Source organism: Callorhinus ursinus, unplaced genomic scaffold, assembly GCF_003265705.2.
Source record: "Callorhinus ursinus isolate GAN/ISIS: 27379988/994484 unplaced genomic scaffold, GSC_fseal_2.0 scaffold1, whole genome shotgun sequence".
NCBI classification, from domain to species: Eukaryota; Metazoa; Chordata; class Mammalia; order Carnivora; family Otariidae; genus Callorhinus; species Callorhinus ursinus.
The window spans coordinates 63,267,371-63,546,424 of NW_027397063.1; the positions used below are offsets into that span (position 1 = coordinate 63,267,371).

Here is a 279,054-nt window from a genome sequence, read left to right on the forward strand (position 1 = left end):
AATAAGATAAAGCACCTGACACATGGTAATAGTTCAATAAGCAGTAATTATGAACTGTATTGCTATGTTCTACACACTCAGTGATGTGAAAATAACAACAGTGAACAAGCCAGATTTGAACTCTCAGTCTAAAGGGGAGATGGTTAAACAAATAACTAAATATGGGAGATAGTTTAACAAATAACACCAGAGGTTGTGTCTCTGTTAAATACTGTAAGCAGGGGAGAGAGTATCAACCTTGGAAATATCCTTGAAATCACTCCTCTCACATCCCACATCCAATGCATCAGCAAATCATGTCACCTCTACGTCCACAAGACATCCAGAATTTGACCCCATCTCTCCACTCTGGCCCAGGCCTCCATCGATCTCACCTGTATGACCCTGATGGCTTCCTACCTGGTCTCCCCGCGTCCACCCCGGAGTGATCGTCTTAAAACTGAAGACAGGTCATGTCACTTGTTGTAGGCAGAATAATGCCTCCCTCTTCAGAAGAGGTTCACATCCTAGCCCCTGGAACCTATAAATATGCTTCCAAAGGACTTGGTGGATATGATTAAGGACCTTGAGATGTGGGGACTCTTCTGGATTATTCAGGTGGGCCCAACCTAAATTACATGAATCCTTAGACGTGGCTGTGGTCAGAGGCAGATGTGACCACAGAAAAAGTGGTCACAGAAATGTACATTGCTGGCTTTGAAGATGAAGAGAGTCTCTGGAAGCCAAAAAACACAAGGAACAGATTCTCCCCTGGAGCCCCCAGAAGACACACAGCTCCACCCTGCCAACACCTCGATTTTTATCCAGGAGAGACCTGTGTGTCTAACTCCTGACCTCCAGAACTGTAAGACAATCAATTTGTGTTGTTTTAAGCCACTAAATTTGTGGTGACTTGTTATAGCAGGAATAGAAAGCTCACATACTACTCTTCTGCTCAGAGCCTTCTAGTGGTTCACACAAGGTAAAAGACAAAGTGACCTGCAAGGCCCCGAGCCATCTGGCCCCCTACCCCTCTGACTCACTTTCTTCCACTCTCACTCTGTTCCAGCCACACCAGCCTCCTCACTCTTCTTGAACCCTCCATGCACTCTCTCCACTCAAGGCGCTTGCACTGGTGGTTCTCTTTTAATGGGCTGTTCCTCTCCCTGAAAGCCACGTGGCTCTCTTTCTTCCTTTGATCTCTGCTGAGAGGTCACCTCCTCAGCGAGCCCTTCCCCTACCCTCCCAATATAAAATAGGCCCAGGCCTCTTGCCCTGCGCACGCCCTATCCACTCTACTCTGCTTTATTTTTCTCATTAACACTGTCACCAGCTGACATTCTAGTCATGTATTATCTTCTCCCCTCGCCCCCTTTTGGGAACTATGAGCTCATGAGGGCAAGGACTTGGTCACTTTTGCTACTGTATCTCCTTGCATGGAGTAAGTATCAGAATGAGGGGGAGAGGGCGCCTGGGTGGCTCAGTCGGTTAGGCGACTGCCTTCGGCTCAGGTCATGATCCTGGAGTCTCAGGATCGAGTCCTGCATCGGGCTCCCTGCTCAGCGGGGAGTCTGCTTCTCCCTCGGACCCTCCCCCCTCTCATGCTCTCTATCTCATTCTCTCTCTCAAATAAATAAATAAAATCTTTAAAAAAAAAAAGAATGAGGGGGAGAGCAGGGGCGCAGGGAAACAGAGTACTGTGGGAACACAGAGGGGACATCTGAGGCAGTGTAAAGGAGTGAGGGAGACCCGAAGGGAAGCTCAAATGTAGGAGGTGACTCATGTTAGGCATAGGGAACCGCATGTGGGAGGTCACAGCACCGGTCAGGAGGCAGGAGCACACAAGGTAGCATGATGAGGCTTGGAAAGTATTTTAAGCAGTTGGATGCGCTGTTCTCTGCCAAGGGGAGAGAGGCCCAGTGGCCAAGAGTGCTGACTCCGGAACTGGACTGCGGCTCGGGTTCAAATCCTAGCTTGTCTCTGACTAGCTGTGGGTCTTTGTGCTGGTTACTCATCATCGTCGTAAGATGGGTCTGATAATAACCCGGCCTTCTAGAGCTACCGTGAGGAACAAATGAGTGAAACATGTAAAATGTTTAGAAGAGGGCCTGGCATATGGTAAGCGTGTTTGAGTGCTAGCTATTATTATCACTGGCAACCAGGGGCCACTGAAGAGTTTCATGCAAAGGACTGACGTGATGGAACTTACAGTGTAACAGCTTCTCTATAGCTCCGTGGGCAGAAGCGGAGAGTGAGGGGCGGGGACAATAACTGTTTTCTGAAAAGGGTTTTACATGAAATATGAGACCCTTTGAACTAAGAGTGGAGATTACACTTATTTTCAGAAAATTTTACTACATAATTAAGAGTTAGATGGTTCAATACGAGATAGCACAAGGAGTTTTTGCTCATGTGTATGGTACTTTTCAAATTACAGGTTGTGACCCTTTAGTGGGCCATAGACCAATTTCCGGGGGTCAAAAACAGCTTTAACAAAACAACAATAGAAAGGAAAACAACATAGCATTTGGAAAGGGTAACATTGTATCATGACATTCCTGTTTCAATTGCAAAGATGTAAATATTAACCTTGTATACGTTTATGTTACACTCACATTCACTGGTCACCAGGTAAAATGTATTTCTGACCATGTGAGAAACACTGCTGTAAGCTAGCTGTGACATCCTGGGGGAGTTCTTTCCGGAATCTTCATGGTTCTTATGGCTTCGTAAACTTAACGACTCTCGATGCTGGAAATCCTCTCTGTTTGGGTGTGTCGCCAAATGTCTCGCTGTGACCTAGAATGAGATAGAAGGCAAAAACCAACACTCCTTGAGGACAGTCCCAAGGAAGCAGTTGGCAAAGCATAAGCCATAGCAGAACAGCTGCAGGAGGCTGAATCCAGATCCCAAAGTACCTTGTGTTTCCAAGTTAGGGAGTGGGAGGAAGCCCGGGGAGGTGTGAATTGCCTATCTCCATAGTGCCACCCACCTCTGCTGCCTTCCAGAGTCACTTCCACAAGCTGCCGACAGCTCGGTGACAGTGCCCCTGCCCACCCTTGGCCCCTGTCAGCTGCCAATTATGGAATCAGCTGAGACCGGGGAAGGTTGGTATGCCCCTTGGAAGACTGGTGGTCCCCACACGCCGATGGTCACCTCTGTGGAACTTTGCCAGAAGTTGCCTGGCAGGTCAGCTGCTCCATGGGTGGAGGGGAGGGTTGACCTAGCTAATTACCCAATGCTGGTGGGGCTCTGTACCCTCTCGTCAGTGACAGCATGGCACCGGCACCAGCCCACCTATTAGTTTTGCTCTAACGAATCTGCTAATTGTCTGAGAGGTAAGAAAGCTGGGAGTCAGGACTGTGAGGGGTTGGGTAGTGGAGGCTGAGACCAGGGGAGTTGGACAATTTCTGCTCTTTGAACCTAACTATGCTGTGACCAATCATGTAGAAATCACAGTACACTGAACAGTGTTACACTTTGAGGTACTGAGGCCCCACAGCTGGGGGTGGGGAGTGTTTAACCCCTTGTACTCCTGGACTCTGCCACTTCTTTAACAGTTTATTCCTTGTTCTGGGTCTTCTTTACTAAAATGAAACATCGTCTTTCCCCTTGTCTTCTCAGAGCACACAAATCTGGTGTTTTGAATGTGTAGTTTGGGATTTATAGCACTTTGGCAAGCCTTTATTTTGGTGCAAAAGGCCATTAGTAATGCCAACATTACAACATTTTAGAAATGAATACCTCAACTATTTTCCAATAAAAATAAAATATAAAAATGAATACTTCCCTCTGGTGAAACTAAACCTCTTTTTAAAAGACTTTTTTGAAGTCATAATTGTAATATAGATCTGTAGAATGCTGTAGGACAGTATGTTCAAAGGAACTAACAAATAGGTAAAATTTGTCCTCTCCCTTCCCAGCCCCCCAATTTTTTTTTTTTTTTTTTAACAAGAAGAAGCCACTTTGTCATTAGGAGAGATGCAGACGCCTGGCTCAGTTGGTTAAGCGTCTGCCTTCGGCTCAGGCCATGATCCGAGGGTCCTGGGATCGAGCCCCGCATCGGGCTCCCTGCCCAGCGTTTGGGCTCCAGGAGCCTGCTTCTCACTTTGCCCTCCCTTCTCCCCCGGCTCGTACTCTCTCTCTCAAATAAACAAAATCTTAAAAAGAAAAAAAAAAGAGAGAGATGCAGGAATGATGTATCTATAAACCATGTTTGGCAGATAGTTTGGTGTAGGCAGCTTCTTAGCTTTTCTATTAATGGACATATTTAGTTCTATTTGTACTGTTGATAAAAATTGAAGAAATGTTTTAAATTTCAACCACAGAAGTCAGTAGCTTGGTTTACCTATCAATACCAATTTTATCACATGAAAGAAGACAATTTTTTTTCTATTGCCTAATACTTCCCTTAGCATCTCCACCTAGAATCTAGAGGCAGATAAAGGGAAAAGAAAGATATTCAGAAGAAAAGCAGTTACGGGTTCATGCTGAAGGTTGTGGGTGGTTTGGCATTTAAGGAGAGAAACACAGTGAAGTCTAAGACTTGAGTGCCCGCAACTTCAACAGCAGCAGGGGAGAGACCTACTCTTCACTGCATACCCCTTTGTACCATGTGCAAACGTTTTAAGTATTTAAATCATAACAATAACAACAAAACTAAAGTCCCTGAATATTTTAATTTAACCTTAATTTCCATGTTTGGGAATGCCAAATTTTCTTAAAAATAATAAAAGCAAAAAACATAGGGTACGTGTTTTGATGCCCACCCAAAGGAAGTACCAGAATATCCTGTGATAATACCACACCCTCACGTATAAGCACTTTCAAAGCTGCGGATTCAGCACTTGAGAGAGGTTTCAGTGGAAGTGCAAGTTAGTTAGCTAACAGGTAATAGGAATAGAAATTAAGCTTGTATAAATCCCTCTTGGAACTCTGGAAAATGTCTTTCTTAACATGCTGGTTTGAATTCTTTCTTTAGCTAACTAGAACAACATTAACAGTATATTTCATTTTTAGCCTTGTCAAAAAAAAAAAAGCCTAGGTTTTTGGCATAACTTTTTACTCTTTTCCCTATAAGTTGTTAATTTTTTTGAAAACTTTCATTTTAACTGCCTTATTTAATATTTTTTAATTCAAGAACTATGCAGGATATAAATAATTAAAAGAAAGTAAGTAGATACAACTTGAAATTCTTCAGGATCCCCTGTTCTTGGAATAATGGGTCTGAAAATTTTTTTCTGATTATAATAGTAATATAAGGGGTGCCTGGCTGTCTCAGTCGGAAGAGCATCTTGATCTCGGGATTGTGAGTTTGAGCCCAACATTGCATGTAGAGATTCCTTCAAAATAAAATCTTTGAGTGGCCCACTTGGTTGAGCGACCGACTCTTGGTTTTGGCTCAGGTCCTGATCTCAGGGCTTGAGATCAAGCCCCGCCACAACTCCGTGCTCAGTGTGGAGTCTGCTTGGGGTTTCTCTCTCCCTCTCCCTCCTCCCTTCCCTCTCTCCCCCCCAAAAACAAGTTAATAAATCTTTAAAAAAGTATTTAAAAAATATTTATATATATAACTGTCTAAAACAAAATTAGATACTGCATAAAAAAACGAAGCAAAACATATAATCATTGCTAGCACTCAATTTATTTCCTTTTTCTTCCCCCTAAGAATAACTTACATGGTATTCTACTATATGGATATATTGTGATTTGTTCAACCAATGTATTAGTAAAAAACTTAGGATATATCCTTCTTTCCTGTAGGAACAACACTGCAGCAAACATGCACATGTATATGTGTCCTGTCTTTTTCAGATAAATTGAAAAGATACACCTATTTAGCATTTTGATACATATTTCCAGAATGTCCAGAAAAGGCCTATGCTCCTACTAACAGCTTGTGGGAACCTCGGTCTGTACAGTCTCACTGATATTTACTTAATTTTTCCCTTTATACATGTTTCCTGTTTCCTTTTTTTTTTTTAAGATTTTATTTATTTATTTGACAGAGAGAGACACAGCGAGAGAGGGAACACAAGCAGGGGGAGTGGGAGAGGGAGAAGCAGGCTTCCCGCCGAGCAGGGAGCCCAATCCCAGGACCCTGGGCTCATGACCTGAGCCCAAGGCAGACGCTTAAGGACTGAGCCACCCAGGCGCCCCTTCTGTTTCCTTTTTGAAAGCAGTTTATCTTCTCAGGAGCCTGAGCTCTCAGAACTTGTAGCATCACCAGCCATGCTTCTTTTGAAGAATAGGCATTTCCTCCTGTGTTGTGTGTGGCAGAGGGAAGGCTGTGGGACTGGGATCTGCCTGCCTCCTCCTGCAATAAGGAAAGCCCCCATCTCGTAAATACACCTAAGTGCTAGTCATTTAGTTAATATTAAATAGTAATTTAGCTCCAACTATCTGCCAGGCCCTGTGCCACATAATAGGAACACAGTGGTGAGCAAAACAGACAGTCTCTGCTCTCAGGAAGTTTATATTCCTAGTGGACCGTTTCCTAAGGCATTCTTTTCTATCTTTACCATCTGAGAGGGGAGCAAAAGTATGTCTTTCTAACTTGCATGTGTTTGATTTCTGAATTCAATAATTTTTTGCCCATTTGTATTTCTTCCACTTTTTAATAAGACCATTCTTGATCTTTTCTTTCTGATTTGTCAGGATTAATTACATTAATCCTTTGCCATGGTGGTAGATACCAGTGCCCTCTCTGTCCTTGCCAACTGGCCCCTGACTTAGTTCAGGTGCTGGATGACCATGGTAAGTGGAACTGGACCTGGTGCCTAGGATTTTAGGAGAAACAGGAAACAGTGTGCTGAGCCCTGGCTAGGCACTGAATCCCCAAGTGATCTCAGAAGTGCACAGATCACCCACTCACTGGGCCTCCGTTTCCTCACCTGTAAAATAAAGGGGCTGGACAGGACAATGTTTTTAGGTCCCTTCTAGCTCAGACAGTCTATAATGTTATGGATTTAAGAGTACGTTTGCAAACTCAACAACATGTGTTGAATGTTAATGCAAGGAACTATGCTAGACAGTGAATACACAGAATAAGATAAAGGATCCGTGGGCTAGTAAAGGGACATAGATGTATAAACAAAGAGTAATCTATTAGGATGGAGTTTTCAGTGCATAGCACTGAGACAATGAGCTATCAATATATATATATTTTAAGGTAGCTATCTTGCACTATTCACAAATATTGAGTCCACATGTGATTAGAGATTTAAATGAGAGGAACAAAATTTTTGAAGATCATATAAAAGAATGTCTTCATAATCTCAGGGTATAGAAGAATTCCTTCAACTACAAGAAGCACAAATCATAAACAAAAGGATAGATTTGGATACATTAAAAATAATTACTTCTATTTATTAAAAGTCACCATATAAAAAATACAGCATCCACAACTGAAAGAAGAGAGTTGCAACACATAATTGACAAAAGATATAAAGATGTTCTGCGAGTGAAGAAAAAATAACTCTAGTAAAAACTGGGCAAAAGACATGAATAAACATTTCACAGAGGTGGCAACATGACTGACCAAGAAGCATTGTAAAAAGATGTTCAACCTCATTACTAATCAGGGAAACATATATATGTAAATTAGAAACTCAATGAGATGATTTTTATACCATCAGATTGGCAAGAATTAAAACATTTGACAGCACCAAGTATTAGAGAGGGTAAGGAGTAATGGGAGCTCATGCAGGGTGGGGGTTAAACCACAAAGTGGTTTAACACTTGGCACTAAGCTATCTCCATCTTATAAAGTTGAGGGTCTGTATACTCCATGGCTCAGCAATTCCACTCCTAGGTATACCCTGGAGATACTCTTGTAAATGGATACATATCTGTGTGCATGCATCCCTGGTGTCCCTTCCTCTTGTTATAAGGACACCAGTGGTATTGGATTAGGGCCCTGAACGTACGGACAAGAATGCTCACAGCGGCATTGTTTCTGAAAACAACAACTGTAAACAACTTAAATTCACAGGAGAATGGATAAAGTATATTCATATAGCAGTGAAAATGAATGGGGCGCCTGGGTGGCTCAGTTGGTTAAGCAACTAACTGCCTTTGGCTCGGGTCATGATCCTGGAGTCCCGGGATCGGGTCCCACATCGGGCTCCCTGCTCAGCAGGGAGTCTGCTTCTCCCTCTGACCCTCTTCCCTCTCATGCTCTCTATCTCTCATTCTCTCTCTCAAATAAATGAATAAAATCTAAAAAAAAAAAAAGAATGATTTAGAATGATCTAGAATTATAGATATCAATAGGGGTAAATTTCATAAACATGATTTTTAGCTTAAAAAAAGTACAGGAGAATATATGTAAAGTTAAAAAATTATACAAGAGTAAATAATCTGTTGCTTAGGGATACAAATTAAAGTGGAACAAAAAGGGAATAACAAATGCAAAATTCAAGATAATTTCCAAGGGGGAGGAGGTAAGGATAGGCAATCAGGAAGGAACTCATAGAGGGGTCCAACAGTGTTGATAACGTTCTATTTCATAAGCTGCGTGGCGGGTACAAGGCATGTATTGTATTATTCTTTATGCTGTATATTTACACATAGCATACATACAGGTACACATACCTAACATATATATTTGGGAGTGGTGAGGAGGGGGTGAGTTAGTTCTTGCATGAAGAAAGCAGCATGAAGTAGCATATGCAGGGGCCCAGGAACCTGAAACAGCACAGTATACCTGGGGAACTATAAACAGTTTGTCATTACTTGAGCGTAAAGTGTGAGAAAGAGGATTGGAGATAAACTCCTTCACATATTTGTAGTGCATCTACTTAGAGCTGGGCCCCGTGCCATATATGAGGACACATAAGTAACAGGGTTAGGTCCTGCCTGTGAGCTCACCATCTATGGAAGGACAGTATGGTAAGTGTTATGATGGGAAGTAGACACCGGGTGTATTGGGAGTACAAATTAAGAAGGTCAAATCCAGAAGGAAGGCTTCCTGGAGAATCTGACATCTGAAAGGGATTTTGAGGGATGAGTATGAGTAGCAATAATCCTGCCTTAGACCTGAGGAAGGCTGGTCTGAACACAGGGAATTCTGTGTGTTAGTAATCAAGAGATACCGAAGGCCTGAACCAAAGCGGTGGCACGGAGCTTTGGAAGGTGGGCACAGTGCGGTGGTTATGAGAGAGGAAGACTTCCAGGAGAGCCCTCAGAGGCAGACCACAGCCAAGTCAAAATTTGAGGAAGCAACTGCTTAGAAACATTAGTGTTTTGGGATCCCTGGGGACGGTAGTTGGACAGAGGATGAGTCTTCCTACTAATTAAAAAAAGCAGGAAGGTGGGAAGGGGGTGCGGAAGTTGGGAAGAGCAGGAGAGAGCTCACTGAACACAGACCCAGCAATGAGAGACTGAGAAGTTGTCATCTGAGCCCTTTTAACCTAAATCTACCTTTTGCCTCAAACCCGTGGCTTGTTAGATGTAAGATGTTATATTCTACACGTTGAAGACATTATACATTTCAATTCCTTCTACTATATTTAGTGAGCTCCTACTACATTGTTAGTCTCTGTGCCAGATTCTGGAGTTACAAAATGAACATTAGCATTTATTGAGTTTCAGTGAAGGCTGTGCATCAGAATCATTTGTGCGCTGGATGCCCAGCACCCTCTCTGGAAAATATGATTTAGTAAGTAAGGCCCATGAATCTACATTAAAACAAACACAGAAAAACTCTCTAGGGGATTCTGTTACATAGCCAGGAGGAAAAACTACTGATGAGTCAGGCATTGTTAGGCACTCTTATGTGTAGCTTATATAATCTTCAAATCACCCTAACATAGAAGTATCATTCTGAGCTCGTAATCTGTTGGAGAAATACATACATGTGCACAAGTAATCATGGGAATTTGAATAAGGAAAAGATCACTGTGGAGAGAAATACATCCATTTATTCGACCTTTATCAGACACTAAGTGCCAGCCACTGGGCTAGGTTCTAGAGCTACAAAGATGAAAATAATGTCACTACCCAGAAGCTCCAGGTCTGAAGAGAATATGGGTATAAAAATCTCAAATTATAATACTGAACTCTATTCTAATAGTTACATGCAACAGGTGACAAAAGGACCACAGCACAAAGGAGAAGTCAGGTCACTGTGAGCGGGGAGTACCTGAGATTCTAGTTAAGCCAAGTTTGAAATAATGAATAGGAGCTCCGCAGGCACACAGAGGGAGGAGGCCCATTCGGGGAGAGGAAACATCATGCCCAAGGTGGGGCTGGGAAAGCACCAGACTAAAGCCGTTGACAACAAGAATTCCTTTGTGGGTGGATGAACCCATCTGGAGCAGACAGACTGGCAGCAAGGAAGATAGGGAAGGTTGGTTGGTGCTGGATACTAAAGCAACCTTACGTTTAAAATTAAGAAATTTGGAATTTACCCTACAGATCTGTGGTTTCCAAATTATATATTTCTCAGTGGAGCTGTAACACCCCTCGGAGTCTACCCGTGAGTCATCTGGGGTGGGGAGTGAAGCAAGGCGGGCAGGACTCTGCGTCTCCCATCCATTTCAACCAGACCAGCTTCACTATTATCCATATAATGGTGAGCATGGCTGAAAGACTTTTTCTTTTAAACAGAGGGTTTCGTGATTAAGGAAAGTTTAAAAACCATAGCTTTAGGCAATGATAAACCAGTGAAGAATTATAAGCATGAGTTTTCAAGGTGAAAAGGGCTGCAAACAGTGTCAAGTGCTAAAGTGATGTCCGGAAAAACAAGTACTAAAGTGTCCTTTGGTGTGTCAAATGGAAAGTGGCCTTATTGAAAACAGGTGGTGCGGGTGGGTAGGGCGTGGGAAAGAGAATGCAGTGCATAGTGGAATGAATAGGAGAAAAAGACGAGGCTGTGCTCTTAGGAGTCTTAGATGGAAAGCAATGGAGGGAGATTTGGCCATAGCCAAAGGGGTATTTGTCCAATTCACATGTCTCCCTTCTTTGCTAACTGATCCGCTATCCATACGTGGATCGCCATGTATGTACATACTGCTGCCTTGCTGTAGTTGACTGGCCCTTGATGGGGTACATCATGCAAGCTAGGCCAATACTTCCCCAAGAAATTTGTAATTTGGGCCAAGAGAGAAAACCCTTTCACTCCAATTCGTTGGTTAATCCTGAGAGCTGGGCCTAGAGAATCAGATGAAATGAGCTATAGATGTGCAGAAGAGCAAAGTATGTGTGGAAAGAATGGAAGGGAAGGAGCATCCAGGCTTTACAGGTCCTGGTTCCCAATCCTTCTCAAGTTCCGTGGAAAGCCTATCGTCTGGGCTTAGGGTAAAGCCATTCTATCTAATCATGAACTCTCTATTTTTGCCTTATTCACTAGTGTCTTACACACACACACACATACAGATCCTTTCGGATACAGAGGGTGTATGCTTTTGTTTCTTTCTCTTTTCTACAAAGAGAAAAGAAAGGTCACTTGAGAGAAAGGTTGAGCATGCAGAGAAAGGATAACTGACAGAGCCATTCTCAGAGGAGATTGGAAGGTATGAGGTCTGGAACACAAACAAGGAAGAGGTGTACTTCCCTTTGAGATAGATGGGAAAAAGTAAAGAAGATGGGAATGTGGGTGAGTATGTGGGTCAGGGCTAGGAAGAGTGTTCCCACCCAGTGATTCCTATTTTCTTTGGGAAGAGTCAAATTATCTACAGTTTATGAGAGGGGTGGGCCACAGCTTGGATGGCAAGTTTAGGAACAGCCATTGTGCCAGTAGGCCAGGGATCTGGCCACAGATAAATAATACAAAGACAGTTGAAAATCCCAAGCATGTCATGCCCAGGTCTTGCATCATCAAATGCAGTGAAGTAGCCTCAGCGTTAAAAGCCTTCGCCTCTTGCCTACCCAGCCCCCTTTAAAATGCAAATCAGATCACATCACACTCCCTGGCTTAACATTTTTCCAGTGGCTCCCATTGCTTGAAGATATAAATTGTCTCCAGCATTGCTCAGCAACTAGGAGGGGGGAAACCGAAGGAAATGCTTGGATTGATCTAGTGCTGGGTGTGTGACACGGTTGTGGAAGGACCTGGGAGGAGGTTTGGGGGAGTTGTTGACGTAGAGAGGAAAGCAAGACAGGTGGATACCAGCAGCCTGGGAGATAAAAAGAATCCTGGGCTGGGGTTGGGGGTGTGAAGTGAATGTATGTGAGACAGCAGGAGACATTTGAGGCTGAGCTTGTGTATGGAATGGACAAGGTTTAAGGACGAGGTTTAAGGTGGGTATATGTAAGGACTGTCTGAAGTGACATATTTTGAGACAAAGAGATACATTTTCTTCTCTCTATGGATAGCACCACATCCCACTAACCATTCTCTAACTTGAAACCTGGAGTCACCCTAAGAGTTTAGTCTTTTTTTCCTCCCTCACATTTAGTTGATCATCAGATCCTTTTGATTTTGTTGCCTGAACATCAATGGCCTTGGTTGAAAACCTCTCAACTGCTATGTGTTTGGTCTCAGTCCTGATAGCCCCACCCCCTTGATGCACTCTCCTTTAAAATTCAAACTGTCTCGCCTCGCTCCAGGCTTAAATTCTTCTAATGGCTTCCCATTGCCTTAAAATATGAATTCCCGGGACACCTGGGTGGCTCAGTTGTGTAAGTGTAAGCCTCTGCCTTCGGCTCAGGTCATGATTCCAGGGTCCTGGGATCGAGTCCCACATTGGGCTCCCTGCTCCTTGGGGAGCCTGCTTCTCCCTCTCCCACTGCTGCTCCCCCTGCCTTGTGCACTCTCTCTGTCAAGTAAATAAATAAAATCTTTTAAAAAATATATATGAATTCCTTACAGTGGCAAAATCCTTTGTATCTGGTCACTGTTAACCTCTGCTTTAGTCACACAGTTCCCTGTGACTAAAGGTCCTTGGAAAAAACTTCCTCACCTTTCCTTGGATCTTACTTTTCTGCAAGATATAAGAACCCTTATTTCCTTCTCCAGGAGAAATGACTGTCAGAGTATTCACAGCCCTCCAAACTCTAGAGGGGAAATACTGTTTATCTCACTTGTAAACCTCAGAGCCTGTCATGGTGTCTGGGCAGCATACCTGCTTAATGGATATTATTAAATGAAGAAAGAATGAGTGAATATTAAAATCACCTTAGCTGGTGGCAGGAGTTGGGGTGGAGGGCTATGAGTCAGAGGCCAAACATAAAGGTTTACTAGCTGGGGCGCCTGGGTGGCTCAGATGGTTAAGCGTCTGCCTTTGGCTCAGGTCATGATCCCGGGGTCCTGGGATCGAGTCCCGCATCGGGCTCCCTGCTCCTTGGGAGCCTGCTTCTCCCTCTGCTTCTCTCTCTCTCTCCCTGTCTCTCATGAATAAATAAATAAAATCTTAAAAAAAAAAAAAAGGTTTACTAGCTGTGTTTTATGGGACCAGGCCATTAATACTTTCTTTTAGGGAAACTGCCTTGTCTACTAGGCACTTGTCCTATAGCCCCCATTCTGACCCCCATTCCTGTAGGAATGATTAAATTGGGTAATCCGACCCTCCTATTAGCTGGCTGGGCACGTGTGTGACCTGTCATGAAAAGATGAGCTGGGTTAATCTGTTTTCTCCCTGGACCTGGGAATTAGGAAACAGATTAAAGTGGTAAGCTCCAGCATAGGTTGAAAGGATAGATCAAGAATTGTCAAAAAAATCTATAGCAGTTGCAGAGTGGCCCTGAAACTTATTTTTGTGACCTGTGCAATGTTTTCTAATAATTTGAAAGTGTTGCCAACATTTGAAAATTGGGGAGGTTTCACATTAAAATCTGGCTGTTTGGCTTCTCTTATAAACTCTGAAGGCCTGATATGGCAAAAACATCCTGGAGCTGAGCAGGACACAGGGCACATGCTTCCCGCCTTCACCTCAGCCACCCCCCCATGCTGCTTACACCTGGCCAGCTTCCTTCACTTACGTCATCTGCTTGGGCCCCCGGAGCCATCTGACCCCGAGCTTGTTGAAGGAACCAGTAGCAATGAGGGATTATATGCAAGCCAGGCTCACAGGGGAACAGAACCCATACAGAGCAGAGAGGACACCTGGTGAGAGTGGGGCAGTAGGTGAGAAAGACTGAGGATACAGCTACCAGGAGAGGGAAACCAGTTCCCACAGGTGTCTGGGTTTTTCGGCTTCCCAGTTCCAGTACCCGCCCACAGTTACCCTCATCATAACTCCAGGCTCTTGACATAATTTGCAATGCAGTGAGCCAGGCTAAGGCAGGGAGTGAGTGGGAAATTGGTGGAGAACAGCAACGGGGACAGTAAGACAGTGGTGTAGCTAGATGACATTAGCCCCCCAAAATAAATTCTTGTACGAAGGTGGAATGTAAATTGTAAGTTGTCAAGAGTTAGATTCTTGCTGACTATGTATCCTTGGCCAAGGAGGATCAGGGAAGGAAGGGGTCGTGAACAACTTCTACTCAAGAGGGTGTACAGTTAAAAGTATCCTCAGAGAGAGGCGCCTGGGTGGCTCAATTGTTTGAGCGTCTGACTCTTTATTTTGGCTCAGGTCATGATCTCAGGGTTGTGAGATTAGGCCCCATGACGGGCTTAGCACTCAGCTTGGAGTCTGGTTGGGGTTCTCTCTCCCTCTCCCTTTTGCCCCCTCCCACATGCGTGCACATGCTCTCTAAATAAATGAATAAAATTAAAAAAAAAAGTATTCTCAGAGGAAATCAGAAGCATTCTGGGAAGGAAGGTCTATGGGTATACAGGGTTCCAGAGGTTTTTGAGGAAGGGACTGGGAAGTCTGGGGAAAAGACATTTGTGAGATTTAAGGTTTGATTATTTATATCCTTTACCGACTAACTTTCACTGTGTGTTGAAAAGAGAGGTCTGTATTTCAGCAAACTGAGAAGGCTTCCTGAAAGAAGTGGCATTTGAGCTACATCTTTAAAATGAAATGGATGAAAAGGAAATGTTTCATAGGCAGATAGAACCACACTTATAAAGAACAAATTCTAAAGGGGAGAGCGGGCAGTTTGCAGTTAAGAGTCTGGTGACACGGGGCCTGTGTTTAGCTGTCACCCAGCAAGTTAGTTCTATACCTTGGGGTCTTGGTTTTCATTACTCTAAGTCCAGAATAATAATATTATGTTTCTTCTAAGACTCACTCTTCCCACCCTAACCCACTTGTAATATTTCTTAATTTAGGACATACCCCACAACTGACAGCCCCAAATGCTTGCTTTACAACAGGGCAGAAAAAAAAATTGATAGTGTTATCACTAACTGGATGTACATAAATTTAGCTGTCCGCAGAAAGAAAATGTTCATTATTGACAATTAGCTTCGTTGAGTCATTTTCATTGATGGTGCCATGCAGGGGAATTTTAATTTGAATCCCAAAGTGTCAAGTTAGGTCTCTTCCAAAAGGTTACATTGTGTTGAAGCATTGCAACAATTAGTTATTGTATATACAGATTAGTTGTCATGCATCAGGAATACAATTAAATGCAGAAATGGCCAACTCTCTTTCTAAATTTGACACATAAGTTATAAATCCAGAAGAGGTTGGCTTGACCAACTATAGTGTCTGGGGATACTGAAGGCTTAACTGTCAATAGTTTCCAGTTTTCAAAAGAAGCTGTGTAGATTCCAGGGATATGCAATTCAATTTAAAAAAGAAACCAAGTTACCGTGTGAGTTCACTCATATGTGGAATTTAAGAAACAAAACAAATAAGCAAAGGGAAAAAATAAGAGAGAGAGAGAGAGAGATCAAGAAACAGCTTCTTAATTATAGAGAACAAACTGATCATGGGGGGGATGGGTGAAATAGGTGATGGGGATGAAGGAGCGCACTTGTCCTGATGAGCACTGGGTGATGTATGAAGTGCTGAATCACTATATTGTACACCTGAAACCAATATAACACCTGTATGTTAACTAACTAGAATTAAAATAAAAACCTAAAAAAAAAGGAAACCAAGTTTATAACCAAAGAAGAAACATATATAATGCTTGTATATTCTTTGAAATGTCTCAAAATTATACTGTTAATTTCTAAAAGGTGCTAAAGAGATCAAGATACAACCACTGGTTATGTAAAACATCCTACCATCATGCTGCACTTAGCCAGATGGTCAAAATGGTTATATAAGACTTTAGGCAGTGGAAGTGAGAAGGCTTACATTTAAACTTTTATTATAGCACTTAAGAATAAAGTGGTACAATTACGATAATAGCCAGCATTTACTGAATGGTTACTATGTGGCCCTGTCTTGTGTCTTTAGAGTTCTTATTTCAGCTTCAAGGCAACTCTATCAGATCGGTGGTGTCACCTTCATTTTGCAGTAAGAAAAGATAGGTAAATCCAGAAAGTTTGCCTTCAGGCTCTCACTCAGAGCCACTACACTGTTACAGTATGCATTTTGTTGCCTTCTATGGATATTCTTATGCCTTTTAGGTTGGGTTACATGTCAATATAATGTATCCTAATTTTTTTTTTTTTTTTTTTACCATCAATGGCATATTGAAATCAGAAGTATGGTAAATGCCTTGTTGGATCAGGTGATGCGTATCTTGCAGGGAGGGCTCTTAGAACAACTTTCAGTGGGCTGGTGTTGCAAATGAGGAAGTGAGGAAGTGAGCCTGATTTTCAGAACCCTATGGTCTTTGAACTGGTGAAAGCTATTGAGAGGAAAGTATCAGTAAGGAGGAATGTCTTCTGCGGGTTTGAAAGCGTTTCCTCCACACCAAACGCCCTACTTCGCCTACCTGTCGGAATCCTGATCTTTCCAGGCTCGCCCCAAATACCAGCTCCTTCAGGAAGTAGTCTCTTAGTTAAATGAGAAGATACACGTGGGAGAGATTTCCAAGTTATTAAGAGATGAAGTCAGTAAAGTGAAAGAGGGATTTAATCATTAAAGCCACCCTTACTCCTCTCCCGACCTCAGTTTCTCTAAACGGAAAGTAAGCGGTGGGTTAGCTTATCTCTTCCTTTGATAGTTTCTACTCCCAACCTCTTCAGATTTCTGCCAAAGCTGTAGGAGTCCTCAGACCTGCAGGCGGCGGCTCCTCCGCGTTGGCAGCCCAGCAGGGCGGGGCTGAGAAGCCCGAGAAGAGGCGGGGGCTCCGAGGGAAGCGCGGCGCTCAGCCACGTGACTTCCTTCCCAAGGAGCCTCAGCTGCTGGCCTCCCAGCAACCGGGAGCGTCCCGCCTAACGACTCCTGCGCATCCCGGTTGGCCCTCGGGGACGCTTGTGGCAAGCGGGCACCCACGGTCGCGCTGTTCATTGGCTCGAGCTACCGTCGCTCAGGTGTGTTGCCGGAGCGCCCGCAGGCGGTGCTGCCGGAAGCCCCTCCCATTGGCCGCCGGGTTCGTGGCTGGCTGGCTGAGGCTGTCACTCCCGGGCGGTTTCCCTGTGGCCGGCGCTCGGCTGGGGGCGGGAGGAAGAGGGGCCGGACTGGGGCCTGACGAGCCGCCGCTGCCGCCACCGTCCTCGCGGCTGCTATGACTAGCGGGCGAGGCGCCCTCCGCAGCTCCGCGCAGCGCTAGTCGCGGCCGTGCGCCCGCCGTCGCTGTCTGGATCCCCGGCGCAGCCGCTCCCGCGGCTCTCTCGGCTCTTCCAGCGCCGCCTTCGAGGCGAGGCGGAGGCAGGATGAAGATGACGGTGGATTTCGAAGAGTGTCTGAAGGACTCGCCCCGCTTCAGGTAACCCGCGAGGCCGCCGGGCTGCCATCACCCCGGAGCTGCCTCCCCCGGGGGTGGGGGCGCGAAAGCCGGCCCGCTGAGCGCGCCGAGGGCCCCGCAGTCCGCGTCTCCCGACGAGGCCAGCGGCCGTTGTCGCAGCTCCGGACCCGGCGAGGGCACTGCAGCCCCGACCGACCCTTGATGAGGGCTGAGGCTGGCCCGGGAGGGGGACGTCGCCTCCTCATCTCGCTTCCTCGTCCTCTGCCCGGGGAGGAGCGCCCCGGAGGCCGAGAGCACCCGTCCTCTTCGAGGAACCAGGGTGCAGCCGCGTCCCCGGAGAGTCGTGCCCTTTGCGGGCGTGCGCTCTCGTCCCCTTCCTCTGGCTGCTCCTTGCCCCTTCCTTCCGCTCCTTCTTCGTTTCCACTCCCGCCCCACCCCTTCTTTGAGGAGCTTGCAGGGCACCCTCTTGCAGTTCACTTAGTTCCTCTTTGCGCTTTTCCGCTCCCCTTACCCCGGGGACGAAGGAGTGGGGCGACCTGGGACTGCTGCTGCTTGCGTGTCCCCTGCCAGGGGGGCGCTCAGGGAGACGCTGGCCGTCGCTTTGCCCCCGGAGTCGCGGGTGGGAGTGCTTTGACCATCCGCGTTCTGTCGACCCAGGTCGGAGACTGTCTGCTTTTCTTTCCACTTGAGCTCTCCCCGCAGTTGAGAGGCACCGGGCTGAGGGGTGAGGACTAGGAGAAATAGTGCATTTCTGTTTTGAGAACGGAAGTAGGAGGGCCCTGAAGATTGCATGTATGTTCCTCTTCCAGCAGCGTCGGCCCGGGAGGGCCCCGGATCACAGTCGGATGCTCCCAGTGGATCTGTCACATAAACTGACGTGGTGGCACTCGGATTCACAGGGGCTGGCCTCCCTCCCATGTGAGAGGCGGCAGTCCTGAGGTGTCCAGAGTACTTGCCCTTTACGTTTCGGGCATCTTGGGAAACTCTTGAATTGTTTTTGGAGAATAGTTTTGATAGGTTGTATTTTACGGTGCATGTATAGGGCTGTCCTTAGGCCTTAAAATAAGAGGCCTTACGACTTGCCTTAGATAATGACATTTCTTGAAAGCTTTCCCTGAGCATTGGTGTGTATTTGCCTGCCGATCTCTAGGCCAACCCTGAGTTTTAAATTCTTGCATCCTTCTCCTGGGAACTAACTGTTCTCATTCTTATCACTGATTTCCCATTCTCTTTTCACTGAAAAGCAAAGAAAAGAATTGTAAAACTGAGGAACTCCTAAGAGAAAATTTAAGAACTTTTTTTTTTTGACTTGCTTTTTTTTGAGGAGGGTGTTAATTTTATTTGGAGCTTAGGGCTATTGCCTGTAAAAAGCTGCATCTGGTTTGATTGCTATTGTTGATACTAGTTTTTGAAAGTTTTATGCTCCGTGTGAATTAAAAGGACCCAAAGGGGACACACATGGATTGCCTAGGACAGCTTTGCAGGGTAGAGTCCAGACTGTGTGGCAAATGAAGTAATTTTTAAAGTGTACCTCAGAAAATTCTGCTTTTTGTGAATTTTTATTTATATGACTTGGCTATTTTTTTAATGAAGTAACAGCATTTTCCCTCTAGAGAATGTGGCTTTATACTCAATTTGTTTCACATTTTAAGTTGGATTTTTTTAAACAAGTTGAGAGAAGTGATATGGAAAGACTTGTAGTCCCTGGTGTTGTTCACAAACCATGTGATGTCTTTGTTTTTGAAATAAAGGAATCATTGAATATAAAATAAGAGGGAAAGATACTGATTAAGTTGTATGGAATATTATAGTGAACTTTGTTAAACTTGAATATAATATCTATTCTATTTTAATTCAATATTAGCGATTTTTCAAAGAGTTGCTTCCAGTATTCCAATTATTGTTGGCTGCAGATTGGGAAGAGAAATTGATTCAGAGAACTCCAATATCTAGTATACATTTTTGGAACTAGATTAGATTGGCAATAGTGGGAAGTATGCCAAGACATAAAGGTCTCATCGCTCACATTCCTAATTTTTCCAGTCTTTCTATGACCCCATTACTATGTAAGTTTGTATAGCATTTGAAAAGAATATTTTAGAATTCTCTTATCCATATGCTTTATGTGTAAGAGAAACTTGACTTTTAAGAGTATCTGCATGTTGTGAATGATATATTGAAACTTTAATAGTAGAATAGAAAATTTGTGAGGGGTGAGCTTATTGTTTTGTTTTTGGTTTTGCTTTTTAAAAAATCTTTTTTAAAAGATTTTATTTATTTGATGGGGCGCCTGGGTGGCTCAGTTGATTAAGCTTCTGCCTTCAGCTCAGGTCATGATCTCCGGGTCCTGGGATCAAGCCTGCTTCGGGCTCTCTGTTCAGCGGGGAGTCTGCTGCTCCCTCTCATTCCTCCTCTGCTCTCCCTCTCAAATAAATAAATAAAATCTTTTAAAAAAGATTATTTACTTGAGAGAGAGAGAGAGAAAATGAGCGGGGAGGGAGCGGGAGAAGCAGGCTCCCGGCTGAGCAAGGGCCAGCCCCTCCCCCCCAATTGGGGCTGGATCCCAGGACCCTAAGATCATGACCTGAGCCTAAGGCAGACACTTAACTGAGACACCCAGGTGCCCTGTTTTTGCTTTTTGATGGCAAGGCAGCTGCACTATTTATTCCTTGCAGTATTCTGATCTGTTGTGATGTTTTAAAACTAATTCTTTTCTTTTTCCTTTGTAAATGAATCTTAATGGCATTTAAGTCTGCCATGGGGGCATAACTGCCTTGGGTGCTGTAGAATTGTTGCAGAAGGCAGATATTGCTGAAGAAAAATTTACCAGTGTTCAAGTTCTAAACATTAATTTTCCTGCTAAGTCGGTAAGGAAAATAGGGGGATTGGTTGAAATAGGGAGAGAAGGATGTTGCTATTGCAACATTGTCTTTAGTAATGTGAATAAAGCGGATGGTTACTTTTACATTCCAATGGACATTTTTTTGTTTGTTTTGTTTTTAGATTGGAAGGCACATTTCGTTGTGTAATTTTGTGTGACTAAAAATTACCTTTTTAGTTTTTTTAAAAACTAGTCTGAAGGTCAAAATCTTGTTCATCTAAAAATCTACAAGAAAGTACATGTGTCTAAGCATACTTTTTTTCAAATTGGAATTTTCCATTTTGACCAACATTTGTTTGAAGAAGTTTGAATTTGTTTGGACTCTAAATGGTATATGTAGTTGCTCTTTAGAATTTTATAGAATTAGGGCGCCTGGGTGGCTCAGTTGGTTAAGCGACTGCCTTCAGCTCAGGTCATGATCCTGGAGTCCCGGGATCGAGTCCCACATCGGGCTCCCTGCTCAGCAGGGAGTCTGCTTCTCCCTCTGAACTTCCTCCCTCTTGTGCTCTCTATCTCTCATTCTCTCTCTCAAATAAATAAAATCTTAAAAAAAGAAAAAGAATTTTATAGAATTAAACAAAAATTGTGCTTTTCCTTTATTTAAACATACTATGGTTCATGCAGGAAGTGAATATTAAAAAAAGGTTGAATTTGCACTTTCTGAATTGTGAAACATTTTTGATCTAAGCAATGTTCTAATATAAAAATATTGGCATTAACAAGTCTTCAAAACTTTAGTCTTTACCTGATACACGTTTATGTTTTATCCTTAACAGTGTTTACTGTGTACCATTCTGAAGGTTTTTCATTTGTAGATTCTGTTTCAGATATGATCCTTGTTGGAGAACTTACGAAGAAAATCTTAAAAAAGATATTTTGGGGAGAAAGGTTTTAATGGGTGAAAGATATGACATAAGATGTAGCTATTGATGTATATCTATACTGGTTATGTTTTGCTCTTAAACTGGGGCCAGTCCTGGCTGCTTTGCCACTTTACCTTCCATCTTTACATGGCAAACAGTGGGTGAGGGATGTGGGGAAATGTGTTTTCATTTATTATAAAGTAGTTTTTATAATTATAAAAGTATTATTATAATTATAAAGTAGTTTTATCATGAACCGAGATACAGGAATCTTGCTATTCCTGATTGCAGCTTGTAATTCCTCATTTAATGTAATAATGTAATGTAATACCAACTTAAGTTGAAATAAGGAAGAAGCTTATTTGTGGCAGATTTCACACTAGATGCTTTTATAGCTATTCTCTCATTTAACATTAAAATATATTGTGAGGTAGGAATTATCTTCATTTTTAAAATTAAAAAAAATCCCAAACCCGATATTTTGAGAAGTTAAATTCATCTAAAAAATACATTTTATTTATTTATTTGAGAGAGAGAGTAAGAGAGAGCGTGAGCGCGCGCACAAGCGGGGGGGGGGGGGGGGGTAAGGGGGGAAGAGGCGGAGGGAGAAGCAGAAGGGAGGCAGGGGGAAGAGGCAGAGGGAGAAGCAGACACCCTGCTGAGCAGGGAGCCTGGGGGTTCGGGGCTTGATTCCAGAGTTGTGGGATCTTGACCTGAGCCAAAGGCAGACACAACCTACCGAGCCACCCAGGCGCCCCTAAATTCACTTTTTTAATGGTGGACTTTCAAATGGTGGACCTGGAAGTGAATTCACTTTTTAATGCTGTCTCTCAAGCCACAGCTTTAGTTGCAGTGATTAAATTTGCATTAAGTCTGTTTATGGTGTTTTTTTATTATACAGAAATTTAAAAACTGGTTTTTGTGTATTACCTAGAAAAGTCTCCCCTATTCCATTATTACTTATAGGGTATTTTTCTATCATTTCATGCTAATTTTTAGTTTCATGTAATGTGACTGGATTTTAGTCTTGAGAATCTAATTTTCTTTTCTTTCTAATGGAAGTCACTTATCCTAACACCTTTTATTGAATAATCTCCCCCTTGATTTAATATTACATAGATGTATACATATGTGGATATTTTTCTGGATTCTACTCTTTTTCACTAATGTATTTGTCTGTTCATCAAATACCATTAATATTTTAGTTATAATACTTTTCATAATGAGTGTTTTGATATCTGATGGGACAAGTTTTCCCTTATTTTTTTTTTCAAAAAATATTTTGTCTTTGTAGCACTTTCTTCAGTTTCAAAAAAGGGCATGCCTTTTTAATGTATTTTGCCCTTATGTTTTTAAAACTTTTTCTTATATAAAATTTCAGTGATGATCCAACTATATACTGTTTACAAGAAACATACTTTATTTTTGTTTTTTTAAACAATCATTTATTTTTAAGTAATCTCCACATCCAGTGTGGGGCTTGAACTCATACAGGAAACATGCTTTACATTCAAAGACACAAGTAGGTTGAAAGTAAAAGGATAAAAATGATAAATCATGTAAACAGTACCCAAAAGAGAGCTGGACTGTACTAATATCAGCTGAAATAGACCTTAAGACAAAAATTACTAGAGCTAAAGGACATTTTATAATGATAAAAACGTTAATCCATCAGGAAGACATAACACCTACAAATATGCACTTAAGAGAGCCCCAAAATACATAAGGCAAAACTGACAGAATTGAAGGAAAAAGGAGACAGTTTAGTAATAAGAGTTGAAGACATAATACTTTCAATAATGGGTAGAACAACTAAGCAGAAGGTCAACAAGGAAATAGATGTGAACAATACTATAAACCAACAAGATAGGGCACCTGGGTGGCTCAGGTCATGATCCCAGGGTCCTGAGATGGAGCCCCGTGTTGGGTTCCCTGCTCAGTGGGGAATCTGCTTCTCCCTCTCCCTCTGCCACTCCCCCTGCTTGTGCTCTCTCTCTCAAAAAACAAAACAAACCCAACAAGATAATAATGGATACATAATAAATAATCGGTAATAGGTATAATCATAACAGATATAATCTATAGAATACGTCACACAACAGAAGTGATTCACATTCTTCTCAAGTGCATGTGAAACATTTTCTAGCATAGACTATATGTTAGGCTATTAAACAAGCTTCAATAAATTTGAAAGTTTTGAAACCATACAAAATATGTTCTTGGACCATCATGAAATGAAATTAGAAATCAATAACAGAAGAAAAATCCAAAAAATTCACAATATGTGGAAATTAACACTCTGAAATAACCAGTGGATCCAAGAAGAAATCATAAGGGCAACTAGGAAATACTTTCTGACCAATGAAAACAAAATCACATACCAAAACTTATGGGATGCAGCTAAAGTAGTGCCTAGAGGGACATGTATATCTTCAAACACCTGCGTTAAAATCCTCTCAAATCATGATCAAACCATCTATCTTAAGACACTAGAAAGAGGAACTAGCAAACTGATTGTAAAGCAGGAAGAGGGAGGAAATAAAAAAGACTAGAGCAGAAATAAAAAATAGAGAATGGGACAGTAGAAAAAGTCATGGAACCAAAGGTTTATTTTTCAAAAAGATCAATAAAATTGACAAATCTTTAGCTAGACTGACCAAGAAAAAAAGAAGACTCAAATTACTGGATTCAGGAATGAAAGGGAGGACATTGGGATTGTCCTACAGAAATACAAAGGGTTATAAGAGAATACTGTGAATAATTACATGAGAATAAGCTAGATGAAATGGATATATTCCTAGAAAGATGCAATCTATTGAAACCAACTCAAGAAGAAATAGAAAATCTGAATAGACCCCCCGCAAAAAAAAAAAAAAAAAGACTAAATCAGAGAGTGAGACAAACCATAAGAGACCCTTAATCATAGGAAACAAACTGAGGGTTGCTGAAGGGGAGGAGGGTTAGGGGCTGGGGTAACTGGGTGTTGGACATTGAGGAGAGAACATGGTGTAATGAGCACTGGATGTTATATGAGACTGCTGAATCACTGAACTCTATCTCTGAAACTAATAATACACTATATGTTAATTAATTGAATTTAAATTTAAAAAAATTTTAAAAGGAAAAAAAATATGTCATCAGGGGCCAGCCTCACATTGGCTGTCCAGATAAAAGTTGTGATCTCTTCCAGACACCAGATTGCTACTTTTACTGCAGTCAGCCACAGGTGGCAAAAGTAAAAGGACAAATTGACGCAAACCTAGTAATGCTACAGGAAAAAAAAACTAAAAAAAAAAAGAATGTGTGTTGGTGATAGTGGGTAGTCAGCATATATGATGTTTCTATAGAGCAATCAAAATGCCATCATCACTGTTTGGGGATTAGGAGATATATTGAGTAACAAAATGGGTTTCACACACTGAAGAGGAGTATGAATTCTGCTTAAAGGAGAAAATACCAATTTCCACAATTATAATCCATTATTCTTGATAGCCTTTTCTCTAGTTAGAGGGGAACCTCTCTGACTGACAATTCATCATGAAATCAGTAGTCTCTTTGTATTTTGAACAATTTTGGAAAAATAATAAAAGATTGGGTTAAATAGCATTAAGGATCTGCTTAGTCTTGAAAAATATAACCTCATATAAAAGTGGATAGTTGGCTAATTTGAAAAAAAAAAAAAGAGATTGAATTAATGATCAAAAAGCTTCCCTTAGAGGGTGCCTGGGTGGCTCATTCCATTCATATGCTCATCCTGCATATGACTCTTGGTCTTAGCTCAAGTCTTGATCTCGGGGTTGTGGGTTTGGGTCTCATGTTGGGCTCCACACTGGGTGTGGAGCCTACTTAAAAAAAAAAAAAAGTTTCCCAAAGGAAAAACCTAGGGCAAGGTGGCTTTACCAATGAATTCTTCCAAATGTTTAAAGGTGAATAACAATAATCCTTTACAAATTTTTCCCTGAAATAGAAGAGGAGGTATCACTGAGTCATTCTGTGAGGCTAGTATTACCCTGCTACCAAAGCCAAAGATATCATAAGAAAACAACAGACTGATATCCCTTATAAATATACAAAAATCCTTAACAAAATATTAGCAGACCAAATATAGCAACATATAAAAAGGATTGTACATCATGACCAAGTAGGATTTATCCAGGGATGCAAAAAATCAGTGAATGTAGAATAAAGGACAAAAACTGTATACTTGTCTTAATAGGCACAGAAAAAGCATTTGGCAGTCCACCACACTTTCATGGTGAAAATATTCAATAAAGCAGGAATATGGTACTTTCTTAATGTGGTAAAGGATATCTATGAAACATTCCTAGCTAACATCATACTTAAGGGTGAAAGACTAAAAGTTTTTCCCTGTGACCATGAAGAAATCCACTCTCTCCACTTCTATTCCACAATGTAGTAGGGGTTATAGCCGGAGTATTTGGCAGGAAAGAAAAATAAAAGGCATCCATATAAAAAAAAAAACTAGGAGTACAACTATCTCTACTTTTAGATTATATATATCTTGTATATAAAAGATCTTAAGGAATCCACCAAAATCAGTTGGAACTAATAAATTCAGCAAGCCAGCAGGATGTAAGGTCAGTGTACAAAAATCATTTGTATTTCTATGTACTAGCAAAGAAAATCATTCCATTGAACGGTGGCATTAAAAAAGAATAAAATACATAGGCATAAATTTAGCCAAAGAAGTACAAGACTGTACACTGAAAACTATATAATATCACTGAAAGAAATTAAAGACCTAAAATAATGGAAAGATATTCTATGTTCATGGATCAGAAGACTTAATATTGTTAAGATTACAATATTCCCCATATTCTATTCTCCTATAGACTAAAGGCAAACCCTATCAATTTCCAGCTAATTTCTTTGAAGACTGGCAAGCTGATCCTAAAATTCATATGAAAATACAAGTGACTCAGAATAGCCAAAACAATCTGGAAAAAGAACAAATTTGGAGGGTTCACTTCCCATTTTAAAAACACTACAAAGCTATGTAATCAAGACAGTGTGGTATTGGCATTAAAGCAGGGTATGTGTAGATAGATCAATGGAATAGAGAATCCAGAAACCCTTACATTTACGATAAACCAGGTTTTGACAAGGGTTCCAGTACAGTCAATGGAGAAAGAATAGCCTTTTTAACAAATGGTGCTGAAACAACTGGACACCCATGTGTAAAGGAATGATGTTAGACTCCTGTATCACATCCTATGCAAATGTTAGGTCTAAATGGGTCATAGACCTAAATGTAAGATCAAAAACTATACAATTCTTAGAAGAAAACATAAGAGTAAATCTTTGTACCCAGAAGATTTACATGAATTACCTTGTATCCAAAAGATTTACCTTGAATTAGGCAATGATTATTTAGGTACGATGCCTAAAGTACAAGCAACTGAAGAAAAAATTGGCAAATTGGATTTCATCAAAATTAAAACTTTTGTGCTTCAAAGGAATCAAGAATGTGAAACAGCCTACAGAATGATAGGAAATATTTGCAAATTATGTAAGGGATTTGTATCCAAAGAATATAAAGAACTCTACAACTCAAAAATAAAAGAGCAATAACCCAGTTTAAAAAATGGGCAAATGATTTGAATAAACATTTCTCCAAAGAAGATATGCAAATGGTCAATAAGCACATGAAAGCTGCTCAAGATCATTGTTCAGCATATATTCAGTAACCATCTTGGAATTCTGATTCCAAATCTTCTGGCTTCAAATTGGCTTTACCAGTACACTTTGAAGACTTAGGTTTTGGCTTTTTCTGGTCTAAGTGAGTTCCTATTCTTTTACCTTTCGGTTTCCAGAATTGTGTTGCTACTATTACTGCTTCTCTTCTCTGTGGATTAGTGCTTTAAAAATTTTTTTTTCTGTCATTTTAATTGGATTTTTGGAGAAAATGGAGGTAAAGGGGTATAGTTAACCTGCAGTGTTTAATTGGAAGCTTCTGGTGCTGTTGATAGGCAAAGCATAATTTATACTGGAGAACATTCTTTTAGGGCAGTGAATATGAACCAAGTATACAACCTCTGGAGTCAGATGACCTGTTTGACTTCTGTCTTTTTCACATATTGGTAGTGAAACCTTAGTGAAACCTTTGGGCAGATTTCTGAATTTTTCCTAGGCTCAATGAGTGAGAATAATACTACCTTTCACGGAAGTAGATAGGGAGCAACCTACTTAATAATGCTAATTCCCTTTTCTCTTTCTCTTGTATCCTTGAAGAGGAATTTGGATGATTTAGTTAAAGATGCTGGCTTTCCCATGTGGAAGTAAACTAGTAGTTTAGAATGCATGAAGGATTAGGCATGTTACTTGTGTATATGAAAATCATCTATGTTGTGGATAAAGAAAGAATATAAAAGATGGGCAAACTTCACTTTGTAGAAGGAGAGCAGTAAAGGTCTTAAAAAAGAGTCATTTATAGATTTTCTGTTTAGAGTATTTAAGAAGGTAGAGTGAGCAAAAGAGGAGGAAAAAGACAAAACAAAACAAAAACCCAGAGGACACAATGCCTTAAAGATTTATATCTGAAATGATGTCGGAGCAAAGGATAAGTAAACTGAGAGGTCATGGAAGAAAACTTACGTGAGGAAATATATATGTTTATTTGGGATTACATGAAATCTCTTTCCTTTGAATTATATCTCTAGAAGAAGGATCTGGAAGTTAGATGAGAAGAAATGTGAGTTAAATGAGTATATTATTAACTATTCCAGTATATCATTATCTATTCCAGAGATGAAGAAATTCTCAAAGAATTGACTTGATTGTAATCTTGTAGTAATTTGTATCTTAAGTAAGTCAGGGGGCACCTGCCTGGCTCAGTCCGTGGAGCATGTGACTCTTGATCTCAGGGTTATAAGTTCGAGCCCCACATTGGGTGTAGAGATTACTTAGAAAAAAATTTAAATAAGTCAGGATTCTTTAATGAAATGTAGTCAGTTTTCCCTTTACAATTTTTATATTTTCTGTGATGCCCCAGACATACTCACATTTAAATATTAAAATTTTCACTGCTAAAGAAATACAGTGTAGTACTGAAGTGTAAAACATGGTAAAACAGTTTAATCCAAGGCAAGCAGTGGAGAGGGTCACTCAGATGATTAATATCAAGGATTTAATTTTGTATGTATTTTAGAGTCACTTTTAGACAAGATGTGTGCAAAGCGTGTGTGTATACTTTTTAAATTGATTTACGCAAAATTAAAGTTGATGGAACTAACCATTTTTTTGGGGGGGGGACTAACCATTTTAATTTTTGTAGTTCTAGCCAGAAGTATATTCATTTTGGTGATGCCTGGGTGGCTCAGTCAGTTGAGCGTCTGCCTTTGGCTCAGGTCATGATCCCAGGGTCCTGGAATTTAGTCCTGTGTCAGGCTCCTTGCTCAGTGCGGAGCCTGCTTCTCTGCCTGCCACTCCCTCTGCTTGTGCTCTTTCTCTCTGACAAATAAAGTCTTAAAAAAAATCTTAAAGAAATATGTTCATTTTTCTTTTTTTTTTCTTTTTAAAGATTTTATTTATTTGAGAGAAAGAATGAGAGAGAGAGAGAGCGCACATGAGAGGGGAGAAGGTCAGAGGGAGAAGCAGACTCCCTGCCGAGCAGGGAGCCCGATGCGGGACTCGATCCCGGGACTCCAGGATCATGACCTGAGCCGAAGGCAGTGGCTTAACCAACTGAGCCACCCAGGCGCCCAAGAAATATGTTCATTTTTAAATAAATAAAACTTTTCTTGTTGATCTTTTTTTAAAAAAATGATTTTTAACTTGTTGCTATGTTGTTTTATTTGATTCCCAGTTTTCTGCTCATTGAGAGCTTTATAGTAAGTTAAAAATCCATCTCTTTAGATTTTTTTCCCCCCTTTGGATTTTTAAGTCAATATATTTCACTAACATAATAATAAAGAGACTAGGTTTTATTGGTTATTGTCAGGTAATTGTTTTGTATGGATAAAAACAAGATACTTCCTAGCACATTTATCATTTAATTTTAAGACATCCTTTGGTATTTCTTTTAGTGTTTATCTACTGGCTAAGAGCCATCTCAATTTTTGTCTGAAAATACCTTTGTTTTTCTTTGATGTTGGAAGGCTATTTTCCCAAAGCATGGAGTAGTAGGTTGGCTTTTTTTCTTTTTCTTTTTAAAGATTTTATTTTATTTTTTGAGAGAGACAGTGAGGGAGGGAACACAAGCAGGGGGAGTGGGAGAGGGAGAAGCAGGCTTCTGCTGAGCAGGGAGCCTGACGCGGGCTCGAGCCCAGGACCCTGGGATCATGACCTGAGCCGAAGGCAGATGCTTAACGATTGAGCCACCCAGGTGCCCCTTTTTTTCTTTTTTTAAAGCACAGTGTCATTTCATTGTCTTTTATTTGTTTTTTTTTTTGTCTTTATCATTTGTTACAAGTTTTATTAGTGTTATTCTTTTGCGGATAATGTATCTTTTCTCTCTCTTTTTTTAATTGGAGAGGGGGAGAGAGAGAGAAAGGAAGGGTAGGGGCAGAAGGAAAGGGAGAAAGAGAATCTCAAGCAGGCTCCACACCCAATGCAGAGCCCAACGTGGGACTTGATCTCATGACCCAAGCTGAAATCAAGAGTCGGATGGTTAACCGACTGAGCCACGCAGGCATACCTCCTCCGCTTTTTTAAAGATTTTTTTCTTTGGACTGGTTTTTGGCAGTTTTACTATTACATGTGTAGGTGTGGTTTCTTTTTTGTTCTTCCTGCTTGGGGCTTGTAGAGTTTCTTCAATAGATGGGGTTTGTAGGGCCTGTCTTTCATCAGTTTGTAAAATTCCTGGCTTTTATCTCTTTGAATATTGCCTGCTTCTGCTTTGCTTTTTTCTCTCCTTCTGGCACTCAGTTACACATATGTTAGAGTCTTTTGTTGTGTCTACATGTCTCTCACATTCTTTTCTGAAATGATAAGCTTCACAGAAAAGTAGAATATTATCTATTGATCTATATTCCTGTTTATTAAGCTCATCTTCTGAGTATAATCTCCTGTGAAACCTATCTGTGGAGTTCTCCAGTTATGTTTTTCACTTTTGGAAATTTTATTTGGTTTTGTTTTTTATAGATTCTTCTTCTTTGGTGAAAATTGCCACTTTTGTATTTGTTTCTTGCATATTTTTCTCTAGTTTCATGAACATATTACCACTTTTGAGTCCCTATTTAATGAAACCTTATTTAGATTATCTGTGTGTCTATTTCTATTTGTCTCTTATTCATTTGTTCTCCTCCTCTTCCTTCTTCCTTCTCCTCCTACTCTTCTTCACTACTTTTAGTGTGCCAGCATTTTTTATTTAATGCTATACACTGTATATGAAAAGTTATAGATGCTCTGGGTAATGTGATGTTATCTTTCTCTCAAGAGGATTCACTCTTTCCTTTGGTAGATAGAGTTGTGGATGATCATCTTAGTCCAATCATAGAATAAGCTTGATTGGTTTCCTATTGCTGCTATAACAAATTATCCCAAACATAGTGGGCTAAAACAACACAAATTCATTATCTCAGTTGGCTGAAATCAAGAGGTTGGCAGGACTGCATTCCTTTCTAGAAAGTCTAGAAGAGAATATTTTTTTTACTTTTTCCAGTATCAAGAGGCTGCCCACATTACTTAGCTCATGACACCCTTCTATCTTCAGAGCCAGCAATTACTGGGACACTCTCTGTTCTGCCTCCGTCTTTCACTTATAAAGACCCTCGTGGTATTGTTGGCCTACTTAGATATTTCCAGCATAATCTCCCCATCCCAAGTTAGATGATTATCAACCTTAATTCTGTGTGCTGCCTGAATTCACTTTTTTAGTGTAACCTAATGTATTTATAGGTTCAGGGGATTAGGATATTGACATCCTTAGGGGGCCATTATTCCATCTCCCACAGTTCCTCCCTCTGGCTCCCAGAGATTCACTTCTGTCCTACATGCAGAATATATTCACCCCATCCCAGCATCCCCAAAAGTCTCAACCCATGTTGCGATTTATATCACCTTCTTATAATCATATTGCAAATTTTTGGTAGTTTTGCTATTTTTTTTAGTGGTATGTTGTAAATTTTCTATATTGTTAGGAAGATTTTATGATTTAAAAAAATGGTTGTATCATGTTTCATCAGGATGTTATAACATAACATTTATTGCTTATACCTGTTTTGGATGTGTTGATCCCCTACTTTTCTGGATTATAGATAATATGACAGCTAATCTCATGTTACTTACTTTTTTGAAGAGTGTGGGGAAATTGTCTTGTAGAATATCCCACATTTTTGAGTTTTTCTGATTGTTTAGGTAAATTCCGTTTAAACAGTTTTGGCAAGAATACTCGCAGGTGGTGGGTAATGTATTATTTGCATCAGGAGGCCGGTGATGTTTGGTTGTCTTCTTGTTGGCATTGCTAATTTGGGTAACTGGTGCCAGGGGCGGGGGACCAGAGAGAGCAGGATGACTGTAGATCAAGGGGCTTGAGGTGGGAAAGAGCTTGATTTTCAAGGAGCAAAAAGGCCAGTGGGGTTGGAGCAGAGTGGCAGGGGACATAATGGTAGGAGGTAAGTTCAGAGAGATAGCAGGGACCAGATCAGGTTAGGCCTTGTAAGTCATCCATAGAAAGAAGTTCGGATTTTATGATTAGTGCAATAGGAAGGTATTAGAAAGCTTTTTAGCAGTGGTGAGCAATTTATAAGGCTTACAGTTTAAAAATATCTTGACTTCTATTTGGAAAATGAGTTGTAGAGGGGCAAAAATGAATATAGAGAGACCGGTTAAGGAAGCCATTACAGGACACCAGTTATCAGGCTAGGCCAGGCAAGAGATGATTGGTAGAGAATGGATAATTTTTAGGATAGAATCGATAAGAAATGCCGTTGAATTGTTTGTAGGGAATGCAAAGAATAAAAATAACATTTTTGGCTTGAGCAACTGGGTGGATGGAGGTATTGCTTACTGATAAGGGGAAGGCAAGGGAAGAACAGGTTTTGGATAAAAAAAAAAAGTCAGGAATTTAATTTTTGTACTTGTTGAGTTTGAGATAGACACCCAAGTGGAGCTGTTAGGTAGAATTGGCACCTCTGTGTAGCCTTTTGTAATTTTACTTTACAAACTGATACAGTCACATCTCACACTCCTTTTTAGACTGTATGTAAACTTTCTGGTCATAGAGCCTACTAGTGTCCTTGTATCCTTTCACTCAGCACACTTCTTTGCACACAGTAGTTAGGCTACAGACTTTTATTGCCAAAAATTAGTTTCATAAAATAGTCATAGATTCTTCATTTTCACATAGCATACTCTAATTTTTATTTTAGGACTTTTTCTGTTATTGTACTACTGATGAATTGCAAAACTATGAGTAATATATGAATTGTTTAAATTTTCTTTTCCAGTGTAGTGATTAAGTGAAACCAAAATCTTTAGGTTCTTGTGGGTAGTTGTCATAGTTCTCAAGAGACTGACTAGTCTCTTTCTAGTCTACTGACATATTTATATGTGAGGTTTCTAGGGAGATATTATATTTAATTTAACAGACTGAACTATTCAGAGAATTAAGGCTTGTTGCACTTGTATAGAAAATTTAATAAGTGTCATATCCTGTCATATTGATAAACTCTTAATTTTTCAATTGATTGTCTACTTATAAAATCTAAGTCTTTTTGAAATTGTTGTCCCTGGATCACATGAATCAGAATGAGATATTTGAAAAAAAAGTAACTAAAGCTCCTTTTTTTAAAATTTTTTTTTTTAAAGATTTTATTTATTTATTTGAGAGAGAGAGAATGAGAGATAGAGAGCACGAGAGGGAAGAGGGCCAGAGGGAGGAGCAGACTCCCTGCCGAGCAGGGAGCCCGATGTGGGACTCGATCCCGGGACTCCGGGATCATGACCTGAGCCGAAGGCAGTCGCTTAACCAACTGAGCCACCCAGGCACCCGTAACTAAAGCTCCTTAAAAGCTGTAAAAAACTATAAAAGAGTTGTTCTTAAGATGCTTATAGCAGTTGAGAAATACTGGAGTAAGTGTGTTTTTCTAAGATAGCTTTTGAAGTGCATGCTTATTTGGAGATAAATTAACTTAAAATTTTTATCAGTGGTTACTTTATGCTTTTTAAAGATTTATTTAAAAAAAGATTTATTTACTTTTGGGGCATCTGGGTGGCTCAGTTTAAGCATCTGCCTTTGGCTCGGGTCATGATCCCAGGGTCCTGGGATCGAGCCCTCCATTGGGCTCCCTGCTCAGCAGGAAACCTGCTTCTCCCTCTCCCACTCCCCCTGCTTGTGTTCCCTCTCTCACCGTGTCTCTCTCTGTCAAATAAATAAATAAAATCTTAAAAAAAAAGATTTATTTACTTTAGAGTGTGGGCCGGGCAGGGGGAGAGGGAGCAAGAGAATCTCAAGCAGACTTCCCGTTGAGTGAGGAGCCTGATGTGGGGCTTGATCCCACAATGAGGAGATCATGACCTGAGCTGAAACCTAGAGTCAGACGCTCAACCAGCTAAGCGATCCAGGCACCCCTCAAAAGTTACTTTAAATCGAGTTCTAGTTTATCTGTTCTTCTGTAACAAATCAATCTAAAACTTAGTTACTTGAAACAATTATTTAAAAAAATAAAACAACCATTTTATTTTGCTTAAGGTTTGTAGGTCAGGAGTTTGGAACGGTTTTGCCTGGATGGTTCATCTGTGATCATGTTCTGAAAGCTGGGTTGCTGAGGCTGTTAGATCCACTTTCACATCTGATGCTCTGTTCTTCTTGGTCTTTCTGTCTTCTCTTCACATGGCATTTCATCCTTCAGAGATTTTCCTTGTGGTCAGACTTCTCACAGCATGTTAGTATTAAGGTAATTACACTTACATGGCCACTCATTTTTTGTTTGTTTACTTTTTTTAGTAATCTCTACACCCAGTGTGGGGCTGGAACTCACAGCCTTGAGATCAAGAGTAGCATGCCTTTCCTACTAACCCAGGCAGGTGCCCCTTGGCAGCTTATTTTTAAAAGATAGGAAGTTGAAGCTAGCAGGCCAGTTAAAGGCTAAGTTTGGAAGAGACAGATCATTTCTGTCATGTTCTTTTAGAGTAGTCACAGGGGTCACCCGGATGCAAGGGAGTAGAGAAATAGACTTTATATCTTGCTGGGGGAATGGCAAGGTCATGTTGCAGATGACCCAGTGTGGCCATCTTTGGAAAATACAGTCTGCTGCACATTGTGTCTGAAAGTGTCTTGGAAATCATTATGAGGAAAATTAAGATGCAATGAGATATATGTAGAGCTAAAGCAAAAAGGTTTTTCTGTTGGACTTCAATTTTAAGAGTTCCCACTACTGGGAAAGTTTAGGGAAACAGTCCTCATACTGTTGGAAAGAGTGTCGTTTGGTAGAGCTTTTTCTCAAAGGACAAAGTAGTAAAATATCTCAGAACTTAAGAATACATACTTTGCTTCAGAGTTTTTATATCTAGGAATTTCTTCTCAGGAGTAATAAGAAAAATGTGCAAAATTATATGAACAAGGATATTTATCAGATTGTTTATATATAGAGAAGATTGTGCAAGTAGAATGTTTGCATCCCCACTAACAGTGCACAAGGGTTCTTTTCTCTTCCACATTCTCACCAACGCTTGTTTCTTGTGTTTTTGATTTTAGCCATTCTGACAGGGGTGAGGTGATATCTCCTTGTGGTTTTGATTTGCATTTCCCTGATAATGAGTGATATTGAGCATCTTTTCATGTGTCTGTTGGTCATCTGTATGTCTTCTTTGGAGAAATGTCTGTTCATGTCTTCTACCCATTTTTAATTGGATTATTTGGGTTTTTTGATGTTGAGTTGTATAAGTTCTTTATATATTTGGGATACTAACCCTTTTTTGGCTATGTCATTTGAAAATATCTTCTCCCATTCTGTAGGTTATCTTTTAATTTTGTTTGTTGTTTCCTTTTCTGTGCAGAAGCTTTTTACATTGATGTAGTTCCAGTAGTTTATTTTTGCTTGTGTTTCCCTTGCTTCAGGAGACATGTCTAGAAAAATGCTGCTATGGCCAATATCAGAGAAGTTACTGCCTGTGCTGTCCTCTAGGATTTTTATGGTTTCAGGTGTCACATTTAGGTCCTTACTCCACTCTGAGTTTATTTTTGTGTGTGCTATAAGAAAGTGGTCCAGTTTCATTCTTTTGCATGTAGTTGTTCAGTTTTCCCAGCACCATTTGTTGAGGAGACCGTCTTTTTTTTTTTTTTTTTTAAGATTTTATCTATTTATCCGACAGAGAGAGACAGCTAGAGAGGGAACACAAGCAAGGGGAGTGGGAGAGGGAGAAGCAGGCCTCCCGCGGAGCAGGGAGCCCAATGTGGGGCTCTATCCCAGGACCCTGGGATCATGAACTGAGCCGAAGGCAGACGCTTAACGACTGAGCCACCCAGGTGCCCCCCGTCTTTTTTCCCATTGCATGTTCTTGCTTCCTTTGTCAAAGATTAATTGACTGTATACTTGTGGGTTTACTTCTGGGATTTCTATTCTGTTCCATTGATCTATATGTCTATTTTTGTGCCAGTACCATGCTGTTTTATTATAGCTTTGTAATATAACTTGAAATCTGGGACTGTGATAACCTCCAGTTTTGTTTTTCTTTTTCAAGATTGTTTTGGCTATTTGAGGTCTTTTGTGTTTCCATACAAATTTTAGGATTGTTCATTTTAATTGTGTGAAGAGTCCTCTTGGTACTTTGATAGAGATTCCATGGAATCTATAGATTGCTTGGGGTGGTATGGATATTTTAACAATACTTGTTCTCTTTTAATCCATGAGCATGGAATATCTTTCCATTTGTTTGTGCCGTCTTTAATTCATCAATGTCTGTTATAGTTTTCAGAGTTCAAGTCTTTCACCTCTTTGTTTAAGTTTATTCTTAGGTATTTTATGATTTTTGGTGCAGTTGTTCATGGGATTATTTTCTTAATTTCTGCTGCTTCATTATTAGTGTATAGAAATGGAACTAATTTCTGTACATTGATTTTTGTGTCCTGCAACCTTACTGAATTCATTTATTCTCGTAGTTTTTTGGTGGTGGTTAGGTTTTTCTATATACAGTATCATGTCATCTGCACATAGTGAAAATTTTACTTCTTCCTTACCAAATTGGATGTCTTTTCTTTCTTTTTTTTTTTTAAGAGAGAGAACAAGAGAGCAAGTGGGGGAGGAGAAGAAGGAGAGGGAGAGAGAGAATCTTAAGCAGGCTCCACCCCGCCCCCCCCAGTTTGGAGACTCCTGCAGGGCTCAGTCTCATGCTCTGGGTTCATTACCTGAGCCAGAATCAGGAGTCAGACACTCAACCGACTGAACTACCCAGTTATCCTTATTTCTTGTCTGATTGCTGTGGCTAGGACTTCCAGTACTATGTTGAATAAAAGTGGTGAGAGTGGACATCCTTGTCTTCCTGATCTTGGGGGAAACACTGTCAGTTTTTCCCTATTGAGTATGATGTTAGTTATGGGTTTGTTATATATGAGCTTTATTATGTTGAGATATGTTCCCTCTAAACCTACTTTGTTGAGGGTTTTTATCATGAATAGATATTGTATTTTGTCAAAGGTTTTTTTGCATCTATTGAAATGATCATGTGGTTATTATTTTTCTTATTGATGTGATATATCATGTTGATTGATCTGTGAATATCAAACACCCCCACAGCTTTTTATTTAAGAATTATTCAAACTTGGGACGCCTGGGTGGCTCAGTCATTAAGCGTCTGTTCAGGTCATGATCCTGGGGTCCTGAGATCGAGCCCTGCATTGGGCTCCCTGCTCAGTGGAAAGCCTGCTTCTCCCTCTCTCACTTCCCGCTGCTTGTGTTCCCTCTCTCGCTGTCTTTCTCTCTCTGTCAAATAAATAAATAAATAAAATCTTTAAAAAAAAAATAAAAATTACTCAAACTTAAGAGTTGAAAGGATCATATAGTGAACATCAATCTAACCTTCATCTAGATTCATCAGTTGTTAATATTTTGGCATATTTGTTAGCTTTGTCTTACACACACACATACATGTATATATACATTGCACGTACATTTTTTTAAAATCATTTGAAAGTTTGGCATGCATCTCCTAAAAATAAGGACATTCTCTACCATAGTCAAATTTATAACACTAATAGTAATTACATGTTCAAATTTTCCCAACTGTACCAATAATGCCTTGTATAAGTAATTTTTTTCCCCTAGCATCTAATCAAGGTTTATGCAGTGGGTTGGTTTTTCATTACCTGTAGCTGACTATACATTTTTGATTCTTTTAATCCATCATCTTTCACTGGGATGAATTAACCATTAAGAAAATACTGGATTGTTATGGAGCTAGGAGAGAGCTTAGTCATCTCTGAGGCCTTGATTTGGGTAAGGACCAAATCATGCAAGATTTTCTATCATGTTAAAGACTTTGGTGGATCATCATAGAAACAGTGGGAAGCTCTTAAAAGACATGTGACATGTTTAGATTTGGATAGTATATATAACATTAACTTTTGAGTCAAAATATTTTAGTATATCACAATTTGGTACAAAATGAGATAGTCTTGAACAAAAGTGTAAAAAAATACATTTTTGAGACAATTTGGGAAAGTCAAACATGAAATGGGTATGAGATATTTGAAGGAATTATTGTATGTGTAATAATGATAAAGAGAGCCCATTAAAAATTTCTTATCTGTTAAAGATCAATAAAGTACAACATCTGGGATTTGCTTTAAAGTACATCAACAGGAAAGGGATAGGACTATATGAAATAAGAATAGCCTTGTTTCAGTTGTTGAAACTAGGTGATGGGTATGTGTGTATTATTTCATAAGAGGTTAAAAAGTCAACCACCAACATTTCATTTTTTGAATTGAAAATGAACTAGAAGGGTTAATTTGCATGTGAAAGTTGTCTGATACTGTAAACTTTTTTTACTTTCCAGAGGAGTTCTTCTTTTTTTTTTTTTAATTATGTTAATCACCATACATTACATCATTAGTTTTTGATGTAGTGTTCCATGATTTATTGTTTGCGTATAACACCCAGTGCTCCATGCAGTACGTGCCCTCTTTAGTACCCATCACCAGGCTAACCCATCCCCCCACACCCTCCCCTCTAGAACCCTCAGTTTGTTTCTCAGAGTCCATAGTCTCTCATGGTTCGTCTCCCCCTCTGAAGGGGAGTTCTTTATATATAGTGTCAAGATACATATCAAAGAAACTTCTTTCTTTTTTTTTTTAAAGTTTTTTTTTAAAGATTTTATTATTTTGCTTATTTGAGAGAAAGAGTGAGAGAGAGAGAGAGAGAGAGAGCACTAGCAGGGGAGAGGGAGAAGTAGGCTCCCTGCCAGCAAGGAGCCAGATGCCGGGCTCGATCCCAGGACCCTGGGATCATGACCCAGGCTGAAGGCAGATGCTTGACTGACTGAGCCACCCAGGTGCCCCCCCCCCTTTTTTTAAGAAACTTATTTCTGAATATTAGCCTAGAAAAAGAATTAGCAAAAATCATATGTTCCTGAATCTCTTGAGAATAATCCAGCATTTTAGGATATTAAGAAATAATCTTGTTCTTACAGTATTTATTTAAAAACTGCCATCTTTGGGGGCGCCTGGGTGGCTCAGTTGTTAAGCAACTGCCTTCGGCTCAGGTCATGATCCTGGAGTCCTGGGATCGGGTCCCACATCGGGCTCCCTGCTCAGCAGGGAGTCTGCTTCTCCCTCTGACCCTCTTCCCTCTTGTGCTCTCTATCTCTCATTCTCTCTCTCAAATAAATAAATAAAATCTTAAAAAAAAAAAACACTGCCATCTTTTAAGTATGGCAGAAAGCTAGCTATGACAATAGAAAAATTCTGCACAAATTACAAAATTTTAATTCAAACCACGATTCACAGTTGCAGAATGCTGTTGTGGAGATTTCTTGTTTATCAATCAGCTATTGTGTAAATTATGTGTAATCTTCCCTATGAATACAGCATTAATGCATTATTAGTACCCCTTTACTATGATTCCAAGAGATAGAAACAATGGCATCTCTTTTGATTTGAATCCAGCAGCTGCATTCTGGTCAGAGGTGCTGGTAGTAGTTGTTGAAGTAAAAATATGACAATGTTAGAAGGTAGCATTTGATTCTAAGAAAGTAAATTAACAGACGACTTAGTTCAAGGTCTTTGCCCTCTATATTAAGAATGTTTTTCTTTTTCTTTCAGTGTTTCATTGATAATTTGGGAAGCCATCCGTGTAGTCAGATAAGCAGTTTTTAACCAGAGGTGCACATCAGAATGACCTGGGAAGCTTTTTCCGCAGTACCTTTGCTTGGACTCATATCCAGACCTACTGAATCAGAACTTTGGGGGCAGAGATAGTTTGAAAAGCCTTTTTAGGTGATTGTGATCTGAACCTTTACTCAAGGACTACTGCTCTAACAGTGTCAGAATTCTTCTTTAATGTATGTAAATAGATAGGGGTAAAGCATAGTGATTGTCAGTCTTCTTGTTTTTTATTTTTTAAAGATTTTATTTTTAAGTAATCTCTACACCCATCATGGGGCTCTGTCTTACAACCTCAAGATCAGGAGTTGCATACTCTACTGACTGAGCCAGCCAGGCACCCCTCTCCTTGGTTTTTTAAACCTAATGCTTTTAGGCAAGGCGGTTTTCTGCTGGCTATCTATAACCCCATTCCTCCTTTTTCTGTTTCTCTGGAACAAGTAAATCATTTACAGTTGCAATGGATAGCCACTACAGTGTTTTTACCAGGCAAGTGATGTGATAACATTTATATCCCAGTCATTAGTAACAAAAGTATTGTGTCATACCTCAGATCCATCTCTATAACCCCCATCATAGACAACCTCATTATATGACTTTGCTAGATAACCTGTTCCTGCCCAACCCAGTGCTACCAGGTATTGTTAGTGTAGTGTATTAATAATATTTCCTAGGATACCCCTTTCATCATTTTTACTTTTATACACAAAAATTCTCTGTCTTGGGGCGCCTGGGTGGCTCAGTTGGTTAAGCGACTGCCTTCGGCTCAGGTCATGATCCTGGAGTCCCGGGATCGAGTCCCGCATCGGGCTCCCTGCTCAGCAGGGAGTCTGCTTCTCCCTCTGACCCTCTTCCCTCTCGTGCTCTCTGTCTCTCATTCTCTCTCTCAAATAAATAAATAAAATCTTTAAAAAAAAAAATTCTCTGTCTTTACATTGACTTTGAGGTATACTTTGCTAATAAGGCCTTTTTACTTCCTCCTTTGTCTTCTAATTTTGTGTGTGTGTGTCACCTAAACATTGCCATGGCACTTCAAACTTTTATATGCAATGCTCTTTTCATTCTTCTGTCTTAAATTAGGAAGCTTTATTTTTTTGTACAAGTTTTAGTTTTTTGTACAGTTTATATTAGAAAAATAATACAATACAAACATTTAAAATAAACTCATAATGCCAGCAACTTAGTGTTTATGTTTTCAGACATTTTGCTTTGTTTATGCTAACATATATATTTTTCTTGCATGAATGACATCAGGTCCTATTCAGTCTGCTGCACCTAGCCTTTTTTCACTTAACAGTAATATCCATATTTCTTTGTCAGGACATAGAGATCTGCCTTACTCTTTAAATGGCTGCATACTCTTTAAATGACAGTGTACTAATATTGAATAATAATTTGAATAACTAGTTGCCTTATGGGTTTTTCATTTTTAGTTGTTTTTATTTATTTTTTAAGAGCTTCCTTTTGTACTCCTGGTACATTTGCCTTGTTGCATCTGTAGCATAAATACCTAAAAAGGATCATAATTGGGTCAAAGAGAATAAACACCTAAATTTTTGAAAATACTGTTAAATTTTGCTTCAATAAGAGAAGAAAAATGAGGGAGGACTAGTCCAACCAAATAGTGCTTTCTGGTTTTTCTGTGTGTGTATGTGTATCATCTTAAAAAAGTAAGTTTTTATTTTTAAATAAATAGGGTTTTAGATCAGGAATGGATGTTTAATTTTGTTTAACGCCTTTTTATCATTTGAGACTGGCTTAGTCAGTTTGGGCTGCCATATCAGAATACCAGAGACTGAGTGGCTTAAACAGCAAACATTTATTTCTCACAGTTCTGGAGGCTGGAAGTCCAAGATCAACGTGTCAGCATGGTTGGGTTCTTGATGAGGGCCTTCTTCCTGGTGTAAAGAGAGAGCTGTGGTCCCTTCATCTCCTTATAAGGGAACTAATTCTGTCATGGGAGCTCCACCCTCATGACATAATATAACTACCTCCCAAAGGTCCTACCTCCAAATATGATCACTTTGGAGATTAGAGTTTGAACATACGAATTTTGGAGGAATACAGATGTTCAGTCTATAGTAGAATCATTTTGCTTTTCTTTGACTTATTACCATAGTAGATTAAATTAATAGATTTCTTAATATTTAAATATTATTACAGTCATAAATAATCTTCATTTGGTTATAATTTTTAAAAACATAGGATCGTATTTGTTAATATTTTATTTGTAATTTTGCATTGATATTCATAAGTTATAATGAGCAATGATTCTGTCTTAGGTTTTGGTAATGTTATACTTAACTTTTTTAAGATTTATTTGACAGAGAGAGAGCGAGAGCAAGAAGGGCAAGTGGCAGGGAGAGAGAGAGGGAGAGGGAGAAGCAGGTTCCCTGCTGAGCAAGGAGCCTGATGCGGGACTCGATCCCAGGACCCTGGGATCATGACCTGAGCCGAAGGCAGACACTTAACCGACTGAGCTACCCATGTGTCCCTTTGAGAGAGAGAGAGAGAGAGAGAGAGAGAGCGAGAGAGCAAGGGGAGGGGCAGAGGGAGAGGGGGAGAGAGATCCCAAGCAGACTCTGTGCTGATCGTGGAGCCCAACATGGGGCTCAATCCTATGACTCCAAGATCACGACCTGAGCTGAAACCAGAGTCAGCCACCTAACCGACTGAGCCGCCCAGGTGCCCCTATACTGGCTTTTTATTTATTTATTTTTATTTTGTATTTTTTTTTTTTTTAAGATTTTATTTTATTTATTTGACAGAGATACGAGAGAAGGAACACAAGCAGCGGGGAGTGGGAGAGGGAGAAACAGGCTCCCCTGATGCGGGGCTCGATCCCAGGACTCTGGGATCATGACCTGAGCAGGGAGCCTGATGCAGGGCTCAATCCCAGGACCCTGGGATCATGACCTGAGCTGAAGGCAGACGCCCAATGACTGAGCCACCCAGGCGCCCGCTATAAAATGGATGGACAAACCCGAAAAACCAAATGCCTACTTCTTTCTTCATGCTGTGGTGTAATTTGATTTTGAAATTATTTGTTCTTCAAGTTGTTATATAATTATATAATTCACCTACATAAGACCTTTCTGACTGCCACTTTTTGGTAATTTGTCTTACCAAAAAGTATCTGTTATGGGTTAAATTGTGTTCTCCCAAAAGATATGTTGAAGTACTAATCTCTGGTATCTCAGAATGTGACCTTATTTGGAAATCAAAACCATGATGAGCTATATCACCTCACACTGTCAGAATGGCTGAAATCAAAAACACAAGAAACAAGTGTTGGCGAGGATGTGGAAGAAAAAGGAACCCTTGTGCACTGTTGGTGGGGATGCGAACATTCTACTTGCACAATTTTTTCTATGTATATAAACAATCTGATAAATATTCTTGTTCATATAAGAAGACAGAAGACAATGTGAAGATAGATGCACAGGGAGAAGACAGCCATGTGATTGCAGAGGCAGAGATTAGGGTGATGTAGCTGCAAGCCAAGGCTTGATGGCTATCACCCAAAGCTAGAAAGAGGCAAGGAAGGATCCTCCTCTACAAGTTTCAGAGGGAGCATGGCCCTACCAACACCTTGTTTTCAGACTCTAGAACTGTAAGAGAATACATTTGTTGTTTTAAGCCACCTAGTTCATGGTAATTTGTTTTGGGAACCCTAGGAAACTAAAACAGTATGTGTTTCATTCATGCTTTCAAGTTTGTACAGTATAGGGTCATATAAAATATTGTGGATTTTTTGTCTTCACTCTTTATTTTTTAATTGATGCTTTTTTTTATCTTGTTAATGTGGTGTCCCATAATATTTATTTTTTATCTACCTCCCCAAATTAGTTACTGAGTTTTTCATTTCTATTTTTATTGATATCTGCCTTAGTCGTCTTCATAATTTTACTTCTTGAAAACAGAATAAATCTAACTTTGTCTAATATTTAGTATAAAGTCTTCAAGAGTATACATTTTTCTTTGAGCTTAGCTTTTGTTGGATTTCACCATTTTGATGTGAAATATTTTTATCATTGTTTACTATATTACTGTGTTACTGTATAATTTTGATTTTCTCTTTAACTCATTACTGTTTGGGAGAAAATGTAAAAATTCCTAAGTGATTGGGATTTTTTAATTACGCTATTTTTCTTTTTTTTATTATTATTTTTTAAAGATTTTACTTATTTATTTGACAGAGACACAGTGAGAGAGGGAACACAAGCAGGGGAAGCGGGAGAGGGAGAAGCAGGCTTCCCGCAGAGCAGGGAGCCCAACGTGGGGCTCGATCCCAGGACCCTGGGATCATGACCTGAGCTGAAGGCAGATGCTTAACGCCTGAGCCACCCAGGCACCCTCTATTTTTATTTTCTTTACATTGTGGTCAGTGTGGTTCATTGTATTTCTGTTTTATGAATGTTATGAATTATCTTTGTGGGTTAATGATTCAGTTTTCTAAAGTGGTCCATGAAATGTTTAAATAGAATCTGTATACTCTGTTTGCAGGGTATAAATCTTAGTTGATGGCTATATGTCTGTTGGATCAACTGTACTGATCATCTTATTTTGTTCCTCTCTAGCAGAGGTTGCAGACTGGCTAGCATAGTCTTATTTGGTCCACAGACATATTTTGTTTGCCGTGTACTGTGTTGGCTTGTGTAATGTAAAAGTTAACATTGATTAAAAAGTTGCCAATGTTTAAAAATTTTAAGATTTTATATGCATATGTGGGTTTCTAGTTCCTCAGAAGACCTTATTTCAGCTTTTTAAGCAGTTCATACTTGGGATCAGGAGAGTCTTTCTGAGCATGACAACAAAGACAAAACCTACATTTGACACTATAAGAATATTAACCCCCCCCATAAAGACATATGGGAAAATATTTGGAATAAGTGAAAGAAATTTCAAATCCTATGTATTTAGAGAGTTCTTAAAAATGTCTTGCAGGAACTCCTGGGTTGGTGAACATGTGGAGATTTGGAGAGAGTGGCATGCTCAGAGAGCATGGAAGTTCTGTGTCCTCTCCCATTTACCTTGCCCATCTCTCTGGCTGCTCTGAGTTACATACACTACTAGCTCGTGGGTATGCCCCTGCTAATCTGTATTCTTTTTAGATAAGACCTGATGCAGTTGTTTATAACTGGATTCAAGAATATGTTTGGCTAAGAAGTCTCCATCTAAAATAAAAGTCAGAAGATTAACCCCTAGCTCAGATATCTGAAAATGTCTATATCAGCTTTTGATCTGTAAAAATACACTCTAATATAAAAATTCTTCCCCATCCTTTTATCAAAAGAGCATTTAAATTATTTGGCCATTTAAATAAATCTGAAATAATGTACTGGGGGAAAAAAAAAAGTCTTGGAGTTCCATTTGTATGAAGTGTCCAGAACTGGCCAACCTACCAGGACTGAAAGTAGATTAGTGGTTGCCTAGGCCTGGGAATAGGGGGAGGGGAATGAGTAGTGACTTCTCATGGGTATGGAGGTTCTTTTGGGGGTGATGTGAATATTCTAAAAGTAGATTGTGGTGATGGGTGAACAACTTTGAACCATACAAAAACTATCAAAATCTATGCTTTAAATGAGTATTGTATTTGAATTCTAGCTCAATAAAGCTGTTAAATTTTTTTTTATTGCAAACCTACCTTAGAAAATAAGCTAATATCATAAATAGGCATTTAAAAAAGGAACGTGGATGGCTTATAAATCTAATTTTTTTCATAATTACTTTTTAAAGATGATTTTATTTATTTGAGAGAAAACAGGAGCAGGGGGATGGGCAGACGGGGGGGGGTGGACAAGAAGCCTCCCCGCTGAGTGGGGAGCCCGACTAGGGGCTTGATCCCAAGACCCTGAGATCATGACCTGAGCTAAAGTCAGATGCTTAACCAACTGAGCCACCCAGACATTCCTTTCATATTTTCTATTAATTAAATGGGAAATTAAATCAACATGGAGATGTCGTTAATTTAAATTGTTCAATTGATGAAGATTAAAATGATTAATACTCAGAATATAAAGAGATGGGTGTACTCATGTAGCTGGTAGAAGTATAATTTGATACAGCCTTTGTGGGGGGCTAGGAGAGTAGATAATATGACATTGTATAACAACAACAGCAACAACAACAAACCCTTAAAATATTGATACTCATAAAACATTTGTTTCAGCAATTCCACTTTTAGAAATCTACACAGGGCTTTTTTCACTTAATACTCTATTTGCAGGGAGGGGAGTGGGGGGATGGGTTAGCCTGGTGATGGGTATTAAAGAGGGCACATTCTGCGTGGAGCACCGGGTGTTATGCACAAACAATGAATCATGGAACACTACATCAAAAGCTAATGATGTAATGTATGGTGATTAACATAACAATAAAAAATTTTAAAAAAATACTCTGCAAGTATCTCGTCTCAGTGCATATTTAGAGGGTAATATTCTCTACAAAACACTTTTAGAAGAATTAATGTTTTTATATGGACTTCTTGTTTATCCCTTTGATCAGAAATTATTAAAAACAATTATTTTCAGGATGGGTTTTAGGCAGACTGAGAAATCACTGAAGAACATGTTAATTGCAAATTGCGAGATATTGTAATTTCTTGCTTTTTGAAGAAAGTTCAACCTGTTAATCCTTTAAGCTATGTTTTGGAGTTTGATGGTGAACAAGACTCAATCTTTGCTTCATGGAGCAAATGGACACTTAAATTGCAGTGTACTAAGTGATAGAATTGAAGTTAATCTTGGGAGCATATAAAAAAGTTCTCCGTCTTGCATGGGCAAGCGAAGCTTCCCAAGGTGAAGTGTTTAAGCTGACAGGTGAAGGACAACTTGGGAATTATCAAGGTGAAGAGGAGTTTAAGAAAAGGATTTCTGGTACAAAGCTGCATGTACAAAGGCCCAAATATAGGTGAGAATGTAGAATGGTGAAGATGGGAGCATAAATAAGGGTGAGATCATGGTCCTTTTGAGTCACATTAAAGATTTTATTTTGTTTTTTAATTAAAGATTTTATTTATTCATTTGACAGAGCAGAAGCAGAGGGAGAAGGAGAAGCAGGCTCCTGGCTGAGCAGGGAGTCCGACATGGGGCTCGATCCCAGGACCCTGGGATCATGACCTGAGCCGAAGGCAGACGCTTGACTGCCTCAGCCACCCAGGTGCCCCCACATTAAGGATTTTTAAACTGAGGATAGTAGAAAGCCATCAAAAAATGCTAATCAGGAGGTTAGTGTATCTTGATCATATTTTTGCTTACTAAAGAACATGTTGATTGCAGTGTGTTGATGCAATTAACTTCACTGGAGCAGGACAGTCCTTTAGAAGGTGGTTGCTGCAACTCAGGTGAGAGGGAATGATGGTCAGAAGTAGGATAGCATCAAGGTATTTAAGTGGTAGAACGTTAGGACATTGTGTTTGCTTGCGTCTGAGAGATGAGAAAGGAGTCCAGGATGATGTCTAGATTTATGTCTTGATCAGGTGTGCAACTACCGTTGCTACTCACTGAGATAGAGAAGGGCAGATTTGATGGAGAAGATAATGCCCAATTTATTTTAGTTACGGTCCATTCAGGCAGAGATGTTCAATAGGCAGTCTGAAGCTCTGAGAGAGATGGGCTGGAGATGGAAGATTTGAGATGTTGGTATTTATTTCCTTGAGGGTAAGTTGATTTTATAAGTTGGGATAAGTTCCTTTTATATTTTACGACAGATACATATTCAGCTTGTGCTGAAAGAGGTGCTTGCCAAATAAAACAGGCATTCTGAAAGTGTTTTGTTGAATATCTTTATACTTCCAGTGTTAAAATTGTGAGATTCAACCTAATTGGTACTTGTTCTTTTAGTTTCTTTTCACATTTTTCATGGCATTTCATACATAGAAAAATTTGATCAGTCAGTGGTATTGAGTGATCATACAATTGAAAATATTTTACAGTTATAAATGATGATACAGACATCAGCAAATGTGTGTGTTCTTTTTAGTAGGTTGTATCTTTTAGAGCAGTTTTAGGTTCACAGTCAACCTGAGCAGAAAGTACATAGAATTCCCATGTTATCCCTACCCCGCACACTTACAACCTCCTCCACTGTCTTTATCAGGCATCCAAGTATGGCACGTTTGTTGCAGTTGAAGAACCTGCATTGATACATCATTATCACCCAAAGTCCATGGGTTACATTAGGGTTCACTCTTGGTGTTGTGCATTCTGTGGGTTTGGACAAATGTATGACATGCACCCACCATCATAGTAACATGCAGAATGGTTTAACTGCCCTCAAAATCCTCTGTGTTCTAATTCATCCCTCCCTTCCCCTTAACCCCTGATCTTTATAATATCTCCATAGTTTTGCCTTTTCCAGAATGTCATATAGTTGAAATCATACAATGTGTAACATTTTCAGATTGGCTACTTTCACTTAGTATGCATTTAAGTTTTGTCCTTTCATGACTTCATAACTCATTCCTTTTTAGCTTTTGAATATCCCACTGTCTAGATGTACCACAGTAAGTAAGTAAATCAATCAATCATTCAATCCATTCACCTACTGAAGGATAACTTACAGAATGGGAGAAGATATTTGCAAATGACATACCCGATAAAGGGTTAGTATCCCAAATATATAAAGAACTTATACAACTCAACATCAAAAAACCCAAATAATCCAATTAAAAATGGGTAGAAGACATGAACAGACATTTCTCCAAAGAAGACATACAGATGGCCAACAGACACATGAAAAGATGCTCAGTATCACTCATCATCAGGGAAATGCAAATCCAAACCACAATGAGATATTCACCTCACCCCTGTCAGAATGGCTAAAATCAAAAACACAAGAAACAAGTGTTGGTGAGAATGTGGAAGAGAAAGGAACCCTTGTGTGCTTTTGGTGGGGATGCAAACAGGTTCCGTCACTCTGGGAAACAGTATGGAGTTTCTTCAAAAATTAAAAATACATCTGCCATCTGACCTGGTAATTCCATTAGTGGGTATTTACGCAAAGAATATAAAAACACTAATTTGAAAAGATATATGTGCCCTATGTTTATTGCAGCATTATTTACAATAGCCAAATTATGGGAACAGCCCAAGTATCAATTGTTAGATAATGGATAAAAAAGATGAGGTGTATATTTATACAATGGGATATTATTCAGCCATAAAAAAGAATGAAATCTTGCCATTTGCAACGTCATGGATAGATCTAGAGGGTATAATGCTAAGTGAAATAAGCCAGTCACAGAAAGACAAATACCATATGATTTTACTCATATGTAGAATTTAAGAAACAAAACAAAACAAAGGGAAAAAAGAGACAAACCATAAAACAGTCTCTCAACTATAGAGAACAAACTGATGGTTATCAGAGGGGAGGTAGGTGTGGGGATGGATGAAATAGGTGAAGGGAATTAAAGAGTACACTTATCTTGATGAGCACTGAGTAATGTATAGAATTGCTGAATCACTATATTGTACACCTGAAACTAATATAACACTATATGTTAAGTATACTGGAATTAAGAAAATAATATTTTGTGACATGAAAATTATATAAAATTCAAACTTGTTTCTGTAAATAAAGTTTGTTGGGACATAAAAAAAAAAAAAACCCTGCTGATTTCAAAAGCAGTTGTTACAGTCTTATTTTTATTATCTCCGAGATGGATTTTACAATTACTGCTGATTTCAGACAATTATTATGGTCTTAATTTGTTGTTCTTGCCAAGATTAATTTTACGAAAAATTCATACAGCTGAAAAGGACTTAAATTTCTGCTTATTACTAACTGTTCAGAATTTCAAATTTTATATTCTGAGCAGAAAGTTATGCTACCTTAATAGAGTATGCTGATTTTTATTTTTAAGTTAAGCATAGATTCTTAAGTAGTTGATCAGCAGGTTTATATAGTATAAGATGTAATCCTTTACCATTAAGACATAGCTTTAAAACAAATTTTGACATCCACTGTGAGTTTTAATGCAGCATAATTACTATGTTAATTACCTATAAATCCCTCAGCAGATTGACCTAGAAATTTCTATGAAATTGGTCGGTACCAGGAATATGCTTGTCACAGGCAAAAGACTAAAGATTAGAGATTATCCAGGAAATAGCTAAATAAAGTGTGTATGGTGTCTTTTGATGTGTAGATATTCATACTTTTAATTTATTTTCCATTTTTTATGGTGATAAAAGTATAACATAAAATGTGCTGTCTTAACTATTTTTGAATGCATAGTTTAGTGGTATTAAAGTACACTTAATATTGTTGTCTGCCTTTTAGGACTATGCATCTCCAGAACTCTTTTCATCTTGCAAAAGTAAAACTGTACCAATTAACAATAACTCCCCATTCCCACCTTACGTGTTCGCTCTTTTTTGGGGAAGGGAGCGGCGGAGGGAGTGGGAGAGAAAGAATCTTAAGCAGTCTCCATGCCCAGTGGGGAGCCAAACAGGGGCTCAGTCTCAGGACCCTGAGATCATGACCTGAGTGGAAATCAAGAGTCAAAACCTAGCCGACTGAGCCACCAGATGCCGGCGTTTGTTTTTCAGAGGACACTGCTGTTTTTTTTTACTGGTCTTGCCCAGATAATGGGTGCTACCTTAACACTTGCCACTGGGAATGACCTTACCTTTCAGGAATGTGGATTTATTCCTGTAGTTTTAAATAATACAGCCTCATCAGACTATGACACAACTCAGTGTTCATACAGTAAATACATCTATTTAGTGTTGGGCTGTTTCCTTAAGAAACATGCTTTTTACTTTCTTCAGCAATGTTGGACACAGTCATAATAGTTTAAGATAGTAGAATTTTAAAACCAGGTGATTTCTGTTTCCAGCTCACTAACATGTATGATTTCTTCTTATTTAAAATGTTATCTGTTTTATAAGAAAAAGTTTATGTGTTGCAGTGTATTTTTATTTTTGACTTTGAGGGTAGTGACGTCCCTGTGGCTGACTGCATCCTAGATTTACCTGGGATCTCAGTGAAGATTAAAATATGTCAGAGTGAGTGGGATAGGGATCTTGGAGTCTGTATTTTGATATGCCCATTATTTGGTCAGGGATATGTGTGGTTATCATTAATCCAGGAGACTTTCTTACTGGCCTCTTTATATAGTCTAGATTTTAGTGTGCATCATATACACATGTATTTCCATTCCTAAGGAATGGAAATTAAACTCAAAATGGACTTGTCAGCGGTTATTTTGAGACTCCAATAGAAATCCTTTTATAAGATGGTTGTTAGACACAGATTTAGATATGCTACATAGGACAAATAAGATTTAAGGCAATTCTTAAGTCTGTAAAGTTTAAGTAGTAGTTTGTGTTTCTTTCCCCTTGAATTGTGTTAAACACAAAATATTTTGAACTTGTAGGGTGTCTCAGTTTATACCTCCTTGGAAGTGTCACATTAGCTGTTCTCTGAAGGTAAATACATCATCATTATACATATTGGCTTATTTAGTTCTCTCAGTTAAGTCATCTGATGTCTTTGAATATTTTCCTGTTATTTAGTTGGTAACATTAGGTATCACCGAGAATGTACAACTAAGATGCTATAGGTCTAGGATGTTTAATGGGCATCCATTGTATCTGTAGTCCTTTCTTAGCCATTGTAAATTGGTGGATTCTAGATCTCTTGATGAGCTATGGAATATGAATAAATGCTCCGCCTAAATATATGTATATTACTGAAGTTGTACAATCTCTTACATAAATTGCAGAATCTCCTTTAGAGTGTAAGGATGGTTAAATGCAAGGATGATTGATGACTTATTGATGGAAAATAAAATTTGAAGTATAAGGATTCTCGGCTTTTTAGCAGTATAGGTAATATGATTGTATTAAGGTTACCATAGCTAGATTGTTCATATGAAGGTAACCCAGACTTCCAGTTTTGTTTACTGCTAAAAAACAAGATTGGCAAATTTGTGGGACAGAATTATAACCCAACCCTAAAGAGGTAATGAAATTAATTTGAAGTGATTGGTCTTGTGTATGTGTTGTTTTTGAGAATTTATCAGCAAAGGATAACAAAGCTGTAGCTATACAAAATGAGTTATAGACTTAGAATGAAATCAATTCTAATTTTATAGAAAGACAAGCACAGATTTTGATCTGTATATCGTCTCATGAGGAATTAGAGCTAGATTAGCAGTCCTTGTATTTATAGGAGTTAGATTGTGTTTAATATGAGTGGCAGTAGAACTTTTGCCCTAGACTTCCTGAGAAAGAATGCGAAGATTTCTTTTTTGTCTAATTAATTACCTTTATCTTCCAGGGAGGGATTGAGAATGAAAAGGGAAAGAGGGGAACCTACCTACTTGTCTTCCTTGTTGATTATTAAAACACATTTTCAGTTTCTATTTGGGATTTTTTTTTCTCTTCATTTTAGTTTCATATGCCTTATATTCCTAAAAAAATTTTCCAAACTTCTATTTTAAAATATTAATCTTTTCCGTAGGAACACAGTCTTGGTTCCTCAAAGTATCAGACCAGAAGTGTTTTTCAACATTTAAAAATTGTTTTCCTAACCATTTTGACTTGACTCAAAATTGATGTTTATCTCAGCCCTTATTTGACCTGTTAGTAGCCTTTGACATAGTTGATCACTTCTTCCTCCTCATTACATTTTTTTCATTTCCCTTCTGTACCATACTCTCTTGGTTTTCCTCTTAACCTCCTTCGTTGCTCCTTCTGTTTCTTTTTCTATTTCTCTTTGTTTTGCCTGACCTTTAATACTGGAATGTCCTAGACCTCAGTCTTTAAATTATTTTTTTATCTTTACTTTTTTTCAATATATCGTCTCACAGCTGTAAATACTGTTTGTTCATGATTCCTAAACTTACATCCCCAACTCAGACTCCTAAACTCTAGGCTCATATTAATCCACCTATTTGATGTCACCACTTGTATATCTAGTAAATATTTCAGATCTAGTCCAAACCTGAACTACAGTTCTTTTCTCCCCAGACCTGTTCTGCCTGTAGTCTTCTCCATCTCAGTTGGTTGCAGCCCTGTTTGACTGTTCCAGCTAAAATCTTGGAATCCATCCTTAATTTCACACCCACCTGCTCATTGGGGTACCTGTGCATGTGCTCACACACCACATCCAGCTCATGAGGAAATCCTCTTGGCTCTACCTTCAAAATATATCCATATTAGCATTTTTTACCAGTGATTGGTGTTTGTTTAAGCCACCTTCATCGCTTACTTGGATGATCTGTAGCTTTCTAACTGGTCTCTTTGCTTTCTTTTTTGTTTCCCTACAATCTTCTCCATACAGCAGCCAGAGTGATTCTTACAAAAATAAGTCATATTGTGTCTCTTCCCTGCTTTTTAGACCCTTCGGTTGTTTCCCATTTCACTTAGAATCTTTATCATTGGCCTACTATGCCTTAGACTGTTAATGGCGATGGGGCTCTCCATTACTTCTCTCATTTCCTCTCCTGCATCTCTCTCCTGTGCTTGTTCTGTTTCAGTCATGCTGGCCTCCTTGCTATTCCTTTAACACACCAGGGTAACCCATTGCATTGGTTGTTTTTTTCTGTCCATGACATCTTTGTCTGCATGGTTTACTTCTTCAGGCTTTGCTCAAATATCACTTTCTCAGTGAGGACTGTCTTGACCATCCTATTTAAAGTTGTAGCTGTCCTTGCCCCCTGCGCGGTACCCCCTTGATGTTTTAACCTTTTTTTTTTTTAATAGCACTAATCACCTTTTAGAGTACTATCTAAATGACTTATTTATTATGTTTGTTGTTTATTGACTGTCTTCCTCTTCCAGTGTAAGGTCGAGGAGGGCAAGGTTCTTTATTTCATCTGCGTATCCTAAGCAATAGATATTTGCTCCTGTTTGTTGTTAGAGAAAAGGAAGGGAAATTTCATTTCTTCATTTGTCTGAATTTTTCTAGTAGTGTTTTTTTTTTTAAGTTGTTTAAAAAAATCCCCCCCCCCCACTTTAGTTTAACTATTTTGATTCTTCTCTTTGGATGTCCAAGGATTCTATTTGATTTATAAGTTGAATGTAGTTATGGAATCATGGTAGTGTAATTTTGTGGTGGTGGTACAGTGAATTCCTCCTTAGATCCTTTGAGGTTTCTGTCAAGAAGCCTGTTTTAGAAATCCAAATCCTATATTAGTGTATATTCTATCTAGAGTTTTATATTACAAGAATTTCCTGTTTCTCTCAACTTTAAAGGAAATTAAAAGTATTATAATAATGGCTAGGTAAAGGTATATAGGCTCATCCTTGTATGTGGAAAGAACTTTTTCCTTCTTTCATTGTAAATCTAGTTTTGACGTTTATGCAATTATTTGTGTATTTTTTCTTTTCTTTAAAGGCTTTTCTAGTAACATCTCTATGAGGCTGTAGAGGCAGATTAGAATAACTAAAACTGGAGCAAGAGGGAACTGGAAAGTTACATATAAATACATGTGCACTGAGATGGAGGTATAACCATCATGAGTGGTCTTGGGCCCCAGATTATGTAATTTTTCTTAATGCTGCATCTGTCCATCCAATAAACAAATGTTTACTTGGTAACTAAATAAACTAGGGGTAGATAGCTAAATGGACCATAGTCTCTGCTCATGTCTCTCAGTTTAAGCAACAAGACTGCAAGTTGAATTATCATATTGAGTGCCAAGTGTTCTATTTGATGTAAGCATAGGGTGCTTTGTGGAGGAGGTGGTAGCAAGGTGCTCATTCCACTGAGAAGGCGGCACTTCAGTGTCACAAAATTACTATTTACTTCAGTGTCACAAACTTAGTGTGTGAACAGTGTCTTTAAAACCCTGAGCCTTTTTATTAGGCTCTTAAATGTGTATTCTTCTGCATCCTGTTTACAGATCTTGTAAAATTGCACGGTTTTAATGGAGATAAAGTACTACGTGAAGTGCTTTTCTAAACACAGCCCGCTCTATTTTCATTAAACAGTTCTGACGTTCAGCAATTTGCTAAAGTTTCTTCCAATTCCAGATTCTGTGATTCTGGAGTTGTAGCTCATTTCCTGTTAATGGTTTTTCTCTTTACTAGTTCATTATTACTATTCTGTATTATTAATATAACAACTGCTGTATCATAATGCAGGTGCCCCATGCAGATTGTAAAATACAGTGAAAATATATGGCAAAATTATTTTCATTATGTACTAAAACGGATTCTTTTGTTAACGGAGAAGCCTGGAAAAGTTATAGATGGGATTTGTTTAGCAGTCTAAGATATGTCATAGACAAATAGAACCCTGAAAGACCCAGTATGCAGTTATTTACCTGCTCTGATTTGCAGGCTGTCCTGTGGCTTAAGTACCATTTCCAGTTCCTGAAAAGGATAAAGGTGAACAGCCATGAAAGGGGGAATATGGTCTCTGATTATAATTTTTGACAATTTTGTCTGGGCTTAGCCGTAGATGTCCCTACCATCTTGCTCCTTTCTTCCATTGAGTCTGCTGATAGTCCCATCTTGGTCATCCTGACAGTATTATCAGTCACAGTGTTCTTTCCTCATAGATATCTACTTTCCCCCTGTTAGGAATCATGAAGTTTACAGTGCTCTCTTCTCCCTAAATGTATTGACCATGACATACCACTGATATGATAAGGATTGCAGTTTAACTGCTTTGGTTAAATATTTTAATTCTTTAAACAGTGATGGTAACTATTTTATTTTCCTATCATGTCAAAACCTACTGCAGTGATAAGATTCAGTCTTTTAGAAAAGGTGGCTTAATATTGTTATGTAATAAACATACATTCAGAGCCTTAATACTTCTTTGTATTGATTGCAGAGTTAGCTCTGTTTGTTCTTAGAAGAGTCAGACAGAAGTGTCCTTGATGACCTTGGAAAATAAAGTGGATTTTCAAATAATATCCTGTCATATTGTGTAGCACTGTGGCCCAGACTGAAATAATGAAGAAGTTAGGAAAAGTGTATTTGACATAAAATTTTTGGAAAAGGGCAAGAGTATTGAAGTGCTTAGAATTTGGACTTGCTGTTTTATTTGTTGATCATAGGCCTGTTTTAACGTTTTTTGCTCCTTTTTCAAACCATTTGAAATTCATGTTTGAAGTATGTGATGACTTAATCTTATTACTGCTTCTTTCCCTTTTGTTCCCATAAAATGAAAATGAAAAGAGAGCGTGTTATTTTCTTTAACATTATAGATTATTATAGCTGGCATTTATTGATTACTTACTGTCAGTCACTGTGCTAAAATTTTTATAAGTATTTTGAAATTTGTCATATAGCTCTATGGGAGAGATTGTCATTATCTGTATTTTGTAGATGAAATTGAAACACAAAGAACTTATTTGATATTACATAGCTAGTGTAAGAAGTAAAATACTGAATTCAAACACTGACAGTTTAAAAAATTCCATTCCATTGCTTCTTAGCATAAAGGTGTTAAAGAGACCCAATTCTAAAGGACCCAGAACTTACCAACAAAGTAAGGGTGGCCATTCACATTACAAAATGATTTAATGAGAGATTTATTTAAAAAAAATTTTTTTTAAGATTTATCTGAGAGAGAGAGAGCACAGGCAGGGGGAAGGGCAGAGGGAGAGGGAGAAGCAGGCTCCCCACTGAGCAGGGAGCCTGATGTGGGACTCTATCCCAGGACCCTAGGATTGTGACCTGAGCTGAAGGCAGATGCTTAACCAACTGAGCCAGCCAGGCACCCCGAGAGATTTATTTTAAAAGATTTTATTTATTTATTTGTCAGAGAAAACACAAGCAGGGAGAGGGGCAGATGCGGAGGGAGAAGCAGGCTCCCCGCCAAGCAAGGCACCTGATGAGGGACTTGATCCCAGGACCCTGGGATTAGAACCTGAACTGAAGGCAGACGCTTAACTGACTCATCCACCCAGCATCCCAGCCCGAGAGATTTATTTTAAAAAGCAGGTTTCAGGGTATGTACTCTCTGTTTTTTCTGGTCAAAAATGCAGAGGGAACCATCTCATCTTAGAGCCACCACTAGGAGTTTTATCGTTTATTGAGTTACAGGTTGTGGGCTGTCCCTGATCCAGCCATTGTCCTTTCTTTGCCAGAATAGCCAAGCATTGCCCACAGTGGTTAAAGCTGTTGATCTGAAAGAGGAAGTTGCCTGGTGATGGTAGGTGCCATGATGGACAATATAGGCAACTCCTCCCAGTATCTAAATGGCTAATTTATATGCAACCTTTAGGAATATATCTTTTATATAAAACAAGGAATATAGATGTTAGTTTCAAAATCTGTACATTATAGTTAATCTTTGTTAATTCTTTAGAAGGTTGTTATGACTTAGAGCCTCAAATCCATCTTTAATTGTTTAAATACTTAATCTTTAGTATTTATGGGCTTATTAGTGATCTCGAATATCCTGTTGTTACATTTTAGATTGTATCATCATGTGACCTAGTACAATTAATTCCATTTTAAGGAAATTGCCAAGGTTCACGTGGAAGTTAGCTTTTTTTTTTTTTAGGATCTCAAATGGATGGCTACAACAATCCATCATACTTCCTGTTTCAAATAATTAGCTTTTATAAAGAGAATATAGTGCTCGTATTATTCATACTATTTAGTTATTTTTATGGATCATTTTATAAAAACAGTGGTTTAGGGGTGCCTGGGTGGCTCAGTCAGTTAAGCATCTGCCTTCAGCTCAGGTCATGATCCCAGGGTTCTGGGATCCTACATCGGGCTCTCTGCTCAGTGGGGAGTTGGCTTCTCCCTCTCCCGCTGCCCCTCTGCTCTGCTTGTGCTCTCTCGCTCACTCTCTCAAATAAATAAAATCTTTTTAAGAAAAAACTCTGACTTACAAAACAAAACAGTGGTTTAAAAAAGATTATTGCTACATCAGGGGTATGCAATTATGTGGGTAGGGAGAATTCTGTTTTTATGCTTCTCATAGAGCTTCATTTAATTCACAGCTGAAAGTGATCACCATGTGATTAGAAATGTCTCAGTGTTGGGGCACTTGGGTGGCTCAGTCAGTTGAGCATCCAACTCTTGATCTTGGTTTAGGTCTTGATCTCACGGTCATGAGTTCCAGGCCCGAGTTGGGCTCAGCGCTGGGTGTGGAGCCTACTTAAAAAAAAAAAAAGTCTCAATGTTAATACTTGCTTCTAGAATTTTTTCTATTCTAGTTTTATGTTTTTAGTTAACTGTTTTCTGAGTTGATCATAAAAAAACCGATGCATGAAGAGATAAAAGAATCAAGATGTTATTAAAAGTAGTGACATTTTTCTGAATTATAGGCTTATTCAGCTTCTTAGAAGGTACAGCCAACCAGAACAATGTTCTAAAAATTATTTCCGTGTATGTATTTTGTATTTGAGAAAGGATTTCATTCATGTTTTTGTATTTAATATTCATAACGAGTCAGTAAACCTTTCCTGTAAGATGCCAGATAATAGTAAATATTTTAGGTTTTGTGGGCCATATGGTCTCTCTTCCTAAACTATTCAACTCTTTCATGCCATTATTGCATGTAAGCTGTCAAAGACAGTATTTAAATGAATGAACTTGGCTGTGTTTCCATAAAACTTGTGGATGCTGAATTTGAATTTAATATAATTTTCTTGTCATTAAATACTCTTGTTTTTTTTCCAACCATTTAAAAATGTGAAAACCATTTTTAGCTCATGGGCTGTATAAAAACAGGTTATGGTCCAGACTTGCCTGACAGGCTGTAGCTTGCTGAACTCTGTTCCAAATAATCCCGTGAGACTTTGCTGACTATTTTCTGTTTTTTCCCCTTTCTTTTAACATTATTTTGTGTTTTGCTACTTAGTCATATATTTTCTGACATTGTTAATGTGTTTATAACTTTTAAATTTTAATAATTCAAAAAAATTTAATGATTTTTATTAAGTTTTAAGCTATGGGGGGTAGGACCTATAATATTGGCCTCTTTAACACCTTGCACATTTATAAAAGTTATATATACTCAATAGATATTTGGGAGAGTTGAAAAGGAATAGTATCTTTCTTCCATTATTTGAAGGACTGTTGTATAGATTGTTTCATTTCACTTATTCATTTATTATACATGTTCCAGGATGGTTCTCTTGCATTATTCAATAGAAGTAATAGGGAGGCAAAACTTAGGTCAGAATGTAGGGATAAGAGAAAGGAGAGAGAGAGAGAGACTTAAGGATTGTATTCTTTGTGGCATGGTATATGCTGTGGTCAGTGATACACACAGCCCCTCATTTAACCTTTACAACTTGTTTAGGCATATCTTTACTCATTTTACAGATGAAGAAACTTAGATAAAATACTAAATAAGTGAGTGGTGGAGAATTTGAACTGAGATCATGATCTTTCCATATACTTTTCTTTTTATACTAAGGAATATTCAGTTAACTAGTTTGTCTTACACATCAGCTACTTAGCTATTACTACAAGTTGTGTGTGTGTGTGTCTGCTTTGCTATTACTACGAGTTTTCACACACATCTTAGATGACCAAGAACAGAGATTTTTTTTTAGAAAAGGTGAAATGTTGAATTGAAGAACCTCTAAGGTAAAGTTTCAGATTCTTTGACTATATGATTAGAGAGGGCTTTACTTTTAAATGCAGGTAAAACACATTTTTCCTTTTGTGTTTGTACCTCTCTTTAAAATGTTGTTTTACGGGACACCTGGCTGGCTCAGTTGGTGGAACATGCGGCTCTTGATCTCAGGGTTGTGAGTTTGAGCCCCACATTGGGTGTAGAGATACTTAAAAAAATAAGATCTTTATAAAAAATGTTGTTTTACAAAAGTAAATCGGTAGAATTGCACAATGAAATAAGATTGAGGAATATACATAAAGTTTCTATCAGATTGTTTACTAGAAATCAATGATTAAATCAAATCTTAAGCTGGTCATTTCAACTAATATGCTTGAAAGAAATTGAAGATTGAGTAAAGCTCGATTAAATAAATGTTACAAGTAAATGAAGAATATTTCTGACAGAATAAATAATTGTGGAGTTTCTTTCTTGACCCAACAAACATTTTGAGTGTCTGTACTGCTATGGGGAGCTCAGATAAGTGAGAGAAGTGGACAGTGATAGAGGCATGCATGAGGTTTTGTGGGGGCACAGGACAGATGTGTAATTAAGCTGGAGTGGGTGGAGGAAGAGGTTCCCAAAAGACCCTGCCTCCTGGGAAGATGATGTCTGAATTTCTTTCTTTTCCCCCTTTATTGGCTTTAAAATTATTTAAAAATTTGTAGTTCTTGCAAATATTAAACAATCCAGAAGTGTAACTAGTAAACAGTGTAAATCCGTATTTACACTTTTTGTTCTCCAATCCTCATTTTCAAAGTTATAGGTAATAGACTGGTAAATATGCTTCTAGATTTTTCCCTGTGCATTTACCAACTGGTTTTTTTCCTCCACAAAATTGGGTTCATACTATATATAATTTTGTAACTTGCTTTTTCCCCCCACATGTAATAGTATATCACATGTATGTTTCTATCCCAGTAGATGTAGATCAATCACATTTGAAAAACTTACTGCCTCAAATATGGGGATGGATGGTCCCTCATTTATTTACATTATTTCCTATTTCTGGACATGTAGGTTTTCAACCTGTTACAAAGAGTGAATATCCTTATGCAGATATATTTGTTTTCTTTTATGAATTAAGTTTTATTTTTTAACCATTATTTAAAAATTTTATTTTACTTTTTTTTTTGATGTAGTGTTCCATGATTCATTGTTTGCGTATAACACCCAGTGCTCATTGCAATACATGCCCTCCTTAATACCCATCGCTGGGCTAATCCATCCCCCCACCCCCTCCCCTCTGAAACCCTCAGATTGTTTCCCGGAGTAAGAACGTGCCCTCCTTACTACCCATCACCAGGCTAACCCATCCCCTCTCCCCCCTCCCCTCTAAAACCCTGTTTGTTTCGCAGAGTCCAGAGTCTCTCATGGTTCGTCTCCCCCTTTGATTCCCCCCGTTCATTTTTCCCTTCCTTCTCCTAATGTCCTCCCTGCTATTCCTTATGTTCCACAAATAAGTGAAACCATATGATAATTGACTTTCTCTGCTCGACTTATTTCACTTAGCATAATCCCCTGCAGTCCCATCCATGTCGATGCAAATGATGGATATTCATCTTTTCTGAGGGCTGAGTAATATTCCATTGTATATATGAACCACATCTTCTTTATCCATTCGTCTATTGAAGGGCATCTCGGCTCTTTCCACAGTTTGGCTATTGTGGACATTGCTGCTATGAACATTGGGGTGCCTGTGTCCCTTTCCACTACATCTGTATCTTTGGGGTAAATACCCAGTAGTGCAATTGCTGGATCATAGGGTAGCTCTATTTTTAACTTTTTGAGGAACCTCCACACTGTTTTCCAAAGTGGCTGTACCAGCTTGCATTCCCACCAACAGTGTAAGAGGTTCCCCTTTCTCCACAACCTCTCCAACATTCGTTGTTTTCTGCCTTGTTACTTTAAATGATAAGTAGCATATATAGGCAGGTGAAAGGGAGTTAAGATTAATGTGAAGGAAAAATGTTTTCTAGGCTAAGGGAACAAATGTAATTTGAAAAACACTGCGGAAGAAAATGATACTTTTAGTTAGGGGAGAAACATTTCTGTTTCTATGCTTTGGAAGTATAGCACCTCTTGTTTTCTTGAACTTTGAACTGTATGCTAGAGTATCTTGTTTTATGGAATAGGCATCTCTTTGCTGAACAATTTATAGTTGTATAATTTTCTTATTTTGGAGATTAAAAATTTTTTTCAGTAATTGTTACCAGATAGAGAAGTAGAATTACAAGCTGATAAAAATGATTATTTGGACATTATTACATAGAGGTTAAGTATGAGTAGTTCTGGGAATAGAGCTTATATTTTAGTTATCTTTTTCTTAGTTCTGTTAAATAATTGAGAATTTCTTACTCAGGTTTCAAAATAACTTTTTGGGTGGTTAGTCCTCCACTGTTGTCCATTTGAAACAAATTTGGTTAATTCATAAAATAACTACTGGGAAGTTGCTAGTTTATCGAGTAGGTACCTGAAAATGGGATAGATGACTTAGAGTAGGTGAATTGTGTTTTGTTATATCTTAACTCTTAAGTGTAAAATCTTATTATCCTTAAAAAGTTTTAGTTGCTGTTGTTTTGTTCCAAATTTCCAATTTTGGAATGTTGCCTGTAGTGTGATATCAAGTACTAATAAGTATTATAATTTTATAATTCTCCTGACAAGAGGACCTAATGCCTTCTTAAAAATACATGGGAAAGAAAATGGTTCATTAAACAAGGCTGACATTTTTCTGAACTATTTATAAAAATAAAAGCCTTTTCTTTTTGGTTGCCAAGGATGCTGTGTTATTTGGTTAGATGTGTTCTATTGAATAGAAATCCAAGTTTTGTTAAGGCTCAACTTTAAAAATTTTTCCTCATTAAAAAAAAATGCTAAGTACTTCTTATTAGTGTTATTAATTTCAGTAACATGAATGCTTTGAATCAGTCAGCCTAATGTGTTCTCTCATTACCTTAAATAATAATTGTATTATCTGTTACATTGCATGTTTATGAAGTACTTATACTTCATCCTAAGGTAATTATTACTTAATGTGAAGTGTAATTTTTAAGATTCATATCTTTTTTCATTTAGAGTTATTTTCCAAGAGTAAAGTAACATTTAAACACATCTGATAACTTAGCGGGGGAGGGAGGAGGCTGGAGGGTGGATGTGGGGAGGGACTGGGGGGAGGAGGGGGGCACTTTAAAAAAAATAATAAACACATGATAACTTACTTTATATATGATTTTTCTAGGGCTGCTTTGGAAGAAGTAGAAGGAGATGTGGCAGAATTGGAACTAAAACTCGATAAGGTGAATTTTACTTTAAAAGTTTTTTAAAACATTAATTCTTATTTTCCATTAACAATGATTTGGGCCTTTAATACTAAGTGGTTCATGTTACTTTTTTTTTTTTATCTCTATGAGGATAAATATTATTATCCCAATTTTACACATGAGTAAATTGAGGCTACAGACATAAAATAGCTTGTTGAAAATCTAAGGGGCAGAGCAGGAATTTGAACAGCATCTGACTTCAAAGCTAACTAGATATCCTTTATATTGTTGGAACTTTGTTTTCTTCTTCTCCATCAAAAAGATTGCATGTATCTTTTTGATGCTTAGTGGTTTTCATACATAACCTGACCATTCTTGTTTATAAATGTAGGTGTGGACACATTAAATATAAATAAAATTTAAAATACTGCTTCCCTTTTTTAAAGCTAATGCCAGAAATGCTTAGTATATATTTAATAATTGATATTAAGTGGTCATATTCTATTTGAGGGTAAATGTTCATTGATTCCTATCTTCTATATTAATTATTGATCATCTTTTTTTTTTCTCTACCCAAGAAATATTGCTATAAAGCAGGAAGAAATATGAGAATGAGTAAGACATGGCTTCTGGTTTCAAATAACCAGTAACTGTTTAGTGAAATATCTTTCTTAAAATTTATGGAGATAAATCAGATGCACATACCTGAAATACCTTTTCTGAAAATAACTTCCTACTTGTTTAATTATTATTGTAAATGGTATTGCTATGTAAAGCAGTGCTTCTCAAACTGTACTGTGCATAGGAATCACCTGGGGATCTTGTAAAAATACAGATCCTGATTTAGTAAGTCTGGGGTACCTGAGATTCTGTGTTTCTAATTAGATTCCAGGTGACACCAATGCTGTTGTTCCATGGACCGCACTTTGAATAGAAGGATATAAAATAACTAAGCTGAAGGTTTTCAAATGTTTTGAAATCATGAAATATATGTATGTATATAATGTAAATGGCATAGAGACTATATAAAGTAGTAGTATTAATTATGAATGTAAAACCAAACTTTTAGAAAATAATAGTTATTTTTGTGTTGTACTCTATAGTTTTTGAAACACTTTGATATATAGTATGTTCTTTGATTTTTACAATAATTCTGTGAGGTAGATAATACAAGTGCTATTATTCCCATTTTATAGATGAGGATACCAAAGCCCAGAAAGTGAAGGGGACTTGCTTCAAGTCAGAGGTAGAAGAGGCAGAACCAGCGTCAGGACTCACGTTTTTATTCTTAGTTCAGTGCTCTTTTTGTGCATCACTGTACTTCTGGATCTGTATTGGGGAGCCCTTTGCCACTTGGAAATTTTTTGAGGAACACTGAGAAGCTTCTTGGCAAGTGTTTTTTAAAATTAGTGGTGTAATTTTTGGTAAGGATATTTTCAAAAATATTTTCAAATATTTCTCTTTAAAATCACATATAGGATTATTGTTGTTATTTTACCCAGAGGTATTACATTTATTTTAAACACTCTGAAATAAAGTTTTTAACCATAAGGTAGGCAACAGAAATATAGTCTTGATTTTCTGGTAGATTTATGAGAGAGTATGTAGAAGGACAAGGCTTTTTTTTTTTTTTTTTTAGATTTTATTTGAGAGAGAGAGTAAGACACAGAGCATGAGCAGGGGAGAGATGGAGAAGCAGGCTCAGCTCCCAGCTGAGTAAGGAGCCGACACAGGGCCTGATCCCAGGACCTTGGGATCATGACCTGAGCCAGAGGCAGATGTTTAACTGACTGAGCCACCCAGGCACCCCTGAAAGACAAGGCTTTTTAAAGAATCATAGAGTAGTCTAATCAGGATATCTATTCTTTTTGGGTAGAACTGCATGTAAATCATGTGAAACATTTTGTGTGTTCATGGGGGGGGGTCCTCAAAATTTGAACTATCTAAACTGATAGAATCCACTAACAGCATTTTTGTTACTGATTTTGCTTTTGTGAACAGCTCCTCCCCCCACCCCTCCACCCCCATCTGTGTCAAATTTGGTTGGAGTTGGGAGACTGGTAGAATCTTAAAACCAAGAGATTCAAGTTTAAAACAAGTTATTCAAATATTGGCAATCAGTACTAAGATCTCTAAGCCCTTTCTAGAGTATTTATTACCCAAAGGCTAATAGGGGCATCATGGAAATTTTGACATTTAAAAAAATATTATCTTCCACCTGAATAGAAGGTCTATGTTACTTTTATGTTTCTCTAGTTTAAGATCTTGATTTCTTATAAAATGTACCTCTCCCAAATTCTTAAGTTAGTATCTATCATTTCACTTTAGAATTTTGAGGAGTTAGCACAGAGAGGAGAACCAGAGAGGAGGAAGAAATGGTTATTATTAAAGGTGGAGGCACTGAAGGACTAGTGGAGGGGAGGGGTTGCCCAAGATTAGTTTAGTGATTTCATAACTTTGTGCAAGGCAAATTCCAGCTGTAATATCATTGTAAATCATGCCACCAACAGGTTAAACTAGCTTGATGACTTAGCTTTTATTTATTTTGCTTATAATATGTTACCAATAGTTACACTCGTTGTGGACGATAATGCTTTATGAGTGGCATTGTTCTGCTGGGTCCAATGATTTGTCCATTCTGCCAGGCATTCTGGCATTGACAGCACCGTAGAGCATCATGGTGGCCGTCTAGATGTAATTTCTGTATCTGGTGTATCTTCTTACTGGAATGCTTGTTCCCTCTCTGGTGAGCAGATCCTCTTTAAATCACAGCTCAAGTACTACCAAACTGAGGTTCTTTTTCTTGTATTGCATTCTTTGTTGCACACACTTTCATTTAAATTATTAAAATATTATTGTAGTTTTTGGGTTGTAGCATGGTCTAATGGTTAAGAACACAAAGCCTGGAGTAAGACTGCCTTCATTTGAATCTGGCTCTACCACTTACTAAGCTGTTTGGCGTTGGGCAAGTTCCTCAACCTTCCTATGCCTCAGTTTCTTGATCTCCAAAAAGTAAAATTAGAGTTTCTATCTCGTAGGGTTATTATGAGAATAAGGTGCTTTAGTATATGTTAGTGCTTAGCATGGTTCTTAGCACATGTTAAGTTCTAAATAAATGGTAATGATGGTGTCTCTTCAACAGATTATTAGCTCCTTGAAGACAGTCTTTGAAGAAAAAGGAAAACCCTCATTTGATGCACACCATGTATCAAGTGCTAAGTTTTACTTATATTATCTCCAACTGTCACAACAATGGTGCAAAGTTGGTATTATACCCAATTTGCCCGTGAGAAAAATGACACTTAGAGAGGTTGTTATTTACTCAAGGACAGTCAACGGATAAGTTGTTTATATTCTCATCACCTGGGAAAGCGCCTATGACATACATATCACTTAGTACCAAAGAACTTTTGAATGAATTGGGGCTACTAGCTTGATAATTTTGACTAACTTGACATATACTCTTGGGTAAGAATCTTCCCTCTTTGTAGGCTTCTGTTACTCAGTTATACCTGTCCTCAGTGTCATCTACTAAGGATTTTGCTAGCTGGCATAGTTTCTATCATCAAGTCAGTCCTTCCTCCTGCATAGCTGCAGTGTATGTGTGGCTCAGCTATATGTCAGTTCCATTCTCTCTCCAACTCCTGTGATAGTGGCCTCTATTCTAATTCTGATACCTGTTTCCATGGTCAGAGCTCTGCCTTACCATTCAGAGTTCTCATCTCGGAAATCTGGAATGCGGATCTCTTACTTTCTTACCTGAGACTCTAGTCTTTCCAGTTCTCATTTCACTCCACTTCTGTTCTTCAAGCTTAGCTAGCCCTCTAGTCTTTCAGCCTATAAACTTCTGATATTTTAGACATTTTAAACTCCCCTTTCAGTGCATTTTTTTGGGGGGGGAAGTAATTTTTGGAGATAAAATTCACCGGACATAAAATTCATCATTTTAAAGTGTACAGTTCAGTGTTTCCAGTGTATTCACACTATTGTGCAACCCTCACCACTGTCTAATTCCAGTGCATTTCCATTACCTTAAAGAGAAATCCTGTACCTGTTGGCAGTCACTCCCAATTCACCTCTCCCTACATCCTCTGGCAACCACTAATCTACTGTGTCTGTATGGGTTTGCCTATTTTGAACATTTCATATAAATGGAATCATAATTTGTCCTTTTGTGACTAGCTTCTTTCACTTAGCATGATGTTTTTAAGGTTCATCAGTACATGTTGTAACATGTTCCAGTATTTCCTTTTATGCCTTTGTGTGGATAGACCACATTTTATTTATCCCTTCATCACTTGATGGACATTTGGGTTATTTCCACTTTTTGGCTAGTATGAATAATACTGCTATGAACCCTTTTAGTCTACTCTTAATTTTATTCCATCATATTTTTCTTCTGGATGCCTTCATTTCCCTCCCATAAAACCTACTCCATAGAATTCTCACTATATTAGTCTAATCATCTGTATTCTCTGTGTCATATCTGGGCTGTAAAGCCCTGTAGGAGAAGTTACACAATTGTTTGGTGAAATCAACTGGTGGAGTTACACATTCCTGGAATTCTTGATGTAAAACAAATTTTCCAAGACTTATTCAGGTTATCTTGTTATCTCTAACAGCTGTTATGCTTCTGTTTTCTCATGATTTATCACTTTGTTCTTCTTTCTTAATAGATGACTTTGACTCTATCTTCCTTTTGGTGGAACATTTTTATTTCTTGCTCCTAATCTAGAAATTTAGACTATGTCCTTCTCTTTTTCCACTTTTCCTCCCATTTGAGTGATAAAAGTATCCCTTTTCCTGTGTAATTCCAAACTCTTAACTTCTCAGGACTTTGCTTTAGCCATCTTCTTTTCTTTCTCTACCACCTCTTTATTTTAAGTAGAAAGTGTTCAAGTTTCCCTGGAACAAAAACAAAATAAGAGAGAGAACCAAAAGCAAACAAGAAAATTCTGACAAGGAAATATAAATCTTTAGTAATTACCATGTGCCAGTAATGGTTTGTGCTAAGATCTTTAAGTGCATTATCTTAATTCTTTTATAGTAATCTTGCATGGTTTGGTACCATTGTGATCATTTCAGACAGAAGAAACTTAAGATTACTGAGGTTAAGCTCACTCAGAATCATTTAGATGGTTAAGTACAGCAGCAGGATTTGAACCTAAACTGACTGAGCCCAGAACCCTATGTTTTTAACCATGATGATGTTATATTACCAACCTCTCTCTTTCAGCTATCATGGAACCTTTTAATTTAATTATTTTAAAGTTGTTTAATTTGTTGAATAATACCTCCTATGTGATACAGATTTCAAAGACACAAAAGTGTGTACCCAATGAAAAATTGGTCACCCTCTAATCTCTTTCCTAAAGGAGAACACTTGTGTCCTTCCAGAAATTTTCTAGGCATATAAAAGATTATAAATATTTGTCTTCTCTCCCACTACAACAAAAATATTAACACTGTTCTACATTTTGCCTTTTGAAAAACTACATCTTGGATTTGGGTTTCTGTTATTAATTATTGAGCTGCCTCATTCTTTTTAATGGCTGAATTGTATTTCATTGTATGGATATATCATAATTTATCCAGTTGCCTACTGTTGGACACTTAGATTGCTACCTGTATTTTACTGTGGCTACAGTGTATGACTTCACATATGTGTCATGTGGTTTAGGTGAACATATAACTTTATAATACTTTTCTAAAAGTGGAATTGCTAGAGTAGAGGGTATGTGTTTAAAATTTTGATAGCTCTTGCTAAGTTGCCTTACATAGAAATTGTACCAGTTTACATCCCCCCATAAATGTATAAGAGTACCTGTTTCCCCATACCTACCCTCTCTAAAATAGCAAGTTAATAAACTTTATAATCTTTGCTATTATGTAAAAAAAACAGTAATTTACTCTTTGTAAAAGAGTAAAATATTCTTTTACTATGAGTGAGATTGAATTTCTTTTTTCATGGGCATAGTATGTCTTTGAATTTTCTTTACTGGGTATTATCTGTACATAATCTGTTGGCCATTATTTTTGTAGTGGCTGGTTTGATTTTCAGAAATGATTGGTATCCTCTTCTTATAGCAGGGAAATTAGTCCCTTATGATTTGTTACTAATATTGTTTTCCCATATTGTTGTCTTTTGACTAAGTTTGTTTTTTTTTCCCCTAATAAAAATGTTTTATTTACTTATTTTTAAATAGACTCCATGCCCAGGGTAGAGCCAAATGCGGGGCTTGAACTCATGACCCTGAGATCAAAGACCTGAGCTGAGATCAAGAGTTGGACACCTAACCAACTGAGCCACCCAGACGCCCTGAAATTTTTATTTTTTTGTAGTTGAGTTGATTTCTTTCTTCTATGACTTCTGAGTTTTGCAACTTTCTCAAAAAGACTTTTCTTACTTTGGGATTATAAAAAATATTACCTCCTGTTTTAGTTTTCTGATTTAATATTTCATGTTTAAATCTTTATTCCATCTGAAATTAATTGGAGTGTTTGGAATTCAACTTAGTTTCTTTTTTTCTTTTTTCCCCTTTAGATGCTAATGTCCCTATGTCATTTATTGAATCACTTTTCCCCCTACTGGCTAGAAGGTTACTTTAATCAAGTACTGCATATTTGTATTGGTTTCTTTTTTTTTTTTAAATTTTTTTTTAAGGTTTTCATTGATTTGACAGAGGGATTGAGAGCACAAGTAGGCCGAGTGGCAGGCAGAGGGAGAAGGAGAAGCAGGCTCTCCGCTGAGCAGGGAGCCTGACGCGGGACTCAATCCCAGGACCCTGGGATCATGACCTGAGCCAAAGGCAGCCGCTTAACCGACTGAGTCACCCAGGCACCCCTGTATCGGTTTCTTGACTCCATATTCTGTTCCAGTGAAAACGTTTGTCTGTTCATGTCCATTACCAGAATTGTAATTACTATACTTGTATAATACATTTTAATAATATATAAGGCTAATGTTCCCATCACATTGCTCATTTTCAGTTATTTTCCCTCTTCTTGCATGTTGGTTATTCCATATGAATTTTAGAATTAGTTTTTCTGGTTTTTAAGACATTATTTTTTGTAATTTTCTCTTTATTTGTAATTTTCAAACTGTTTAAAAGACTGATCTCTGCCAGCATTTCTTGTAGTGAGTGTTTTGGAATGTTGTTTCTATGAGCATATTTCCTCTGAAGAGAATTCTATGCTAAATATTTTTGAGAAATGCTACATATTATACTCCTCTAGGATTCGCAACACCCATGAGTATATCAAAAGCTCTTTAAAGTTCAGCAATAAAGAAATCCGTTTATCTCTTTAAACCCAGAGTTTGCCAGATTTATTTTGTCACAGGATCCTTATTTTGGTATAGGATGTTCCTGTAGGATATTCTGTAGAATATATTTGGGAAATATTGATCTATCATCATGTCTTCCTTCATCTACAGTTCATAACTCCTGTAATCTGGCTAACAGCCCCCCAGTCAGTTTCTCTTACAATTATTCTTGCCAAGGATGCTGGTGACTTTGTCACTAAGCTCAATAGAAATTTTTAAAGTCTTTTTTAAAATTTGACTTTATGGATTTTCAGCCTATTCATCATCCATCTTTTGATACTTTGTTCTTTTTTTTACTTTGGTGAAATGATTCTCTTGCTTTTCCTCCTACTTTTCCTCTTCCTCTTTTGTTTCCGCTGTGAGGTTTTCACACTGCATGCTCTGCCCCTGCTTTCTGTCTAGGATGTAGCACTGCAGCACTGATATAACTATATATATGCTGATGACTCCTCTGTGTGTATCTACAGCACATGCCTCTTTTTTGAGTTTCAAACATCTGTTTTCACGTGTTTGATCAGCTTTCCACTTGGCTTAATATCACAGGCCCATCTAGTTCAGGGCCACCTCACAGGCCTAACACAGTGAAAACAAGTCTTTTGCTGGCCAGTTCAGTGTGTCTTTGTGTGAATTAGCAGATGTAGCCCATGGCAAGCAGAGCTCAGGCTGGATTTCAGCTCCTATTTTTTTTCCCTTGGTGGGACACAGTCTACATAACTGTACTACATAAGGGTACTTGACTGTAATTCTTGTATATATCTCTCCATTTCTTTCCCTGCTTACTGCCTTAATTCAGCCTGTCATGGTATTTGATCTAATCCCCTTATCTTTATTCTTTCTATTTCCCTGTCTTTACTTTTTCTCCTTTTAGGTCATCATTCTAAGATGGAACTCTGGTGAACTCACCAATTAGTGTCTTCACTTGTTTCCTGTTTCCTTTCATACAAAATGTGAACATTTTAGCATCGCACATAAAGGCTTGTCCTGATCTGGCCCTTGCATACATTTTCCAACATCACGCCTTTAATGCCCCACATTTTCACCCTGCACTAAGCTACTTAGTGCCTCTGGTTTGCCCTGCCCAGGTAGGTTCTGGGCCTTACTTAGTACGTGCTCTTCCTAGAGTAGTATCTTCCCATTACTCTTGTCTGATTGGCTAATTTTTGTTGGTCTTCAGGGCTTTTCTTAAGTGTTCTTTACCAGGAATCCTTCCCTGATGCCCATGGTCCTGGTTAGATGTTCTTCCTTTGTTTGATCATGTGTGGTTTTGTCATGCATAGCAGCTGTGTTTGTGCCATACAGAATTTATCTGCTTGTCTACTGGTTAGAATTAGAGCTTCTGAGAGCTGACGTTATGTTTTTAATTTCTGTTCTTCTAGGCCCTAGGGTAACAGTTTTAAATTATACTCTTGAGATCCTTTAGATGTTTTCTAAAGTTGTTTTTTTTTTTGCTCTTTACCCTCTTCTTGGTGCCCCCACCATTACCCACTCAGCATCCTTCCTTTATCCACTGTTTAAAAATATATGTATTCACCCAAGATTTTATTTGTTTAAAGAAAGTGTTCTGTGTTTGAATGAAAGGAGAAAAATAAGGAACAGAAAAGAGAAAGGGGGGGAGGAAAAGAATTATAGAGAAAGAAAGATGAAACAAAGTCTAAATTTTAAGACTAGCACAATGCCTAAAATAGTGGGCATTGGCGAAATATGGTTGATTAATCAATTCAGATGTTTGTGTTCATAGATTGACACTGAAATGCCTAGCATGACTAACCCAACATACCAGTTTACTCCTCTTTCCTCCAACATACCACAGGTTTTGGGGTTTTTTTTAAGTATTTTTTTTAGCATACTGATTGTTCTGCCTGAACTTCCCTGTTCTTTCCTCTAGGAGGTGCTTAATAAATTTTTATGGAGTTATGGAATTGAATTTGACTTGATAAAATTATTTGTTGTTGTTACCATACCGCCTGTGGGTCCTAAAGGGTCAACTTTTTTTGGTACAACTCTCCTATGAATTTACTTTGTAAGTCAGAGTTAAAAAGAGTAATTTCAGTTAGTCTATTTTGGCTTTATTGATGAACAATAATTTATCTTAACTAGGCTAACTCATGTTAGCTGTTGCTAACTCACTTGTACAATAATTTGTGTAATTATTTTCAACCTGATGTAATGTTTTTCTTTTTCAGCTTGTGAAACTTTGTATTGTGATGATTGATACCGGAAAGGCCTTTTGTGTTGCAAATAAACAGTTCATGAATGGGATTCGAGACCTGGCACAGTATTCTAGTAATGATGCTGTAGTTGAGGTTAGTATTATTAAAATTAGTTAATATGATAAGTTCAACAAAATATTAAAGAATTATGCACCCATTTACCATATTAGTAGTTATAGTGGTCCTTAAAGTTAGTAGAAAAGCTATCACCTACTGGTGTTGTATAATCTTGTTTTCTAAGTGTAGTTAGAAGTTGATGGTTGATTTCATTGTGAATATAAGTTTACTTCTGCTAGGTGAGCTGAATCATCTACAAGAGGACCTGAGTAGGGAGAGGAGGACTATCCTTGCTAGTAGGAGCTTATAGGGCAAGCAGAGAGCATTTAAATCTTAAGAATAGTATCTAACTCTATGTATGGGGTTGCATAGGAAAATTCTTGTCAGCTAGCTGTGCTGGGTTAACTTAGACCACTTGCTATACTATGTGGTATTACGATATTTCTTCCATGAGGAATAATAGCTGGTTAGGTAATGGGTGTGCTTTGATGATGAGTTGGTTCATGGATGTCTAAATGGGCACAGTCTTGATACACTCAATTTTACCTTTAGGTTTATATGTGCCATTATTATTTGTTAGCCTACTCCTGTTGATATGACAGTACTAATTCTTTGCCTATCCTACCACATGTACACTGGTCCTCTTTGCAGAGCATGCCCCTGATGCAGTGCCATGAAATCATCCTCGGAAGTAAATGTTATTGTTTACAGTGTAACTAGATGTTTCTGTCAGAAATGCAGAAGTAACATTTTTGTGACCTATTTTCATGGCTCTTAAATGACTTGGTTTTTCTTTTGGTTTCTTTCTCATAGACAAGTTTGACCAAGTTTTCTGACAGTCTTCAAGAAATGATAAATTTTCACACAGTAAGTGTCAGTAAGTAGGTATTAGTATGACCATGTAAATGTGTAGTACTTTCCATGAATGGTGGTATTTTATAAAATTACTTAAGTTGTAATTCAGTAACTTTGATTTGCCAACTGTTTAGTTGGTCGATCTAAAATGTGTGTGTGTGTATGAGAGAGAGACATTTTATTTCTCATTCTAATATAGTGAACTTAATATCAATGAAGTATATACCCATAAAAGTTATTTTTTTTGTTTAAGTTGTGCCTTTGTGAGTTTTTAAGGAATTATTTTAAGAATGAAGAAGTAAAAGCCATTATTCTAAATTTAGCTATTTCTTTTAAGATACACAAATATATCCCCTTTGTCTCTAATCAGTTGCCAGGATTAAAGACTGCTGTATTCCTTGAGCTATTTATATGTGCATTTAAGATTTGAAGACTTTTATTCTAGTTATTCATGAGGGCAAAAGATGCTGTTTTTTTCTGTTTTCCTTTGCTAAGAACGTTTCTCTTTATGATTCTAACCAGTGCAATAAAACCTAAAATCAGAATAAGAAAAAAACCAAAAGATTTAAGGGCTTTTATCCCTCAAGAATGAGGGATAGATACTACTTTTAGAATGTCAGGATATTCCTTTATAAATTTTGTAAAAGTTTACTGAAAATGTAGTAGCTTGTAAATTATAGACTTCTTTTAAAAACAATTTTTATTGATGTATAATCGACATATTAGTTTCATGTGTATAGTGATTCCATGTAACGATTCTATATTTGCCTATATTGCAAAATGATTACCACAGTAAATTTCACTTAACATGTATAAGCACATATAGTTACAAACTTTTTTTCTTGTGATGAGAACTTTCAAGACCCACTCTCCTACCTACTTTCAAATATGCAGTACGGTATTATTATTATTTTTTAGAAGATTTTATTCATTTATTTATTTATTTGAGGGTAGGGGAGGAGCAGAGGGAGAGGCATAGGCAGACTCCGCAGTGAGCTCAGAGCCAGACGTGAGATCATGACCTGAGCTGAAATCAGGAGTCGGCTGCTTAACTGACTAAGCCACCCAGGCGCCCCTGCAGTACAGTATTATTAACTGTAGTCATCATACTGTACAATATGTTCCCACAGCATAGTCACTTTATAACTAGAAATTTACACCTTTTGACCCCCATCACCCCCACCCCTGCCTCAGGCAGCCACCAGACCCGTCTGTTCTCCATATCCTTAAGCTTGTTTTTTTGTTGTTGTTGTTTTAAAAAATTTTACATCTGAGTGCAATCATACAGTATTTATCTTTTTCTCTCTGGCTTATTTCACTTAGCATAATGCCTGTAAGGTCCATCCATTTTGTTGCAAATGGCAGGAGTTCATTAATTTTTATGACTGAGTAGTACTGCATTGTATGTGTATCTGTATATATACACACATCTATATCTTCTTTATCCGTTCATCCAGTGATGGACATGGAGGTTGTTTCCATGTCTTGGCTAGTGTAAATGATGCTGCTATGAACATGGGGGTGCAGATATCTTTTCAAGTTAGTGTTTTCACTTTCTTCCCATAATACCCAGAAGTGGACGTGCTGGATCATACGGTATTCTAATTTTATTTTTTTGAGAAACTTCCATACTGTTTTCATAGTGGCTGCACCAGTTTGCATTGCCACCAATAGTGCAAGAGGGTTCCCCTCTCTCTGTAATCTCATCAACATTTGTTATTTCTTGTCTTTTTTTTTTGTTTTGTTTTGTTTTTTAAAGATTTTATTTATTTGACACACAGACAGAGAGAGCACAAGCAGGGGGAGCAGGAGAGGGAGAGGGAGGGAAAAGCAGACTCCCCGCTGAGCAGGGAGCCCAATATGGGGCTCAATCCCAGGACCCTGGGATCATGACCTGAGACGAAGGCAGACACTTAATGACTGAGCCACCCAGGTGCCCTGTTTTGTTTTGTTTTGTTTTTCCTTGTCCTTTTGATAATAGTCATTCTAACAGGGATGAGGTGGTATCTCATTGCATTTTGATTTACATTTATTTCCCTGATGATTAGTGATGTAGAACATCTCTTCATTTATCAACCATCTGCATGTTTTCTTTGGAAACATATTTATTCTGACCCTCTGCTATTGAGTTGTATGAGGTTTTTTTTAAAATTTAATATTAACCCCTTATCAGATATATGATTTGCAAATATTTTCTGCCATCCGGTAAGTTCCTTTTTTACTTTGTTGTTGGTTTCCTTTGTAGGGCAGAAACTTTTTAGTTTGATGTAGTCCCAGTTGTTTATTTTTGTTTTTGTTACCTTTGTTTCGGTGTTAAATCCAAAAAATCATTGCCAAGACATGTCAAGGAGCTTGCTGTCTGTGTTTTCTTCTAGGAGTTTTATGGGCTCTGGGTCTTCCATTCAAGTCTTTAATCTATTTTGAGTTAATTTTTGTGTTATACACTTTTAATATTTTTAAAAGCTTAAAATATATGACTGTCATATAATTATTTGGTGTTTCAAAATTTATTAGCAGCTGTTTATAACAAGAATATGAGCACTTATATTCTTTAAAGTCTGATTTTTGGTTCTTAGTATATTTGATTTTCTTTTTTGGTCAATAAATTAAGGATAAAATTATCTGATAATATTTATTTTAATTGTACTTCAAATTTTATCTGTACAAAAATTAGCGTGTACAAGTATCTGCTTCAGTTCCTGATTTCAGTTCTTTTGAGTGTATATCCAGGTGTGAAATTACTGCTTCATATGGTACTTCTATACTACTTCCTTCCTGAGGAACCACTAAACTGTTTTTCACAGAACCTGTACCATTTTACATTCCCACCAGCAATATATGCATGTTCCAGTTTTTCACATCCTTGTCAACATTTATTATTTTCCATTTTTTTTTTATCATAGCTATCCTAGGAGGTGTGAAGTAGTGTCACTGTGGTTTGGATTTGCATTTCTCTAATGCTTAATGCAGTTGAGCATGTTTTCATGTGTTTATTGGCATATGATATTGTATATCTTCTGTCATCATTACCATTGTTGCCCATTCAACTCCTTTGACCATTTTTAAATTGGAATTTTTAAAATTGAATTCTTTGTATATTTTGGATATTAAACTCTTATCAGATAAGTGATATATAAATATTTTCTCCCATTCTGTAAGTTGTCTTTTCACTTTCTTGATAATGTTCTTTGATGCACAAAAGTTAATTTTGATGAAATTCAATTTATCTTTTCTTCTGTTGTTTCTGCTTTCGGGGTCATATCCAAAAATCCATTGCCAAATCCCAGATCATGAAGATTTATTCCTTCATTTTCTTCTAAGAGCTTTACGGTTTTAGCTCTGATATTTTGACCAGTTTGTTTTTTTGATGACCTCTTATTAGTTCTCTTTTTGCCTTCTGGCGGATTTAGATGCCAGAATATAGTATGTTTGATTCTTTTTAAATCAAGTGATTGCTTGTATTTAAACTTCTTAAAAAAATGTAATATAGTGAGAATTAATTTTGGGGGGATAAAAGCTATTGATTTGAAATTAATGTAACAGGTTAAATGTTTTCTCCGTGATATCTTTTGTAATAGTCTTGTTTCTGATATTTTCTTTAAATCACTGTAAGTCTTGGGGCGCCTGGGTGGTTCAGTCGGTTAAGTGTCTGCCTTCGACTCAGGTCATGATCTCAGCATCCTGGGATGCTGAGAACCCCACGCTGGGCTCCCTGCTCGGCAGGGAGTCTGCTTCTTCCTCTCCTTCTGCCCATCCCCCTGATCATGATCTCTCTCTCTCTCTCTCCAATAAATAAATAAAATCTTTAAAAAAAAAAATCAGTGTAAATCTTATATTATTGCTTTACATAAGAATACCTTGCTCTTTGTTAAAGTTTTATATGTGAAAAGTTATGGTTAAGATAAACACTTGGTAAATAAATTGTTTAAATGTGTATTGGAAGCTTTCTTCTCAAATCTTACTTCAAAGTATTTTAATAATCACTTTCATTTTTCAGTTTATTGTTTCATATAAAGGGAATAATAGAATTTGCCATGCCTATATGTAAGGGTGTTATGAGGAACACAGTATGTGAAAGTAGACTCTGGAGAGTGATATTCCTTTCTTCATATCAGTTGTATCAGTTGGCATACATTCAGGAAAACAAACCACTTAGGATATTTCTGATAGAAAGATTTTAATACAGTGAATGGGTTACAAAAATGTTAGAAGGTCTGGAGGAATAAAAAAAAAGTTAAGGTGATGCCACCTAGAGATTAGTAAATATGGGAAGTAGCTATTGCCCCTGGGGCTGGAGAAACAAAAGGGAAAGTGGTGTTTCCCAGAGCCCCCAAGTACTGCACTTTTGAGAATACGGCCATTGTTACCTGGCCAGGAAGCCAGGAGCTTGCCTTCTTGTGGCTGCCTCAAGAGTCAAGGAGCCTGTAGTCCCCTTGAAACTGCCTAGATTGGTCACCAGTGCTGCTCAAAGTTGGTGTGGCTCACAGTTGATTACTGATGTCTGTGTCAGAACAGAAGCAGGAAAAACAGTGGCTTCCTCTATGTCTTGCCTCTTAATCTAACATTGGCTTCCACTGGCAGAATCTAACCTCTTTGTATGCAAGGAAGCCTAGGAAATATGTTTTGCAGATTTCTAGTACCTGGCAATATAGAGGAGGAGCCCATGGAAGGGTGATGTAGTGGTGAAAACCAACAATTAACCAGCACAAGAACCATAAAGGCTATAATTTGAAAATATTTTTGGTGGGCATGAGCATTTCTGAGTCTTTTCAAGAGAAATCTAGTTTTCACCTTCACAGGACATAACAGGATGAATCTGGAAGTAGATGGGAGGGTCACGGCAAGGTTGGGCGGATAGCCGTTTTCCAATCTTGGCTTTAATAATAAAAACCAATTGCACTGAGGAAAAAAATATTTTTGGCAGGCAAATTATTGTGCAATTTAATGATTTTTATCCTTAAAACTTCTTATATGACTTTTCTCTTTTCCATATTCTCCATATCCAATATATTAGCAAAATATACCCCAAGTCTATCTAATAGTAGTTTCTCTATCACCTCCAAGTCTAAACTACTACCACCTCTTGTTTAGAATTATAACATAGCCTCCCAACTTGTGTTTCTGCTTCTTTTCTTGCCCTTCTACAGTGAGTTCTGTATACAGCAGCCAGGAAGAACTTTTTTTAATTTAATTTTTGAGAGAGCATGCAAGTGAGTGGGATGGGGGACAGAGGGAGAAGGAAAGAGAGAAGCTTAAGCAGGCTCCACGTTCAGCATGGAGCCCGATGTGGGGCTTGATCTCATGACCCTGAGATCATGACCTTAGCCAAAATTAAGAGTTGGATTCTTAGCTTTGTGCGGTGGCAGTATTGTAGCCAATGAGGTTTATCTGAAGCGCGATTATTGCTAATTGAAAACTTTTCCCAAAGATGTGGTCCATATATACAATGGAATATTACTCAGCCATCAGAAAGGATGAAGACCTACCATTTGCATCGACATGGATGGAACTGGAGGGGATTATGCTAAGTGAAATAAGTCAGGCAGAGAAAGACAATTATATGGTTTCACTCATGTGGAACATAAGGAATAGCAGGGAGGACATTAGGGGAAGGAAGGGAAAACTGAAGGGGGGGAAATCAGCGAGGGGGAGATGAGCCATGAGAGACTCTGGACTCCGGGAAACAATCTGAGGGTTTCAGAGGGGAGGGGGGTGGAGGGATGGGTATTAAGGAGGGCATGTGTTGTAATGAGCATCGGGTATTATATGCAAATAATCATGGGACAGTACATCAAAAACTGATGATGTACTGTATGGTGACTAACATAACATAATAAAAATAATAAATAAAAGGCCAGAGATCCCCTTCCCCCCCAGAAAAAAGGGTCGGATGCTTAACTGACTGAGCCACCCAGGCACCCGGTCAGGAAGAACTGTAAAAATATAAATTAGTTAGCAGCATTCCACTGTTCTAGCTTCCCATCACACTCAGAGTAAAATCCGTTATAACCATGGTCTACCAAGCCCTCTGATAACTCCCTGATCTCATCTCTACTCTCGACTTGGCTGTAGCTACTTGGACTTCGTTGTTCTTTAACATATCAAAGTCGTTCTCATCTTAGGGCTTTTGCACCCGCTGTCTGTTCTGTGCAGAATATTCTTCCTTCATATCTATGTATGGCTGTTTTCCTTACAATATTCCTTCTCTTCCTATGGATCTCCTTCACTTTATTTAGGTCACAGCCTTTCAGAGAAACCTTCCTTGACCACCCTATGGTCACTTTATGTCATTTTACTCTGTTTTTTATATACATACACACACCCACACACACATGTGAGTGCGCCATGCACACACAGATGATGTACAGATATGTGGGTCTGGTTCTTAAATGTATGTATGTACTTAATTTATTGTCTGTTCTAAGTTCCATGACTGCAGGCACTTTGTTGTATTAATCTCTGCTACTACCACCTACAAGATTCTTGGTAGAAAGTAGTTACTCACGGCAGAGTTAAGAAGACCGGGGTTATGAAGTTATTAAAACTCTTAAGTGTTTTTTTTTATAGTCATTAAATGAATAAAAATCTTTTTAAATCCGTAATAGCACACACTAGGTAGATAATTTAAAGCAATGTTTAAAAATTTTCTTTTATTGTTTCTAGCACTTGAAAAACTTCAGGATCTCTGTTTTGACTGTAAAATTTATGTTGCTTTAAAAATAATTTGCAAAATGGGGCGCCTGGGTGGCTGGTTAAGTGTCTGCCTTCAGCTCAGGTCCTGATCTCTCAGGGTCCTGGGATCAAGCTCTGCGTTGGGTTCCCTGCTCAGCTTTTTTTTTTTTTTTTTTTTTTAAAGATTTTGTTTATTTGAGAGAGAGAGAGAGACAGCGAGCGAGGGAACATAAGCAGGGGGAGTGGGAGAGGGAGAAGCAGGCCTACCGCTGAGCAGGGAGCCTGATGTGGGGCTCGATCCCAGCGTGACCTGAGCCGAAGGCAGATGCTTAACTGACCGAGCCACCCTGGTGCCCCAATAAATAAAATCTTAAAAAAAAAAAATTTGCAAACCGACCGATTACTCTTTGTCGGCCTGTCTGCTCAGAGGTCTTAAGGCTCTAGGTTGGTGAGCTTGTGTGTGTTTGTATACGCACTACATATGTATGTATAAATAGAAAACTCTTTGAAACTACACTCAGATGTCCAGTGCCTTTCTAATTTTATTTGCATATTTTTTATAGCATCTCAAATTTTCCTACTAATAGATAAAGTATGAAATTCTAAGACCTTGGTTTATTTTAATATCCTTTCCTTTTATAGTCGCTATGCTGTCTGCTTTACCTGGCCTTTTTGTTTCTCGTTAACAAGTACTTTTAATTTTTCCTAGGAGGAGTGACTTGTGTGTACTTGATTCAGAGTTCTTATATATGAGGCAAAGATTCTTCCTCCATCATAATACTAAATACTTCACTTTAACTAGAATATATCCAGGGATGACACACCTCTTGTTTCATATATTCCTAGTACTTGCATAAGTCTTATCCTGGGGCAGTCATCATTTAATTTTTCTGAGCTTTATGCTCCTCCTCTGTAAAGTGAATGGGCTTTACTAGATGACTTTTAGTTATAAACATTCTAAGGTTACAAAGCATTATTTATTATAAGATTTAATTATGGTCTCAGCCATTTGTTAAAATGTGGGAAAAGCCTAGCTGCATAAAATGCTTTATTTTAGTAGCATTCTCTACAATGAATTTTAATTACATAGCATTACAGGGTGAAGGAGGCTTTATAGGATATGACAAACTGCTTTCCACTGGAATCTGCTCACAGTCTATAGCAGACTTTGTAATACTTAGGTTTTGGGGTATCAATTTGTGTCAGGATAAAAAGCTGGATAGTCAACAGATGTCATTTATGAATAACTTTATGGTTTAAATAAATGTTTGAAATAATAGAGCCATTTGGGTTTTTAGCCAAGTAAGATTAAACATAGATTGGGATTAGATTGTCTTTGGTCATTTAAAAAAATTATTTGGATTCCTTGGTGGTTTATTTCTTCTGTAAAAATGGATATTACTGTTCCGGATTCCTTATGGAATGAGAATTTCCTAGGGTTGCTCTTTAACTCATGTCTTTATAAGATGCCAACTCATGACTTTTCCAGAGCAGGTCATGTGTGCTACGTTCTACTACGTATTGGAGTTGGCTTGAATACTGACTTGTTTTTCTGGAATACAGAGATGTCTATAACTTCACTGATGACTCTAACTTGCTGTTTGTGTAAGGAACTTGGACTATTTATTTGATTATTCTCTTTGCTGAATTAAGCTTTAAGGTTGAATTGATGCATAAATTCTATAAAATGTGTAACCCTTTTTGCTTTTTTTTGTAAGTTTGAGTTTCCATATTGTAGCTGTCTACTCATTCACTCAATAAATGGTTTCATGAAAGTGTCATGTCCTATCGGGTGTTGGTGAAAACGTTTAGATTTTAAAAATGGAATTATGTTAAAGTAATTAATAAATATTTAATAAATAAAAACTTCTTTTTAGGGGCGCCTGGGTGGCTCAGTCGATAGGCACCTGCCCTCAGCTCAGGTCATGATCCTGGGGTTCTGGGATCGAGCCCTGCATAGGGCTCCCTGCTCCGCGGGAAGCCTGCTTCTCCCTCTCCTGCTCCCCCTGCTTGTGTTCCCTCTCTCGCTGTGTCTTTCTCTGTCAAATAAACAATCTTTTTAAAAAATTTTCTTTTTAATAGAATTATGTTAAAATAAAACATAGTATTAGGGAAGATATTACATATTGAATGTATAACACTTCTAAATATTTAACATATATATATATTTTAAAGATTTTATTTATTTATTTGAGAGAGAGCTGATTTTTCAAATTCTTGGTCATTGTCATTGATGAGAATGTTGTCTGCATAAGTAGGCATATTGGTGAAAGGCAGGTGAGTATTTATTGCCCTTTGCTCCTGATTGACAGGAGTTGATTTATTGCCCTTTCTTCCTGATTGATAGGACCTTCTTTATCCCATGTAATTAGAATTTAAGTAATTCTGTCTCTTTAAGTTGTGCTTTAAAGGAGCAATCATTCATTAAGTTGAAGTGCTCTCTTTTTTTCTTTCATTGACATGTGTAATGCTTAAATTTTCCTGGATAAACTGAATAGATTTTGAATAAAGTAATGATGAACCTTTTTTGCAGGTATACACAGAAGTTGGTCTACCTACTTTTTTCTTCCTTTAACCCTTAATTAACTTTTAATAATTCTCTTTGTGGATGTAGATTATAGCAGACACCCTAGTGATTCATTCTCAGCCTCTCCTTTCCAACACTCTGAATCCACACAGTTTGTCAGTGTATGTTAATTGTCAGAAATATCAAGGATTGCTTGAAATAAGTTCATCAGATTGCAGAATGCTGCTTAAGCCATATTTTAATGTCAATAACTAGCATTAACCACACCTGTAAGTTGAGATTTATTCCTCCTAAACTTTTTGAATTCTACTTTTAACTTACAAACTTAGGCACAGTTTTTTTGACAGCCAGTACATTTTGTTTGAAACAGCAGAGAGTGATAGTCTCATATCCTTTCTTTACCAAAAAGCTAAAAATGGATGAACCAAAGGTTTTGAATACTTTGTTTAGATCCATACATTATTTTGATAACATTTAATTTGGAATTTATGTCTACATTCAAACTTTTACTTTGAGAGATCCTTTGTGAAATAATGTGTTACTAGATCTTCAGAGTTTTCCAAATGAATTTTTAGCACAAACTTACATCTTGCTGTCATTATGACAGCGCTATCGGTATGCAACATTAGAATGTCTCCATAATATAATCTTTTTTGTTTTAAATTTTTTTTCTAGCATTTTGAGTATTTCATCCCTAGGAGTTTGTTTTGGTACTTTGCAAAAACAATTGATGGCTTTGCAAGATAATCTTCTATTCAGACGTTTCAACCATTGCTGTTAACTTGAGCACAGTTCTTAACATGTAGAATCATCACTCAGCAATAAACACTTTTGATAAAGTTTTCTTCTGGATTAGTGACTGTTATTGTGTTTATTTGGCATGCTGTCAAATGATGTTTGTTCTGTTTGTTCTGTTCTGTTACTCATATGTGGTACCTTTTTGATTTCCTTTGCCTGTTTGGAAATTTTGAAGTTTTGACATTCTCCTTGCAAGCTAACATACTGTGCAATTTTGCAATTGTATGAGGCATTCTGGCTCTAGCTCCTAATTGGGTCGTCTTGTAACTACCTCCTTTTTTTTTTCTTTGTAACTAGTTTCTTAATTTGATATTGTTGTGACTAATCTCATAAAAGAACTTTGTTTCTTTTTTTTGTGTTTGCAGAAGTTTAGAGTACAAATCTTTCTGTATGAAATGGATGTTTTGTGTTGAAGTCCTGTATGGTTTGCTTCTACCATTGATTCATTTAATAACTTTGATAAAAAAGATAGGTCAAAGAAGAGAATTTGGACTATTGTGTTTGTATTCTGAATGTAATCACTTTTCACCACTATTTATTGAAAAATTTGTCCATTATGGGAAAACAATCAGTAAAAAATCTAAGTATGAAAATGAAACAATATATGTCTTTAAGTTTCAGAAATTGATATGTGTGTATGTTTTTCTGCATTCTTAAAATGTTTTAAAATTGTTGAAAGATAATATAATGAACATTTAATATAAAAATAGGAAATACTAATTTAGTTAATGCAATAAATGTTACTCTCATGTATGATCAGAAAATCAAATTTTCAAAGTGTTTTAAAATCTGCAAATGCCTACAATACCATTTAAATGATTATGTGCATTTGTTTATTTCAAGTTTTTTATTTAAATTCCAGTTAGTTAGCATATAGTGTTATATTAGTTTCAGGAGTGGAATTTAGTGATTCATCACTTACATCTAGCACTCAGTGCTCATCACAACAGATTATGTGCATTCATCTTCAGAAATGTTTTTTAATAATTAAAAATAAAACAATGAAATTTCATCAAGAGTCAGAGTTTGGCTAATTAACATCAAAAGCCAATAATAAATATCAAGAAGTAATAGTCAAAAAAATAATTGATTGTATTCTTTTTTTTTTTTTTGATGTAGTTTTCCATGATTCATTGTTTGCATATAACACCCAGTGCTCCATTCAATATGTGCCCTCCTTAATACACATCACCGGGCTAACCCATCCCCCCAGACCCCTCCCCTCTAAAACCCTCAGTTTGTTTCTCAGAGTCCATAGTCTTTCATGGTTCATCTCCCCCTCCAATTTGCCCCCCTTCATTTTTCCCTTCCTACTATCTTTTTTTTTTTAACATATAATGTATTATTTGTTTCAGAGGTACAGGTCTGTGATTCATCAGTCTTACACAATTCACAGCGCTCACCATAGCACATACCCACCCCAATGTCTATCACCCAGCCACCCCATCCCTCCCATCCCCCACCACTCCAGCAGCCATCAGTTTATTTCCTGAGATTAAGAATTCCTCGTATCAGTGAGATCATATGATTCTTGTCTTTCTCTGATTGACTTATTTCACTTAGCATAATACCCTCTAGTTCCATCCACGTCGTTGCAAATGGCAAGATTTTGTGTTTTTTTTGATGGCTGCATAATATTCCAGTGTGTGTGTGTGTGTGTGTGTGTGTGTGTGTGTGTGTATGTATGTATACACACCGCATCTTCTTTATCCATTCATCTGTTGATGGACATCTTGGCTCTTTCCATAGTTTGGCTATTGTGGACAGCGCTGCTGTAAGCATTGGGGTGCACGTACCCCTTCGGATCCCTACATTTGTATCTTTGGGGTAAATACCCAGTAGTGCAATTGCTGGATCGTATGGTAGCTCTATTTTCAACTGCTTGAGGAACCTCCATACTGTTTTCCAGAGGGGTTGCACCAGCTTGCATTCCCACCAACAGCGTAGGAGGGTTCCCCTTTCTCCGCATCCCCGCCAACATCTGTCGTTTCCTCACTTGTTAATTTTAGCCATTCTGACGGGTGTGAGGTGGTATCTCATTGAGGTTTTGATTTGGATTTCCCTGATGCCAAGTGATGTTGAGCACTTTTTTATGTGTCTGTTGGCCATTTGGATGTCTTCTTTGGAGAAATGTCTGTTCATGTCTTCTGCCCATTTCCTGATTGGATTATTTGTTCTTTGGGTGTTGAGTTTGATAAGTTCTTTATAGATTTTGGATACTAGTCCTTTATCTGATATGTATTTGCAAATATCTTCTCCCATTCTGTTGGTTGTCTTTTGATTTTGTTGACTGTTTCCTTTGCTGTGCAAAAGCTTTTTATCTTGATGAAGTCCCAGTAGTTCATTTTTGCCCTTGCTTCCCTTGCCTTTGGTGATGTTTTAGGAAGAAGTTGCTGCCTGTGTTCTCCTCCTCCCCAAATCGATTGTATTCTAATAGAAATACCTCATAACAAATGATGATGCTAAGGAAACAATTATATATACCTTATAAGTAGAAATGTGAAAAATAAAAACACATTAATAGCAAAAATTTGTGAAAATAAGAGCCAAAGAAAGATGAAATATTTAACAGTGGGTACAAAGCCAAGAAGTGATGACAAAGAAATTATGCCTAAAATAGTTTTGGATGATTCAAATGGTAACACCAGGGGGAAAGTTACATAGTTTTGTTAAAGTAATAATTATTGCATTTGAATACTTTACAGAGCAAGTCAGACAAATAATATTAGAATATAATTTTAGCAAAAATACAATTTTAGCAGTTGGTAATTTCTGAATGGTTGTACCAAATAGTTTACAACTTCTCAAATCACTATGAAAACTTATAAACACTGGGGTACCTGGGTGGCTTAGTCTAAGCATCTGACTCTTGATTTCAGTTTAGATCATGATCTCACAGTTGTGAGATTCAGCCCAGTGTTGGGCTCTGTGCTGAGCATGGAGCCTGCTTAAGATCTCTCTCTCCCTGTCTCTCCCCGCTCCCTCTCTTAAAAAAAAAAAACACCCCCCAAAAACCCTTATAAACACTAATATCTTATGTAAGACTGTTGACATTTTTGTCTGGCTGTTTAACAACCACCCCAAAATTTAGTGACTTAAAACAACTACTGTCATGTGTTTAGGTAGGGCTTGGAGGGGGGCAGCTTGTCTCTATGTCAGTTGGTGTTGGCTGAGTGGTTTGTGTGTGGCTGGAGGATCCAGCATGTCTGGTGCCTTATCTGGAGTGGCTGGAATGGCTGGGATTGGCCAGGCTCTTCCTGCCCTTTGGAGTCTTTCCTTCTCGAGGGCTTTTCTCTTATAATGTGATCTATCTCCAGCAGGGTAGTCAGACTTCTTAATGTGATAACTAGCTTTTCTTCAGGCTTAGGCCTGGAAATCACACCATCATTTCTGCTACATTCTTTCGGTCAAAGCAAGATACAGGACTACCCCAAATTCAGTGTAAAGGGAAATAAACTCTACCTTTTGGTGGGAGAGTACCATGCACATGGAGGGATGAGAAGAATTGTTGGTGGCCATCTATATATATACAGTCTACTGTATCTTTCAGCACACCAGTAGTGCGTGCCATTGACCCAAGTGTTTGGAACCTTTACAGTAGAAAATTTGTCCCCATCCCCAGAGATTTTGACTTATGTCATCTGGAGTATAGCATCAGAATTTTAAAAATTTCTCTAGGTGATTCTGACATGTAGTAGTTTGAGTACCACTACTTTAAATCAGTGATTCTCAAATTGTGATCCATGGACTAACAGCATCAGCATCACCTGGGGACTTGTTAGAACTTGAGCTTCTCAGAGTTCACCCAGATCTACTGAATCTGCATTCTGAGGCTGGGAGCCAGCCATCTGTGTTTGAACAAGCCTTCTAGGCAATTCTGAGGTACTATAAAGTTTGAGAACCGCTGTTCTAGAGCAGGGGTTGGCAGACTTTGGTTTGAAGGTCAGATCTAGCCCATCACCCCCCTTTTGCATATAAAGTTTCACTGGAACACATTCGTTTCTGTATTGTCTGTGGCTACTACAAAGAGAGTAGTTGTCACAAAGACCACATGACCCGCAAGCCTAAAATACTGTCTAGTCTTTTACAGAAAAATGTGCTGACCTCTGCTCTAAAGGACTCCTTTATTTTTGTCCACTTCTAGGGACTATATCTGACATGACACCCACTGAAGAGAGACCTTTTTTCTGCTTTAGTGAAAGTGATTTAAAGACTAGTTACCTTGATGAATTTTTCTCAGTGGAGTGGTAGTGGATGAACCAAAGCTGCAACCCAGACTAACTAAAATCAGAATCTCTGGAAGTAGGAACCAGGCATCAGTAATTTTCAAAGGTCCCCAGGTCATTCCAGTGTGCAGCCTCGTTTGAAATAGTATATTGCTTCCCGCAAACAAACTACTTGGAAATCTTTGTAAATGCAGACTGATTCTGTAAGTTTGGAGTGGTTTTGGAAATTCTTCTTTTCTAACAAGCAACCAGGTGATATGCATAATGCTGGTTTACACCTGGGGACCTTTAAATATACTGACTCCTGAGTCTCACCAGTGTTTCTGATTATCAGGGTATTTAAAAGTTCCCCAGGTTATTCTAATGTACAACCAATTTAAGAACCCCTGGGTTAGAGCAGTTTGTCTCAATCTTTAAGTAATAGAATCACTTAGCAAACTTAATAAAAATACAGAGGTATTCTTTTTTCTTTTTTTTGAGAGAGAGAGAGAGCGAGCGAGCATGTTTGCATGTGCAAGCGGGGTGGAGGGTGGGGAGGGAGGGCAGAGGGAGAGGGAGAGAATCTTAAACAGACAGCGTTAGGCATGGAGCTGGAGGTGGGGCTCAATTCCCCTGTCTGAGATCATGACCTGAGCTGACATCAGGAGTAGGATGCTTAACTGACTGAGCCACCCAGGCGCCCCGGGGATTCTATCTTTCTTCAACAAGTTTGGACCTTGGTATTTTCTGTTAGCTTTCCCCATGATAAGCTAGCAAAGAATCACTGCTGTAGAGGAATGAAGGGAGAAAGAAGAATTTAGAGAACTGGATAGGTTAGGACAAGCAGAGAATGTAGAAAAAGAGGAACAAATGATAAACAATCATTTGCATATTGGGACCTGTTCCTGATGATAGCAGAGACCACTTGATTTATTATTGGCCTATTTACAAGTCTAGTGAGATTAATGAAAAGATTCAGTGACTGGTGGCCCAGTCAGTTAAGCGTCCGACTCTTGATTTTGGCTCAGGGTCGTGGGATCGAGCCAGGGGTCGGGCTCCACATTGAGCAGGGAGTCTACCTGAGACTCTCTCCCTCTCCCTCTGCTCCTCCCCTCTGCTCACTCACACTCTTTCTCTCCAATAAATAAATAAAATAAATCTTACACAAAAAAAGATTCAGTGAGTCCACAGCCGTAGCTCTGTATTCTTCTATAGATTTTGGAACGCACAGGGATGATTTTGTCCTGTAGAATTATAGAAGAGAGTGCTGTGGTGGTTGAATAAAATTTAAATGGAAGACAAAGACTTTACAAAATTTATACTTTGAACCAATGGGACCTAAATGGTAAGAACTGGAAACTTTCAGTGCCAACTATGGTTGTGTAACCTGTCTTCTTCTAACCTTCCTAGAATACTCTGCCATGTGTAAAGTGCATCTCAGCTTTCATCCTTTCCTGAAAGCAGGTGAGATAGTGTTGCTTTAACCAGGTCCAGACATGAATGGGAAATAAACCTGAGTGTAAGCCATTGGTTTTAAAGATTGATTGATTGATTTTAGAGGGAGAGTGACAGAGGGTGAGTGGGGAGGCCAGAGGGAGGGGGGAGAGAGAATCCTCGAGCAGACTCCCCACTGAGTGTGGAGCCTAAGGCGGGGCTCAGTCCCACAATCTTGAGATCATGATCTGAGCTGAAATCAAGAGTCTGCTGCTTAAGTGACTGAGCCATCCAGACACCCAAAGCGATTGGTTTTAAACTGCTATATATTATCTATGCATTCAAGTTAGATCCTTTTATAATTAGCAGATAGGTCAAATGATACATTGTTGGTTATTTGTTACATATATATATGTCGCTAAGAATAATACTGTTAATGTTCAGAAATGGAAATGAACCTTAGCTTTTGTGTGGTAGCTTCCCTCACCCTCACAATGTCTCATTGTGGCTTTATTATACCATTCCAGGCTTTGTGGTATAGAAACAAAAGACAAGACCCGAGATGTACTCAGTTCTGAGGATAAGACAATTTTTTTGGTCTAAAACCTAAGTGAAGTTTTTGGGTGATCACTGAACACTTTGCATAAGATCTGGATCAGAATCCCCAATTAGTGAAGATAGAACACAACACAAGGAAAATGGGGAAATCAGATAAAGGGCAAAAACTTAGGAAAGAGTCTTACAAAGTTCATTTGGTACCTGGCTTCCAGGAACATTGACAAGGCTACTTTTATTTCAGCCTCTGATTCTTTCAAGGCTTATAGAGCTTTTTACTTTTAGCATATGAAAAGGAATGCTGTGAATTCTGCCTCAGGCCAAGTATAGATTAGTGATTTAAGAAATGGGACTGAGGCAACTCTGAAGCAGTTTGCACAGGAAACAGCAGTAGTTAGCTGGTAGGTTGTCCGGGTAGCATGCAGTTGGCAGGTAGGAGACAGACAGCTCTTTACTCAGTTACTTTTGCATTAACGACATACTTCTCACTGTGATGGAGGTGTTGAAAATATGTTGCCTAGATAATTGGCAGTTTCCTAAAATACTTCTTATCCATTCAAATGTATATAAAATTTAGGTAATGCTGTATCTTGGAGGATGTAGATAGTAATGATTTTATAGTTTTAAAACAATGACAATGCTACACAGGAAAACATTGTGTTTTTTTCCTTTGGAATATATTGATTTTTTTAAACAGCGTAACTGAGGAATAATATAGCCAGCTTATTAAAGTGTACAATTTTGGAAATGTTGAGATATGTAAACCTCCATGTAAACTGTCACCTGAGTGAATATAGTAACAGTCACACCCCAAAAGTTTTCCTATGCCACTTTATAATTGTTTGCTGCCTCCTCATTTCTAGTCATTCACTGATCTGCTCTCTATCATTGATTAGTTTGGATTTTCTATACTTACTTGTAAATAGAATCAGTGTAATTATTTTGAGACTCAATAGTGTTGTGCTTATCAATAATTCATTCCCTTTTTATTGCTTAATACTGTTAAACTGTATGGATATGCCATGATTTATCCATTCACCTGTTGACGGATGTCTTAGTTATCTATTGCTGTATAGTGGATTACCCCAAAATAGAGTGGCTTAAAACAATCAACATTTATTATCATGGTTTCTGGGCCAGGAATTTTTAAAGAGACATGGCTGGTTTGCTCTGGCTCAGTCTTCTATGAGATTACTGTTAAGGTGTTGGCTGGGCCACAGTCACTTGAAAGTTTTATGGGGCTGGAGGATCCAGTTCCAAGATAGGGCCATGTACATGGCTGTTGGATCCAGGCAGGCCTCAGTTCCTCCCAAGCAGCATCCTCCTTGGGCTGCTTGAGTGTCCTTACTACATAGAATGTGGTTACTCCCTAAACAAGCTATCCAAGAGCAAGGGCAAAGAGAAAGCTGCAATACTTTTCATGACTTAGTTTTAGAAGACACACATTTTCACTTCCTCCATAGTACCATTTATTAGAAGTAAGGCACTGTGGGCGCCTGGGTGGCTCAGTTGGTTGGGCAGCTGCCTTCGGCTCAGGTCATGATCCTGGAGTCCCGGGATCCAGTCCCACATCGGGCTCCCTGCTCAGCAGGGAGTCTGCTTCTCCCTCTGACCCTCTTCCCTCTTGTGCTCTCTATCTCTCATTCTCTCAAATAAATAAATAAAAATCTTTAAAAAAAAAAAAAAAGTAAGGCACTGTAACCAGCTTATTCTCAAGGTAAGAAGCATCAGACTCCACTTTTGAAGGGAGGAATGTTAAAGAATTTGTGGACATATTTTAAAGTTGTTTGAGTTGTTTCTGGGTTTTGGCTATTATAAATAAAGCTGCTTATAAAAATATATGTAAAAGTTTATATACGTATATGCATTTATTTCTTTCGTGTAAATAGGAGTAGAATGGCTAATTTATAAGGTAGGATTATGTTTAACTTTTTACAAAACTATTTGTATAGTGAAGGCTACAAAACATTGGTAAGAAAAATTAAGGGAAGAGAAAATAACTTGTTTATAATAATAATATTCTTTCCTATGTTAAATTTTAAAAAAATTTTAACTTCTTCAAAGAAATTAAAGAAAACCTCCCAGAATTTGGAAATTGTTTCCCAAAGTTGACTATATATTTTATAGCAGCCATGTATGAGAGTTCTAGTTGCTTCAATCAACACACTTGGTATGGTCACTCTTTTTAAATTTATCATGGTTTTAATTTGCATTTTCTTGATAACTAGAGATGCTGAGCATCTTTTTGTGTGTGTTTATTTTCCATTAATGTATCTTCTTGATGAAATGTCAGATCTTTTGCCCATTAAAAATTTTTGGATTTTTAAAATCTTATTTAGTTGTAAGAGTTCTTTCTGTATTCCAGATATGTTTTTTGTCAGATAAATGTTTTGCAGCTATTTTCTTCCAGGCTTTGGCTTGTCTTTTTCACTTTTATAACCATATCTTTTGAAGAGCAGTAGTTTTAATTTTAATTGTCAATTTATTGATTGTTTTCTTTTATAGTTTTCTTTTTGTGTTTTACCAAGAAATGTTTGCCAGTTTATTCTGTGTTTAGATTTGTGATCCATTCTGAGTTAAATTTTCTGTATGTTTGCATGGTAAGGATCAAGGTTTATTTTTTTTCAGCATATGGCTCTTCAGTTGTTTGTTCTGATACCATTTGCTCAAAAACTTTTGCTTTCCCATTTTGGCAACTTTTGGAAGGCAGCTGTGCTCACCAGTATACCACCAGCGCCACACTGTCTAAAAAAACATGTGGGTCATTTTTGGGCTCTATTTTGTTTCACTGATCTTTTTGCTTATCTTTATTCTAATAGCACAATAGCCTTGATTACTGTAGCTTTTGTAGTAAGCCTTAAAGTCAGGTAGTGTAGCTATTCCAGCTTTGTTCCTTTTTTTCAAAATTGGCTTGGCTATTGCTAGGTCTTTTACATTTTCACATAAATTTTTGAATCAGATTTCCAGCTTCTACAGAAAATCTTACTGGGATTTAGAGTGGGATTGCATTGAAGGTATAGATCAGTTTGGTGAGAATTGACATCATACTAATATTGAGTCTTCGAATCCATGAACACAGTATATCTCTCCATGAACACAGTTATCTCTCCATTTATTTAAGTTTAATTTCTCTTGGTAATGTTTTGTAGTCTTCACTGTACAAGTCTTACATATCTTTTGTCAACTGTATCCCTAAGCATTTCCTATTTTTTTTTAAGATTTTATTTATTTATTTGACAGCACAAGCAAGGGGAGCAGCAGAGGGAGAGGGAGAAGCAGCAGGCTCTCCGCTGACCAAGGAGCCTGATGTGGGGCTTGATCCCAGGACCCTGGGATCATGACCTGAGCCCAAGGCAGATGCTTAACCGCTGAGCTATCCAGGCGCCCCAGCATTTCCTATATTTTGATGCTACTGTAAAGTTCGGTTTCTAATTAGTTGTCGCTGGTATATAGAAATAGCATTGAATTATGTATATTGACTTTGTTCCTGTGGCCCTGCTAAGTACACTTATTAGTTCTAGTAGACTTTTCTGTAAATTCCATAGTATTATCTATATAGCCAATCATATCACCTATGGATAAAGATTGTTTTATATTCTTCCTTTCTAATATTTTCCCCTTTTTTCATTTTTCTTGCTTGATTGCATTGCTAGGATTTCTAGTACAGTGTTGAATAGAAGTGATGAGAGCAGACAGTCTTGCCTTGTTCTTGATCATTGCCATTAAGAAGACTTTCACCACAAAAAAAAAAAAAAAGAAGGCTTTCACCACTGAATATGTTAGCTGTAGGTTTTTCATATGTGCCTTTTATTAGTTTGAGGAAGTCCCCTTCTATTCCTGGGTTCCTGAGAATTTTTATCAGGAATGGATGTTGGATTTGGTCGAATGCTTTTTTGTATAGTTTTTCTCTTTTAGTTTGTTAACATGGTAAATTATAGTCATTGATTTTTGAATGTTAAATCAATCTTGCAATCCCAGAATAAGTCCTAATTACTTATGATATATTGTCCTTTTTATATGTTGTTATTATATATCATTGTCACGTATTAAGAATTTTTGCATGCATGTTCATGAGGGATGTTGAGGGTTCCCTTGTTTCTACATCCTCACCAACACTTGTTCTTGTCTTTTTGATACTGGCCATTCTGACTTGTGTGAGGTGATAGCTCCTTATGGTTTTGATTTGCATTTCCTTGATGATGAGTGATGTTGAGCATCTTTTCATGTGTTTGTTGGCCATCTGTATATTTTCTTTGAAAAAATATCTGTGCGGGTCCTCTGCCAGTTTTTAAACCAGATTGTTTCTTTTGTGTATGAGTTATTTTTTTTTTAAGATTTTATTTATTTGTTTTTTTAAAATTTTTTATTGTTAATCACCATACATTACATCATTAGTTTTTGATGTAGTGTTCCATGATTCATTGTTTGTGCATAACACCCAGTGCTCCACACAGAATGTGCCCTCTTTAATACCCATCACCAGGCTAACCCATCCCCCCACACTCCTTCCCTCTAGAACCCTCAGTTTGTTTTTCAGAGTCCATCGTCTCTCATGGTTCGTCTCCCCCTCTGATTTACTCCCCTTCATTCTTCCCCTCCTGCTATCTTCTTCTTTTTCTTTTTTCTTAACATATGTTGCATTGTTTCAGAAGTACAGATCTGTGATTCAACAGTCTTGCACAATTCACAACGCTCACCATAGCACATACCTACCCAATGTCTATCACCCAGCCACCCCCATCCCTCCCACCCCCCACCACTCCAGCAACACTCAGTTTGTTTCTTGAGATTAAGAATTCCTCATATCAGTGAGGTCATATGATACATGTCTTTCTCTGATTGACTTATTTCATTCAGCATAACACCCTCCAGTTCCATCCACGTCATTGCAAATGGCAAGATCTCATTCCTTTTGATGGCTGCATAATATCCCATTTTGTATATATACCACATCTTCTTTATCCATTCATCTGTCGATGGACATCTTGTCTCTTTCCACAGTTTGGGTATTGTGGACATTGCTGCTATAAACATTGGGGTGCACGTACCCCTTCGGATCCCTACATTTATATCTTTGTGGTAAATACCCAGTAGTGCAATTGCTGGATCATATGGTAGCTCTATTTTCAACTGCTTGAGGAACCTCCATACTGTTTTCCAGAGGGGTTGCACCAGCTTGCATTCCCACCAACAGCGTAGGAGGGTTCCCCTTTCTCCGCATCCCCGCCAACATCTGTCGTTTCCTGACTTGTTAATTTTCGCCATTCTGACTGGTGTGAGGTGGTATCTCATGGAGGTTTTGATTTGGATTTCCCTGATGCCGAGCGATGTTGAGCACTTTTTCATGTGTCTGTTGGCCATTTGGATGTCTTCTTTGGAGAAATGTCTGTTCATGTCTTCTGCCCATTTCCTGATTGGATTATTTGTTCTTTGGGTGTTGAGTTTGATAAGTTCTTTATAGATTTTGGATACTAGCCCTTTATCTCATATGTCATTTGCAAATATTTTCTCCCATTCTGTCGGTTGTCTTTTGGTTTTGTGGACTGTTTCTTTTGCTGTGCAAAAGCTTTTTATCTTGATGAAATCCCAATAGTTCATTTTTGCCCTGGCTTCCCGTGCCTTTGGCGATGTTTCTAGGAAGAAGTTGCTGCGGCTAAGGTCGAAAAGGTTGCTACCTGTGATCTCCTTTAGGATTTGGATGGACTCCTGTCTCACGAGTAGGTCTTTCAACCATTTGGAGTCTATTCTTGTGTGTGGTGTAAGGAAATGGTCCAGTTTCATTCTTCTGCATGTGGCTGTCCAATTTTCCCAACACCATTTGTTGAAGAGACTGTCTTTTTTCCATTGGACATTCTTTCCTGCTTTGTCAAAGATGAGTTGACCATAGAATTGAGGGTCCATTTCTGGACTCTATATTCTGTTCCATTGATCTATGTGTCTGTTTTGGTGCCAGTACCATACTGTCTTGATGATGACAGCTTTGTAATAGAGCTGCAAGTCTGGAATTGTGATGCCACCAGCTTTGCTTTTCTTTTTCAATATTCCTCTGGCTATTTGGGGTCTCTTCTGGTTCCATACAAATTTTAGGATTATTTGTTCCATTTCTTTGAAAAAAGTGGATGGTATTTTGATGGGGATTGCATTGAATGTGTAGACTCCTCTAGGTAGCATTGACATCTTCACAATGTTTGTTCTTCCAATCCATGAGCATGGAACGTTTTTCCATTTCTTTGTGTCTTCCTCAATTTCTTTCATGAGTATTTTATAGTTTTCTGAGTACAGATCCTTTGCCTCTTTGGTTAAATTTATTCCTAGGTATCTTATGGTTTTGGGTGCAATTGTAAATGGGATCGACTCCTTGATTTGTCTCTCTTCTGTCTTGTTTTTGGTGTATAGGAATGCCACTGATTTCTGTGCATTGATTTTATATCCTGCTACTTTACTGAACTCCTGTATGAGTTCTAGCAGTTTTAGGGTGGAGTCTTTTGGGTTTTCCACATACAGTATCATATCATCTGCAAAGAGTGAGAGTTTGACTTCCTCCTTGCCGATTTGGATGCCTTTGATTTCTTTTTGTTTTCTGATTGCTGTGGCTAAGACTTCTAATACTATGTTGAATAGCAGTGGTGATAGTGGACATCCCTGCCGCGTTCCTGACCTTAGGAGAAAAGTTCTCAGATTTTCCCCATTGAGAATGATATTCGCTGTAGGTTTTTCATAGATGGCTTTTATGATATTGAGGTATGTAGCCTCTATCCCTATACTCTGAAGAGTTTTGATCAAGAAAGGATGCTATACTTTGTCAAATGCTTTTTCTGCATCTATTGAGAGGATCATATGATTCTTGTTCTTTCTTTTGTTAATGTAAAGTATCACGTTGATTGATCTGCAGATGTCGAACCAACCTTGCAGCCCAGGGATAAATCCCACTTGGTCGTGGTGAATAATCCTTTTAATGTACTGTTGGACCCTGTTGGCTAGTATTTTGGTGAGAATTTTTGCATCCATGTTCATCAAGGATATTGGTCTGTCATTCTTTTTGATGGGGTCTTTGGTTTAGGGATCAAGGTAGTGGTGGCCTCATAGAATGAGTTTGGAAGTTTTCTTTCCATTTCTATTTTTTGGAACAGTTTCAGGAGAATAGGTATTAATTCTTCTTTAAATGTCTGATAGAATTCCCTTGGGAAGCCATCTGGCCCTGGGCTTTTGTTTGTTGGGAGATTTTTGATGACTGCTTCAATTTCCTTAGTGGTTATAGGTCTGTTCAGGTTTTCTGTTTCTTCCTGATTCAATTTTGGTAGTTGATACATCTCTAGGAATGCATCCATTTCTTCCAGGTTACCTAATTTGCTGGCATAGAGTTGCTCATAATATGTTCTTATAATTGTTTGTATTTCTTTGGTGTTGGTTGTGATCTCTCCTCTTTCATTCATGATTTTGTTGATTTGGGTCATTTCTCTTTTCTTTTTGATAAGTCTGGCCAGGGGTTTGTCAATCTTGTTAATTCTTTCAAAGAACCAGCTCCTGGTTTCGTTGATCTGTTCTACTGTTCTTTTGGTTTCTATTTCATTGATTTTTGCTCTGATCTTTATGATTTCTCTTCTCCTGCTGGGTTTAGGCTTTATTTGCTGTTCTTTCTCCAGCTCCTTTAGGTGTAGGGTTAGGTTGTGTATTTGAGACCTTTCTTGTTTCTTGAGAAAGGCTTGTGTTGCTATATACTTTCCTCTCAGGACTGCCTTTGCTGTATCCCAAAGATTTTGAACAGTTGTGTTTTCATTTTCATTGGTTTCCATGAATTTTTTTAATTCTTCTTTAATTTCCTGGTTGACCCATTCATTCGTTAATGGGATGCTCTTTAGCCTCCATGTATTTGAGTTCTTTCCGACTCTCCTCTTGTGATTGAGTTCTAGTTTCAAAGCATTGTGGTCTGAAAATATGCAGGGAATAATCCCAATCTTTTGGTACCAGTTGAGACCTGATTTGTGATCAATTCTGGAGAATGTTCCATGGGGACTAGAGAAGAATGTGTATTCCGTTGCTTTGGGATGGAATGTTCTGAATATGTCTGTGAAGTCCATTTGGTCCAGTGTGTCATTTAAAGTCTTTATTTCCTTGTTGATCTTTTGCTTAGATGATCTGTCCATTTCAGCCAGGGGGTGTTAAAGTCCCCCACTATTATTGTATAGCTGTCAATGTGTTTCTTTGCTTTAGTTATTAATTGGCTTATATAATTGGCTGCTCCCATGTTAGGGGCATAGATATTTACAATTGTTAGATCTTCTTGTTGGATAGACCCTTTAAGTAGGATATAGTGTCCTTCCTCATCTCTTATTACAGTCTTTGTTTTAAAATCTAGTTTGTCTGATATAAGGATTGCCACCCCAGCTTTCTTTTGGTGTCCATTAGCATGGTAAATGGTTTTCCACCCCCTCACTTTCAATCTGGGGGTGTCTTTGGTTCTAAAATGAGTCTCTTGCGGACAGCAAATGGATGGGTCTTGTTTTTTTAATCCAATCTGATAGCCTGTGTCTTTTGATTGGGGCATTTAGCCCATTTACATTCAGGGTAACTATTGAAAGGTATGAATTTAGTGCCATTGTATTGCCTGTAAGGTGACTGTTACTGTATATTGTCTGTGTTCCTTTCTGGTCTATGTTGCTTTTAGGTTCTCTCTTTGCTTAGAGGACCCCTTTCAATATTTCTTGGAGGGCTGGTTTCGTGTTTGCAAATTCCTTTAGTTTTTGTTTGTCCTGGAAGCTTTTTATCTCTCCTTCAATTTTCAATGAGAGCCTAGCTGGATATAGTATTCTTGGCTGCATATTTTTCTCGTTTAGTGCTCTGAAGATATCATGCCAGTCCTTTCTGGCCTGCCAGGTCTCTGTGGATAGGTCTGTTGCCAATCTAATATTTCTACCATTGTAGGTTACATATCTCTTCTCCCGAGCTGCTTTCAGGATTTTCTCTTTGTCTCTGAGACTCGTAAGTTTTACTATTAGATGTCGGGGTGTTGACCTATTTTTATTGATTTTGAGAGGGGTTCTCTGTGCCTCCTGGATTTTAATGCCTGTTTCCTTCCTCACATTAGGGAAGTTCTCTGCTATAATTTGCTCCAATATACCTTCTGCCCCCTCTCTCTTTCTTCTTCTTCTGGGATCCCAATTATTCTAATGTTGTTTTGTCTTACATATCGCTTATCTCTCAAATTCTGCCCTCGTGATCCTGTAGTTGTTTCTCTCTCTTTTTCTCAGCCTCTTTATTTTCCATCATTTGGTCTTCTATTTCGCTGATTCTCTCTTCTGCCTCGTTCATCATAGCAGTTAGTGCCCCCATTTTTGATTGCACCTCATTAATAGCCTTTTTGATTTCGACTTGGTTAGATTTTAGTTCTTTTATTTCTCCAGAAAGGGTTTCTCTAATAACTTCCACGCTTTTTTCAAGCCCAGCTAGTGTCTTTAAAGTCATGATTCTGAACTCTAGGTCCAACATCGCACTAATGTCTGTATTGAGTAGGTCCCTGGCAGAGGGTACTACCTCTTGTTCTTTTTGTTGAGGTGATTTTTTTCGTCTTGTCATTTTGTCCAGAGGAGAATAGATGAATGAGAGAACAAAATGCTATCAGGTTAACAACGTCCCCAGCAAATATACTCTATACAAATCAGAAAAGACCTGAAACCAGGGGAAAAGAAAGGGAAAGAAAGAAAGAAGAGAGAGAGAGAGAAAACAAAAAGAAAAAGATAAAAACAAAAACAGAACAATACAAAAAAACCCGAATATGATCTAATATGATCAGGCTAGTGCATAGATCAGTGCCACACACTAGATTTTGGGCGTATTTTGGTCTGTTAGAAGAAAGTGCCTCCTAAAATTTTAAAGGAAGAAAGACTTATATGTACAAAATTAGGGTTGATACAATGAAGAGATGGAAGATGACTGTAAAGATGAAAATTATAAAAGATTTTATAAAAGGAATTGATAAGAAGTTGTTTGAAAAAAGAAAGAAGAAGATTAAAAAAAAAGGAGAGAATGTGATCAGGCAGGAGACTAGAACAAAGCCATACACTAGTGATTTAGGGTATATTTTGATCTGTTAGAAGAAACTGTATCTAAAAATTTTAAAGAGAGAATAACTTATATATATATATATATATATATATATATATATATATGACGAAAATAAGGGTAACTACTATGAAGGGATAAAATATGACTCTAAAAATGAAAAATAAAAAATGTTTTTTTAAAAAAGGGATTGATAAGATGTTGGTTGAAAAAGGGAAAAAGAAAAATAAGAAACACTTAAAAAATTAACTTTGAGAAACTAATGAATCATGGTAAAAAAAGCCATGAATTCTATGTGCAGTATTCCCCTATCGCTGGAGTTCTCCCGTTCTCCTTGATCCGTAAACTTGGTCTTGCTTGCTGGCTCTTCGTGCTGATCTTCTGGGGGAGGGGCCTGTTGCCGTGGTTCCCAAATGTCTTTGCCGGAGGCGGAGTTGCCCCGCCCTTGTCTGTCCCGGCTAAGCACGGGTTTGCTCTCAGGAGCTTTTGTTCCCTGCAAGCTCTTGGTACAGCTTTGGGGGACGAGAGTGAAAATGGCGGCCTCCTAATCTCCGCCCCGGAGGAGCCGAGAACTCGGGGTCCCGCTCCTCAGTGCGCCCCCAGAGAAAAGCAGTCAGTCACTGCCATGTCCCTGGTCTCCGGCCGCACTGCGTGCTCACCCGGCCTGTGACCGAGCATTTCTATCTCTGGCACCCGACCCCGTGTGGAATCTCCAAACCCAGCAGATCCCTGCGGTGCACTCCCGCGCTGCTCCTCCCCAGGGAGGAAGGGGAGTCTTCCCGGCTCTGTCGCTTGTTGGGTCCCTGCTGGAGGAGCAGTGGCCGGACTGGGCCGCGGATCACAGTTTATGTCAACCCCGAGCTGAGAGCCCGAGCCTCCGCTCCCTCTCTGCACCCGGCTTCCCCGCTCTGATACCTGGGAGCTCTGCCGCACTCAGGCACCCCCGGTCTTTCTGTGACCCCGAGGGTCCTGAGACCACACTGTCCCGCGAGGGTTCCACCCCCCGCTTAGCCACTGGAGCGACGTCCCTTGGCGGAGCCGGCTTCTAAAAGTTCAGATTTTGTGCTCCGTGGCGCTCTCACTTGCCAGAAGCGACGACGGAGGCCCTCTCCCCCGACGTCTATCCTCCTGAATATCCCCTCGGATTCACTTCTCCGCACGTCCTACCTTCCAGAAAGTGGTCGCATTTCTGTTTAGAGAGTTGTTGCTATTTTTCTCTTCGATCTCCTGTTGAGTTCAGAATGGTTTGATCCCTATCCAGCTGAGTTCCTGAGATCAGACGAAACCCAGGTCTCCTACTCCTCTGCCATCTTGCTCCGCCCCTCAAGATTTTATTTATTTATTTGACAGAGAGCAAGAGCAAGAGCAAGGGAGGTCGCAGAGGGAGAGAGAAAGGGAGAAGCAGACTCCCCACTGAGTGAGGAACCTGATGCAGGGTTTGATCCCAGAACCCCGAGATTATGACCTGAGCCAAAGGCAGATGCTTAACCATGTAAGCCTCCCAGGTGCCCTGTGTATGAGTTCTTTATGTATTTTGGGTATTAACCCCTTATCAGGTATATCATTTGCAAATATCTTCTCCCATTCAGTATGTTACCTTCTCAGTTTATTGATGGTTTCCTTCACCGTGCAAAACTTTTAAATTTGATGTAGTCACAATTGTTTATTTTTCCTTTATTTCCCTTGCCTGGGGAGATAGATTCAGAAAAATACTAAGACCAGGATATTTATGGTTTCGGATGTCACATTTAGGTCTTTAATCTATTTTGAGTTTATTTTTGTGTATGATATAAGAAAATGGTCCAGTTTCATTCTTTTGCATCTATCAGTCAAGTTTTCCCAACAGTATGTACTGAAGAGACTGTGTTTTCTCTGCTGTATATTCTTGCCTCCATTATTGTAGATTAATTGAATATGAGTTTGTTTCTGGGCTCTTTATTCTGTCCCATTGTTCTCTGTGTATGTTTTTGTGCTAGTACCATACTGTTTGATTATTATAGCTTTGCAGTAGAGTTTGAAATCTGGACTTGTGATGCCTCCAGTTTTGTTTTTTTGCAAGATTGCTTTGAATCTTTGTGGTCTTTTGTAGTTCCATACAAATTTTAGGATTATTTTTTCTAATTCTGTGATAAATACTATTAATTAGCCTTATGAATTTTGACAAACACATATGGTTGGATCTCCATACCACAATCTAGATGCATGACAGTTCCAATAACCCTAAAAATACCCTTATTTTACTCCGTTGTTAGTACCTTCTACCCCCGACCACTAGAAATTTCTGATTTATTCTTCATCCCTATAGTTTTATCTTTTCCCGAATGTCATATAAATGGAATCATATAGTTTGTAGCCTTTTGAATATGACTTATTTTACTTAGCTAAATCCATTGAGATTCATCTATGTTGTTGTATGTATTAATAGTTGTTCCTTTTTATTGCTGAGTAGTATTCCATTGCATGGATGTACCAAAGTTTATTTCTTCAAGGACGTTTGGATTGTTTCCAGTTTTTGGCAGTTAGGAATGGAATTGCTATAAATGTTTGCATACAGATTTTGGTGTAAATCTAAGTTTTCTTTTTTCTTGAGCAAGTTCCTAGGAGTGGGATTGCTAAGTTTTATGTACGTATAGCTTTAAACTTTATAGGACATGGAGGTTTTTAATAGATTCTATTTCTTTAATTCTGTTTAGGTTATTGATTTCTTATTGAGTGAGCTTTGGTAGTTTTTGTCTTTCAAAGAATTAACCCATCTTGTCTGTTAAATTTATAGGCATAAAATTATTCCCCAGTTCCCCTGGTTATTCCTTTTAATATTTGTAGAGTCTTTGGTGTTGTCATCTCTCTCCTTCTTGGTATTTGAAGTTTTTTTGGTTTTTTAGAGCTGGGGGTAGGGACAGAGGGAGAGGGAGAGAGAGAATCTCAAGCAGGCTCCAAACCCAGCGTGGAGCCCAATGTGAGGCTTGATCTCACAACCCTGAGACCTTGACCTGAGCCAAAATCAAGAGCCGGATGCTTAACTGACTGAGCCACCCAGTTGCCCCTGAAGTTCCTGTTTTCAAAATTTTTTCTTTGGCAGGAGGTTCATCAACTTTATAGACCTTCTGAAAGAACTGGCTTATGTTTTTGTTGAGTTTGGGTTACTGATACTGTTTAGCTGACTTCCGATCATCTTTATTATTTCCTCTCTTCTGCTTAATTTGGATTTACTACTTTGGGTTTAACATATTACAGAAAACAGTTCTTTCAGTCTGGATGTAAATTGTCATATTTTTAAATCCTGTAGTACTCAGTTCAGGTGTGGTGTGTGTGTGCGTGTGTGTGTGTGTGGTGTTGGTGTTTAGTGTATAGGCAAGAACATGAGACTTTGCTAGTAGCAAGATTTCAGAGAGAGTGAAATTGGTACTGTTTTTAATGAGAAGGGTACAGGATTTTTTTTTGTTTTGAATATTGATTTTTGTGCCTGTTCATCTCTGAATGTAGAGTATCTGTAAATTATCAAAATACTCAGAATTTCCATGACAAGCCCAGTGAAATTTCCCACACATAGAGCTACTAAAGTTTAACATGTGGCATTTTTTAAGTGGGGCAAAATATTGTCACGAGGAATAAAACTTTATTCTTGTCTCTAGTCTTAGCAGTCATTGAACCTAAAGGACTATATAATGTTTACTCAAATTAAGAAGGTAAAACATTTAAATACCTAGGTCTTGCCAAATGAGTAATCTCTAACTAAGATATAAGGCAGTTCTGGAGTTGTTTTTACTTGAAGTGTTTTGATATGTTAAAGTAAGAAATTCCTGTAGTAAATGAAGTGGAATTTGTGTTACTCTTTCAGGTTGTTTTTCAAAGCTTGAATGAAAATCAAGGCAATAAATTGCTTTATTGTTTTAACATTCTATTTAAATAGTAATGCAAATTTGATTTTCCCTGTAATTAGAAATAATTTTATTTTTTAGACAGATGAAATTCGCTTGAAAATCAGTTTCAGTTTCTTTTTTAAATGCTTATTTTTATGTAGTCTTCAATAAGAAATATAGGTGTTATTAGAATTGGAGTACTGGTGGAAGTATGTGTTATTTATCAACCTACATGAAAATTATTTTTTGTTTACTTTTCTAATTGTGTAATGTTTCATTTTATCTTTTAGATCCTATTTGACCAAACTCAGAGATCAATTAAAGCACAGCTTCAGAACTTTGTTAAAGAGTAAGTCAAGTGCAGTGAAGAGAAAAGAAAAGCAACAAGTTCATGATCACATCTGGGAGTTGGTTATCTTTTGAGAGGAATTATATGAATTGTGATTTATTGAAAATATTGGAGTTTTTGTTTTGTTGCTTTGTGAAGTGTATATTGCATTTCCTCTTGAATTACTCCATAAGGGAATCAGACTTCATTTCTTTCAGTGAATCATTTATACTATGAAATTTGTATTCAGGATTTATAACTAGGATTGTTATAGATTAAAAAATAATTTAATGACCTTTCAAAATCAAAGCAGATCCCAAAAGTGGTTGAAATACTATTAGTTATTATAGTGGAGACTAAGTTTTCCATTGTCTCAATATGGTTTTTTCTTTGAAGAGAATATAATGGAATATATGAGAATGAATCATAAAAGTGCATGGTTTTTTTTGCTACATGTGATCCTTTTGTGTCACATTCATCCCATTTTATATGTGAAATAAAATTGAACTAGAAATAAAAACATCTGAACTTTCCAGATAGGAACATTTTCCTTTCCCACATTAATAATTCAGTTTTTCTCTTTTAATTCCTGACTGAGAATACATAAAATTACAGATAAAGTTGGTTATGATACAGTATTCAGGATTATTATAGAAGTTATAAGCTATAAAAAGTAGCACATCTCATGAACATAGTGCACTGCCGTTTAGTAGGTTAGAATTTATTGTCCTGTAGTGATATCTCACAGATTCTTCCCAAATAATAGACTAACGTTCAGAATGTCCTTATAGAATGTATGCATGAAAATTTATGGCTTCTTACAAAGACTTTAAAGTCTTTCTCGGGTCTACTTTATTATTTTAAAATCATTTGTTTTCAAGTCATTTTGCCTGGTTCTCTGGTAGAAAAAAGTACTTATCTAAGATCATTAATGAATCAAGGGTTTCAGAATACTGAAATGGAAACCATTACCCTTTATGGGTATGCGGTTTTTTTTATCAAAGATTGTATGTATGTGTGTTTTAAGAATATATTCATGCCCTTTGGCCCAGTAATTTCCCTCAACAAGAAACGAGTGATATTTCTTAAAGTGTGGTTTGTAGATCACCCACAGTAGGATTTATGGAAGTTTTCCTGTTTTTATTTTTTAGAGATCTTAGAAAATTCAAAGATGCCAAGAAGCAATTTGAAAAAGTCAGTGAAGAAAAAGAAAATGCATTAGTAAAAAATGCTCAAGTACAAAGAAACAAACAGCATGAAGTTGAAGAAGCCACGAACATTCTGACAGCAACAAGAAAATGTTTTCGACATATAGCCCTCGACTATGTACTTCAGGTATATTTATTATATGTTTTCAAAAAATGCTTACTAAATATGTCATTACTTTTGAGTGATTACACTGAGAAGAACTAATACTGTTTCTTTGAGTCTAAAATTAAGCCATGATCTTTTGTGAAGACTTTTCACTTGTCTGTATATCTGTGTATGCACATAAATGTGTGTGTGTACATGTGTATACCTTTGGTTCTGATTTCTTCCCCTTTTCACTTAACATGATACTTAATGTAAACATTAAAAATGTTTTTTAACAACATTTTTAAATGTTGTAAAAAGCATTTTAATCGCTTTATTTTATTCTGTGGAGTTGCTAGGTTAATTTAATTAATACTGCTTATCAGACATTGTTGCCAGTTTTTACTGGCAATAGTGAAAATATAGTTTTCAATAATTGTAAATGATAATAACATCTTTGTATATAAATCTTTTGCCACATTTCTGATTATTTCTTTAGAGTAGATTCTTAGAGGTATTAAGGCATACCATATTGACAAATGAAAAATATTTCTAGAAGTGGTGTTCTCATAATTGCATTACATGCTATTTTTTAAAATTAGAGATCAGTATTTGGTAAGTTGCCTGGTGATCTTGTGGTCCTATGTATAATTGAAATCAGTTTGAATGTGATAGGTCTCCAGAGGGATTCAAGAGACATGAAAAGTGAAGGCAAAGTGTACATTATTTCACATGTACTTGATGTGTTCCTATATATCATGAGTTGAAAGCTTTAAAGCTCAGGAAATTAGTTTGTCTGAATCTCCTTTTACAAAACAGCAGTGGAGTCCCCAGAGATTGTTAACTAGCAATCACAGATTATTTCTTTAAAAAAATAATAAGTAACCATATACAAATTAGTGATTAAAAACTACTTAGAAAACTTAGCAAAACAGTAGAAAATGACTTAAGTTTTTTTTAAGTTTCTATTCGGTAAGTAGGAAGTTAAGGTTTTCAATTAGCAATAATCGCACCTCAGATAAACCTCAATGAAGTGCATTCCATTTATTAACTAGAATCTTCTAGAATGGAATGCTCTGTATTTCCTTTCTCCCATTAGCTCTCTTCCATTTAGTCCACTTCCTGCGGTAGGATGAATTCTGTCTTCCTATCCCATTCCACTGACATCGCTCATGCTAAGGTCTTACTCATTAGATACAGTTTAATTCTTAACCAACTTGACTATTGTGTTTCACTGAAATGGTGGACCGCACTCTCTTTCTTGAAATATACTTTTGTCTTGATTTATCTCAAACCACTTTTAGGTTGCATTAACTTCTATTTAGCTTCTGTTTCTTAACTTCTGTTAATTTGTATTTCTTCTCAGTGTCCATGTTGGGCTTCTCTCCTTTGTCCGTCTTTTCAACCTCTTTTTCAGGGTTCCCTCTTGGTCCTATTCTTTTCTGACCTTTTGATTTCCCTGAAAGGCTCATGCCCCTTGCTTGAATTACCATCATGTATAGATGACAAAATCTATTTTTCTCAGATATCCCTCTTTCTTTTTGATCCACAACTGAAAACTGCCTTCTTCCAAATGGCTTCTTTTTACCCTTACCTAACTGAATGCCAACACCCTCTTACTCAATCCTAGAAAGTCACATGGAGAATTACATCAGATATTCTCATCATCAGCTGCTCTGTCTAACAATCAAAACTGCCTTAAAAAGTTCTGTGTATTAGGGCGCCTGGGTGGCTCAGTTGGTTGAGCATCTGACTCTTGATTTGGGCTGAGGTCATGATCTCAGTGTCGTGAGATCAATCCCTGAGTCAGGCCCCGCACTGGGCGTGGTGCTTGCTTGGGATTCTCTCTCTTCCTCTCCTTCTGTGACCCACTCCCCTACGCCCCGCTGGTGCACACTCTCTCACTCTTAAAAAAAAAAAGAAAAAAGGTCTGTGTACCTCTTAAGTCTGCTCTTTCTTACCCCTGCTGCAGCCCTAACACCAGTCTTTATTGTTTCTTATCTAGAGTATTAAGATGTTCTCAAAAAATTAGTCTTCTTGCATTGCTCTTCCCTGTCCTGTTACCACTTTGTTCTCTGTTCTGGGTCAGTTATACAAGTTTCTCCAGGCAAAGTGAATCGTCCTTGCCTTTGCCTCTTCTGTGCTGTCATAATATTGTCATACACATTGCTGTTAGAGCACTTAATCACATTTATTATAATTATGTATTTATATCTCTTTTCTACTCCTAGGTTATATTCTTTCCCTCTAGTGGTTGGAAAATAAATTATCCATTTCATTTAGTGCTCATCCAGTAGTTTTAAGTTAGGATCCCCATGTCCCCTGTAACTATTACCTTATTTGATTTTTCTGATAAGAACTCTTGTGTCATTTTATTATATGGCTAAAGTGGCTATTTTAGGGTGTAGTAAGTAATATCCAAGTTTATAAAGTCTGTCATGCTTTAGCTTCTCTAAATATTTGAATTTACTTTTTTTTCCCAAGTACATGCTATTTTCATTGCCCAACATAAAAAAATACATAAAACAGAAGCACTTTTGGCATTTTTCAAAGTCTGAATAATAGGTTATCTGCAGCCTCTGCTTTTACTTAGAGCATTTGAAAGTTAATATTTTAGTTCTCAAAACTGAATAGGCCTTGAAACAGACATAAAAAGGAAATTAGTGCTCATCAAGCATAGTTATTTGGACTTTTCTTGGTGTGTTTTTAGTTTTCTGATCAGTGCTTTAAAATTATCTTGTAAAATAGGCAGAATATTCATTGGGAAGAACATATCAAAAAGGAAGATATTCTGTAATCTTTTGACAATATTAGCAAAAAGTGGATGATTCTTTTTTTGTATAAACATTAATTTCATTAAGCTGATATATAATAGACAAAAAAAAATATTTGTTAAGAATTTCCAGAGTTGGGAGAGATACCACAAAGGCAACTTTCATAATTTACTGATCTTTCAGTAAGTTTAGTTTAATTAAAATATTATTTGAGGTCTGTTAATTTAGTTAACAAATATTTATTGAGTCCTCACTATGTACCACTTGCGGAATGCAGCTGGGAATAAGGCAAGACCTTGATCTTATGGAGCTCACACTTTAACCAGGGAAGAGACATAAGTAAATAAGAAAATATAAGATAGTTATGAATGTTATCAAGGAAATAAATAGGGTTGTTGTACTAGAGAGTACATAGGGCCTACTTAGACCTTTTTGAGGAGATAGTATTTTAGCTGGGACCTGATTGGAACAGGTAGCCTTATGCCTATCTGGGCAGACAGTTATGACATGAAGACAGAACAACTAGTTTGAAAGTGTTGAGGTGGGAGTAGTTTTGGATTGTGGTTGGAGCACAGAAAGGGGAAAGTAATAGAAAACTAGGTTAGAGAGGTGATATCACAGAGGGCCATGAAGGCTACAGGAGGAAGTTGGAAGGTTTTAAGTTGGACATAGTATAATCTTATTTATATTTTGAAAAGATCACTCTGTTTGCTGTGTGGAGGATGGATTGTAGAGAGTCAAGAGTACAGAGAGACAAGTTCATACGCTATTGCAACAGTCTAGAAAAGATAAGATGGTGTTTGGTAGTAGTGGCAAAAATTGATGAGAATTTGCATTAAGGATACATGTTGAAGGGTCTAGATGAGCAATTAGATAAGGAGGATGGGGAAAAGATGGAATTCTAAGAAATTGATATGTCTATCAGAGTGATAGTTTTATCACTACAGTATCTATGACTTATGCGTGGCCAGTTTTTCTTTGAGTTGAAAATAGATGAGAGTTTTGTTGGTATGTTTGTCTTAACTGTTTTTGCAAAACGTGGGTCAAAGGGTGAAAAACTTGAACTTTGATTTTATTTACTTTTCTGGAAAAGTATCAAACTATCAGAAAAAGCAAATTTTACAATATTGCATTGTAGATTAGTTTTTAAAATAAATGCATGGGTAATTAACCAAGTGTATTTTCCCTCAGATTAATGTCCTTCAATCAAAAAGGAGATCAGAAATCCTAAAATCAGTAAGATATTTATTGAAATGATGTTTTCAACATTTTAATATCATCTAAGTGTACATATATAAGCGTTTAAAGCAGCATCATATATGTGTATATTTATGTGTGTGTATATATATATGTAAATATGTTTATTCCAGGTTCAGAATTAATCTTACAGATCTTTTCATACTTCTCCTATGTCACTTAACCACTTTTTTGTCTCCTTCATGTTACAGTTATTTATGTGTATCTCCTCTATTAACACACTGTGAGCTCCTTAATAATTGACATTTAAATATTTGAGATTGAGGGCATGCATAAATAGTATCATTTAGAGAATTTTTCCTCCCGGGTTATTGATGATTTTTCATCCTTTTGGTTTGTTCTTTAGAGTGCCGTTTGAAAACAAATGGGGTGAAATTTGAGGATAATGGTTTTCCCTGAGCCTCTATGGCCACTTTTTCATTTGACCATTTTTTAAAACCTTAAAGCTAACAAAGAAGTGGACATGGGATGGTACTGGTATGACATTGCACTCTTTCACATTTTGAGAACCTTAGAAATAATTTTTCCTCTCTGTTCACTGAAGTGTTTTGTACCCCTGAAAGGGTATGCCTAAATTGCTTTTGATTCTTGTCCCCACCTAGCTTTTCCCTAAATTCTATATTTATGTTATTTCTTATCAGGAAAGTACATTGTACTTGCTCTTTACCTCTACTTCCTTTTCCAGATTGAGAGTAATATGTGTTAATTGTAGAAAATTGGAAAGTAAAATGGATGAAGAAAAAATTTAAACACTTATAAATCTTACTACCAAGGGAGAACTACTATTAATATCTTGGCATATATCTTCATCTTTTTTCCTCTCTTTCTATGGGCATGTATGTATGTGAATGTGTATGTGTGTTTTAAAATTGCATTTAATTTTTTTAAACAAAATAGGAGTCATTGTTACATATGTTTTATAACTTTGTTCTTTTGATAGTAACTACAAAATCATCACATGTTATTGAGTATTTTTTATTTAACAATGGCTTTCCTGGCCATACAGAATTCTACCATGTGAATATACTAGCGGTATGCAACCTTTTTTTGTGAAGGGCCAGGTAGTGAATATGTTAGGTTTTGTGGGCCTTGTGGTCTGTGTTGTAATTACTTAACTGTGATGTTGTAATGAGAAAGCAGCTATAGACAATATGTAAATGAATAGCATGATTGTGTGTTAATAAGAATTTTTCTTATGGACATGGAAATTTGAATTTCATATAGTTTTCACATGTCATGAATTTCATGTCTTCTTTTCATTGTCTTTCAAACATTTAAAAATGTAAAAACCCTAGCTCATAAGCCATCCAAAAACAGATGATAGGGCTAGATATAGTTTGCAGATCAATTGACTAGGCCATAAATTAGTTTTATCCATTAATGGATTTTTAAGTAATTTCCATGTTTTTTGACTTTAAAGAATAGCATTATAGTGATCATTCTAATAAATAATATTATTTCCTTAGGATAGATTAAGACAAGAGATTACTCAGTCAAAGGGTTTAAGCATTTATTAAAACTTTTAAAAAATAATGGTAAATTTTAAGAGTTATACATCATTTCCACTAGTAGTATGTGAAAGTGAACTATATTACCAACACTGGGTATTAATTTCTCTTACTCTACATATAATTTTGTAGATAGAAAATGTCATGTCATTGTTCAGTTTTGCATTTCTTTAATACAAATGAGTTTGTATTAAATATGCATGAGTTTGAATTTTTTTCTGTATATTTTTTGGCCTCTGTGTTCCCTGTTTTTTTGTTAAGTATTCATCTTTTTCATACTGATTTGTAACATCTTTTATATTTAAGACTATTAACCCTTTGTCATATGTGTTTTCCTAGTTTATCATTTATCTTTTAATATGTTTATTATATGTTTTGATGTGCAGGCATGTTTTACATTTTTATGTAGTTGTAGCTGTTCATCTTTCACCCTCTTTTTTATATAATTTTTTTTATTACACTCATAAAGTTGCATAACTACTGTTAATTTAATTACAAAATAATCTTTTATTGAGCTTTGTCCTTTTGTGTTTGTGCTTTAATTGGTTTTTCTCTTCAAAAAATTTTCTTTTGAAGCATTCTTGAATATTAAGGACCTATTTTAAATTTCAGGAAATTAAACAGATGTCTCATCTTGCTACAAATAAACATGGATGTTTGGAGGATTCTTTCACTATTATGATTGAATTAAATTTCTTCCCATATAAAAATGACAAATAAAAATAAGGGTGATTTTTCTCTCATGAATAGGTAAAATGTAGGAAAACCTGGAAAAAATCTTAACCTATTAGCAACATTTTTGGATATTGGGAATGAATATACAGAAACCTCCATATTGGCAAAGTCTGTTGACTCATTTTATTTCAGTATCTTGAGAAAAAAAATAAGCATTCCCCTACTTTGGACTGTGTTTAGTGATCCTAGTCGGTTATAAAGTGTGATTGTTTTATTTTGAGAGCTTCATATTTCCTCTTCTAATTTTCTAATGTTTTATTTGCAATTTAAAGTTTTGCCAGTGAGTTTGGTTGAAAGGCATATAATATGGTATCTTATAATTACCTGGGAAGATGGTGTGAAAGTATTGAAAACTTGATTCTTTCAATTATTACCATGTGAATTTTGATCGTCTGGATATAATCTAAACAACTAAAATTTGGGGTGTTTTTAAAATTTTAAACCACTTAGAGATTTCTTTTAAATATTATTTATTCTCACTTCACAAATATTTCTGAAATACTCTTTTAAGAAAAATGACTCAGTTCTAAGGAATAATTTTTAAACATTAGATAAGATTAAGATTTTTAAAAATTTCAGGATATTTAAGAATTGATTTTAAAATGCTAAACTTTTTTTTCTTACTAGATGTTATCTTTTATGTATGCCCATTTGGCCTTCTTCCATCAAGGGTATGATCTATTTAGTGAACTTGGGCCTTACATGAAGGATCTTGGTGCACAGGTAATATTGTACTGTATTGCTTGATTCTGTGTTATGCATTGATATCTGTATTTTTTTCATTGAGATGTGATTGACATATAAATTACATTAATTTAGGTGTATAAAATAATTGAGATATATGTGTGTATTAATACACACATAGTTATAGTCAAATGACCACCTCAGAAGGTAAACTATTACTCCATAGACTTAAACATTTTTTTTCTTATCTTCAGAACTTTTAAGATCTACTGTTTAGTAACTTTCAAATATATGATACAGTAGTGTTATCTATAGTCACCATGTTGTACATTACATTCCCAGGTCTTCTTTATTTTATAACTGGAAATTTGTACCTGTGACCCCCTTCACCCATTTTGTCCACTCATCCCCCACCTCTGGCAGATTCCAGTCTGTTCTCTGTATCTGTGAGTTTTGTTTTGTTTTTTTTAATTCCACATATAAGTGAAATCCTATGGTATTTGTCTTTTTCTGCCTGTTTATTTCACCTAGCGTAATGCCTTCAAGGTCCATCTATGTTGCAAATGGCAAGATTTCCCTTTTTTTTTTTTAAATGGCTGAATAATAGTCCCATGTGTATATATATACACCACATTTTCTTATCTATTCATCTTTTGACAGACACTTAGGTTGTTTCTGTATCTTGGCTATTATAAATAATGCTGCAGTGAACATGGTGATGTAGATATTTTTTCAAATTAGTATCTTTGTGTACATTGAACATATGTAGAAGGGGCATTGCTGGAACATATGGTAGTTCTGTTTTTAATTTTTTGAGGAGCCTCCATACTGTTTTCCATAGTGGGTGCACCAGTTTATATTCCTACCACTAGTGCACTTTTCTCCACATCCTCACCAACACTTGTGATTTCTTTTTGATGACAGCCATTTTGACAGGCGTGAGGTGATATCTCATTGTGGTTTTGATTTGCCTTTTCCTGATGATTAGTGATGTTGAGCACCTTTTCATATACCTTTTGGCCATCTGTTTGTCTTCTTTGGAGAAATGTCTCTTCAGATCCTCTGCCCATTTTTAATACAAAGTGGTTTTTTTTTTGCTATTGAGTTGTATGACTTCTTTAAATACCTTGGACATTTATATCTGATACATCATTTGCAAATATTTTGCAGGAGCTTTTTGGTTTGATGTAGTCCCACTTGTTTATTTTTGCTTTTGTTGCCTTTGCTCTGGTGTCTGTACTTTTAAAGAAGTTTAGCATATTGGGAAAAAAATTAGCATATTGGGAAATTTGACATTTCATTTATTTAATGAAGAAGTTTGATGCTGCACAAGATTTATGTATGGATTAAATGTGTAACCAAAAAGAAGATTGAAGTTAAAAATATGTTATGGACAGCATGTGAGGGTGTTGAAAGGAAAACTTAAAGTGTCTGTTTTATAGTATACATAGCTGGATTTATTTTTTCATTTCTTACATTTGGATAATTGAAAAATCCTACTGATTTTTTATTTGAGCTATACTCTTTATATTTTGACTAATAACATTTTAGAATCTTAAGATTATGGAAGTCTTGGGAACTTTTTTATTTTATACACATATGCACATGTGTGGATTATACATATATCACAGTATTATATAGGAATTTCATTACATTCAAATTATTTTTGATAACCGAGCAGAACTTTGTATTAGATTTGTTCTGGGACAATTTTTTTTGTTGATTGGTGAGCCATCTGGATTTAATAGTATCAATTTTTAGGTGATTTTTTTTCCCCATATAGGTTCATATTACCTTTTGAGGACAGGGGATTAAGGATGAAAAATAGAGTTTAGGGAAATGAGGAAAAAGGTAAGAGTGTAACAAGAATTGCATTCATTGACCAAAAGTAAATATGGTGCATACACATATGTGTGTACGTGTGTGTCTTGGGATGGTGTGCAGGGCATATGCCATGAGTTGCAGAGATACTGTTCCCAGGCTCTATAGAATTTAATCTATTGGAGGAAACCAACAAGTCACCAGACAATTACTCTTTGTGCTCAGTGTTGTGTCTGGGTATATAAATTGAGAACTTGCTCATTTGCATGGGATAGATAGAAACCTTAAAATAGTAGCTTCAACAAGATGAAATTTTATTTCCCTATGTAAGTCAAAGGCCTGGTATGCAGGGATGCAGGCTTATATTTTTTAATTCTACCTCATGGTTCAAAGTTACCATACCCACATTCTAGCTATCAGGAGAGAGGAAAGAGGAAAGAAAGATGCATTCTCTTTATGGATGTCTCCTGGAAATTGTAGAGTCACTTCTGTGTACATCCCAGTGTCATACAGGCTGCAAGGAAAACTGGGAGATAAAAACTTAATGCCAGATAATCATGTGACCTACTAGAATTTGGGGGTTCTTTAGTTAAGATAGAAAGAGAGAATGGATATTGGGGAATAGCTGGCTGTCTCTACCACATAGCAGAGGATCAAAGAGTTATAGGAACATACAGATAGAACCTGTAACCCAGACTTGGGAGGAAGGCAAGACCTTCCTAGGCTCTAGGCACTCCCCACATTCTGTCAAGCATTATGTTGCACCCTCATCTTACATTAAATATAATTTATAAACCAATGAGTTGGATTACATTTGAATAGTTTAAATAATTGTATACTTTAGACATTTATTAATTTTGGTTTTGCAGTTTCCCCCTCTCAGTTCTCACATAATTTTTCAGGTCCTTCAAAAGCCTCTAAGCTCATGGAAAACATAGCCTGATTGTAGGCGGCCAGTTCAGATATTCTTTGAATAATTCAGTTATGAGATAACTGGGTCTGGAACTAGGAACATGGCAGTAGGGATAGAAACAAGTAGACTTGAGGGATATTTAAGACATAGCCAATTTGAAGGTAGAGGGACATGATGAGTTGAGGTTTAAATGTGTTAAATTTTGGGGCGCCTGGGTGGCTCAGTCGGTTAAGCGTCTGCCTTCAGCTCAGGTTGTGAACCCAGGGTCCTGGGATTGCGCCCCACATCGGGCTCCCTGCTTGGCGGGAAGCCTTCTTCTCCCTCTCCTGCTCCCCCTCCTTGTGTTCCTGCCCTTGCTATCTCTCTCTCTGTCAAATAAAAAATCTTTTAAAAAATGTGTTAAATTTTGATGATAGGACATCTAAGTGGGTGTATCTGGAGCTCAAAAAACAAAACAAAACAAAAACAAAAACAAAAAAACTAGGTTAAAGGAGTCAGTAACATATAATTGCTAATTGTAACCACAAGAGTGGGTGAATTGACCCAAGGAGAGTTAATAGGGATCCCAAAATCATTTTTGTGTTTTGAAAGCTATTTTGAAAAATGTGAATGCTAGAACAGTATGCTTAAAGATTTTGATTTTGTAAACTAAGGTCAAGGGCCACTAGTATAGAGTAAAAAGAGAATCTGGCTTCAAACAGGGCCCTAAGAATGACATTTTTTTAAAAATTTAATTTTGTTTTAATTATGTTAGTCACCATACAGTACATCATTAGTTTTTGATGTAGTGTTCCATGATTCATTGTTTTCGAATAACACCCCGTGCTCCATGCAGTACATGCCCTCCGTAATTCCCATCACTGGGCTAACCCTTCCCCCCACCCCCTCCCCTCTAAAACCCTCAGTTTGTTTCTCAGAGTCCATAGTCTCTCATGGTTCATCACCCCCTCCGATTTCCCCACCTTCATTTTTCCCTTCCTTCTCCTAATGTCCTCCATGCTATTCCTTAGGTTCCACAAATAAGTGAAACCATATGATAATTGACTTTCTCTGCTTGACTTATTTCACTTAGCATAATCTCCTCCAGTCCCATCCATGTTGATGTAAAAGTTGGGTGTTCATCCTTTCTGATGGCTGAGTAATAGTCCATTGTATATATGGACCACATCTTCTTTATCCATTCGTCTGTTGAAGGGCATTTCGGCTTTTTCCAAAGTTTGGCTATTGCGGACATTGCTGCCATGAACATTGGGGTGCATATGGCCCTTCTTTTCACTACATCTGTGTCTTTGGGGTAAATACCCAGTAGTGCAATTGCTGGGTCATAGGGTAGCTCTATTGAGATACCACCTTACACCAGTTAGAATGGCAAAAATCGACAAGGCAAGAAACAACAAATGTTGGAGAGGTCGTGGAGAAAGGGGAACCCCTTTACACTGTTGGTGGGAATGCAAGTTGGTACAGCCACTTTGGAAAACAGTGTGGAGGTTCCTCAAAAAATGAAAAATAAGAATGACATATTTTTAAGAAATGGTTAGGTATGAGGATCTCCATTAAAGCATAGATGAGAGAGGAGGTGAAAACTGGGCAATAGTGTTAGTGCAGGCCAAAGAAAGAATGTCTCAAAAAGGAGAGGGTAGTTACCAGTACAAGTATTGGAAAGAAGGTCCAGTAAACCCAGGACTGAGAACTACCTATTGGGTTTAGTAGCAAGAAGATTATATGTTACCTTTGTGAGAGTAGAGGGTCTGAGTGGTAGAAGTTAAACTAATAATGGGTAGATGAATATGAAATAGACAAGCGAAGAAGAGGGAAGATTTTTCCAGAAGTTGTGTTATGAGGGAAAGAGAGGGGGAAGATGGTGGCTGGAGAGGATATGAGTTGGAGGAAGGTTTTTTTTTTTAAGGTAGTAGGATTTGCACAAATATACAAGCAGATGGAAATGGGAGAAGTTGGAAAGCTGAAAGAGAAGTGTTGATGTCTGATGTGGTAGGAGTAGAGGGGATTCCAAACACAGAGGATTGGGGGCACCTGACTGGTTATAGGTAGCTGTAAAACTCCTCATGTCCAAGACTAATAGAAGCATGGGACACATTCTGATGTGCTCCAGACTCTGTCTTCCTGATATCATCCCAGCTTATAGGAGACAAGACTGTTAGTCTTCACATCTCCTCAACTCATACCTTCCCCAACCCTCTACCATGTTGAGACATTTTTTTCTTTATACTTCTGCCCCAGCAGAGAGAGGTGAATTTTCCCGCTTTCTGCTGTAATAGCAGTGAGGTGGGATGTAGCCGAGGAATTACTACCGATGGGACAGGCAAAAAACCATCACTTGCATTGCAGTACTAGTATGGAAGGTACATGCACACAAGTTTATAAATATTAGTTGAATCTTAGGGCCTGCCTTATACCTCACTTCAATCTGAATGGATAAAATTTATATGCCGTTCAATTAAAGGATATAAAATCATGGTATAATGGTTATTTCACTCATTCAGTATAAGAAAATATTGAGGACATTTTCCGAGTGCAGCATGTACCAGCATTACCCATTAAATCAATGTTACATGTCACTAATGCATGTATGCATTAGATCCTCAAGTGTAGTAGTATAGTTGCCATCTAAATCAACTATTTATAGTAGTGATAATTCTGTTTCAGTGTGTTTTCTTTTGGTTCTTTATTAATATTCAGTGATAATTAAGATTCTATGGCCAATTGTACACCTGAAACTAATATTACACTATGTGTTAACTATCTGGGATTTAGGGGCATCTGGGTGGCTCAGTTGGTTAAGTGACTGCCTTCGGCTCAGGTCATGATCCTGGAGTCCTGGGATCGAGTCCCACATCGGGCTTCCTGCTCGGCGGGGAGTCTGCTTCTCCCTCTGACCCTCTTCCCTCTTGTGCTTTCTATCTCTCATTCTCTCTCTTTTATTTTATTTTTAAAAATAAAATCTTTAAAAAAAAACTCTGGGATTTAAATAAAAACTTAAAAAAAATTTTTTTAAAAAGATTTTACTTACTTACTTGACAGAATGAGAAAGAGAGAGCACAAGCAGGGGGAGCAGGAGAGGGAGAAGCAGACTCCCCGCTGAACAGGGAGCCCGATGGGGGACTCAATCCCAGGACCTGAGCTGAAGGCAGATGTTTAACCAACTGAGCCACCCAGGCATCCCTAAAAAAAATTTTTTTTTACTAAAAAAAAAACAAAAGAAAAATTCTGTGGCCAAAATTATTCTCTGATAGGGGAAAAAAAACGTCATTTGTAATAGTGAATAAAGGACCAAATGGTTTGTTTATGTAGGCTTTTTAAAATTTTGTTTTGATAGCAATGAAAACATTTGTTCATTTAATACTTTATCTTTCTCCTTATTCCTATTGATGTTTACATTTTTATTTTTTATTTATCCCACATTAATCAGAGGTGTGGGGGTTCAAAGATGAAATGATATACATCACGGTCTAGAAGAGTAGACTCACATAATTTATAACCCAATTGTTTGTTATTCCAGCAAAGAGTAGTTCAGGAAGCCAGGGCATTTATCATAATACTGGAAAATCATCTTTTCTGATGGAAAGGAATAAGAAAGAAATGAGATTTATGATTTCATAAGTTTTTTGAGCTTTTAAAACAGAACCTTAAAAACAATGTCAATTTTACCCTGGCCTTAGGAATGATTACTATTTTATTATTCCTTTTTAAAAAATTTTATTATTTAGCTTTCTCTCTTATCTGGTGACTTTTTGTTTTTTGTTGTTTGTTTTTTTGCCTTTTAGATTTGATGATAACATTAAGAAGCCATCTTGAAAACATGAAGCATTTTGAGTGATTGAAAGTGTCTGTTCTTTTGAACTTAGGAGAGCTGGCCCCACACTAGCATAGCTGCTACTTTTTGCTTTTTGGGGAAAAAGTCACCAGGGTATCTTCTTTCTGTCTTTGATTCTGACTACTGGAATTGCAGGGGTCAGGCAGGCAACTTAAACTGAGTTCTCTTGCTTATTCCGGGAGTTCATGTTATCACTGTAGTGCCTTTGACAACGCCTCCTGTCATGTTTGCTTGGTATTACAACTGTTCTTAGAAATGTTTTTCCTGGGGGAGTTATAGACTTTCTTAAAAAGGATTTGATACCAGAGAGAACTTCCATTTTAAAGTAATAGCCAAATGCCTTTTTAAGTAAACTTAAATTGGCTTACTTATTGAGAGTATGTTTTTAAAAAAATGATCATACCTTTTTTTCTTTAATTTTTAAGTCTGCCTAATGTTTTCCCTTTTCCCCCTTTATAGCTGGATCGACTGGTTGTGGATGCAGCGAAGGAGAAAAGAGAGATGGAGCAAAAACATTCCACCATTCAACAAAAGGTACTTGATAAGAAAAGTTACAGGAGAGTAATTCCCATTTTATACAATTGTTTGATTATTGGTTTCAGCAAGATATCATTGTGTTCGAACAAATCCTTTAAGTTGCTGTAGTAATTTAATTGGGTAGAAAATTCCTCCTTTTTTTGTGAAAAGTAAAATATTTTTTAGATGGTCAGGCAGTATTTGAAAGCCATGTTTTTGAACCACTTTGCAAGAACTCAAGGATCTTTTTTTTTTTTTTTAAGATTATTTATTTATTTGAGAGAGAGAAAGAGAGCACGAGCTGGGAGGAGAGAGAGCACGAGCAGGGCTTCATCCCAGGACTCTGAGATCATGACCTGAGCCAAAGGCAAATGCTTAACCAACTAAGCCACCGAGGCACCCCAGTCTCATAGAATCTTAACTAATTAAAAAATGGCCCTAGAATTTAAACTGCTATTTACAGTTTTGGTTAGGATATCACCAATCCCTGTAAAGTGTGTGAGTGAGGGGGGGGTAGCGTGTGGGGTGGGGGATAGGCAGAGAGGGTAGTGGAGAACATCTTTGCATCAGTGTGCGTTTGGTATTGTGGACTTAACAGCTATAGTTACTCTGAGGCAGCCCTTGCCCTCTCTCATGTGATACTGGAATTTCACGTGCATTACTTGTTAATTTGCCTAAGCTTAGCTAAACTATTTGAAAAAGATATTTTTAAAAAGGAAATTTAAATATGACACATTTTTATTTTTGTGTGTGGAGAGCTTTGAATACAGCTAACTTGGAACTCAACAATATTTTGTCTTACATAGTCAGTGATATTTTTGTGTGGTAATCTGAAAATAAAAGGAGAGAACTGGAGGTTGAATCTAATAATACAAGTATGTGACAAGATGCCTTCTGTACTTACCTGGCAAGGGAGATAGCATGATCACAAAAGTGTTTTTCCCAGGGTCAGGCTTATCCATTGACTCCAAATGTGCTGACCCTTGGAATTTCCCCAAATGTGGGAAACTTGACTGCATAATTTGTGGTAGTGGGGCACCCTATTCATGTGTCACCTTAAAAAAAAAGGATGCCTTCTAGCATTGCTTTAAGGAATCTGTTCCTTTGGTATTGACCAGTCAGATCAACTTTTGTTATGGTTTATTTAGAATTTAAAATACCAGTGAACTAGATCTGACATAAAAGATGTCAGTAGAAAAACATTAAAGTGAAGTCAGTAATACAAGTAAGGAAAATTTTATTGGTGATGGGTTATTAATATTCAAAGAGAAACATTATTTATAAAGGGAAAGATTTTCTACTAGATCATCTTTAACTTAGTTACTTCGAGTTATAGTTAGGTAAGACTAACTTCCTGTTTTGTTTTGTTTAAAGTTAGACTCACTTTTGGTTGGGTAATTTGTGTTAATGACATTACCATGGAGAGATTGTTAAAAATTGGGACCAGTCATTTCTAATTAAAATGAGAGATCATGATATTTGTAGATACTTGTGACTGTTGGCTTAAACTGAATTATTTAATGAATATTATGTATCTTTTAATATCTTTCCCTGTTGCATATACAGCTCAGTGTTGTACTGAAGGGCCAAAAGTAGTAGATTATTGAATCTAAGATTAATTTACTCGATTTTAAATAATAGTCAGTTACTGCTGTACTTTTAAAGAAAGTAATGCTGTTTTGCTTTTTTTTTTTTCCCTTAAAATCTGAAAAAAAGGCTCAATAAAAGGTAAAAAAAAAAGAAAAAAAAAAAAAAAAGAACAAGAAAAGAAAACTATTCAATCACGTAAAAATTAAGGGAAAGTATGTCTAATGTACCTAATGTAATTATTTACATTTTTCAAGAATTGAAATTGATCAATTAAAGAAACAATGATGCTATGCACATTCATGTACATGCCTTTTGGTTATGTGTACATATTCCTGATATATTTATACCTAGGAGTAAAACTGCTGGTTCAGAGGGTATATATATGTTCAGTATTAGTAGATAAATGCTAAATTACTTTTCCAAAATGATGTTACCATTCCTGACAGGCAGCACTGTGTATGAGTTCTCAGTGCTCCTTGCCACCCCATGGTATTGTGAGAATTTTTAATTTTTGCTAATTTTGGTGAGTAGATACTGACATCTTGTTGTGGTTTTAATTTATGCTTTAGTTACTGATGAACTCAAGTACCTTCCCCTGTGCCTATTGGTCATTTGGATATCCTGTTTGTGAAATGTCTGTTAGTTTTTCTTCCATTTTTCCAACAGGTTGCCTAACTGTTGATCAGATTCTTCATATCATCTGGATATAAGCCTTTTTGGGGGGGATATATGTGTTTTTAATTTTCACATAGTTTTTTTTTTTTAATGTTTTTATGTTTGGTACTTTTTGTGTCTTGTTTAGTAAGTCCTTCTTATCCCAGGATCATAAAGATATATCTCCTGTATAATCTTCTAAGTGTTTATAGATTTGCCTTTTATGTTTAGACCTTAAAACCATCTGTAATTGGGTGATTGTGTATGGCGTGAGGTAGAGATCCAATTTTCTTGTATTCTTATACTGGTATCTAGATGATCCAGAATCAGTTACTAAAAAATGTGTTCTTTCCCTACTACTCTATTATATCTTCTGATTTACATCATGTTTGCATACATGTGAAGTCTGTTTCAGGTTTTCAATTCTTTTCATTGGCCTTTTTGTCTTAATTGTGCCAGTACTATGCTGCTTTAATTATTTTAGCTTTATAGTATATCTTGATATCTGACAAAGTAAAGTCTCTTACGTTCTCTGCTTCAAAAGTGAATTGCGTAAATTTTGTGTTCTTATATAAATTTCAGGGGCAGACTTTGAGGTTGCATAAAAATAGCTTTTGGGATTTTGATTGATTTCATTGGATCTATGAATCAATATGGAGAAGGATTGATATTTTTATTTTATAATGTCTTCTATGAGCTTGAAATATTGTAAGTTTTCTTTAGCGTCCTTTATAAGCTTGATATTTTCTTCTACATCTTTTGTTAAATTTATTCCTAGATACTTATATTGCAAATATTATTGTAAATGTCTTAAAATTTTCTTTTCTCGCTGTTTACTTTTATTACATATTAGAATAAAATTGATTTTTCTATTGACTTTGAAACCTGTTTTCTTGTTAAGCTCTCTTTAATGCTAATTTATCTCTGGATTCTTTTGGATGTTCTTGTACAAAGTCATATCATCTGCTAATAATAATAGTTTCTTCCTTTCCGATTCTTTCCCTACTTCTTTTTTATTTTGTTGGCTAGGACTTCTAACATAATCTTGAAGTGATAATGGGCCTTCTTGTCTTGGTTGCAATTTCAAAAATATTGGTCAGTGTTAGTCTTGCCTTCTCTTCTCTGGGCCTCACACCAAAGCTTCAAATTCTGATGAGGCAAATGCCCTTAAGGTGAAATCTGGCTTCCTTGATCAGTTTACCTCTTCAAGCCTCCTACTTTCACTTAATCTTTTGCCTTTGAGTATTTCTTCCTAATTTGTCAGCTCATCAATATATTTAAATTATAGTATTATATATTTTATTATATATTTTATACAGTGTTATTACTTTCATTATAAAATCATATAATCTGTCACATTTTAAGTATTATACAATATTAATTGATATTAATAGTAAGTAAATCGAAGACAACCTATCTCAGGAAATATAGTTGAAAATTAGAAAAATACTTATAATGTACTGTACTTCAAGGAGGTTATATTTTAATGTTTTAAGTAGCATCAGCGTCATTAAAAACTGCCAGTGTTATAAATGAAACCTTTAGAATGTTGCCAAACTCAATTATGTCAATTGCTGACATAATCCTGTGTGCATAATTAAATACATTACAGCCTCAAATAAATTTTAAATGAGGGAATTAAAGTTTTCCTGATTTTTTTTCAAAGAAAAAGCAGGAGAAAGTGTAGCAATTTGTTTATAAATTCTGTTTCATTTGATTATTTTGGATTAGCATATTTTTTATGGTTAAATTTTGAGAGATGTCAGCAGAGGTTTTTAATAAATTTTGTTTTTCTGAATTTATTCTGTTTCCATTTTCCATCTTTGTAGACGCTTATATTTGGAAGGTTCCTAGGTGATTCTTACTCTGCCTCCCCTCTAGGAGAGGACCCTCACATCCAGCATTCTTGGCAGAGGGTCATGTAGCTTCTGCCAAAATCTTTCTCAAGACAGAGTTTGCTATTCCCTAAAAGGATAATATTCTAACTTTGATTATTCGTCCAGAAGTAATTTTGAAAGTTCTGAGAATGATTTTTGGAGTTTTAAAATTGGAGATAATAGCGGTCTTGCAGTTTTTGTACAAATTACTTTGTAAGTTCATCAAGAAATATTTTTATTTTAATTTTTAAAAAATATTTTATTTATTTATTAGAGTACGAGTTGTGGGGGAGGCCCAGAGGGAGAGGGAGAAGCAGAAGCAGACTCCCTGCTGAGCGGGGAGCCCAATGTGAGGCTCCATCCCAGGACCCTGGGACCATGACCTGAGCTGAAGGGAGATGCTTAATCAACTGAGTCACCCAGGGGCCCCAAGATTTTTTATTTTTAAATGATCTCTACATCCCACGTGGTGCTTGAACTCAGTACCCTGAGTCAAGAGTTGCATGCTCTACCCACTGAGCCAGCCAGGCGCCCCATCAGGAAGTATTTAAAATATAAGTTTTCTGATTTCAAAACTTCATGAATCCTTAGAGGAAAATTGAAAGTTTGAATTCATGCGAGACTAAAATGTCTAGAATGATAGAAGATTATGAGGCATTCCATAATCCTTATAAAAAAGTGAGCTCAGTGTGCCCACTTCAAAATGTGATTGTTTGCAAAACAAAATTTTATTTTAGGAAAAAAATGCCTTTATTCTATTTCTGAACTCCCCAATAGTGGAGTTAGTACTTCTGTCATATTAAAAAACTACCATAATAGTAATATACTTAGAGAATAGTGGTAGATTTAAGTAATCCCAGTTTAAATATATCTATATTCCTTTTTTTTAAATTGATATCACACACATCATAATACAATATTAGGAGAAAAAACATTTTAAATGTAACATGCATTATATTTAGTTGTTCCTTTTGTCTATTTGTACACATAATATTTTGTGCCTTTAATCACTGTGTATGTAATTTGTATTGTTTTTCAGAGTATTATTCTATATAATCATCTGTGTTTTAATATTGTCATTATAATAATTATGAATTGAAATACCTTTATATGTTGAAGCATTCTTCTATTATTCAACATTTAGGCCTCTCCTTTTCTAATGACTATTGTTAATATAACTGTTTTATTTTATTTATTTTTTTTTTTAAAGATTTTATTTATTTATTTGAGAGACAGAGAGAATGAGAGAGAAAGCACATGAGATGGGGGCAGGGTCAGAGGGAGAAGCAGACTCCCTGGTGAGCAGGGAGCCCAATGCGGGACTCGATCCCGGGACTCCAGGATCATGACCTGAGCCGAAGGCAGTCGCTTAACCAACTGAGCCACCCAGGCGCCCAATATAACTGTTTTAATACAAAGCTTTTCTGTGGTTTGAGCTGTTTCTCTATGATAAATTTGTTGTGTAAAGGACTTAATCAAATCGTACAAACTTTTATTTCGTTTAGGATTTCTCCAGTGATGACTCTAAGTTAGAATATAATGTAGATGCTGCAAATGGCATTGTTATGGAAGGATATCTGTTCAAACGAGCCAGCAATGCCTTCAAAACTTGGAACAGGTAATATATTTCGAATACTAGTCTTGATCTTGGGACATTGTTTTCTGACCTTCCCTGTGATTTGGCAGCTCTTTCTTTCATAATTCTTTAAATTCACCATCCATAATAACTTTCTTGAACCCAGTCCATTGAAGATAAGTTGCCCTTCTAGGAAAGGGGATCCTAAGAAGCAAGTGAAAAATGATAGCACTAATTCTAAACTATAAAATTTAAGCAAAGTATAAACCAGGAAGCAAGAATTTTTTTCTCCTTTGGGTTCCTTCTCTGTGTGATGTTTATGTACATTTTAATTTAGTGTTTGCTTACAAATTTTTACTGATCTTTTGAACTTTGCAATAACTTTAACCAGGACTTTTAGGAAATGAGATTGTTTTTATATGTGAAGTGTGTGTGGCAGTTGGTGCTCCTTTATTCTAAACTTGATGGCTACAAAAATGTTACTTTTTGTTGTTGTTAAACTGGTTTTATAAAATATTAATCATGTAAATGTCTGTTATATAAATATATAAAATATTTTGTTTTCCTTTGTATTAATATAAGGTGAAATAATTTCAGACATTAAAACATAAAAAAAAAATTGTGTTGACTCAGGATCATCCTTCCAAAAAGTAATGATTAGTCTTTTATTCAAGATGCCTCTGTTTTTGCAAAAAAAACAAAAAAGTAGTCAGAACAATTTAGTAATAATTGAGAGTAACATTGGGTTCTGGTGAATTGATTTACATTATTGGTTGAATGTGTTTTATTTGCTACATGAACAGGACATGAATTCACTTAATGATAGAGAAGCTTGTTTTCTTTTTTAAAAAAATGGACATTAGCAAAATAAATAAAATTTTCTTGGTAAATTTAATTTAGTATACATTCTTGTTAATTTAAATGGAAACTAATGCTTGAATATTTAATCTATTAAAATGGATTTCTAGTGCACTTATTTTGATTTCTTGGTGATGAGGTTATATGGAAAAAATATTCACTGGTATTTTCAAATGTCAGTGATTTATTGAGCATTTCCGTAGCATTTGATATTGCCAGATATTTAAATCTATGAGGTGTGTTTTTATTTGAAATAATTTTTCCTTACCTGAGGATGAATATAAACTAGAAAGTGATTATATTTAATATTAAAGCCTCTTTGAATTATGTAGAACTTCTAAAATAATGTATGAATACAGAAGGACCAACCAAGGTGGTCTGGGTAGAAACAGTGTTTGTAACTAATGTAAAGTGAAAATGAAAAATTAAAATTCTGTTTTCTAAGCTGTTTAAGTTAAGACAATAATCTTTTAAGTTTTTCCTGGCAAATTTTCATAGCCAGAATAGGAAATTAAAAAATAGTGTGTCACATTTTTATAATTAAAAATAAAGATTTCTCAACCAGTACAGTTTCATGAGGTAATGTTAGAATTGAATTTTAACCTTCAGATTTCAAAACAACCTACTTAAGGTTTAACACAGTGAAAATACAATAAATTCGTAGAAACTATACCATTATGTTAAGAAGAAATGAAATGATCTTCCATGGACTACTCCAGTGAGAAATGATCTCAGACTTCAAAATGAAGCACAGTAAGTGTTAGTGGAAAATCGCATTGCCATTTAAGGCAATAGGAGAAATTTAATTGTAATTTAAGCACGGACCTTTCATTTTTATTATTTGTTTCATGAATTCTATTAACTGAGATAGATAATAAAATGTAACTAAAAGCAAGTAGGGAATAACTATTAAATTCTCAGTTGTAGACATATTACCTTCCTTTTTTTTTAAAGATTTATTTATTTGACACAGGGAGAGAGAGAGAGCACACAAGCAGGCGGAGCAGCAAAGGGAGAGAGAGAAGCAGGCTCTCCGCTGAGCAGGGAGCCCAATGCAGGGCTCAAGCCCAAGACCCTGGGATCAAGACCTGAGCTGAAGGCAGACGCTTAACTGACTGAGCCACCCAGGCGCCCATGTTACCTTCCATTTGTAAAGTGGAAAAGACAATGCCTTTGGAAATGAGGCTGCTCTTTAAGGGAGATGCCATCTAATTGTACTGGGGTGATAGTTATTGATTAGAATCATGGATCGTATTTCAACATCCTAATTTTTAGAAAAGAAATGAAGGTGCAGAGAGATGGTTGCTCTTTGAAGGTCACACAGCTGGTCTGTGACAAGACTGAGGCCTAAAACCTGTTATTTTTTTTTTAACGTGCTATGGAAATTCCATATAAATTTGTGTTTTGATAAAATAGAATATGTCAAATCTTTTAAAAATAACTTAGGAACTATTCAAATTTCCTAGTCTATTTACATTACTAGAAAAATTATGGATAGCGATTATTTCATTTTCATATGCCTTTAAAAAGAGTGTTTTCATGAAAATACCAGTAAAAAGCAGACTTCTAAGGAACATAGCATATAAGCATTGTATAAAAGTATCTTCATAGAAAACAAGTCAAAACCTTATAACAAAAGATTTAGATATTTTCTAGGTTATAGGTCAGTAACGGTGAAAGGGAGAAGAAAAATCTATTAAATGTTATTTAGAATTTTTTTCTGCTTTTCAATTTAAAAATTTGGACTGTATCTTAAATTTCTTATATGAAGTTTATAAAAAATCTAATCTCAGGAAGTACTTGGCAGTTACCTTCCCTTTACCTGTTATGACTGTAGAGTCTGTCCTTCTCTAATTAGTTCTCTATCCAGCTTGATTTCGTATATTCGATTAGACTTCAAATAAAAGACTGTATTTGTGATATTTGTACCTCAACTTTAAATCTAGGATTCCAGTTTCAAGCATAAAGATTTTTCTGCTTACTGTTTACGTATCTTCTTTAGATTGTCTGTAGATTAGTTTTAGGGAACACTTTTCCTTGTAGTCACTGTAAGGTACCAATCATATGATGACAAATTTGCCATTATCTATAGTTTTATGGAATAGTGGCGTGTAATATTTTCAAAACCAACATTTATTTATTTATTTGTTCATTTTTATTTCAATTCCAGTTAACATACAGCATAATAATAGTTTTAGGTGTAGAATTTAGTGATGCAACACTTACATAGAACACCTGGGGCTCATCACAGGTGCCCTCCTTAATCCCCATCACTCATTTAAGCCAACTTTTAAAAAAGACTTACTTCCTGCGGGAAATGTGTATTTGACTAAGAATTCCCAGGTAGTTTTAAAACCTGTCCCGGTGCTTCATAAAATCTAAGCATCATTCTCTAATTTGAAATTTTACGGAAGAGATTATATGTTGTGTGATGTGACTGAAAGAGTGTAAGGAGTGAGACACTTTATGTCTTACGTGAATTGTTGGATTTGTTTCTCGGTTTCAGATTTCTAGTTTGTAGTGTCTCAGCATTTTTATATGTCTATAATACGTATTTTTCTGAAAAGGTGAGATCTACCAAAATTATCTTTCCATATCAGGCCATTTCTCAGTGTGGCAGCTTAACCTCAGACTCGAATCAGTGCCAGATGGATTATTCGTACCTATATGTCTCTTTTGCTTTTTATGATACATTCAGAAAGATGAATGAGCAAAGAAAATAATTAAATACTAAGATTATTTAATAGTAAGCTGGTAAAATGAATTAAGAAACTGAATTATTAACATGCTATGGTCAGTCTGTTGAACTAGAAGATATAGCTAAAAGCATAAAGTGTATTATACAGTTTCTTAAAGTATTATATATGTTGCTAGCAGAGATACAAATTTTATTTTTATTGGCCTTTTGTTTAAAATAAGACGTGTATGCATAGATTAAAGATACTCCACTTATGTGTGGCCTTTGAGTGTCTGCTGTCATTGATGAAAAGGGGGAGAGCAGGTGGGAGGTAGGTTTATTTGCCTAATGATATTTTATAATCTTTGAAATTCCTAATTAGTGATCCTATTTTCCTTATGGAAAGTTTTCCTTTGTTTCAGGTTTATGAAGATATATCTTTAGTGATTATTTCCCTTAATTTTTTAGGAGCAACTTATTAAGAGGAGAAGTACTATATTTTATAGCTATTACCATAGAGGCAGAAAAATAATAGTAGAGGTATGCCCAAGTGTGCTAAGTCCTACCAGAACTTTTTATACCATAATAGAAAAAAAATTTTGAATATTTCTGAAATACTAGCATTTCAGATGCCTAAGAGTTAGAATTGTATAAATGCATACATGTATAAATTTGAGAACAAAATGCAACAGATATTTTTGACTATTTTGTTAGGTTTGAGCTTAAGCTTGTTTCTTTAATTCTTGCTTTATTTTCATATCATGCTAGTCCTTTGCTTATTTTGCACATTTGCGTTTTCATTCTTTTACCACCTTTCCTTTATGTTTTAATCCTGCCCCATTTTTTCACATGACAGGAAAAAGCCCGATCATATCAGGTACCAAATGGCTTCCTTCCCCTCATTCCTGCCTTACTCCAATTTCCTCTTTGGCACGAGAAAGCTCATAATTAACCTGCATTTCAGTTGGATTACTTGCAATGGATATAATGTCTCATGTTTTAAATTGGGAATAAAATACACACATTTCATTTCAGGAATGGAATTATCTTTTCATTGCCAATAGCCTCTATTTGTTTTAATTGAAAATGAAAAGAACATTTGATATTATTTATAGTTCCCCAGAGATATAGAATTGTATAGATACAAATGCCTTTGTATCTTTTTTTTTTTTTTTTTTAAGGAAAATAAGCCAGTAAACACTTTTCAGAAATTTTAAACAGTAACTAGGAATTAGCGCCTTTGGTAATAATCATATTAGTTTTATTGAAAATAAAAATTGTCAATTCCTAGAGCTTTTTTGTTTTAACATTTTGGTCTTTTTCCTTGGGAAAAATTAAATTGAATTTGAAAGATAGTAGCATACATGCTGAAGCTTTTTTTTTTTTTTTAAAGATTTTATTTATTTATTTGAGAGAGAGAATGAGAGACAGAGAACATGAGAGGGAAGAGGGTCAGAGGGAGAAGCAGACCCCCCTGCTGAGCAGGGAGCCCGATGTGGGACTCGATCATGACCTGAGCTGAAGGCAGTCGCTTAACCAACTGAGCCACCCAGGCACCCACATGCTGAAGCTTCTGATTTTGTTAAATGTTCACCTATTTTGCACATATATGAATATGTGTGTAAATCTATCATTTTTATAGTTTTAGTGAGAAATCTACAGATTTAGAAGTTTTACTTTTACATTTTATTCTTGGTTTCAAGTGCAGTTCTAGGACTCATGATTAAACATGGTAAAAGACACTTAAGTTATTTTTTTATATATTTTTTCCTTTACCTCCATGCTTTGTTATCTGGAAGCTCTCATAGGTATTTCAGTGTCAATAATATCTAATTGTTTATGAATTTAGTATTTTGGTCTAAAGTCTTTATTGAGTTATTTCACTTTGGGATAGATATAAAGTGGTGTATTATTTTTCTTAATGAGCCAAGAAATTTTGTTTTTTAAAGAACAGTCTTATATTTTAGCTTTGTGGTCAGTTTCTGAATTTTGTAGAATATAGTATAGTTGTCAGCTCAGTGCTTTCTAAAGTTTGTCTTTTTTATTATTTAATTATCTTAAAAAGTTGTTTTTTAAAGCTTAAGTATTCTCTACACCTAACGTGGGACTTGAATTCATGACCCCAAGATGAAGAGCTGCATGCTCCTCTTCCTCCTCTGGCTCCCCCTAGCCAGCCAGGCACCTCAATTTAATTATCTTTTAAAGTAGCTCCAAATTGCAGGCAGCACGAGCTTGAAATATTAAGTATCTTATTCTCTACATCATAGGCTGTGAACTCTCCCATTTTTCCTTTTATTAGAAATGTTAATAATAGCTAGGATTATCCTATAAGAGCAATTTAAAAATTATATTCCATTTTACTTACCTGATTAAAGTTTTGATCAGTGTCAATGACTGTAGTTGGATCTTTTTTTCTTTTTTTTCTTTAATGGCAGAGGAGGGGAGACAGTGTCGTACAACATACAGATCTTAGTTTTTTTTTTTTTCTATGTAAGGTACATTTTAATTTTGTTTCTTAGGAAATGTCAAAATTAAGATGAATTTATAGTGTCTTCCCTGAGTGTACAAAAAAATGAAGATGTGCGAGAGTCACCCAGAAGCAGATAGATGGCAGGGGAACTGGGCTTCAGAAATATATATGACCTATAAAGTTAATAATCAGATTTTTACTACATAAAAATCAGGTTTTTATGTAGTATTTTGTTACGTTAATCAATATCAGAGATTGTTTCCATTGCATGTCATCCTTGTGGCAGGGCTGCACCATTTTGTTTGTTTATAGGTATTTCCTTTAACATTTCTAACTAACTATGTGTCCCAAAACAAAGAAACCCAGAAGTTCTTCCTTTTCTAGCCTGCATCTTGATGATTTGCATTAGAGGCAAGTCACTTGGTTTTATCTAGATGCTTATTTAACACATCTCTATTTTAATGGAAAAGGTGATGCCTTTTTAAGTAGCAAGAAAACCTAACAGTCTGTCTAGCTTAAAAATAGAAAAGCATCTAATCATTTTCACAGCTTTGGAGAAATAACTTAATTTTTTAAAATAAAAATTCTAAATATGTCTAAATACATTTTCTAGTGCTTTGTATTAGTATCAATGAAAAGGTAGAATCTCTATCTGCTAATAGATTAATAACATTTACAATAGAAATCATCTCACATGAAACTAATTTTAAAATAATGACCAAATAGTTTTACCTTTCATGCTTGATGAGAATTTTTGCTTCCTTTTATGAATGGCTTTTGCTGTGATTTTTTTTTTTTTATAAATTTTTAGGTTCTTTTACTGTTTTAATAAATTAGAATTAGTAAATATACCATACATAGCTTTTTCTTCTAAAAAAGATTGCAAGTAAATTGTTTGCCTAATAATTTACAAGAACAAACAGAACAATATAAATAGGTGAATCATTTTTAGTAATATATTTTATTCTGCTTAGAAGTATTTTATATTAAAGCGAGGTCAAGTGAATTGGCGATTATCTCTTGTTTGATATCAGTTCTAAAATGATTTAATTTCCTGTTTTGCTTAACAAATCAAAGGCTTGCTGAATTAGCTGCAGAAAGGTTGTAGACAAAGCACCATTTATTTCAGTGTTTTGCTGTATACAAATGGATAGTCTTTTTTTACAACATAAATTTATTTCTACTTTATAATAGAAGCAATTATTTTGGGGAAAGATTTTTAGTTATTTTTGAGTAACCTCAAAAAACTAAATTTTTACTTTTATAACAGTTATTATTTGGGGATAGCATAAAGGGTAACAGCTGTTGTTAGGATATAAATTTCTGACAAAATGAATCAAAATACAGTAATTTTATTTTCCTAGTCTGTGGTTTTAAAACTGTTTAAAATTGTTCTTTACTTTCAATAGTTATCTCATTGACATCAGTCTATATAAAACAAAACAAAACAATGCACTTCTCAAAACATAATTACTATCAACTGATTTTCTAGTGCTTTCCCAAATATTTTATTTCTAACAACAGGCCTAAATTATGTTTATGAAAACTTAATCTGTTTTTATTTATTTAGACGCTGGTTTTCAATACAGAACAATCAATTGGTTTACCAGAAAAAGTTTAAGGTAGGTGTCTTATTAATTAAGTGGAAACCCAGTGAGTCCCCCATTTCAGTTCTCTGTTCATCTTGATAAAGCAATGAAGTCTTTAAATAGTCATATATGCAAAATTATTGTTTATTAGTTTTATGTTTAGGCATGTATAAGAGGACTCAAAAGTGGAAAGTATTAACTTTTGATCCTTAAAATTGAAGCAGAGTGATTTTGAATCCTGAATTCCTGACTCCTAGTTTTGAGACAGGTGTTTCTGTGTCCCAGGATTATTACTTTCATTTCTTCGACCCGCTGTGGTTGAAGGAGCAATACCACCATTCCATAGTACTATTTTGAGGCTGTAGGAAGGGGTGCCTTTTAAGAAACATCACCTTCAGGCCAAAGGTGATAATATGGAAATGTGAAATATGAAATTAAAATGTAAGCTTGAAGTAATTTAAATAGAAACCTCTAAATTTGTTAATGTTGTTTTTATACATTTCTTTTCCTGAACCTTATTTTAAGGGTGAGGAATTTTTATTTATCAGAAAGGCATACTGAGATTACATGGCACTTGAGAGTGTTAAAAATAATTAGGGAAAAAAAACCTTTAATTAATAGATGAATTAATTTTTACCTAGTCTTTGTGAATGATGTATTCAACTGTACATTTAATTATTTTTTATTTTATTATTTTTTTTAAAAGATTTTTTTTATTTATTTGAGAGAGAGAGACAAAGATGGCAATAGAGATAATGAGAGAGCAGGAACTAGGAGGAAAGGGAGAAGCAGGCTCTCTGCTGAGCAGGGAGCCCGATCAGGACCTGAGCCCAGCCGAAGGCAGACGCTTAACCCACTCAGCCACCCAGGCGTCCCTCAGCTGTCCATTTTAAATACTCACTTTACTCTTGAGATACACAATCTGAAGTTTTATTTGTTTGGTTCTGTGCTAGCAGGCTTATTCCACAGAAGTTCATGGTTTCTTCTGCTCTGATAAACTTGGTTTTGAGTTTATATTTTTGTTAAGTACTAGAAAAATGATAGAAGCTTTCTCATTTTCTTAAGTATTTTAAGAAGAATGTATAAGCTTCTTATTTTTTTTTCAGTTACTTGAAAGACTTGACTGTTAAAGCTTCTTTTTTAGAGGAAAGTAGCTTTTATTATATGTGAGGGAGGACCAGGAGAGTAATGGATATGAAAGAAAATGGAAGAAAATGAAAGTTAGTAGGAAGCTAACATTTACTGAGCACCTATTAATTAATTACCAAGTGTTAGACTAAGCTCTTTACATATACTTCCACTGAATCCTTGTATAGCAATTTTATGAGACATAAAATTATGAACAGGACACAGTTACCTTTATTAGTTATATATCTGTATAGGAGTTGATAACTCCTATCTCTAATCCTAAATAAGATAAATATAAATCTTTAAAATTAGACCATTTATTACAAGTAATATTGTAAAGTATGTTATTATTGGTATTGGTAGTAGTATTTAAAAACTAAGTTGATAAACATGGGGGTTGTGTTTCCTTATTGTAGGATAACCCCACTGTGGTAGTGGAAGATCTAAGGCTCTGCACAGTGAAACACTGTGAAGACATAGAACGACGTTTCTGCTTTGAGGTAGTCTCTCCAACAAAGTAAGTGGTTCTAAAGAATGAGAGTTGCTTTTAAGTTTCTGTTGTTTATTTTGAAGACCTTTTCAGAGTAGAGAAACATTTGTGTTTTACTTGTGATTATGGTAGAAAGGAAAAAAAGTGCTTTAAAAGTAAATTTTAATAATTAATGATTACAAGTATTACTGTGAGATATTTAAGTAACTTCTACCCAGTATCATTTTCTTTAAATTCTATAAAGATTATTGCTGTGGCCATATGGAAAGTTTTTACCTGTCTTGATGATGAACTGACATCATATATCAGATCAATTCCTTTGATAATTATCATTTCATATTTCTACCCAATAGAAAAAATTAGTGTTGTATTTGGCAAATTTAAAGTTTGTTTTTTAAATGTTAAGGGATCTGTGATTTTTTTCTAATAGGCAATTTATTTCATTTCTATTGATTTCTTCATGAACATACTCTGTCCTCAAGATAGATGAAATAAAACCTTTCAAAAGAAATTACTTTTTGTTAGAAAATTATTAAATAAGCAAAGAAACATTATTATTTGGGGGGTGTTAACTTAGTATCTGAGAAAACAATGTTGTTTTCTTTTAGAAGTTGTATGCTTCAGGCAGATTCTGAAAAGCTGCGCCAGGCATGGATTAAGGCTGTTCAGACCAGTATTGCTACTGCTTATAGAGAGAAGGGTGATGAATCAGAGGTTAGTAAACAGTATTGTAATATGAAATGATATGTTGCCAAAAGTTTTTAATTTTAGTTGTAACATTATATGATTATAACATTTTTTATGGATGATGAATTTTATAATTGAAAGAGGTTTTACTGTGAAAATCTAGATTCAATTTCTTTATTTCTTTTTACTTTATCATTTTAATATATGTTTAATTCAGTATTTGAATAATATATATCCTAGATTGACATAAGGTATTCTAACGTAAATATTTTTCCCAAAATATTTTATTATTCTTATTAATAAAAATTAGTAAAACATAAAAGACTAGTAATTAGTAAAAATCAAAAAAGGAAAGCTCAAATTGTCTCTGGTTTGAAGTCTCCCTGGATAAGTTAAGCTGAATGTGGAGTGTTGAGTTATAGTCTGGCTTCAGCTTCCCAGTGATTTTACAGACTTTTGAGCAAGGCCATTAGTAAGTTTTGAGAAATGGAACTTAACAATTCCTCTAGTAACTTCTTCAAAATGAGGCATTTGTGAGTCTGTGCATGTTTGAAAATATCTTTATTTTATCCTCACCTTTGTTTGATAGTTTGGTTGGGTGTGGAATTTTTAGGTTGGAAGTAACTATTCTTAAGAATTTTAACAGCATTGTTTAGTTTCCAGCATTGCTGTTGGGAATCTTTCTTATTACTCATCTTTTTTTGTATTGCTCCTCTCCAATTTTCCTGTTTTCTTTTTCTGGAATTTCTGGACTGATTTTCTGATTTTCTGATTTTTTGTGTTTTTGCTCTACTTTCTGGGAGATTTTCTCAGTTAATCTCCCAAGCCTTCTATTGAATACTTTAGTTCTGTTAGAACATATTAAATTTCCAGGAGTTTCTTTTTGTTTGCTGAATGTTTATACATGTAAACCTTTTCTTTCTTCTTGGATACAGTGTTAGAGCTATGGTTTTTAAACTTGGCTGCCTGTGATGATAACACAGGGATTTAAAAAAAAATCCCAATACGTAGGTCTCACCCCAGAGTAATTAAATGAAGTTGGGATCCAGACATCAATATTTTGAAAAGCTTCCTAGGTGATTTCCATATACAGGCAATGTTGAGAACTATTGTGTCAGAGGTTTTTCTTGGCTATCTGGTAATCTGTTCTGATTACAAATTAAGGACTAAAAATCTCTTTGGACACTCTACAAACATAGTTAGGACTTTGTTGACCATGAGCCTCTCTGAAGTCTGGGCCATTTGTTGAGGAACAACCATAGAGTTAGGATCTTTGGAATCTTTTCAGCTGGTATGATTTCCCAGAGAAGTCCCATCAATCTCCTGCAGAGGAGTAAGGGGCTGCTGGGAACTAGTTGCTGGGGATCTCAGTATTCAATGTGTATATGTTCATTTAAGCTTCTGCCTTCCACCTTTCAGGTAAATCCCATCCAGAGACTCTCTGTTTTACTTCCTCAGAGAATGAAATAAAATTCTCGTTTTTTGTGTTAATGTGTGGGAGCAGTCCCAAAACGGCATGGAGTTGGGGAAGGCACCTTGGGATCTACCTGCTCCTTACACAGTCATTTCTCCCACTTTGATTCCCATTTCATGGTTAACTGGTATAAATCCTTGAGGCCTTTAAGTATCATGTAATATGAATTCGTGAACTCAGATTTTTACTTACTACCATTGTAAGATTTGGCCTTGGTCTGCTCAGTTACTATTCATCCAACCGTCTTCCAGCTTTCAGAATTTTGTTGCTGTTATTTGCTTTTCTCTTCTCCCTATTTTAGTGGGTAAATGTCTTTTTTTTTTTTAACTAAAAAAAGAAAAAACACAAAAGCTTTCTAGAGTACAGCCATTATCTCATTTCATGCCTAATAGTAATTTCTTAATATCATCTATTACCCAGTCTATATTCAGAGGACCTCAGTTGTCCTAAAAATGTCTTCTGCAACCTATTTACAAAGTAGCATCTTATCTATGACTGGGCATTGCATCTGGTTGTCCCTCAAGTCTTTCAGTCTAGAACAAGGCCTTTTTTTCATGACAATAACTTACTGAAGAGATAAGGTTAATTGTTCTATAGAATTTCAGCTGATGCAGTTACATCACAGGTGATATGTTATACTTCACATTGCAACAGGAGACACAGAATACTTGGTTATCCAGTCATTCATTGCTAATGCTGTCAGGCTTCTGTGTGAAGCTGTTGATGAATGTTGATCTGTTGATGAATCCTTGGGTTGCTTTCATATCTTGGCTGTTGTAAATAATGCTACAGTAAACATAGAGCTGCATGTATCTTTTTGAATTAACGTTTTCATTTTCTTTGGGGTAAATACCCAGTAGTGGAATTATTAGATCATATAGTATTTCTATTTTAATTTTTTTAGGAACCTCCATAGTGTTTTTCATAGTAGCTACACTAATTTACATTCCCAGCAACCATGCACAGGCGTTTTTTTTCTCCACATCCTCACCAACACTTGTTATTTCTTGTCTTTTTTATTTTAGCCATTCTGACAGGTGTAAGGTGATACCTCATTGTGGTTTTGATTTGCATTTCCCTGATGAGGCATCCATATTGGTAAGGAAGAATTTAAACTGTCACTCTTTGCAGATGATGTGATACTATACATAGAAAACCCTAAAGATGTCACAAAGAAACTATTAGAAGTAACAGATGAATTCAGTAAAGTTGGAGGATACAAAGCTAATACCCAGAAATTGGTTGCATTTCTATATACTAATAATGAAGTAGCAGAAAGAGAAATTAAGAAAACAGTTCCATTTACAATTGTACCAAAAAAGAATAAAATACCCAGGAATAAACTTAACCAAGAAGGTAAAAGACCTGTACTCTGAAAGCTATAAAATACTGATGAAAGAAATTGAAGAGAACACAAACAAATGGAAAGATATTTCATGCTCATGGATTGGAAGAATTAATATAGTTAAAATGTTCATAATACCCAAAGCAATCTACAGATTTAGTACAATCCCTGGCAAAATGCCAACAACATTTTTCATGGAACTAGAACAAATAATGCTAAAATTTCTATGGAACCATAAAAGATCCTAAATAACCAAAGCAATCTTGTGAAAGAAGAACACAGCTGGAGGTATCACAATTCCAGATTTTAAGATATACTACAAAGCTGTATGGTACTGGCACAAAAATAGACCAAACATCAATGGAACAGAATACAGAGCCCAGAGATAACCCTACACTTATATGGTCAGTTAATCTATGACAAAGGAGGTAAGAATATACAATGGGGGAAAAGCAGTCTCTTCAATAAATGGCATTGGGAAAACTGGACAGCTACATGCAGAAAGAATTTTTTTCTGGACCACTTTCTAGCACCATACACATAAATAAACTTAAAATGGATTAAAGACCTAAATGTAAGACCTGAAATCATAAAACTTCTAATAGAGAACATAAGCAACAATATCTTTGACATTGGCCGTAGCAGCATTTTTCTAAATATATCTCATCTCCTAAGGCAAGGAAAAGAAAAGCAGAAACTACTGGGACTACATCAAAATAAAAAGCTTTTGCACAGTGAAGGAAACCATCAATAAAATAGAAAGGCAGCCTACTGAATGGAAGAAACTATTTGTAAATGATATCTCCAATAAGGGGTTAAGATCTAAAAAATATAAAGAACTTATACAACTCAACACCAAAACCCCCCACAAATGATCTGATTAAAAATGGGCAGAGGACCTGAATAGACATTTTTCCAAAGAAGACATGGATGGCCAACAGACACATGAAACGATACTCAACATCACTATTTTTTTTTTGATCAGATTATCACAGCTTTGTCCAATAAAAGCCCAGGATAATGCCTTTTAATAATTTTTTTCTGTTTTTTAGCAAAGTTTTGTGAGGGAACAAAATTAGGTGTGTATCCAGATCATCTTGATGAAGAAGCTGGTGGCATTGGTGAAATACCTGTTATGAAAAGCCATACATGAGAAATAATAGAGATTATAGGAAAAATAGGGATAGGGCTGCCCTAAAAACCTGTGTAAGTTTGCAACTAGAATACTTGCAGGAACTTTAGAATCTCAGTAAAAATACTAGAATAGTTAAATTGGTAATAAATGAATACTAAGTATGATAGGAATTAACTTTAAAAATTGACGAAGATTGCATAATGGAAGGGTACAGAAGGGTTGAGGCTACTCAGTTATGATGACAAAGGCAAAACATATAAAGATCAGAGAGAATGAATGAAGTACACACTTTTGAGTACAAGCACATGGCCAAAATGAGCCAAAAAGAATGGAGGGGATTCCTTTGTTCCTGAACCCAGGTTCTGCTGTGTAGTATACTTTGCTTTCAGCTTCTCTGATTTGGTACAAAAACATTAGTTTCTACAAACTGGGAATGAACCAACAAGATTTCTGTATTGTATTGACATCTTTTTCCTATCTGGTAATTGCTTATGAGGTAATTCACATTATTGAACATGTTTTAGTAAAACATTTTTAAAAAATTTTGAAATCATTTCAAACTTATAGACAAGTTCCAAGTATTGAACAAATAACCCCCCCCCCAACTATTTCAGAGTAGGTTTCTAACATGATGCCCTATCACCCATTGTTTTAGTGTTAACTTCCCACACCCTAGGACATTTCTCTTATAAAACCACGGTACTGCCATCATAATCAGGAAATGAGCATTGATATATGGCTACAGTTTAGTTCCCAAACATCTTTAAGTTTAACAACTGTCCCAGTATGTTCTTTATAGCATAAAGATCCAGTCCAGAAGTACAGGTAACATTAGATGTCACAGCTCTTCAGTTTCCTTCCCTCAGGAATAGTCCCTCAGTCTTACTCTGACCTTCTTGACCTTGATAGTTTTGAAGAAAACAAACGAGTTATTTTGGAAAATGTCCTTCAGTGTAAGTTTGATGTTTACTTGCAAGGTTATGCATCTTTGGCAGGTAGGTTATATGAATGATGCTGTGTTCTTCTCAGTGCATATTCAGGTGGTACATAACTTTGATTTGTCCCATTATTGGTGATGTTCACTGTGATCACTTGATTAAGGTGGTGTTTGCTAGACTTCTGTACTGTAATATTCCTTTTGTAGATAATAAGTATTTTGTAGGGGAGGTACTTTGAGACTATGTGAATATTCTGTTCCTCGTCAGGCTTTAAATGTTATTTAATTATGTCAGTATAGGCCACTACTTTTTTCAGTGTGTTATAATCCATTACTATGATTATTTGTTTTGCTGTTCAAATTGACCCAAGTTTGGGCATCTGGGTGGCTCAGTCAGTTAAGCGTCTGCCTCTGGCTCAGGTCCTGATCCCAGGGTCCTGGGATTGAGTCCCACATTGGGCTCCTTGCTCAGTGGGGAGTCTGCTTCTCCCTCTCCCTCTCCCTCTGACTCTCCCCCCCCCCTGCTCATGTGTTCTCTCTCTCACTCACTCTCTCTCTCTCTCTCTCTCTCTCTCAAATAAATAAATAAATAAATAAATAAATTCTTTAAAAAATTGATCCAAATTTGGCCAGTGGAACCCTGGCTTCTGTATCCTTTTGACATGTTCCCATCAATCTGAGTTCCTCCTAACTTTCTAGCATGATGAGGTGTTCCAGGTTCATCTTGCACTTTCTCTGTACCAGTGCTAAAATCAGCAGTTTCTCCGAAGAGCCCTAGTTCCTTTTGCTGGTGAATGGCTTTTAGAAACCATGATAAAGGAATATATGTATGTATATACACATAGACATGTTTACAGCTATATTTCTTTATGTATCTGTTTATATTGAAAACCATTAGTGTGCCTCTTATATCTCCAGTTGTAAGCACACACAACAGGGTTTGTTCTAATTCTCTCCTTTCCATATGAATAAATGGCTCCCTTTTATTTTTAACATGTTTACTTATATGATCAGTCCCCCTGTATGTAACCAACAACCTTCTTTTCTGCCTACTGCCCCTCATCAGGCTCTAGCACTTCACACTAGTGCTTTCTTCTCCCTCCTCAGTCTTTCACTTCCCTTGCTGGGAATATAATTATAATTATGTAATTGATTTATTCTTTAGTAAAAAGCCATACCACTTCCAGTTATTCACTGCAGTAATCAAAACAACTTGCTTGCAGTTCATTGGATACTTTGGAAAAACTTGATATAAAATAATAATATTAATTTTATTCTTGAGTCTTGATAGTCTCATGTTTATTCCATCTATCTCTGATCTTGCATGTTAAGTGTTTCCCTTTCTCTTTACCCTCATATCTTGTACATGTGTTCAGTGTGTCATTTATTTTATATATATACATATAAATTAAATGTAAATATTTATTTAGATAAATAATATATCATTTCCAATGTTTATGTTTCTTCTGACAAGACTAAATGCTAGTTGATGGAGGAACCTATTTCTTTTTATCCTTGAATCTGTAATGCCTAGAACACTACCTGGCTTAGGCCTGTAATAAGCCTTTAATTTATTGATTGGAAGCTTTGTTTTGGAGCAGGTAATGTGTAGCATAGTATTGCAATCTTTTTTTTTTTTTAAACAAATAATTCTTAATTCTTTTAGAAGCTGGATAAGAAATCATCTCCATCCACAGGAAGCCTGGATTCTGGAAATGAGTCAAAAGATAAATTATTGAAAGGAGAAAGTGCACTGCAGCGAGTCCAGTGTATTCCTGGCAATGCTAGCTGCTGTGACTGTGGTCTGGCGGATCCACGGTGGGCCAGCATCAACTTGGGCATCACCCTGTGTATAGAGTGTTCTGGGATTCACCGGTGGGTAGGCCTGCACCGGGTGGGACACTTCTCTGGGGTGAATACACATAGTAAATTATCGTGTCCCGTTGCTTACAGGGCCTTTTCCACTTGCCTTAATGTGACTGCCATTTGTATCTTTATAACTTCTGTAGACTGAATAAAATTCTGGTTTGTGGAGTGCCTTAGAGGACTTTGTTTTACTATTTATTATTAGCCAGAAGAGCTCTACTTATTTACATACATGTTGAGGGCTGTATTAGCAACTTTGTTCCATTAAAAGAGAAGTAATTTGCATAATATGCAAATAGAGACTTGATGGCTTTCTATATTAATATAGTCTTTTTTTCCCTCTAGGAGTCTTGGCGTTCATTTTTCAAAAGTACGATCTTTAACTTTAGACACCTGGGAGCCTGAACTTTTAAAGGTAAAATACATACTTAAAAATGTTTCAGATTTTCACATAAAAGATCAGGATTTTAGAATCTTGATTTAAAAATGTATGAGTTTCTCAATGCTAACAATAAACTGAATTTTACTGGCACACATCTGAGGCTATTTTGGCAAATCTGATATTTTCATAATTGGGTTTTTTTAATTGCTAAGTTTATGCAGCACTTTTAGTTGCAAGTCACTTCACCTTTTAAGGAAAACAGCTTTTCTACATTTTTATGTTTTCTCAAAAAAACCTTCAATTCTGTGCCTTAATTTTAGTCTTTTATAATTATATAAATTTTTGTTAAAAGAATAACAGACATATTAGTGTGCTCCCAAATGGATTGGTATAGCGTGTTGTTAATCATTGGGCCATTTTAGCATAGGACCATTTGCAGATTTACATTTCTCAAGGTAGTAGTCATCAAACTAAGACATCCTTTCGCCTTGTGTAAGTTGTGCAAGGATTCATATCTATGAAAATGTCATAAATCATTTTAGACCACTATTCGGGTTCTGGTAAGATTTATAAAACTCATATTGGTAAACAATATATTCCTTTTAATTCCCACCATTTAGTTTACCATATTTGTAAAAAAAAAAAATATATATATGTATATATATATATTAGTTTAAAGATTGTAGTTTACTCTGCATTTATTTCTGTGTGAAATTGTGTTAATGTGCTTGTATTTTTATTTCAATCCATAGATAAACTAGTAATCCTCTCACTTATGTAAAGTAAAACATTTGCTTTGTGGAATTATTGTGTAAACATCTGGATGAAAGTGATAAATTGGTTCCTAAGGTAGAGCACTATTTAGATAGATCCTATTAATTGTTATGAATTCAAAGGAGAAGAAAGTGGAGGATGAGAGGTAGAAACCTAATTTTTCGGCATCAGTTTTGTAGCTCTGAACTTAATAGATTCAATTTTTAAAATTTGGTTGAAACACAGTTGTCTGGTACATTAAAAAATATAACCACAAGTGTTAAACAAAATACTTTGAAACTCGTATAAAATATAAGGAGAAAATAGTTTACTTCTGTTTTAAAACTTAACCAGTTTGGTCTTTTTTCATTTAATTTACCAAGCTTTGTGAATAGTATGCAGCATTGTGCTAGCCATAGTTGAGGGAAGGTGAGTTAGGAGAAACCCTTTCTTGTAAGAGTGGTAGTCTTCTAGGCAAAATGATGATACTGCTCTTACTCCTTTTCTTAATTTGTTTTAACTTTAAATGTATTTGTGGGATGAGCATTGGCAGAATATGCAAAAGGAATGAGTTAATTGTGTGTGCTTTAAGGACTTTTATAGTATTTTTAGGAATTTGTAGCTTATTTTTCTATTTTCCTGCCAAAACAGCTTATGTGTGAGTTGGGAAATGATGTTATAAATCGAGTTTATGAAGCTAAAGTGGAAAAAATGGGAATAAAGAAACCACAACCAGGACAAAGGTACTATTTCAGTTGTCTCCATGTATTACTTTTTTTTTCATAAACAGGAATATAGCTAAGATTTTATTTCACTATAATTGATATGTAATATTGAGACAGACTGTTTAGAAGATACTGTTAAAATATGTCTGTCTCTTTCTTGGGTAGGTATTAGATAATTATTTTTTATTGATTAGATAATCAACTCTAGGCTCCAGATGAGAATCTTAAATATTAAAAGTCTACATAGAATGTAAAAGCTCTTAGCAGTTAAAGTAGACCAGTTCTGTTATTGGCAGGCCTTTATAAAGAGGTAATCTGTTCATTAATGTCTCTAAGGATCAAGTTTCTATTATCAACAATGAATGAATAGTTTTACATTGTTTGACTTCAGTAAATATCTGTTAAGGGGTCCCTGAGTGGCTCAGTCGGTTGAGTGTCCAACTCTTGATTTCAGCTCAGGTCATGGTCTCGGGGGTTGGGGATCGAGCCCTGCTTCTGGCTCCGCACTGGGCATGGAGCCTGCTAAAGAGTCTCTTCCTCTCGCTCTACCCCCTCTCCCCCCATGCTTGTGCTCTCTCTCTCTCTCAAAAAAAAAAATATATATGTATATGTATATATATTTGTTAATCATGTACTTTATACATGGCATTATGATGTTAAAGAATTAAAGGTGAAAGGGTAGCTTCTGGTAGGGGAGAGTACTTAATTGCTGTGTTTGAAATTATACTTCCAATTCTATATATAGAGGCTTATTGAATGAAGTGGCTAGGAGTGCCCTCAAGGTACAAAATTAGTTTTTATTGTTGATGTTGCTTTTAGTCTTTATGATTATTTTTAGCATTAAAATTTTATTTGCCATAATCCTGTGTTGGGATTTTATGTTCGACTAAATCTTTATGTATAATCAATATTTTTTAAAAATATTTTATTTGAGAGAGAAAGAGAGCGAGCGAGCAAGCACAAGTAAGGGGTGGGGCAGAGGGAGAGGGAGAAGCAGGCTCCCCTCTGAGCAGGAAGCCTGACACCAGACCCCAGGATCATGACCTGAGCCAAAGGCAGATGTTTGACTGAGCTACCCAGGTGCCCCTATGTATAATCAATATTATTTTAAAGTTATTGCTGTCTGAACTAGTATCACTTAAGTGAGATTATTTGCTAAAGCATGGCCAAGTTATTTCAGACCTTGAAATATCTTTCTATTTTAGCCAAAGATTTAACTATTTTAAAAGGATATAAGTAAGAAAAAGCATAGAACAGACTTGGCATTTTATGATTGTATCAGAAAAGTTTAAAATGTGACATTTTTCCATCCGCTTTAATTAGGAGTGCTATGTTGTTTTAAAGTAGTTGTCTTAGGAATGACTGACAACAGTGATAGTTCATCTATTGATGTTATCTATTGGAGTAAAATGAAATTAAAGTTAATTTCTGTAAATTTTTATAGTTTCCTTGGTAATGTTTTCCATTTTGTAAAAAGCACAAGGGGGAAAAAAAACAAACACAAGGGAATATGTAGAGAAATGAATGAGCCCAGAAATTAAGAGAAGAAAGTGCCATGTTAATACTTGTGATTTTTCAGTTAGTTTATTACTTGTATTTTATTTGAACATGAGATCATAGTTTATTAAATATTTGGAAGGGAAATATGTTGCATAATATCACAAATTTAGTTTTAACTAGTAATACATTTAGTGACTTTTTAGGAAATATTTGGTATGTAATGGCTTCTTTTCAGTATTAGCCATACTAAGAGATTAAGCAGAACATCATGACATTTTTATGTATACCAGACAGGAGAAAGAGGCATATATCAAAGCAAAATATGTGGAGAGGAAATTTGTGGATAAATATTCTATATCATCATCACCTTCTGAGCAGGAAAAAAGGATGATCTCCAAAAGTTGTGAAGAAAAGAGGCTGAGCATTTCTAAACTTGGGCCCAGTGACCAAGTCAGAGTACCTCCCCAAAGTTCAGGTATTATAGCTTACTTGTTGTATATAGAAATATTTTCTTAAGCTGAAGTCACTTTCTTAATCTCTGAATTAGTAGCCATTGTAGATTATTTAAATGCTAAAAACCTGTTTCCTTCTACATATTCTAAGGAAAAATTGGATTTCTATGGCTTTAAAAAAGTTAAAATGCAATAGCATCTTGGTAATTCACATTTCTAGGTAATGCGTATATTCTAAGGAATAAAACTGCTTAAGGTGCAGGGGGAGATGGGAATTATAAATCTATCATGGCAACAAGCCCTAAATATCTGATTAACCACCTAATAGCCTTCCTATTTTTTTCCTCCTCAATTTTTCCCAGTAACGTTTTTTTCCTGCCCTTTTCCCCTCTTATGCCCTGCTTTGTGCTTTGCTAACTTGCATGTCCCCAGTGGTTGCTGTAAATAGCGACGAGGCCAGGCGGGAGTCTCTGTTCTGTCCTGATGAGCTAGATTCACTCTTCTCCTACTTTGATACTTCTTCAAAACTACGTAGTAGTAAGTACTACTCTTGTGCAGCATTCCAAGTCTGTGCCAGTGGTCATTGTGCGGTGTGGCCATTTCTCTAGATGTTACCCATTGTCTCAGAATTACACATTACTGGCAGTCATACAATAAATTAAGCTCTTCACCACGCCTGACATATTATAGGGTAAAGAGATGTTTTGCGACTCTGAAGATAAGTTTATTTTCAGGCTTTGTGATTGATTGATATTTTGATAAGCTAAATGTTCGAAAGGATTAAAGTTTATTAAATGTATTGTGGTAGTGGCCAAGTTCATGTTGACATATCAGAGCTCATTTTAAAACCTTCTTGTTTGTGGTAGATTGTTTTCTGAATGGCATGAACTTTAATCACTAGCTGATTTTTCTTTAAAACAGTCAAAAGTAATGATAGTGGAATCCAGCAGAGCTCTGATGATGGAAGAGAATCTTTACCCTCCACGGTGTCTGCCAATAGTTTATATGAGCCTGGTGAGTTTTGGTGAAATTCAATGTGAATTGGTATTGTTTGCTGAAAAATACATGTGCTTTGTGCTTAGTCTTGATTAAATAATTTCTGAAGAAAGTGGTTAGCCTTTTAGAAGGTGTTGTCAAATGAGAAAGCAGCTATTTCTTTCCATATTTAGAAGTTCTCTTGTAGCTGTACATTCTTCTAGGCCTCGTGATACGTGCTGGAAGTGCCTAGTCAGTCACTAAGGATGCTTTCTCATCCACATGAACTACGTTTTATTACTCTCTATCTTTTTTTTATGGCTGTTTTATCAGGAGAAAGAGATTAGCCACTCCCTCTCCATTGTATTTTTTTCTGACCTGTGCTTTCTTCCTACATTCTCTCCTTCTTGAGTTCCATGATTTCGATCTTGCAGAATACCCAGGGTAGTGAGCATTTTTTTGAATTACTTGAATTGCTTGTACTGTAAATTGTGGTGGTATTAAACCATCCTAGGAATAAAGTAAGGCTTGGTCTAGTAGTACAATTCTTTAGGAATTCTTTTACCAGCCTTTGTGAGTCCTTAAATCCAGGCTTTTATAGGAATATACCTAATTTTAATCTAGTACAGAGTAATTAACTTCCCATTGAATCCTGGCAGGACCACAAAAGTCTAGCATACCAATCAACGTCTTTATGAGAGAAGTTTGACTGTTTGGGAAGTGATCAGTCTGTTGGAAATAACATATTTTTGTGAAAATCTCCCATTCGCTCATTTTGTTAAATTAGCGGTTTCTTTTACATCTTTTACATTGTGATACATTGTAGGAATTCAGTTTTATTTTTTAGATTGTGGTAAGATGTACATAACAGAAAATTTACCATCCTCCCCATTTTTAAATGGAGAGTTGCGTGGCAGTGGCCCTCATGCTGTTGTCACCACTGTCCAGCCACAGAGCTCTCTTCGTCTTACACGACTGAAACCCTGTACCGGAGAAACGAGGACTTCCCATTCTCGCCCGCCCTGCTCGTTTTTATTGACGTATTTGTGTTTGCTTTTCAGAGGGAGAAAGGCAAGATTCTTCTGTGTTTCTCGACTCTAAACATCTTAACCCAGGACTCCAGCTTTATAGGGCTTCATATGAAAAAAATCTTCCTAAAATGGCTGAGGCTTTGGCTCATGGTGCAGATGTGAACTGGGCTAATTCAGAGGAAAATAAAGCAACACCACTTATTCAGGCTGTATTAGGGGTATGAATCCATACATTGTAAAACATGAAAAATTATAATTCATTGTGAACATAGCTTTAGCATTATTTTTTTGCTTTAAGAGATGGGTTGGAAAGTAGAAGAAAAAGCTGGTAGTGAGTTCTGAGCACCACTTTGATTATGTAAGTTCAGTTTTTTTTTCCTCAGTGGAAGAGAATTCTGGTGATGAATGTGTAGTGTCTTTTGCTACATCACAGACTGCAAATTGAATCCCTATTGACATCATTCTTGGGAAGAAAATAATGTAACTTATCATTTTTCTGCTTTTACTGGGGAGTATTTTCTCTTTTGGGAAAAAGGAAACAGGCTATCAGAGTAAATACCTGTTTTTAATAGGAATATATTATTGTTTGCTCTTCATACATTGTTATCCTTCTGTTTTCCTTTAAGGGTTCTTTGGTGACCTGCGAGTTTCTTCTACAGAATGGTGCTAACGTGAACCAGAGAGATGTGCAGGGGCGGGGCCCTCTGCACCATGCCACTGTCTTGGGACATACAGGGTAAACTGTCGTGCTTACATATTTAAGTAAATTTTATTTGAAAAATTATTTTGGAATAATGTTTTGCTTTTTCTCAGGTGAAGGCCCATTGGGTAGAGTTTATAAAATGATACTTTCCTATGACTTCTATTGTCATGATAGAATTTGAAATTTTAAAAATCTCATGCAGAAAAAAACTATTGTTACTTTTCAGATAAGAAAGTTGCAAAGCCTATTTTGAACTTTACTTGCCATTTATATAGATCAGTTTTAGTCTTTAAAACTTTTACTGAAATTATGGGTTTTTTTTCAGCAACTAAATCTGTGTTTGTATTTATGCATGTTCACATACATTACATGCATAGCACACACATTTGGGGAGAGTTTTGTAATTTTGGACATTTGAGTTTTCCCACAGGGTAGCTAAAGTCCAATTTTAAAGTAAATTCTTAGTCTGTGCTATTGCTGTAGAGGTGTCTGAAGCGATATTTAGACTCACAGAACAATAAAGTCATGAAAATGGATTTTCTAATAAAAGGTGCAAATGAAGTCAAAATGTTGACCTTAAATGAAAAGTTTGTGTCATAGGTGATTGTTCTTAAATAAAATATCTCCGGATATCCAATTCTTATTATCCCAACAAGCAAGACGCTGTCCCTTTTTAAGTGTATTTAAAGCATCTTCTATTTTTTTTAAGGATTTTCTACTTTTATCATAGCTTACTTTTGTCTGTGAGCAAAGAGACTGAGTTCAATAACTTCATCATAAAAACTTCTGTATACTTAAAAATGTTCATATTTTATTTTTGTATTCTTAAACAGCCACTCTTCCCATTTTACTTCATAGACTCCATTTATTCATCCTATCATATTTTTTCATTTTTGTCAGTTTCTTCCAGTTATGAATATTTGTGGAGTCCAGAGGGAGGATTACCTTCCACTCTTTGCTGTTGAATTATCGTTGATATGTTAACATTGCCTTGGCTTCCTTCTTTTGCAAATAATGACCTTGAGTGATTTCTGTTTTAAGTTTATGGATATATATGTACATCTTTTTCTGATATTATTTGAGGGTAGGGACCATAATTATACATTCCATCTTGCTGCAGAGCACCAAGTTAAATGTAAAAACATCTGGAGATTTGTAAAATGGTGATCATGGTAAATTTTTATTATTAGAGCCAGTGTTCAATAAATAGCTGGAGAATGAGTCAAGAATTTCCTAGTGAAAATGTTATTTCTTTAGGTAGTGCTTTTTATTTTTTTAAGGTGAATACTATTTTTTTTTCTCATTGGCAATGTCTCAAAAATGCTGTTTTCTGAAACAGGCAGGTATGTTTATTTCTAAAACGAGGTGCCAATCAACACGCCACTGATGAAGAAGGGAAAGACCCTTTGACCATTGCTGTGGAAGCAGCCAATGCGGATATAGTGACCTTGTGAGTGTTTTCCTTTTACCTGATTATTTCTCAATGTATTATTATATAGGGTTTTAGCATAGTTTCATGCATAGGTGTGAACTATAAACTTGATTGTTTACTGTGTGCCACGAACCTCTCTAGACACATTAAACATAGTAAGTGCTTTACACACATGAACTTACTTGGTTCTCACAACAACCCTATGAGGAAGAGATTATTGTTATTAGCCTCATTTTATAAGGAAGCCATGCCACAGATAATTTGAGAAACTGGTGACTGGTGGAATGGGTATTTGAAACTAAGAATTTTGTCTCTAAAACCCATGTTCTTAGCCACTTCTTTTATACCACCTGACCAGTAAGGACACAAAACCAGTGGCTTCTCTAAAATGGATCTTTAATTCTCACTGCAGTGCTAGGGCAGGGGTTGGAGTGGTACAGTAACAGGCTGTTACTCTATTCAAGAATCTACATTTTTTCTACCTCAAAAGTTAAAGGATTATAAGTAGGGGGGACAGCTGCATTGATGTCAGTCACTTTTGCAGTTGCATCGCCTTTGGGCAGTGATACTTAGGATCTGTTTGTGCTTATTTTTTTAAGGAATTATTCACATGAACATTCTATTTTAAGATAAAAATACTTGTTTTTTAATGTTTGAATATGACCGAATATGATCAATTAAAGAGTTTTGAGAACTCAGTTTGATTTTCATCTTAGATCAAAGGTGTTTGTTTACACTGGAACCTAGAAATGTGCTTGTCACCTACACTTTATTGTTATGTAGGAAATATGCTGTATGAAGTCACTTACTCATTCTATTCTGGGTTGAATGAAGGCCAGAATTGTTGATCGCCTGCGATACGGGTAGAGGTAGTTTCCTTCACACCACTGAATCTCAGTCACTTACAAAGAGAAACTCTCCCGGCTGCCTTAAACACCTGAGCTGCTGCTGGGAATTCTTGACTTGTCGTATATCCCTCCTCCCTGGCCCCTGCCGAATTAAGACACACAGTAAAACAGTAAAACATGCTTTCTCTGTACTCACTGTCCTTTCCCCACTGGAGAGGTTAGTGTAATTTTGGGGGCTATTGTAGGAAAATTTAGAACTTTTAAATCATTATAGATTCACCATTGGATAAAGATAAGTTATTAAAGAAAAGATAGGGATACCATAGAGAAAGAAACTCTTATAATAATGGCCCCTTTGGGGACCCCTGGGTGGCGCAGTTGGTTGAGTGTCTGACTCTTGGTTTTGGCTCAGGTCATGATCTCAGGGTCATGAGATCAAGCCCCATGTTGGGCTCCAAGCACAGTGGGGAGTCTGATAAAGTTTCTCCCTCTGCCTCCCCCTCCCCATGCTTGCTGTCTTTCTCTAATAAATAAATCTTAAAAAAAAATAATGGCCCCTTTTCCTCAAAAATATCTGTTCCCAAATTATCTAAATTTTCTCATTTTACTTTGTGTGAGGACTTCAGTTTCACTTAATAATTTTTGAAAATAAGTGTCCTCTCTGAAAAGTCCAAATATCAAAGAGGATTTAAGGCACTATTAACTCATGCAGTGGTTGTGAAGAGATGGAAGGGAATGGAATGGTGGTCTTCCTCTTCTTCTTCTTTTTTTTTTTTTTTTAAAGATTTTATTTATTTATTTGAAAGAGAGAGAATGAGAGAGAGAGAGAGAGAGAGCACGGGGGAGTTTCAGAGGGAGAAGCAGACTCCCCGCTGAGCAGGGAGCCCGATGCGGGACTCAATCCTGGGACTTCAGGATCACGACCCGAGCCCAACCAACTGAGCCACCCAGAAACCCTGGAATGGTGATATTCTGAAGAGAGGGAAAGCTCATGTCACATGCTGCAGATGTCAGAGAGTGCATATCAGTAGAGGGTGATAGAGCTTTCATTGGGCGGTGAGGTTTTGGTGGCCTGAAGCACAGGCGAATAGTACAAATAGTACAAGGTGGGAGAGGTGCACCAAAGGCAACATTTGCCTCTTTCAAAACGTTGCTTAAAGTTGCTTAAAGTTAGTAAGACAGTGGGAGGAAATTCTTGTCTTCTTAATCCAGTGCTATATGTCTTCCAGCTGCCAGGATGAATAACCCAAAAAAGAATGTATAATTAAATGGTAACCTTGGGAAAATCTTGGTAACCTATGGTCATTTAATACATCAAAATGTAATTCCACTATTATGACATAACACATACTATTTACATACCTGGAACGACCTCACCTCGTGGTGAACCAGAATGAATTTATACGATACAATATGACATCCCACACTGTAGAAGCAACACTTTCAACAGTTGGCAGTTAAAGTGGGGCAGGTTGCTGTAGAAGTCAGTCTGGAGGCAAGTAAGCTACTGGATATGCTGCAAGGGTCCGGCTTACACAGCTGAAATGTACTTGTTAGAAATCCTTTATTGTCAGGGCACCTGGCTGGCTCAGTCGGTAGAGCATGTGACTCTTGGTCTCGGGGTTGTGAGCTCAGGTCCATTGTTGGGCTTAGAGATTTACTTAAAAATAAAATCTTTAAAGAGAAAAAAATAAATCTTTTATTGCCTTCTCTTATGAGAATTGTGTAAAGAAAACTAAAACTAAAAATCCATCTATTTTATTGGTAAATACTGGGAAAAGGAAAAGATTATATCAGTGTATGTTTTTACCTGCTTATATAATTCACTAATTTATGAATATATTACATAACTTTAATAATCCTTTCCTTTAATTTTAGGTTACGTTTAGCAAGAATGAATGAAGAGATGCGGGAATCAGAAGGACTTTATGGACAGCCAGGTCAATATTCTACTAATAACCACACTGAAATGCAGTATAAGAAATGCATTCAGGAATTTATTAGTTTACAATTGGAAGATTCATAGTTCTTTAGAGAACTGACTTAATACTCTAGAGATTTTATAATGTGTAAATTGTGAGTTGTTATATATTGTACCTACTGAATTCTTGGGAGTGGCTAACTCCTGAGCCTTTAAAACTCCATAACTATTCCTACTACAGTACACATTTACTTGCTGTGTTCAACTTTGGCTGCTGACTTCTTTATCTGCTGTACAGATGTCTTCCATATACATTCCAGTGACGCGAATGGAATGATAACCTATCTTTATACCTTACAGCAGCAAAATAGTCATTTTCATTTTGGAATTCTCTTTAGCTGTCAAGTGAATATAACAGAGTTCTTTTCTTTTTGTTATTCAGGGAATTTCTATGAATTGTGTTCAGGGAAAAAAAAATCACCATGTGTTTGGCATATAAAAAGTCAGTATGGAAAATACCTAGAAAACGTTTATTGAATGGAGTCCGTACTCTGATCTAAAAATAAGTTGTAGGTTTAAAAATAAAATTTACTAGTAGTTTAAGAAGTCCATAATGGGAGTGGGGTTAGTTTAAAAGGTATAGAGAAAGGGTCTCACTTTATCTTGAGCTTTGCCCCCAGCAATCTTATGATATTTGTTGGATAAATGTGAGTATTTAGAACAGTATTTCATGAACCTGATGGCAGAGTAGACTTGTTAGAGAAACCTCAACTCAGGATCAGTTCACGTCTCATTTTGAATAATTTTCACCTTTGAGTCAAGATGTCAGGAAAAGGAAGAAATGTTGCTAATCAGATTCCTTTCTTTGATGAACACATCCTAATTAGACATTCTTCACAAAAAAAGTAATAATTGGATCTCCAGTTTCATGAATTTGAGTATATGAATTACTAATTTGTTTTATATTCGTATATGTATTAGTAAAAGATTTCAGGAATTCATGACCAAAATAATTGAGAATATTAGTTTGAAGTATATTTGATTTTTTAAAATGAATATTAATGTGTTATTTTTAAAGTGGCTTGGTAATATCATCTATTCTTCCTGTTTAAATATGTTTTGAAATTTTGGTATTTTATGCTAGCTTCAGCCATTAACTTTTATTTTAAATGGATTAATATGTAGTTAGTATAAATGTGGGGCCATTCTTGTCTCAGAGGACTGTATCTACTACTTATTGTTGGTCTAGTTTAATAGGGAACAAGTAAGAACTTTGAGAATAGAGGCACTTCAGCTAGATATTTCTAATCTAGGGTGTCCCACTTTAATCCTATGGATCAAACAATACTACTGACTCATGGTATACCAAGATGTAAGAGTGCTGATTAAGGGTGAAGTGTCAGCGTTAATTCTGAATTTCACCCATTTGTTTTAAACTTGAATGTTAGATTTTAAATAAGTTATAATTTTGTAACAGATATACTTAAGTGAGAGTATTACTAGGCCATTTTTGAGGCCTTTGTGTTTAAGCACTTTAAAAATAAAATTATTCAAAAGATATAACCTGATATTTGTGAGGTAGGAGTGAACTTCAAGATTTTAAGTTAAATAATTCTTATTCCTGAAATTTTAAACTTAAATGTTTGGTCAGCTGTTCTTTCCTTAAGCTATTTGCTAATGAAGTTATACCCAACTGATTAGTCTTAAGGTCAGTGGTCACTTTCCTTTGGAGTTGGGAAGCTTGAAAGGACAGGGCCTCCATGTTCTTGTGACTTCTAGTTCCACTCAAATTGCTTGGACTTCTGCTGCCACCGTTGAGGAGTGTTCAAATGTCTCTTTCACTGTTGTTTTAGATATAAGTTTATGAGCATACACCTTCCTTTCCTCAGTAGAAAAATGAATTTTTCCAATGTATTTGACTGAAAATTTGAACAAAAAAAGCCTCACTTAAAAAAAAAAATGGAAATATTTTTTCTATCACTCTCAAATTTTAGAGGTTAAAAATAGATCAGAATTCTGGAAATGGTGTATCAGCAGAATAAAATGAGAGGATAATCTTGATAATAGTTAGATTTTTTAATGCATTTAGGGGGTCTCATATGTAAAGCAGAACAATTTTATATACTTACCCAGGTGACCTGGTGAAATGGCACAGCAATTGCTCTCTGGCTACTTTTCCTTCATGAGTCTTTGGAGAGCAAATGTTTGCTCGGGCAGTAGGTCTTTCTTTTCCTCCACTTGTCACTGTTCTTTTTCTCTCATTAATTGTGGTTGATTGTTTTATCTAGATTTTTTTTTTTTTTTGGTGGCCTAGCAATAACTTAGAATTGTGGGTAATTTTAAAATGCAGGTATCTTCAACCTTTTGATAATGAAGGGCCCTATCATTTAAAAGTCTCAGATATAACCTTTGGGAATCATGGACTTATTTCTGAGAAACCCCACTTCTGAAACTTCTATCTACAACCCTAAGGACCTGAAACTCCCTGTTTTTTGCAAGGCGCTATAAGAGCACACATTTCCTGAAGGGAAGATGTATCCCTCTTTATCAGGTCCTACAGCTCTTAAGAGGACTGGGTGAGTGAGTGAAATATCACGCCCTGCTCTCAGTTGCTGGAAACCACTTTGGTGGTTCCCACAGTCTCTGGCTCTATGACTCCTCTTGATTGTTGGCAGAGTTTCTTAGCCAGTTGAAAATTATTGCTTTAGTGAACCACTGCTGGTTATGGGAATATGTTGCTGGCAAAGGTTGATCACTGATCAGTTTTCAAAAGAAAGCTGTAATCAGCCCAGAAAGGGTGGGATCATATACTTGATCACCTTGGGGTGGGGTCTCACGTGCTGCCATCTCTTTGAGGGGAGTGCATTTCAAGAGCAAAATCAACAAAATCTTGGATCATCATCATTGCTGTTGCAATGGATATTCTGAATACCAAAAACCAAAAACTATTTTAAACTATCAGTGGACATACAGCAGTTCATATTTTAAAAATTCAGAACTGTCTGGGCACATAGAATAGTTAACTATTGGAAGAGAAATAGAATGTGATTAAGTAATTTAAAGTATATAACTTAGCATTACAAATACTGGGTGATTAGTTGCTTACCATTTGTAATAAACTGTTAAATGTACTTCTGTGACCTCCCAGGGCAGCATATTCTGGGTTATTGTTTATGTTTTCTAGTGTAGACAAGTTATATTTGCCTTGGGAAAAATTCTAAATGATGAAAATTATACTTAAATTTTAAAGAATCACATTGAAGTTCAATTTATGTTAACTATATTAAGTATCTTAGTCACTATTGTTATTGTAATGTTTGCTTTTTGATAATACATTTTGAGCCCTAAGAAAGGTATTTTATTGATAGTCCATTAATTAATGTTTGTTAGAAACTGAACGTTAACAGGAAGTTTGTGTGTGTGAAGGTGAGACTTCCTTTTGTATTGTATTAACTCTTAAAATGTATTCGTGAAACCAATAATTAGTGTAGCACCAACACTTTCCTTCAAGGAAGCATTTAATTCAGTGAATAAAAGATCTTATAACTTGTTTTGCATGGTACAATGGTTCTACTAAAACGTACTTGTGTAATAGGTACTAGATGATTTAAGAACAAAAGCTGGAAAACCATAAAAAGAAAAAAACCCCTACAGTTTGTTATACAAAATATGCATTGCTAATAGTAGAAGCCATATATTGCCATTGTACTGTTGTAATACTTAAGAATGCTCATCTGGTGCTATCTGTAAACTATTTGGCATTAGCGTCTGCTAGATTCTTCTTCCTATTTCTCCTTGAATGTATAATGTGTGCCTTTTAAGTTACTTCTGGTGTTGAATGGTAAAATCTGTGTTATTTTTGTATTATAATCTGCACTTTACACTTCCTTGGAAAGTAAAATTCCAGACTCTCAAGTTTAAATAGTATTTTAAAAATATTTCTAATGTTTACAATAAATATTTTAAATATTTTAATTCAACATCTAAGAATAAGAATTTTTAAATATTTTGTATGGTTTGTTAATTGATATTTAATGTTGGTCTCTTTTCAGTTTATTTTATATCTTCTAGAATGGCTAAAAATGGGAATAGATTTGTAGTTTGTCTTTTAATGTGAGAGTTTAACTTTTAAAGAAATCATGGGTGTAAGTGGATTGTCCTAACAGTTGTTCCAGTATATCAAATTTTATTTTTATTGTTTTAATAACATAATATGAGTTAGATACTACTCTTAGCCAACTTATTAAGATTTTCTTCTTAACTGTATTTTTTCTTTTTAAAGTAGACTGATTGATTCAGGTCGTGAGAAAATTTCCAGGACTAAATGAAAACTATATAGAGATTTTAATAACTTGCTTTTTACATAGACTAAATACTAAAAGTAACTAAATGTTAAAAGTATTAAAAAATTTTTATTGAAAATCTTGGGTTATGCTGTTAGACCTTTTTACTAGATCTTTATCCCCTTCCCCCAACTTTTTTCCGATTCTCTAGCTTTTGGTATGATACCTACTGCCTCAAAGATCTTGCTTATTAAAAGCTGACAAAACTTACTGCACTATTAACAGCTGTAGCAATGAGTTTGTAATAAGATGGATGCAAGATATCTTATGGGAAATAATTATAAAACATGTTGCAGCGGTAATCATTTAAAACAGTATTTGATGGTTTAAATTTTGAAAACAACTATGCTAAGCTTCTGTGTAAAGCTAATGTTTAACAGGAAGTAGTCATGATGAAAGATTCATCTTGAAAATAAGATTTTACTTTATATAAATCCTTCATCTGAGGAATTCATATTTATGTATGCATATATTTAGTTTCTCCTACCAAGAAAAACAGTATTCAGTTTGCTGTAGTATCAGTTCTATAATCTACTTCTCTATAAGCGTATTTGTATGTATATACATATGTGTATTACTCTAATTTAACAGACATCTTTGGTATCTGTCCCCCTTTTGTAATAACACTCTTGCTCATATGACCTACAGTAAACAAAAAACTTCTGACTAAATGTGAAACTGACTTTAGTTTAGTCATTTTCTAGGCTTTATTATTTTATAAGCTTAGTAAGCAGTGGATTAGGTGCATTAATTTTAGTTAAGCATTAAAGTTTGAATAAAGAATTTCTTTTTCACATGCTATTTAAATTAAAATGCCTTTTAACTAAAAGATGATATTAAAATAGGCTTTTTTTCTCAACTGGTTATCAGTTTTTCTTATTAATAACTTGCATCCATCAGAAGCATTACTATTTGCTATTGGTCTTTTCTTTTGGCTTTGATCAAGGGAAATATTTATTTCAAGAATGCCTTGTTTACTATACCTCATTTAGAATGACTTTTATTTCTGTGTAAATAAATGTATTTCTTTACATTGCTTTTAAAACACTTGCATCTTTGCTCTTTTCTAACTCTGAGCTTTCCTCTGTGGCTGCATCTGAGGTGCTTTTTTCAGGTATAGCTTTTTTTTCTTTCACTGTATGCTTTTCCAGCATTTATATATGTTAGTCTTTTTTCTTCCAAAAAAGCTCATCTGAGCAAAATTTGAATATGATTAATTATAGTTACTAGCCATAAAAATGAATGTTGTTTATTTATACTTTCATTGTATACATTTTAAAAGCGTCTTTGTTTTACTTTCATGCAGGTGATGAAACCTACCAGGATATTTTTCGTGATTTTTCCCAAATGGCATCCAATAATCCAGAGAAACTAAATCGTTTCCAGCAAGATTCACAGAAATTCTGAGTTATTTTAAGAAGGGGAAAATATTAAATTGAATGATCCCCTAATGTGTACATCTGAAATCTCACAAATTTTTACTGCTTTAATTCTACTTAATTTTAGTAGGTATTGAGTGGTTTGGAAAAAAGGTACCCATTCATTGATATTTTTATAAATTAAAACATAGAGCTCTAGTAGTTGGGAGAGGAACCTATTTTAGGACCTCTTTTATATAAAAAAAAAGTGTTTAAAGGGCTATTTTTTATAGATAAAGTTAAATCTAGACTTAGGTCATCTCTAGGTTATAAGATGCTAAGAGTTTAGACAAAATCTCTGTTTTTGCCAATGGGTGGTAGCATTGATTTTTTTTTTCTATGCATCATGCCCAGGATCATTCAGTCAAGCATGTCTGCATCAAAGTGAGAGCCAGATGTTCTGCCTGCCTGAAGAATATGTCTTTTTTTTTAGCTTCCCTAATGATTTTTGGTGGTTCAAAAATATTTTTTTGTTGTTTTGTTTTCTAGTATCCTAACTATCATAAACACAATATGTAATTTAATTATCAGAGCTAGAGAATAGGTTTCCTCCATTTGCTCATAAATGTAGTGATACTCCTTAGATGTCTGTTTATTGTCATGTATGTTAACATACGCGTAATGGCTGTACAAGTAGACATAACTCAGTCTTTTAGATTTATTCCATTTTATGAAGCAAAAAGAAGCCCTTAACAATTTTTTTTTTTAAATAACCAAAAGAATCCTTACTTATAGAAGTTGTAGTCCTTCATTGTTGGGTTGGTTTCCTAAAACCTTGACAAATTTATTGATGTAATAAAACTGTGTTTCAAAGGTTACTTAAATGTTGAAAAATTATGCTTTTATCAGATTGTAAAACTTTCAAAGGATAAGTTGATTTATAAAATAATGTAGAGCATTTTTATATTTGAAATTTCTCCTTTTCAAGATAATTTTGCTATTGCATTGAGTGAAAGAAAAATTTCTGTAAAAGAAAAACCTCATGTTTTTCTTAGTTTATACTAAATTACGTAACGATAAATTGCTTTTAAATTTTTTCAACATCTGTGTACTTTGTACACAGTGTACAGTATTTTTAATTATACCATCTATATATCTTTAGTAGTTGGTTACATGAAACACCCTTGAATTCCAAAACATGGATCTACTAATTTACACGTAAATGCTATAAATTTGTCTGATTCCATCTTTGATTGACATATCTTGTCGGGAGTACAAAATAATTAAGTAATTTGCCTTACGGTTTCTAATATTGTCAATAATTAAGTTTAATCTTCTTTTACAAGTTATGTCAAAGTGATATTATTGATACTCAGTTTCTAAATAAGAGTTTTTAAAATTTGCATTACCAAATAAGTAGAAAAATTATATTTAATTTGGTAGATAATAAAATTTTCTAACATCCCTCCCTCCAGTAACTAGAGTTTTATAAGCTGATTGCATGTCAAATCAGGATTTGTCTAAACAGGAATTAGACTGAAGTAAATTCATGTCACAGAAAAGTTTCCATATTTGGCCAAATTGTGTGTATATAATGCTTATTTAGTAAAAGTGTATGTTAGATCAGTATAAAATATATTTAATAGTTATTTCTAAGAAAATATTAACTTCCAAAGCCTGTATTTTAATTGCAACAGTAACAGGAACATTAAATCTTCTCTGTTTCTCACCTCAGAGTCACAGATCATCTGGCTTTGCACAAGTCTAGTTTGTAACATTTTTATTAGAGTGTACTTTGAAGTTGTCCAAAAAGTTCAAGGATAAGGAAATATGTTAAAAATGAACAGAAAGAAAAAGAGAAGCTCACTTTTCCTTTGTAGTGCATATTCCTGTTAATGATAGGCTTCACATCTAAAGCTCCTAACCTTTATCTGAGGAAGCCTGAACAGTTTTGCTTTGGGATCCAGCCATTGGTGCTTCAGATCATCTCTGGGGTCTCTGGTTGTGAAGACAATTCCTTATGACACTCTTACCTCCTGTGGCTTGAGTCATGAGTTTTATTAATGTGGTAGTAGTTAGTGTCTACTTAAATTTAATGGTTAGAGATGTATTTGAAAATTATCATGGTTCTGAATATCTTCAGAGAAACGAAATCTTTAACAGTATAGGGAGCCTGGCAATACAAAAATACATTCCTGTGGCTTGATTTCTTGCATATGCCGTGACCCAATTTGGATGAAATTTGGCAGAAGTGATGCAGTAAATATAGCAAGGCGTTAAAGTAAATTAATAGTTACAAGTAGTTACAAAGTAGATTGGCTCTTACCAAGGTGAATTTAGCTGTGTCAACTAATAGCTTTTATATAGTATGTAACAAATCTGAGTTTTATTATGCTGTGAATTATTCTCAGTGCATTATGAGAAATTATAGTGTGAACAATGTTAATCATACTTTTGGGCTTTGTAAGTCAATGTGATGGCCCTTTGTTTTCTTTCCCTAACTGATCTGCTTATATTAGTTTCTGATTCCTTATCAGTATTCTTTTAGCTTATTGTCACTAGCACAGTAACTTAAAAGCTAGGTTAACATCAAAATAAGAACAGCAGTACTAGGAAGAGCTCATAAAATGCAGTCTCACACTAGAACTAAAGATAATTGAGTAGTTATTTGCAGTGTTTCCTGGTAACACTTTTATGTTTAAGATTTCTAAGGTTTTTAAAAATTACCTTTGGTACAATCCTTAGAAATTCAGCAATTTCCAGGGATTCAGTACATTACAGTGTTTACCTAATTTTTACTGGTCTTCACTGTATATTTTAATGAGCTTTGATGTTTACTTTCTGAAACATATTTAATTTGGAATATATACTATAATTTTGAAAAAAAAACTACACCTTCACAGTCTGGACAACTTAAGTTTGTGATGTGTTGGGCAGTATTTTAAAAAATACAGTTTTACACATGTAAAGTATGGTGACTAATAAACTAAATTGTATTTAAGACTAAATTTACTACTCATTTTGAATAAGAAGACATTCCCATAGCACTCTTATATTGTCATATTAACTTTTCTGTTTGATAGCACTTTTGATCATGGACAGGAGCAGGAAAAATGTATTTTTATAGAATTATTATGTCCAAAATGACTTCCACCTTCATGATATAGTGGAAAGAGCACTGACTAGTAGTTACTGCCCTTTTTGGATTCAGAGCTCCTCACAAATAAAATGAGTGGGTAAAACATGGTGAAACTGTAACAACATGCTTTTGTGTACAGTGTACTTTTTCCTACTGTCAGAATCAGGTGAGATAAAGTAATGTCACAGTGTACTTTGACATTACTTTATCTCACCTGATTCTGACAGTAGGACTTCTGCGATATTAATCTGAGAATGCCAGCATTTCTTTTCTTTGATCCTGGGCTGCTCCTCTTGGTTTATAGAGGGGAGTCATTGATGTGCTGGTTGGTAGGGCAGCTGACACCAGAACCCCTGTCTGACTGACTACTAGTTAGAGGCACTTTACTTGTATCATGAAATGTTTTGAAATCATTGTAAAGTAGCAAAATCTGATAATGACTGCCAGCTTTCCTTGTGTTTTCATAACGAAGACCCCAAATATTCTGGAGAACCTGGATATAAAATTACCTTGAAGGAATAGATTAGGATTTGAAGACATTAAATTGTAGGAAATATTACATTTTTGTAATAACAAATATTAATGAAAGGAAAACATGGTAAGGTGATTTTAATTTACCATATACTTATCAAATTCTTGATGCTTCCAAATGAAAGGTAACTTTAAAAGGGGCTTGGATTCAGTTTGGCTGAATCCTGACATCTATAAACATGGTTTTGTAGACATCCTTTCCCAATTACATAAACTTATCCACTTAAAATGAAATAATAAGGGGAGGGATTTAAGGTTTGATTAAATAATCTTTTCTCTGCATTGGTCTTTTCACTATCTTATGTTTTAAGATTTTCTTATTTTTCCTCAACAATCCCCTGCCTTGGGTGTTAATTTTAAACAGGGAAAGCTTGCTTACATTATAAAGATTGCTGGCACCATTTATTTTACACAAAGGCTAAAGGTTAACTTTTGGAGATGATGAGCTACTTTTCTATATGTGTTTACTTGTGCTTTGTGATATTTCTGGATCATTCCAGTCATAAAGACTTATTACATGTAATATTTCTTGCTACCTGTGAAAAGGCATATTTTAAAGAATGTATAACCAACACTCCATTTACTTTTTATTAGTATGTAGAGGATTTGTATCTAATTCATGAATGTAGTTTTACTGTAGTTTGTCATTGTAAATGGAGAAAAGTACATTATCATTATAGTTATTCTAAAATGTACATTATGTAAGAATTGTAAATATACTTGATTAAATACTTTGTATGCTGAAAAATTATGATAAGTCAATAAAAATCTCACCTCTGGCATAGTTCTCTTATGCTCAGACTTGCACTTTATTGTGAACTACAACTGCAGACATGTCTGTTAAGAACTGTCATGTTTAAGGTCTTCTATTCCTTTCCAGCTCTGTCACATTGATCCAGTTGATCCTCTTTGCTGATTACTTCAATCAGGAAATCCATTTTCATCTTTTAAGTATTTTCTTCCTGATCACAGAGCTGTATGCATTTATTAGCTAAAAATGACAAAGGCTTTTTTTATTCTTTTTTTGTGGGAATGGGGGCTAGCCCTAATTATTTTCCATAATTGACATCTGTTGAAGTTCCCCATCTAGGCAACACGTTCACACTCAATCCTTTTAGTAAATAAACAAAAACATGTTTCTATGTGAATTGAGATCTAAGGAATGGAGGGTTGAAAGAACAGACCTGGAAGTGAATCACCAGCTTTTTTTTGCCTTTTAAGTTAATTAAAAGCAGACACATAAAACTTTTCTATGTGACTTGCTTTATTCCACTTCATTTCATTTTCGGAATAGTTCTGTGAAGAAGAGAACTCACACCAATAGTAAATTTTTTAAATGAAAACGACAACCAACTTTTTCCTATTGCAAAACAATGCTTTTTCATTGTAGAAAAATGTTTAACAACAAGTAAAAAAGATAATCATCCATAATTCCATCATCTGCCTGTGCTCCCAATATGGTCTCTACTAGCCACATGTAGCTATTGAAATTAATTAAAATTAGACAAAATTAACAGTTGAATTCTGTCACACTGCTACATTTTAAGAGCTCAGCCACATGTGCCTAGTGACTACTTTTTGAACAGGACAGATTGAAGAACATGTCCATCATTGTAGGAAATTTTGTCAAATAGTATTGAGGGGGAAACTTACTCTCTCGGTATATATCTTTCTAGAACTTTGGGTGTGTGTATTTTGGTTGATATACAATGGGATCATACTGTTTTGTTATCTGTTTCTTTCACTTAATAAATGGGGAACAGATTTCTAAGTCCTTCAGTGTACATCACTTTGGGGAGGATTTTAAAAAGTCTTTATTATGGAAAATTTCAAACATAAAATAGAATAATTTCAATAGCTGGTAGCTCATGGCTAACATTGTTTTGTCAATACTCCCACCCAGTTTTTTCTCTTTCCCAGATTTTATTTTGTATCAAATCTCAGACATTTCACTAACAAATCTTTCAGTATGTATCCCTAAAAGAAAAACAATCACAATATCTCATTTCCCATCTTGCTCCATTGCAAGAAGGAGAAACTATTCAGTATTCAGATTGTCCCGATTATATCAAATGTGCTTTTTAAAAATAGATTCTTCAAATTAGAATTCATAGAAGTTCCATTCATTGCAGTTGGCTAATAGGTCTCTTGAGTCGCTCTAAGTTCTTCCTCCATTTATTTGGAAATGTTTCCACTTGCAGTTTGTGAATACATCACTTTTAATGACAGCATCATTATTTTTGTTTAACCACTTTATTGGTGAACGTTTGATTCTAAATTCTTGCCATCATAAAACTAGCTCTGCTTTATCCTTATGGCTAAACAGTTGCATACATTCTTAATTATTTCCTCAGGATGAATTCCTAGAAGTAAAAATACTGATGCACAATGGGTGGATATATGTTTGAGGCTCATTTCAATGAGTCAGGTATTGGGGATATTATGGTAAAAAAGAAAAAAGATGTACTTCCTATTTTTCGTGAGATCTTGCCTTCTTGCAATGGAGAAAGATGGGACTGAATAGTTTATAGGTGGCCCTCATGGGATTGTTGGAGGATAGTGCCTGGACACTGGATGGCTTGGTGTTCAGAGACCACTCATCAGGGCAGTGACATCTAAGTCAAGGTTTGACGCAGAAGGAGAGATTGGCTGTGTGAAGATCTAAGGCAGTGCTTTAGGAACTTTGGTCTGTAAAAGATTCACTATTGAGGCCCAGGCTCATTGAAGATGAACCTGATTCTCTGTTTTTACCAAGCTCCCCAGGTGCTTCCAATGCCAACCAAAATCTGAGAACCACTGCCTTGGGGAGAACATTCATCAGGATGGGAGAGAATTGAGAGTTCTCTTAGGGGCCAGAAAGATTTTAGTATTGCCAGAATGCCCTCCAGAAAAGTACCCTCCCTCCATCTGCTGTAGAGGAAAGTGTCTCTCTCTGTCCTTGACAATATTGGGTATTAGTCAATATGATAAAAATCTGATTATCCAACATTACAGATGGAAAAGCCAATTACCTCTAATCCCTGGTCAGAAGTCTGAGAAACTGACCAAAGTTAGAACTGAAAGAGTTATTGTGCTTACCAAAGTTCTTTGTCTATTTAGCCATGTTATTATACACCCAGCTATCTCTATTTTGAGCTGAGGAAACCTGTCACCATCTGACATACTACATACCTTTTCTTGCTAGAATATAAGCTGTATGAGGGCAGAGATTTGTTTTTGTTTTTTTTTCCACTGCTGTAATCCTCAGGCACCTACTGTGCTTGATATGCAGTAGTCACTATGTTATCTATTGAGTAAATGACTAGCCACCTTCATTCAACTCCTATTTCAGTTTCCAGCGAGCTGTATATTTCAGGAAGCTGCGACATTAATTTATCTTAATGGTCAAAGAATTGGGAATGAAGAAAACATGGAGAGAGTCTCGAGTATTTTCCTTTCTATGTAAAATTTAAAATTATCTTGTTAATTCATTTTTTATCCATAAATGCCAGGAGTAGTGATCTTGTAAAGGTCTGAAAAATAAAATAATGGAATAAATTCTAGAATAAGTGGCAGAAGGAAAAACCACCTTATTGATGGTGAAGATGAAGGGCACAATTCCAGAATTATTTTTCTCTTATTAGTGAACAATTAGAATGTAATAATATAGCTGTAGCACACTGCTGTGGGGATTCTGTGGAGCATATAATAAAGTCTTAATGGAGATTTGTAGTTTGATATTTGTAATTACCCTAGAAAAGCTATGGTTGCTATAATTTGGTACTTGTTGGATATTTAGCCTTATAGAATTTGGTGTTTCTAGCATAGTTTATATTGTTTGCTAAGTGTTAGGCACAGTTCTAACTGCTTTTTATGTATTGTCGTATAATTCTATGAGGCTTATGTACTAGTATTAGCCCTGTTTTCCAAATGGGTGTAATTGCAGCTCAGATTAAGGAACCTGTCTGAAGTCTAATAATTTGTAGTGCTAGATTAACTTGGGAGAGCTTGCTCTTGTAACCAGTGTCTGCTGAAGGTTGTGGTTAAATACACACAACTCAGGGCTCAAAACACTGCTTTCAATGCGAATCTTGGCTAAAAGCTTGGGCATTGGAAGCAGGAAGACTTGGGTTGAGATCTCGCTGTATTACTAGCCAACTAGGTTTGGGCAATATACTGCTCTAAATCTGTTTCCTCAATTGTTAAGTGCAAATAATAACTCTACTTCTTAGGGTTGTGAGGTTTAAGTGAATTAAAGTAAGAGCCTGTCAAGTGAGTTAATTGAGCTATTGGGTTACCCTCATCCCCCCAAGGTAATTAGTATGTATTGATCTTGTTGCTCAGCCCACTTCAGAGGTCCAATGTTTTTTCAGAAAACTTGTTAGTCCAATTGAAAAGAGTTAAAAATGAGATGAATTGTGGTTCTGGGTACCAGTCACTTTGACCAATAAGGGCATGGCACAATAAACTGCTGAGTGATAACTCGTATGTGCATTTGCCCATGCATTTTCACCTCCGCGTCCTTCAAGCATGCAGATCATTTGTACATGTATGCAGATCATATTTAAAAGCTATAGTATTGTCATCAGTCCGTAGACTGAAGTTAATGAGTTTTTATGTAGTTGTCAAGTGTCCAGCTGTCTAAGGTCAAAACCGCAACTGTGTGATCTTGGGCAAGTTACCTCAGTGTGCCTCAGTTAAAATTTTGAAAAACGACTTGGTACATGTTAAGGCTCTTTTAAAGTTTTAGTCTGTTAAAAAAAAGAAACAAGAGTCTCCGGGCGTTACTCCCCTGGGGCTCTGGAAACTATCCCAAAGTCGTGGGCAGCGGGGTCCCCCTGCTGGCCACATCCTTTACGTGGCCTCAGGTGCCAGTGGGCTGGGCAGGCCATTTCCACCTTCATTTACCGTTAATGAGGAAGGAGCTTGTTAGTTTAAATTCCCTAGCCTCAGCTAGTTCTCCCAGGTGTGAAGGGAGTCGGCGGGGAGAGGACTTCAAGCTTCCAAACATTTGGGGGAGAAAGGTATAGAGATAACATTTTTCCCGTTTTGTGCGTCCAGTTTAGTGTTTTTGCTAACCGAAGATCCTGCGTTGGGGCGCCTCTATACCTTTCAAGGCTCAGCTTCGATTTCTAGCGTCTGGGGCTGGGCATTTAGGACGGCCAGTTTTGACAGACCTTACGGCCGCGCTGGCTTTCTCGAAGTCTGAGTCCTCCTCACCCGCCGCTGGCTACTTCCCGTCTCGAATCCCTCTAAATCTAGGACCCAGCGGCTGCCGGGCAGCCCTGGTCCAGCCTCTCCGCGCATCAGCGCCCGCGGATTGGCTCCGGGCAGCGCGGCCCCGCCCCCGCCATGGCCGCTGCCCGCCGCCTGGGCTACTAAGTGGCTGCCAGGGTGCTGGTCTCCGCTGCCGCTCCTCGGCTGCTCTGTCCGCGGGTCCGTGGTGCATGGGTCGGCGAGGCGGGCCCTCATGTGCTCGGGCCATGGCGCGCCTGGGCGCTGTGCGCTCCCACTACTGCGCGCTGCTGCTGGCCGCGGCGCTGGCCGTCTGTGCTTTCTACTACCTCGGCTCGGGCCGGGAGACCTTCTCCAGCGCCACCAAGAGGCTGAAGGAGGCCCGCGCCGGGGTCCCCGCCGTGCCCTCGCCGCCAGTGCCAGAGGTGGCGCGGGGTTCCGTGGCGCCGGCCCCGGGCGCAAAGGCCAAGAGCCTGGAGGGCGGCGGGCCCGGGCCGGTGGACTACCACCTGCTGATGATGTTCACCAAGGCGGAACACAACGCCGCGCTGCAGGCCAAGGCCCGCGTCGCGCTCAGCTCCCTGCTGCGCCTCGCTAAGTTCGAGGCGCACGAGGTGCTTAACCTGCACTTCGTGAGCGAGGAGGCCAGCCGCGAGGTGGCCAAGGCCCTGCTGCGAGAGCTTTTGCCGCCAGCCGCCGGCTTCAAGTGCAAGGTGAGCGGGACTGCGGCTGGGGGTTCCCGGCGGATGGCCCACCCCATACGTTTGTCGCTCCCCGCCCCCCTCCCTCCAACATTGCCCCAGCTTTGCCCGAAACCTGCCTTCGCCCTATGCTGGAGGCAGCGTCGGGGGGGGGGGCGTGTCCAGGAGCCAGAAGCACTCAGCGGGTGCAGGAGTGCTGCCGGGTGTCGACTGACTACCCTGACCCGTTGCCCACCCCTCTCCCCCGAGAATTGGCTCGCCCCCTCTCTGCTGGCCTTGCAGGATCCAGCACTGCCTTCGCAGTCCGTGCTTTTTATTCTCCCCAGTCTTTGACTTTTGAGGTTGGAACAGATCGTTTGAGGGCAGTAGTCGTTCTGTTCAGGGTCTGCTGGACAGGGTCTTAGGTCGCGTGAATCGAAGTTGCAGTGACATCTCTCATATTTCAGTCAGAACTGGCTAAGCCCAAACCCAGACAGTGTGAACCACCTCATCCCCTTTCTGTGGCTTCTTCCCCACTCTCAAGGGTCATGAACCCATTTAGAGAAGCCACCGGTTCCTCCGAGGGAGGAAGGGAAAGCTCTAAGAGGTACAGATAAGATCTGGGGAGAGCACAGCAGAGCTAGACACCTTGTCCCAGGCTGGACCAACCTGCCTCCGTGGCAGCTCAGCTCCTATCTCTCTCCATCATCTCCCGTGATCTCTTGGCTCTGCTTGTCAGAGGTTAGGTTCCTGGCTTAGTGTTAATTGTTTCAGTCAAGTTGCTAGCCTCATTTTGACCTAATAGTTGCACAGAGGGGATCCAAGGTCTGATTTTTGGATAGGATTAGTAGGTGATCTTAAAGGATGGAGACTGATGGTGGGGGAAGGGGTAGTGAGATAAGAGTACTGTCCCATGTGTTTGTGCCCAGTGAGTGACAAGGGGAGCTGCTGCCAGGATCCTGCAGAGTTCAGGGATCTGTGGCAGCTCAAGTCCCAACTTCTAGGAGGGCTGTGTTGTGGGCCTGGCCCTCCTCTCCAGCCTTGCTTCTTGTCCTCCTATGTGCACCTTAGATCTTGATTGTGCTGAATGTGCCTTTACACAAGATGTACTCTCTGCCTAGGATGTCCTTCCTTCCCTCCTGGGCCCTTGGCCACTCTTTACTTAGCTTTCACCTTCCCTGGAATGTCCCTAGACTTGGGGATAGTCCATGCCCAGCCTTCCACCGCTTTCCATTCCCGCTTCTCCCCATAGCACACAAGGTCTGTCCCCTGCCCAGAACAAGTAAGCCTGTCTGGAGCACACACCATAGTCAGGGAAGGGCCCCGGGGCCTGGACTTCATGCTGTAGGAGGCCAAGAATCCAGGTCCTTGACCCACTGTCTGACCTGGGGTTTTTCAGCCTGGGGCCCATCCCAGTTTACCTAACTGGAATCTCAGGGTGAGACCTGGCAGCCTGTCCTGGGTGATCCCTAGGACTCTAATGCTTGAGAAACTCTGTACTGGTCCAAGGGAGAAAACCAAGGGCCCTTGATCAAAGGGCCATTCTGGGCAGAGCTGGGATTTGACTGGATCTCTACCCTGAAGACCAGCATTGTCATTTTTTCCCTTCATGGAGTCAGAGGTAGCAACTCGGGCCAGATCTCTACCCATCTCTTTCTCTCAAGCTTCAGCCACAACTTCTTGTGTGCTCGGGGCTTTCTAGCTGCTGTCAGGATACTCTTTCTCTCTCCATCTCCAGGTCTTGGCCATCTGCAGATTCCGTCCCCTCTTTGGAGCCTTCCAGGGAAACCCCATCTGAAAGGCACGTCTTCCTCTCCCTCCTCCTCCCTGGTGCCCCCTGGTGCTACGAACATATCGGGTCTTACCTCTCATGCCGGTGCGTGATGCCCGGCACATAGTCAGCACCAGCTATCTTGGCCTCAGGGCCAGGTCCCCATCGCGGTGCCTGTGTTTCATGCTCCCTCCCTCTGCTGTGCCTGGTCGGACAGCCAGAGGTCACCCAGGCCCGGAAGCAGCTGTGGACGACCTGAGGACATTGACAGCATCTGTGCTGAGGCGTGGCAAATGAGGGTCAGGGGGCTTTGGAGCTGGACGGCTGTGGTCAGAGAAGAGTTTATCAGTTTCGGCATAAAACGTTCCTGTTCGTTTCGAGGTCAGATTTTGAGTCTGTTCTCTGTTTTTGAATAAAAGGTGCTCTTTTTTTCTTTAAATATATGGCCCTAAAAGGTTGGCTTCATTTTATTGGTCATTTGATTCTCCCTCAGGTTTGGAATATTCCTGAAAGGAATGCTTTTTCTGGCATCACTTCACACATGCTTCTCCCTCTGCCTGGAGTGGCTCCTTACCCCAACCCCCATCCTTAGCTCTGCTCTCAGGTCTCAGTGTCAGTGTTGTTTCCTTGGCAAACCTTTCCTGAGAGCCCATTACACACTCCCATAGCACCAAGTAACATTTATCACTGTTGTAATTATATAATTATTGAATGAAATATTTGTCTACCTTTCAAGACAAGGTAGACAAAGGGCATGGACCCTGTCTTCTCTTAAATGTTGTATCCCCAGCACTGAACATCATGCCTTTCATACGGGAGTGCATTTTATACAAAAAATTAATCTTTCAGTATTAATTAGGAAGAAGGAAACTGTAGAAATTCTCATCCTGGTTGCATCAGGGCTGGAAGGGACCTTCAAGAGCATATAGCACAATGGGTGAAGAGACTTGCCCAAGGCCGCTTGGGGAGTTACTGACCTGGCTAGGACTAGACCCATGTCCTAGGTCAGTGTTTTTCCCTTTCTACCCTGTTTCTTCTTTGTTTTTCTTCTGATATTTTATTTAAATTCAAGTTAGTTAACATATAGTGTAGTATTGGTTTCAGGAGTAGGATTTGGGGATTCATTACATATAACACCCAGTGTTGCTCATTCCCCAATTACTCCATGCCCCACCCACCTCCCCTCCAGCAACCCTCAGTTTGTTCTCTATAGTTAAGTCTCCTATGATTTGCCTCCCCTTCTATTTTTATCTTATTTTACTGTTCTTTCCCTTCTCCTATGTTCATCTGTTTTGTTTCTTAAATTCCACATATGAGTGAAATCATCATGTACCATGTTTCTTCTTTAAAGAGCACTTCTGTCTTGGAAGGTCAGGTAATAAGGACAGTTGACTCCCAGGAGAAGAGTTGCCTTGAAGTGTGTGAGGACAGCTTGGGGCGAGGAAGGCAGCTCCTTGCCCAGCCACCTGTCTGGAGACAACCTCCTCCCTCAGTGTGGGTCCTTGGGCTCCACCACGTCTGTAAGCTGCAGAGCAGAGCTCCGGTGAGCCGGCGTGGGAACTGTGCTCACACCCAGAGGTCTCTTGTAAGGTCATTTTCAAGTGAAACTGAAATACCTTTTAGCTGAACGGGTTGCAGAAGTAGATCACAGAACATTATTAGTGACCTCAGATTATATTTTGGCTAATTAAATATTAGCTAAAAAACCATTCACTTCACCAGAAAAATCTTGTTTCCATTATTATTGAAAATCTTTTGATACTGGTTTGTCTCTTAACAGTATGGAAGTCTATTATTCACGTATTTAATAACCATTCAAACCTGCTGTGTTCCATGCATCAGGTTAGGAGCTGCCAGCCTGTATAAATAGGTCCATGGTCTGACTGCATCAGAATCATGCGGGTACGCTTATTAAAAGTTCAGAATCTTGGGCCCCGCCCCCGCCTGTGGGACCTGGGAAACTGAATTTGTATGGAGCTGCAGAGGCAGGCGGGGGAGTTCACTGCCCTAAGGGGACACAGGAGCGCCGGGGGCTCTCCTGCCGACCTTTCAGACCCAGTTCAGCCATCCTGTCTGTGTAGCCTTCGCTGGGAGTGCAGTGCCTGGCAAACAGTGGGCATTCAGGAAGCATTTGGCTGCACTGCTCTCTGTCCTCCAGGCTTTCCTGGTTCTGCTGGCCTGGGAAAGGCTGCTACATTCGTCTTGCAGAAATGCTGTTTTTATGATACCACTTCCACTCAGGACCTCCTGACTCCAGCTCACTTGTCATCCCAAGCTGTCCCCTCTCATGGGGTTTTGCTTGCTCTGCTTCTGAGCCATCTGTTGCCTCATTCTGTTTGTCAAGAGGAATCCTACACTTCTAAAACTTACGTCGAGACTGAGCTTTTCCACCAGCCTTCCTTGCTCTATCAGGTTTGATAGAATATGCCATGGAAACCCCAAATTGTGGTGGCTTATGCAAGACTGAGCTTTATTTCTCATCCAAATGGAAGTCCAGAGGTAGGCATTCCTGGTGGCATGGAGGCTTCCCGAAGTCATGAGGTTGCTAGGCTCCTTGCAGTGGCCCGTGTCGCCCTCCCTAGGGAGCAGCCCTTGTCCTCGTGGGCCAGGCTGGCTGGTACAGCTTTAGCCATCATGTCTGTGTTGTAGCGGGGTGGAGGAAGAATCAAAAAAAGGAGTCCTCTGCTAAAAATAGGAGTTCTGTTAATCAGGAAGGCGAGGAGAGCAAGTTTTGGGGTAGACGACCAGCTAGCCCTGCCCCACCCCTTAGGAGCCCACCCCGGGCCTGACCAAGCACCTGCTGTATGTGGGGCCCCGGATTCGCAGCTACAGGGGACACAGACGTGGGTCAGGCACAGCCCCTGCCATCCAGAGACCCACACTGCTGAGCGTCACACTCATGTTCATCCTGTCTTGCTGCAAAAATGTGGTGGGTGGGTTGGGCATGAGATGGCCTGAGGGAGTGAGACAGCTCTGAGTTTCGAGTGCGGTTGGCCAGTCACTAGCTGGGTAACCATGGGTCCTCCACCTCGCCGCTCAGGGCCTCCGAAGCCTCGTCTGTAAATGAGGATCAGACCCCCCCCCCCCATGTAGCAGTGAGGATTTGATGCTACCGTTCTGTAGCATGCTCAGCTCAGTGCTGCCGAGTGGCTCATGGATCCAGGCTCACAGCATGACCCCACCGCACTGACTTCTGGGGAAATCAACACAGTGAGCAGGCCCCGGAGCACCTGGCATCGCTCAACTGACATGACCTGTGGTTCTCTCCTCCCTCCTATTTGGGGTGGCCAGCCCTCCCCGCAGAGGCCTGGCGGGGTTCCCCCACCCCAGGGGTGCCCGGTGTGTGTGTTTCTCATGCTCTCGTTGTGTGATCACTCAGATGGTAGCCACTTCGAAAGGCCTTCCCTGAACCCCTTTTCTAAAGCAGCCCCCACCTGGGCCCTCATCCTCTCTCCCATCAGCCTATTTGTAGCACATACTCATTTGTTTGTTCCTTCATTTGTTCAACAGACGAGCGCTTACTCTGTGCCCGTGAATAGCGGGAACGGAACCAGTTTTCTGCTCTCGCGGAGCTTACAGTCTAGGGTTGTGGGGGATGAGAGAGACTTTAAACAGATAAACAAGTACAGAGAGAGCAAGTCAGATTGTGAGAAGTTTAGAGCAGGCAAAGCAGGGTAAGGACATAAGAAGTGTATGTGTCCAGGGAGGGGCCGTTGGTGGGTCGAGGTGGTCGGGGAAGGCCCCACTGATGAGGTGACATTTGAGCAGGGATGGAGGGAAGAGAGCGTATGGAGTTTTGGACATCTAGAAGAGAGAGAGCTCTAGCTAGAGCTGCGTGTGGGAAGGCTGCAGGTGGGAGCGTGCTCTGCATGCTTGAGAAAATAACCATCCTTTTATTTATTTGCAGTCTTCCTCTCCCTGCTAGAACATAGTCTCCATGAGGGCAGGACATCATTTCCCTTCTTCATCTGCTGAGGTCGGCAGGAACCCCATAAATGCCATTCCTGTTTCTGGCCTAAGTTGGAAATGATAGAGAGCAGTCTTCCTCTCCCTGCTAGAACATAATCTCCATGAGGGCAGGACATCAGTTCCCTTCTTCATTTGCTGAGGTCGGCAGGAACCCCATAAATGCCATTCCTGTTTCTGGCCTAAGTTGGAAATGATAGAGAGACTGGGGACAGGCAGCCTGCTAACCTGAAACACAGGAATCAGACAGACTTCTGGAGGGACAGACAGCCCTGGACAGCCACTGGCCTCCCTGCAGGGGTGGGCAGGCTCTCCCCAGGTAATTCCAGAAGGGGGCAGAGGAGAGGGGAGGAGGGGAGAGAGAAGGGGAAGGGACAGGAGAGGATGAAGGGCGAAGTAGAAGTAGAGGAAGGGGCCAGGGCAGGCATGCCTTCCAAACTCACCCAGCAGCTCAGTTTCTCCTCCTACCTTAAGGGAGGTGTTAGGGTGCATGGTGGGGAGCAAGAGGCCAGGAATGCCGGTCTAGGGGAGAGCCCCCCATGTAGAAGGCAGTGGAAACAGAGGTGCTCCCTCTTCCCCCCCCCCCCCCCCATCCTATTCTTAGCACAGTTCCGGGCACATTCGAGGCTCTCAGTCAGTGTTCACAGTTGACTGACTGATGGGGGGCTGTGTTAGCTAAACCCAGGAAATCCTGCAGTTCTCAGTGATCTGCCCCTCTTCCGTCGAACCCCATCTTCCTCAGAGCCTGAGGCTGGGTTGCTCAGTCCCCAGATGACAGGTTAGGAATGAGAAGGAAGCCGCGTGCTTGCCACACGTAAGGCAGTTGTTGGATTCCAGGAGGAGCGTGTGCTGAGGACGGAGGTGGCTGACGGATGTGGAAGCTCTGGGCACACCGGGATGTTTCCAGAGCTTCGGCACGAGCAAAACTGAGTGGCTTTGAAAAGATGAGAACCTCAGCTCATGGTTGGGGCTTGGCAGAAGTGCAAAGAGCGCCATGCGGGCTGTAGCACCGATGACGCTCATGGCAAGCGGGGGGGGGGGGGGGGGGGGGGGGGGGGGGGGGGAGACTCTCTCTCTCTCTCTCTCTCTCTCTCTCTCTCTCTCTCTCTCTCTCTCTGAAAGGCAGCTTCTCCAGCCCGTCAGAGCAGCAGGTACCTTGCATATAAATCCGGAAGAGGGGATCTGAGAAATGCCTCCTGCAATGAGAGGCTCTTTGGAAAGATAGGCTGACATTTCTTGCTAAGAATTTAGAGAACAGTGCTGCGTTACTAAACCCATTTGCCAGTGGAGCTCTTTTAAATTATAGTATGTTCGTGAAACAGCTGTTGTGTGTTTCTCAGGAAAAACTTGAGTCATTGATCTGTAGGGAATAGCTTTATATGGTTATTATTGTATCCCATACGATACACTCTGGATAATTCCATAGATAATACCACAGATAATGTGTTATAACTATAAGGCAAAGCCCATAACATAGGTCGGGGACCATCCTAGAGCTGAATCACACTGATATATGGGTGGTTGGTAAATGCTGTGAGGGCCTCAGGGCGCAGATGTAATGTTCAAGCTGGACATCGGGAATTCCTCACAGTTTTCTGTTTTCTGTTCCCATTGATTATTTTTAAAAAGATAATCACATTTTTCTTTTTTGCAATTAAAAAAACTGAACTAGAATTTACATGCCATAAAATGCAACCCTTTAAAATAAACAGCTCAGTGGTTTTTAATAGTCACAAGATTGTTTAGCCATGACCACTAATTCCAAAACATTTTCATCACCCCCAAAAGAAATCCCATACACGTTAGCAGTCACTCCCCACTCCCCTTTTCCCTAGCCCTGGCAACCACAAACTGCTTTCTATCTCCATAAATTTGCCTGTTCTGAACATTTCATAAAAGTGGACTCATTCAGTATGTGACCTTTTGTATCTGGCTTCCTTTGCTTGGCATGGATCCTACTTCATCCTTTTTAATGGTTGCATGATATTCTGTTGTATGGACCTGCCACATTTATCCATTCATTATTTGATGGACATTTGGGTGGTTTCCACTTGTTGGCTATTGTGAATAATTCTGCTGTGAACATTTGTTTATGAGTTTCTGTGTGGGTGTGGGTATATGTGTTCACATCTCGTGGGTATATACCCAGGCATGGAATGGCTAGGCCATATGTGAACCTTTGAGGAAATGCTAGACTGCTTTGCAAAGCGGCTGCGCCATTGTGCATTCCCACCAGCAGCGTATGAGGGTTCCAGGGTCTCCACATCCCCACCAGCACTTGCTGTTGTCTTTTTGATCATAACCATTCTTGTGGGTGTGAAGTAGCATCTCATTGTGGTTTTGATGAGCATTTCCCCAGTGACTAATGGCAAGATGATTACATATTGATAAGGACAACTGTACACATGTTTTTGATATTTTTCTTATGTGTTTACCAAAATGCATTTTACAAGAAAACCCAGGTACCTTGACACTCCCTGCCCCACCCAGAAAGATGTTATATAGCATCTCTGGAAACACTTGTATTCTGAAGAATATAGTTTAGAAATTTCGGATGTATATAGTAATGTTATTTCTAAAATCAATGAGGCGATGTTACTCATATGAAGAATTGATTAGGAGAATAATAGTAACATTTGTTCAGCACTTTATAGAGTTTATAAAAGGGCTTTTACTAACATCTCATTTGAGCATCACTGTGACAGGTGAAGGAGCCCCCAAGGCTGACAGATCAGGAGACTTACTTGAGCTCCCAGACTAAGTCATGGGGCTGGGCTGTATCATGCTTTAGGGAGGAGGGGACACCCATGAGAGTGGGAGCCAGTGAGGGCTGGGCTGTAGCCCACCTCGCAATCTATATCATCCCCCTGCCCAGTGGCCCCAAATAATTAATTACATCAGTCTGAACAAAGACTGTGCGTGCTGCAAGGGCAGCGTCTGTCTCCCTCGCCTTCCCAGAACACTGCAGAATCACCAAGCTTTGGAGCTGGAAGGAAATTCTGAACCTATGGGTGCAGCATCCTCCCAGTGAGCTGACAGACCTGGGTGGAGGGGGCAGTGACTTACTTAGTGCCACACAGAGCTGGGGTTAGAATCAGCCCAGGCTCTTCGTTTTGGGCGTCAGTGTTATCAGCAGTCTGTACTCCCTTTTGGGAGAGTGAATTGAGGGCCAGCTCACCTTAACCCCCCCTGCAGGGCCTATGTTTGGGCCTGTGTTCACCCATCGCAACTGGGCCTCAGGGCACTGTGTCCCCACTGATCTTTCTGGCTGAGCAGGGAAGCCTGAAGCCCTGCTGGTTGTTGGGGGCTGGCTTTCCAGCAGCCTTGTGCCAGAGTGGGACCAGGGCGTCAGTACTGGAGGGAACACATGTGGTCTGTCCACTGCTTGGGGGTTTGCGCTGGGGGGCGCCCCGGTGCTGGAATCAGTGCGCCGGTCTCCAGGCCAGGGGGTCCGCAGGTGGAGTAGCTTAGGAGTGCAGCCCACACTGGGCCAACCAGCCTCTCCAGCCTGTCACCGCCTTGTCCCTGAGACCCAGTGAGGGGGAGGGCTGCTCTCCTGCTCCCTGGGCGGGGTCTCCTCCCGGGGCCGAGGAGCCTTGTGCGGCGCTCCGCGCGGCCACTGGAGGGCGCCGCCGCCCCGCGTTTGCTCAGCTGGAGCCGGGCGCCAGAGCCCGCCCGCGCCGCTCTCCCACCACCGAAGCCTGGGGCTCCAGCAGAGCTGTTTTTGTTCGTTCTCCACGAGCGTTCCCCGCCCCTCCCCCTTCCCGGGTTTTAGAGAGGAAGATTGAAATGAAAGGGAGTCTGCGTGGCGATTGTGGGCGGTCATTTCCTTCCTGTGCCGGGTGTAAACCGGCTTTGATGAGGCCCTTTGAAAAGGTGGATAAAACAGAAGCTGGACGGTTGCATCCGGATGGAGAAGACATCAGTGCTTCCTGGCCGCACAGTCCGAGGGACCTGTGGATGGGGGAGAGGGGGTGTCTGCTCATCCCGTATCCCAAGCCTCTGGCCCGCCCTTGTTCCCGCCAAGGGACCCCCAGTCGGGCCCTGCCCACAGCCCCCCCGCTTCCCAGGGTGCATCCACCGGGAAGCCGCATCACACCCAGCACGTGCGGGCCTCCGGGAGAAGGGAGGCGGCCTGCCGCTTAAAAAGGGGGAAATGTGACTAAAGCTGCGTGAAGGCAGAGCGGCCCCTGTCCCCCGCCAGGAGGTCCTGTAGGGACAGAGCCGTAGGTCTCCCCGCGCGAGGTGGAAATTCGGGGGAGTGGCCCGTGTCTCCGTGAGGCAGGCTTGGTGGGTAGGGGTGCAGTGCCCCCCTCCTGGCCGGCCCGTCACTGTGGCCGTGTTGCTGGACTGCGTGGAGCAGGGCTTTTTAACTGTTGGCAACGCTGCGCACCCACCCCTGTTGTAGGTGCCTATTCTGAGGAGCGGAGCCAGGCCCTGTCAAGGGCACAGAGCCTGCTGTTAACTTAATGTGCTTTAAATTAAAACCATTTGTTTTATTAATCGGGGTGATGCCTGTTGAGCAGCTCCAAGGAAGTGATCCTCCCACTGGTGGGACCAAGTGTCCCGGAGGCTGGTCTTTGTTGCCCTGCTCTGGGAGGGCCGGCCCCGGGACACACTGCCCCCTGTGGCCCCCTCCCTCTCCTCACTGGAGCTCACCACCCCTTCTGCCGCCAGTGGCGTCTGTACTGGCCGGCAGGGCGGGAGCACCGGGCTTGGAGCCGGAGCCCCGGGCGCAGATGCCGTCTGGGGCATTTGGGAGCCGCGCGACCCTGGAGATAATCCCCTGGCCTCCTTCCCCTCACCTGTGACCTCACGGGTGGCTAGGAGATAAAATGAGGCAGCTTGGGGCCTGACCTGTGGCAGGTGACTGGCTAATAAATGGTGGCTTCTCCTAATGGTACCTGAGTAGTGTGTTGGGAGGAGGGACTCTTTCCTCAGCATTTGAGAAAGCACAGTGCTTACTGATTGAATTGGCCGGCAGTGCAACGAGCTTGCAAAACTGCGTTCTGCCCAGGTTTATTTCATGATGCCTTCTTCTGTTGGGGCTGCTGTAACAAACTACCACAGACGGGGTGGCTTGTGAACAATAGATACAGATTTCCCACAGCTGTGGAGGCTGGAAGTCCAAGACCAGGGTGCCAACAAAGGCCCTTTTCTGGCTTGTGGACTGCCAACTTCCTGCTGTGCCCTCACCTGGTGTCTCTTTTATAAGAACACTAATCCCATTCATGAGGGCTCCCCCCCTGGTGACCTATTCACCTCCCATAGGCATCACCTCTAAATACCCCCACACTGGGCATTAGGATTTCAACATCTGAATTTGGGGGGTGTTGGGGGTGGACCTAAACATTTAGACTGTAGCACAGGGTGTCCTCATGTTATTTTGAGTCTTCCTCGGTTCCCCAAACTACAATGTTCTCTCCTCTGACCCTCCCTTCCAACTCCCTAACCCCTCTTAACAATGCACGAGGAGGGTGAGGCCCCAGTCTTCATCTCTCCCTTCCCCAGTGTGCCGAGCACATATCTGGTTTTGGGCAGAGGCTCAGCGAATGCCACTTGATTTGGCCTTTGTTTTGGAGTGGGTGCTGTTGTTTCCCATTAGGGTGGTGAAGCTGGAGTCTGTGCTTTATAGTCTTCATGTAGGCAACATGGATGATCCTGCTGTGTCTTCTGGGGAATGGAGTCTTCTCTCTGAAGGCTCCTTTCTCAAAGTTCCAATTCTAGAAATTTCTAGGAGATTCCAGTTCAAACTTGTTTATTTTTCAGGTTTGTTTATCTTTTAATGGTGTTTGATTTGTTTTCTCAGTATGATTGCACACAGTAATTGTTCATAAAGTTTTTGAGAATTCTGTGAAGTATAAACTGTAAATGATTTTTAAAAGCCAGGCTACTGGGGAGACCCACATATCCCCAGAGCTTGCTCATATCCCTTGTTCCCACCCATCCCTCTTCGCAGGGTCTTGGGCCTCACCCCCTATGGCTCATACATCACTGAGCGCTGTGAGGGGCCTTGCTGTTGCCAGATTATCATGGCTGTCCTGGATGCAGGTTCTGTGAAACCTGCCCCCCATGGTCAGGTTCCTTGAATCCTGGTCAGTGTGGGAGTCTGAGGGGCTTCATAGGCTTTGGCAGATGGACGAGTGGATTAGTCATTGTTCGAAAAACCTGTACAAGATGAGACGTCGTGCAAGCTTTGCTCAGGGTGTCCCAGGCCACCTGCTGTGTGGGGGGGGTGGGGGCAGGAAGACCCAGGGCAGGGGATTCCAGGTGTGCCTGAGCCTGGCTTTGTGAGGATGGCGGGTCTGTCTGTGGCACTCAGGGAGCTTTGCGGAGGTGCAGGCATTGTAAATTGGTGGGAGGTGACCTTCCCAATCTTACAGAGGGGGGAACTGAGGCAGCTGGGGCAACAGACTGGCTTTGTCTCCTGTACGTGGCAGGAGAGTCATGACCAGAAGGAGAGGGCACCATCTGGCTGAGTGAGTGCATGGCTCTCTGGCTGGTTGGCAGCAGTCAGACATAGCCTGGGCAGTCAGGACTCCAGAAGAGTCGGAGGGAGCCTCGGAGCCCGCGCTGGCCGGACTGTGTCAGCACTCTGCCTTACTGCGCTGCCTGGACTTTGGGTGCGCTCCCAGCCATTCATGCCCCCGGGACTTTGCTCTGTCGCTTCCTCTCCTGGAACACCCGTCCCTCCCTTCTTTGTCGGCATCACTTTTTACTCTTCAAGTTCCGGAGGATGCTATCCCTGTCCGTCGCCTGCCCATCTCCGGGTTAGCCCTTCTCCTCTGAGCTGCCGCCATGCTGCAGTTGGCCCCTCTGCCAGCTCCTGGAGGGCTGGGCTGTGTCGTCTTTCACTCTGTGTTTCCAGGACATAATGTAGCCCAGCGCCCTGGGTAGAGCAAGACTTGGCACAAGTTTGTCGAACTGGAGGAGGTGTTCTGAGTGCACGTGGGCCGTGCACTATACATGCCCGCCGTGAGGCTGTCTCCCGGGGCCTTCGGGAAGTGAGCGGGCTGCCGGGCCTCCGTGTTCCTCTCCGACATGCCGGGAGCATGCTCTGACACGTAGGATGTGGCTGGCCGCCATGTGGAGTCCTCAGCCCCTTGATGGAGGCTTTTTTTTTTTTTTTAAAGATTTTATTTATTTGTTAGAGATATTGAGAGCAGGAACACAAGCAGGGGGAGTAGCAGAGGGAGAGGGAGAAGCAGGCTTCCTGCTGAGCAGGGAACCTGATGTGGGGCTCGATCCCAGGACCCTGAGATCATGATCTGAGCCGAAGGCAGACGTCCAACGACTGAGCCACCCCAGGCGCCCCAGGGCCTCTCGATTTAGAGAAGACTTTCTTGTGCCTTTTAATGTAGGTTCTTCAGACAGGAAGTCATCCCACCTGAGGCCTGCTGGGAAGATTCAGGTGTGTTTTGGAGAATCCTTTTGGGTTTCAGAGCTCTCCCCCTTGTATTACTAAGAAAAGCTACTGATGTTGGTCTAGGGGAGGTGGAAGGGGCTTGGCCTGTGTTTCTGTCTTATACGGATAGGGCTGCTGTGGCCACTTGATCTGCCCAGAGCCCCCAGCTGGTAGGCAGTGCCTGGGGCTGGCACTCAATTTGAGCTGAGGTATGGTGGGCAGAGTCCTGCCCAGGTATCATGTTCCTGGGTTCTGGGGCTCTCTCTGACCCTGGCTTCCACTGACAAGGCCTTTCAGTGTCTTGAGCCTCAGTTTCTCATCTGTAAGATGGGTAGGGACATTTCAGCCCTGAATAAATATTGCACGACTCTCTTACTGGCATGTGGAAACTGGGTGCTAGGAAGTGTAGAGGACAAGTCCTTTCTAGACCTTTACTGAATGGCAGGATAGGAGATTGGCAGGGCGTGTGGGGGGGGGCTTGAAGCCATGGTTCACCTCTTCCTGGGGTTGTTCCTGGAATGGCTCTGGCCAGGTCCTCCTTGCTGACTCGCCCCTCCCTTTCTGGGAGATATTGATTCAACTGCGACCTCTGCCCCTGGCTTGGAACGTGGAGTCACGCGAGTTCTCTCAGACGTTTACCATTGACCTTGTCATTGGTGATAGCAGCCGTTGCCACCATGTAAGTGACAGGCACCATGCTACATTCTGTCCCCGCTCTCTGATTTAATCCTCAGAGTGACTAGCCCTGTGAGGCAGGGCATAATCTCTCCTGGGAAGAGGTTTCACAGATGAGGATTCTGAGCCCAGAGCAGGGTTAGTAGCTTGCTCAGAGTCATCCGGCCACAAAGTGACAGAGCAGTCTTTCTGACTCCTAAGCAGTCTGCCCTCATGCCTGTGAGGTCTGGGTCATTCTAGTCTCTGCACACGGGGAGGGCTCTGTGAGCGCTGGGATCCCCGAGAGCACGGTGCCCCCCATGCTTGCTGCTCGCTGGGGCCTTACACGCGTATCTGTTTCCCTTGTCAACAGGCCAAGGACCTGCTAGGCGGCTTGCGAAGAGCAGGGGAACCTCAGAGCCGGCATGGGGCAGGTCTCACTCCTCCAGGTTCTGCTCCGTAGAACCAGCTGGGAGCCTCTGTTGGCGTGTGGGTCTCGGAGGCCCGTGCTGTTCGGAACTCCGCCTTCCCGGTTTGGCAGCAAGTCAGAGGAGGTCAGCGCCGGAGAGAACCGGGGAGGTTGTGTAGTCCTGTCCCTTCATCTTACCTGTGAGGAACCTGGGGCCCAGAGAGGCCAAGCGACTTGCTCAAAGCCACTCAGCTGGGCAGTGGACAAAGGGTCTGGGAGCCGTGTCTCCTGCCCCTGCTGTCTCCCTGCCTGCTTTCCCTTTTGTGTGTTTCTGAAGCCAGTTCTGGATTGTGTTGGTCTCGGTATGCTTGTCTGTCTTCTGGCTTTGTTCTCAGCCTCATCCACCTGTGACTGCCCTGCACACGCCTTCGTTTTGTTTACCCTGAATGGCTTTGCATCACACCCGCTGAGCAGCTTCTCCACAGTGGAGGGGAGCCGGCCTCCTCCGGGGCAGGCCCCAGCGTCCCGGTGGTGGTAGAAGGAACCCCACCGCTGTCCCCTGCCTGGGTCTGCACCCCATCAACCGCAGTCCAGCGGTATCTATTAAAAGGATCTCAGGGTGTCAGGGCTCTCCATTATGTGAGCTGAGCTCCACGACACACACACACACAGTAGGTGCTCAGGATACTTCAATTTCTGCTGCTTTGCCGCCCAGCTTACCTTGAAGGGGCAGCTCAAGCACCCTACCTTTCTAGACCTTTACTGAATGGCAGGATAGGAGATTGGCAGGGGGTGGGGGGGCTCCACCCTAGCTGGAGAGCCCCCTCTCTCTGAAGACCTGGTGCCTTTATCGGTTTTCTGAAGCCTCTGTGATCCCCAGCTCTGTCTGCAGTGTTGGCGAAGCTGCCAAACGGGATGGGGGGCTCAAGGGTACAGTCTATGTCTGATCTCCCTCCTGGTGCAGCCTAGTGTAGGGGTGGGCATGTGTTTCTTGAGTGAGTATGGTACTGACTATGGATGGGTCTGGGTCAGGAGGCAACTCTGCCTCATCCCTCGAGGAGGCAGTGGTAGTTGTTTGCCTTCTCCGAACTCCTTCCTTATCTGTGGAAGGGGCACGGTAATATCACCCGCCTCAAAACATTGTTTTGGGGATGAAATTAAATGAATTAATGTTCCTAAAAGTCCTGCTTGTGCCCAACACATACTAGATGTTTGCTCTGGACCTTGGGCATGGCTACCCTATTCCTCATGAATGCTGTCCAGGTGTGTGTCCTGCCCTCCAGCAGCCGGACCCTGCCCGGGTCCTCCCCTAGAATACCATCTCACGGGCCTGCCCTGCTGGTCTGCACCTGCTCATCCAATGTCACAGGTCAGATCCTGCTATAGGTAGCCAGCCTCAGGTTGGCTGTATGGATGCTCAGGTTTGTCTTATAAAAGGGCAAGTTTGGCACAGAGATCCCCTGGCCCCCACACTTGATTATATCCTGTGTGCATGCCAGGTAACTGCGAGATGGTGACTGAGCCCAGTGGGGTTAGGCCCTGTGGTCCCCTTTTTCCTCCCAGCGGAAAAGGAACAAGCTTTCAGCTCAGGAGAATGGCTCCTGGGAAGGAGGCAGTGACTTGGACATACCCCAGTAGAGAAGTGGGCCTGTGCCCTCTGGTCATTATTTTAGCTGCTGACTACTTGCTCTAAGGTAAATTTAACCTGTGGTCAGAGTAGTAGAGTTTAACCCAGATAAGGTCAGAGTAACCGTTGGTCCTGGGTCCCTGGGGACAGGGCACTGGCCAACTGGCAAGCCTCGGTCAGCCACTGCTGACGTCTGCGTCATAGCCAGAATCTCGGGTCCCTGATTGCCCACTCGGGGGCCGGCCGATGGCTGGGGCAGGTGGCTGCCCTCTGGGAGCACAGCCACACAGTGCCCAGCCTCAGGGTCCTCAGGGTCCACTGGTCACCTCGTCGTCCCCCATGGAGTCTGTGTGGTGTGCGCTGATGGCAGGCACCGCTGGGACTTGGCTGAGAGCATCATTTCTAAGTGTTCCAGTTTAAGACTCAACTTAGCTAGTGACTCCCTTCATCGGTGCAGAGCAAACAGCTAGAGAGTTAATTGAGGTTGGTGAGCAGGATTTGCAGAGGACGTAAGATGTTTATGGAGGTTGATTCCACTTACTTGTCTGTTCTTCAGACTCACGGAGCGGCTTTTGCTTTGATCGGAAATGTGCGCAACGGAAGTTATGTACTAATCTGGCTTGCTCAGAGGGCTGCTAGACTGTGAGAACAAATGCAGAACGAGAGCATTTCTCTTTACCTAAAGCAAAAGCTCTGTCTCAAGCAGCTAGCTCTGGGAGATGAAATAGGACCCTGCACTTAACCTCTTGGTTTCTGGAGCTGCTGACCCCCGAGCCCTTTTCTGTGACATGTGCCGCATCTGGAATGGATTTCTGGAAATCTTTGAGGGGTTTGTTCTCGCCTGGAAATATGGAAGGGGATTCTCATTGCCCCGTGAACGCATCGCATTCCGAGGAATCCGCCTAGTCCCTGGGCAGTGGGGGGAGCAGGGAGCGGAGCCCCGGAGAGCCCACCCACACCTGCCGCTGGGAGAGGGTAGAGCTGTGCGTCCAGTCCTAAGGAGCCATCGTACTCTTGCATGTTGCCTTTGAGGCTTGCCCACCGCAGGCATGCTTTGGGTGTAGCCAGGGCACTTGGTTGCTTGCTTCCTGCGAGACCCGTATGTGGGGTTGCAGCTCGAGGACGTTTCCCCATCGTTCTGTCTTGTCTCGTGCTTATCGTTTGTACGGTTGTATTGTCAGTTATTATCATTTTTCTTTTGTAAGCTGTCCTGGGAGTTTCTGATTTTTCACCCTCTAAATAAGCCACAGAGAACATCTGTGTGTGTATGTTTTCCTTCTTTTGAATCGTTCTCTGAGCTCTTCCTTGACTCTTCAGAAGGAACATGTCACAGTTGGAAGTGGGCCTATGCCCATAAATTATATGTGAAAATCAGGACCCAGCAGTAACACTCCTCAGTGCCTGCCCTCTTGGCTTTCTGTTACAGAGTTTTATAGCTAATTTACATTGTACAACCCAGCTTTGTCTCTTCTTAGTATTCTATTTTTTTAGTATTTTATTGTATTTATTTTTTAAGAGATTTATTTATTTGAGAGGGAGAGCACAAGCAGGGGGGAGGGGCGGAGGCAAAGGGAGAAGCAGACTCCCCGCTGAGCAGGGAGCCCGAGGCCGGCTGGATCCCAGGACCCCGGGATCCTGACCTGAGCTGAAGGCAGACGCTTAACCGACTGAGCCACCCAGGTGCCCCAGTATTTTATTTCTTATATGTTAAAAATTTAAGTTAGGACACACCGAAATATGGAAAAATCCGGAGAAAACGTAATAGATTATGCTATTATTATATAGGTTCGATAGGTGCTAACGTTTTGCTGTATTTGCTTCAGATTCTTTTTTTAAAGAAACAAGATACTATGGATCTAGCTTCAAGCCCACTCCTACTTCTTCTCCATCCTACCCCTCCCGAGGTGTTCGTTATCACACACCAGAAGGGGGTGAGCTTTGTGGAATTTGTGTTTTTGTACTTTTATCACATACATATGTGCCCACAAAAATGTATATGTGTATTTTTTATTGCTTTCTATATTTTAATCAGTTATAGTAAAGATTTTATTTATTTTAGAGAGACAGAGCATCTGCGCATGAGCAGGGGGAGCGGCAGAGGGAGAGGGAGAGAGAGAATCTCAAGCAGACTCTGCGCTGAGCATGGAGCCCGACGTGGGGCTTAATCCCACGCCCCTGAGCTGAAACCAAGAGTCAGACACTTAACCCACTGAGCCACCCGTGTGCCCTTTAAACAGTCATAAAAATACTCTCCTTAAATATATAGTCTTTTGATACTTCTTTTTTTCATTCAGCATATGGTTTTGGGACGTATCCAAGATGATATATGTGGGTCTTATTTGCTCATTTTAACTGCTGTGTCGGATTTCATTATGTGTACGCCTGTTTATCCATTTTCCCAATAGAGGTGGCTGGGTTGTTCCCTTTCTGTCACCCAGACGTTGCCGCAGTGAGCATCAGGTGTGTGTCTGGGTACACATATGTGCTTGGGTTCCTCCAGAGTGCACACCTGAACAGGCATTTCCTGGCCCAGGAGCCTGTGCGTCCTTCTGAGGCACTGTGAGCTCTTGTCCGGTGCGGTGCTCCTGCCGCCCACTCTCCGTCCTCCCAAGCACTTGGTGTGCAGGCTCCCTTTTCTTGGGGCGGGTCCTTTTGCCTTTGCATCAGGAGGTGGAAACCTGAGGCCCGCTTGGGGAATAAATAGGATAGGAGGGAAACTTTCAGGGCAAACCTGAGGGTTCCTTCGCACCACCCCAAGCTTTCTGGTCATGTGGAGACTTGGACCAGCCTTCCCCAGCATTTCAGAATATCTGTAGCTGAGAGCAGAGAGGAGGGTGCCTCCAGGTAGAGGTGGACTGGCCTTTCCCTGAGTCTCACCTCCACCGCTGCAGAGCTGTCTGAGAAGGCACAAGGCCTGGCTTTTTGGGGCGGTGTGATTTGCCGTGTAACCTGGGGAGAGCCCCTTCCCCCTCACTGGGGCCTCAGTTTCCCCCGTCTGAAATGAGAGGGTTGGATCAGTGACCTGTGTGAGCTCTTAGCTCCACATTGTCTCTCCTATCCATTTGTACAATTAGCAAAATCCACGTTCCTAGCCACGGGCTGCTAGGCCTGAGCCTTGGGCAGCTCTTAGGTCTGAGTGGGGATTGGGGGGCTGGCTGCCTTGCAGGGTGACAGTGGTCTGGTGCTCCCTGATGACCAGTTTCTTCCCTGTGCTATGAATCCATCTCCTCGGTGAAGTGGTCTGTGTTCTCACAGTTTGAGGGAAGATCCTCAGATCCCAGGGGCTTAGGGCCAAAGCAGAGTAATGCCAACAGAGGGGAAGCCAAAGGCTGTGGCTAGTCCTTGGGGGACACTTAGGAAAGCCAGAACAAAGGGGCACTGCTTTCTTTGCAATGAGCACGTTTAAGGTCCGTGTAGACTGAGCCATACTTACCTGTGTGTCTAATAGGTTTCAGCAGTACCCCAGGACATTGATACGTGCTGGGTGTATCAGTGAGCAAAGGGGGCAGAACAGGTCAAGTATCCTGCCTTTTTGGAGCTTATGTTCTGGCAGGAAGAGGATTAAATGAGCTAATAACATTTGTTTGCTTTGCTTCCTGGGACACCGTGAAGTAGGGGCTCAAAAAGGCTAGGTTTCATTTCATCTCTTTGTTGTTCCATGACAAGCAAATGAGGAAGTTGTGCAGCGTCCTAGGAGGTGAGTAAGTTACACAGTATGTTAGCAGGGTAAGAGGCCTCGGGAGTGTGGGGCAGTTGTGATTGCTAGTTGAGAGGCCGGGACCCTGTCACTAAGGAGGTGGCTTTTGAGCAGAGGCCTGAGGAGTGGAGTTGGCCGTGCAACCATGGGGAACAGTGCAGGCCTGGGTGGGAGGTCGCCTGGCGTGTGCGGGGAGCAGCAAGGCCTTGCATGTGGCGGTGGGGGCGTGGCGGGGGAGGCCCTACAGGAGGACCGCAGACCCCGGCACAGCCCCAGTGCCCGTGAGGACTCTGGCTTTGACTGGTGACGGGAGGGGCTGTGGCTGGGTTTTGAGTGGAGAAGGGCCACTCTGGCCGCTGTGTGGAGGACAGAATGAAGGGGGGAGGCCTGTTTAGGAGGCCAGCGTCCTGGCCAAGGGGCGAGAGGAAGCTGTGGGCTGGGGAGGAGTGCGGGATTCGGGACCCTGCAGGAGAAGGGTGCTTATTGGGTTAAGAGCATGACGAGGCTTTCTACACCAGACTTCATTCACACCCAGACTTGTGGCCTCCGGAGGGCTGGAAACATGTCACTCCCAGACAGTGGGGCTCTGCCTTCGGTGAGGGAATAAAAGAGGAAGAAAGGTGGGGCGGGGGCAGTCCCTAGGGACTGGCAGGTTGCTTGCATTCTAGAATCAGAAGGGCCTGGGCTCAGATCTGGGCCTTGGCCATCCAGCGGGCCACCTTGGACAGGCCACGTCCCCTTTATGAAGGGCACAGTCATGGCGAGGGTTGAATGAGCTCATGTTTGTCCACGTGGCTGCCCACCACACGTCTCACTTCCCTGTGGTGCTTGTGATGCGCAGATGCCCGCGCCTGGCTGGTGGGGTAAAGCGGTGTGGTGTCCTGCCGTGCCAGGGGGACTCGTGGCTTGAGGTTACAGGAGGGCTCGCTGGAGATCCGGTCCTGACGCCTGCTGGGGCTGACCTCGGGGGAGGCCAGCCCTCACGCCGCGGACACCGCCTGGCTGTCAGTGCTGTGCTTGGCATTTTAAACACATCAGCTCACCCCCCAAAAGCAGTGATGGACACGAACGGTGTCTCCGAGGCAGGTCATTTGAATGTTTCCTTCACGGTTTTTGCGCAAATCCCATAACTGCCTGTGGCATTATCTACTTAATGTGTATTTTAAACCGACTCTTCTTTAAATCTTTTTCCTTAGCCTCTCCTTAGGTACTGCCTGCGCAATCATAGTTCTGAAGCGGTTTTGCTAATTTTCTCGTATTTTACATATCAAAATCAGTCCATAAGTATTAAAGTGGTTGGTTTGTGTGCCTCTTAGAATTTTCTTCTGTACTCTGCCCTCCCCCACCCAGCCCCGCCGTGGGTGTGTGCCACATCTTGGGGAGCACTGGACGAGGGGTTTCATGGAACTTAGGAAAGCCGGCAAATGGTGGAGGCCATCCTGGAGTCTGACTGGTCTGAGCTCGGAGGGTACCCTGGATCCCTGCTTGGGTTCTAGCTGTGTCCAGTCCCAGAGAGCCAGCAGGGGAGTGGGGACCTGGGGGGAGGGAGGGGTAGAGGGGGTAGGGAGCGTGGGGCAGGCCCCCCACCTGGGGCCACTTCCTGCCTGCCAGGTTGAAGCTGGAATCCCCCAATTGCATTCCTTTGGGTGTCACTCCTGGTGAAACTGCAGTGTTCTTTGGGAGGTCATAGGTCATGGGGGATTTTTTTTTTCCTTTAAATTTTTTGTTATGTTAATCACCATACATTACATCATTAGTTTTTGATGTAGTGTTCCATGATTCATTGTTTGTGCATAACACCCAGTGCTTCACACAGAACGTGCCCTCCCTAATACCCATCCCCAGACTAACCCATCCCCCCACCCCCCTCCCCTCTAGAACCCTCAGTTTGTTTTTCAGAGTCCATCGTCTCTCATGGTTCATCTCCCCCTCCAATTTACTCCCCTTCATTCTTCCCCTCCTGCTATCTTCTTCTTCTTTTTTTTTTTCTCAACATATATTGCATTATTTGTTTCAGAGGTACAGATCTGTGATTCAACAGTCTTGCACAATTCACAGCGCTCACCATAGCACGTACCCTCCCCAGTGTCTGTCACCCAGCCACCCCATCCCTCCCACCCCCCACCACTCCAGCAGCCCTCGGTTTGTTTCCTGAGATTAAGAATTCCTCATATCAGTGAGGTCATATGATACATGTCTTTCTCTGATTGACTTACTTCACTCAGCATAACACCCTCCAGTTCCATCCACGTCGTTGCAAATGGCAAGATCTCATTCCTTTTGATGGCTGCATAATATTCCACTGTGTATATATACCACATCTTCTTTATCCATTCATCTGTCGATGGACATCTTGGCTCTTTCCACAGTTTGGCTATTGTGGACGTTGCTGCTATAAACATTGGGGTGCACGTACCCCTTCGGATCCCTACATTTGTATCTCTGGGGTAAATACCCAGTAGTGCAATTGCTGGGTCGTCTGGTAGCTCTATTTTCAACTGTTTGAGGAACCTCCAGACTGTTTTCCAGAGGGGCTGCACCAGCTTGCATTCCCACCAACAGCGTAGGAGGGTTCCCCTTTCTCCGCATCCCCGCCAACATCTGTCGTTTCCTGACTGGTTAATTTTAGCCATTCTGACGGGTGTGAGGTGGTACCTCATTGAGGTTTTGTGATTTGGATTTCCCTGATGCCGAGTGATCTTGAGTACTTTTTCATGTGTCTGTTGGCCATTTGGATGTCTTCTTTGGAAAAATGTCTGTTCATGTCTTCTGCCCACTTCTTGATTGGATTATTTGTTCTTTGGCTGTTGAGTTTGATAAGTTCTTTATAGATTTTGGATACTAGCCCTTTATCTGATATGTCATTTGCAAATATTTTCTCCCATTCTGTCGGTTGTCTTTTGGTTTTGTGGACTGTTTCTTTTGCTGTGCAAAAGCTTTTTATCTTGATGAAGGTCATGGGGGATTTTAACAGATCAGGGAACCTGGTCAAGAAGACCTGCCAGATCTATAGTCAGTGGACTTCCTGGTGAGTAGAGAGACCAGACAGCTCCTCCTGAGGTTTCCGCAGACAGTCCTGCTGCTGTCGTTCTCTCTCTGACCTAACAGCTCTTCCATCCTTCCACTGCTCTCCTTCCGTCTCATGCCTTCTCTTATCTTTTGAGGTGGAAAACATTATATTGTGGAAAATTGGCCTGGACTGTCAGGAAGTTTGGCATTACATGTAAAAAAACCAAACCTCATCATTTGTAAAAGAAGCGAATTAAGGAATGATTGTAACTGCTATGTAAGGATTGTTTTAAAGAACTCACTAAATGTGTTCTTTAGTGAGTGCTGGAAAAGGTGAGGAGTGACCGAGGCATTTGTTTTTAAGAATGACTGCTCAGGGTTGAGAGGAGGGATCTGGGACCTGGAGACCGGGGCAGCAGGCGGTGGGTGAGTGGCCTGGTGAAACGGGCCACGGAGCTGGGCGGTTAGCTGCACCGTGCTGTAGAAATTATGGATTTCTGCTTAATGCGCCCCTCAGCTGTGGCAAGGATATCTGGAAGGCCATGCAGCCACAGTCTGATGTCACTGTTAGCTGGTCATGAACACTTCCAGAGTCCAGAAGAAAGCACTGACCTTTCCATCCCCCCTCCTCCCAATTTTCTTTTGGAGTCGCCTTATGGTTCATTCATAGTCAGCCTCGGAGGAGCATCTGGGCCACTTCCTCTGTCTGTCTCCACTCTTCTCCATGTTTTCGTCTTTTCTCAGATCCTTCTTTGCCTTTCGAGGATGTGGCTCTGTCCGGGTGGTTTGCCGTAGTTCCTCGGGGTCATCCTGGAAATTCCCTGGGAGGGCCCGGGTGTTTGGAGGTCTACAGAGCAGAGCACCTACAAGACACTTGGCGTGTCTTGTAGGTCACAACATGACAAGTCCGCTCTTGTCATGTACACAGCCTCTTTATGTTGCTATGCTCATCAGGTCTTCATCTTTTTACCTGCTGGAGGTGGGGAGCGCAACACGGGGTGAGGGCTAAGAGACGTTGGTGCAGGCACACTGGGCACACAGGGCACTGTGTCCAGTTCCTCAGTCTGGGTTCTTCTCTCCTGCCGTCATGGTAGCCTGTTCTAACTCGGGGTCTCTGCTCGATTCCTCTGTTAGGGGCTCCTAGTCAACAGAGAATCGAGGTTTGAAAGGGGGTAGGGGTATTCCTTTGCTATTTATCCTCTCTCCATTACAGGCAAGAAAATAAAATGTGAAAACATGCATGGGGAGAGATGGAGGGACGGGAGAGAAAGATCTGGCACACCCCCGCCGGGGTACGTACCCACAGACCCTCCAGCTGCTTCTCAGGGGAAGGGCTCTGGACCTTTTGCCACCTTGGTCTTCTCCTTTGGACATGCTGTGGGAGCTTGCCCACAGCCTTCCTGCAGTGTGATTGCCAGAGCTGAGCCCAGCCAGCACCCTGAGGCCGTCTGACTGGCACCAAGTCCGGGAGGGCACTTCTCTGAGGGTCTGAGGACCACCTGCAGTAGACTCACTTACGGCTGGTTTCTGAACGAAGATTCCTGAGCCTGCCTGCAAACTGGCTCGTGATGTCTGGGGCGAGGACCTAGGAGTCTGCATTTTTGTAGGACTCCCCAGCGACAGCCTCTGTGCTCTGGAGTTGGCGAGCTCAGATCGCGGCTCCCCTCCTGACAGCGAGGCTGCAGCTTGCTGGTTGACGTGGTTCGGCCCTCAGTCACCCCCCGAGCGGCGGGCCTTCTCCATAGCTGCTGGGCCTGTCTTACCTGTCCTCCCTACCCGGGCCGGATCGAGGTGTGGGAGAAATGGAATCTGCCGAAATGTTGGGAATCTTGTAGGAGTCCCAGAACGTTAACTGCAGATCTGGTTATCTGGAAACTTCTGATAGGGCAGTAAGTGTGAGGTGGAGAGGAGAGTGGGGAGGGAACCAGACAAGATGTATTGTAGCAACTGGACACCTTGTAGTGAGGACGCCTTTAGCTTTTGAGCTGTTAGTAAAGTGGGTCATGAGCTTGGATGTTGGAAATTCTTTGGGAATTAGACGGGCAGGCTTCCTTTTTCCTCTTCAGCTGTTTGTGCTTCTGCCTGGCAAGATTGAATTACATCTAGGACATCTTGCAGAAGTGATGAAAGTCACATTAGGGAGGGACCGAAACAGGGCACCCACAGCACTGGGGGTCGAGTTTGCGCACCCACTGGTGGACACTGGTACTGATGGTGGCTTGAGTCCAGATGCAGCTGCAGAAGCCTTCCTACCCGGTGCTCCAGGCCACCCCTTGGGGCAAGTGGACACCCCGTTGGCCATTCCTGCAGTACATAGATTCCAGCCTGTGGCAGGTGCACCAGGAATGTTAGCTTTGTGCTATCGTTCTTCTCTCCAGCAGCAGTTCTGGGGACAGTCTCCAGCTGAGCATGGGGACGTGATGTTGCCCTCCTGTGCCACTGTGTCCGCGGCTGGAGGAGTCACTGTTCTTCAAGCAGACCTTGCCTTGGTGTTTCCTGGGAACCTGGCATCTGTGTGCAGAGCCAGCCCCTGTCACCTGGTTTCTTGGCTCCCGGATCATGGTGTGACCTGACTCCCTGTGGGGCATGCCAGGTGATCAATGAGTTTTCTCCACTAAGTTGAGCTAAGACTTGGCGTTGCTTTATGTCCTCAGTGAGTGCTGAGGGGAGCTGTGGCCTGGCTCTTCAGGCCTGTCTGTGCCCGCGAGCCCAGGGCCAGGCTGGCAAAGACCTCTCCCCCTCCCTGGCACTGGACTGTGCTGTTCTGGTTGCTTGGGTCTCCTCGTATTGGAAGTGTCCAGAATGTGCTGTGCATGGTGGATGGGAGGCAAGCTTCCCTTCTCCCCGCCTCCCCAGTTTGCCCTTTCCAAAAGAGTTGAGTCTTTCCTGAGTCTCTTGTACTCAGTGCTCTCTCAACTACATGTTTTATTTGAACCACAAAGTACAGCTTGAGAACACCTTAGCCTGGAACAACCTCAGTCATTACTGAATTTAAGTGCTTCTAGAAGTCACTTGACAGAATTAATTAAAAATAAAAGGAGGCGAAGAAATTTAACACAGATTTAGTCATCCTTCCTGGGGTTTTAATTTCATAATTACAAGTGTAGAATATTGATATAAGTGAGCCTTTAAAGATCACTAATAAAAGGAAGATAGTAAGTGGCTACAAATATGTAATTATAGGCTGACAAAAAAAGTAATGGCTTGATGCTATGAATGTGGATTCTCATGGGTTGGGATACCATTTCCAATGACACTATCCTACATAAATTCACAAGAAGCTGTATCTTAAATGGATGACAAGGATGATGTGTCCCGGAAAACGGCTCTGGATGTCTCACCTCAGGTTGATAAAGGCACTAATGTGGAGCATGCACAGGAGAGGTTCAAAAAGAAATCATTTTGTGAGCCGGTGTGGGAAAAAATAGTACTTTAATAGGATTTTAATTTTAAGTATTTATATATAAATAAATTTATAGAAGTTACAAATAGTGATTTGACTTTTTAATCTAAGTCTCCCAAAATTGTATAGTCAAGTTGGTGCAAACCAAACCATTGTTTTAGATCTTCTCATTGGCCAGTTGCCATCGATATGGGAGTCACTTTATATTCCTCCTGGTTTTCTAGGTTATATGGTAATTCTTCCTGCAGCCCTTGAGGTTGGGGATTTAAAAGGGGGGAGGAATGGTGGGAGGGGTGACCTTTTCTCTAACCCACACCCCCTCCCCCCCACTTTGCACCTTCCATCTCTCTTGCCTCACCCCTGCTGGGCACCAGACCCTGGGCTGGGGGCTTCCTAGTGTGCCTGACTCCGACTCTGCCCTTGGAAGGTCACAGTTTGCAAACTGGTTTTAGACATTGGGAGGCCTGGGTGTTGTGTTTCACACTTGGCGTGCCTGTGGTTTGCTTCTTGCTGTGTGTCCATGGAACATATTAATTTATCTTTAAGTAGATTTATTAAATGAAATATTCACTGGAGCGGGTGCTTCAGTGTGCAGCATTTGAAACAATGTACTGAGTACAGTTTGTCCTCATAAATCTATTAATGCTGATAGGGTGTAATTGTCTCCCGTGAAGCTTTGGGGTGAGCTGGGGGCCCGGGTCAGGGAATAAGCTGGCTGCTGAAAGCTGTCTCCCTCAGCTCGGCTTCGGTAGGCTCTGTGCTGAGCGTGTACGTGTGTGTGTTTGGTTGCACGTATCCATTCTCTGTCTTCCTTTTTAATGAATACAGAGGCTTCCATTTCTGAGAGAGCCCTCCTGTCAGCTTCTAGCTTCTTGTCAGATTCCTACTTCCAGCCATGGTTTGGAGGGGTAATGAGGCTCAGAGGGGAAAGCTGGCTTGTGAGGGCATTCAGGGGGCTGAGCACGGGGCTGGGGGCAGAATGCTAATACTGAGGAATAACCGCCGCGTGGCAGCCCCTGAACTAGGTGCTTACTCTACTTGTCCCAGGTGGTCCTAAAAGCCACCATAGGAGGTAGGTGTTATCATTTCTGTATTTTAGGCTCTGGTTGGTTTAGTAACTTCATTACTAAGCTAGTAAGTTCATTTGGTTCAACAAACCTCTGTGGTGGCCTGTCCTGTGGCCGGGGGCTGGGCACGGGGCACAGAGAAGCCATAGCGTCTGGCCTCAGTGAACGCCAGAGGCTTGTAGAGAAGTCAGACAGGGAAGCGGAGCCTCCATCCGGGTGATGGAGGGTGCCGAGGAGGATGTGATGAATTGTGGGACGCTGAGCCAAGGCCAGGGCCGCCGGTGTCTGAGCCAGGTTGGGAGACTGGATAGGAGTTTACCAGACACATGGGGGCTGGGAGGGGTTCCCCATGGTGCAAAGAGCAGGTACAAATATACGAGGATCTAGGACAGGGTGGGGGCAGCCTGGTTCAGTTCTGCTCACTCGCCAGAGGAGGGAGGGCGCGAGGGATAGGCAGTCACTAGGGCCGGGTGTCTGGAGCCTTGCTGGGGAGTTTGGACTGTGACCGGTGCAGTGAGCCATTGGAGGTTTAGAAGTCAAGGAGAGGGAGAAGGGAAGTTGGGTATTTGGTTATTCGAGAGGCACAACAGAGGCTGGTTTGGAGGGGACAGGGCAGGAGGTGGGAGACCTAGGGTTTGTGGTGCTCACGCAGCCAGGAAGGAAGTCACCAGGGTGGGGTGAGGGGAGCAAGGGAGGTGTAGGAGGTAAAAGGCATAATTGGGCATCTGGACTGGGGAATAGCAGAACTGGCCGAGAAGTCATGAAAAAGAAAACATCAAAAAATGAGTCAGGAAAAGGATAAAGGAAAATAGCTCATTAGGAGAGAAATGTGAATACATTTGAAAAAGACAGAGTTACAAGAACAATGACGCTAACACAGTATAAAAGTTTATCTGAGTGTAATGGTGTTTCGGAAACACAAGTAAAGAGAAAAGCAAACGCTTAAGTGAGTGAAGACAAAAACAGGTTTCTGCCAAAAGTAGAACCTAAAGTCGGGAGAAGCGGACAGGGCGGTGGACCCCCACTGCTGGGCCGGGAAGGGTGGTTCTTCTAATGACCTGATGCCTGAAGGTTCTGGAGGCGCAGGCCGGGCGGGGAATGAGCTGAGACGGGTCGAGGAAGGGCAGTCGTAGATGACAGGGTGGCACCCGCCTGCTTGAGAACCTCGGGGCCCTGCCCTCACCAGTCTTTTCTCCCCTGGCAGAGCCCCTGACCAGGTAAACAAGCCAGTCAGGGGAGTCGTGGGGCCTCTCCCCCCACTCTTGGTGTCCTGGAGTCCATATGGTGGTGGCTGAGCAATATGTGGCAGCCTGGCAGGGTGAGGTTTTCCCTGTGAGCTGCCAGGGTAAAAGGGAGGTCGGAGGGGTCATCAGCAGACCTCTAGCGAGGGCTGAGGCTGGAGGCGGAGGAACATCAGGCTTCTGGCCTGGGTTGTATTTATCGAGTGCCTCTGGTGTGCAGTGGAGTGTTCTAGATGTCGGGGGCGGGGGGGCACACGGAGCAACAGAGAAAACATGCAAGACTTATGTGAGCAGAGTGCATGGTAATTTGGTAGCTGCATGTGGGATGAATTTATAATCTGGAATAACGTCAGCCAAGGAAAACCAACTCTTTAGGGTCCTGTTAGTACTCTTATCTATTCTGTTTGCTGCTTATGCCGATGTGGTTGCTGTTAAGAAAGAGGATGCATTTATAGCTGGAAGAGCGAGGGACTTGGAATCCAGAGACCAGAGTTCAAGTGCTGGCCCTGCCACTTAGTAGCTTTGTGACCTTGGGCAGGCGTAACCTCTTTGAGCATCTGCGTTCTCATTTGTAATGATAATAAATCTGTAATCATAATAGAGCTATAATAGTGACGTCTGCCTCACTAAGTCCTAGGTTGTCACGGGCATCAGGGTGCGTGAAAGTGTTTCATAACTTGCAGAGCTCTGTTCAGTAGCTGCTGACCTTTCTAGATCCCAAGTGTTTTGCAGGAAGTGGTGCCTGATTATTCCGTCTAGCTCTCACCGCACCTCCAGAGTGTCTGGGGCCCTTAGGAAATGCTGGTTGAATTGATGGACGAGTTGACTGTGGCACTCGGCATTTTCCGGGGCTGTCTTCTGGGGGTCCCCTCCCTGTCCACGCTGTTGGACGGGGAGGTGGGGCATCGGACACATGGAGCGGTTGCTGGGCGTGGCGATGCCAGGGCTGCCACCAGCTGCCCAGACTCGAGGAGGGTCCCAAATCTCAGGACCAGACGTTTTCACGTGGCTTCCCGTTTCCGAGTGGCCCAGCTTGGGGTTCAGAAGCAGAAAGCAGACTGGGGAGGGCTCCCATTCCCCTTCCACTGCGCTCCCCCGACGTGCATGCCTACACAACTCTCACACGTGGTGTCCCTGTCCTCACGGCCAAGCCTTTGCTGGCTCCCAGTGGTTCCTCATTTTCGTAACTCTCACCTGGGCCGCCCTGCTCGTGGCCCCTGGAAGGGCAGCGTGTGTGCTGGCTGTCTCGAGCGGGTCTGCTCATTCCTGCGGTTTCCTCGTGTCCCGTGCAGGTTGTCTTCCATGATGTTGGCGTGCTGACGGACAAGCTCTTCCCGGTGGTGGAGGCCATGCAGAAGCACTTCAGTGCTGGCTCAGGGACCTACTACAGCGACTCCATCTTCTTCCTCTCGGTCGCCATGCATCAGATTATGCCGAAAGGTAACCTGGACGCGCGCCAGTAGCCCTGGTTCAAAGCTGCCAGTGCCCTGAATCAGAGAGAAGAGCTCCACTGAGACACGAGGGAGAGGGTGAGGGGGCCAGCCATGCCCTTTGTGTCACAGCTTTCTGCACAGAGACTCAAGGGCAGGGCCCCACTCACGAGGACAGTGGAAGTTGTGCAGTGTGGTATCTCCAGACTCAAGCAAGGCATCTGGGCTCTGGGCCTGACTCAGCGCCTGCACACGTTCCCTACCCGCCACGGGACTCAGTTTGCTCATCTGTAAAGTGGCAGGTTGGGCTAGAGGATCCTCCATCCAGATCTGTGACCCTCTTCTCTCTAGTTTGTTCCTGTACTTATCTGACTTTAAAATATCCAGTCCACATATGAGAAGTGAAAATTCTAACTCAGTTTTCTGAAACTTTGACACACAATCAATCAGAGGCTTTTCTGGGCTTTGGCCTCTCCGGGGCAGAAGAGATTGATTGTCTCGTCTGTGGTAGGTTGGGCTCGTGCGGCAGTGCCAGCAGGTCTGGTCACCCTTGGGTTAGAGCCCTTGGAGGGTTCTTGTTAGTGGGGTGTGCCAGGCTGCTGGCTTCTCTTCCTCCCGGTGGTCCTTGATTGATTCTGGAGCTCTGGATATGCCCGCCAGTTTCTGGCCATGGTGAACCATGACCTGAGCCTCTTAGGGGTGCAGAGGGGAGTTCCGGGGTCTTGGGGTAGCTACGACTTGAACTGTGACTGTTGGGGTTTCAACAGCCAGACCGGGGAGAACCTGATTGCCCAGGGGACAGCTAGGCCTTTTTTTGGTGGTACCTGCTGTTCCAGCCCAGCGGAGCAGAGGTGAAGGAGGGGTCAGGAGCCACTGGTGTCGGAAGAGGCCTGTAAGCCGGGAATTGAAGCTGGGTTCCCCTTGGCAGTGTGGTGTCCCTGGACGCCCCAGGAAATTTGAGCCTGCCCACCGTGGCTGTGACTGTCTCCACAAGGCAAGTCCCTGTACCACAGAGGCGTCTGAATGTTCTCTTTCTGGAAGGCAAGGCCCAGGGAGATTTGCTGAGCAGGGAGGGATCAGAAGGAGAGAGGAGGGTGTCGGGGAAGAGCTGGCATTTGTGATTCTTCCCCAGTAGCCAGTGCAGCTCTGTGAGCTCACCGAGTCCTCCCCCCAGCCCTGCACCACCATAGCTGGGGGACTGAGGAGTGGACTTGGCCAGGGTTAGACAGCCATTTAAGTGTCAGGGCTGGGATTTGGGCCCCAGTCAGTCTGACTTGGAGGCCTGCTTCTCTAAACGGCATCTCCTCTGTCGCCTCCAGTGTGCCGTGAGTGGTTCCTCTGGGTACGACCGATGCTGGTGCCGTGGGGGATGCAGATGTAAGGAAGGTGTTCCCGCTGTTCTGAATTCTAGAGGGAGACAGACATGGTGCTAGACCCAGCCCTGCCACCAGCCACTTGCGTGCCTTTGCTGAGCCACTTTGCCTCTCTAGGCCTCAGTTTCCCCACCTAGAAAATGAAGGGAGCCCATCTAGTGAGCTATTTTGGCTTGTATTTGGAAGAGTCCAGGCCTACAGGAATCCCCCTGTGGGTTTCTGCGGTCCTGGGGAGCTGAGGGACGAGGGGTTCTACCTTTATCCTGCTCCTCTCTCCTACCCCTGCCCCCTGCCCAGCAGTCCATCCTGATTGCTGCGTAGATGAAGCTTGGGAGCAGGATTCTGTCTGCTCAGAGGATGCCATGATTAAACTAATTTGAAACATCTTGACGAGAGGGGCCTCCAGGGCCTGGTCGGTGCTGTGGTCCTGCGTGTGTGATTGGCTTGGCAAAATGCTGTGAGGGGAGGGCTGACGAGGGCCAGCAGGAGGTCTGGGAGGAGGCATGGCCGACTTTCCCTTCCCTCCCTCCCTCCCTTTCCTCGCCCCTCCCTCAGCAGCTGGTAGGTCACCACCCAGCATGTGCTAAACTCCGGGCCAGGCCAGGCTTCGGGGTGCCCAGAGCTAGGGGCAGTACAGCTCCTTGGGGATGGTGAAGGCACAGAAGCTAGCTGTGCCTCACGGCGCCGGGGAGGGCCAGGCAGATGACGGGACTTAGGGAGCCCCCAGACTGCCACCCCTCTGCTCTCTGACTTTGCCCTGCCCCGAAGCCTGGCCTTGTCTGGGGGGCAGCGTCTGCAGGGACGAGGCTTTGCTGTGTTTGCAGTAGATCAGATGTCGGTGTCCCTCCAAGTGTGGTTCATGCCCCCGAGGGGCCCGTGATCGGTGGGGAAGGAGCGGAGGTGCCCAAACACCGAATCCTTTCTTGGGTTCTTCAGGCAAACGATAGTGTTGCCGGAGATTCACTTTTACGTCAGCCCAAAGTCCACTTCCTATGAAGAGAGTTACTAGGAGTTACTAAAATCTGATAGTCCTAAAACGAAACGAGCAGTCCTGGAGTTCCTGCGGAGTCTGGGCGTCTCTGCTGAGCAGTCTAGCTGCCGCCCGGCACTTGGCCAGAGCCTTCGGCACATCCTGCGATTTTTGGAAGGATGCTTTGTTTTCAAGCACGCTTAGTGCTGCCTTGAGTTTGTCCTGGCTCTTTATTGCTGCTTTTTTGGTATTCCTTTTTTTTTTTTTTTTTTAAATCATAGAAACTGCTGTTGTTTTGTGCTTTGTTGATGGTTTTGTTTTTGTGTAATTGGTATATTTTTGCTATTTTGGTTATTTGTTTCTTTCACAGAGTTCTACTTCCTCTGGGAAAGTGGAGAAGGGAGTGGGGTGGGTCACAAGTCCTTGGTCCCACCCAGGAAGGCTGGGTCAGAACAGCTCAGGTTCTGCTGAGCTATGCCTCGGGAGGTCCTGTCTGGTGCTTGCCCCAGGCATCCCAGTTAGTTCTCTGTGTGGATGCCTGTGCTCGCCCTCCCCTCCCGGAGCAGCGGGGTCACCCTTCCGTACCTGAACTACCCTGAAAATATGTTTACTTATTCTATCTTATTTTATTTTAAGATTTTATTTATTTGAGAGTGAGAGGGAGAGCAAGTGTGCGCAAGAGCGAGAGAGAACACAGGCAGGGGCAGAGGAAGAGGGAGAAGCAGGCTCTCCGCTGAGCAGGGAGCCCGATGTGGGGGCTCGATCCCAGGAGAGCCGAAGGCAGACGCTTAACTGACTGAGCCACCCTGGCACTCTATTTACTTATTCTATTTTAAAAGTATATATAAGAATAAAAGAATATCTGAAAACTACATTAAAATAGAAAAAAGTTACCCTTCTACTACTACATAAACACGAATTCCTTCATTATCTTCTAATATTTTCCCAGCATGCAGCTTTTTAAAAACTTAGGCGAAGTTGGAGTTATGTCATAGATTTAAAACATCCTCGGTCTTTCTGTGCATATCAGAATATGAGCTTGAACATTTAAGCTCAAAGGTTGAAAGAAATGGTGCAAGTAAAGCTGTGTCATGACATATTCCATTAATGGGACTCATCACCATTTTCTGTGTGATCCTCGTCTTTGAAAAATTTTTGAATGGTTCCATTGAGCAGATGAACCTCAGTTCACTTTATCATTTCCCTGTTCTCAGCTACCTGGCACTTTGTGTGTGTGTGTGTGTGTTTACAATCATAAATTATACTGTGATTAATATCCACATACATAAAGATAATTTTCTCTAATTAGGATTATTTCCTTATGATAACTCCCCATGGCTGGAGTCACTGGGCCAGAGGTGACCCTTACAAAGCCATCCTGTGTCGCCGCCCCCTGCCCCCGTGTCACCAGCGTGCACATGCGAGGGTCTGCACAATTTTCTCTGCTCACTGCTGTCTGACCTCTCAGGGGGACCTCAGGCAGCCAGCCCCATACGAGGGTCAGCACGGTTCCTGTCTCCCTCGACAGGACAGAAAGCAAGGAGCTGAGGTCAGGGCACTGCTCTGAGTCATAGGGCATGCTGGGCCTCCCGGCCTGGGTTCTGGTGACCTGTCCCATGCTCATTCGGATGGCCAGACCTGCAGCGCCAGCCTCTCACACCCATGTAGCCCCTCAAAGCTTGCAAAACCTGGTTTCCTCTCTCCTTGTCTTGGCTCCTCACTGCAGCCCTGTGGAGAGGGCCCGGCGGGGCTTGGTGGAGGATGGTCAACCTCGTGTGTTTTACTCTGATTGTCCCCCTTGGAGCAGTACCACCTAGACCGTCTTGGCAGAGTGAGGACTGAGGGGCCCTGCCCGCAAAACGTGCTGGCTCTGATTTTGGTCAGAGCCTGTTTTCCTTCCGGTTGCATGCTGGCGGGGTCAGGTGTGGCTGGCTGGCCTGTCCTGCCACTGACATGCAGCCACTGTGCTCCCCACTCACACTCATAGGGCTTTGATCTCCTCCTCCTAGTGGTGTTAGGTTTGTCACCTTTGGAAGCATCTTTATGCAATGGAAAAGAAAACATTTTTTGCCCCACTGGAGTTGGAGGGAGTGAAGAGCAGCCCCTCAGGGACTGCCGACTTCCCTCTTCTGTGTCACGCGGCTCCAAGGAGCTGTTGGCTCCAGCTTAGCAACAGGGCCATAAAAACAGGTGTCACTGAGGCTGAGCCATGATGCCCGGCCCGTGGTTGTGGCATTCTCCCTGCACAGGGAGGACGGTTGCCCAGACAGTCAGCAGTGGGTAAGGCTGCCCAGACGCCCCCCGAGTCTCTCTTGGAAGGTTCTCCTGTCCTGGGGTCAACCCTTTGCCAAGGGTCTAGTGTGTGCGTGGTGTGGGGCTGGCCACTCTGTCTCAGAGATGTTTGTCACCTTGCTGCTTTGCGGGCTCATGGCAGAGACGTGGGTGGCAAGGTCCAGCAGTCAGGGTGGGACATCAAGAAAACCGCAAGGGAGAGGGGCGCCTGGGTGGCTCAGATGGTTAAGTGTCTGCTTTCGGCTCAGGTGATGATCCCAGGTCCTGGGATCGAGCCCCGCATCAGGCTCCCTGCTCAGCAGCGAGTCTGCTTCTCCCTCTCCCTCTGCCCCTCCCCACAGCTCATTCTCTCTCTCTCTCTCTCTCTCTCTCTCTCTCTCTCTCTCTCTCTCTCCCTCCCCCTCCCTCTCCCTCCCCCTCCCTCTCTCCCTCTCCCTCCCCCTCCCTCTCTCCCCTCCTCCCCCCTCCCCCCCACCCCTCCCCACTGCTCATTTTCTCTTTCTCTCAAATAAATAAAATCTTTGAAAAAAAGAAAGAAAACCACAATGGAGAGCCACCACAATGCTGAGAGTCTCACAAGAGGATGACTCCCAGGCATTTGGCACAAAGGACGAGGGCTTCATGGAGGAGGTGGTACTTGAGGTAGGCTTTGAAGGGTGGGCGAAGGGTCATTATTTGAAATGGGTAGTGAGCAGTTGAGGCAGTTGGGAAGTTATGGTGTGTATTTGGGAAAGGACACACTGCCTGTTTTGATGACCATATCAGAGCCCACGTTGGAAAGTAGTGGGAAAGAAGATGGGCGAAGGAGGTTGGCATGTGCCATGGAGGCTTGGATCCCAGGCTGAGGGGCTGGCCCGTGTCCACAGGAGACAGAACTTCTGTGGGCATTTTTGACATGGAGGAACCTGACCAGACTTGTGCTTTTGGAAGGCTGATGTGTCTGAGATGGGGAGTGGATCACTGTGGGAGATAGTGAGGTCCAGCTGCCTACCCTTACCTGAGTGTTGGCTGGGCTGGGCATTATGGGTGGGCTGTAAGAGACCCACAGGCGGACTCCCCAGCCTCAAGCAGCAGCTAGTCTGGAGTGCACCCGTGTAGGTGTGTGTGTGCACGTGTACCTGTGTGTACCAAGCATATGTACACATGCGGAAGCTGAGCCCTGGCAGGCATCCCCAGCCTTTGCACGAGAGCCCAGGGGCCACAGAGGTTGTCACTGGCATTGCACTGGCTGCTGTTAGGACAGTTAGGACCTAACTTGCAGCTTTTAGCAGCTCAGTGGGTCCAGAACAAGAGGAAGTAGTATTATGAGAGTAGGAGGAACAGACAGTCTTCCATTTGGACCTCCAGTTAGGAGGTTGTAAACTCCTGCAAAATCATGCAGATATTCCTGTCACAGTACCACTTGACTGGCAGTCCTTTGCACTTTAGTGTGAATTAGCGCCATCTAATTGCTTTACTCTGAACACTGACTTGAGATAGATGCTCCAGTGGAATGAGATGAAAAATATATTTGTTGGATAAATAAATAAGGTTGAGGCAAGGGTGGAAGGAAAGAAAAAAGGGTATTTTGGAGCCTAGTGCACTCCTCAGCCTTTTGGAGATAGGCTCAGGCTTATGTTGACAAACCCCTGAGTCCAGGCAGAAGGAAGTTGGGAGGAGGGAGGCTAACTACCCGATTCAGGCCTTGGTGAGGTCCGAACCCTGGAAGGGTCACAGAAACTCTCTTTTTCTCCTAGACCCCCTGTTCTTGTCCCTGGGCCCTGGAACCCAGACCTGGGCGATAGAGCTAGGCTTTAGCCATACCGTGCCTCCCCTCGGCTTCGATAGACTAGCCTGGGCACTTGACCCTTTTTACTCTGGTTTCTGTTGGGGTGAGGGGGACATAAAAAATTCCAGTTGATTGATTAACTGATGAGTTTTGCACAAAACCAGCTCCGTATGACATAGGTGGTTTATATACCTTGGGCCCTGGTGGAGCGTGGGGGAGCTGCTCACTTGGGTCTGTGTCATCTTTGTTTTGGTTTGCCTCCCTGCGGGTTGAGGAGCGAAGCCTCTCCTGACTCAGCCTGTGGTGGGGATTGGCACCTCCAGGGTCAGGATTCGTGTGGGTGCTGGCCATGAGTTGTGCCGGCAGCACCCATGTCTAGACTTCTCTGTGCGTCTGGGAGGGGTCGGGTGGGGTCATCGGTGGGGTGTGGGGACTGGTCGCTCTGCCTGGCTCTGTTCAGGCCACCCTGAGGAGGGGGCATTTGAGATGAGGAAGAGAGTGTCTCCACCTGTCTAGGGACAAAGCACCCATCAGTTGCAACCTCTCATCTTTAGAAAGGATGCTCGTGTCCACCTGTAGGGGGCACAGCAGACACTCTGACCCCATTTTTCAGATAAGGGAACGGAGGCACAGAGACGGGGAGAGACTTTCCAGGATCACAGTGCCTGCCTGAGCAAGGACAGGACCTGGGCTCCCTGACTCCCAGCCAGTGCTGTCCACAGTCCGCTCTACCAACTCCTGTGTGCACGAGGGCACCCCTATACTTCCCTGGCTTGGGCTAGAGGCTGGTCCAGCTCTGTTGCTCATGTTTCCAGGCTTACCATCCAGACCCAGCCTCTGAGATGGCGTGGGAGGGTTTGCATTTGTGGAAGCTTCTGTTTGCCTGTGAGTCAGTCAACCAAAAGTTGAGGGCCAGCTCTTCCCCTAGCCCTGTGCTGGCATTTTGGGGGGTATGTAGCCCTGTGCCTGGGGCTTTGGGAGGGGACTTAGCCCTGTGCCTGGGGCTTGGGGGGGGGACCTAGCCCTGTGCCTGGGGCTTGGGGGAGACCTAGCCCTGTGCCTGGGGCTTTGGGGGAGACCTAGCCCTGTGCCTGGGGCTTTGGTGGGGGGGAACCTAACCCTGTGCCTGGGGCTTGAGGGGGACCTAACCCTGTGCCTGGGGCTTGAGGGGGACCTAGCCCTGTGTCTGGGGCTTGAGGGGGACCTAGCCCTGTGCCCGGGGCTTTGGGGGGAACCTAACCCTGTGCCTGGGACTTTGGGGGGACCTAACCCTGTGCCTGGGGCTTTGGGGGGTACCTAACCCCTGTGCCTGGGGCTTTGGGGTGAGCAGAGAATACTCAGTTCCGCCTCAGGTGAGGCCAAGCTGCGTCAAGGTGAGGAGGCAGACAGTTCTGGAGCGGGACAGCAGAGCTTTCGGCTCCGCTGTGAGGAGGGGCTGGTGCACGTGGTGGGGGCATTAGAGCTCAGCTGGCCCACACCATAGCCCTCTCCAGCCTGGCTTTCCTCATCCGTGAACTGGGGGTAACTGGACTCTTTCTTCCTTGCTTCCAGGCTATTATTGTGAGGAGAGGTCAGTGTGGGAAAATATTGAACAGGGATATGTTGATGACGATGACGGTGATGCTTATGACTTCATGCAGGTGTTTCTGCGGGTCAGACACTCCTAAGGCTGTGGTTCCCAGGCTCAGCCATCGAGCCATCATGGGACCCCTCCGGCTGTCCAGATCATCAGTGCCCCCCACTGGCCAGCAGGAGAAACCCAGTGCCTAATTAGGCGGAGAGGACGGTGCGGGATGGGCTGCGCTGCCCAAAGAGGTGGTCCGGCCAGTTGTCCTGTCAGAAGTGGAGCAGGGCGTCCCGTTGTCCCCGTGCTGTGTGACTGTGCGTCCTGCAGGGACGAGAACACTGAGTTGTGGGGAGCAGGGATTGTCGAAGGTGGTTGAGCAGATCTGTTATCTATCTGTCCAGCCCCCTCACAGTTCTGTGCTGAAGCAGGAATTGAGCAGGCCTGTTTTACAGATGGACAACATGGAGCCTGGAGAAGGGAGGTCATTCCAGCAAAGTCACCTAGTGACTAAGAGATTAGGACCTATGTTGTCCCACGCCACGTCTCTCCCAGCCTCAGTTTCCCCAGCTCATCGAAGCAGGTATCGGTCTCCCTCAGCTGCTCTGTCCTCTCCAGCCAGGTGTCCTCCGAGCGTCCCTGGGGCACATGCTCCTCTGGACACAGAGCAGGAGCGTGCTGGCCTTGTAGGTGGTGTGTGTGTTTGCTTTCTGTGTGTTCCATAGTTTTCCGTTTGGTGTCCACCCTTCCAGATATTTGCACGTGTGTGTGCATGTGTGTGCGTGTCTTCACTCTGAGTTCATAGAGTCCCCTTTGGCCCTTGGCACTTTGGGCCTTTGCATCTTCTCTACATCGGTCTCACTGGTTTTATCCAAGTGTTGGGTTTTTTACAGAAGTTTTAGATTTATAGAAAAATTTATGAAGAAAGTACAGAATGTACTCCACACTCAGTGTTCCTCATTATTAACATATTACCTTATTATGGTACATTTGTTATAATTAATAAACCAATATTGATACATTATTACTAACTAAAGCCCATACTTTATTCAGTTTGCCTTCGTTTTAACCTAATGTCCTTTCCTGTTCCAGGATCCCATCCAGGATCCCATATTACATTCAGTTGTCATGTCTCCTTAGATGTCCCTTGGCAGTGGAATTTTCTACAGCTTGCCTTATTGTTTTTGATGACCTTGACGGTTTTGAGGAGCACTAGTCAGATATTTTATAGAGTGTCCCTCAGTTGGGATTTGTCTGATGTTTTTCTCATCATTAGACTGGAGTTACGACTTCTTGGGAAGAAGAGCACAGTGGTCAAGTGCCATCTTCACCCCATTGTATCAATGACACATTGCAGCATATCGAGAATACGTGATTTATTACTATTGGTGTTGGCCTTGATCTCCTTTGCTGAGCTAGTACTTGTTAGATTTCTCCACTGGAAAGTCACCCTCATTTGGCTCTGCCCATGCTTAAAGACTATGGACGGCCACTTTTCAAAGGGTGTGTGTCCATTGCGTGGGCCCCATTCCGCACATCCTGCTGGCGACGTCGGCCTCCTCACAGTGCCAGCCATGGTCTGTGGGAGCCCAGAGACTCGGAAAGACTGCTTCACCATTCCAGAGGGGAGGCCCCATTCTACTGTGTTGGTCAAGAGACGATCACGTCCGAGCTTTCCTCAACTTCCAGGCCCAGTGTTTGCAGGGAACACTGAGCCGGGCAGGTCTGAAGCAGGCTGAAAGGGGAGTCAGTACGTCACAGAGAAAAGGAGTTCAGGCTCAGGGTCAGACTGAACTGGGTGCAGATTGCTGCTCTGTGACTCACTAGATTCGCTACCAGAGGAAGTTACTTGAAAGAGGCCATGTGGGACGGTGGTTGGAAACATGGGCCAGGAGCCACTGTGCCTGTGTCCCCAGCAGCACCATCCCTGGCCTGTTGTGTGACTCTGGCCAAGTTACTGAACCTGTCGATGTCTATGGTTTTCTTCTCTATACAATGGAGATAACAGTTCACCTCTCATGGGGTGGTTATGAGCGTTCCGCGGATTAGTATATGTAGCGGGCTTAGAACACTTAGCTTGCCACCTCTCTGGATTTCCGTTCCCCACCTGTAAAATGGGGAGGGTACAGGACTTGCTTCAGAGGACTGCCGGGAGGGTACCTGTGATAGCCCTTAGCACTGGGCCTGGCCCATGGCGAGTGCCTAGTAGTTGTTGGCTGCTTGGGTGGCAATGAGGAGGCGTGCCTCCAAACACAGCACCAAGGGTGTGAAGCTGGAGTTACTCTCAGGCTCTTAGACCACACACTTTTGCCTTCTGGAAAGAGCTTCTCTATGGGATATGGACATTTTCTGCATGATCCTGGGCAAGGCGTATCACCTCTTGTCTCCCAGGTGAGGAGTGCCAGGTCTGACCTGCCTTCCTCTCTGGGTTACTGTGAGCTGGAAATGGAGTGATGCAGCTGAAAACGTTTCCTCTCGCTCCCCCCACCCCCCCCGGAAGGCCTTTTCCACTATTTCCCAGAATTGGTGCACCTGAAATCTGCACGTTAGTCCTAGCACGTTATTATTACCACTGTAGCCCCATGCTGCTCATGTTTCCCAAGGAGACCTATGTGTGCAGGAAGACCAGGCAAGGGCAAGGTGTTGCAAGTTCCCTGAATATGTAAGATTTGGGGCCTGAGCCTCCTCTGCCCCAGAGTCACCTTCATGAAGCCCAGCGACCCTTGCTGTCATAGAAAAGAATGACAAAGCTGGCTGGTTTGGAATCAGGGGTGGACTCCGACCTCCTGGCATTGTGGGTGCCATCACCCCGAGGGTCCTTATTTCAGCAGTCTTTTGCTGGGCCCTTGTGGTCCTGAGGCTGGAGGCAGACAACTGGACTCTTTGGAGGACAGTCTTGGGTCCACTTTGGACCAGTGGCACTGGACAGGAAAGGCTGGTGTGGAACTCGGGTAATTCGTGTGCAGGTGCAGCTTGCCCGGGTTCGCAGGCCCGTGTGAGAAAGAATGGATGCAGGGCCAAAAAGCCTGCAGGCTGGGACCAAGCCAGAATGGGGACATCCAGGCTGGCAGCTCTCCATTTGTTCATTGATTCATTCATTCGTACTTTGAAATGCTGAGGTCGGTGTACAAACTTCAGAGAAAACCCTTTAAAATTGCATTGTTTTTTCTTAAGTGATATCTGGCAAATGTAGTAAAAGCCATATTCAGTTCGGATTTCTTTGTTCTGTACTCTTTGTATTTTTACTTACTACCATGGGAGGTCTTTAATGCTCTGTACTCTTCTTACACGGCAGTTTCTAAAGTAGAGAAGGCTGGCTTGTGGAACTTCATAATTTTGTTCAGTTCGAAACCAAATCGGAAATCTCTAATCAATGTCTAGTTATCCATCATCGAGGCAGACATGCATCTAATGGGGAGGGTCCTGTACGGGGAGGTTTATGCATGTTAGAACCTGGGGTTTGGAGGAGGAAGAAGAGAGAGGATTTTGGCCTCTTTTCTACGCCTACCCCCATCAGCCTCAATATCAGGAGAAAGCGGAAACAAGGGCCCCTAAACTCATTGATACTGTTTTAAATGGTTTTTCAGTCTCTGAAATCCTTAATCTGAAACGTGCTGGCCAGCACATGCCCGTACCCACAGTTAGTTCTGTGGCCTCTGCTTACTTCAGCGGTAAAGTGGCCTGAAGACGGATGAGGTGGTTTAGTGTAGACACAGGGTCAGCCACTCTGGGAGTGAGTTTTTGCTCTGCCCCTTGCTATCCTAGCGTTTGGATGTAGGGGAGAGGGAGAGCTCCCTGATTCCTCCCCAGAGGAGGGCAAAACAGAATCTGATGCAAGGACCCTTTTTACTAGTGGACATGGTCCCTGTGTAAAAGGTCACATATATGAGTGGAGTCTTTCTTTCTCTGTGGAGTTTTCTTCCCACTCTTGAGGCAGGAGAAGTGAGATGAGACAGGGCTACCTCAGCAGGATGGGGTTGGGGAGACCCCTCATGCTTCCTTCAGTGGGAGGAGAGCGAGGTCCTACTGAGACTTTGGGCCTCAGCCATATTCTCCAAGCCTGGCTTGCCAGAGAATTCTCCATCACACCCAGCTAATAATAAAGCGGTCCTTGACTCCCCGATGTGCTGTTACTCCTGCTGTCTATCCATGTCTCAGAAACCTCCTCAGGAGTAGGGGTCCCTGGGCTATCTCTGAGTTCTCGGGCCAGAAGGACACCTAGTCCAGGCAGTAACTTGTTTGAGGTGCTGATGCTTTGTTTAGAGAATGGGGATAATGGTTGTGCATACATGGTAGGCTTGTGACAAAGGCTGGTGGAGACTGTGTGTGAAGCGTCATAATGCCTCAGCACATACAGTGTCCGAGCTTTTCCTCTTGGAGGTGCGTGTCAGCAAACCCCAAATCTCTAAGTACTGAAGTAAAAAAAAAGTGTAGCTTGCTTCAACGCAGCATTGCTCAAATACAACTTACTACCGAACACCTTTTGAGGAATACCCATTCACGTTCTGAGACAGGGCTGTTTCACAGAACTCACTTTCGGAAGTGCTGCCCTCAAATAAGGGTAATAATGAAACATCCGTGTGGCTCTCTCTGCTGGGGCAGGCGCCTGAAGCCTCAGCCTGCAGGGCGAGGCCCATCCTGTCAGTGTTCCCTCGTTTCCCTGCAGCACGGCCAATGGGACGTGTCATCGCGTATGGCCTTTTAATTAGTCACTGCTTCGTTGCTTAGACCATGACTCCCTCCCTAAGTGTCATACCCGATGTATGCCTCAGACTCCGAAGGATTAAGGAGACCCCGGGGACAGAGTTGTTTAGAAGGAGGGAGATTTAGGTCTGGTGCCCCTCTGCAAGCGGGGCACCCTCATGGCATTGACAAACTGGAGTGTTTCAGAGGAGGTGACCCAGAGGGCGGCTGAGGGATCTTGAAATCAACCCTTGAAGGAACCGGGCCTCCACACCAGAGAAGACTTGCCATTTTCTGAAGGGCTATCCTGGAGAGAGGAAGCAGGCCTGTTCTGTGTGGCCCCAAAAGGCAACACCAGGTATAGCTGACTAGAAGTTCTAACTGAGTCACCACCTCTCCCATGTAAGCCCATGGGCAAGGCTCTTTCCCACCCAGATGGTAGGTCCTCACCTAAAGACTGAGGGATTGGATAAAGATCCAGCATGCAAACTGGCCACCTCGGGCCATGGACTGTAATCTGGCCATTTTATCATTGTTCCAGGGGCTTTCGGTGGGAGTATTACCTGGGGGCTGTCTGTCCCAGGCTCATAGACTTTGGCTCCATGTCTGTCTGTTGCTTGTGACGCCCGCTGGGCCTGAGGGCCCCCCGAAAGCTGTGAGGTCAGCTCAGCAAACATCAAGCTCTACTTTGTTCACTTGCCTGCAGCTGCGCCAGCTTCTGCCTGGGCCGCCCTCCCTCTGGACATCCCCAGGGCCTGCTCCCTTGCCTCCTTCAGATCTTTGTCCACATGCCACCTCGTCAGGGAGGCATCCCTGACCATCCCGTGTAAAATTACACTGCTTTCCTCTAGAGTGCCCATGTCCTGCTTTATTTTTCTTCATAGTCCTTATCACTATCTGCTAGAGAACGTAGTTTACTTTTTTTTTTTTTTTAAAGATTTTATTTATTTGACGGAGAGACACAGTGAGAGAGGGAACACAAGCAGGGGGAATGGGAGAGGGAGAAGCAGGCTTCCCGCCGAGCAGGGAGCCTGATGCAGGGCTCGATTCCAGGACCCTGGGATCATGACCTGAGCCGAAGGCAGATGCCCAACGACTAAGCCACCCAGGCGCCCCTACTTTTTCTTTTGATTATCTCTTTCCTCCACCCAAATGTAGGCTCCACAAGGGCAGGACATTTTTACACATTTTGTTCACTGTTGCCCAGTGCCTAGAAAATGTCAAGCACATAGGCATTCCATAAATATTTGTCAAGTGAATTAAATGAGTGAATTTTTCTCGGGCTTGTATCTTGAACGAGTCTGTTTTGTGGGTGACCTCAGTATGCCAGAGCCTTAGAGTTTTTACGTAAGCCCATTTCAGACCACTTGGGGATGAAATCCAGCAGCTTCCAATAAATTGCATAGAACCTCGTTGTTTCTTGTGGGTTAGTCACCACTAAGAGCTTGAACTTTCTGGACAACCGTTTCTTGATGGGTCCCCAGAGCCTTGAGGAGACACAGCAGATGCTGATTTCCTGGTATATCAGGAGTTCTTGCGTGGAAGAAAGCAAAAGGAGAAACAGATATCCAGGAACTTGCCTGAGTGAAAACATCTGAGCAAATACTGAACAAAGGTTATAAACATGTGTCCAGTGATTTTAGTAAAAACTATTCTCTGGCAGCTTCCATGGAGCAAATTTGAGGCATTTGAGTCCCCTTATTCTGAAGAGGGACAGCCGAGCAGATCTGTCATAAAGTGCTAAAAATAGTAATGTGATGTAGACCACTTTCTACTGATGCCAGAAGCTCGTTGTAAGCTGATGAAAATAGTTGCCAAGCTGATTTTGAATGGTAATATCTTCCATTTTAGTCTCCTTTATTAGATTCTGTCTTTTTAAAATCTTTTCAAGATCCTCTTTGAAATTCTTGGCTACCAGGCAAAGGCACAAGCCAGTGTTTATTGTTATCAGGAGCTTTTACTTTAGGCATCTCGTCACCTGTGAAGGGTTGGCTGTTCCCCCACCACAGGCAGGGCACTGGGATGGGTGCTGCTGCCTTGCCCTTGTGGAACTCACCTTCTGGTTTGGGGGAGAGCCCACGCGGGAGGACATTCACAGAGCCAGGGGTCAGGGTCTGCGGCCCTGGGCCTTGGGTTAAGGGAGATTGTGTGGGGTTTTTTGCATGGAGAATAGATCAGATACCACCAGTCCCGTCAGAATTCAGAGGGCAAGCCTCATTGAGGAGGATGAGGCAGGTTTGTGCCAGCCTTGAAAGCTGAGGAGTTGAGGGTTGGGGAGGAAAAAGGCATCATCTGCCACAGCAGGAAATCAGTGTTCTGAGCGAGGGGTGTGCTGGGCAGCCTGGGTCTCAGCCTGGGCAGAGGCCTCTTCAGTGGTGTGAGATCCCAAATCCCTCAGTCCAGTGTGCTGGACAAGCACCTCTGGGGTTGGCATGAGGTGTGCCTCTTCTCTTTGTCCTACCTTTGTGCAGGGCCCCCTGGCGGGAGAGTACTCCATCTCTCGACTCAAGCCACGCCCATACCTGCTGATGACCAGGGCCTTGTTGGTTAACCATCTTGGATGGAGTCTTGGGCCTGCTCTTCCTTTCTTTTCTCCACCCACTTCTCCAGGCTTCTGGAGATCCTTTGGGGAAGGTTCCTGGCTATGTGTGAGCCTCCAGAGGGAGAGCTGCAGGGATTGGTGTCTTACTCCTCTTGTCTGGCCTGTTTCTCCCCTTCGGCATCATTTCTTGCTGCTCTGCACATCCATCCTGTGCTCCAGCCAAAGTGGCTGCCTTACATTGTTCTTGGTCAAATGCACACTCTGCTTTCCGACCTCCTGGGCTCACTCAGTGCTGCCTTTGGCCTGGAAGGCCTCCTCCAAACACCTGATCACAGGGCCCCCAGAGGGCAGGCTCTGCAAGCATGCAGAGTGTCAGCAGGGCGGCTTCCGCCCGGTCCTTTGGGGGGTGTGAAAACCCCATGTGAGAGTCCTAAGTCAGGCATGTGACGTGATAGAAACCGTAACTTTTTATAAAATCTGAGAGGCTTTGAGGGTGGTGGCTGAGGATGATTCCCATCAGGTGTGGATACAGACTCTCAGCAGCCAAGTGATTCCGCCAAGTGACTAGACTCAGCCCAGAGGCTGTGGTGTTCTGAGGACAGAAGGCTGTTTCAGGAGCTGTTCGTCTCCAGGGGGGCTATCACAGGCCTCCATACCTTCAGCCTCTGCTTGTCCACTTCTCTCCCTCGCACCAGCTTCCTGCCTTGCTTCAGGACTGACTCCTTAACCAGGCTTGCCCGGTTCCTGCCCTGATCTCACTCACATCTGAGGCTCTGGGACATAACTGCTCCCTGCGAGGTGAGTGGGCCTGTGGCATGCAGTGGTTCATGGTTTTTCTTCTGCGTTGAACTGGGGTAGTCAGATACAATATTGATTTTTTTTTTTTAAAGCATCATCTATCACGTAATAAGTCTTGTCCGTTAGAGTCATTAGTCACAGAGCTGTGAAGCTTGGGGAGCTCACAGTGCCTGGGACAGCAGCAAGCTTCTGACTGGGGTGGCTCACCTCAAGTGACCTCCCTCTGGCAAGCCTTCTGGTCCTGACTGGCTGTAACTTCTAGATGCCCTCCTTCCTTACTCTTCCTCCATCCCTCCTCTTCTTTCCTGTCTCCTTCCCTTAGGAGAAAGTGAGGCTCTTTCCAGTCCACACAAGGAAAGGGATTATTATGGGAGGGCTGGGAGCGAGAGGCTCGAAACCTGGGGCAGCCCCGGGGACCTGTCAGTTTTGGTGATTCTTTCTCTTTCCCTCTCTCTAATGGTATCTTTGTTTCTGTCTGCACTTCTCCATTTTTTTTTCTCCACCTGCTTTTGAAAAATGTGCTTTTTTCTGTTCACACAGAACTGAAGCTTGCGTGGGGCTTTGGTTTGTTCTGACTTCCCCATATCAGGCAGCATGTCTTGGTATTTTCCATTTCAGATCCTGCAGGAGACTCTTCTGGCCAGTCCAGAGGCCCTAAATTGTTGATGTTTTGGTTGCCGTCGATCCATTCAGCTGGGTACCACAGCAGGTGGGACCACGGGGCACCAAACCCGGCCGTCTGGGCCTGCCTCTTCAGCAAGGTGTGGGGGGATGGGCCGGCATGGGATTGTGCCCCGAGATACAGCGCAGTCACTGACGCCTCTCATGGGGGGGGAGGAGAGAAGCTGTAGACCCAGTGTGGGTTTTGCTCTCATGACTTCATTTTCTAGTGGAAGAATGAGAAATCCCTGCCCTACAACTGTCTTCCATCGTGGGGGTGTTGTAGGCAGTCTCTAAGATGGCCCCCAGTGATCCCCACCTCCTGGTTTTCATGCCCTTCACTTGAGCACGGGCGGGGCTCATTGACTTGCTTCTAGTGAACAGAATATGGCAAAGTGGCGGCGTAACAACTCTGAGATTATGTCATAAGAGCCATGGCTTCCAACTTGGATACCTTTTTTCTCTCTCTCAGCCCATGCTCTGGAGGAAGCCAGCTGCCAGGTTAGGAGCTGCCCTGTGGAGAGGCCTGCATGGGAAGGAATTGACACCTCTGGCCAACAGTCAGGAGGACCCGAGGCCTACCAGCAGCCCCATGAATGAACTGTCAGGTGATCGCAACCTGTGAGCCAGCAGCATCTGGCTAAGCCGTGTCTCCGGAACTGGGAAATAATAAATGTTCGTTGTATTCAGCTGCTAAGTTTGGAGTTAACTTGTTATGCAACAAGAGCTAACTGATGACCGGCGCCTGTGAGCACAGAACTGTGGGAGTGCAAAGGAGGTGTACCTCTGGCTAGGGAACTTGGGGAAAGCTTTGAGTAGGGTGTGGTATTTGACCGAGGCCTGCCTTTTTTCCGTAGAGTGGAACAGATCTGGCGTTCTCATTTTGTATGGCCTCTGAGAACCCCCATATCTTCAGCTGAAGAAGGGCAGGATTTGCTGTTTCCTCGAGCCTCCCGCTCAGCCTGACATGTGGCGTCTCTGACGAAGGCTGGGTCTCCTAGGCCCTGGTGGCCTCCATCACGGCGCTGTCACCTGTGGGCGAGGCCGCTTAGCATCTCATACACTGGTTAGAGAACAGCAACTTGGGCGCCACAGGCCTGGCCCTCCAGGGGCTCCTGAGACCTGTGCTATCTGAAAGTCTATGTGCCAGCCTCTCACCAGCTCAGCTGTGGGCCCTGCCCTCAACGGCCTTTCCAGAAAGAGGCTGGCTCAGCCTCTGCTAAATGAGCCTGAAGGCCTAGGTTAAAGTCCCATTTCTCCTACCTGTGTTGTGGCCTTAAGCAAGGTACTGAGTATCCTCTCTGGGACTTTTTTTTTTTTTTAAAGAGTTATTCATTTATTTTAGAGAAAGAGAGTATAAGTGGGAGAGGGAGAGGGAGAGAGAATCTTAATCTGACTCTGCACTGAGTGTGGAGCCTGTTCCAGGCCTCGATCTCACGATCCTGAGATCACGACCTGAGCTGAAATCAAGAGTCGGATGCTTAACCAACTGCACCACCCAGGAGCCCTGGGACTTTTTAAAAATTAGTCTTCCACCAAATATATATACAAGTAGAGAGACAAGCGTAATGAACTCCTGTGTATCCATCACCCAGCTCAGTAGTTATCTGCTTATGATATTTTATTCTCAAATACTTTGATAAGTATCTTGGACAGATAAGTACTCTTACCATTAACACAGTATCTTTGCCATATTGAGTAAAATTAATGGTAATTCCTTACCCTCATCTCCTATCCAAGCAGTATTCACATTCTTCAATTTTCTTAGAAATGTGTTTTTATTGGTTTGTTCAAATCAGGATCCAGGCAAGGGCTATATGTCTCTTAAGTCCTTCTCTCTCTCTTTTTGTAAATTAAACTTTATTTTTTTTTAATTTTAAAGATTTTATTTATTTATTTTTTTTGTGAGAGAGCAAGTGAGCAAGCATGAGCAGGGTTGCGAGGCAGAGGGAGAAACATACTCCCTGCTGAGCAGGGAACCTGATCCCAGGACCCTGGGATCATGACCTGAACTGAAGGCAGATGCTTAACCGACTGAGCCACATAGGTGCTCTAAACTTTAATTTTTTAAAAAAGATTTTATTTATTTATTTGAGAGAGAGGGAGTAGACTCCCTGCTCAGCAGGGAACCCAATGTGGGACTTGATCCCAGGACCCCAGGATCATGACCTGAGCAAAGGCAGATGCTTAACTGACTGAGCCACCCAGGTGCCCCTAAACTTTAATTCTGACATGGATTAACATGTAATTGTAAGAAATAGTATAGAGATCCTTTACCCATTTTTTCCTAAAGGTGCCATCTTGCAAAACTATAATACAGTGTGGCAACTGGGATATCAACATTGATATAGTGAAGATACAGAACATTTCTATCACAAGGATCTCTCATGTGGCCCTTTTTTAGCCACATCCCCGCCACCCCTTGGCAACCGCCGATCTGTTTTCCACTTCTGTACTTTAGTTGTTTCAAGAATGTTATATAAATGGAATCAAAGTATGCGACCTTTTGGGACTGGCCTTTTTTCACTCGACATAATTCTCTGGAGATTCATTCAAGTTGTTGCACGTATCAATAATCCATTCCATTTTATTGCTGAGTAGTATTTCATGGTCTGGGTATACCACAGTTTCATCATTCGCTCATTTAAGGACATCCAGGTTGTTTCTAGGTTTTGGTTATTGTGATTAAAGCTGCTATGACATTTGGCTACCAGTTTTTGTGTGACCATAAATTTTTATTTTTCTGTAGTAAATGCCTGAAAGTACAGTAGCTGGGTCTTACAGTTCCACATTCAGTTTTTTTTTTTAAGATTTTATTTATTTATTTGAGAGAGCGAGAGAGAGCACAAAGAAGGGGGAGCAGCAGGCTGAGGGAGAAGCAGGCTCCCCACCAAGCGGGGAGCCCGATGTGGGGCTCGATCCCAGGACCCTGGGATCATGACCTGAGCCGAAGGCAGTTGCTTAATGACTGAGCCACCCAGGCACCCCACCACGTTCAGTTTTATAAGAAATTGCCCAACGTTTCCAGAGTGGCTGTACCATTTTACGTGCCCATTGGCTATGTGTGAATGTTTCCGGAGTCTCTTTTAAAATCCATGGGTCCTCTTTCCCTTTGCCTCTATTTCCTGGTGAACTGAGGATAAAAGCTTGTGCTGAGGTTATCCTGCATGATTGAGATGATTCATGTGAAGCTGCTTTAGAAACTGCCCTGGTTGGGACTCTGAGTGCTTCTCTCCTGTGGGGGTACCTGAAGGTGGCCCCACAGCACCTTCAGGAAGTCCTGCAGATGTTGACTCACTGTCTTCCTCTGTGTTTCCAGCCTGGCTAGATGACACAGGGCAGCTGGGTCACCCAGTAGCTGCAAGTCAAGCTAGTTCAGCTGGGCTTGTAAAAGACAGTTGCGGGGTGGGGGGCGGGTAGGAATGAGATCGTCAGGTTATGAGCTACCCAGGAGACCCTAGTCCCTGCCCACCACCAGCCAGGTTCTGGCACGACCCGCCCTGGCTACCAGGACCTGCTTGTTCTTCCTTGTCCTGGCCAGCCGTCAGTCCTGCTGAGCAGAACAGAGAGATGCCAGGGCGTGTGATATGGGATTGTGCGTGTGTGTGCTGGCTCTTTAGCCACGGGTCCATACCACATTTGCTTAAGATGACGACAATTTTCTAGAACATTCACTGTGTGCAGCAAATTCCAAGTTCTATTAGAAAGAAAAATGTGAGGCTTTTAGGGGCGTCTGGGTGGCTTAGATGGTTAAACATCTGCCTTCGGCTCAGGTCATGATCCCAGGGTCCTGGGATCGAGTCCTGCATCGGGCTCCCCACTGAAGGGGAGCCTGCTTCTCCCTCTCCCACTGTCTGCTGCTCTGCCTGCTTATGCTCGCCCTCCCTCTCTCTCTCTCTGTCAAATAAATAAATAAAATCTTGAAAAAAAAAAGAAAAATGTGAGGCTTTTAAAAAGCACTTTCCTTGTCTCCTCCCCTGTGCTGTGTCTAACATGACAGTAATTCCCTCAGCTGTCGCCATCCTTCCCTCTCCCTTGCTGAGCTGTTGACTGATGTCCCCCATGTTGGTGGCAGCCTCTGTTCCAGGGACTGACCTGACTAAATGTCCCCAGGTTCACTGGTGACCTCAGACAAGAAACATGGCAGTTACCTGGCCTCCCAGCCTCGTCAGCATCAAGAATGACAGTCCTAGCGTACTGCAGAGGAGGGCTGGGGGGAATGAGTAATAGACTTAAAGGGAACAAAACCCAAACACTGTGCAGAGGAATCGTGTTGGAGAAACACTGACACAGCAGAGAGAATGGATGTGAGGCTGGTTGCACCTGCCTTAAATGCTAGATCACTATTCTTTGTGTTTCAGAAAATGAGATTTTTATTTTGTGAGATTTACCTCTACTGTCCGCACGCTCCCCTTTTGCATTGCTCTTAATCACAGGCCTGGGGTTGGGATTATGTCTGCTGCTCTTGTGAAGGATACGTGGACCCCAAAAGGGTTTTCAGTGAGGTGCAGGGGTGGCTACAAGCCACTCGGTTAACAAAGCATGGGTCGGTGAAGGTCCAGGAGTGCCGGGGGCCTGGCCTAAGCATTCCTGTTAACGCAAGACACATACCTGAGCAAGAACTGCAGCCAGAGGGCAGTTAGAGGTACCTCTCCGGTTGTTCTGCATGGGCCCAGCTAGCTGTGTCTGCCTCATTGTCCCTGATACGTCTCCACTCTTTGGGGGTGGGGCACCGGTGAATTCCAAGGAGCCAGGCTCTTTCTCTGGTGGCAAAGTTGGGCCCCTGTGACTGAGTAATAGCCTTTCTGTGGGCAGTCACGATCAGGGCAGTAAGCATGGAGGCTCTGAGGGCCTGGGCGACACATCCTTTATCACATGGTCCCTTTAACTCATTTCTCCTGTTCTGTAACACTTTTCTTAATACCCACCACAGATTAAGTCACCTGTGAGAAGTGCTCTGGTCCCTACAGAGCTTATAAGCTACTTAGGGAGAGACCCCGTTCCCAGTTATTCTCTGTCACTCACCCTCCCTCTTCCCATATTCTCGCTGCCATCTCCTTTGGTCACATCCTTATTCTAAAATGTTATTGTAATAGTAACTTCCATGATTTGGAGAAGTTATACCTTATGCCAGACATGTGCCGAGTGCCTTATTGTACGTACTATCTTATCTCCTGTAAGCCCAGAGGGAGGTACAATTCCATACCTTACAGGTGAGGAAAATGGGGTCTAGACGGATCAGGTAGATTGCCCAAGGCACAGCCTTGATTGGGGAGCTGAACCCGAACTTAGACTGCCCAACTCAGGGCCCACGCTCTTTACCGGGATTAGGGGATGCAGGTGATCCACAAACCTCGTGGGAACTTAGTTGAATGTTCTCACAGTAACTTTCAAGGACAATGAACAGTGCACAACCAAAAATAACCAAGCACAAAGAAAACAAGGTGCAATGAGTGAGAACAAGCAAAAACAAGAGACAGCAAAAGTAGACTCTCAAAGACTTCAGGTGTTGGACTTATCAGACACTAGCATAAAAAATGTATGCTAACCATGTTGAAAGAAACAAAAGACAAGCCTGAAAGTACCTGCAGGAAACTGTAAAAAGTGACCTTGCATACTTGAAAAACAACCAAATACCATTTTTAGAAATAAGGAACACAGTAATCAAAAAAGTTATGGGTGGTCAATTGGAAAAATCTTAAAAATGCAGATTTTTAATGGTAATCAATGCACAAATTCCTTCTTTCCTACCCTGATTCTACTCCCCTCTTAAGGGGTGAGCACTGTAAATAGATTGGTGTTTCATTTTAGGCCTTTTTCTATGCATTTATGAGCACACATATGCCAACACACAACAAAAATTATTTTAATATAAATGGGATTAAACTCTACATTTGCTTTTTCTCCCCACTTAACATTGTGATAGACATTTAGCTGTCAATGTGTATAGATTTACCACATTGATGAAACTCATTAAGACTTATTTTTGGGGGGCACCCGGGTGGCTTAGTCATTGTGCGTCTGCCTTCGGCTCAGGTCATGATCCCAGGGTCCTGGGATCGAGCCCCGCATTGGGCTCCCTGCTCTGCGGGAAGCCTGCTTCTCCCTCTCCCGCTCCCCCTGCTTGTGTTCCCTCTCTCGCAGTGTCTCTCTCTGTCAAATAAATAAATAAAATCTTAAGAAAAAAAAGACTTATTTTTTGGCTTTTGTTGTCTTATTTGCAATCACCTCCAAATGGTACAAAATTCAGAAATACAAAGGATATACAGAGAAAATATGTCTTCTTACCCTCATCCCCCGCTACTAAGTTCTCAGCTCCGTGGGAAAGTTCTGCACCTTATTTATTTTTTGTTTCACTTAACAATATGTCTGGGGTAGTTTTAAATTAGTGTGGCTAGGGGTGACTCATTTTTTTTTTTTTTTTAAAGCTACAGAGTATTTCATTGTACAGTATTTAATTTAACTAGTCTCTTGTTGATGTACCTTTAGATTATTTTTAAATTTTGTAATTAAAAACAATTACTACAGTTACTTTCTTGTTCATAAATGATTTTTAGCACATGTAGGATTTTGTTGGATAAATTCCTAACGATTTGTTGGAAATGATTAGTTCTGTCTGTAGGTATACAGAGTTCCAGGGGAGTGATGGGAGCCCTGAGCAGGTGGATGAGAGAACAGACTGTGCTTCTTTGATCTGGATTCCTCTTCTGGTCCTGCTGATGAGGCCTCTTCTGTGGACCCTGCTTGTTCCTATCCCACATTACTCCCAGCCCAGAAGCAGCCACATATCCCAGCTCTTCATTCACTTTGCAGATTAATTTCAGTCCCTGATGATGCAGTTGATCAAAATTTATTTACAAGCAGCAGCAAGCCCATATCAGTTGATTTTTTGTAGAGATTTGTTTTTTCCAGTGCTTGGAAAATGCCTACCAATATTTACTCATTAACTCGATAATTGGTTTTTGTACTTCCATCTGAGGACTCTGCAGCTTTTGTCTGGATTTCTGTAGTGATCAGTGCGCGCAGTGGAGACGGGAGGGGATATTTTGTTTCCCGTAATGAAGAGTCACTTCCTGAACTGGCTATCAATGCTGTGGCCTTGCGAACACCATGTAACTTGTCTCTGATGACTGGGGAGTTGGTGTTTGAAGATTTTGTTCTGTATTGCCTAACGATTGAGAGCACTGGAACAGCACTGCCTCGGTTTGAGTACAGCCCTGCCACTTAGTAACTGAAACTAATAGTATCTGCTTGTGAAAGTTAATTGAGTTAATTAATATATGTAATGTGCTTGGATGATCCAAGGCACGTAACAAGTGTTACTTAAGTGCTTGCTGTTACTGTGCTTTTTAGTATGGCTTCAGCTGGGATAACCTTACAGCCTAGCCCTTGACTCTATACTTGATAACCTTTTCTTACTGTGGAGTCAGTGTGGCCTAGAACTCCTTCATCAGGCCCTTGGCTTTCCCAGGATGAAACACCTGGGTGGCTTGCTCCTAATTGACTCGGTTCTAAAACTCAGGGTGGGTGGGAACAGAAGTTTCACGTTGTATGACTCTTCTCTTTGAGCCTGCTTCCTCCTTTGAGTTCCTCATCCTCGTTGTGAATCACCTGTGCCAAATACTGCCTCCTTCATTTGCATCCCTCCCTGCCCAAGTGTACCTCTGGGATGTTTTCCTCAATTGCTGCACCGTCAGGAAATGCAACTAGTTTTCATAATCCAGGCCAGACACTGTTGGGTGAACCTGACATACATATATTTGATTCTCCAGGTCCCCGTTGAATGTTTATTGGACTTCCTGCCATTATGAATTAGTCACACTTTGGCTAGTCTGGTTTTGTGGATGGGGAAAGCTGAGCGTGAGTCTGTGGTAAGCACATGAGCTGAGTCCCACTTGAGTTGGCTTCTCTCTCCGACTTGAGTGGCAGGTAATGGGTGGGTGGGGCTAGTCTAAGCTGCCCCTGAGTCTTGTGTCTGCAGGGCCCTTGGGGGAAGACTCTGAGTTTGCTTTTCTATAAGCTCTTGATTAGGTTAGGGGAGTAAGTGAGGCCAAGTACATAGAACACTTCTCAAGAGGGAGAGTGATCATCTGTGTCAAATGCTGATGATAGGTAAGTACAATGAAGGCTGGATTTAGCAACGTGGAAGTGTCGTCGGTCACCTTGACGAGCAGCTTCTCTGGAGCAATGACAAGTGTGAACCTGAATAGAGTGGATATATAATCGCTTCCTTCTTTGTAGAACATTTAATTTGTGTAGATTGTTCTAATTTTTGCCATTTTAGATTATGATGCTTGTGAACATCTTTAGGTACACAGTTTTTCCTTTCAAATTGTACTTCCCAGGGATAATGATCACTGTAAGATTACTGGACCAAAGAATTAAAACATTTTAATATTATGCCATTTGTATTTGACTCTCAATCTGTTCTTTGGAGATTCTCTAAAACAATTTGAAGTAGCACTGCATTTTATTATAAATAAATATCCCAATTAAAAATAGAGACTGGCTACTATTTTAAGTTAAGAGCTAACTGAGTCGTGAAAACTCGCTAATTCAGTAGCAGGAGGTGCAGAAAGTAATTGCCTGGATGCATATTGATTTTTTTCAATCCAAGGTGGTTATGCTGTAAGATAATTGACCAACCCTGGCTTTTTAAAAGGACATACCAGCCCCCAAACAAAGGATTTTCCTTCTGCTAGCTCCTCTGCCTATCTTCAAGTGGGCTACTTCTTTAAAAAAAAAAATTTCCATGAAGTGACAATTAATGACTTGAAATTATAGCCACCTTAGTTTTATCTCATCAGATGTTCCTCATTACTTTGGTATTTTAGTTCCTGCAAAGCATTTTATAATGATCCTCCTTTTCCTGTCTGATGTGACTCTTAAATTTTGTTTTACATAGTTTGGGCCCTAACTCATACTATGGTGGTGAAATTATGACTGAATTCCAAGCTAGTTGTTTATTCAGATTTAAAAAGAGAAAGCAGAGGCCTCTTCCATCCTTCACGTTTGTATAGATGTTTGCATGTTTACAGCCTGGCTCATCTCTGTGGTCTCTCCCTTTGTGTTTTTTCCCCTGAGATGTGTTGCAGAAAGATTGCAGGAGCAGTCCTCAGACTTCTGCGAGCGTACCTGTTGCCGCTGGGGGGGCAGAGTACTGGTAGAGTCGGGGTTGCTGCTCTGGTGGTAGTACTGGGATGGTTGGAGAGGAAGCCAGGGCCCTTGTATGCAGTGGCAGAATGGGACCAGGTGAGTGACAGGAGGTCAGGGAGCTCCCACCCCGGCCACCAGTGGCTCCCTGAGCTGTGTTGTCTGATACAATCAATACCCAGTGGTCACATATGGCCATTTAAATTTAAATTAATTAAAAGTAACTAAAGTTAAAAATTCAATTCCTTGGTCACAGTAAGCATATTTCAAGTGTTCAGTAGCCAAATGTGATTAGCTATTGCGTCGAATGGTGCAGATATGGAACATTTCCACCATTGTAGAAAGTTCCATTAACACTGCTCTAGAGGGTGTGTCAGCCTCCTGGGTGGTTTGAGAGGCCAGGAATTAGGGTCCTTACTGGCTAAGCCCCTTGTCCAGAGAATGGGGTTCAGCTTCCTGAAGAGGATAAAGTAGGCTGTGGCCTCAGATTGGAGGGAACAGTAGTCCCAGGTAGAAAAATTGAGGCTTATCCTAGCCACACACTGGTCAGCTCAGTGAGGAGGAAAGGGGACTGTAGCTCGGAGGTTGTGACAAGACCCTGGCCTGCTGAAGTAGCCTCGATACCCTTCAAGACTGAGCTGAAGCTGGGGTGCTGAAATCTGCCTACCAGGGGGGTTGACCCTGCTAGGAGGGGTGCCATCTGCAGTGCGAGGAAAACAGGGTTTCCAGTATAGCACTACCCTGCCCCTCAGAGCTGTTCTGGAGAGCGGTGTGAGTGCGGATGGTGGGGTGAGAGAAGGCGGACACTTCAAGAGTCTGGAGACCCAAGACACAAAAGCCTTGTCATTCTTGAATCTCTTTCATTTACGATATACTAGGAGTGACCTTTCCCCCAAGCATCTGGATGGTTCCAAGAACAAAGGAACAAAAGAGACAAAGATGGTCTTTTTCTTTTTTTAAGCTGAAAGAGGCTCTATCCAGTGGAAGAAATGCAGGGCCACTTCTCAGTGGGACTCTGTATAGAAACAATTCTGGCTGGCTGAGAGCCTCTGGAGAAGGAGCCATAATGGCCACCCCTGCAGGGCCCAGGACTACCTTCTCAGAGCACTTCAAAGGCATGCCTGTCACATTAATAATAATAATGATGACAATAGTTAATACATAATATTTATTAAGACACAGGCGAGTGCCTGGGTGGCTCAGTTGGTTGAGCGACTGCCTTCGGCTCAGGTCATGATCCTGGAGTCCCGGGATCGAGTCCCGCATCGGGCTCCCCGCTCAGCGGGGAGTCTGCTTCTCCCTCTGACCCTCTTCCCTCTCGTGCTTTCTGTCTCATTCTCTCTCTCTCAAATAAATAAATAAAATCTTAAAAAAAAAAAAGACACAGGCACTATTCTAAGTGATTTATAGAAATTCACTGAAGAGAACATTTATGAGAATAAGCAAAGTTTATCAATGGAGGGTTCCCAATGGGAAAGGCCCAGGACCATAGCATTTAACAACATCAACAACCCATGTACTAGCAGCTGCTGTATTTTATGATTTAAAAATAATTTTTACACACATTGTCTTTTCTCCCCAAACGGCTTTGAGGAGATACAATTTACATATCATAAAATTTACCCATTATAAATGCATAATTTAAGGGCGCCTGGGTGGCTCAGTCATTAAGTATCTGCCTTCAGCTCAGGTCCTGATCCTGGGGTCCTGGGATCGAGCCCCGCATTGGGCTCCCTGCTTGACGGGAGGCCTGCTTCTCCCTCTCCCACTCCCCCTGCTTGTGTTCCCTATCTTGCTGTCTCTCTGTCTGTCAAATAAATCTTTAAAAAAAAATGCACAATTTAATGATTTTTGGTAAATTTGGTAAATTAAAAAAAATGATTTAGGGTTATGCAGTTATCACCACAGTCCAGTTCTCGAACCTTTCCATTACTCCAGGAAGTGATCCTTGTGCTTGGTTGCAGTTAATCCGTGCTCCAACCCTTAGCCATAGGCAATCCCTGACCTGCTTTCTTTCTCTATTAATCTTTCTGAAAATTTCATATGAATTGATTCATACAATATGTAATCTTTTGCATTTGGATTTTTCCACTTAGCATAATCTTTTTGAGGTTTATTCATGTTGTAGCATGTTCATTCCTTTTAATTGTTAAGTAGTATTCCATTGTATAGATATATACCACATTTTGTTCATGTATTCACAAGTTGTTGGATATTTTTATTGATTCCAGTTTGGGGTTATTATGAATAATGCTGTTATGAGCATTCATGTGTATTTTTTTTTTTAAAGATTTTATTTATTTATTTGACAGAGACGCAGCGAGAGAGGGAACACAAGCAGGGGGAGTGGGAGAGGGAGAAGCAGGCTTCCCCAGAGCAGGGAGCCCGATGAGGGGCTCGATCCCAGGGCCCCGGGATCATGACCTGAACCAAAGGCAGACGCTTAATGACTGAGCCACCCAGGCGCCCCTCATGTGTATGTTTTTGTGTGAACATATTTTCATATTTCTTGGGTAGATTCTTAGGTGCGATGAACCGAATGTTTGTGTCTGTCCAAAATTCTTATGTTGAAATTCTTTTTTTTAAGATTTTTTATTTATTTGAGAGAGACAGAGATAGCTAGAGAGAGCACGAGCAAGTGGGGAGGAGAGGGAGAAGCAGGCTCCCCGCTCAGCAGGGAGCCTGATGTGGGACTCGATCCCAGAACCCTGGGATCATGACCTGAGCCGAAGGAGACGCTTAACTGACTGGGCCACCCAGGCGCCTCTTTTATGTTGAAATTCTAATCTCCAAATGTATTTAGAGGTAGCTGGAGGTGATCAGTTCTAATAGTTTTTCTGTGTGGATTCCTTGGGATTTTTTTTTTAAAGATTTTATTTATTTATTTGAGAGAGAGAGAATGAGAGATAGAGAGCACGAGAGGGAAGAGGGTCAGAGGGAGAAGCAGACTCCCTGCTGAGCAGGGAGCCCAATGTGGGACCCAATCCCGGGACCCCCAGGATCATGACCTGACCTGAGCCGAAGGCAGTCGCTTAACCAACTGAGCCACCCAGGCGCCCCGATTCCTTGGGATTTTTAACATACAGGTTCATGTATCTGTGAATAAAGACAGTTTTAATTCTTCCTTTCCAATCTGGATGCTTTTCATTAGATGATGATGATGATGATTAATATTTTTGCCTTACTACACTAGGTCTAGGTTCTAGCTATAAGTACAATATAGTGTCCAAAAGAGGTGATCAAACCTGTTCCCAATCTTGGGAAGATGAAGCAGTCTCTCACCATTTACATAATGGTGGTTGACTACAGCTTTTAGGAAAACTGATTGATGCCCTATATCAGGTTGAAGAAAATTTCCCTATTTTCCTAGTTTATTGAGAGTTTTTATCTTGTCTATTGAGGTGATCAGTGGTTTTTGTCCTTTATTAATATGGTGTATTACATTATTTAATTTTGGATGGTATACCAACCCTGCATTCCTGGAATAAATCCCCACTTGGCTGTCTTATATAATCTTTTTATATGTTGGTAGATAGGGTTTATTATTTTATTAAGAATTAAAATTTGCTTTTCTTGTGATATTTTTGGTCTCATACAATGAATTGTGTAGTGTTCCTTTCTATTTTTGAAAAATTTGTAAAAGATTGGTATTATTTCTTATTTATTTATTTAATTTTATTTTTAAAGATTTTATTTATCTGAGAGACACAGGGAGTGCACCAGAAGAGGGACGGGCAGAGGGAGAGAGAAAAAGAATCTTAAGTAGACTTCACGCTGAGCACAGAGCCTGAGGAGGGGTGTGTGTTTGTGGCTCAATCTCACGACCCTGAGATCATAATCTGAGCTGAAATCAAGAGTTGGGTGCTTCTACTGGGTATTTACCCCAAAGATACAAATGTAGGTACCCGAAGGGGTATGTGCACCCCAATGTTTGTAGCAGCAATGTCCACAATAGCCAAACTGTGGAAAGAGCCAAGATGTCCATCGACAGATGAATGGATAAAGAAGATGTGGTATATATACACAATGGAATATTATGCAGCCATCAAAAGGAATGAGATCTTGCCATTTGCAACGACGTGGCTGGAACTGGAGGGTGTTATGCTTAGCGAAATAAGTCAATCAGAGAAAGACATGTATCATATTACCTCACTGATATGAGGAATTCTTAACCTCAGGAACAAACTGAGTGTTACTGGAGTGGTTGGGGGTGGGAGGGATGGGGTGGCTGGGTGATAGACATTGGGGAGGGTATGTGCTATGGTGAGCGCTGTGAATTGTGCAAGACTGTTGAATCACAGATCTGCACTTCTGAAATAAATAACGCAACATATTTTAAGAAAAAAGAAAAAGAAGAAGATAGCAGTAGGGGAAGAATGAAGGGGAGTAAGTCGGAGGGGAGACGAACCATGAGAGACGATGGACTCTGAAAAACAAACTGAGGGTTCTAGAGGGGAGGAGGGTAGGGGGATGGATTAGCCTGGTGATGGGTATTAAAGAGGGCACATTCTGCATGGAGCACTGGGTGTTATGAACAAACAATGAATCATGGAACACTACATCAAAAACAAATGATGTAATATATGGTGATTAACATAACAATAAAAAAATAAAAAAAAGAGTTGGGTGCTTAACTGACCTGGGTGCCACCCAGGTGTCCTGTATTATTTCTCCTTCAAATATTTGATAGGATTCACTTGTGAAATCATCTGGGCCTCTGCTTTTCTTTGTGGGAACATTTTAAATTATGAATTCAGTTTCTTGTTATAGATCTATTCAGATTATCTATTTCTTCTTGGATCAGTCTTGGTAACTTATGTCTTTTTATACATTTATTTCTATTTTATCCAAGTTGTGTAATTTAGTGGCATAAAGTTGTTCTGTGGGGTTGTTAACGGTGTCCCTTCTTTTGTCATTTTGTAATTTGTGTCTCCTTTTTGTCTCTCTCTCTCATCAATCTAGCTAAAGATTTGTCAGTGTGGCCGATCTTTTCAAAAAATCAACTTTTTGGTTTTTTTTCTCAAGTGTTTTTCTGTTTTCTCTAATTTATTTCTGTTCTAATCTTTATTTCCTTTCTTCTGATTGCTTTGGTTTTTGTTTTTCTATTTCTAGTTTCTTAAGATGAAGATTAGGTTATTTGTTTGAGAGCCTTCCTTTCTGATATAGGCATTTAAAGCTATATATCTTCCTCTAAGTATTGCTTGAGCTGTATCCTACTTATTTTGGTATACTATGTTTCATTGAGTTCAAAATATTTTCTAATTTCCCTTGTCATTTCTTTTTGACCAGTGGGTTATTTAAAAGTTATTTAAAAGTATGCAGTTTAATTTCTAAATGTTTGGAGATTTCCTAAGTTTCTTTCTGTTGTTAATTTCTATATTTTATAATATAATTTGTTTTACTGATTTATTTATTTATTTTTGTTTTGTTTCTTAAGATTTTATTTATTTATTTGTCAGAGAGAGAGAGAGAGCGAGCCCAAACAAGGGGAGCAGCAGGCAGAGCAGGTAGAACAGGCAGAGGGAGAAGCAGGCTCCCCTGCTGAGCAAGGAGCCCGATGCGGGACTTGCTCCTATGATCCAGGATCATGACCTGAGCCACCCAGGTGTCCCTTATTTTTATTTTTTAAGTAGGCTCCAGCTCCAGTGTGGAGCCCAGCATGGGGCTTGAACTCATAACCCTGAGATCAACACCTGAGCTGAGGTCAAGAGTCGGATGCTTAGGGCGCCTGGGTGGCTCAGTCGTTAAGCATCTGCCTTTGGCTCAGGTCATGCTCCCCTGGGGTCCTGGGATCGGGCTCTCTCCCCAGCGGGAAGCCTGCTTCTCCCTCTCCCACTCCCGCTGCTTGTGTTCCCTCTCTCGCTGTCCCTGTCTCTGTCAAATAAATAAATGCAATCTTTAAAAAAAAAAAAAAGTCGGATGCTTAACTGACTGAGCCACCCAGGTGCCCCTAATTTCTGCTTTTAAACACAGAATATACTTGATATGATTTCAGACCTTCTAAATTTATTGAGATTTTTTTTTTGGAGATTTGTTTTGTGAACTAGCATATTGAGGCTCTCTTGTATATGATGAGTTGTTTTTCTCGTGTTGCCTTCAAGATTTTCTCTTTGTCTTCCAAGAGTTCAATTATGCTTTCTCTAGGTGTAGATTTCTTTGTATTTCCCCTACTTAGAGTTTGTTGAGCTTCTTGAATGTATAGTTTTTTTTTTTTAATCAAGTTCAGGAAATTTTTAGTCATTATTTCTATAAATACTTTTTGCTTCTACATTTCCTTGCCCACTTCTTCTGGGACTCTCATTGCACATATATGGTATGTTTGATGATGTCCTACAGGTCTCTGAGACTCTGTTCATTTTTATGCATTTTTTTTCTGTCTATTCTTCAGATTGGATACTTTGTATTTTTCTTTTTTTCCCCCCAAATCAGTAAAATAATTAGGTCTTTATTTTTTCTTCTCCAAAGCTTTTATTTATTTATTTATTTTTACATTTTTTAATTTTATTATGTTATGTTAATCACCATACATCATTAGTTTTTGATGTAGTGTTCCATGATTCATTGTTTCTGTATAACACCCAGTGCTCCATTCAGTACGTGCCCTCTTTAATACCCATCACCGGGCTAACCCATCCCCCCCACCCCCGTCCCCTCTAGAACCCTCAGTTTATTTCTCAGAGTCCATAGTCTCTCATGGGTCGTCTCCCCCTCCGATTTCCCCCCCTTCATTATACAAGTTCACAGAATTTTTCTTTCACCATCTTGAATATTCCATTAGCCCCTCTAGTAGCTTTTCATTTTAGTTTTTGAACTCTTTAATTCCAGAATTTTAATTTGGTTCTTAAAAAAATTTTTTTAACCATATTGAAAATATTTGTTGATTCATTGTTATCATATTTTTAAGTTCTTTTTACATGTTTTTTTTTTTCCTAGTTCTTTGGAGATATTTATAATATCTGCTTTGAAGTTTTGTTTGCCAAATCCATCATCTGGGTACATTCAAAAATAGTTTCTATTAATTGCTATATTCCTTGAATATGGGTCATACTTTCTTTGCATGTCTCATAATTTTTTGTTGGAAACTGAACGTGTTGATTAATATATTGCAGCAACTCTGGTTTCTGATATTTTCCTCATTGTGGCTGCTGTTTCTATTTTGTTTATTTCTTTGTTTAGTAAGTTGCCTGGGATAAATCTGTGAAATGTCTCACCTCCAGTGTGTGGCCACTAATGTATTTGTTCAGTATTACTTATTTTTTTATTTTTAAGACTGGATCCCTAGAGGTTGCCCTGTGTCTGTGTAGCTTAGGGGGCATGTCACATATGTTCTAGATCTCGGTTTTCTTATATAAAATGGGGATAACATAGTACCCAACTCATAAGGTTCTTGGGAGGCTTGAATTATCAAATCAGTGTAAAGTACTCTGCATAGTAACTGGTACATAGCAAGTGCTCAATGCATGGAAGCATCATTATTGTTTACTATTATTGTGTGAGGAAAGTGAGGCTCAGGGAGAAGACGTGACTCAGGATCTCACATCTGAAAGCTAGAGCAGAGCTTGAACTCAGGCCAGTCTGATGCAGCATAGTAGAATAGCACCTCCTGGTTATGAGATGTCTCGTCAAGTTAAATCACAAAATGTTTGAGTCGTGCTTGATGTTTACACAAGCTTGTTTGCAGAGGAAAATCAACCACCGGAGTGAGGATTGAAAGAAATTTTGCCCCTTCGACCCCAAGATTCTATGATTCTGAGATAGGGCTCAGTGGACAGAAATGGGAGCAAGGAGTTTTAGCTGTTGAACTTTGAGCTGGATGGGCCCCTAGTGCTGGTGATCAGCATTTCAGATTCCCGAGGATCTAAAGTGGGGGAGACCATGTGCACCCAGAAGGCATCTTCAGCCCTTGGTGTGGAAAATACCTGGCACAGCTCACCTCACCGGGCCATTACAAGAGTTTAGGTTTCTGGAGAGCTCCCCGGGGCCAGCATACCTTCCGTCACTGTCTGCCCAGCTCGGGAAATGAGAGGAAACTGCAGAAGCAGTTTGCGGACCAGATGTAGCTTTTGCTGGAATATACAAGCCCCGCAGCAGCTGCTGCTCCAGTCTTCTCCAGCCAGCTCGGATTGTTTCAGCCTTGCTTCCTGGATTTCCTTCCCCAAGGAGTAAAGGTCAAGTCCTACATGTGTGATTTGCTGGCTAGAGACTATTCCTATGGACTATACCTTTGGGAGGTAAACTAATTCATTTCAGTCCCTTAGATTTTCTTCCTATCTAGAAGTGGTATCTCTGGGATCAGACCTTTCCTAGATTCAGATATTTACTCTTGTATTTAGAGCTAGGGAAACTTAAGGCATTAGTTGAACTCCTGTCCTTGAGATGCATTTCATATCACAGTGACTTTCTTTAGTAGAGCCTTTCTCAGACAGAAAGGATTTATCTTTGTTTTTGTTTTAAATTGGGGGTAAAAGGTTGACAATAAATAAGGACATGTCTTTGAAGTGTTTGGTAAGAAAGGAAAGTTTTAAATATTTCCTGGCATTCATCTAATTTGCAAGTGCACAGCTTTGTTAATCATGTCTAGGCATGTCCCTAGCCCCAAGTCTTCCTATAATATTAAGAGCATGTTCACTGGAATGCAGCCTGCATCATTCACTCTGGCTGCAAATGAAAAAAGTTTCAGTCAACTGGGACTCTTCCATTTGCACGCAAAGCAATTAAAATCAAAGGAGCTTAGAGGAATGGTTTCCAGAGGCAGAATCCCATTTCTTTTTCCTTCTATATGTTGCAGTTCTTGGTTAAGTCATTCCAATAAACGTTAGAACAAGATATTAGGGGGAGATTGTCTCTCTGATTGATTGACTGTGTTCTTATGGTTCCTCATAGTGCTACATGGAGAGTTTCAAATTTCCTGAAAAACTTGAAGGGGGCTAATGGCTTTGGAGGCCGAGATCTAATGAAGGAACACAGAAGAGAAAGTTGGGGGATCAGGAGCAAAGCTTCAGCCTACATTGCCATTAACAGGACGCAGGTGGACAGAGAAGCTGTCACCAGCACTTCATTCCCTCATTCATTCAGCAAAGATTTATTGAATTCCAACTGCTCATCAAACCCTGCCCCCATGAGCTGGGAATGTGGGGTTAGGAAAACAGATGTGGTTTCAGCCCTCATGGAATGTATAGTGAAGACAGATATTAATCAGATTATTGAACAAGTGGTTAATTAATTACAGTCATGATAAGGGCAGTGCAGGGGACTACAGGTGCTGTGTTGCTGGGGATCCAGTGTCGGCAGGGCCAGGCCAGGCCAGGCAGGATCGAGAGCTGTGCTGAGACCTGGGGAATCTTCTCCTGAGGACAGTGGGATTTGCAACCGCTGTTGGAGTTTGAAGCAAGGGAGTAACGTGGTTTGCATTTTCATCTAGTGGCTTAAGTGCTTCTTCATGCATTCTTTTGTGGGATGGACCCAAGAGTGTGGCCTGGACTTGAGGATCCCCACGGAGCGCATCAAATCCCATCGAAAAGTTCTGTTTGTGGGGTTGTGGTGGGGGAGCCAACTTTGGAAGGTTTTGAAGAGGAGATTGACAGAGTCTGGGGAGCAGCTCTGCGGTGGCTTTCAAGTACCAGGGAAACCTAGTATGTACCAGAAGGCAGCCTGAGGACTCTAGGAAAGAAGTGGTTTGGAATTGTTAAGTGAGAGGGAAGGTTTAACCACCATGGCAGGTGTGGACAGTGGGGTGGGGAAGCTCTGGTCGAGAGTCTTCAGAGCTGGAATGTTAAGGAAAGAGAAGGCCTTCATTGGGAAGTCAAGAGGTTACAAACCTGAGTGAAAGTGGTTGGGGAAAGATACGGGGAGGGGAGGGAGGGTGTCAGGGCTTGTTGTGGAAGGAGAGCTGGGTGTCCAGGTGTAGAGATGGGTGTGTGAACCCCCTCTCAGAGGAATAAGAGTCAGGGCTTATTTTAACATTCAGGAAGGACCTGAAAGAAGAAAGTGAAGCCATAACCCTATTGGGTCCCTCAGCACCCAGAGGGTGAGCTGATTTGCCACCTTCGGCCAGGTCAGTCCAGTTGCAGAAACCATAGGACCTCAGATTGGGGGCTCATATAACTTGGGCCACAGCTCTAAAGTGAGAAAGCTGATGTTATAAATCAGCACAAATTGACCTTATTACCCATGGTCATTCAGTGACTTCAGAGATTGAAGTGAAAAAACAAACATGGATCAAAAACCTGTCCAGACTATGGCTTTGCTCCGGAAGCAGGACCAGAAGATACCAGTGACTTGTTTTCTGCTCTAGTCTTTCTGTCTTTGTGGTGTTGGTTCTGGGGAGTGTCCCTTTGGCATCCTTATTCCTCCCCTCTTTCACTGCAGATGTGCTCAGTGTTTCGTGTTCCGCTAATCAGATGATCATGATGGAACATTCTCCAACCGAGCTGCTTTTTCCATTCTTTATTCTAAGTTCAAAGACACCGACCATTCCAAAACCCTGATTGTTCTCTGTCTGACAGAACAGAACTTTCTTCCCAATACTCCAGTGCACCTCCTCCTTTCTTTCCTTTTCACCTTTTTTTCTTTTCTTTCCTTCCTGCCCACCTTTCTTGTTTAACCGGAGTGAAGTCATTTGTGATGCTGTCATTGGTCTGCAAAAGAGTAGACATCAAGGATGCCAAGCCCTCCTCGCTACAACTTCTGATTTGTACGGTCTAGAAAGTGACCCGCATAAAAATGCCAGCACTGGGGAAACTGAAACTGAAAGGATGAAGACACTAGAAAACTCTTCTTTTTTAATGTAGTCCATTTTATTGGTAGAGAGAAGAATGATTTGACATGAAGGAGGAACTTTAGAATTTTTCCTTAACTGAAGTGTGGGTGCTTCCTTCAGGATTAGTGATTTCCCAGAATATTTTCTCAACCCACAGAGTCTATGCTAATTTGAATGCTGGGAGTTTTACCAGCTGCGTGGGAGGTGGGAGGGGGTTGTGTTGATTGTCCAGTGGGACCTGAAAATAGAGTGATCTAACTTCTGATTAAGTAGACCTGGATCAGACAGACTCATCAGGTTTCCTGGGGGTGGAGGATAGGGGTTCTTCTGAATCACTTTGGAGATTTTCCTAACTTCCAGAATTAGGAGGCCATTTTTTTAAGGTTTATTTATTTATTTGAAGGTGGGGGGAGAGCCAGAGGGAGAGAATCTTTAAGCAGACTCCCACTGAGCAGGTAGCCCCACGCAGGGCTCCATCTCACAACCCTGAGATCATGACCTGAACCGAAACAAAGAGTGGGGCGCTCAACTGACTCAGCCACCCAGGCGCCCTGAGGAGGCCATTTCTTAAAGTGGTCTGAGGGTATGGTGATAGCCAGTGAGGGGAGTTGGGATTTTAATCATGTTTCAGTTTAAAGGCAAAGGCAGGGAAGATGGATACCATTCTGTTAGTCCCCTTGCTATGATCCAGTGGTGTTTGACAGTTTGAAATCCAGAAGGAAATCAATAGAAGTATGGAGGGCTCCACACATTGTGCTAAAGACCATTCTTCGTTCCACACTTAGCATGTTTTGGAAGGTGTCTGAAAACCTGTGTAGTATGTCATTGTAAAAATGAAGCAATGACCATGCTTGTCCATTGTTCCTGGCATTGAACCAACTCACTGTTAATGGAAGAACATAGGCAGGGATCTACACAGGTGGCTTTGGTGCAGGGCTCATCTGTCTATCTTGGTCTGACTGTTGTTGGTGGACGTCATAGGGCTATTATGGAGATAAAATGAATTTATATATGTCAGGAAGTGTTGTACAAATTAGGCCATTCACTTTTATCTTTGGTTTTCTCTTTCTCCCTCTTTCTAGAAGATAACTCAGCCTGCCTTCCAGCAGATTTTCATTCCAGAATTTAGGACACTGCTCCTTTCCCCAAAACAGATGCCTTACAGAGCTCTTTGACCCTGGGAAGTCACAGTACTTCAAGATTTTTCTGGCCATTCAACCCTCACACTAGTTCCCTTCAAACTTTGGGGTGTTGAGAGGTGGGGTCTGAGTCAGTTCCAAATCACCCCTTCCCTGGGGACCAAGGTGAGTAGCAGTTGGGTTCTGGGCCCTGTCGTAATTTTACTTCCATCTTGTTCACAACCGTAACAGAGCCTTGACCCCAGTCTGGAGGGACTTGAGTCCTCTGGATTCCTGGTAATGACTTGACCTTCCTCCAGTGGCTACAGCAGATGGAAGCCAATTTCTCTGAGAGCCCAAGAGCAGATCAGTCGGTCCTAGCCTGAGTCCCAAGAGTTCAGTGGGAACAGTGATGATTAGAATTCCCAAGCCTGAACGTCTCATCCCGGGTTTGTCACAAACTGGTTGTGTGAACTTCATTGATTTGTCATGCTTGAGCCTCAGTTTCTTGATTTGTAAAATGAGGATACTAATGTGTACTCACAGGGTTTTATAGAAAATAAAGGAGATGAAGTACATGAAAACATGATACACGCTTTAGAAATATAGTTCATTTTTTCTATTCTCTGGATTTTGAAATTCTTTTGTCCTTGGTACATGCTTTAGCACCGGGTGCTTTAGAAGGTTCTCAGTAAATCTTTCTGGGTTTAGGGAATTGTTTTGGCAGCCCCGACCTAACAGTTTAAATTCTGACCTTTTATGGGGAGGTAGTTGTTCCTGTTGGGAGGAAAAAATAAATTTCACATAAAGGGATGAAAAATGTAAGGTCTTGTGTGTGTGTGTGTGTGTGTGCGTGTGCGTGTGCGTGTGCGCGCTTAATTTCCTTCCTTCCACCAATGACTTTTTGTGTTAAGATCTTCACCTCTTGATGGTGAAAGCAGACCTTGGCTCATTGCTTAGGCTTCCAGGAGGCCAAAGGAGAATGCAAACCAAGCAGGATGTTTTCTCTGCAAGAACTGTTTACAAGCTTTTGGCAGTGGGAGTAACACACCCTGCTTATCCCGTGAGCGTCATTCTGTGGCAGGAGGCCTGCCCACTTGAGTGTAGGGCTAATCGGTTTATCTGGAGAGTGATTTGAGACATAAAACCTTTAGAATGGAGATGCTACATGCGGTCCCCTGTATGGACGAAGCTACTGGTACTGCCACAACGAACAGGTTGCCTCATGTCCCTGTCTGGTGAGAGTGGCAGCAACAGCAATGGCTGGTATTAACTGAGTGCGTACTAGATGCCAGCCACGAATCTAAGTGCTTTGTGAGTCCTGACCCTTAATCTGCACAGCCACCGCATGAGGTAAGAACGTGGCTACCAGAGTTTTGTGAAAAATCTAGCACAAAGAGGTTAGGTGACTCGCGCATGAGCACACCCCTGGTTGAGGGGCTGACCTGGTATTCGGAAAGCTGATGACTAGGAATCAGAGGATTTGGGTTAATGGGTCAGGGTGCCCTTCACGGTGTTTGGCACAAGGCAGGAACTCTGCCAGTAGCAGTTTTTAGTCCTGTTGGTTTGGAATTGGACTGGAGAAGTGGGGTGCCTCTTGACATAGAAAGTGTGTTTGTCATAGCATATGTCACTGGAGATCTTGGAGGACCAGGGCTGTCAAGAAAAACACTACAGCTCATTTGGAGCTAACTTCAGAATTTAGCCAGAGAGCTTAGTCTGTGAGTTAATTAGGTAATTCATCGATCTTCCCTGCCTCTTCCCATGCACACTGCAGTGGGGAAGGGTGTGGCCTATGGAGAAGAACACAGTGGCTTAGACCCTAGCTCTGCCAGATAACACCTGTGGGCACTTACTACTCCAGGCTCCAAGTGCCCCACTTGGTGAAGTGAGGATAATAAAACACCTGTCTCCAGGGTTGCTGTGACAACCAAATGAGTTATATACAGAAGTAGCTTAAAATGATAGCTGGTACACGGTAAGTATTCACACAGTGTTCATGCACTAGTATTGTTGCTAGTAATGACTTCTTCGACTCAGTCCCTTATTCCTCAGAGTCTTGGAGGTGTTTGCTAAAATAACACAAAGCTAAAAAAATAAAAACAAATAGAGACTGAGGACCATGGCTGAATATATAGCAAATGAAAGCATAGACCTCAGAAAAAGCCGGAAAGACGTGCCTAGTTGCAGAAAGAGCTTCTCAGCCCGCAGCCGGTGCAGAAAGGGTGAGCAGCGTGATTTACTTAGCTCTCGTCATCAGGGGAGGAAGCCATGCTTTCTCAAGCGTTGCCTTCTGAAATACGCTAACACCTTTATTTCTCTTTTCATGGAGGAAAATGGGCTCTAAGTTCTAATCTCCTGGCCCATGGCCAGGCTCTGTTCACTGCCCATGGTCCGCTGGGGAAGCCTCTACCTCAGCTTAACCGTGTCTTTCACTTCCCGCTATACTCTCCACCTGCTTGTCTTTTGTCCAAACTGAATTCTTTGCAATCAATGGAGCATTTTATATTTTGGTTTGTGGTCAACTCTCCTTAGCCAAGCAGGGATGAACCAGGTCACTTTTTCTTTTTTTTCTTGCCAGCTAACGATCTACCACCTTCATCTTTGGAAACCTCTTATGACCAAAGTCTTGTGATGGTGATAGGGTTCTTGGAGTTGCTCCTAAGGAGAAATCCTGTTTCTCTGCTACTCCTGGTGAGCGGATGTGCATAGGCTGAGGGAGCTGTGGACGCCCCTCCAGCCCACTGTCGGTGTGTGTGGTGCAGTGCGCATGTGGGCCCGATCACGTTGGCCGTGGCTGCTGCCTGGTCCCCCTTGGCCAGACGGGGCCAATGGAGCCCTGGGGCCAGGAGGGGCTGTGGGGGCTGGTCCCAGAGGCTGACTTTTATCTGTTTGTTTGCTTATTTCCAAGGGCTACAGAGCCAGGAAGAGGAGCAGCCCCCCCTAGAAAGAAAAAGGAACAGGAAACTGTTCAAAAGGGCATAGTGAGATGAGAAAAGCAGCCGGAAACAGCTCGGAAATCGGGGGAGGCTGTAGCCAAAGGAAATCAGTCTTGGGGACCAGGCAGGCCAGAGGGATAAATCATCTGCAAACCTTTGAGACTCCGTCCTTCTTGGCCCTGCCCAGCCAGGTCTGCGGGGTGGAAGTGTCCTCTATGGTTACTAAGGGACTTTCTGTTCCACTCCCACCCCCTGGCCTCAGTGTACAGATCTGGGGATCTGGACTTAGAAATGAATGTGTGGCCTGGGACGCCTGGGTGGCTCAGTTGTTTAAGCATCTGCCTTTGGCTCAGGTCATGATCCCAGGGTCCTGGGATCGAGTCCCGTGCTGGGCTTCCAGCTCAGCCAGGAGTCTGCTTCTCCCTCTCCCTCTGCCTCTCCCCCTGCTTGTGCTCTCTCTGTCTGTCTGTCTCTCAAATGAATAAATAAAATCTTAAAAAAAAAAAAAAGAAATGAATGTATGGCTTTCATGGTCAGCCCCTCCCAGGTGCTGCGTGGCCACCTGCCCTCCTTGCACTTCTTCTTCTGCTCCCCTCGCCTCGCTCTGCAAAGGTCAAAAGCGCTCTCCCAGGAAGCCCCAGAGCCCCAGGTCACTCCTTGATGCAGCTCAGAGATTCCTGTCCCTCGCCAGTGGCTTCATCACTCCGTTTCACCCAGTCCTGCTCTGTCTGCAGCGTGGAGTCCTGTTCTGTGTGTGGGGCAGAAAAAACAGGAAGGAGAGGGGGGATGGGGTGCAGCGTGGGGGCGCAGAGGCGGGGTTCTCAGAGGTGCATACCCCAGTGACACAGCATGGAGGTGCAGACACAGGACTTCCCAGGCAGAAGCCACACTGAGGAAATCAGTTGGTAACTGGCTTGCTTTTCAATTTGTGCCACATCTTTACTACTCTCAGTGAGATTTGGGAAATCACCTTTAAATGTTTCCCTCACAGGAAGGATGAAATGGAGTCCCCAGTTAACAACTGCTTTCCTCTGGGTGAGTCAGACGAGTTTGTTTCTGTTTCTTGGGATTGATTATGAATGTGTAACCTAACAGTGCCCCTTCTGGGGTTTCTGTCTCACCTCTGTCCCCCACATGCCCCCAACTCTTCACACGTGCCCGCGTACACGTGCACACACACGGATCTCTTCAGCTCCCTGATTTTTTGGCTGGGATTCAGGTTCAGTTGAACTAGGACTGGACGGCAAACCCGTCCTTGAACCTTCCATATCCTTTTCTGGTCAGACTATTGAACACCGCAGTTTTTAGTGGAGATAAGGGAGTTGTTGAATTGGGTCAGAGAATTTCAGGGTTGGGAAAAACTCGAAGGCACAATTCCTCTATCAGTTCTAGGGTCTCCTCTGTGGCATCCCCGGAGAGTGAGATGATGGGGTGCATGCCACTTGGACTCCCTGTGGCGGGGAACTGCCACCACCAGAAGCAGCCTCTTTCATCTTTGGACGTGTTTGGATTTCAGAAACTTCTTTCTTACATTGTCCAAAACCTGCTTTTATCTGCTGATGCTTGTACCAACTCTTAATTTCAGTGAAGAAGCCTAGTTCCTTTCTTTCAGGAATTCAAAGGCAGCTTTGAGTCAGGGGAAACAGCTCCAGTTTCCTCGTGTGTCCCCCACAGGAAACGTCCAGACTGCCCACGATCCAGATGCCTGCTTCTGGGCATGCTGCTGCTGGTCTCTGCGCCTCTGAAAGTATGGGGCTCAGATCTGAATAGGAGAGTACTTCAGAGGCGGGTGTCGTGAGAGCGGGACAGGCGCAAAGCGGAGTGCAGAGTAAGGCGATGTTCTCACCTCCGCATGTGAGGCACTACACCTCTGTTGATGTAGCTGCATGTCAGTTCGTAGTTGATGGCTGCATCCTGCTGGAGATGCAGTGCTTGCGGTTACAGAAAATTCCTGCCCCCCCCCCCCCCCCCCCCCCCCCCCGCCCAATGTGGTGTTAGACCACATAATGAGACTTCCTGGGGTGGGCAGGGCAGGCTTCCTAAACTGGTCTGGAAATGACCAGTGAGAGCAGGGAAGGGAGACCGGCCTGGGGTTCTTGTGGTGGTGGGGGCTGGGGTTGGGGTGAGGGTTTGTTTGTACAGGCTGGGGTTCGGTGGCTTGAACTTCCTGCTGGCACCCAAGAAGGGAGCACCCAGGCTTTCTTAGCAGCTTGCCGAGGTTTTCAGGACAGAAGAGAAGAGGGAGGCATGGGTCTTGAAAGTTGTTGGCAGTGAAATGACAGAAAGCGGAAGCACGCTGCTGTTGTGCCTCTGCTGCGTGACCTCAGCATGCTGGTCGGTGAGTTTCAGTTTCTCCTGACACACCCTCGGTGGACGTAGTTAACAGAGCAAGTCTGAAGCGAGAGTTCCGCGTTCACTCATTCGAGTTCAGCTTGCTGTTGAGGCCCGTCCTCAGATCCGGCTCCCAGGGCTGGGGCTAGAAGGAGGGTAAGACTGCCCGGTGAGCGGTACAGACGCAGAAACAACTAACGGAACCCCATGCGCCCATGGTAGGATTATGTAATAAACAGTGTGAGGGAGGGAGCAAGTCTGCATGGATCACCAGCAAAGTGTCTGAGCATGACGAGTTTGGTAGGAAGACACCCCCTGCAGCCTGAGGAAGGACCAGAGCCCCGAGCTGGATGCGCTAATGTGAGGGTCCAGAGAGAGGGGTGGCAGTGGCCCCAGACGTGCCGCAGAGGGGACGTCAGCTGTGTCCGCAGGCCCGGGGAATCCGTTCCCAGGCAGGGGTTTGGGCGTTCCTGCCCCTTGGTTCTGAGTGGCCATGCCCTGCATCTAACATCACACTTTCAGCAGACACTGTGGGCATGTGTTCTATGAGGTAAGGAGTGTTGCTATGGGAACAATGACTTTGGCGTCTTCTTACTGACTTAACTCACATTGTCAATTCCAGCTGCACACTTCTGCCTTTTGACTGTTCAGAGTCCCTAGGTAAGCATAAGGGAGTCAGTGCACATAAGCTGCGGTGTGATACAAACTAATGTCCTGCTCTACTCCACTTCCCTCGCCTCTCCGACATCAGGATGTGTCCAAATGCGGGGTACTGGAGGAGCCGAGGGAGGGGCAAGATAAACTAATCCATTAATCCCAGAATGTCAGAGGTGGCACACACTGATGGTTCACAAGCGTGAATTGCTGTGTTTGAGACTGAGTAACAGAACCCAGATTCATCTTCAAGATCCGCTTCTCCACATTTCATCCCAGTTATTCTCAGATCATGGGGGTGGAGTATGAGCCCAAAGATACCAGAATTACCTGGAGGGGATTTCAACATTCTTTGTAGCCCTACTCTACCTGAGATTGTGATATGCACCCCAGGGTGGGGCAAGAGTGCCCTTCATCCTTACAGGTCATTACTGGAGTGTGATCCCATTGTTAAAATTATGTCCTATCTTTGAGGTGTGTGAGCCGGTAAAAGATTCTGCATGCTCGCCTTATCTGTGCCTTGACTTATACTATATGCTGACATCATCTGCATTAGTAAGGTGAGGCTGGACTGGGCCGCAGTAACAAACAGGCCCTGAAATATCAGTGCTTTAATACCTATGTTTTTTTTCCCCTCCAAGCAAATTTCACTCTGGGCATATAGTCCTTTAGGGCAGCTTTCTTTCAAGCAATAACCCAGGGGTCTAGGCTCTTTCCATCCTGCAGCCACACCACCTGGTACTCACAGCTCACAGGGGAAGAGGGGATGGGACTGTACAGTGGATTCCCACTGTTCCAGTCCAGAAGTTACCCTCATCCCTCCTGCTCATGGTCCATTATCCGGGAACGGGTTGGTTGGCCATGTGACTGCAGGGAGCCAGGAGAACAGGGTATGGGTGTGCACTAGCAGCGTCCTTATGCCTGTGTCTGCCTGACACCTGCTTTTAGAAAGTTCCCTTTAGGACTGGTTCTAGAGATCTTCATCTGAACGTCCCACAGATACGTCAAAGTCAACATGTATCATAGAACTGATTATCTTCTAAGTTTGCCGTTTCCTTATCTCGGCAGATCATAGGTTGCCTGAGCCAGAAACAAAGAACTGCTCTTACATTTCCCCTCCTCCCTCATTTCCCCTGGGATTGTCAGATGGTCTCACCAGCTCTCACACCTATCTCTCGATGGCTCTGCTCTCTTTTCCTATCTACAGGGCTGATGCTCAGTCCATGCAGACTGTATGGCTACTCTGGTCGTAAAAATTTGAAATACTGACATTCTGGTGGGTAAGTTGCCACAACCCCTATACCCAGCAACACTGGCCTGGCCGGACCTCTAGGAGCCCGCTCCAGTGGTCCAGGTGGCCACCTTTCCCTTTGGTTGGCTCTGCTTTGTGCTCTGTTGACCTGTGGGCCCTCTTTTTGCTTGTAAGGTCCTGTCACTTGTCTTCTAAGTACTTGGGTTGAGGATCACCTCCTGGGTGTCCTCGCCTGACCCCCTCTCCCCTGCAGAGTTTTCTGTTTGCCTCTGTGGCCCTGAGAACACAGCCCTGATTGCTCTTTGGAATAGCTGTTTTTCTAGTCCCCCCCATGAGACACTCAGCTCCTTAAACGGATAGCTTCCTCACAGTGAATCTGGTTCTGGGAGAGCCTTGTATTTCCTACTTTAAAAAACAGTAGTTGTGGGATGTGCCAGGCGTGGTACTGGGTACTACTAAGCCCTCATGGAGCCTACAGTCTCATGGGAGAGGCCGGCAATAAGTAAATAAACAAATAAATATGTAATTACAAATAGTGAAAAGTCCTAAGAAGAAAAAGAATGGGGCACCTAGAGCAAGAGAGTATAAGCAAATCCTTGGGCTTGGTCTGTAGGGTCCTGATCCTAGGACCCTATCCTCAGCCCCTGGGGAGGGAAGTGAAATGTGCATCTTTTCTTTTTTTTTAATATATATTTATTTTAGGGAGACAGAGAGAGAGCATGCATGGGGGGAGGGGCAGAGGGAGAGGGAGAGAGAGAATCTCAAGCAGATTCCTGGCTGAACTCCCCACTGGGCGGGGCTCGATCCCATGACCCTGAGATCATGACCTGAGCCGAACTCAGACACTCAACTGACTGAGCGACCCAGGCGCCCTGAAAGGTGCATCTTTTGAGGGTCTGGTGACTTGAGAGAAAATGGGGTGGGGACTGTGAGGTTTTCTTGACATCCGATAATGAGACTGCATTTCCTGGCTGCCATGAGACTTGGTTTATAGGACACTGACATGGGATGACCCATAGGCTTCATTAAAACGAGGCAGTCACCAGAGAAGTGCCTGCATGGCCTTGCGTCCTCCTTGTGGCATGGACTTCCTGTCCAGCCGCTGGTTCAGTGACTGTACCCCCTGTAAAGTGAGGGAGCCAAAGGCTCTGCCCCGTAGTGTTCCTGCTGACGCCACTTCTGTGGTCTCATCACCTGTGGGAGGCATCCCAGGAGTGACGGCTGGTGACTGTCCTTCAGGGAAAAGGGGTGATGGCCTCTGATAGGCAACAGGAGGGACTCTCTGGAAGGAGCAGGTGCTTGGTAGGGAGCAGAGCAGTGCCTGCTTTGTAAATGGAAGCTCACTTTTCCAAAGAGGTGCCTTTAAATATGATTCCGTGGAGGTCGTATTTTACCCCAAGTTGCTTGCCTGGTGCAGTGGGGATGGTCGGAGGAAGGAATTTTGGGGAAATAGGAAGCTCACTGGCCGTTTGAAAATCAGAAAGGAAAATGAAAGAGCTTTGAAATGCTTTTCATCACTGAGAAAATAGGATTCAGTTAATAAAAATAGAGTGTCATGCCAGTTTTTTAGGCATATATTGAGTGTGCCTTGAGAAGTGTTTTTTTTTTTTTTTGGCCAAGTCTTAGAAAACTCAGTGTCGTTTGGCATCAGGCACCACTAGAGTCAGCTGCCTCCCGGGTGTAGGTTCTGTGTCGGTGGTTGTAGGGTTAGAACTGGAAGGGGCCTGAGGAACCCCGAGGCCTCGCCCCTTGTTCTACAGATGAGGAAGTGGGCCCAGGGGCCACAGTGAGGCTGGCAACTGTGACAGGGACCCCGTGAGCCACACTGGCTTCTTGGCCTCACCAGAACCACTGATGAGGAATCAGGAATGCTGCCTGTTGGGTCACTGGCATGTGTCCAGCTCCAGAACACCTAGAAGCTCCTCTGGCCTTCCCATCAAAGACGGGCGGAAGGAGCTGCCCTTCCTTGGGGCCCTGTGGAGGGTGGGTTACTGTGTGGTTTGGTAAGCATTGGTTCTGTTCTTTGTTCGGTTTCTCTGGCCCGGGAGTCAGAAGGAGCAAAGTAGCCTTCAGGGAGGCTGTTCAGGAGCAGTTGACTTCAGAGCCGCTGGAGAGGGCCCCCCCCTTTTATCTGTGAATACTCTTGTTGAGGCCCCCACCCTTTGTGTGTGGCCCCAGCTCGCAGCAGGGCAGGGCCACGCTGTGCTGGGCCAGTGCCTCCTTACTGGGTGGTGAGAGAACATGGAGTGTTGGTGTCCGTGGGACTTAGGCAGATTCTTGGTACCCATAGAGGGGGGTGGGCCAAGCAGCCCCGGGCAGGGGGACCTCAGCTTTGTTTCCCACCCCCCAGGCTTGGGCTCTAGTCAGCCAGTCCCAGAAAAGCTTGAGCTCCTCTGTCTGCAGCCTCACACCAGTCTGAACGATGGTTTTAATTCAGAGCCTCTCCCTCTCTTGTCCTGACTGTTACAGCAGCCCATTAACTGTCCCCCTTCTCAGTCTGGCCACTCCACACAGCCTGGGAGGGCTTTGCAGTACACAGGCCGGACCCTGTCAGTCTTCTGCTCAGCAGGCTCCTGGCTCCCTGCCATCCCTTGCCCCCAAACCACCTCTTCAGCAGCCTCACCTTCCCTGTGCCCTTCACAAGTCCTTTACCCGAACCAAGCTGGCTGGCTTTCTGCTCTCCGAGCAAGGCTTCCAAGCTCGCATGGCCCTGCCTTTGCTGACGCCAGCCTCTCCTGGAATTCCAGTTCCCACAGAGAAAAACTCTGGTGCCTATCAGTGCTTCAAAGCCTGTTGTGGACTGAATTGTATGCCCCCCAAATTCAGATGTGGAAGCCCAACTCCCAAGGTGGTGGTATTTGGAGATGGGCCTTTGGGAGGATATTAGGGTTAAATGAGGTCATAAGGGTGGGGCCCCGGTCAGATGGGATTGGTGTCCTTATTGAAGAGGGAGAGTGGCCAGAGTGTGGCTCTCTCTGAATGAGCACAGAGGAAAGGCCGGTGAGGACACAGGGAAAAGGTGGCTGTCTGCAAGGCAGGAAGAGACCCCCTCAGCGGAAAGTGAATTTGTCAGCGCCGAGGTTGTGGACTTCTGGCCTCTTGGACTGTGAGAAAATCAGTGTCTCTCGTGTAAGCTACCCAGTGTGTGGTATTTTGTTATGGCAGCCTGAGCTGGCCAGGACAAGGCCCGAGTGAGTAACACGTCTCCCCCGGTGTGCCTTCTCGCTGCACCCACAGCACTGCCTCCCTCCGCCCCACCACGCCCCAGACCCTGAGCGCAGGTGTCTTTGGGTGCTGATTGTTGCTGTTACTGCATCTCTATCACTAGTCTGTGAGCCGTTCCAGGGCAGAGAACTTGTTTTGCTTTGCCTAATCAGAGAGCCAGATATCATATGTTTATTCAACTAATAATTGAATGAAAATTGAATGAATTAACCCCCACCCCCACCCCACACCGGACTTCTTTACAGGTGACTGCGGGGCTGTGGGCTTTTATGGCCACTTTTCTGGTCTCCCTGCTCTTGACGCTCTCTTAACCTGATTGCTCCCATGTACTGATATGTGGGTGGGGTGGGGGTTGCGGAGGGGGGCCCCACGGTGCCGTTTTCCACCCTCATTAGGCTCTGGTTTGTGTGAGCCAGCTGGTGGGAGGAAAGGAACTGTTGTGGCGAGAGCACGAAGGAGAGCCGAGGCCAGGACCAGAACCGGCCCGTAAGGACAGGGAGGACTTGAGGACAGGGAGTGTGCCCGGGTCCCTGTGCCTTCCTCGCATGGCCTTCCTTGAGGAGCCACAGTTGCATCCTCTGTCTTTGGACCCCAGCCCCCTAGAAACTAGGTGACAGAAGCAGTTCCCTAGATGGGGGAGCTCTGTTACAGCTCTCAAGCCGAGCATCCTCACTGCTGAGGGCAGCCCCAAGAGCTGGGGTGCCCGAGGGCACGTCACGTCCAAGGCCAGGACCCCTGGCCGGGGACAGAGGCACAGAGAAGTGCCAGGTCTGCAGAGGGGAGAGGCTGCCCGGTCAGGCCACCCTTCTGTCCTGCTAGAGTCCCCTGGTGGGTCTGATGCCTGCCCACCGCACGCTCTGGCCACAACTTTCACACCCCTCCCCCTCCTTTTCGTGCAGATGTGCTAAAGGCCAGCCCTGGTTTTTCACCAGTGACTCCCTCTGCTCTCTCTTCCCCTGGATCTTGGCTTTTCTCTTTTCCCATCGTTCGGATCTCAGCTCAAATGCTGCTTGTGCAAAAGGCCTTCTCTGTCTCCCCGACTTCACTTGCCCCTCACCATATCATGTTGCACCCCCTTCCTCAGCTTGCTTCTCCCCACAGCATTCACTGCTGTGTGGTCGTCTCATCCAGACTGGGACTGACATGAAAGCAGTGCCCTGAGCTGTCTTCCCTGCTCCATCTGCAGTGGTTGGAACACCAGGCACATAGCAGGGGGCTAATAAATATTTGTTGTATGATCAAAAGAATGCGAAGTTATCCATCATGAGCAGGAAAAGCATCCCGAGTCTCAGAACCGTACAGTGCGTTGCTGGCATGTGCAGGCTTGGTGGGCTGAGCGCTCAGAGGGCCTGGCTCCGTGCTGCCCCTGGTCTGGGAGGGAAAGCAGGGCTGTGCTCACACTGTCAGCCTCTGGGGGCGTGTCTGCTCCCAAGTGGTGTATTTCTAGCAACGCTGACTTTTTGCTTTTTCTATAGCATGTCAAGCCTCTCATGAGATGCAGAAGATAAATTTGGTGCCGTTCTGGATTTTCCTTTTGGAAGGGGGGCTCCATCCTTGAACAGAAGATCATAGCTCTGCCTGAGCTAGAAGTGTTTTGGGCAGTCAGGAAGACCTTGAAGTTTTAGAGACCATTTATATCAAAGGTATTAAAGTTAACCAGGCATCGCAACTGAACTTAAGATAGGAGTGGAGGTGAAAGTGTTTTAAAAAGAAAACAGGACTCATCCTGGCTTCCACAGAAAAGGAACATTCCTTTCTCTTTTGGTATGTGTTTGGTGTTCCTATGACCACAGGGTCATGCCCGGCTTTATAATTGAAATCATTTGGGAATTGTTTTCAGCTTGTTCAACTCTGGTGTCACTGACAGTTACCAAACTCCGTACCTGGGTATTGCTCACTAATGACTAAGCATGTCACAATTAACTGTTATATGAATTGCACAGAGGCAGCATCAACTCTTAATAATGGACTGGCATATTCATAAACAAATTTGCTCTGACCTAGTCTTCCATTAGCCAGACCATACACTGCCATGTGGGACACTCTCTGCCTTAGTAGAGCAGAGAACAGGGCAAATCAAGCCCTCCTTGCTGAATCAGAGCACTGTAGGTTAGGACAACAGTCAAGACACCAAAAATCTGGACACCATCCTGCCAGTAAAATGTCATGTATCCATAGGAATTCTCAAGTTTTTCCTTTATACAGGCATGCAGGAAGTTAAACCACAAGAAAGGCCAAGTTGAATTTCTTAATCCACCCCAAACAATGAAATTTGAAATGTGGGTTTACGGTTGGAAAGTAACTGGGTAAAAATAGTGCCAAATGACTCAACAGATCAGCCTCTTAGGCTCCTAGAGCCACTACTGCTGGTGGGCTTGGTAGCAGGACCCCAGGGCAGGGCTGAGCACAGCCTGCCTGCCTTTGGGAAGGTGGGGCTGCCGGGAGAACTCAGTCCCACTCCTGACACCGCCTGCCCCAGTTCCCTGCTTTCTCCACACCCAATTCCAGAAGTGCCCCGTCCAGGCTTACCACTGCCCTCTGGTACCATGACTCAGAGGGAGGCCCCTGGCCTGCCTTTGGGGTGGGGTTCAGTGGCGCTGTCTGTTTTGGGACAGTGGCAGCTATATTACCTTCAGCCCCCATTTTCCATGGTGAGGTTCTCACCGTCATTTACCTGACTGGAGAGGCTTGCTCCGCCTCAGGCTAACCCCCTTTACTGCAGAGAGTTGACTGAACTTCCCATGCCTCGTGTATCTCACGGCTGCTCTTTCTTTTCTGGATTCCCTCTGTCCTGGAGTTCTGAGAATGCAAATTGGCCTCTGAAAGAAAGACTCATCACAGTAGACTTGAGGGTTTTCTAAGCTGCTGAGATACCCAAAGCACCCAACCATTGGCCTTGGATTTCCAAGATGTAGTTGGCAAGAGGAGGTGTGGAAAATGTAGCAGAAATACACTTACATAAATGGCAGGAAAAAAAATCAGATGAGAGTAACTCCCAGCTTCTTGTTGGCTTTTTCTTTTTAAAAAAGAAATACCGGGGCGCCTGGGTGGCTCAGTTGTTAAGTGTCTGTCTTCAGCTCGGGTCATGATCCCAGGGTCCTGGGATCGAGCCCCGCATCGGGCTCCCTGCTCCTTGGGAAGCCTGCTTCTCCCTCTCCCACTCTTCCTGCTTGTGTTCCCTCTCTCGCTGGATCTCTCTCTGTCAGATAAATAAATAAAATCTTAAAAAAAATAAAAATAAAAATAAAAAAGAAATACCTTTGGGAATCCAGAAAGCTACTTGTGGTGAAGTAGGAGGAAGGCAGAAATCTCTAGATGGACTTGATCCTAGGAAAATTATTGTAAAAATGGGTAACTCTAGCCACCTTGAGAAGGAATCCTAAAAAAAATCTTGAGGTCATGGCAGATGCCTTAAATCTGATACATGTTGCCAGAAAACGGATATTTTCTAGGAAGTAGTTAATCCCTTTAAAAATGTTTTTAATTTAAAAGCAGTACATGTCCGTTTTGAGAAGATGAGAAGTATTTTTAAAAAATGTACATTTTCTCCCAGTCTCATAGTGTGTGTGTGTGTGTGTGTGTGTGTGTATACACACATAAATACATAAAACTTTGTATATATTTAACATACTGATAATCATATAGTATGTATTATAACATGTTTTAGAATATTAATTTGTTTCAGTGATTACAAAAGAATACATACATATGGTAATAATTTAGACGACCATAAAGAAGAAATGTAGATAATCTGTAATGTCACTATAGGGCGAGGCTCTGTGTAGCTGGGCTCCAAAGATGACCTGTCTCATCAGCCACGGCTCCCAGTGCTCACAGCTTCTTGTAGTCCCCCTGCTTGAATTTGGGCCGGCCCTGTGACTCGTTTTTGATTAATAAGATACTGTGGAAGTGATGCCGCAGGCCTTGGAAGGCTTAGTCACCAGGAGCCACACACTCTCTGCCTGGGTCTCTCGGAACACTTGCTCTCGGCAAGCTCCCTCTTGGAATCCAGCTGCCATGCCGGGCAAAGCCAACACCTCTGGGTGAGCCCCCAAGACCGTGCTCCTCCGGTGGACAGCCCAGCGGAGCACTCTTTGCCAACAACCAGTGGCAACTGCTAGCAGCGTGAGTAATAGGGACGTCCAGCCTGGTGCAGCCTTTTGGCCGACGGCAGCCTCCGCCCCTGTTTGTACCGTCCCCACAAGAGAGATCCCCCTCACCCCCCGCCGTGAGAACTACCCAGTAAGCGTAGTTGACCCACAGAACCATGAGGGATAAGCATGCACTGAAGATGCTAACTTTGGGGTGGTTTGTTACCAGCAACAGATAAACTGGCATGGGTGTGGGCGGACTTCGAAGTAAACCTGTTTAAAGGGACTCAGACCCTAGAACCACCTACACCTGACATGTGCATTCCCGCTCCATTACTCACTAGCTGTATGACCTTGGGCGAGTTCTTTGACTACTATAAACCTTACTTCTCTACATTCGTTAAATGGAAACTGGGAGATTTAAAAGCATTCTAGTGTGCGGCGCATAGTAGGTATTAAACCAATGTGAGTTTCATATGTAGTATTTATCACCATGAAAAATGGTCATACTGAATGTTGGAACCAGCAGTGGCAGTGGCGGCAGCAGAGAATGTAATTTGCAGTTTTGTTTTTTTTTTAAAGTTTTTGTGTGTGGGGTTGTTTTTTTTCTTTAAAGATTTTATTTATTTATTTGAGAGAGAGAGAATGAGAGATAGAGAGCACGAGAGGGAAGAGGGTCAGAGGGAGAAACAGACTCCCTGCCGAGCAGGGAGCCCGATGCGGGACTCGATCCCGGGACTCCAGGATCATGACCTGAGCTGAAGGCAGACGCTTAACGACTGGGCCACCCAGGCACCCCTAATTTGCAGTTTTTGAGGCTAGGAATAATGTCCTTCCTTTCTGAACCTCTTCCACACTGTCCTAGTACTTGGCACACAGTGGGGACTTTATGGCTTGCTTGGCTTGGCACGGCTGAGGTCAACAGAGCAAGGCCCATCTCCTGTGCCTAATCTATATATCTTGTGTTTTTCTGAGAACAAGCTGCTGGGTTATGAGTGAGGGGAAATGGCCACCTCCTTTCAGAATCACGGGTGGCAGGGCCGGGAAGTGTCTTGGAGGGCATCTGTCCTAAGCCTCCTGTCTCTACAGACTGGGAGAACTGATGCCTGGATGAGAGGTGGCTTACTCAAGGCTGGAAGTAGGGGCAGAGTCAGCCCTCTACCCCCATGCCCCGTCTACTCACACTTGCCTAAAGTTCCTGAAGTCACATTTCATTAAATAAGGTCAAGCCCATGCATTGTTTGTTTTACAAAACAGAGGAAAGCCAGGGTGGGGTGGTGTTGCCTTCTGAAACTGTGATACTTGTTTCTCTCTTCAATTATTTATTTTTATGAGAATGCACCAGGGTGTGGTGCTGCTGGAGGTTTTTCAAGAGGGTCATTGTCTCCCAGCCAGGTGGGAAGTGCTTGGAGGATGGACCTAAAAGTCCCAATGACAGCAACCCTGATGTTCCCTCCTTGTCTAGGACCCCTGCGGTGGGTGGCACTGGGACCTTCCAGTCAGGGACGAATTTGCTTGGTACGACCTGCCGTAAGTGGGGATGCCAGAAAGTTCTTCTTTATGGTAGAATACAGTTAATAAACACAGAGGGAATGAAGGCATTGGAAAGTCACCAGTTGATGGTAACCATTATAGTAATCCTTTATTTAGATGAGAAGAGTCAATGGATGCTGGACCAGAGCAGGCACAAACTTGTTCAGGAAGAGGATATTTGCATAGTCTGGAAATGTTTCCCCCCATAATGCTGTTGTTATAGAGAACAAATGGTAACTTCACAATGATCAAAATTAACAGCATCAATAATGGGACAGATTGACATGCTGTGCCCCCTGATGTGATCGAGCAAGAAGAAGACAGTCTTGCTTCTGTGCTGTTCTTGAACAAAGATGCATAACCTGAATCTAATTGTGAGGAAACATTAGACAAATGCACATCGAGGGAGATTTTACAAAACAATTGGCCTGTACTCCTCAAACTGTACCCAGCCGTGGAAGATGAGGAAAGACTGCAGAACTACTTCAGGCAGAAGAGACCGGACCACTGTATGTCATCCTGAACCATAAATTTTGTTTTTGTGTTTGTTTTTGGACAATTGGCAAATTTTGAATGGGGCCATAGATTAAATGGCAGTGATGTATTAATGTTAATTTCCTGGGCTTGGTGATTGTACTGTCATTAGGAGAGTGGCCTTGTTTCCCAAGCAACACATACTGAAATATTTTAGAGCCTAAATTCTCTCTCTTTTTTGTTTTTTTTTTTTGCTATCATCTACAATTATATCAGTTTGGCATTAAGTTTTATGTCCTTAAAAATGGAAGCAAATTAATTTTACTTAATTAAAAAGAAACTAGTTAATTAAATGAAATTAAAATTTAATTAAAACAGGGAAATGAATTAATTAGTGCTTAGGTACAGTTCGGTAGACAGAATTTTTTCTATTGTAGAGTCTGGGATGGGAACAAGTTAGAGGGTTTATTGAGTGCCCCGCTCCGTAGGAAGGCAGATTGGTCTTTTAAATGGAAGTTAGAATGGAGTCTTGTGACCTCTTCCTGTTCTTGGGTAATTCTTAGTACCCAGCAGACTCGGGCTCCTGTGGGGTTCCCTTAACCTTGGTAAACAGGGATGAAAGCATTGAAACGCAGACTGTCTTGGTGGAAGAACCCATAAAATGAGGACAATAAACCCAACATGTAAGGATTAAATGAGGTAAAACACATAAAAATACCTAGCTCAGTATCTGGCCTTTGGAACCTCATTTTATAGGTGATGATAGATAGTTCACTTTTTTTTTTAACTGTAGCATAGAATCAATAAAATAACATGACATTTTGGCAAGCGGCCTGGCTCAGGAGACAGGAAGCCTGAAGTGCTATTTGACCATTGGCCAAGTCAGTCTGCAAACTGTCATGGGGCCACAGGTGCTGCTCCTGAAAAGATAAGAGCCATGTTTTTTTCTCCTGATGCAGAAGGTAAGGGAATGGGTAGGTCTTCACATATAAATCTCAGAAAGGTATTTCTGGGTTCCCAATATGGAGAAACTGGTTTTTCTCTGTGAAAGTTGTCGTGCTGTGGATTTCTGGGCACAAGGAATGATGTAGGGCCACTCTCTCCCCAGCTGCCCCACAGGTCCCGGGAGAACCTGCTCACATCCCCGAAGGTGGGCTGCTTCTCCTTGGGGGAAATTTGGCAATTCGCCGCCGGATTGCACTTCCCTCCTTGTGCAAACTTCTCAGTAGTGTGCGCCCCTGTCATGGTTGCAGGTCCTTCTGCTATGCGCAGCTAGAGAGGGGGCAGGAGGCGACCTGGGCCTCTGAGGGTAGTGGTGGGCTGTAGGACCCCACCAAGGGAGTAATGAGTCTCTGGAGTGGAGCGGACTCAGGAAGTTCAGCCGCAGGAAAGAGTAAAGGATTCACCGTTCATACCAGGAAGAACTGCCAAAATACAGTTTTTCTTAGTGACATGAAAGATGGCTAAGGTGCCAGCCAAACTGTCCGTACTTGCATAGCTGTTGTCATCAGGGACCCTTGGGTCAGTGTCCTGGCCTAGCGCACGACCAGGCAGTGTGCACGGAGTGTGCATTCAGCGCCAGGATGGAACAATGTGCTGGCCACACAAGAGACCTGTCACCAAAAACAGTGTTAAGAGGTGGCATGGGTGCCCCTGTGTGAGGTATGGTGCTCACAGAACTCCCATGGCATTATAGAGACCGTTTGGGGATTACGATCCTGCTCGGAGGGTCTGCCCGGCTCTGTAGGGTCTGGCTAGCTCTGGCATGGTTCACCTTACTAGTGACCGTGTCTGGATTCCAAGAGACACGTTGGGACGCTGGGTGGAGAGCCGGGCTGGAGGGGAAGTGTGAGGCCGGTGATGGAGGACAGGAGTCCTTCAGGGTGGCAGCCCGGGGCCAGCGGGTGCAGTCTCAGTGGTAGGCCAGCGAGGAGCGGGTGAGGGCTGAGCAGAGGTCTGGAAGGTGAGCAGGCAGGAGTGCGGGCGGGCGCACACCATCGGCTCCACTGCAGGGAGGGGACTTTGTGGACGAGGAAGAGGCATGCGGACATGGGTCAGATGACATGCACCTGGTTCCTCTTTTGCCATTAATGACTGTGTGACCTCAGCAGACTTAACTCCTTTGGGCCTCTGTTTCTTCATCTGTAGAGTGGGGGGAATTACGTGCCAGCTGTCGAAGGACTGCTAGTTGCTGCTCTCTGTCCGTTCTCTCCTTTTTCCTTTATAAGCAAATCCCATTTATTTGGGAACAGCATTATGCCCAGTAAAAGCATTAATGTCCTAGCTTCCCTTGCTGCTAGGTGTGGCCATGTGACTAAATTAGGCACTTCCAGAAGGTTGTTGAAAGGGTCTGCCTTATTGCAGGGGGCAAGGGGAGGGGACTTTTCCCTTTCTTCCTCCTTGTTGTCTGGAATGCAGCCTGGTTGACTGGAGCCCAGGTAGCTGTCTTGCACCATTCAGAGACCTTGAGAATGGAAACCAGACCTAGGATAACAGAATGGAAAGGTAGAAGGGGCCAGGACCTTTGATAGCTTTATGAAGCAGTCCGACAATCCCTGGATGACTTAGCTTTGGCCTTATGTGTTATTCAAACCATTGTTACTGGACATCTTCTGTTACAGTAGCTGGACCCGACCCATACAGATGCACCTGCCCCTGGGGGTTGTTGTAAGGTTTAAATGAGCTGAAGCATAGCAGAGTTTTGTGAGTTGGGAATGCACTTTGAACATTTTTAGGTGCTGTAAAAATACAAGCAATCAGTCCTGTCGTTGCCACTGTCATTTGAGGAAGCCTACTGGGCAGGGCTGCGGTGGACGGGCCCTGACAAGCTGGCTGGGCCAGGGGCACAAGTATGTGGCAGAGCAGACCATGGGGATGAGGAGCTGCTTGGTTAGTTTTCCTAATTTTACAGTGAATCTGCAAGTGTGGCCTGGGCTCAAATGCAGGGAAAGAGGGAGAGAGTGGTTGGGGGAGGTAAAAGAGAGGGCAGAGATTAGAAACAGGAGCCCCCACAATTCCAATTCAAAGAACCTGAGTGAGCCATTTGGAAAGTTGATCTGTGACCGTTTGGGCAGACCCATGGTAACCGGATCACTATTTTCAGAAAACACCTGTTAATTCTGCCCAAAGAGGATGGCTTGCTACAGCTGCCATCCCCAGAGGTCTATGAAAAAAGCCTGCTGGTGAAGAGCAGAGACCAGGCGTCAGTCTCAGGGTTGGTGAACAAAGTGAGAATGTGGTTGTGCCCCAGATAGGAAGCAGGGCTTAAGCTTTTGCAGATAAAAAATAAAATCTCTAGCAGACCCCAGAGAGCTATAAGCTGTGGAGAGGCCAGCAGGGGTCACGGACATCTATGCCATAGAAATGAAAGAAGGGGGGATATTCTGCTTTCCAGATCTACAATTCAGTTTCCTCTGCAGACTGAAATTCATAAAGAAGTGCCTGAGCTATAATTTCATACTGGCAATAGAAGTGAGAGGAAAATGGAGACCAGGTGTTGTACGTGTTGTCATATATTATATACATCCCTGAAGTTTTTCAGCCAAGTTGGAAATCACTTCTGTCCTATCCTAAAGGATATGATTTATATACCTAGTCACCGAAGGCTCGAGGGGTGAGGGAGGAGACGCATGTCACACTGTTGCTGGAGCAACAACTGTGTCTTTTCATAATAATTTGTTTTCTTTTGTCCACAAAACAAGCTGATGGTTATAAAAAATGTGACCGCCGGCCCATAGCTCACAGTCAGTTTTCCGTGCTTAATTTTGAGAGGGGAGGAGGAGGGCTGAAAGAAAGAATTTGTTGTATAGCTAATACATAAAACTGCCTGTGGTCATTAATTTCAACCTCTTGGCTCCCAAACCTTTTACCAGCACTGCTCAACAGGTTGTATAAATCACTCTTAGGAACTCCATTTCCTCCCTTCCCTCCTCGCTCAGAGCCGGCTGCTGATGTGGAAAACAGAGCAGCCCCGGGAGAGTCCGGGGCGCCCTGGCTGAGCAGCACTGGCAGAACCGAGCCTGCTGTGCACATGGCCATCCGGGGGCCGGAGGGTAGGGTAGCGTGGGGGTGAAGAGTGAGCGTGGGCTTTAAGAGCCCCACGTGTTCGATGTGAGCCCCAGCTCTGCCGCTTCCCAGCTGTGTGATCTTGATTACCATACTTCCTCATCTCCTCATTTGTCACGCAGAAATAATCATGACAATCTCGGAGTATTTGGATGCTTACCTGAATATCATAATATATGTTATACAGGTCGGCTCTGGTCACTGAAAACTTCCGTTCAACTTTTGTGGCATGAAACCCCTTTTTCCTGAAATTTCTCCATTGGTCTCTGCTCAGTGAAAGGGAACCCCAGGAGTTTTCCAGCTCACTGGGGGTAGGGGTTTTGAGGGGGGTGGTTGTGGGAAGTGAGAGTCCCTTCTCTGCCCACAGAAGTCCCAGTCACCATGCCAGGGTGGCCTAGAGCTATCTGATGTTTTCACCCTTGATGTGACAGCATTTCTTGTGTTTAAAGATAGGGGGACTTTAAAAGGGACTCGGGGATGTCTGAAGGCTTTTCTCCGAAACCTGTGTGTGATGGATCAAACACACTATCCAGTGAGGAAGTCTGTGATCTCAACTCTGACGTTTCCTCACGAGGTTGCCTTAGACAAGTTGACCACACTCTCCGAGCCTTGGGTTTCTCACCCGAACACAGGAGGTACTAACGCCTACCCAACAGAGGTGTAGTGCAAGTTCATGAGCTGAGTCAGCAAGTGGAAAGCCCCGTCTTGGGCCTGGCACACAGACACCCTCTCTCTGCTCCTGGGGAGGGACCGTTTGGCTGACCAGGCTGGAGGAGCCCCAGGAGTCGGTGCCCGGGGCCTCGGACCCTTGGCGTGTTCCACCGTGTTCCTTGGTGGCAGCTTCCCTCAGAGTTAGCCAGCTTCCGGCAGCTGGGCCTTACATGGTGCAGGCAGTGGAGGAGGGGGCTTTGGGGGCACAGGGAAAAGCCCAGCTGGGAAGCGACCCAAGTTCTCGGTTGGATAGGAGAACCACCACAACCCATTCCAAGTGCAGACGGCCTCAGAGATACAGCTGGGGTCGGTGCACTGTGGTGGCAGGCCTACCATGACAGCCCGAGACCCCGCAGCAGGAGAAGCCCGTCCAGGGTGGCTGGCGTGGTGCATCAGCACTGGGCCTGTCCCTCAGGCCTCAAAACAGCTTCTCCCGGGCCATGCGCCTCCTACTGTTAGAGGAGGTCTCCATCCCTTTCGGTTGCCCTTTGGCTCCTGCAAGCCAGAAGTCCTGCCCAACAGCAATGAAGAAGCCCCAGAGGCTGATTGCTGCAGTATTTCCAGGCAGACGGTGAGAAATCAAGCTTCCTTCCCGAGCAGCTGCTTCCAGAGTCTCAGCCTCATGACACCTCACAGAGCCCAGGTTGTCACAGTGTCCCCTTCTCCCTGAACGCTGTCCTGGTTAATGGAAAGCTAGGCCTGGTGTTCTGAGCTGAAAGCCCTTTGATGTATTATAAATATTTATCTCTGGGAAGCTCTGATGCTCTTTCAAGACAGGGCAAGAAGGCGCTTGCATGGTTGACCTGCTCCTCAGAGAAGGCCCGTTTGTTGTCCATGAGGGTAGGCCCAGGCTTATTACCCAAGCATGTCTGTCTTTTCCTAATTTCCTGGTCTCTTTTGTTGCGTGTTGTTTTGTGCACGTGAAGATGCGTCTCCCAGGAATGGTTCCTAGGGTAGGAGAAAGGAGGGGGGAGGAGAGGAAGCTTTTTTCCCCCTTTTGTTTGTTTTTGGCGATCATTAATTACTCACTCTGGATCGTAATGCCATCCATGGTCAGATGACATGCCTTGTGACTGGTTTAATTGGAGGCTGATGATGAGCTTGAGCCTTTCCACAGGGGAATGTTGACTTGGGAAGTTCCCAGCTGGTTCTGAGGCCGTGCATGTTGCCTTCTGTGATGCACTGGTATAGAGGAATGGCCCCCAGGGCCCAGACAGGCTGGTGCTCGGGGCCTCAGGCAGCAGCATCCGGGCTGGGCCTCCTGAACCCTGAGAACACTCACCTCGACAGTCAGGAACTTCCCCAGTGCTGTCCAGGGCCAGGGTAGTCATAGATGGTAATGGGGTCTCTAGGTCCTGAAAGCTGCATCTTTAGCCAGCACTTGCAGTCTTGTGTTTCCTTTTCAACAAGGGTCACCATTTTGTTAGCCTGAAACCGGAGCATGACAGGGCGAGGTGAGCAGATGTGGCCTCTCCTGAAGATTTTTTTACTTTACCCCCTGGAGTCGAAGTTCAAGAGGAAATAGGTCTCAGACCTAGATCCTTAGCATCTTTTCCCACTTTGGGTTGACATACATCAGTGGCTCCCGTCTTATGGTCAGACATTTATCAGTCCGCCCCCAAACCACCTCCTGTACCCAGGATGCAACAATTCTTCCATTTCCTGAAATGGCCCGGCTCAGCCAAGCTACTGTCCCGCATGGGAAGCAGTGTTTAAAGCTCTGAGTGCTGACCCGTGAGGTGACGCTGCTGGGAGCCCTTGTGTGTTCTGTCATCTCCCAAGGGGCCTGGCCAGCCAGTGCCAGCACTGCGCTCATCGGAGGACGATGCCCAGCAGCATCCCTCAAATACCCCGATGCCCACACAGGACTCTTCCTAACACATGGGCAAGCTCCCTTCTACCTGAGAAAATGACACACTTCGCTTCTTGTTTTTGTGATTAAACACATACATAGCAAGATTTGTGAGCTTGCGGGGCTGGTTGGAAGGCCCCTCATCCAGCTAATTGGACGTTGCAGCACCATGTTTCCAGGAATGAACAGGTCCAGCCAGAAGAGAAGATGGCTGGGTGGTGGTTGGGGGGGCTGAAGGGGGGGACAGTGTTTTACTACTGGTTGTTGTCATCCTCACACCAGGCACTGAGCTTGTGTCTCCATGGGTGGCTCCTGGCTGTAAAGTCTGGCTCCTGCCTCCCTTTGAATGTAGTATAGCTCAAGGTGTGTTCCTAGAGAAATGCAAGGATTTGTTGGTTTTGTGTGTTTTCTAACAATCCCTGCCTGATGTTGATGGGAGAATATGGAGAGCAGCTTCCCAAAAGCTGGCTATCCAGTATGTGGATCACGGAGATCTCATCTTTCTTTCACTACTGCTGTTCATCTTCAGGTTTTGTTTTCATGGTGTGATTTGCAGATCCTCCATGAGCTGGTCGTATCGGGTGCCTGGCAAGTCTTGTGTGCAGCCCTTTGGGCCGTATTCTTTTGGCCACAATGTTTCCTGCTCTTGAGGAGTTTATGGCCCATATTGGGAGTGGGCAGTGGAAGGGGGGCGCCGACTGACATGAGAGCATTAGCTAGGCAATCAGAAGACCTGAGTTCTGGGATCAGCTTTGCCACTTAGCTCACCAGTGTGACCCCTGACAAGGCCCACTTCTTCTTTGGCCCTCAGTCTCCCCATCTGTATAATGGATAGATTGGCTCTTCCTTCAGCTCTGTTATCCTAGATTACTCTGTCCTCTTTGTTTTTGTTTTTTGTTTTTTTTTTAATCATTTTCTCACGGGATTCTGACATGGTAGACATTCAACCAGCCTGGATGCTGGCCATTGTTTTGAGTTTTATAGATGCCTAGTCCTTTTTCTGAGACATTCTTCCCCATGCTTTATAGATTTCATCTCTTTGCTTTGGAGTCAATTCTCTCACTCATTTATTCCTTAAAGCTCAGTGGTCCTAAGTGCTGTCATTACAGCTGTCCTCCGACGAGCATCCCCTGTGGGCCATCACTGTGGCTGTCACTGCCGTGTACCCATCTGACCTCATCGTCAGAAGAGCCTTTCAGCATAATGCCCCCACCCCTGCCATATAGTTCCCACAGAGAGAGGACAACAGCAGGGACCAGGGGCCAGAGGAACGGGGACCTTTAAGAGAATCTTACCGTAATCAATTCCAGCCTTCCTGGTAAGCATCTTTCTCTTTCCAGCAGTGACATTTGCAACTTGGCATCTTACTTTATAATTACATAAAGAATAACCGTCTGGACAGATGCCCGCCCGACACCACAGGTTGCACGGAGGGCTGTCAGCTCTCAGAATAGAAGGGAGTGTCCTCCGGCCTCAGCCTGAAAGGTAGTAACTGGGCCAGTCCTTTCATGTTGGTGGGAAGCAGTCCGTTCCTTCCTAGCCAGTTCACCTCATTCGGTGAGGTCCCTCTTGAAAGAAGTATCAGCACCTTTTGCAGAATAAGGTACTTTATGAATGAGGAGTTTTAAAACTCTAAAAGCATCTCGAATTCCTGTGTCTTAGGGCTGCATGTGACCTTTTCCAGGTTCACTCCCAGCCAGTTCCTAGAGAGCAGGGAAGGTGCTCAGATTTATTGACGGGCTTTTTAAGACAAGGCCAGGGCTCTGCCCAAATGTAGGAGCTGGGTCTGTTCAGGAGACCACTCATGTCTCTGAGCTCTGCCCTCCCAGCCCATTCCCGCCCTCAAGAAGCACTCTCTCTGGCCAAGGTGGTGAGGCCAGTACACAAGGTGTCAGTGCCCATGACCTTGACCAGGGCCTGTCCTGGTGGGGCAGGGAAGGAGGCATTCGGGCTGTTCCTCGTAGAGTAGGTAGGGTGTATGTGACCTTGAAAGCCCAGGGAGTACACATGGCACACATGGTAGGCTTTCGAGGAAGGTGGCCGGCTGACTAACTGCCGTCCCCGCCGCTGGGAGTTCCCTTAGCTGCAGCGAAACTGCTTGCCTGTAGAGGACTTCCCTCAAATTCCACATCTGGCCAGCTTGTTGCTCTGCTTTTTGCCTGTCGAGGCCCTTGGCACTTGTGTGGGCCCCCGTGCCGGTGGCAGGGGTGCCAGACCTACCTCCCAGGAGCTTCTCTCTGATCAGAGGAGAATCAGGGTCTGCTGGAAAGGGCGTGCTGGGCTTTCACGTGAACTGACCAAGGTTCAGATCCCAGCTCTAGCACTTATTTGTTGTAGGACCTCGGGCTATAGTTTTGAACTTTTCTAAACCTGTTTCTTCATTGGGACGTAGGAATAACTCAATCTATTGGGTGGTTAGGAGAAATAAGCTTGTGCCTATGCAATGTTGGGTACTTCAAAACCACTCACAGAAAGGGTGCTTCCCTGTGGCTGTCATTGGTGTCATTGAAATACCCCCTGAGGATGACATTTCCCCATCTTCCGTAGCCCTGTCAATACCACAGAAGTACCACCATACATCCTCGAGGCCTCCCCATCTCTTGGCCAAATGCCTTTGTCCCCCTCCATCCCCTTCATCGACAGAACCTGTGATAGATGATGTGCTTTCTCTCCTTGGGATGATGATGATGATGCCCTCCTGTCCCTGTCTCATTAGTACTCTGCTCTACTATGTGAAGGAGCCACCTGAGACCCTGGATGTGGGAGCTTGGGGCACAGGAGGCGGCCAGAAAGAAAAAAATGGCTGGGGGGGGGGCTGCTGTGGGGCCTCCCCACCATGACTTCTTGATGGCTATAACTCTCACTCCTAGACATTCTCTCCTGGGACATGGTGTTCTTCTCTAAGGTCACATCGGGTTCCTTCTCTCTGTTCCCCAGGGCCACTTCTGAGAGCATCAGGTACCCTGAGGCTCTGCCCTGTGGCTTGTCCCTACTCTCCACTCCTGGTGGAGGGCAGCTTTCTGGGAGATAGTGAAGGCACCACAATGGCTTCCTGACCCCCGGACTCCCGAGTCATCACCTTTCCTGGCTTCTTGGTTGGGATGGTTGGCATTGCTGTTCTTAGTGCAGGAGGGCGAGCAGCAGTTTTACTCACTGGCGTGTGGGGGTGGGCAGTGTGAAGCCAGGTGACAGCCGTGTCCACATGGCTAGGTGAGCCCGTTTTCCTGCACCCCCTTCCTGTAGGGCCAGAGAAGCCCCTCACTTCCCTCTGGCCTGGGCTGCTGGGTTCTCACCTAGTGTAACTAACTTTTTTTTTTTTTTCCAAAACACTCATGTCGGAAGTCAACTAATGTTCTTTTTCTGTGCCACAAAGGAAAAGAGAACAAGAACAAACGAATCAGTTTTTCTGGAATCATAAGCTGTGATTTCTTCATAAACGAAATTAGAGAGTGCCTATTGAATTCCACAAACATTCCTGAGTGTTTACCGACGGCCGAGGCCTGCAGTATGAGTGGGTGGATGCCGAGATGCCAAAGATAGGGTCCCTGTCTTCAGAGGGCTTCCCTGGACAGCCTGTCCTCAGACAGCCTCGCGCCCCGGGGAGAGCCTGATGTTGGGTGTCGGTGGGTGTCGCTCTGCCTCAGCTGTCCACCCCTGCCCAGATGTCAAGACCCAGCCCACGCCTCCCTCCTTCACGAAGTCTCCCCTGACTGCCTCAGGCGTCGGTGAATCCCCCACTCTCCAAACCCTAGATTCCTGCAGTGCTCTGCAGCCTGAATACAAGGTGTTTCCCATCTGTCCTCTCATCTTCCTGGCATCACAGGCTCATGGGGCCCATCGTATCACCCCCACTGTAACAGATGGGACAGCTAAGGTTTAGAGAAGTCATCTTCCCAGGGTCACAGCGTCAAGCAGCAGCAAAACTGGAACTTGCACTTGCATGTCCCGCTTCCCACCTTGGGCCTCCTCCTTAGTGCAGAGCACTTTCTCTCCCGCATCATTTGACCCCTGAGCAGCCCCTCCCATGTCATGCACTTAGTTCCTCCCTTCTTGGTTTCAGTCACCTGTGTGTCAGTCCTGGTGGGGGCAGGGCAGGGGCCCGGGCAGCTGGGTCTGGTCCCCTGCTGCCACTGCCACATAGGAGCTGACTCAGGCTTGGGCGGGGTGGGGGGTGCAGAGGAGGAGAGAATGGAGCCGGGGGCCCCCCTCCTCCCTCCTCCCTCCTCGCCCTGAGTCATCTGGAGGCAGCGGAAGCAACCAGCACTTATGTGCCAGGTAATTGTGAGACTCGGTTTGTCTAATTATAGCTCATTTTGTCTCTCAGACAGTGGAATAAAAACCTAACAGTGTCCGAGGTCTTTCAGCTGTTCTGTCGGCATCCGAACTCGACACACATCGAGGTTTGAGAACGTGCTAATAAGGGCGGGTTTCCAGCCCTCTCTCCTGTGGCTCATTTACCACCTGTGCCCCACGGAGAAACACCTGTATGCTTTGATTTTCAGTAGGGTGTCCACAGAACATGTCGTCCAAACTGGTTCCTTTTGAGAATGAAGTGGTGTGCTGTTGAAAATTACGCCAGGACAGTGGGCCTGAAGCAGAGCATATGGTCACCTCGTTCTAAACAAAAATGCATGCCTGCGAGGGGAAGGGCGGGGCGGGGGGGGCAGTTGTTTATGAAGACTTTGGTGCAGAGTGGGTTGCTGGTGGATGAAGGGCCTTTGTTTCCAGCGATAACTTTGCATCATTTGGTGACTGCAAGAATGACCTGATACCTGTTTCTGTACCCTCCCACTCATTTTCTGTCCGTGGCTGAGCCTCCCAGGATGTGTGTCTGTGTCTTATTGTTTTCTTTCTTTTTCCTCCAGAGATCCTGCGGATAATTCAGCTGGACCTAGACCTGAAGTATAAGACCAACATCCGGGAATTGTTTGAGGAGTTTGACAGTTTCCTGCCGGACGCCATCATTGGCATAGCGAGAGAGATGCAGCCAGTGTACCGGTATGGGGCGGCCGTAGGGGGTGTGGCGTCCAGGACCCCCTCCGTCCCTCCTCTCTTTCCCCTGTCCTGCTTTATCGGTAGACACTCTTAAATCTCTTAATCGGCACTTAAATCTCTTAGACACACATTGGTGCTTATTGCATATAGTTAATAGTGTGGGCAGGTGGGTCTGCCCCAAAGCTGTAGATGCTGCCTCATTGTTTTGGGGGAGTTTGTAACATTTTTCTCATAGAAAGCTGAGCTGTTTTGGTTGGTTGGTTCTGGTTAAGATCAGGATTTTAAAATCTTGGGCTTTGCCTTACAGAGGAGGTATCAGGATATAGCTTGAATTGCCTTGTCTGACGATGAACTAGGCTTTCTTGGCCTCTGAGTCACCAGTGACCCCTCCTCTGTCTAAGCAGAACGGGTTTATCAGTGTCTCGTAAGGAGGGGAAGGCAGCACAGCTTTGGGGCACTGGTTGGGGTTACCTCATCGCCGTGAAGAACACATTCTGCGTGATGCCGTGCACTTCATTGTCAAGTGTGCGTCGTAGAGAAACCCCAGCATCTGAGAACCAGGACACATGTTCAAGAATGTTCCCTGCAGCATTGTATGCAGTAGCCAGAAACTGAGAATGACTTAAATGTCCATAGCTAGCAGAAGGGACAAATAAAACGTATTCATCCAACTGAGTACTATACAAAACCCAAAATGTGCAAGTGGTAGTAGCCACATGCACTGCTGGGCAAAGTTAACTGTAATCTGGAGGGATGCCCACCATGTGGCAAAAATTATAAGGAAAACCAAGGCAAAGATGATCCCCCAAGCCGGCCCGGTGTTCCCTCTGGAGGGCTGGGGGCCTGGCGGGGAGGACAACCTGGGTGCAGAGTGCCCCCGGAGTACCTCAGTGTGTTGTTAGCCCTCTGCACTCTCGTGTGTGTACTGTATGTCTTATGGTGGAAACAAAGGAAAGGAAGAGCAGAGGCACCTACAGTGTTTGTTAAAAACTAGAGCCATGGTTCTGGGTCCAGGGGCTTCCATGTTGCTGACTGATCCTCCTCCGGGTAGTGCCAGAGCTCACCCAGAACCGAGCTGCCTAGAGCTGGGATTTCACCATCTGCGGGGCTGGCGCGCTCTTCGTTGTCCCAGCAGACCCTCCCGCCGGCTCCCTGTGGACATCCTCAGAGCCAGGTCGTCTTTGGAAAGCTGCGGGGCACAGGCTGCTAGTGACCCAAGAGCCCGCGTTTCCCCTAAAAGAGCGGGGAAGAGTGACAGCTTGCTTGCTTGTGACTATTTGCAAGACGCAGATCACATAACAGGAAATTCCTGCGAGGCTTCTGAATGGGCTGATAACTCCTGGGCCTTGTGGGCTGTTTGCCCTGATGTCATCCTCTCCCAGCCTGTCTCCCAGTCACACGGCAGAGTCTCGCACTCTGCAGGGGGAACAGGAGCCGAGGGTTTGGGTCAACACTGGCCACTTCAACTCAGAGCAGCCTCCTCACCTCATTCCCTCACCTTTATACAAGGTGGATCTCGATTTAACACCTAGAGGCAATGGAAGGAGCACTGGACTGAGAGTCCAAAGCCCTACGTGCTAGTCCCTATGCTTGGGGCCTGGGTTCCTCCATCTGAGAATGGGGGCCGCTGTGCTGCAGGACCTCCCTCCCCCTCCCCCGGCACTGTGATCCCAGTTTCCTGCCGCTCACCGGCTCCTCATCGTCTTTCCTCTGTCCTGAGGCCGCTGGTCTGCAGCGGGGGCCCCTCACTGCTCCCTAAGGGCCAGGGTCCCCAGGATGCTCGCAGGCTCGTGATTAAATGCAGCCGGAGCAGTGGTGCCTTCAAGCCCTGCTCTGGAGTCTTCTTATGTAATAGAAATGGAAACGTGATCCCATTTAAATAGTATCCACCAGAATTTATGTTTTTGTACATCTAGGATTTTATTAACAGTGAAACGTAAATCAGTTTAATTATCTAGACTTCTCAAAAGAAATCTCTGAAAGATTTTAGATCCAAGGTGAAATTGAATTTTTCTCACCTTCAGAGTCTGTAATGATCATTATGTACAATGAGAAAAATGAGGCCTCTGTGGCTACCGGCCGAGTCCCAACCTGGCCTGTTTGTAGGGCTGGCACACTCACCATCAGAAACGAAAACCCCGTTATGTGCTCCCCCTTTCCGCTCCCAATCCCCCCCACCCCCCCCAGCTGAAATGTTTATAAAGCCTCTAATAATTAAGTCTGCAAATGACGGCCCTGCACTAATGTGTGCCCTACTGGCTCTGGGTAATTGCCTCTGAATATTTGCAGCCTCGTGCTGGGGCTGGGAATGGTTTGGTGCTGGCTGGGTCAGAGGGGGAATGGAGTGTGGGGTTTTTTGCTGTCTTCCGCTGGAAAACTGGAGACTCCAGTGGCTCAAAAGAAAAACTGTTGGTTGTCTGTGCCTTTGGAGCCTGCGCCTGGGTGTGTTTGTGGGGACGGGGTAGGAGAAGAAGGGGGGGAGTGGAAGGGTAGCGAGTAAGCAGCGTCCACACAAGGACGGCCAGAGCCAGGCCCTTCTCATGAGCAGGCAGCCCCAGCCCCACCGCCTTGAACCTGGCCATCACCACTGGTGGGGTATCCCCAGGCCAGCATCTGTCCACTCCTGTGCAGTCACTTCCTGCGCCCTCCGCCAGGAACAAGGAACCAGTGGGAGTTCCCACAACCGCATGGTCTCACTCCCTAAGTGGTGGAGTGTGAGGTGGGCAAGGTTTTTATCATAAGCAAAATCTGCTAGCATCTATGAAAAGGAAAATTTAGAAACAAAACAACAGCACAAAAGCAAAACCTGACTGATTAACTGAGCATATTTTGATCTGGAAATTCACTAAGCAGAAATAAATTTGAATCTCCTCAACTGTGTTATTTTTATAGTCCCTTGCCTGACAGTTACTGTACTTCAAAAGGGCACATATTAAGTCATTTTTATGGTTGTTTCCCCTCTATTGTGTGCCACGAAGAACATTAGGAGCTTGGAGAAGGGTGGAGGGAAAAGTATTTCTCACTATTCATTTGACAAATAGTCTTTTTTGGGTTTTTTGTTTGTTTTTTTTACAATTCTCCCCGCCATAATTCCACCCCCCACCCCAAATGAACACTAAACCCACTGTGCTTTCTGGGAAATGATGGATTGTAGGATGCTAGGGTAGTGATAGAGGTACCTTTTTCTATAGGCTCCCTGTTAAGATTCTGTTGAGTCAAATGTCCTGTGACCTTTCTCATCTGAAAATTGGGGAGCCATGGTCATTTTGGGTGGAACGGTCCTGTCTTGACCCTTTCTCTGCCTCTTTGTCAAGGAACTAGACCACTGGACAGGTAGGTCCTCATAGATGATGTGTTTAGTTGGGGTACGTGACCAAAAGGAGAGAAGGATCTAGTGCTTTCTCTGTAAGCAGAATGGTCTCTGTAAATAGAGTACTTTATTTTACACATATGTGTTAGTCCAGGATACCATTTTGAATTTGCTTCCTCATGAATGTATTGGAAAAGCAAAGAAAATGGTTGGGCCCTCTTTATGTACAGCCCTATAACATTATAGGTATGTATCAGCAGGCAGAGCAGCTTGATGCAGAAGAAATTGCATTTGAGTTGTACTCAGAAGCTATGGATTGTAGTCCTGCCTTTCATGAATTACCCGTATGATGTTTTGCAAGTCACTTGATTCTCTGACCTTCTGTTTTGTTTTGTCTTGTTTTTTAATCTGTAAGTGGGGATAAGTATATCTGAAGCACAGAATTACCGGAAAACTCAAATGAACAACGTGCATGAAAGCTTCCAGTGTGAAAGAGATGCTCAGTAAAGGGCACTTGCTCACTTTCCTCCCTAAATCCTCACAACTCTTTTTTGTGTTTTCTTTCAAGATGATTTGTTCTACTAGATACCTCTACTCTACCCCACCCCAACCATACAGGGTCACCAGTTAAAATACACAACACTCACTTAAGTTGGATTTCAGAAAAACAACAAATAATTGTTTTGTGTGTGTATGCTCCAAATATTGCATGGGACATACCTATACAAAACAATTATTTGCTGTTTATATGAAATTTAAGTTAACTGGGTGCCCTGTTTTTTGTTTGTTTGCTAAATCTGGTAGCTCTACCCCTACCCAAGAATTAAAACCTCTTTTTAACAGAAGGGGATGATCTGGCTTTTCTACAAAGTCCTCGGGGAGGCGGGAACAGAGCCTTATAAAGTGGGAACTTGTCAGGAAAACAGGGTGAGCGAGTGAGGGGATGGCAGGAGGCAGCTCTCAAAGTTTCTGTGAGGCACTAGGCCTGGGGTCACCACTCTGCAGGAATTAGAGTCCTGCTTGTGATTTGGGTCCTTTGGGGAGATCACTGGAGGTAGGAGGTCTGGCAGTGGCTTAGCTTTGGGCCACAGGGTTCCTGCTGAGCCTGGAATGAGTGTGTATGAGAGACAGAATGTGTGTGTGAGAGAGAATGTGTATGATAGAGAATGTGTATATGTGTGAGAAAGAGACCGACAAAATGTGTGTGTGTGTGTGTGTGTGTGTATGAGAGAGAGAGAATGCCTGTGTGAGAGAGAATGTGTATGATAATGTGTTTGTGAGAGAGACAGAGAGAATATGTGTGTGTGTGAGACAGAGAGTGTGTGTATGATAGAGAATGTGTGTGTGAGAGAATGAGTGTGTGTATGAGAGAGAGAGACAGAATGCATGTGTGAGAATGTGTGTGTGTGTGTGTGTGTGTGTGTGTGTGTGTGTGTGTGTGTGTGGAAGAGCTGGGATCACAGCCTTTGGTTATGGTCTTTCTGTCTTGGAGCTGGCCACCTGAGGAGCTCCTGAATGGGAGCTTTGTTGGTGGGGTCCACAGGCTTCCGGTTCATTCTCTGTTGGCTCCACAGGCCAGCTGTGTGCTGATTTGAGCCCAAACCCACCATGAGGTGGAAGCAGCAGGCTAATCCTGTCAGCTGCTGATAACACACCACAAGGCAGGAATTTGCTTTTGTGTTAAGTATTTTAATAGTGTCTACTCTTTCACCTTTCTAGGTCACGTGGTTTTTATTGATAGTATTTGTGCCAGCCTAGCCTCTTTCCAGATGCTTGGAATGGAAATGTCCAGCTTATCTGCAGGCTGCCTTCTCCCATTCCTAGGACTGGTGAAGGGCTCTCAGGGGAGCTGGGGAGGAAGTGAGGATTTAGCACAGAGGTAGGAGAGGAGGATGTGAAATGACCCCACCTGTGCCACTCATAGCTGTGTGACCTTGGGCAAGTCTCTTGACCTCTCTGAGCTTGAGTTCCTTTAGCTAAGAAATGGAGATTATAGCACTGCATAGTAGTGTATATGGTGGAGTTGATTGGAGGATTAAATCAGTGTATGTATAGTGCCTGGCAGAGGATAGCACTCCCTAGTGGGAGTTTTATCCAGTCCCAGCTCCGCCACTTAACTACTTCTGTGACCCAAGGAAAGTCCCTTAACTTCTGAGCTTCAGTTTCCTTATATGTAAAATTGGAACAACTGATTAACTTAGCATAATTAGTGCTAATATTTTGGCTTCTCAGCATCTGAACTCCCTGTCTGTGTTTGAGGAATTCCCTGCCACATAAGCCATCCTTCCTTTATGGAAGACAAAAAGGCTGATACTTTTATTTCCTGCACTTGCAGCTGGGGTGTTGGTGCTGTGTGCCCCTCCTGCCCTCCCTCCCCTGAGGAAATCAGTACCACGGATTTCATACCTGTGCAGGCAGGTTTTTATATTTTTACTGTATGCCCTAAGCAATATAGGCTATTTGCAAAACAGAAACAGACAGTGTTACAAGGAGAAATCAACTAGTCCATAATAAAGGAGGGAACTTTTAGTATGCCTCCGGGGGAAACCAAGAGCTCAGAGAGGGGGAGCTATGCACATAGATGACAGCGCGGTTGTAGCAGAGCAGGGAGGAAGGGGGACGGGCACCCCAGTCCCTGTTCCCACTGTGATCCTGGCAGCCTCCTCCCCCCACCCCCGCCCCCTCCCACCGGGGTAGTTCAGTGCCCTGCAGAGGGTGAGCTGCTGGCCACACCACCTGCTTCTGGACTCCAGCCTGTGGTTCTAGCCCTGATCATCAATGAGGTTTGTGTTCTGGTTCTGCTCCATGGAGATGTTCATCTCATTTTTTAACCCTCCTATCTCCTTTCCCCTGCTGCACTCCTTGAATTAAAAAAAAAAAAAAAGAATCATTATATAAAAGTAATGTATTTTCATTAAAAATCTAAGAAGTATATGAAGATTGTTTTTCCAGAAATTTTCTACAAATTTACCTGTGTGTGTGTGTATAAATGGACTCATACTTTATATACCCTTCTGCCTCTTTTTTTTGTTCACTTACCAGTATGTCTTTTTTTTTTAAGATTTTATTTGAGAGAGAGAGAATGAGTGAGAGAGAGTGCACATGAGAGGGGGGAGGGTCAGAGGGAGAAGCAGACTCCCCGCCGAGCAGGGAGCCCGATGTGGGACTTGATCCCGGGACTCCAGGATCATGACCTGAGCCGAAGGCAGTCGCTTAACCAACTGAGCCACCCAGGCATCCCGACTTACCAGTATGTCTTGGCTATCCTTATACCTAACTCAGTATTTCTGTATTAAACATTGCTAGTCTCCCAATAGAATTTTTATTATTATTTTTACTTAGGAAAACTTTTAACATATACAAAAGCAGACAGAATCATGTAGTCTGCTGGATGCTTCGATGTTACAGTGTTCATGGAGCTTCATTGATTAACAGCCCTCAGCTGGTCTGGTTTCATCTCTGTCCCCAACCTCTCATCTCCCCCATTCCCAACCATCTCTGTTATTTTGAAGCAAATCCCTCAGTATACCATTGCATCTGTAAGTGTCATTTTTAATCTATTATTATTATTATTTTTTAAAGCATCCTGTTTGCTGTTGCCAGGTCAGGAGCTGAGGAGGTTTGTGTGAACTCATAGCATCATTTTGTCTTCAAGTTCCCTGGTCTGAAATCAATTTGTATGAGGGAGGAAAATGGATAGACACGGCTCTAATATCTAGCCAACCAGCGTTTTCCATCTCTCTCCTGATTGTCTCATATCAGGATGTTATTCTAACAGTCACGTCTGGAAAGGTTTACGCTGATATAAATTCAGGTCCACTGTTCACTGGGCATGAAGCTCTGCTTTATAAGAAAGCCCTACCACCACCATCATTTCAGGTAGTAGCTTCTCTTTTTTCCCCTCTGACACCTGAAAATGAATTTCTTGGCTCTTGTTCTCATGGTTTTTTTTTTAATTAACCAAGATTGAACCTGTCAGTTTCTATTAGAGTTAAATCTGAGTAACAGAGAAAAAAGGCTGCCACCTTTTACTGTAGTGACTGAGAAAGAAGCTGAGTATTTCTTCACTCCCTGGGCTGCGGAAGGCCGGCCTGTTTTGCATAGCCCCAGTGATCCGAAGGCTGTGATGGAGGCCCTACAGAATTCCTAACACAAAGGGAGGGAGGGGCGCCTGGGTGGCTCAGTCCTTAAGCGTCTGCCTTCAGCTCAGGTCATGATCCCAGGGACCTGGGATAGAGTCCCACATCAGGCTCCCTGCTTGGCGGGAAGCCTGCTTCTCTCTCTCCCACTCCCCCTGCTTGTGTTCCCTCTCTCGCTGTGTCTTTCTCTGTCAGATAAATAAATAAAATCTTTAAAAAAAAAAGGGTTGGGGAGGGAAATACCTGCCAGGTGGTAGACCTAATAATACCTACTATGAGGCAGTTGGTTTTTAATCACACCATTGGGAAAATGTGTTTTAAAAGGGAAAAGATGTATACAGAAACCCTGCAGTGGAATTGTGGTCCGTAATGTAACATGATTATTAATAGAATTGTTGCCCATCCGCCGGCTGTGCCCCCTGGGTGCGCTGTGGACATCCAGCGCCCGCTGAGGGCCACGGGCCACGGAGAGGCTGCCGAAGACTGGCTGCTCCAGCTCAGATGGGGTCCTGGTTGAACACGGGCGGGGCTTCCCTGCTCTGCAGACACAGCTCAGGTCAGGTGTTTTGTCTTTGGGCAGGTTAGCAGTGCTGGGCCGCCCAGTGATGGGGCGATGAGACCCATCACGGGGTACCCAACGCAGATGTTTCGTGAAAAAACGAGTGAGGAAATGAATGAGCGGACAGGGCGGGACCAGGTTGCATGTTCTCTTCAGGGTGTGCAGACCGAGCACCAGGCACACAGTAGATGCCTGCTGAATACACGAAGGAGCTCCGGTTTAGTCAGATAGAGCCTGACTCCTCAGCAGTGTGTTGGCCGGCTGTTAGGTAAGGGTCCACAGTCCCACCACTGCTGTTCTTACACAAACTGCTTCCACATTTTTCTTTTTAAAGACAGTACACAGGAAACATCGTTATTCTCGATTTTCATTGGGCTCATCGGGTGCGTGAACTACAAGATTAGGTACTTGGAGGAATTATGAGGTAGAAGACCTGTCCCTGCTTTCAGAGCGATTACAGTCTGAAGGAGGTGGGGCACGTAAGATTCAGTGAAGGCCCCAATTGGCAAGTCAGTGCTGTTACTTAGAGGTTTTCCTCTGACGAGGCACAAAGATGCTTTCCTGTGGGAACCATGCATGTCACAGCATGGCGTACGTCCTTCTCAGCTTAATATTCTGCCTTCAGAATTCCAAGCTGTGTGTGTGACACTTCTGTCTGTCTTCTTCCCCTTTTTTTTTTTTTTTTTTTTTTTTTAAGATTTTATGTACTTGTTTGAGAGAGAGAGCATGAGAGGGGGTAGTTTCAGAGAGAGAAGCAGACTCCCTGCTGAGCAGGGAGCCTGCTGCTGGACTCGATCCCGGGACTGCAGGATCATGACCTGAGCTGAAGGCAGTTGCTTAACCAACTGAGCCACCCAGGTGCCCTCTGTCTTTTCTTCTGAAAGGCTTTTTGGAAGGGGTGGTGGGATTGCTGTGCAGGTACAGCCTCCAGGAGCCTCCTAGGATGGACCTAGCTCTGTGCACAACAAGAAAACTCACTCAGTAGGCTTTTGCTGAGGGTCTGGCTAAGCAATAGAGAGAAACTAGACCCTGCCCTTGAGAAGCTTGCAGACTAATTGATGGGACCACCTCCCCACATCATTCCACTGGGAGGTGGGCCCGGGCAGGTGCTCCTAACTGAGGCCCGGTGAAGGATAATGGGAGGACTGTCCTTGTTTGCATTACGAGAACTTGTTTCTTCTGCCAAATAAATCTCTCATTGAGAGATCCTCATTTGCAGTCAGGCAGCAAAAAAGGACTCATCTTTAAGCATCTTCCTGGGGCGGGAAGCAAAAGAACATAGTTGAATCACAGTGGCATGTGTAAAGAGGGACTTTCTGTGACAGGCAGTGTATGGAAAGGACAGTTGGGCAAGGCTGGCTCCCTGGCTACTGCAGGCGCACAGCTCAGCCGCCTTTCTGACCTAAGTGGAATGGATATTCAGCCTCCAGGCCCTCTGCCTCCAGGTTAGCTGCAGAATTAGCCACTGCAGAAATAGCAAGCTTTCAAACTGGACTTGGGTTTGAAATATACACCTTACCTCCTCCTCCTGCATTGAGTGACTTCTTTAAATGAGCCGTTTACTGTTGATCATAGAGAACCCCTAGGATCTGCTTACAGGTGGCAGAACTGACCCGCAGGAGCTGCCCATAGGAACACTTTGCTCCAGGGACCCAGCCTTCCCAAGTGTCTCTGTCCTCGAGAATTTTCTATCATTACGTGTAAAAGAGGAACCTTTTTAGGAACCAGAATTGCTTTCTGTAGAATAATTTGCGTGAACATTTGGTATGTCCTTGCTGCTGTCGATGAGCACTCATTATGAGGCTGCCAGTCCTGATGGGCTTCCAGAAATGTGAAGTCCCAGAGATACTCCCGGGGCCTCATTACTGTCAGTCTGTGTGGTGTGAGGTACCAGTGCATTTGACTGCTTCTCTGGCTCCACTTGGTTGCCTGTAAGGAAACACTGCCACCCTTAATAAAATGAAGCCTACTACCTGCACAGGGTAGAAGCAAGGGAAACCCTTTCCCTGACTCTAGGACCATTTTATCTTGTTTGACCCAAGACTCATGAATTTGGAACTGTAAAGAAGGCAATAGAATTCTAGCATTCTACCTGGCTTGGCAGCAAACGAGATTTTCATGTTCTTCGTGTAACTGTAGTTCATTGGTATTCAGCTTTCAGGGAGTCTGGGACATAGTGTCTAAGGAGGGCTAGGACGTAACGATGAATCATTTTTTAGAAGGAAGAACGAGAGCAGAAGAGAAGCATCTCCATTTTTTCTGCCTGTTCCTTCCTGCCAGGATGCCATCAGGGTTTCGGTAGACTCTGGTCTGATCTCGGTCATTCAGGCCCCCACTCTCCTCACCTCACATTCTTTCAGCTGCTGTCCAAGGTCAAAGGCATCCTACAGATGAGCAAGCACTATACTTTTGTATAAACAGGAGAGACTGTCTTTGAGGCCTCTGAGCCCCTGGGAGACCGAGATGGCCAGCCAGAACCTGGGGAGGGATTTGTGGACCAAATGCAATATCTGGGTTGCCTGTGATCAGCTGCACATCCAGGTGCCCGCCAGTCACCTGCACAGACCAGACCAGAGGAGCCCCGCTCTCCGGTCTTCATGTCGTACCATATTCAAGACCATATGGAGGTGAGTGGTGGTTTTATATGAAATTGTAAAATGAGAGGGTATTGGGTAGGGTCTCAAAAGGGGATCATCCAGTGAGCGTAGCATATTGTAACAGACACAAGAAAGGCCATCTGTGATTCAGAAACTCAGGGTACAGGCTATCACAGTTTAATTTCAGGTAAAAGCCTCCAGGAAGTAATACAAGTTTTTGAAGATTTAGAAATGGATTGTGAAAGACAAGGAAGGAGAGAATTGATTGAAACCCCATCTGTGTCCTGGATCTTGACTGGTGTTTCTGGTGTTCTCATTTGTTTTGCATGAATATGGGCCCAGTGCTGCCAAGTCTTCTGATTTTTTTTTTTTCCCCGAGAGAAGTCAGAAATCTGTGTTAATGTGAAAGATTCCGGTCTTTAAGTATTGACAATTAAGCAAACAGTCTGCTAGCCAAGCAAAACAGTGGTGCACCAGATCCAGCCCAAGAACTGCCAGGTTGAGACTTCAGGTTTAAACGTTCACTGAGGCAAAAATTGATGAAACACTTCTACCAGTTTGGCCTGGACCTTCTGAAGACTTTGGTTGTCTGGTCCTTGGATTCTGATGGCCACAGTTTGGGGGTTTAAACTTTGTTTTTCTCAAATATTTTCCCCTATCACTTGAAGTAGTTGATTTTGACTGGTAATTTAAAATTCCGTCAAATGGGGGCACCTGGGTGGCTCAGTCGGTTGAGCGTCTGCCTTCAGCTCAGATCATGATCTCAGGGTCCTGGGACTGAGTCCCACGTCGGGCTACCCGCTCAGCGGCTAGTCTGCTTCTCCTTCTGCCCCTTCCCACCGTTCATGCTCTCTCATGCTCGCTCTCTCTCTCAAATAAAATCTTTAGAAAAAAATTCCCTCAAATGTTTTTCTAACTAGCCTCAGATTTACCTAATAGTAAAGTGTCAAGGCCAAGCATAATTCTTGTCCAGAAATACAATTTTGGAAGAAAATAAAAAGATTCCCAGACTTACCATTTATCAGAATTGGCAACTACTTTAACTGTACTGTGTATTAAAACATCTTTAAACTACTCTCATGTCTGAAGATGCTTTTGGGAGATTGGAGGGAGGGAGGAAGGGAGGGAGAGAAACCAAAGGGAGGAGGGAAGGGGACAGGACAGGCCAGGGAGCCACGTGGCTGCCACGTGCTCGCTGCCTCATCTCACCTACTGTCTGTTCAGTGCTGCCTCGTGAACAAGCTAGGCTAGCGCCAGACCCACGGAGACCCCAGCCCCAAACCTTGCTGCCCGCTTTGGTGCGGTAGTATGACATCATTAATGACATGCAGAGTGGCTTCTTTGATGGCCCATCTGGAGAGTCTTCTCCCTGCTCTTCGAGCCACAAATACTTGTATTTCTCCTGGAGAGTTAATTGGTGTCTCCTTCTGTACAACTAGTTAGATGTCCTTTTCTTCAGTTGCCTAGTAGAAAACTTAGAGCCAAACTTGTGGCATGCCTGTACCAAGCTCATGGCTCGTTAGAGGATGCATTTTGGCATCTTTGCTAGCTAAGAGAAATTCCTTCTGGAACAAAACTGGGGATAACATTGAAAGGAAAGGAGAGAAGGAGGGTAGGAAGGGAGATGCGTGCAGTCTTCGTTAGGCCCTGCCGCTTAAGATCCCACTTTCTAGATCTGCCTGACACTAGTAAAGATAAACATCATGAGAAACAGCCCTGGGAGGAAGGACAGCATGGGTGGTGTGAACGTTTAATTTCACCGTGAAATTATTGTTAAACTATAACACTTCAAGTGTGGAAAAGGGGACGCTATTGATAATTACACTAGGACAAGTTGAACCAGCCCTGTCCTGGACTGCCCGAGGACGTGTCCTCACCCTGCACTCGAGCTGGTAGAGCAGGGAAGGACGTGGTGCAGGGCAGAGCAGCCGTGAAGGCCCAGGCACCTGGGGTCAGAGATGCTGCTGACGTGGGCAATGTATTTGGACCTGTCACCTGCTAGAACCAAGAAGAGGGTGTTGAATCATGCTTGGGCTGGCATTTGGCCTTTGCCTGGATGTTCAAGGTGAAGAGTAAAAGCACCCTGTGTCTATAAATGCATCTTACCATGCCTGCCCCCCACATCTCCTGGTAGTCCCTGTGAGCCCACGAGCTGCAATTTGGCCCTGTGTTGAATGGGCAGATTAGGCTTTCCCTGAGGGGTGGAGCTAACACCGCGTAGAGACTGATTTGCTACTTTTGAGAGCTTTTCCCTGGGATTTGGCCATAATTTTGTGCAGAAGGAGTCAAGGGAAAGAGCCGGAGGTGAGGCAACAGCCTCTCAAAAAGTGTAAATGCTTTGTTTTCACCATTGATTTTTGGCTAGTCTCAAAAATTCCCTAGAGCTGCCCTTTGTGCGTATTAGCTGCGCGTCAGAGCCTCACTAGGGCTGCGCCCCGTCAGCCCGTGACGGGAAAGGCCAGAGGGCCTAAACATACCTTTTGCAGGGAGGGCTCTCCTCCCCACATGGTGTAGGGCTCAGCAAATGTCACCTGTGCCTCCCGGATGGGCTTGTCCATACGTCTGGAGCAGAATCTCCAGAAGCTGCCAGGGGCCCCGTCCGGGAGAGATCAGCAGGGGCTGTAGGCGAAGGCGGCACAGCCCACCTCTGGGAGGGGAATGGAAACTCAGGCCCCACCGCAGATTTGCCCCTGTGGCCCGGCCTTGGAATTAGCAAGATGAGGAAGACCGTAGGCCATCCACGTGAGCTGGGCCTCAGTTCAGGGTGCTTTTGGGGGAGGTGGCCCTTTTCCCCTCATCGTAGCGCATCCGGGCTTATCCAGGCTAACTTGGTGACTTAACAGCTCAGCCGTGAAGAATTCCACAGGTACTTATTGAGGGTCTGCTCTAGGCCCATCTCAGTGGACAAGTCCCAGGCCCTGCTGTCAAGAGTACACGGCCTGGAGAGCCGGCCGCACCTGCAGCTGAGGGTCGGAGCACCCTATAAAAGCCCCTATAAAGGTGTGGCCGCACTTGCTTAACTCAGAGCTACCTCCAGACCTTGCTCCCTCCTTGCGGCTCATTCTGACCCTGGGGGCCCTGTTTCCCTCTCTGTGCGCCACACCATTTCTGCCTCTCAGAAGCTCTTCAGCCAGACTGTCCACTTGGCTTTCAGTTTCGTTTCATGATGGGCAGTCTCTTGGATGACTCTCAGTGATGTGTTCTGCAGCCAACGGACAGCCTACCCCATCCCTGTCGCCAAATTAACTGCTGTGACTTCACAAACTCTCAAACTTTTTTGAGCACCTACCCGATGCTAGTAGGCTAGTAGGTGCCTTGCTTACACGTGTGGCCTTTGGATATGCTCTCCCTCCATCCTGCCCTTCTGTTTGCCTTCTTTGTCCTTCAGGTCACCATTTTTTGAAAGCCCCCTGAGGGCCTCCTTGGTCCTAGCCGGACCCCCGGCTCCTCAGCACTGACTGCTCTGAGATCATTCAGCAGGTCATGACTTAGAGGACAGGTGCTTCCTAGGTACGCGTGTCTCCCTCCGCAGGGTCCTGCGCTCTTTGGGGACAGGGCTTTTGTCTAATAAAACATTGTCTTTTCCCTCCCAGCCCCACAAGTCCAGCCTGGGGGACTTGAACTGGAGCCCTTCCTCCAGCCACCATCCAGCTCTGGTTCTCTAAGAACATCGTGGGATTTTAAGTCTTGGTTGTTTTTAAATAATGGCATGAAGGGTCAGGAGGAAGTAGGGGGAACTGACCTGTAGCCATAGGGATAAAGCCAAATCATTTACTTTTCTGGAAATATACATGCTCTTATTGCACTCTGGTGATAGACTAGAATGTTGGGAAATTGTCCGAGCTTGAAGTCAGAGGTGGGGGGACTCCTGGTTCCACTGCTTCCTAGCCTTACTACTTTGCATAACATTTAAAGCTTCAGTTTGCTCATCTGTGGCATGGGGGTGCCTCCAGCATATTGGTTATAAAGTGATTTCTGCCTCCCCCTTCATGGCCTATTTGAGATATGTAATTCACATGTCACACTGCAGGCAGAAAAGATGCATTTGAAAAACCTTGCCTGGTGATTCTGAAGCTGGAGTTTGTGCCTCCTCTCTTTGCCTCTTTGAGAACCACTGGCCTAAATCCTTGTGGGTGCTCAGTAAATAGGAATGAAATCCTGTCCTAGACACATTGCACAACGCCAGACACAGAGGGGCTCCATGAGCGTTGTCTGCCCTCTCCCTTTTCTTCCTGTCCTGCACAACCCAGACCTTCCCTGGGTGCTGGTCAGTAGTGGAAAATGTTCCTAGAACACAGAGAGGTTGCTAGAGAGAGAGAAAGAGTGTGTGTGTGTGTGTGTGTGTGTGTGTGTGTGTGTGTGTTCGGGGGGCCAGCTTCAGAAGCCGGAAGGAATGGTCCTGACTTGGAAAGGGAGTGTTCTGTGCAGGAAGAGGGCCACATCCTGCCTTTAAGAAGCTGCCACTGGCCCTTTCCTCTTCATGGTTTACGGACCAGTGTGTGCCCTTGGCCATGATGAAAAACATGACTTTGCTTTTCTGTTCCATGGTGCAGAAGACCCATGTGGAAAGCCCAGTGGCAGCGGGGCGGAAAACGGCCCGATTGGAGCCAGCTGTGAGGATAGCCACCTGTGCTCTGTAGATTGCAAACTGCAAACTGTGTATGCCGATCCGGGGTCAAGGATTTTTGAAGCACCAGTCCTAAAGCATTTCAGGCTTCTCCTTGTAATGTGCCTGTCCCTGCATGTCACTCCACTTCATGCCTTGGAAATGTCACACCCCACTTTCTCTCTCTCTCTCCACTTCCTCTCATCACTTCAGGGCCCCTTCTGCACCCTGGCTTCTCCAGGCCGGCCGGTGAGAGTGCTTTCTCTGCAGCACCCGGGCCCTGCGCCATGCGATCGTTGTGTGTGATGACCAGGGGCTGCCCGCAGCTGAGCCTCAGCTTATGGACAGCCTCACGTGACTTGACCAAGTTGAAATCTAACCACCTCCTTCTAGACACTTGCTCCCTAGGGTCCTTTCTCATTTGGAGAAATGATCTTCTGGATCCAGACTCTTGTGATTAAAATCTTACCATCCCATGCCACTTCCATTCCAAAGGCAAAGAATAAGGTATTTGCTTTCTTGGGCCTCCATTTGGTCCTTTCTTGGCTGCACGTGCAGTCTCCACACCCGTTGACGGACGTACTAATGGCTGAATGGCTGATACCGGAGGAGCTCAGGCATGCCCTGCAGGCTGTGGGCCATGAGCTTTCCCACTGCAGCGCCTTCGCTCCTGCCAGTGGTTAGAACAGTGCTGCATTCCCCTAGGCTTGAACCGTGCTCAACTGTTACCAGTTGGTTTTACATTTCCTCCTCGTTCGAACTCAGCAACAGAGGAAGGCAGGTAGTGTTATTCCCATTTTGCAGAAGAGACTGCACTTGGGTAGGTTAGATTTGCGCAGGGTCACTTGGTCATTTCTAGGACTTGGGTCCCCGGCCCTAGTGCCCTGCTTGTCCTCTAAGCACCTGAGATCCTTGGGGGATGGTTCCTGGCTTCTGCCTTTATAGTTCCCGAGCTATGCAACAGCCAGGATGGAGAGGTTCTGCAGCCTTATACCCAGCCACCTCACAGCCTGGGTCACCGAGTCCCCACTGCTTTTTGGGGGATTCATTGAATAGACTTCCATGTTGAAGACAATCCCAGTCTTTCCATGAAAACATTTAAGATCACTCAAGTTCGTGCCTCGGTGTTTGAACCCCTTACAGACTGCCTCCCACCTTCTAGTCCACAGTCACATTTGGCAACAGCTGGATTTCTGCTCCAGCATGTGCAGGGCCCTCCAGCAGAACGGTTTGATCACTTTTTCCTCGCAGCACAATGACCTCCCTGGTGATGCTATGATGAGTGTGTCATGAACAAGTCTGTTCTCACAGTTTCTTGGGGGTTTTGATCTTTGGGGAACCTCGGTTGTGT

General features: G+C 41.9%; 2 protein-coding genes, 1 long non-coding RNA gene, 1 other non-coding gene and 1 pseudogene across 7 annotated transcripts in view; all 5 read left to right on the forward strand.

The window, feature by feature from the left end:
• The first annotated feature begins 17,504 nt into the window (after positions 1-17,504).
• On the forward strand, positions 17,505-161,910 carry ACAP2 (ArfGAP with coiled-coil, ankyrin repeat and PH domains 2). 2 transcript variants are annotated; one of them, XM_025876382.2, is made up of 23 exons: positions 17,505-17,637; positions 62,433-62,490; positions 71,962-72,081; positions 72,859-72,912; positions 103,301-103,359; positions 104,490-104,673; positions 108,597-108,641; positions 111,533-111,628; positions 118,615-118,689; positions 124,298-124,410; positions 131,944-131,995; positions 133,507-133,607; positions 134,189-134,294; positions 140,825-141,033; positions 141,370-141,439; positions 142,811-142,902; positions 144,675-144,859; positions 145,758-145,850; positions 146,873-147,060; positions 147,469-147,578; positions 148,885-148,995; positions 151,704-151,765; positions 157,396-161,910. In XM_025876382.2, exons 1-23 carry the CDS (start codon positions 17,585-17,587, stop codon positions 157,494-157,496), a joined length of 2,337 nt encoding a protein of 778 aa, XP_025732167.1. In that variant the 5' UTR covers positions 17,505-17,584; the 3' UTR covers positions 157,497-161,910. The 2 variants fall into 2 exon arrangements, with proteins under 2 accessions (XP_025732167.1, XP_073751355.1); XM_073895254.1 differs by lacking the exon at positions 145,758-145,850.
• LOC112834175 (U4 spliceosomal RNA) lies at positions 78,249-78,374 on the forward strand (annotated as a pseudogene).
• Positions 119,568-119,730, forward strand: LOC112834747 (U1 spliceosomal RNA). The gene has a single exon (XR_003211018.1). It is a non-coding gene; the product is annotated as a U1 spliceosomal RNA (small nuclear RNA).
• Positions 161,911-166,449: 4,539 nt separating the features above from the next.
• Positions 166,450-279,054, forward strand: part of XXYLT1 (xyloside xylosyltransferase 1) — a 164,996-nt gene continuing 52,391 nt past the window's right edge. Inside the window, exons 1-3 of one of the 3 annotated variants that reach the window (XM_025876407.2) lie at positions 166,450-167,044; positions 196,553-196,700; positions 262,363-262,495. In XM_025876407.2, coding sequence (XP_025732192.1) covers positions 166,544-167,044; positions 196,553-196,700; positions 262,363-262,495 — 782 coding nt within the window. In that variant the 5' untranslated portion in view covers positions 166,450-166,543. Of the gene's footprint in view, positions 167,045-190,766; positions 190,842-196,552; positions 196,701-238,126; positions 238,215-238,300; positions 238,345-262,362; positions 262,496-279,054 lie in introns of those variants that run through there. The other 2 variants (XM_025876418.2, XM_073895357.1) reach the window with 2 other exon arrangements.
• Positions 239,655-248,029, forward strand: LOC141373255 (uncharacterized). The gene is made up of 3 exons (XR_012379021.1): positions 239,655-239,858; positions 241,502-241,574; positions 246,247-248,029. It is a non-coding gene; the product is annotated as an uncharacterized lncRNA (long non-coding RNA).

Coding starts and splice junctions, on each gene's coding strand:
- ACAP2 (XM_025876382.2), top strand. CDS start 17,585: ATGAAGATGACGGTGGATTTCGAAGAGTGTCTGAAGGACTCGCCCCGC. Junction 142,903..144,674: donor AAACCACAACCAGGACAAAG/GTACTATTTCAG, acceptor TATGTATACCAG/ACAGGAGAAAGAGGCATATA. Junction 151,766..157,395: donor AGGACTTTATGGACAGCCAG/GTCAATATTCTA, acceptor ACTTTCATGCAG/GTGATGAAACCTACCAGGAT.